General features: G+C 37.7%; 2 long non-coding RNA genes across 2 annotated transcripts; one reads left to right on the forward strand and one right to left on the reverse strand.

Moving 5' to 3' along the window:
• The first annotated feature begins 7448 nt into the window (after positions 1 to 7448).
• Positions 7449 to 181625, forward strand: LOC117097312. The gene is made up of 4 exons (XR_004442914.1): positions 7449 to 7531; positions 143073 to 143175; positions 171056 to 171112; positions 181599 to 181625. It is a non-coding gene; the product is annotated as an uncharacterized LOC117097312 (long non-coding RNA).
• A 10478-nt stretch (positions 181626 to 192103) lies between these two features.
• On the reverse strand, positions 192104 to 210326 carry LOC117097311. The gene is made up of 3 exons (XR_004442913.1): positions 210314 to 210326; positions 206421 to 206430; positions 192104 to 192173 (listed from the first exon to the last, which is right to left on the reverse strand). It is a non-coding gene; the product is annotated as an uncharacterized LOC117097311 (long non-coding RNA).
• Between the last annotated feature and the right edge of the window lie 3337 nt (positions 210327 to 213663).

Consider the following 213663-nt stretch of genomic DNA (forward strand, 5'->3'; position numbering starts at 1 on the left):
TTTTAATTCTCAGACTAACTATTTACAGGAGGTGCAATTATCATCCTTAATTTACAGAAGAGAAAACATAGAATGGCTATGTGTCACTCCTAAAGTTGCACACAGCTTAGAAAAGGACTTGTCAGTTTAAAACAAGGGTTATTTGGCTTTGAAACTTGTGTCCAACTAGTACATTATACTGCAAAATTCATATTAATAATAGTTCTGTACATAAAACATTGGGACTCTTTACCACTCCAAATATGTATTACTTTCATAGGAAAATATGTTAATACTAAGAAGGAAGGAAGGAGGAAAAAGGAGTAAAGGAGAAAGCATGTCAGGTCCAGGAATAGGTTCTGTGGCTCTGTTAGGTTCTGCTTAAGGTCATGCATTATCTTGAGAGGGTGCACAGCAGTGAACATTCTGCTGACTCAGAGCAGCCCTTGAGTTCTACCAACCCTGGAAAAGGTAAGTCCAGAGGGGCACATTTCATAACTTTTGCTCTAAAGAGGCTGTGGTGTTCAACATATTTTATTTTATTCACATTGCCAATTGACTCGAGAACATAGTAAATTTTGAAAGTTCTAGTTATGTACCTTATTTGATAATGTGGCTATTAATACAGATTGCAACTATGATTCATGCCATGTTTTTAATCTTTTCACAAAACTTCAAAGAAGGCTTTTCCACCGTGTTTCCCATCAAACCCTTAAAAGTTAGCCAGTAGATGGATTATTGATTGTTGTTAAAATAAAACACTTTCTTGATATTTGAGAATGTTTTAATGTGAATTTAACCTATGAACCAATGGGTAAACAATTCATTCTGAGTATATAGATGTGTCTTGGAAGCCCAGAATAAAAAATTTAAATGACCACTTATGAATCTGGTATCAGATTTCTGATAGAAAAGCATTCTCTCCAGAAAAAAAAAAACATTAGCCTTCTTTTAGCAAATGATGGCAACATATTGGGAAACACAAAAGGTAATATCTATGTAAAATCATTTAGAAGTGTTCCCTGTGAGGCCATGAAATCACATGTGGAATTTCAATAATCTAGATATTCTGTTGTGAATTGGCATGACCATGGGCTTATACACATGGCATTCTGAAAGAGGAAATTACCTTGTTCATCAGCAAGATGCTTAGAATGGCCATAACGTTTCTCAAAGGTACTTGCATTGGTGGGCTGGGGCTGCTGCACCAAAGTACCACAAACTGGGTGGCATAAACAACAGGAATTTGTCATCTCACAGTTCCAGAGGGTAGAAGCTTGAGATTAAGGTGTGGGTATGGTTGCTTCCTTCTGAGGGCTGGGAGGGAGAATCTGTTCCAGGCGTCTCACCTAGCTTCTGGTGATTTGATGGCAATCTTTGGTGTTTTTGCCTTGAAGATACATCACCCTGATTTCTGCCTTCATATTTACATGACCTTCTCTTTGTGTCTCCTTCATGATTTTCCCTCTGTGCAAGTCTGTGTCTGCATCCAGACTTTTCCTTTTTATAAGGACATCAGTCATAGTGGATTAGGATCCATCCTTGTGACCTTGTTTTAACTTGATTATGTCTATAACGACTCTATTTCTAAATAAGGTCATATTCTGGGGTATTAGAGCTTAGGACTTCAATATATCTTATTTGGGGGATACAATTTAACCCATAACTCTGCCACTGAGATTTATTCTGCTAATACAGAGCCAATAGCCTGTACCATGCCCTACTTAAGTTCCTTTTCCTCGTTCTTTCCATTTACTCTCCGTTCAGCAAATTTCCTGGATGAATTCTGCCTGCAGAATGAACTGGGGGAGAATGAGGATGGGATTTACATTAGGCAAGAGGCTGAGATGGTGTGAGTGAACTAAAAACTCAAAAAACACATGATTCTGGGTAACTGATACTGAAGCTGTTCCTTGACTCTCATGAAAAGATGGAACCTCTGAAAATGTTCCCTAGATAAGGAGGTCACACTCCGGATTTGGACCAGCTTGGTAATAACCCAAATCCACCATTTCCTTTGGCAGATTATATTTAACATTTCTGAGTCTCAGTGCCCTAATTTTAAAATGGAAATATTAATATTAATATCCATTTCATAGGATTGTTTTCAGGATTAAATGGGATAATCTGTTGAAAGAGCTTAGTGCAATGCCTATCACATAATTAGCACTCAATAAATGTTATTCAGTGTTATTACTGTTATTTTATTTTCCTAGTCTTGTTATTTTTGTTGCCTAAAAGAAGACATGAGTTCTCCTCTTAAGGAATTTGTATTTTATGAACTACAACTTGAATATGGATGTGAGAGTCTTTCTCAGTTCTCTTTCCTATTCTGTCTTTATTTCTCTCTTCTCTTTATTTTCTCTACCTTGAAAATTTCAGTTTCATCTCTTTCTACCACTTACATTTTCACCTATTGATATATTATTCCCGAATCCTTATCTTTGGTTCCAAATACTTTTATGACATATTTCATATCCTACTTTGGGTCAGAATTCTCTATCTTTATGCATTTCTAATTATTAGGAGTAAAATGAAATAACCTTTGTATCACTCACAGTACCTAGCAGAGTGTCTGACACATAGTAGGTGCAAAACAAATATCTGGGGAAAAATATATGAGCTAATGTTTCAGAATTTAAAGTCAATCTAGATGATTCAGGACCCAAAGTGTTTCCCAGACTTAACAGGATAAATGATTTTTTTTTTCATTTCTTCTTTTTTGTTTTGAAAAAACAACTGGTCCTTTTCTCAATTTCATGCGGATTTAGAGGCACAGCCAATTAAGGTGTCTGGTGACCACTCTGGCCATAGGCATGGGTCCATGCCCAGGCTGACTTATTCACAGATGCCCTTATTTCTGGCACAGTGGCTTTTTCTCAGATAGGTGTATGATCTGTTTAGGATTCAGCCATCTTCCCTGAGATTTCTCCATGGAAAAGAAGGGAGAGAAAAAATGAAAGACAGAGAGAGAGTGAGAGTGAGAGTGTGTGTGTGTGAGAGAGAGAGATTGATTATTATTTAATTGGGGTTGACAATCTGGTATAATATGAAACTGAAATTATCACCAGCTTTGTCTTTATCATACACAAATGACTTGTCTGTAGCTATAGAGAATAAGGTAAACTCTCAGGAAGAAAAGGAGAGTGAGACTTCCATTGAATCCTCTGGATCAACCCATGGACTTCCCAATTACATAAGCCAATGAATTGCCTTTCATTTTTGCCTAAGCTAATTGTAAGTTAGATTGCTCTCGTTTGCAACAGAGTCTCAATTAATACAAATAATTAGTTTTATTTCTTACTGTCTTTGCTTGAAAGTTCTCATTGAAATTCATACAAACATAAAGTTAGTTATTTTCTCTATGTAGACAAGTAGCAGAATCTTCTTCTACGTTTTCTTGCTCCATGGATTTTTAGTGAAACAAACAGAAGGATCTGAATCTAATTTTCAGAGGAAGCCATAATTATACAATTAGTGATGCAAATATTTGTCTTATAAGCTACCTGAATAGGCTTTCATTGTCCTGGGATAGGACATCAATAGGTATTAATAAATACCAAGTGTGTATATTGTACTGCAGCCGATTTAGAAGACAGTCTCTTCCCTTACGGAGCTCACAATCTAGCAGAGGAGATAAAGCATATGCACACAAACAAACAAACAAAAAAACGGAACAGTACAAATATCCAATCAATAATTCATGCTGGACTTAGAAGGGTGTTTAGAATTCTAAAAGGGAAGGGAAGGAGAGGTGTGGAAAAGGGATGAAGAATTTCAATGGTGACGTGGAGTAAATAAAAGCAGAGATGGAAAAGTGAAATGCTTACTTAGAGGCCAGTGATTCATCCATTTGGCTTGGGAAGGGATACCTGCAGAGGAGCGATGGATCCCAAGACTGAACAGTTAAAGACTGTGGTCAGATTTTTAAAAGCTCGGAATGTCAGGCTGAGGAGTTAGATTTCAGGTTTAAAGGAAGGAGAGTGGCTACAGGTATTTGGGTGGAGTGGGAGCTGCAATGTGACCAAGCTCTCTTGTCTTAGGTGTTTCAGGATATAGGGCTATAGTGATCTGCCCTAGGAACTCTTAAGGCAGAAGCTAAAGCAGGGGGTCATGCCAGGAGCTGTTGAGACACCTAAGGCATGAAGCGATGAGAGCTCAAATGTGGTTAGGCCAAAGAGAAGGGCAGGGTGAAGACACATGAGAGAGGAAACAAATTTGGAAGAATGGACAGAAGCCAAGTCTAGACTGGAGGAGAAAGATGAGGCAATGGATTTTGATCTGGGATGAAAGGTTGAATTTTGTGGGGCAGAATTAGGAAATTTAGGAATTTTACTGTTTGAACACTGCTGTAATTTTATATTTATTTATCATTTGAATAATGTTCTTCTCTCATTATGGACTATACATTCCTTTAATTTGTGGACTATTTCACTATTTGCTATAGTTTTATATCCAACATTTAGCATGGTACCTGAAACATAATAGTGGCTCAATAAATATTTGCTGAATGAATGAATGTTTAGTATGGTATGTAAACTAGCATTCAGTATACACATTAAATTATTAATATATTTATTTGAGCTGAAATTGATATAGCAGTTTGAATCATATTTAAATGTTAAAGTAACTCTGTAAGAAAAGTTATAGAACTAATATTTCCCCAGTTTTATTGAGGTTATGATTGACAAAAATTGCATTTATTAGGGTATATATTGTGATGTTTTGGTATATGCATACACTAAAAAATGATGACCACAATCAACCCGTGTAACATATCCATTACTGCACACTGTTATCATTTTCTTTCTGTGGCAAGAACTTCTGAGTCTACTCTCTTAGCAAATTTCAAGTTTATAGTACATTATTAACTATACTAATTGTGTTATATGGTAGATCCCTGGTACTTATTCATCTTACTGCTAAAAGTTGGCATCCTTTGACCAATATCTCCCCTTTTCCCCTTCCCCAAACTCCCTGGTAACCATCATTCACTTTTTGTTACTGTGAGTTTGACTTTTAAGATTCCACATGTAAATGAGAACATGCAGTATTTGTCTTTCTGTGTCTAGCTTATCTCACCTAGCATAACGCCCTCAAGGTTCATCCCCACTGTTGCAAATGACATTCTATAAAATTACACTTTTTTAGGCTGAATAATATTCCATTGTATATACCACATTTTCTTTATTCAAATGTTGACAGACACTAAGTTTGCTTTCATTATTCACTGTTGCAAATAATGCTGCAACGAATATGGGGGAGTGCAAATATCTCTAAGATATTGATTTCATTTCCTTTGGATATATACTCAGAAGTAGGATTGCTCGATGATAGGGTAGTTCTGTTTTTAATTTTTAAGGGAAACCCCCTTACTGTTTTCCATAATGGTAGTTTTCCATGATATTCATACCAATTTACCATCTCCACAGACATCACACAAGTGTTACCATTTCTCTACATCCTTGCCAACATACTTTTCCCTTGACTTTTTGATAACAGCCACCCTAACAAGTGTGAGATAATATCTCATTGTGGTTTTGATTTGCATTTCCCTGGTGATGAGTGATGTCAAGCTTCTTTTCATGTACTTGTCGGTCATTTGTATGTCTTTGGAGAAATGTCAATTCAGTTACTTTGCCCATTTTTGAATTGGGTTATTTGACTTTCGGCTATTAAATTATATGAGTTCCTTGTATGTCTGGATAGGAGCCTTGTACGAGCTGTAGGGTTTGCAGATATTTTCTCCCATTCTGTAGGTTACCATTTTCTTCTGTTGATTGTTTGCCATGCAGAAACTTGTTTATTTTTGCTTTTATAGCCTGTGCTTTTGGTGTCAAATCCAAATAATCATTGCTGAGACCAATGCCAAGGAGAATTTCCCCTATGTTTGTCTTCTAGGAATTTTACAGTTTCACATCTTATGTTTAGGTCTTTAAATCATTTTGTGTTGTTTTTTGTGTATGGTATAAGAATAATGGGTCTAATTTCATTATTTTGTATGTGGATATCCAGTGAGGTAAACATCATTTATTGAAGAGTCTATCCTTTCCCTATTGTACATTGTCATTTGTAACCGATAAAGAAGGAAATGTTTTCAGGTAAATATTTTCTGAATTGCTAAATGTTACACCAACAGCAAAGTTAGTCATCAAAAGTGCTCATTAAGTCAGCCACAGGATTATCATCTGCTTTCTGTTTCAATGAATTCTACATAAAGGAATTCTTGCTCAGTGGAATGATGATGCAATTTTCAATTCTGGTCACAATGAGCAACAGGGAATTCTCTTTAATTTCTGTTTAAACATCATAAACATTTGGAGTTAGCCCTGACTTAAAATGCCAGCTGTGTTCTGAACTAGCTGTGTGACTTCGGGCAAGTCACTTTATCCCTCTGAGCTTCAGTTTTCTTACCTGCAAAACGGGAATAACAGTACCCACCTTCCTGCTTGTATTGTTGTGAGGATTACATCGGATAATCTATGTCAAGTCTTCCGCATGGTGTCTGACTCATGGCAGATACTCAGTAAATATTTTTCAATTGTTGTTTGTACTTTTATTGCTATCATTGTTAACTCAACATGTGTGAGTTTTTCATAGAAGAGATTATGTCTTAGGCATCTTATACCTAATGTCCAACATGCTGTTGTAACCCTAACACCTAGCTCAAGCGTGTTTACAGAATTGAGCTAAGATCCTCCTCTTGAGAAGGATGAGAAAAACAAAGGAGCTGTTTAATAAAGAAGTTCAGCCTTTGTAATTATTCAGCCATGTGCTTCTAATTCAGGTTAAAAAAATTTGAAGGCCAAAGAATCTTTTTAAACATATCTTACACAGGAAGGTAGATTTAACTATTTAAATGGAGTCACTGACAAACATGTTCTAGGAAAATAATAATGAACTTGTGTAATCAAAAGGTGATCTTTACTATTGCTTTGTTAAAAATAGTCTTCTCATCTAAAGCTGCTTTTATATATGCAACTTTGTGAGATCCTTTTATAATTCTTGTAATGGAAAAGCTAGAATGACATGTTATTAGGATTTTATCATAATATATAATGTATAACATTACCCTGACTTATGAAATGACTAAATATGTGGAATAATTAGCTATGTTATAGTGAGATTCTCTTCTTTGTGGATTATGTGAATGCTTTAGAAGGTCAGTAGCATTACTATTTCTACTGGAGAACTTTCATTTTTATATATATTATAAAAGTGACTTTCAATAATGACATAATATGTAAAACTTTTTTATTACAGGAATTATAAAACAGTTTTGCAGCTGTGTAATTTAGGCTGAAATAATGCCAGTTATTTTGCTACTCTGCTCAAGTCCCCTTTTTTGAGCCTACACTGAACCTGTAATACTTATGGAAAGTGTTACCATAGCAACCTATATTGATGTCACAAGCTCAGGCTTCTGACTTCATTGCATAATGCAGTAGCAACTGGATTTGCAGCAGAAACACTCTGCTACAGAACAAGTGTCTTGGTTCACAGCAAAGAGGACAAAGAAAACAGCAAGTTTTAGGGGGTTGAAACCTGGATTGTGAGTCAGATTGCCTGAGTTCTTATTTTAACCCTGCCTCTCACTTGTTGCCTTGTTTTGAGTAATTGTGTTTACATGTGTGCACTGAGGTTTGAAGCAAGAAAGCTTCCATCTCTAGGATGGACAGAGTAGAGAAAAATTCAGCATATCTAATGTTTTGCATTTGGTAGAGAGCTCAGTAAAGCTAAAACACCCTAAAAATAACTTGACAGGAAAGGAGTTACTAATGCTTTGTAGTAGGTATCTAGCTAGCTCACAAAGATAAAAAGGACACTTTGAAATTAAAAAGCATCTGGCTGGATTTTTTATTTTTACTTTTTTGAAATAGTAATGGGTAAAGGACAAGATTAATGTCCTAATCTTAATTTTAGTAAGAATATAGAGAACTTGTACATAAATATGTCACTATATCTATGTAACTATATTAACATAAAGATCTATTTAATGGGTATGCTGCTTCTCATGTTTATACTGTATACATTAAAAAATAAATGTGTTCTAACTGTGTCATATAAATGTTGATTCTCATTAGTAAACAGCTGAATAAGTGAAATGGCCTTGCTAATTTAAGATGATATTTTAAACAAATCCTGATGATACATTTTTAAAAAAGACTCTGCATTGGAGCCTGTAACCTGTTCATTATTTCCATTGGTCTGGCTTCTTGTTAAAGACTACATTTTAGAATTGAGATGTGAATATTTTGGGATTTGAAAAGGTACTTAAACAAATCAACTTCCACACTAGAAACTAGGGTGAAAACATGATATGTCTTTTCATTTTTATTTTCTCTAAGGTAATAAGGCTAGACATTTTGATAAGGAGAACTATGACCCTTTATAACCTTTCTATTCATATGCTTCAGTCATTCCAAATTATCAGCCAAAATATCACATGCTATAAACATCATTAGCTCAATTCCATGTTGAATAACCCCCATGAAGACACAATTTGTTAAGTCTTAGGAAATTTTTAAGTTACTGTTGAAAATGTAGAGTGAGGTAGAAGTTGGGGGCATATTTTTGAATAAGCACTTAAATGCAATTAAACTCCACATTATAAAGAAGCACAAGCATTTGCATGAGGTGCAAAACCATCTTTTAAAAGCCAGAATTTAGTGTACAGTGTTTTATAGAATATATAAGAATGCAAATTAATTCTTTCATTATAGGCATCATGCCTCTCAAATTAGCTAATGTAACCTTTCTTTTATACTAACAAAAACTTGTGTGTTTGTGTGAATTTAATTAAACAGATTTTTATTCACTTTATTGACATGAAAAGGTCCTAAATGTACATAGTAAAGTTTTGTAAAAGAACAGGTTGGACCCCATTTTTTTATTTTCATCTTAAGCAAGGCAGCAATATTGGTAATTTTCTGGACTCTATGTAGTCCATGTGCTAAATTCCACCATTTCCTATATACAACTTCTGTGAATAGCAGAGACTAAGCACCCATTGCAAAATCATGAATATCAAGGAATCATACGTATAGAAGGAGCTTTAGTTTATTGACCAAACTGAGATCTGATAGATTTAAGTAACTTTCCAAAACTTAATTGGTAGAAGAATCCATACCTCAGCCAAGTACTTGTTCTGTCACATTAGACTGTCTGGATCCTGCTGGACAGCTTCTATACAGAATCACTTCCTTGACTAATCTTGAAATTTCTATACTGTCCATTTCTTGAGATCTGTTCTTTTAGCTAAGTTTGTAATTATAAACTAAACTTGGCTATTGATAGTTATTCAGTTAAATTTATTCAACATTTTGAAGTGTCTATGTGTGCAGAATTTTATAGTATATAAAAACAGCATAAGAGTATTTATAAAACTCTGGTGGGGTGATATTACTTTGAAAAGTAAATCAACCAGAAAACAAAATCAGATGCACAGTAATGCTGTCAAAATCATATACATAAGAGTTAAGGGAATTCCAGGAAAGGGAATAACCAGAGGCAATGAGACCATGGACTTAGCCAAAGAACATTTCTTAGTGGTGTAATATTTCTTGCATTTTAAACCTTCTTCTGTCCTGTCTCTCTATTGCTCCCCTTCTCACCCTCACTGGTTTTTTTTTTTTTTTTTTTCATCATACAAGTAATCCATATTTATTGTTGAAACATTAGGTAGAAGAGTTGAGCAAAAATAAAAGGATAATTCTGTGATCAAGAGATTATCTACAGTATCTTCTGCATGTCTTTTCTCAATGTTTTAATCTTACCTGTAGGCTCAAACAGTTTTTTTTCAAAAAAATGGGAGCATATTGTGCATATTACTTTGTAACTTTTTCTTCTTATATAACAATATTGTATAACAATCTTTCTGTGATTATAATTAGAGATTTATCTGAATTTCAGTTACAGAAAATTCTATATATGGCTGTACCATAATTCATTTAATCATTTTGCTCTTTTTAGACTAGTCAATTCCCAGTTTCTTGCTGACATAATTTATATGTAAATTAAAACCTATATGTGGCCAGGCACAGTGGCTGTAATCCCAGCACTTTGGGAGGCCGAGACGGATCACTTGAGGCCAGGAGTTTGAGACCAGCCTGGCCAACCAGTCTCTACTAAAAAAACAAAAAATTAGTTGGGTGTGGTGACATGCACCTGTAGTCTCAGCTACTCTGGAGGCTGAAGCAGGAGAATCGTTCGAATTTGGGAGGCAGAGATTGTAGTGAGCCAGGATCACACCACTGCACTCCAGCCTGGGTGACAGAGCTAGACTCCATCTCAAGAAAAAGAAACAAACAAAAAACCCCACCTTTATACGACCTTGAACACTTGTTCAATTTTTTTTAATTGAAAATAATTTTGTTCAAATTTTTTGAGATATAATTAACATACACTCAGATGTTTTCTGATTGTAAAACCCTAGAAGGGGAATAGCTGAGTCAAAGGGTATAAGTTATTTTAGGAATTTTGATACATGTTGAAAAATTGATTCCTAGAAATACATCAATTGATAATGTCACAAGAATGAGATGTATTTCCCTGCTCCCATGCTACTAGAGGATATTAGCATAATTTTTAATCATGGCAAAATGCTGGAGAAAAAATAGTACTTTAATAAAATTTGTGTTGTTTTTGTGAGATCTTCTGATGTTGAACAGCTTTTCCTATTTGAATTTAATTCAATTAAAATTCAAATTTCTTCTTTTAATTGACTATGTATATCCTCTGGTTACCTATTGGGTATTGGTCTTTTTAAAAATTAATTTAGAAGGGTTACTTTTATAGTAAAGTTATATAATTGATTGCCACATACCATGCTAATTAGTGTTCTAGTTAGCCATTTGTCTTTTAACTATGGCTTTCATTTATTTGTTTCATGTTATTTCATAATTTTTACATACGCAATGTATTAGTGTTCTCTTTTATGGTTTCTTCTTTTGGCGTCAGCCTCCAAAAGATCATATAAATATTTGCCTATTTTTTTTCACAGCATTGATTTTTCTTTTCATTTATTTCTTCTAGAAATTATTTTGACTTAAGAAGTGAGATATATTCAAATATTTATTTGAATATTTTTCCCAGTGTTTTTCCCCACCCTTCTGAAATCCAAAGTTTATATGTAATTTAAAAAATTCTGTTGCGTGATCTGATCTCAGTATCACAATTTTATTTAATTAATTATTGTTTAATAATTAAATAATTGCTTACTTGCTGAAATAAAACAATTGTTTTATTGTTTAAAGCTTTTTGTATCATAGTTATAATAATGTTGTAAAAATAATTATAAAACCTATGCTTTCTCCAATGGGTATACAAAAAGGGGATATTGCACTAGACTCTTTCCTTTCATTTGCTATTTTAATCCAAGACTCACAATTTTATCTTTGTTGTATCTAGTTGAAATTAATTAATTTTAACTGCTATATTATATTTTTTATTAACTATATAATAATATGTTACCTTATCTTTTCAGGAGGCGTTTGATTCGTTTATTTGTATTCAGTGCTTTACACGAATCTAGTAAGATGATTTTATGGTTTTTATTCTTAAGCTGTTAGTGAAGTGAACTACACTGGTAGATTTTTCTAATGATAAACGACTTGCAGTTTTGGCATCAACTCAACATAGTCATGATAGTATCATTTTATAGACTATGGGGGTTCAACTTAGTGATATTTTTATTTAGGATTTTCACATCTGTGGTGTCCAAGGAGATTTTCCTTTCTCATACTATCCCTAGTTTTGATATGAGAATCATACTTCCCTTAAAGGATGAGATTGGAGATGATATTGGAGCATTCCTTTTTTCTCTTTTTCCCTGGAAAGGAAATTTTGTCTGTTCCTGTATTTATGGTAGAATTTTTTGTAAAGCTGTTGGATTTTGCAGTTGTTCTTGTTGTTTTTATTGTTTGTTTTAGAGAAGTGTGACTCCTTGAATTATGGTGGAATTGCCTGTAAAGCTATGTAAACTTTCGTTGTTCTTATTCTTGTTTGTTTGGGGCAGGGATGGAAGAATACGTAATTTACTGGTTTCAGTTCCTTAGTGGTTATATAAATCCATGTATATATGATTTTGTTTGGAAAATTTCTACTTAGTTTTGTTTGGTAAATTGTATTGTTTCTAGAAATTTGTTTTATTTTAAAGTATTTATTAGTTTTATCTTTTGAATATCTGAAATATAGTCCTTTTTAATGTTTTATTTGTGTCTTCTCTCTTTTGTCAATATCACTAAAGAAATTTTTTCAGCCTTTTCAAAAACTAAAATTTTAGCTTCCCTTACACCTCTTGTTATCATTTGATGTCTAATAAAGTAGGCAAAAGCTGAGTAGCTTAAAATAATCATGATTTTATTACAGTTCATGATTTTGTGGGTCAGAAATTCAGATAGCATTTGCCTGGGTCATTCTTTTGCTCCATGTGATATTAACTGGGTTCATCTCGTGGTATTTGCCGGTGGCTAGTCTGATCTGGAGAGCCTAAAATAGCTCTACTCACATGCCTGGTGCCTTGGTAAGAACAGCTGGAGGGCTGAACTCACCTCGGTTTTTTCTTCTACCCATGCAGCACAGGGTCACTCCACATGTCCTCTCCAACAGAGTAGTCAGACTTCTTATGTTGCAGCCAATGCTCCAAGAATGTTCTGAGAGACAGAAAGTGTAAGTTGCAGGTTCTCTTAAAGGCTAGACATAGAACTGGCAAAGGGTCACTCTGCCATATTTTTTGTCAAAGTAGTCACAGAATGAAGATTCAAGGGAAGGGAAATCATGCCTCTTCCTATTGAGATTAGTAACAAAGAATCAGGGCCATCTTTACTCCATCACATTGATCCCATGTTCTATGAGTATTTAGGAACAATGTTTTTAAAATTCTAATCATGTGTATCCTTAACAGTGTGTCTCCTTGGGACCTAGGAGACATATCCATCAATTGCAATATATGATTCTAATTTGGATCCTGACTTGAACAAACAAAAATATGAGATAATCAGGGAAATTGAACACTGACTAGATATTTGAGACTTTTTAAATAAAGATATACGATGATATTTTGGTTATGTTAAAAACAAAAAAGCCTTTCTTACATAAAGTTACAAACAAATATTTATGGATGAATTTGCTTCAGAAAAATATCAATGGGAATGAGTATGTAGATCGGCTATGAACTGGATAATCGTTGAAGTTAGCTGAAATGTACCTTTGCATTCCATATACTATTTCATCTACTCCTGTAAGGTGTTAGAAATTTTCATTAAAAAGTGAAGCATTTATCTTATTGATAATAATTTCTAATTTAATTTCATTGTTGTCAGAAAAAGTAGAATGCACACTTCCTCACTCCCACAAATATACACACACGTACTTATGTACATACATATAAATTAAATGAGACTTGCTCCTTTATACCTTAATACATTCAATTATTCAATTTTGGTAATATACTATATGTGTTGGAGAAAACTATGGAATCTCTAATCGATTTATCTGTCTATATATACATTAAATCATTTGGTAGTCCTAAATTTTCATTTTTTATATACTTTTTCTGCTTAAACTGTTAGAAAGATGTGTTTAATCTTCATATTTTATAATAATGTGTTGATTTTATAATTCTGGAAATGTTTTGCATTGTGTGTAATTTGAGGTTATCTTTAGCTTCATATTACATGTATAGTTGTTATATTTCACTGAGATTTAAAACTTTAAATAGTATCACTTCTTACTAATAATCTATTTTATATTAGAAACTATCTTTAGAATATTGATATAGTTTTCCCAGCTTTTGTTGAGTTATTATTTACCTGCTCTATCTTTATTTTTAATTTTTAAATTTTTTTAAAATTTATTTTTAGTTTTTGTAGGTACATAGTAGGTATATATATTTAGGGGGTACACAAGATGTTTTCGTACAACATACAACGTGTAATAATCCAATTATGGAGAATGGAATATTCGTCCCCTCAAGACATTTATTCTTTGTGTTACAAACAATCCAATTATACTATTTTAATTTTCTTAAAGTGTACAATTAAATTATTAATTACTATAGTCACTCTGTTAAACATACACAAACCCGTATCATTTCTCTATGCCAATACTAAACAATCTGAAAAAAAATCAAACAAGTAATCCCATTCACAATAGCCACATGTAAAATTAAATACCTACGAATTAAAAAAAAGGAAAGATCTCCATAATAAAAACTATAAAACACTGATGAAAGGAATTAAAGAATATACCAAAAAATGGAAAAAATATTCCATATTCATGGACTGGAAGAATCAATATTGTTTCATCAAAATGCCAAAAGCAGGCTGCAGATTAAATGCAAAATACTGATGACATTCTTCACAGAAATTAAAAAAATTTTTTAAAAATATATGTGAAACCACAAAAGACCCAGAATAGCCAAAGCTAATCTGAGCAAAACGAACAAAACTGGAAGAATTATATTACCTGACTTGAAATTATACTACAGAGATAGCTCTATTCTGTTCCATTGTTCTATGTGTCTGTTTTTATGTCAGTACTATGCAGTTTTGGTTACTATACTATAGTATAATTAAGGTTCTTTCTAAGGTAAGGTTCTTTTGTGGTTCCATATAAATTTTAGAATTTTTTGTTATATTTCAGTGAAGAATGTCATTGGTATTTTGATAGGGATTACATTGAATCTGCAGATTGTTTTGGGTAGCATGGACACTTAGCAATATCTTTCCATTTTTTGAGGTCCACTTCAATTTCTTCCATCAGTGTTTTGTAGTTTTTATTATTGTTATTTTTTTGTAGAGATCTTTCAATTTCAACTCTTTAAATTTAGGTATTTAACTTTATGTGTGACTATTGTAACTGGGATTACTTTTTTTGATTTATTTTTCTATGGTTCACTATTGGGATATGGAAATGCTACTAATTTTTGTATGTTGATTTTGTATCCTTCAGCTTTACTGAGCTTGTATATCAGTTCTCATAGGTTTTTGGTGGAGTCTTTAGGTTTTTCCTAATACAAGATTATATCATCTGCAAACAAGGATAAGTTGATGTCTTCCTTTCCAAATTGGATGACCTTTATTTCTTTCTCTTGTCTTAGACTCTCTAGATTTCCAGTATTTTGTTGAATAACTGTAGTGAGAATGGACATGTATTTAAGTCATTTTCTGTATTGTTTTATGTATGTAAATAGAGCAGCATATAGTTTAATTTGTTTGGTGAGCTTTAAATTTTTTTTTTTTTTAAGTGACAGGCTTGGTCTATACATATAAATATTGTGATTAGTGACATATTTTTCTTTTTCTTTTTCTTTTCTTTTTTTTTTTGAGACAGAGTCTTGCTCTGTCGCCTGGGCTGGAGTGCAGTGGCCGGATCTCAGATCACTGCAAGCTCCGCCTCCCGGGTTCACGCCATTCTCCTGCCTCAGCCTCCCGAGTAGCTGGGGCTATAGGTGCCCGGCACCTCGCCCGGCTAGTTTTTTGTATTTTTTAGTAGAGGCGGGGTTTCACCGTGTTAGCCAGGATGGTCTCGATCTCCTGACCTCGTGATCCGCCCGTCTCGGCCTCCCAAAGTGCTGGGATTACAGGCTTGAGCCACTGCGCCCGGCCCATATTTTTCTTTATTTCTGTGACCTTTCTGTTTGTCCTCTGCTTGTTAATTTTTCTGTTTCACTTACCATTTTCCTTTCCCTAAGTCTCTCAGATTTTATCTGAAAATACTAGAAATATCTTTACTTTGAATCTTGAAGACTTTTTTTAGCTATAAAATAGTAGATTAAGAATCATTTAAAAAATAATTTCCTGAAGAAATTATTCCACTTCTAGCTTCCATGGTTTCTACTGGGAAGTCTGCTTTTATTTTAATTGTCATTCCTTTATAGATGGTCTCTTCTGCCTCATTAGTTTTAAGACTTTCTTTTAAGTTGTGTGATTCTACATTTTTCTACACTATGTGTAGGCATAGATATCCTTCACGTATTTCTCCAGAAACTTTCATTAATTCTAGAAAAATTTCCAGTATAATGTCTTTGAATATTCTCCTTATTCATCCTTTATAGTATTCCTTTCTGAGCTCTTCTCATTCGAGTATTCATGTACAATTATCTTTCTTCCACATGTTGCATTTTCTTTTTTCTGTTTATTCTTCCCGTAATTTCTTCAGAGAAATCTGCCAAATTCCTAATTCTCTCTTGAATTATACCTAAACTGCTAGTCACTTCATCTCGAACATTTTATCTTACTTATTTTCATTATATTTTTCATTAGGTCCCTTAAACTTTTTTAGGTTGCTTTAATATTTTTTAGGAATACAGAGTTGTTGAACACATGGAATCAAATGTTGCTTTTTAGATTGGAAGTTCACAAATTATTTTCTGAAAAAGAAGAATTTTCTACTGAAAAGGATTAAATGAGGTTAATATTGACTTGATGGGGAGGGAAAACGTTTAGTATTACATTTATCCACAAAGTAAAAATTATCACTTTTTTCATAGAAAACTAAATGATTTGATGAAAACTATTAGAGAATGGCAATTATGAATAATATGAATGCAGTTAGGAAGAGACTAAGATTAGAGAAACCAGGTTAGAAATGCTTTTTCTATTAACTAGGTATGAAAAGGGCTGAATTGATCTGGAAAGGAAAGCTACTCTCTAAGGGACTTAAGTGTTGGTAGCATTTAAGGAGTTAAAGGTGAGAGAAGGAATCAACATGTCAGTAATAATAATGCTGATGATGTCATCACTACTACTGGGAGTCCAAGAATGTAATCCCTAAAACTTGCTATTTTATGACATATTACATAGGAATATTTTATTTAATATTCTTTTCATGCCCTGAGAATAAATATGAAGTTGCTAAGCTTTACAGCCTAAACAAGCTATGTCTATCATTGCGTTCTGTATCCAACACCTCTTATATCCCAATTCACAATCTTTCAGCTTCATGTGTCTTTCGTTTCAACTGCTGCTGCAGTAACCAGCTGTGTGTGGGTTCAGAATGATTTCACTTGGAACTTGACAGTGTCTTACTTTAAGACTATGCCACGTGCTTCTTACCTCTCAATCCAGGACTCCCCTGTTAAAAAGGAAGTTTAAGTAATCTTACTTAGTACCCACAAATGCACAGTCTGGAATTTCATGGGAATTAAGTCCCAGTGAACAAACTTTGGACTAACGGCTAATAAGATAAATGGTAAATACTTTCCCTTTCTTCTCAGCTATCTATGGCCTTGAGGTGCGGTTCATGTGACTTTCCATGGGAGAGTTCTATGACATGAAGAAGCCTAATTACTGTTAACTAATTTAGCAACACTCTTCAATCACCTTCTCCTTTTTCCCCGCCTTGTTTCTTTTACACTCACTCTCTGATAAAAAGTAGCAGCACATAAATCTTGACATTATGCTGTGCTTGCTGAGGTGCTGAGGCTAAAACACCTGCCCATATCTTAGCCCGTACTGAGGAGATATGGCTATTTCCTTCACATTTTTCAGAAGAGGATTGAATAGGGATGGACATCTAACACAAAGGCCAACACACAATTCAGCAACTAAGCTAATTATTTTACTCGGTGTGTACAGGGAGATGGGAGTCTGCTTCTTTAGTTGGTCTCAGTTCCACTTAACTCATGGATTATGAGCAACTAGCTAAATGGAATTTGAATCTATTATATATAATAGATTATTTACATAGAGATTATATATATATTATAATATGATTTTTTGAGACAATACAGATCTTAAACTCAAGCCAGCTGGACTCAACCAAAGAATCAGCAATCTCTTCCAACGATGGATGGGAAATGGCCTATGGTGGCCTTACTGAGAGACTGTTCCAGTGTTCTACCATTCTAAGGGGCTTTTAAGGGTGAACTTGATATGATAATTTTACTTTTAATTATGACTTTAGAACCAAGATGTTACCTCTATAGAGTACAGAGTTTTGGGACATGAGGAGATCTCTGCCAAAAAGAGTAAATATTAGAATGGCTTAAGAAGAAAGAGATGTGATACTGAAGTCAATGTTATCATGGATTGCCTTAGCCCTACTTTTCTAGCATTAGGGAAGATAAATAAAGCTACTAAGATGGAAGACACAAAGTTACTTGAGGACCCCACATTTTCAAGCAGAGGAGTTTCTTTCCCTCCCACTTAACTCCTCATTTCTATAGCCCAGATCTTGTTTAGGTTTCTTCACCTTGTGGTCCAGGTAAAGGCATTTGAATGCCAACCATGTTCCAGGCCGCTGATTAAACACTTTATGTAGTTTTCCTTATTAAAAATCTGTAACACTGTCAAGAAGTAGTATTATCTCCAATTTACAAATGAAATTGAGGCTCTGAAGTCTAGTTGATTTACTCAGCTAATAAGTGAAGGAGCTAGAGTTGAAATGTAGGCAAATCTAACAATAAAGCTTGTTCTCTTTCTAGCACACAAGACCCTGTCCTTTATGTTGCAGACTCTCTGGGCTTATCAGAGTTTCTTGGGGTTGACTTGGAATGCCCTTTGTAGGAGGAAGGAGAGGTCATTTCTCTCCCCCCTTATATGATAAAATTTTCCTAAGAGTCCTTAAATTATAAAGCTGCCATCATTTCTTTATGGCATTGCCAAAAGTGGAATGAGGTGGTGGGACCGGAAAGGAGGCTAGAGGCCATGCCCTGCAACAATGGCTCAGCTACAGTTCCCTTGATACCTGTTTTGACTTCAGAGTCCTTTGTCTTATGATTTTGGTGGCATTTAGGTAAAGCCTAAATGTGAAAGTGGATGGTTTAGTTTTCCTGATGGAAAGCTTAATTTAGCTCTCCAGTATGTTGCTTGTAGCCTGCTTGTAGATGTAATTGTTTACTTAATGAGGATGCATCCTTCCTTTCGAAGCACTGCCTTTAAAATGAATTTCCATAGATTTACATAAATTCCCTGGGGATCACTATAATGTGAGCAAAGAAAGAATTGCCCAGCTGTGCACTGATTTAATAGCATTATGACGCTTTAGGACGTGGACTCTGCAAAATATATCTGGGGGAAATAGTCACTCAAATTGTTGGAGAAATAATCCCTTAAATGAATTTTCTCCAATTCCAATAGAAGATTTTAGAAGCCAGCATCAACCCGAGAATTTTTTTAAAAATTCGTCTTAAGAAAAGATTGTGAAAATGCTGTTCATTTAAGAAATAATTGGTTTTATTTGAGAATGGATGTTAATATTTTATTATAGCAGTTTTCGGGTAGAGGCATTGATTTTAAAATAGTTTGGTTTAAAATGAAGAGAATTAGCTAATGCCCAATATTTCACCCTGTCAAAACTTGAAACTAGCAGCATCCTCAATACATTTACCCTTAAATGTAACAAGGGTTCCACACCTCATCAGGGCCAGAGTTTATTAGTGTTGCTTTCTATGTCCTTCACACCTTAATCCTTGTTGGTGATGTTTAAAAATCCAAGAGGTTATCAGTTTATGGGGCTCAAAGGTTTTATTTATTCAACTTCTTTGCATCTTCCTTTAAATGGTGGTGTCTTAAACAATTATGTGGTTTTATACTCTGTGGCTGGTTGTATAGGTCAGTTAGAATAATATAATAACAAGGGTAAGATCTTATGATTCCCTTGGCATTAGAACATAGTACTGTGAATGACGTGCTTTTCAAGATAATACTTCATCCTTAGCTAGCTGTCTATAAATGCATATCTTCATATCTTTGGTTTACAGGGATTTACTCAAGAATATGAGTTGATCAATATTAATTTATATTCTGTGTTGGAAAAACAACCACCGATATTGAGTCAATAGGTTCATCTTTGTGTATGAATACATAAATCCATCAATAAATACTTAGCAATATATGGAAAATACTCAGTGGGAGAAGCAGAAAAGGAATAGATACTGTTTTTGTGGCATCAAGGAGTGTTTAGCAGCCATACCAAAAAAAAACAACAATAATAATTCACACATATTGTACATTCATTATGAGCAAGGATTTTTCTTTCATCATTTCATATAAACTTCAAAGCAACCTTAGGATATAGGCACTCTGATTATCCCATTTTACAGAAGAAAACTGAGGGAAGAGAGGTTAAATTACTTGCTTCACAATTAGTGTGTAGGGTAGCTGGGCTACCAACCTTGACACTTTGACTCCATACCTTATGCTCTTTTAAAAATTCAATTCTTACTTTTTTATGATAAAATATGTGTATCATACCATTTTAACTATTTTTTAGTGTGAATTTCAATGGCATTAAGTACATTCACACTGTTTTGCAAACATCATCACCATTTATCTCCAGAACTTTGCCCATCTTTCCAAATTGAAACACTGTGTCTATTATGCAATAACTCCTAATTTCCCTCTTCCCTCCAGCTCCTGGCAAGCACCATTCTACTTTCGGTCTCTATGAAGTTGACTACTCAAGGTACCTCATATAAGTGGAATCATATACTATTTGTCCTTTTGCGTCTGTCTTATTTCACTTAGCATGTCTCCGAAGTTCATCCATGTTATAGCATTTATCAGAACTTCATTCCCTTTTAAGGCATGGATATACTACATTTGTTTATTTGTCCATCAGTGGACCCTTAGATGTCTTCCACCTTTTGGCTATTGTGAATAATGCCTCTATGAACATGAATGTTTCAATGTCTGTTTGAGTCCCTACTTTCAATTCTCTTAGAGGTGTCTGTTTTCTGTTGCTGTAAAAGAATACTATAGACTGGGTAATTTATAAAGAAAAGAAAATCTTATTTATTATAGTTATGGACGCTGGGAAGTCCAAGGGCATGGCACCAGCATCTGCTTGGCTTCTGGTGAGGTCCTTTTCACTCAGTCATAACATGGTAGAGGCAAAAGGACTAGAGAGGATGCCAAAAAGGAGAAAGTCGAGAAAGCCGAGGAAGCCGAGCTTGCATTTATAATAATCCATTCTGTGACAACTGATCCATTTCCTCAAAAATTAAACAAGTCTTTCAAGAAAGACATCAATCTACCTTAAAGACCTGATCACCTCTTAAAGGCTCCATCGCCCATCACTGTCACACTGGCAATTAAATTGCAATGTGAGTTTTGGCAGAAATGAACCACATCCAAAACACAGCAGGATGTATACCCAGAAGTGGAATTGCTATATCCTATGGTTATTCTGTTAAATTTTGGGGGAACTGCCCTACTGTTTTTTATGGTGGCTGGAGCATTTTACATTCTCACTAGTAATGCACAAGGATTTCAAGTAATTTCTCCACATTCTGGCCAAGACTTTTTTGTTCTTATTAATAATTTTCACCCTAATTTGTATCTCATTGTGGCTTTGATTTGTATTTCATTAAGGATGATTGACTATTTTTAAATCTTCTTTAGAGAAAGTTCTGTTTAAGTCCTCTGCTTTTTCTTTAATGGAGTTGTTTTGTTGCTGCTGAGTTGTAAAAATTATTTCTATATTGTGGTTACAATCAGATACATGATTTATAAATATCTTCTCCCATCCCATGGGTTGTGTCTTCACTCTGTTGATAGTGTTCTTTGATGCAAAAAATTTTTAATTTTGTAAAGTTCAATTTATCTTTTTTTTATTTTCTTGCCTGTGTTCAAACCCTATGCTCTTAACTACTACACTGAAGCATACAATCAAGATTGTAATGTGTGAAATTATTTGGTACCTGGTGATGAAATGAGAATGAGGGTCTTGTGTTGTCGAGGAATGCAATGAAGAAAGCAATGAAACCTAGTACATTATAGATGTTTTTAGGGCATGTTTCTTGGTGTGAGTTTATTTTTCCACAAGAACTGAAAAAAAAGTTGATTGAATGGTATAGCATCTCCCTGTCCTTTCTTATGTATTTATTGGGCATTTAATAGAGGACGGAAGGGTTAGAGAAGGGGTGGGTTGCCTGGTGGTGAATAGGTATAGCTGTCCATCTCTTAGCTGAAGATACATCATCAGGATGTTTTCTGGTAGAAATTTTATTAAACTGAGTTTAAAGTGGTAAAACAAAGCCTCTCTGCAGTCTCATTCACTCCCTGCCACTGGAAGCTCACTTTTCCTTGGAGCTTAACCAAGGCAGAAAGTGAAAGAGAAAAAAACAATCCTTTCTCTTACCTTTTCTTCTCTGCCTAGAACAGCGCTAAATTCTGTCCCATGGGTATTATTGGGGCAGAGGAGATAGACAGAGAACTGATCCCATATTGTGCTCCTTCGTCTAAAGAAGGTGTTGTGTAACTTCAGAGTTCTTTGCTTCTAACTACATACCCCGACTTTTGTTTTTTCTTTGCTTATAACTTAGCCCTCTGGTTCTTTTTTTTTTTTAATTTTTGGACTTGGGATACATGGAAATTAAACATTTTTTTTTTCCTTTTTCTCCCTCTGCTTTTTGTGGATTATTAATTTCATGCCTCAGACTCAGAGGTTAGGCACAGATGCTGTAACAATAACAGTTGGCAAAGTAAATAATAAATAACCTCATCCTTCCCATGTAAGTATAGGAATAAGCCTCAAGTACTCACATTCTAGGCACATGCTTTCTCTAGGCTCTTAACTTTCTCTACCTTTAAGGTAACCATAAAAGGGGTTTGCAAATGTAATGGTGATAGCCTCCAAGCTGTCAGGAAGTTTGCAATACGAGGAGCTCTTTTGTAACCCTCCTGCTAAGCCTCCATAGCCACAATGTTAGATGAAATAGTTTCCTCTTCTTGCAATGGCTTGGGTAAGAGGGGTGAAGATTGTGATACTGCTTGATTAAGCAGTGAAGGAGATGAAGATAGGAGAGCATTAGGAGGGTCTTCTAGGCTGACTTGACTGAATTTCATATGATGATCTCCCTCCCAATATAGAGACTGAGTGGTCCAGGTATCGTACCTCCCTGTAAACTCAGGGTTGCAGTGTCCTGGTCATCTATGGACTCCAAATGACTTTATTTCACCTTCCAAGGTCTACTCTAGCTTGACTTCAATTATCTTACACAAGGGAGCAATGAGGTCTCTGTTCCATACCAAAGGCCAAGAAGAAGATTCATTTTGAAAGATAATTTTAATAATACTGTTGTTCATTGTGCTAGGTGTTTAATATTTCATTAAATTCATTAAATTCTGAGAATAACTGTAGAAAGATTTTATCATTCCCTTTTCCTAAGGAAACTGAGGCTGGGGAGGGGAAGGGAATTTGCTCACTGTAATTCCACCTGGGGCATGCAAAGCTTGTAGTCTGAGTAGGTCTCCTAGGTTCCACAGCACCTCCTCCTTCCCCTCTTTGCCTCTATCTCTTCCTAATCTTCTCTCTCTGGCCTTTGACTCTTGTTCCTTTTTGGCCTTTGACTCTCGTTCCTTTTAAACTGTTGTTATAGATTCCAGAAAACAAAGGAGAAACAGGGATGCCTCATATGGGACTTGTTAGCTGAAATTAGAAACAACTACTGCCTTTTGGAGGAGAGAGCTGCTGTTCCTTCAGCATTTTAGAACATAAGGTCGGATACAATCCAGACATTAGTTGATGGTCCTGTCCACATGATAAATGAATCTAGTACACACTCCGTTTGATGTCACTGTTGTTTCACCAACTAGCACAGTTGACTAAGGAAATGTGAGATGCAGTTTTCACACTGCTTATGGAAACCACTGGGTGAAAGAATTGCTGCATAGGTGGAGATATGATCATTCAGCTGCAATGAGGGCAATTTGCAAGAGAGAATTGCTTTTGCTCATCCTGAGGCCAGTGACAGGCCTTGGATTCTCATTTCATGGCAGAAACTACTTCCTGACACATTTTTTCTTTCTACGGCTCAGTCGTTGGCTTGTTCTTACTTGTTTTTATCAGAATAATGATTTTTTGTAGTGTCGGTTTCATGGCACAATTATTATTCTGCCAAATCTAGTAATCAAGGAAAATTAACAGCATTATATATTGATTTTTAGAGAGAATAGGTTTTATTGTGCTTTATTTACTCTTGAATAGGCTAATTTGATACCCCCCAAAGCCCCAGTAGGGTTAGACAATGCTACTAATATATATAGTTATGTATATCTATGTATATATGTATATATAATGTATATAATACAATAATTTAGAAAATATTATATTTTCTTAAATTGCATTTTCTTAAATGTAGCATAAATATCAGAGTTCTAATCATTTTTCAAATGACGCTTACAAAATAATAAGAAAAAAACTCAACTTTGCCTGTTGAGAATTATAGCAGAGGTGCTTGATAACTTCCCTGGCATCTTGAAAAAGAAATTGTTATAAAAAATTTTTTCCTTGAAAAAAAATTATAACCAGGTAGAAAGTGTTTCACTTAGCAGCTGTTATCATGAGCTATTAACAGATATAAAAAGAGCAACCTTATCTATTTCTTAGATGGTCGTGAAGTCCCAGGAGAGGAGGCAGAGGGCATGTCCTTAAGCTGTAAGGTATTTCTAAAGTTAGTGCTTTGGGTGGGGAGCGGACATCACCTTCTTCGTCATCATAACAATAATAGCAAACAGATAGCATACCAAGGTCATAGGCACTATTATGAACAATTTACATGTCCTAATTCATTTAATCCTCATGGCAACCCAAGGAGGTAGAAACTATTCATTTCCTTACCTTACAGTTGAGGATACTGAACCATGAAGAGGTTAGGTAACTTGCCCATGATTACACAGCTACACGGGAGAGCCAAGAATAAAACAGCTTGGCTCCAGAGTTTATGCTTTTACCCACTACCCTAGACGGCAACATTTATTGAGGTCATATTATATGTCATGTCATGCATTATGCTGGGCATGGTGAGCGGGGAGATAAAACTCATTCAAGGGATTTACAGTCTAACACACATGTATATAATCTTCCTACCTTGAGAGGTCATTTTAAAAGTTTCTTATGGTAAGGAAAAAATTTCCCCACCTGACTGTGAATTATGTGGATTTATGTTAATAAAGAAACACGGCTCTCCATGAATGAAGTGTCACAAGGATGCTCTCAAAGTTAGAATGACGCCTTAACAACCACTGCACCAATGACCATGTATTGAATGCTTCCACAAAGTAGGCACTGCACTAAATACTCGTATGTAGTCTCACAGTATACCCACAGCTACATGAGCCAGGGCTTTAATTAGAAAGAATCGCCATCTCCAGCCCCACCCCTGCATTGATGCTTTTGGGTTGTTTTTGTTGGATGTACTTCTAGGCAGCCCTCTTGCAATGTGCCTTGAGTCACAAGGAGGTGAAAGATATCCTCTTGTTGGTTTCACGGTTTCAGCTGTAAGACATCTCTTCTTACATAAAACCCAGAAATCATACCACACACTCAAGATAGTCTGTTTTTATGAATTTTGTAGGGGAAAAAAAAGCCAGCTAATTTCTACACTCCTCTGATCCTGTTATTTTCATGATCACACTTCCCTGCATTTCCTAGTTTCAGTTAGGGCTGAAAACAATGTGCCAAACTGCAGGAGTGTCTATTCTCAGAGTGCTTCCCTCTCTGCAGACAGATAGGAGGTGGCTGTTCATCTCACCCAGATCCAGAGACTCATTGGACTTCTTGCCATCTATTAGATGTAGCAGATGTAGATCTAAGCTTACATCTAATAGATGGCAAGATCTATTAGAAAATGAGCAAGCTTTAGAAACCTAGCTAGAGTTTGAGGGGAGTACTTAAAATGAACTTCAAAAACATTTAAAGGTTTGCCTTCTGATGCCCTTTTCTGGCTTCAGCAGCTAGAACCATGAAATGTTAAATTGGACAACACTGGGCTGTAAATATCCATGATTCATATTTGAATAGCTAAAGATTTCATCATAATACAAACAGTTCAATTAAACCCTATGTGAAATGGTGAAAAGACCCCAATTATGAAAACTCTCTCATCTACAAAGACCCATCTTTAGCTGTTATAAAATCCCGGTGTCAGTATTTGATAACCTTGCCCATAAAGTTTGAAGAACATTTCTGTCTCTCTGCGTTACCTCCTTGTATGTAAAATGTCTGCACAGGTGCAAAGAATACTAGACAAACAATGAGAGAGAGGAGCTAAGGTGAGGATACTCTTATTTTTTACTTTTGTGTATTAGAATTTTTAAAACACAAATACATTTTACTTTTGAAATTTTAAAAGTACTTTTAAAATAAAGAAGTAAGTTGCCAGGCAAGGTGGCTCACGCCTATAATCCCAGCACTTTGGGAGGCCAAGACAGGCGGATCACTTGAGGTCGGGAGTTCGAGACCAGCCTGGCTAACATGACAAAACCCCGTCTCTACTGAAAATGCGAACGTTAGCCAGGGGTTGTGGCAGATGCCTGTAATCCCAGCTGCTCTGGAAGCTGAGGCAGGAAAATCACTTGAACCTGGGAGGTAGAGGTTGAAGTGAGCTGAGATCACGCCACTGCACAATCCAGTCTGGACAACAGAGTGGGGACTCTGTCTCAAAAAAAACAAAACAAGGCAGGGTGTGGTGGCTCACACCTGTAATCCCAGCACTTTGGGAGGCCGAGGTGGACGGATCATGAGGTCAGGAGATCGAGACCATCTTGGCTAACACAGTGAAACCCCATCTCTACTGAAAATACAAAAAAATTAACCAGGCGTGGTGGCGGGCGCCTGTAGTCCCAGCTACTCGGGAGGCTGACGCAGGAGAATGGCATGAACCCGTGAGGCGGAGCTTGCCGTGAGCTGAGATCCCACCACTGCACTCCAGCCTGGGCGACAGAGTGAGACTCTGTCTCAAAACAAACAAACAAACAAGCAAAACAAAAGAAAAAAAAAGAAGAAGTAAATTGTTTTAGATTACTCAAAAGAAAAGAAACATATGCCTCCTTTGTTCTTTGTTGAGAATATTCCCAGGGGGTGTTAGCCATTTCCTCTCACAGTCTCAACCTTTACTTGAACAAATGCCTAAATTTGCATAACCAGTTACTAAAATAATTTTCACATTAAAACAACCATTTTTAAAGTGTCCTTTGTAGCTCCTTAATTTCAGTCCAAGATCACTTATTGTCTTTAGTTGTCATTTGTCTGTTAGACTCATTTAATCACGAATAGTCTCTCACTCTTTTTCTCTTTCTCACTAAAGCAACCATTATTTACCTGCCATAGTACATGACAAAATCGTTTTAGAGTGATTTTATAATTATACTTTTCTGAAGATGTGCTTTTGGTTGCCAAAAGTCAGACCTGCCAATCTAATGCATATTTTTATATGTAAGAGAAGACTAAAAATAGGTGATTTTTAAAAAGTTTGTCATTTTGTTACGTCACTCTTAGTAAAATTATAGCTCGAGCAGATACTGTAAAAACATTTTGATAGGGCAGTTTTCTATTAGCAGTATCATGTTCTTTTAATGTAAATATCAGAAATATCTGGATTACCAACAGAATATAAAAGAAAAAAGTAGGCTAAAGCCTTTGGCATCTTTAAATTAAATTTGTTTCTCATGATTACAGGAATGCAAGAACACATATGATTTAAAAAAGAAAAAGCAGTTGTTATCTATAAAAAATTCCTGGTCTTCTCTGCCAATGTTTGGAGACAGTTTTAGCTGGGAAAAAAGTGAAGTTTATCTTCACAGCATCTGTTCACCTTTCTTTTCCCTTTCGTAAGTTGCTATTTCTGTTTCTGAAATATTTATGCATTCATGCTCTCTTTTGGAATGCTTCTGATAACCTCATTTCCACTTAGATGTTCACATCTGATAGCTTGTTGTTTTCTTTCCAGGGAACATATTTTTAAGTAAAAAGATTAAATCTCTAATGGTTGACTATTGAATATAAAGGAACAGGGGATAATCTGGGAGAAGGTCATTTCCCAATGCCTCAGAAGTGATAAAATGAAAATATATATATTTTTTCTCTAATATATATATTAGAGTGTGCTTTATCTATCTTGGTATTCCAATAAAACACACTTTGAGAGAAAGCAAATCAGTTGAATGCATCTTCTATGTATTACATTCTAGGGATAAAATTGTTTTACATTTTATTTTTGCTAATACCATTATTATTTTAAGGTTCAGGTTTTAGCTTACAATAATTTAGAATTACTCTGAATTTAATTTTTAAAAAAGTAACTCAAACAGTATTTTGTTTCAATATCATTGTATTTAAAATATCCCAAAACTTGGAATGGTTAAAGCGTCTATTTTGAAGCGTCAAATAATAATAATAAAGAGAAAAATATTAAGAATGTACAGTGTACCAAACACTACGCTAAATTATTCTTATGGATTATGGTTTTTAAGAGAAGCGTGGGTTGTGGGAATTATTTCCTCTTTTCCACAGAAGAGGAACCTGAAGCTTAGAGAGTTCAAGCAATCGGTTCAACTGTCAAACCAGAAAGTGGCAGAATCAGAATTTGGACCTCATTCTGTTTCCCTCCACAGCTAATCGTTACACTGTAGATCTAACTACATGTCTTGCTCATCCTTATTAAGTGCTGCCTGTGTACCAGGCACTGACCTCAGATACTTATATACCTTTTCTTCCTCTTTTGATCATGCTTATGTGGGATGTCAAATTTTATGCAGCTTAGGAGTAGCAGAGCCAGGGCTCAGATTCAGGTCTTATGATTTAAAGTTGAGTAGTGTTTCTACCACAGGAAGCTAATCTCTCAATCAAGCCAAGCCTGATATAAACCATGGAGAAAGTTTGAGGTGGGATCTTCAGTGACAATCCACTCCAAAAACTTTTGGGCTACTTTTACAATAAAGGGAAGTATATAGTTCTCAATTTTTCACTTACCAAGCAAGGCATTAATGTAAAGTTGTAACTAAACTTTATAGTTGCCATGCATAATTTCTAAATTAAATATTTTCCATTCTCTAATTTGAAACAATTTAGGTGAGAATGTGTTGTTTTTAGCTGCCAGTAACTGATTTACTTAATGTTAAAGTTTTAACTGTTTAGGGTACTGTATTTCCAATAATGAATGAGGAGCAGGAATGTTTTTGTGTAATGATACAGTTGATGCAGGGCAGGGAAGCCCCAAAGTGCAGCTTAGCCTGCTGAGTTCTTGGCTTTGCCCAGGACAGAATTTAAGAGCAAGCCAGAGGCAGAAGAACAGGCATTACTAAGAGACAGTGTTACAGCAACATGACGGCTCCTGCAGAGCTGGGCTACCCAGCAGACACAGAGTAGCAGCTCCAGGCAGTGTTGCCGTCATATTTATACCTACTTTTAATTGCATGCAGATTAAGGGGTAGTGCGGACATTTCTAGGGAAGGGGCAGTAACTTTTGGGTCATTGGGTCGTTGCCATGGAAAGGGGAAGTAATTCCTGGGTGTTGCCATGGCAACAGCAAATGGACCTGGCATACCTGTCTAAAAGATGCTTTCACTTGAGCCCTGGTTTAGCTGGTTCTCAATCTTGTCTGGTGTCCGAGCCCTGATTCTGGAGATGAGGGCCGCCTCCTACATCACAATGAGTGAGAAGTCGTGGTTCTATGAAAGGAAGTATTTACGGAAGGGAATATAATTTTCTTGACTAACACACTAGGTGAGTATAGCAATAGAGAGAATATAATTATTATAACAGAAGTAGATTGGTGACCAAAGATATCTTGCGTGGATCTCACTAAAATGCACTTTCTCAAACTGAAAGACCGATAGCAACTCCAAGTCACCAGGGTTTTACATAATTATCTTAAAGTTCCATTGTTTTTTCTTTGCAGTTTGTCTCCTTTGTCCTCAATTGTTCACTGTCACTAGCAGCTTAGGTGGACCTCACTCATGTCCATCCCAATCTTTCCCAGGCAGGAATCTGTATACTATCCTGTATCCTACACTAATGGATCTTCTCCAGCTGCCATCGCTGAGCCTTGAGAGCTCTTAAATGGCAGGTTAAGCTCCTGGTGTCAGAAGGGACTCTCTTTATGGGAAAGCAGGAAATGAGGCATTAACTCTGCATCTGGAACACCAGATTTAAGATGATTTGATTATTCAGATTAATTATCTTCCGTGACACACTGTTTTTTTTGTTTTGTTTTGTTTTGTTTTCTGACTCGGAGTCTTACTCTGTCTCCCAGGCTGGAGTGCAGTGGCACAATCTCAGCTCACTGCAACCCCCACCTCCTGGATTCAAGTGATTCAACTACCTCAGCCTCCTGAGTAGCTGGGATTACAGGCATGTGCCACCACACCCGGCTAATTTGTGTATTTTTGGTAGAGACAGGGTTTCACCATGTTGGCCAGGCTGGTCTCAAACCTCTGACCTCAGGTGATCTGCCTGCCTCAGCCTCCCAAAGTGCTAGGATTACAGGTGTGAGCCACCAAGCCAGCACACATTGATTTTTAAACAGTCACACTTTCCAATGCAGTTTAAAATGTAATCTAATCATCACTGTATTACATTCCTAGGGGTCCCATAACAAAGTACTAGAAATTGGATGACTTAAAACAACACAAATTCATTGTCTCACAGCTCTGAAAGACTAGAAGTTTGAGATCAGCGTATCAGCAAGGGCCTGCCCTCTCTGAAGACTCTAGGAATAAACACTTCCTTGCCTTTTGCAGCTTCTTATGGTTCCTGGCAATCCCTGGCATTCCTTGGTTAGAGGTGCACAACTCCAATCTCTGCCTCCATCTCCACTTGGCCTTATTCCCCTTGTCTGTGTGTGTCCTCTCCTTTTCTTGTGAGAATATTATCACTGGATTTTGTGCCCATCTTAATCCAGTGTGACCTCATTTTTAACTAAGTACATTCTAGGGTTCCAGACAGACATGAGTTTTGGGGCACACTCATCAATGTTGGTCTGCATTAGGCACTTGTGTGGCACTCAGGACACAATGGTGAGCAAAAATCATTGTGATTCCTGTCCTCATGGATATTACAGTCTAGCAAGGAAATTAAGTATACATCAAATAATTGTGATATCAAGAGTACTGAGTTTATTAAATGATTGGTATTTCTCACAGTTTATAGCATTAATAATCAGACTACATCCAAACTCTGATCTCCAAATACCATATACCACTAAAAGAAGCCAGGGGATTTTGGTGAAAGGTCTGGTTCCCAGTTTGGAGTAGGAAATAGACTAGATATCTATCTTGTTACAGAAAGGAGTAAAGAAATCAACAAAGATGATTGGGTTTGTATCAAAAAGTCTCAGGAGCCAACTTGAAGACGCTCCTACTGGCCAAAGATGGGGCAATTCAAGCATCAACAGGAAACCATCAAAACCACATCAAAACACATCACGTATTAAAATTCATGAGTACAAAATTATATTTAAACTTTGGAGGATGCTAGGGAACCCACTTATTATTCTAAAAACTTATTCTTTGTGAAAGAATCAAGCATTTAACTTGTTTTTCCTGATTAATGTCTTCAGAATAACCAGAGCTGGTGAAGACAGATTTCCATCCGTAGGTGTATGTGAGCTAACATATGATTAAGGGATGACAAAATAGTGCCATATTTTAAACCCCTCATGAGATAATAGATCTAGGCACTGATCACTGATGGCTAGTAATACCACCAAAAGAGGGACAACTGGATGTGATGTGCCTCTACAAAATATTCTGTCCCAAATTTCAACCTGAATTAAGTCATGCTTCTTAGGTCTAACTACCAATTTACAGGAACACATTAAATGACATGGTAGAGAGGCAGCAGCAAAATCTTAGGATATTATGAACCCTGCAGAAATCAATGATCTGGTTTCCTTAAGAAGTGAATCGCCAGGGAAAAAAAAGCAGGGGAGTGAGGGCCTTTTAATGGAAAGAAATAAAAAACTGTCACTAATATGTGGTTTGTTTGGATTCAGATTCAAACCAGCTCAAACAAACAAACATGTATTAGACAATAAGAGAAATTTGAATGCAGTATAAATAGTTAATGATGTTAGAAAATATTACTTTCTCTTGGAGGAGCAAGGATAATATTTTAACTATGTTTGTTTTATTTTATTTATTTTTTAAATTTTGAGACAGGATGTTGTTCTGTTTCCCAGGCTGGAGTACAGTGGTGTGATCACAGTCTACTGCAGCCTCGACCTCCCAGGTTCTAGCAATCACTCACTTCAGACTTCCAAGTAGCAGTGACCACAGATGTACACCACCATGCCCAGCTTTTTTTTTTATTCTTTGTAGAGACAGGATCTCACTATGTTGCCCAGGCTGGTCTCAAACTCCTGGGCTCAAGCAATCTTCCCACATTGTTGGGATTACAAGGGTGAGCCACTGTGTCTGGCCTGATATTTTGACTGTGTTTAAAAAAAGAGTTCTTATCTTTTTGAGGTGCATACTGAAATATTTATGAATGAAATAGTATAACAGTGGAGATTTGCCTCAAAATATTCCACTTGTGGAAAAAGAAAAATGCAGATGGGAGAAAAGATGAAACAAGCAGGAGCCAAGAGCTGGGTTTTGTAGCTGGGTGACAGGTGCATGGAGACATCATACTTTACTTTTTTTCTTTTCTTTTTTTTTTTTTTGGTATTTTCTCCTTTGTCAATGAAAAGTAAAAGAAGAGAAAAAAACATCAATTAGAAAATAGAAAAGAGCCCTCCCTGGTGAATTCCTGCATGTCACCATAGGTGTTGACAGTGCTTGCCTCTGGATAATGCTGACTTCCTCTAGAGTGGTCACCAAGGTAATACACTATTCTGTTGTGTCTCCAGGCAGGGAATATGGCAGAGATATGAGTCGGGCTCCCCTGAGGTCTTTTAAGTACTGAGTGATCAAGTACCATTGGGAACTGTGAAAGATGATGAAGACCACAGGAAACTGTGAATAAAGCTGTCTACCTTTGATTTTTTTATTTTTATTTCTTTGTTTGTTCTTTTTTTGTTTTCTCACTTAAGTGCTTCTTAAAGGAAGTGGAATAGAGATATCCCAGGAGAGAAAGTATATGGTGCATGTGAAAATGGACACATGTTTCTCTTTTTCCTGGGCATGAAAAATTTAGGCTAAAAGATAAGTCAACAGTTTAAACAATAGCTACTTGATGTTTTTAAAAAAACTCATCGTGTAAATACTATCTTTGAGTGATCGATTGATGTTCGCTTATAACATTACCTACCTCATTGTGAATATTCCTTCTTTTCCTGAAATTAATTGCTACTTGAAACTTTAGCCAAATTAGAGTTGAATATTTGTTTTTAAAATACTTAAGTTCTTTCTACATTGTTTGATGATTCTATAAGAAATTAAATTTATTATTGTAGAGTCTGTCAGAAATATCTTCTGGTGAAAAAGATTTTATTATGGGTTATATATACTGCTATAGGCACAGGAGAAGAGATGATGAAAATATCAGTATCTACATATTATTGCAACTTATTAAATACACGTGGCAATCATAAAAACAAAATCATAAACTTATTAAGATATACTATCAATAAGTATGCTTTAATAAAATATAAATTGTGTCAATCAGGCAAGAAAGTAAATATATCTTGTGCTCTAAAATGACAAATTGACTTTTGGACATTTCTACCTGGATGACCTTCCCACAAACAATGACAAATCGATAACACTTAATTGAGTTCAATTCCACATTGATTTATTGAACCCCTTTCAGGAGATATGTTAGGAGCTGAGGACACAGAGATACCTAAGATCTAACCTCTGATCTGGAGAGGTCACAAATAAAACACAATTGGTTTTTCATCAAAACTTTCACTTTCTTTTGAACTTCCTGTCTTAATTGATGGCAGCACACAATCCCCAAAGCTAGAAACGTTTGAATCATGTTTGACACACTTTGCCTCACAAACAGCATTCATTTCCATTTCTTTCTGATTTTGCTTCTAAAAATTATCTGATTCTATATCCTCTCTTTCAGTTCTGTTAGTGACTCACTTTGCACTTGATTATTTTTCTCCCAGGCTATTGCAATAGCCTCCCAACTGATTCCTCTGCTTTCAAACTGTTTCCTTTTCCCCCACTCACGCACTGCCCCACCAGAGTTGCTTCATGCAAACAAAGATCATACTGTATCACTCTTCTGTGATAAAACCTTTTCTAAATGCATTCTGTGCATCGTTGAAATCTGCAGGACTTTCTGCAAGGAGTCACATGAAGGCCTGCAGAGGACATGCAGGTGACCTGAGGGACAGAAGAGCCTGTACTCTACTGAAAGGGACAGAACTACTCCACTCCAGCCCTGTGGCAGTGCAAGTCCAGTTTTGTCTGAACTTTTCTTTTTTTTTTTTTTTTTTCCTTCAGAAGCTAGAAATTCTGATTTCTTATTGATATCTCTTTGTTTAAAATATTGGCATGTATTTTAAAACCACTTTGTGGGCCAGTTTGTGACCCCCTGCTTTTGTGTCTGGAACCTCACATCATTTTGTAATGTTGCAAACTTCTATTCATCTGTTTTCAGGACACAGATCAAATACCCCTTTTCTAATCCTCATCTAAATTAATAGCTCAGTAGTTTAAATTTCTGTAAATTAAGAGAGTTCATTCTGCCAATGACTCAACAAAAAACTAGCAAAAGTGGTATGTTACGGATAAACCAACCCAGAAGCTAGGCATTGGATGGAGAAAACGAGCACAGAAATTGATAAAAAATATATTAATTGTCTTAATTATTTAATATAAAAGTAACTATTTAAAAAATGCTAAAACCAAAATACTCAAAGACAAGATGTCCAAGACTGCTTTGGTTTTTTTCAGGTAAGTAAGGTAGTCCTGAGAATGGAAACAGAATAATTGTTGATTTTGTTCAAAAAATATAGATAAGTAAAAGTAAGCAACTAAAAGACAAAAATCTATAAATTCAAAACTAATGGAAGAAAAATGAAGAAAATAAATTATATATGCAGTGGAAGATGAAAAAGAAGATGGAAAAATCAAGAAAAAGTGACCAGAAGACAAAATAAAATAGTATACATAAGTTCAAATATGTTAGTATTTATAATAGATGCAACTAGATCACAGTCTTCTATTAAAATATAGAGTTTATAAAAGTGAGTTTTAAAAAATTCAGCTATCATTTATGAGATAAACTTAATACAAACTATATTAAAATGGTGAAAATACAAGGATCAAAAGAGATGCATCATGAATATACCAACCTAAAAAAAGTCGATACAGCAATATTAGTATCAGTCAAAAATAGAAATTTAAGGCAAGGAATAGTGAAACAGAATGACTTTAAATGATGATAAAATGAACATTCCATCAAGAAGGTGGAATTATAGGGCAGACACATGGCTCATGTTTGTAAGGACTCCCAACACTTTGGGAGGCTGAGGCAAGATGATAGCTTGAGGCCAGGAGTTTGAGACCAGCCTGGTCAAGATAGTGAGACTCTCATCTGTACAAAAAATTTTTTTAAAAAAATGGTAGGATCATGAACTTGTATATTCTAGTAACATAGTCTTGAGCAACCAAGTACAAATTGATTTAGAGGAGAAATGGACAAATCTGCAGTCATCCTGGATTATATATATCTGTATCTATATCTACATCCATCTATCTATCTTCTATCTATCAATCAATCAGAAACAGACTAAACATGCCAAAGTTTAATGAGGATTAGCAAATCCGAACACAATTGACAAGATTGACTCTTATAGATTATTATACACATATGTACATAAAATCTCCTACACGAGTTTACATTGAATGTTTATAAAAACTGACCATGAAAAAAATCATAGCACAAGGGAATATCTACAGTTTTAAAAAATTGAATTCAAAGAGGCTAGAATCTCTAAACAATGCAATTAGATTAAAAACAAGGCAGTTTTTAAAATCTACTTTTTTAAAATGTACTTTGATATATTTGGAAGTAACAGAGCATAAAAATTGAGGTCCAGCTTCTAATTACTTTCCAATGTATACCAATACCATTTATGGATTAAAAAGGTTACCTTTATATGTGAACTATTTCCACGTGTATTTGGGTGTTTTATTGAACTCTGTGTTAGACCCTATTAGTAAAACAGTACCAAATTAGCCTTGAAGTTCTGCAATATGTTTTAATAGGCTAATTTCACCTTATTATTCTTTGTAAGAATTTTCTGGAATGTGTATTTTCCTGATTAATTTAAATATTGTCTTGTAAAGTTTCAGAAAAAAATTAATTGAATTTTAAAGTTGACTGCATAAGATTTTTCTGTCAGTTTAGGAATAATTGATATTTTTACAATGCTGAACCTAACTTTCATATTCAAGAACAAGACTTGTCTTTCAACGCATTTAAGTCATTTTTGTTTCTTAGTGGCATTTAAATGGTTTTCTTATATAGATCTTGTGTATTTCTTATTAACTTATTTTTAGATATTTTAATTTTTTGGTTGCTGTTATTACTGGCATCTTCCCTTTTATTACATTTTTCTTCATTTTTTTTTTTGCATTTAGACAAACAGGAACTAATGTCTGTTGTTTTTAACTAGGTACATTATTTAATTCTCTAATTGTTTATAGTCTCTTTCAGTTGGTTCTCTTAGATGTTCCTGTCTTAACTCTTATTTCTTGCTCTTCTCTCACTGCATTAACTTATTACTTCTGGAAAACAATGGTTAAAGAAGTCAAATAGTAGTGGTACTGGTAGGATCTTTCTTTTGCTCCTTATTTTAGTGAGAATGCTTCTACCCTTTCACCACTGAACACTCCCCTTCCCAGTTAATCAATAACAAACAAACAAAAAAAGGCAGCATTAAAAATCAGAAAACAGAATTTTGAACTATTAAGACTAAATTATCTGTTATATCCATACATATAAATACTATAAATTCACCTGATAAACTTAATTTTCAGATTGGATTAAAAAACCAAACTAAGTACTTAATATAAAAGACATATTCAAAACAAAGTAATTCAAAGAGGTTAAAAAGGCAGAAAAGAAAATAGAAAGTAAATGCTAAGCAATAAAAGATGGAGTTATGATATTAACATCAGAGCCTCAGGGCAAAAGTATTAATGAGACACAGAAGTGTATTTTAAGAATAATAAAGTGGAAAATCCACAAATGGATGTGACTGTTTTAAAATGTATGCAATAAATACCAAAATGAGAAGCCAAAGCTGGTATCAGGCTCTACCATCTTTGTGAGGTGTGTATATCCTATACCACGATCAGAGAAAACAAAACCAAACCACAAAGCTTTGTCTTAGATAAACCACACAATATAAGAACACAATTTCCTCAAGAAACAAAGCTGTGAGGCCCTTTCCTGTAAGTTTCTGACCCCATGGGAGACCAACTTTATCTCTGACATCTAAAGATATACAGTAATTCCTGTAGATATGATGATCACGTGAGGGAGAACATCCTTTCACCACCAAGGAGAAAAGTGAACACACTATAACTTTCAGAGTATTTTTTATTGCTTTAAATATTGGCTCCTTCATCTATTCAGGAAACTCAGTTTTTCTGAAGGCTGGGCTCCCCTGCAAACATTACAAACAAAAATATTGTTCTTAATGATCAAATTTTTTTCTTGAATTTTAACTTTTTTCTAAGAAATAGGATCTTGCTCTGTTGTCCAGGCTGAAGTATAGTTGCAGGATCATGGCTCTCTGCAGCCCTGACCTCTCAGGCTCAAGCAATCCTTCTTCCTCAGCCTCCCTAGTAGTTGGGGACCACAAGTGCATGCCACCATGCCCAACTAATTTTTTTAAAAAATTCTTTTTTGTAGAGATGGGATCCTACTATGTTGCCCAGGTTGGTCTTGAACTTTTGGCCTCAAACAATCCTCCCACCTAGGCCTCCCAAAGTGCTGGGACTACAGGCATGAGCCACCATACTCAGCCCAATTTTTCTTTATTGTATGAAGCATGAAAAGTAGAAAATGTAAAGAGAAATGGACAAAAGCAGAATGATGATGCAATATGAACTCACCTTTTTTGACCCATGACAAATTAGGGAGATAAAAATAAATAAAGATGCATAATATTGGAAAATTAGCATCATAGCAATATTCAAAAACATACTTTTGTTACTTGTCAACTTCGTCATTGTTGATTGCCCACAAGAAAGATGAAGATATTGATGGACTTCAACTGCCTTCTCCTACTAACTCCACATTTTTAGTTCTTTGTATTGCTATTGTTGAATAAGTTAAACATTGCTAAATTATTTAAATTTGGCATTTCCTTTATAATCCTATTTTGCCCACATCTATTTACTGCTCATCACTAATCCCTTTGCATGGACTCTCCAGTCATCTCTTACCTGGTTATTAAGCAGCATCCTTTTTTGCAAGAAGCACCCATAGGTCCTCTCTCCTCTAAGTTCTCAACGGTTTGAGAGTCTCCATCTAAGGATATTGTAGTTGTTGAGAGTGTAGGGTCTGTAGCGAGGCTGCTTAGGTTTGAATCTAGCTTTGCCATTCACTATGTGACCTTGAGCAAGTAACTTTGTCTGAATTTTTTTATTCTTAAAAGAAGGCTATCTATATGTGCTATTGTTTGTTGGCCCAGTCTATTTCAGCCCCAGATTCACTCTCAGCCCTGCCCTACCCTATTCTGTACTCCAGAGGGAAGGCTGACCTCTGTTCTTCGCATGATCTGGCTTGGTTGACCCACTGGCTTCCAACTAGGTTTGGCCAATAGGAAGCACTTGCAGGGAATCAGAGGGTGGGAGGAGAGAAGTGGGCATTATTTCCTTGATTTCTCCTCACTTCAGGTGCCTGTCTTGGGGAGTAACTGTACCCTTGTGAGGATGGTTCTTGGAGGTGACCACTTTTTCAAGGATCCAGTACTCCTTAGATGCTGAAAACACATTAATGGTATTCCACTGCTCCTCTTCCCTGGGTACCTCGCCAGGCCTTGTTCCTTTAACCCTGACTAACATTCTAAGCATTGCCTTTATTAAAGTTTCTTCATTTGAAGTATTTGGGGTGAACTGTGTTACCTGTCAGGATCCTTATTGACACAGTACTCAGGGTCAGGAATGACCTTAAAAATAGAATTCTGATAAACCCTGATTTCTCAAAGTTGCTTAATACCCTAGGCAAATTCATGGATGACCTCTATTCTTGAGAACACACAACACTAGCAGTAGGTACGTGATGTGGCATCATCATCTCTTGAATGGTCATCCTAGTCGTGTGAGATGCAGAGCCAGCAGAGGACAAGGCTTTGGAAAATCACCAGGCTGTTGTACCTCTGATATCGTCACAATGATGATGACACATGTTTCAGGTGGTATCAGTTACTTGACTGTGCCAGAGAGCTTGTATAAAGATAAATATTAATATATTGCTTTATCTTCAGTTCAAGACAAAAGTAGAGAACCAGGAAGGTTCTATGGAGGCCTTAAGAGAATCCCTTATTGCCTATAGCTGCAGCACAGACACGAATAAGGATTAGGCCTAAAATTGAATTACATGGTTGCAGAATTACAACTCTAGTTAAATGTACAACTTTTGGAAATCTCTTGTGTTAAAGTTAGAACCCAGGATGAGTTGAACAAATGAGATTCTGAGACTTAAGATAGAGACATTTGTGCAGACACAATTGTGTACAGTAGTTGCTTACTATTTGCTGAGAAGGTAAATACCCACTGATGACTATTAACTAAGAGACACTCGAATCTGAGTTCACCTTCAGGTCCCATTACTTTCTACCTATTTGACTTGGGAGAATCATATCCTGAATCTTTCTCTGCTCTAGCCTCCCCGCTTGTGCCTGGGTGACTATAGGTCCAAGTTTCATATCCATAAGTCTCAAATTCAGAAGGCTCCAAAAACCTTACCATTTTTGTTAATTTGGCACAAACTCATTTGGTGGCAAAATCTGACCTGATCTGAATTGATATGAGTTATGAATAGAATTAATTTTTCCAACATAGTGTGAATATTCATAGACTTCACTGCAAAAATTAACATATTTGAATACAGGGGGCTTCTTCAGGACTTGTGAATTTTATGTCTTATATAGCACATCTATCTCGTTCCCTTTCTAAAAGCTGAAAAAAAGTTTGAATTTCAAGAAACATTTGGCTCTAAGATTTTTGAATATGGAATTGTTTACCAATAATAGTACCTAACTTATGGGGTGGTTGTGTGGACTCAATTAATACATGTAAGGCTCTAGTGACAGGCACACAGTAAATAATAAATGATCACTTTCTTTAGTATTAGAAAACCTTTCCTGCGCTGATACTGTGGGAGTGAGAACTGTTTAACTCCTTTACCATCTTATTTGAGACTGCTTGTATCATTGAGGACTTGGCATGAAGGCTGGGTAAAGTGGGTTGTGCCTGTTTTCTGTTGCTAGAGGGGCAGGGAAGAAAAGGAGAACTGAGCAGAACTTGGTTTGTGAATTTGATCTTTGCTTTCAGTATTCCAAGTTGGAATGAGGCCCTGACCAGAATTTACTACAACTATATTGAGGTTTTGTCCAAGGCTGAGGGAGATATCCAGCTTGGGGTGGAGCCTGGAAACTGTGGTTTGCATAGAGACAAGATGCACTTCTGCCTCTTCATGTGTGTCTCCTCAACTGCTGTTCCTACTTCCAAAAAATAGGTGAAACTTGTGGGCTGAACCCACAACATTATCATTTGCTGGGAGAGGGTAGCACTGCAACTGGGGTCCTTTGTGGTGCTTCTCACCCTGGGCCTCTCACACCATCAGTGGAGCTTATTCTATTTCTCTTCTGTTCATATATATATATTTTTTTGTTTTTGATCTTCCGCTTTGGCTATAATTAGTTCTAGGTGATTGTGAATAGACTGCATTTTGTCTGCAGCTTCGTTCTCAGCTAGGAAGAACAACAACAAAAGACACAAATAATGAGCTCTGGAGATTTTTTTTTACTGATTCTGGAGAGACACTGGTTGTTTTTTATGTTTCTTTTCTTTGGCTTTGGATGCCTTTAGTCTTCTTCCTGTTTTGGAAGTATTACACATATGTATGTTATACACAGGCCCAACAGAATGGACTTCCCCTTCCCAAGGCTAATCTGGCTATCACTATTGCTGAATGTCAAACCTATCTACAGCACAGGCCAATACTGGGCTCCTAGTATGGCTCCATTCTTTAAGGGAAAGAGCCAGACACCTACTGGTAAATTGAACATGTTGGTTTCTTAACCATTATGGAGGGGGAAGCTATCCTTACAAGAGTCACATTCTGGATAGAGATCACGCTTCTCATAAAGTGAGCAGAAACTGTATCTCTTCCTTTGTTTGATGACTACTGATTTTTTTTTTTTTTTAAGATGGTGTCTGTCACTCAGGCTGGAGTGCAGTGGTATAATCTCGGCTCACTGCAACCTCCGCCTCCCGGGTTCAAGTGATCCTCTTGCCTTAGCATCCTGAGTAGCTGGAATTATAGGCGTGTGCCACCACGTCCAGCTAATTTTTGTATTTTTAGTAGATATGGGGTTTACTGTGTTGGTCAGGCTGGTCTCAAACTCCTGACCTCATGATCTACCAGCCTTGGCCTCCCAAAATGCTGGGATTACAGGCATGAGCCACCACGCCTGTCCCCGATTTGTTTTTTATGTCTTGTTTTACCTAAAATTTGTAAATGTCTTTAGTTGTGCCGGGAGAGAATCTGTGATGGTTTCACTCTGGCAACTTGCTCTGCAAATCTCATCTACTGCATTATCTGTTACAGTAAGAAGGCATATTACCCTCGAGGGCAGTTCATAGACATTCATGGATAAGTGTAATCAGACACAGGGTAGTTAATTTTTTGTGTGTGTGTGCAGAAGGAAGATGAAAGACGTCCACAGATTTGAGACCTGCCAAGTGGCACAGCAACTTTACCCAACTAAGATGCGCCAATCATTCCTTCCATACATTCATTTATACTACTCATGTTTCTTGAGCACCTACTGTGATCTGGGGATCGGCAGATAGAGCAGAAGGATGAAAGAAACATAAATTCCTACTTTTATTTCTGTTGGAAAGAAGAAACAGGCAATAAACAAATATGTACATCATGTTCCTTATTAGAAAATGTAAGAGCTATGGAGAGAAATCGGGGAAGGCTGAGAGTGCCATGGACAGGGGGAGGTTGCAATTTGCCCTACTTGGGAAAGTCCTCACTGAGAAGCTGATAGTTGAGAAGATTTAAGAAATAGAAGGAAGCAAATCATGACATTTCTGGGGAGAAGAACGTTCCAGGCAGACAGAATAACAAGGTAACATTTTCTTTCTCCTACTTTCTTCTGGATATAGCAGAAAAAAAAAATCCCTGTAATGATCTAAGCTGTTCAGAAAATTGTTTCAATTCTTCACTTTACTATCCATGTATTACATAGCCTGAAGAGGCTGCATACTTTAGAGCAATGATTAGTATTTATAATAAAAATTTTAGTATGTCTTTTGGCTATACAAGAATGAGTATGCATAAATCAGTAACTGTCAATACATGTTCTGACAGATTTAACCTGGTGCTTATTTTTGAGTTACCACCTGTAGGTGGTTGGTCTGAAGCCCAGGCAGAGCAGCAGAGTGGTCGTCTGCAGAGACGTGCTTTGTGAGCTTGCAGAAGATCTGCCAGATTCTTTCAAGCAAAAGTGCCTTGCTCTTTTCTGTTTGTATCTTATTCCCTCTTTTAATGGCCAAGTGGTGGTCCAGATTTGAATTGTGATTTCTTCTCTAGTCTTTACAATGATCTACTTTAGAAAGCAAAGGAAGATAATCTAAAAAGAAATACAAACTTTTGCTCCAATGGTTTTACTAGTTGATTTCAATCTGAAAGTAAATTATTCTCTGGAGAATATATGCAAGCTGCTTTTTTTGAGAAAGGATTTAATAAATAACTTTCCACCTATGTCTGGTTCTTCTTGAAAAAGACATCAATAAAACAATATTTGGAATTTAAAATAATGACCTAAAAATAGCTGAGAGACTATACTCCCATTTGGGAAAAAATCACTATAAAATTATTTTTTTTGAATCTCATTCTGAGCATTACATAAAGCAAAACCAATTCACAATAACTCAGTATATTCTCAAGTGAAATCTCTAGTAATTTCCAGTTCCAGACCCTGGAGACCTCATTACATTGGCATCTGAAACAGATCTGCCCCAAGCCGTTTTCAAGTGAGTTAAACAAGCATCACAGAGATTGCCATGCAGATATATTCACTAGTTGCTGGTACATATATTCACATATGCAAATACATCCCATGCACCTCACTTTATGGAATACATATATTTTTGAAAAAATGTATTCTAATTTGATTTTATCTTAAAGGTTTTACACCATTGATTCTCACAGGGCACACTCCTTGACCAAGTTTATCAAAATCACTGGTCTTTGTTAAAATTCTATGTTACACTCCAGTCCTATTCTATTATATCCTTTAAGAAAGAATGTGTCTTTTCCTTACAAACCCATGGTTTCCACTGAGGGTAAGAATCTCCACCCTAAGGAATTACTGTTCTTGTTTGGGGAATGTGACGGGTCACAGAAATGTTAGCATGAACACAACGTTGAAAACTATAGTGAGGTTTCCTTCTCTGTAGTTCTACAGAATCTGGTCTGCACTTCAATCTTAAGGCACTTACCGCAAGACAGTGTAATTCTTTGTTCCATATGTGTAGATCCTACCTACTAGGAGCATCTTGAAGACAGAGTGACGATTGCTCACTTTATAATACCATTTCCATAGCAACTGCTCAACAAATATTTATCAAGTAGATGAATGAATAATTTCAAAGATACTACATTTTGGCCAGGTGTGGTGGCTCATGCCTGTAATCCCAGCACTTTGGGAGGCCGAGGCAGGCAGATCACCTGAGGTAAGGAGTTCGAGACCAGCCTGGCCAACATAGTGAAACGCCATTTCTACCAAAAATACAAAAATTAGCCAGGCATGGTGGCACATGCCTGTAGTTCCAGCTATTTGGGAGGCTGAGGCAGGAGAATCACTTGAATCTGGGAGGCGGAGGTTGCAGGCGGAGATCACGCCATGGCACTCCAGCCTGGGTGACAAAGTGATACCCTATCTCAAACAAACAAACAAACAAACAAACAAACCAAAAAACTACATTTAGAGAAGTCAAAGGTTAGCTTGAACCTTAAGGGATTTAAAATTAATTAGCAGAATTAAATATACTTAGGTACATAGGAAAAACAAGTCTTGGGTTAAAACGTATCAGTTTTCTAAGGAGAATGAATTCTACTACATGAGACACCATTTTAATTTGCTGAGCACCTTGATGTATTTGCATACGCAAATATAAGGCTGATGCTGATTTTGAGATTAAAACCTGGAAGGAATTGAATTGCTCCACCAAACAGAATTAAAAAAAAAAAGAGAATTTCTAGTAGGCGTCACAGAAGGGAAGGGGGAGGAATTGAGGATGACAGATGGGGATGGGTAAGAGCAGAGAGAGAGAAACCAACGAAGTAAAGATGGGAGCTACAAAGTGTGAAATGGCCTGTGAGACCCCCAATATAAATCCCCAGATTTTAATATTGTGTTACACTTTTTGAATTGCTATGAAGTAGACCCTTGCTCTGTGTTCTCAGTTATTTAGTAATGACTGTTCAATCCAGATCTATGACTACAAGGTATACATGTTCATTTGATATAGGGTATATGTACATATTTCTGAATCAATATGGTACAAAATAGCAACTGACTAGGCATTTGTATAACTGTGATGTAAATCTCTTTTGTTTTTGAAATTTTTGGCAAAGTTTGTAATTTACACAAAACCTTATGTGAGTGGGGTTTATTTGCTTATTTGGTTGGTTTTGTTTTATAGACATCAGGAAAGGGGCTGAGTTCCACTTCTGGACTGACCAGAGGCAGAATTAGAACAGCAGTAAAATAGAAACAGCATGCATAGGAGAGGAAGATGACCCACATCTGAATTAAGTCCACAGAAGAAGCGTTTCAGAGCCAGAGATGACTGTGAGCACAGAATTCCCCCAGGAATTCATTGGAATCTTGTATGTCAAAGACTGGCAGGAGTGGGGTTTGAGACACTGTCAGATAGCTCTTAAGGGGTAGATAGGATCTAGCTGACATCTGAGTTATGATACATGAAAAGAAGAAATTGAAATTACAATGCAATATATTATAAGTGGCAGATAAATGGCAGATAGAATCAACAGTAGGGAAGTTCAAAGTCAGGGAAGCCATTTGAGCTGGAGCAGATGGAAAGGTTGCTTGAAGGACTTAGGACTCAATGTGAATCTTGTGAAAGAAAAGATTTCTGATAAGGGATTGTTATTCATGATATTTATTATGCTAACCCTCTTTTATTTTCTCATAAATACTTATTTGGCTTCTAGACTATATCAGGCAGTATGCTAGACTGTCGAGATATAGAGATCATTAAGACATAATCTTTGTCCCCAGGGAACACAAAACCTAAGGGCAAAAGCGATTTCATAAGCAAGTAACGATACTATCTTACAAAAGAATGAGTCCCATACTGATATATGAGCAAAATCCTATGGAAGAACACACATGGGGATAATGCTTTCTGCTTGGGTTATTTTAGGGAGGATTTCACCAAGAACTTGATATATGAAGTGGGCCTTGTGTGATGCATGGACTATGACTAGTTAGGGAATAAAAAAGGGTATTTTAATCAAAAGGAATCATGTGAGCAAATCTGGGAGACTTGAAGCATGTGGGTAGGTAAAATATGGCAAAGTCCAATGTGGCTGAAGGACAGCGAGTGTGTTAGGAGAAGTCAAGGAGCTGAAAAGTTTGAATGACATTATTTATAGTAGCAAGGAATCATCACAGGTTTCTTAGCTGGAAAGCATAGTTGAATTCATTTTGGAAAGATGATTGAATGGGGACAATGGCAACAAAAGAAGATAATTTAATGGCTACCATTTGCCTGTATTTACTTCCTAAGTACGTTCTAAATATTTGACACATATTAACTACTCACAGCAACTCTAAGAGATAGATCCTATTTTTTTTTAACTTTTATTTTAAGTTCAGGGGTACGTATGCAGGTTTGTCATATAGGTAAACTTGTGTCATGGAGGTTTGTCGTACAGATTATTTTGGCATCCAGGTACTAAGCCTAGTACCCAGTAGTTATTTTTTCTGCTCCTCTCCCTCCTCTCACCCTCCACCCTCAAGTAGGCCCCAGTGTCTGTTGTTCCCCACTTTGTGTCCATGAGTTGTCATCATTTAGCTTCTCCTTATAAGTGAGAACATGCACAATTGGGTTTTCTGTTCCTGCCATTAGTTTGCTAAGGATAATGGTCTCCTGCTCCATCCATGTTCCCGCAAAGGACATGATCTCATTCTGTTTGTGTGGCTGCACAGTATTCCATGGTGTAAATGTACCACCTTTTCTTTATCCAAGGTAGATATTATTATTAATGCCATTTTATAGATGAGAGAGCTATACTGGTTCTGTAGCAAATAAGTGGTGGACTCAGGTTTGATTTCATCCTGTCTGATTGCAGAATATGTACTCTTAAATGCTACAGTGAACTGCTTCTTAAAATTATGAAACCAAGGCAAAAGTCCAAGGTGGAGATTATGAGATTTTAAACTAGAAAATTATATACAAGAATGGTAAAATGGGGATGGAGCCCAAAACCACTACAAGGAGTGTGGGGGAAAGAGGTGACAAAGATGAATCAGTTTTCTTATTTGGGTTGCCAGAATATCGGGAAGATATTACCCCAAAGAGACACACCAATTTACTTAGAAAAGATGAAAAATACAGCCTTTCAATATGTCATGGTCTTTATGCCTTCAACAAGTATCTAACCAAATGGTGACATTGATACTACTATTTCAGTATGTATGGATAACCTCAAATTTGTGGAAAGGATACAAGGCTGATGTTGCAAACTGTTGGATTAAATTTAAGTGTGTGGTACATAATGCCAAAAATTCAAGTAGCAAGGAAAGATTCAGTTAATTAATCAATCACTCCATTGTTTGATGTCACCAAATGAGAACATCTGGAAGATTGAATGAATTTCACTTTTAATATAGTTTCTCTGCCATTATGTAGCTGCCACATTTAAGAAATGAGGCCAACCTCAGAGATATGTATGCAAAGATGCAGGCAATAATAGCATCTGGGTCTGTTTCTGGATTGTAAAAACATTCGTAGCCCTAGCATGTGCATATAGATTGCTGAATTTCATGAAATAAGAAAAATAATAATGCTTCATATTGGTGTAATGCTTTACATAGTTTCAACACTTTCCCAGAAAAAAAAAATGCAAAAGTACACATGTATTCCAAGATGATTAGTATGATAGCAGCATGTCTGACTATTTAATTATTCTTTATGTGTTTCTTGAATGTCTGTAGTGTATTTGGAACTGAAATAGAGGGATTGAAGGGAGTTCAGTAGAGTCAAATCACACATGTTTCGCTCCTTGCATATTTTCTAAACCAGCTGGGAGAATGTTAAGATGTTTTTATTTCCTACAGGCTGACCTATTTAGAAGATAACCTCCCTTTGCTGAGCCCGATGCTTCTACATGCTAATATGCTTTCTACTTGTTTAGTTTTTAAATTTGCTTATTCACTTAGTGTTTGTTGAAATATTTCTGTGTTCACTAGTATGATAGTTTATTTGAAGCCACTAGACAACGTGGCTTCTGTCTGCTTACCCATGAAGCATAGCAGAGAGATGGACAAAGGTGTGCTGTCCACAGAGAGATGGACAAAAGTGTGCTGACTTAATGACTCTGCTTGATGACAGTATGGTGGCTAATGATACGTGAATAGCTTTAGGGACACTTAGATAATCATTTGGAATATAAAACCCATCAGTTTTAGATATAGTATAGGATCTGTGTAGATGTGTATCATATGATAACATATATGACAACTGAGGGAAAAAATGCCTCTGCTTCACATCTACCCAGGAAAGGTAGACAAGTAAAATCTTCATCTCTGAGACATTTAAAAAATAGCAACTGATCATTTTATTTTTGCCTAATAATGCCATCAGTAGCTACCAGCTCTTGAATGCTTGCCCTGCCATGTACTTTACAGATTAAAATGCTAAGCACTTAAAACAATTTAAATTTAATCGAATGTGGATAGCATCCTAATGAAGTAGTAATATTATTTTAGTTTTAAAGATAAAAAACTTAAAGCTCAAAGTGATAGCATAACTTTCTCAAAGTCAGACTCTTAGGAAAGCAGGCCTTGAACGCAGGTGCCCTAAAGGCTGTGTGTGCTCTTTTTACCTACTACAACATCCACAACATCGCAGGAGGCTCAGCAAGATTTAAGGATCAAGACTAAAAGAACTTCAAGGAACCAATTCTACAGTTAGAATATAGAAGCCACTTGCAGATGAAGAGTCTAGAAAGTCTAGAAAACACTGTATTTATATTCAATATTTAAGCTTAATGCCCTACATACCTGGACCTAGCCATTTACTCATTTGGTGAACTTGGAGAAGGTAAATCATTCACACATACTATTTGAGTGACAAAGTACAAAAAGCAGTGAAAACAAGTCATACTTGCCCCAATTTATTTAAATAATTCAATTACTTTCACACAAATTCTACATTTAAATTTTTTTTTTTTTTTTTGAGATGGAGTCTTGCTCTGTCACCCAGGCTGGAGTGCAGTGACATAATCTTGGCTCACTGCAACCTCCACCTCCTGGGTTCCAGTGATTCTCCTGTCTCAGCCTCCCCAGTAGCTGTGACTACAGGAACTTACCACCACACCCTGCCCATTTTTGTATTTTTGGTAGAGACGGGGTTCTGCCATGTTGGCCAGGCTGGTCTTGAACTCCTGACCTCAAATGATCCACCCTCCTCAACCTCCCAAAGTGCTGGGATTACAGGTGTGAGCCACCATGCCCGGCCTACATTTAACTATTAATTGAGCATCTATAATATGTAATTTGTTGTTATAGGCACTACTGCAAGGCTTAAAAACAAAAAGAAAAAACAAGTATGGTAGCGTCTCTCCTTAAGCTTAAGGCTAGTCATGCAGGCGGAAGAGTAGACCAGGGAGGAGCTCTCTGTCCCCTGGGTTTTGCTTATCCACAAGGCATCTTTGTTCAGCTATTTTCCAACATCTTCACTCAAAAAATCCTAAACAAAAATTGCACACAGTGGGTAACTCTTGTAGTTTGGGCAACATTTTATAAAACTGAATTAGTGAAATCAACATACAATAGATATGATTAACTGTTAGGGGAAGTAAACCAAGAGATTGCAAGTATAATTACAAAAGGCAGACCAAAATAATCTGAGATGTAATCCCAGGGCTGAGTTATAATTAGGATTAGAAAGTACATATAGGCTGGGCGTGGTGGCTCACACCTGCAATCCCAGAACTTGGGAGGCTGAGGTGGGAGGATCGCTTGAGCCCAGGAGTTTGAGAACAGCCTGGGCAACACAGGGAGATCCTGTCTCTTTAAATAAATAAATAAATAAATAAAAGAAAAAAAGTACATGTAATTGGTGGAAATTTCAAAGGTAAAAACTTGAATTTGGAAAGCCCATACTTAATTTTAATTTTTTTTTTTTTTTTTTTTTTTTTGAGACGGAGTCTCGCTCTGTCGCCTGTCGCCCGGGCTGGAGTGCAGTGGCCGGATCTCAGCTCCCTGCAAGCTCCGCCTCCCGGGTTCATGCCATTCTCCTGCCTCAGCCTCCCGAGTAGCTGGGACTACAGGTGCCCGCCACCTCGCCCGGCTAGTTTTTTGTATTTTTTAGTAGAGACGGGGTTTCACCGTGTTAGCCAGGATGGTCTCGATATCCTGACCTTGTGATCCGCCCATCTCGGCCTCCCAAAGTGCTGGGATTACAGGCTTGAGCCACCGCGCCCAGCCTTAATTTTAATTTTTCTATGAAATCTGAGGGTTTTTATTTTTTCATGAGTTGCCATTTTCATCAGATAGCAGGAAACTAAATTTGCTCTCATCCAGCTGAGCTTGGTCAAAGTCATGACCCAGTATCTGTTAATATACTCTGTCAATTCGAGGTTTGTTTTGCTTCCCCTTATTGGGTCTTTATTGAGTTGTGTTTGAGTTTTATATCAGGACCACTGTATTAGTGAAGTGGGAAGATCTGCTCTGTGAGCATTCTCTGTCCCCTTTGTATGTCCTCTGGTCCTTGTGGTTGGTTGGTCTGTTTCTGATTTCCTGTGTTTCTGATGACCAGATCCAAGTGCTCTGAAGTTTCCTCCCTTGAAATGCAAGACCCACTCTCAACCTGACCGACTTTCTCTTAGAGGTCTAGGGAACTGTTTTCCTTAAAATGCTCTAGGGGTGCCCATGACTTCGCTAGTCAGCTTGTAGGCTCATCATCTAGCTTGCTGAGTCAACAATGGACATTTTACTGTTCCTGTGCCATTGATGATGGAAAAACCCCTTCTGCCAAAATATATTTAAAGAGGTTTATTCTGAGCCAATATGAGTGACCATGGGCCAGGGATCCACAGTCTCAAGAGATCCTGAGAAAGTGTGCTTGTGGTGATAAGATTACAGTTTGGTTTAATACCAAACTGGTTTCAGAGAGACAGGAATTGCAGGTATTATCATAAATAAATACATGGAAGGTATACATTGGTTCAGTCCAGAACCGCAGGACATCTCAAAGTGGGGCTGGGTGTGTTTGTAAGTCAGAGGTTGGTTTTAGGGATTAGTCAGTTGAAGGTTGAGAGAGTTAAGCTATTGTCTAAATATGTGAAATCAGTAGAAAAGAATGCCTGATTTAAGATAATGGTGTTGTGGAGACCAAGGTTCTTATTGTGTAGATAAAGCTTCATAAGAGGCAACTGTCAGAGAATAGATGATAAGTGTTTCTTTTCAAACTTTTGAAGGCACTGGACGCTCAGTCTCTCCTAGACTCAGGAAAGTCATAGAATAGAGAAGCATGGCTGTATGAATGGAGACTCTTTATAGATGCAAATTTCCCCTACCTTAATCTGCTGGCCTTGCAACAGCCATTTCAAAATATGTCAAAAAATACATTTTGGGGTAAAATATTTTCATTTCCTTTAGGGTCTGCTATCTGTCATGTGATGCTATACTAGAGTCAGGTTCAAAAGTAAGCCACATAATATAGAGATCATAATAATCCATCTAATGAGATTTTATGGTTTGCAGGACATGACTCCACAGACCCCTTAGATAGGAATTCGGGCAAGAAAAAAGAAAAAGGTCAGAGTTTAGTCCTCATCATGCTGGATGGAGGGCCTCCTTCATGAATTCTGAAGCCTCTCCAGGCTACAGTTTGGGAAGGGAGGCACACATCTTCTCTGTTCTGAGATACTCACAAACTTACCTGGCTTTTCTATGTTTCCATACTCTAGGCTCAGGTCTTTTTAGGGGGCCAGAGCAGGACCCTCTTTCTTGGAGAACCATAGAATAAGCTAACTAAATTAATTTCTTTTTTCCATGTCCAAAGACTTTTCTTCAGTAGCCCAGAAATCTTTTCTCTCTGACAGGTTGGAAGCACTGAAGAGACAATCATCTTTCCAACTCCACTTACAAGTCTGTCAGGGTTTTGGCTCTTTATGTTTAAAGCCAAACTTCTGGCACTTAAAACTTTTATTCTATTTTTAAAAATCTTGATTCTTGCAAGTCAAAACCACCTTAGCTTTCAAAACTATTGTTTTTGTTCTAAGTTTCAAGATCTATGTATAGACTAAATTGGCTCATATTCTCAAATACATCTATCTCTCCACTGAGGAGACAAATGCCAAGTGATTCAATATGTAAAAGGTTGTAGGACAATGAGCAAAATGCTGAAAAGAAAATGCCTGGTTTTCACAGAATTTTATTTCTGCACACTTAACTCCATGCTAAATGTCTTTTTCCCTGTGAAAAACATGGGTGAATACTCCCACCCAATCCAGGCATTATTCACTCAAGAAAATGGAATTGAAGTATCTGTCCAGCATCTCTTTTCTCCAGATGTGTACTCCCACATATGAGGGAGGGTAACTGCCCAGTGAGTTTGTTTTGCCCACTGCCCAGAAAAAGCTGATTTATGAAGACAGGAGAATTGCAATAGAGAAAGAATTTAATTCAATCAGAGCCCACTGAACCAGAGCTTGGAGTTTTATTGTTACTCAAATCAGCCTCCTTGAAAATTCCCAAGGTTACAGTTTTTCAAGGATAGCTTAGGAGGAGGGAGTGTTGCTAGGGAGTGGGTGCTGCTGATTGGTTGGTGGTGCAATCATAAGGATGTGGAAAATGGTCCTTGTGTGGGCTGAGTTCACTTCTGGGTGGGGCCACAGAACCAATTGGCAGGTTCATGTGGAGCCATTGGTAGTGAGAAATGCAAAAATCTGAAAAGATCTCAAAAGGCCAATCTTAGGTTCTTCAGTAGTGATGTTATCTGCAGGAGTAATTGGGAAAGTTGTACATCTTGTGACTTTTGGAATAATGACTGGCAATCATTTAAGCTGACACTGTAGCAGGATGTGAGCTCCCCTCATCCTCCTAACCTGGTGGTCTTTCTTTAGTTTTACAAAGGCGGTTTAGTTTTTGAAAAGGGCTATTATGTAAACTATAAACAATTTCTCTCAAAGTTAACTTGGCCCATGCCCAGGAATAACTGAGTGCAGTTTGGAAGTTAAAGGCAAGTTGGAGGTGGGTTGGATCAGATCTCCTTCACCATTATAATTTTCTCACTGCCGTAATTTTAGCAAAGGCAGTTTGAGCAGTACATGAATGTGGGATCATCTCATCTTCTGTTCCTGGCATTAAGGGTTAGGTAGGAAACTTGGTTTTTGGGTAAAGTTCTCTCTTTTCTCAGCTAGGAGCACTATTTTTCTGAAGGGTCTCCTTTGATTCAAGATTTCCTAGGTGACTCACACATGAAGGCAAGAACAGCTTTCTTAATAGGGAAAAAGAAAAGAGGCACAGCAGCTTTTACAGGAAGGTAGCACATAACTCTCTTGGTCCTCTCCCCAAAGCCTTCCTTTCTGCAGAGTCATGGCCCCACTTTTGAGCCCCAGATTGTCAAGATCAAGTGGCAATGAGACATAGTCAAGTCTTGACTCTTGAAGCAACAATTTGACCCCCTACCTGTCCTTTTCTGATTCTTAAAACCTCACAAGCCTATTAGGATGTGTATTATTATTCACAACATTCCTATATACAAAGCAAAAGGTGAAGATCTTGCCTTTTAAAAACTCTTAGCAGCTCTTTTACAACATTATTCTGCCAGACTAGGCTTTGCTCAATGCTTACTGCATAAACTAGGGATGCTGGAATGGTTCAGTACTTTCCAGGGAGGAGATTTAGATTTTTTTTTCATTTTGCATTTTTAGCATTTCAGAGTATTTTTGATGCTCAGTTAAATTTAGGTTTTGCCACACCCACTCTTTTCTATTCTCTCTTAAAGTAGAAGAGAAAGGATTACGTATTGTCAGAACATCAGGGGAGAAGGACTTGGCATCAGGGAGAGGAGCCTGGTCCATTGTGTAGGCATTCATGTACTTTGGCTTCCAGGGAGAGTTGCAGTCTCCACTGGCCTTTGGTCATTCATATTCATCCAGGCTGGCATCTGAGAGATGATGGGTAAGTAGTCGGACTGTGTGTCTTCTATGTACAACCACACTGCTATCTACACTGTTATATCACATGATATTTGCTATTTTAACAATTTTCTAGTGTTCAATTCAGTGGCATTAATTATATTCACACTATTGTGGAAGCATCACCACAATCTGCTTCTTAAATCTTGTCATCACTCTGAACAGAAACTCTGCTGGCATCAAGCAATAACTCCCCATTACTTCCTACCCTAGGACCAAGCAGCAGCTGATATCCTTTCTGTATCTATAAATTTGCCTATTTTAGGTATTTCATATGAATGGAATCATAATATTTGTCCGTTTTTATCTGGCTTCTTTCACCTAGCTTAATGTTCTCAAGGTTTATCCATGTTGTAGCGTGTATCAGAACTTCATTCCTTTTTATACCTGAAAAATATTTCATATATATATATCCCATATATATATACACACACACACACATACACACACACACATATATAACCCATACACACACACACACACACACACACAGCACTATTGATGGCCATTGGGTTGTTCTACCTTTGGGCTACTGTAAATAGTGCTGCAATGAATATCAACACACAAGCATCTGTTTGAGTTTTTGTTTTTGGTTTTCGGGGGTATTGTACCTAAAATGGAATTGCTGAGTCTTATGGTAACTCTATGTTTAACTTTTTGAGGAACTGCCAAACTACTTTCCATAGCAGCTGTGCTACTTTACATTCCCACCAGCAATGTATGAGAGTTTTTATTCCTCTGTATCCTCACTAACACTTGTTTTCTGTTTTTTAAACTATTGCCATGCTAGTAAATGTGAAATAGTATCTTATTGTAGTTTCAATTTTCCTAATGACAGAGGATGTTGAATATCTTTTCATATATTTATTGGACATTTGTATATCTTCTTTGGAGAAATATCTATTTAAGTCCTTTGACCATTTTAAAATTGGGTTGTTTTTCTTTCTCTTTCTTTCTTTCTTTTTTCTTTTTTTGGTTGTATTTTAGGAGTTTAATAAATATTCTGGATATTAGCTCATCAGATATGAGATTTGAACATATTTTCCCCCATTTTGTAGGTTGTGTACATTTTATTGATGATGTTCTTTGTTGCACAAAAGTATTTTAATTTTGAGGAAGTCCAATTTACCTATTTCTGTTGTTTTTGCTTATGCTTTTGATGTCATATCAAAGAATATTTTGCCAAATTCAGGTCATGAACATTTATTCCTATATTTTCTTCTAAAAGTTTTATGATTTTAGCTCTTATATTTAGTTGATTCATTTTGAGTATTGTGTAATTTTTGAGTATCGTATGAGGTAGAACTTATTTCTTTTGCATGTAGAAAGTCAGTTGCCCCAGCATCATTTGTTGAAGAGATTACTTTTTTCCCACTGAATGGACTTGGCACTCTTATCAAACATCAGTTGGACATGAGTGTATGTTTATTTCTCTACACTCCATTCTGTTCCACTGATCTATATGTCTATTCTTCAGCCATATCCTCTCAATTTTGTCTCATTTTGGACAGGCAAACTGCCCTTTAATCTTTCTGCTTTGTTTTCAACTCTATTGTTTATGTATAAACCTTTGCCTGCTAATTTATATTTTGTTCTTGAATTGTCAAAGCCAAACATAGAATTAAATATACATTAAATAAACTCTCCTCTCACTTTCTCAAAAATATCTGGCTCTTTCAAATGATAGCCCCTTGGCTTTCAAAACTATACTCTCTACTGGGATTGCTTCAAAATCTATCTAGAATTTCATTTAATTTTTAAAACACCTCTGGATTAAAATTTCCTGGGTTGTCTTTAATCTATCCTTCTTTGAGGTAGGAATACCCTATCAGGCAATGGAGACAGTTTCAAAAGGAACAAGAGGCCATAGGTAACTGACTGGCAGTCAGGGAAAATCTGGTAGTTATAGTGAATCTTGTAAGCCACACTATCATTTGTATTGCCTTGCTGAAATGTAATATGAAAAAAAGATCATCTGCTCAGAACAGAAGAATGATTTACAAAAAAGAATGGGAATGAGGAGGGAGAAGGAACACCAGTAGAAGGGAAAGAAAAGTAAGGAAGCTAGAATATTATCTAGGACATCCCACGAATAGCAGTGTCAAGCTGTTAACATGAAACTTAGTATTGTATCCTGTGTGAAATTTAATACAGATGAAACTTAATAGATCACTATGATCCAAAAACTAGTAATGAGGAAGAGCACCCACATTTGCTGTATGCTTTGTGGCAGAGCTTACATTCTAACAATACAACAATGTGATGTCTGCTTGTCTGTAGAGCCCCAGCTTGCTTGTTAGCTAGAAATTATCAATGGATTAATTAGCACCTGTAAATCAAGGAAATGGTCCAAGGTCATATGAAAGTCTCAAGATTAAAACAGTTGAATTTTCTTGGTGCACTTGTGATACTTTTTTTTTTTTTTTTGAGACGGAGTTTCATTCTTTTTGCCCAGGTTGTAGTGCAATGGCGCGATCTCAGCTCACTGCAACCTCTGCCTCCCGAGTTCAAGCAATTCTCCTGCCTCAGCCTCCGAAGTAGCTGGGCTTATAGGCGCCTGCCACCACGGCCCACTAATTTTTTGTATTTTTAGTAGAGATAGGGTTTCACTATGTTGGCCAGGATGATCTCGATCTCTTGACCTCGTGATCCACCCTCCTCGGCCTCCCGAAGTGCTGGGATTACAGGCATGAGCCACCGTGCCTGGCTGCGATACTTTTAAATGATAAATCGGCTGGGCACAGTGGTTCATGCCTGTAATCCTAACACTTTGGGAGGCCAAGGCGGGCAGATCACCTGAGGTCGGGAGTTCGAGACTAGCCTGACCAACATGGAGAAACCCCATTTCTATTAAAAACACAAAATTAGCTAGGCATGGTGGTGCATGCCTGTAATCCCAGCTACTCGGGAGGCTGAGGCAGGAGAATTGCTTGAACCCAGGGGGCAGAGGTTGCAGGGAGCCGAGATCACGCCATTGTCTGGGCAACAAGAGTGAAACTCCGTCTCAAAAAAAAAAAAAAAAGAAAAGAAAAGAAGAAAAAAAAAGATAAATCTGGATCCAGGGTAACACTTACTTTACATTTTAAAAATATTTTAAGATAACATTTAAACAGCACCAAAAAAAGATCTTTGTTATCCATAAATGATATTTACCAGGTCATTCACAATTGCCATTGTAACGTCACAAACGTGTGTTGTCCACCCACATGGTTTCCTCCACCTCTGATGAGACTGTGGGAGATACTTCAGGGAATATCAATGGTAAGCAACTCTCACCTACTTTTGGAGAATTTGACTTGTTCTTTGGCTGGTCACCACTTAGAAAGAAATTGCTGTAAATCTTAGATGTTTATGCTGATATCTCTGTGGATATGTATACAGGTATATTTCCAGGGGGAAGGGAATGAGAGGGGAAATTTGAGGAAGAAAGAGAGAAATCAAGTAGTTGTCTTGATTTAGACTTTCCAGAATTTTGTGTTTTTTCTTAGAAAACAAATGGTCCAGTGCAGATATTTTTCTCATGAGTTGACAAATCTAAAGATTAATCGACAAGCTTCAGAATTGCCAAAAAACTACCTAAAACAGTATAAAAACTTTTAGCATGATAATAGTTTTTCACATATGTGAATTTTTCTGGATACAAGGTTCATAGACTTTACAGGTGTTCCTGATTAAAAAAAAAAAGCTAAGATCAAGTCTAGAGCAAAGGCGGCAGAGAGGTTTTATCTTAATCATCAAGGTACATTTTTAAATAGTGGATTCTTGGAGCCTATGTTGAGGATGATTTTGAGATTCAGCAGAAAAGGTTGATAAGCAACATCTGTGTTGGCTATCCTTAACTTAAAGTGAATTTTTTGCTATCCGTAACTTAAAGTGAGTTTTTTCAGAACACTCAGCAATTATCTTTGTTCTTAATTCCTAGGATCTAAGGAAAGTGCAATACAAAAGGGATATTTCAGTTTTGTTTGTGGAAGAATTGTAAATTTGTTTTTAAAATAATTGAGCATGAATTTAGGTTTTTGGTTTTGTTCTTTCTTGATATTTTCTGTACTGGAACCATTTGTCCTGCTTCAACAATATTTAAGACAGGTGCAACTGTAGCATCAAGTTAAGAAATATTCCGTGGCAGTAAATTCAGTAGTTCAATGCATGAACACAACTCTTGATTAATGTAATAGCAACTGTGAGTATGCATTAAAGACCAGAATTTGGCCATGTGTGTCTACAATTTTGAGAAAATGACATGGATAAACTATGAAACTCTAAAACTTGTATACAGGAGGATTCATAATAGAAATGAAATGAGCCCTATACTTAATATTGTCCGAGTCACTGTGCTAATCATTGAGAAACCTGGGAACCACAGAAACATCTTTCTTTGTGCACTCAGTGCTTCTGGCTTCCTTGATGTCCACAAGAACCCAGGTCTTGAGAAGAAGACACAGCTTACCTTTATCTAACTGCGTGCTTCATTTAGAAGGATGCTTTTAATTTATGTAGAACTACAGGGACTCTCTATTCTTTTCACTTCCAACTGGCAAAAGTGAGAACCTGGGAGAGGCTTTGGAAGAGGAGCACCAAGCCCTTTATATGAGGCTTCAGATGGTCAACAAATATTCACTCATCACAAATTGGGGGCAAGATACTGGGCTTGGGCTGGGGACACGGACATCAATTAAACATGGGTCCTGCCTCCAAGGCTCTTAAAATCCAGTACAAGACCTAAGATGTATTTGCCAATCACTCCAATAGGAGGTGGAAAGCCAAAGTGCCATAGGAGAGGTGAACTGTTTCCAGAGTTCAGAGGGAGGATGACCTTAGTAGATAGAGGCAGCAGCCAGTCCTTCCGGTTTGCTGGCTGACTTTTTAAGTCTGCACATGTGTGATTATGGGACAACTCCTGGTCGGTACTCTTCATTTAGCTGCATGAGTATCCACAGTATGCATACTCACCTTCCTGGCCTTGTAAGAGAAACTGAACTCATATTTTTAGGTATTTGTAAGTATCTTATATGATTTGGCTCCTTATTTAATATGAGCACTTTTGAATCTGTCTTTATGGCAGAACTGTTTTTGTTTTGTTTTGTTTTGTTTTGTTTAGATGGAGTTTCGCTCTTTCGCCCAGGCTGGAGAGAAGTGGTGTGATCTTGGCTCACTGCATCCTCCACCCCTCAGGTTCAGTTGATTCTCCTGCTCAGCCTCCCAAGTAGCTGGGATTACAAGTGCCCGCCACCATGGCCAGCTAATTTTTGTATTTTTAGTAGAGATTGGGTTTCACCATGTTGGCCAGGCTGGTTTCAAACTCCTGACCTCAAGTGATCTGCTTGCCTCGGCCTCCCAAAGTGCTACAATTACAGCCATGAGCCACTGTGCCCAGCACATGGCAGAATATTTTAATGATTCATTGTCTTAGCAAAGTGTCATCTTCATTTTATTTTCAGTAGAGCCAGGAATTGACTGGTTGCATTGACAATAAATTATTCTCTCTAAGCATAAGTCAAAGGATAGAAAACAAAGAAAAATATTGTGCTACTGTGGTAAGTGCCTGCTATTAATAGTTAAATACACAGTTTTTAATGTTTTTGAATATGTTATATATCTTATAGGTTCAAACTCTACCAATTGGAAGAAGGCAAATCAGAGGAAAGTCAATTATTCTGTAGCTATCTCAAAATAAAAATGTTTCCTTTAGTATGTATAAATTACTAATTAGTATCAAACAGTGATCCATAGCTAGGAGAATTGGATAATTACTGTTTTCAGTAGATATCATGTAACACATAATTTAAAAATAGTTATTTAAACGTATAACAATTTATTATTGGATTCAGCCAAAGCCCACTGAAGGAATTCTAGAATTCTTGAGCTTTTGAGAGGATTATACCAGGAAATAAATTACCTGCTCTGTATCTGGGATGAACCAACAGCCATCCTCCTTAAGTTATAGGACACTAAAAGAAAACCAGAATGTGATCAGTTAATATCCACTCCAACCTTATCTGTTCCTTCATGTCATTCTTTTGCTCCTTGTCCTTCTTTTGGAAGCAATCTCCACCCATAGAATGACAACTTTCACGTAGCTGTCATTTTTGAGGAATGCAGGCAAACCAGTTTTTAGAGATTGCTAAGTACGACTCCTATCCACAATGACCTTTATGCTGTACATTTCTGTTGGAAAAATATTAAAATGAACAGAGTCAACAGTGTGCAAATAATGTGGTATAATTTGGTTTGGCTACATTTGACCTTCTTTGTATGCTATGTTTCATTATTTAGCTTCTTTTGCCCACAGAATCTAGTCAAGCATTCATGCATGTGCATGGCAAGAAATAGGTTTGCAGGATGTTTGACAGCTCAGGGAAAGTGATAAAGCAATGTTGTCAAACAAGCAGCACAAAAGGCCTAAGAAGCACTAAGTGAGTCGTCAATAAGTGTAACATCACTATAAATTATCAAATCAAAACATCTTCAATGTGAAAACAATAAAAGTCGTGAATTCCTAGAATTCTTAGAACTCAATCACTTAAAATCGGAAGGATTTTAACACTTCAGAGACAAAATGGAAAGTGCACTATTGACTGAGATTTGGATTCTCTTTCTTTTCTTTGTTTTTTTGAGATGGAGTTTTGCTCCTGTCACCCAGGCTGGAGTGCAATGGTGCGATCTTGGCTCGCTGCAACCTCTGCTTCCCAGGTTCAAGTGATTCTCCTGCCTCAGCCTCCTGAGTAGCTGAGATTACAGCTGCGCACCACAGTGCCTAGTTAATTTTTGTATTTTTGTAGAGATGGGGTTTCACCATGTTGGCCAGTCTGGTCTTGAACTTCTGACCTTAAGTGATCTGCCCACCTTGGCCTCCCAGAGTTCTGGGATTACAAGTGTGAGCCACTGCACCTGGTTTGGATTCTCTTTCTATTGTTAGTAGATCCTGTGACATTGGCCAAGTTATTAAATCTCTTTTTTATTTTCCTACTCTGTAAAATGTCACTGTTGATAGCTGCTCTACCTACCTTTCAAAGTGGCCATGAGGGTCTGTTGCAGGAAGACAGGGATCCTGAAAGGTGGGACCGGCTGAAACCATGGCAGAAGAACATAAATTGTGAAGATTTCATGGACATTTATTAGTTCCCCAAATTAATACTTTTATAATTTCTTATGCCTGTCTTTACTGCAGTCTCTGAACATAAATTGTGAAGATTTCATGGACATTTATCACTTCCCCAATCAATATTCTTGTGATTTCCTGTGCCTGTCTTTACTTTAATATCTTAATCCCATCATCTTCATAAGCTGAGGATGAATGTTGTCTCAGGACCCTGTGATGATTACCTTAACTGCACAAATTGTTTAAACAATATGAAATCTGGGCACCTTGAAAAAAGAACAGAATAACAGTGATGTTCAGGGAACAAGGGAGATAACCATCAGGTCTGGTTGCCTGAGAGCCAGGCAGAACAGAGACATATTTCTCTTCTTTCAAAAGCAAATAGAAGAAATATCGCTGAATTCTTTTTCTCAGCAAGGAACAGCTCTGAGAAAGAGAATGTGTGCCTAGGGGTAGGCCTTAAAATGGCCGCTCTGGGGATGTCTGTCTTTTACGGTTGTAGACAAGAGATGAAATAAGCCCCGGTCCTCCGTAGCACTCTGAGGCCTATTAGGATGAGGAAATTTCCACCTAATAAATTTTGGTCAGACTGGTTGTCTGCTCTCAAACTCTGTCTCCTGATAAGATGTTATCAATGACAATGCGTGCCCGAAACTTCATTAGCAATTTTAATTTTGCCCTGTCCTGTGGTTATGTGATCTCACCCTGCCTCCATTTGCCTTGTGATATTTTATCACCTTGTGAAGCATGTGATCTCTGTGAGCCACATCCTATTCGTATACTCCCTCCTCTTTTGAAAATCACTAATAGAAACTTGCTGGTTTTGCGGCTTGAGGGGCATCATGGAACCTGCTAATATGTGATGTCTCCCCTGGACACCCAGCTTTAAAATTTCTCTCTTTTGTACTCTTTCCCTTTATTTCTCAGACTGGCCGACACTTAGGGAAAATGGAAAAGAACCTATGTGAAAATATGTTGAATTATCGGGGGCAGGTTCCCCCGATAAGGGTCAAAGGCGAGGGTGTCTGAGGAAGCGCTTTGCACACTCTAAAGTGCTATGCAAATACTAATCATTCTATCCAACCTTCTGCACAGGGAATGGAGGCTCAATAAATACTTGAGATGTCAATGAGTCAGGTGTGGTGGCTCCTGCCTGTAATCCTAGCACTTTGGGAGGCTGAGGTGGAAGGCTTGCTTGAGCCTAGGGGTTTGAAAGCAGCTGGTCAAAAAAGTAAGACCCTGTCTCTACAAAAATAAAAATAAGAAAATTAGCCAGGCACTGCTATTCAGGAGGCTGAGATGGGAGGATCCTTTGAACTCAGAAGTTCAAGGCTGGAGTGAGCTATGATCCTGCCACTACACTCCAGGCTGGATGACAGATTGAGACCCTGTCACACACAACAAAAGTGAATGTACTGTGACTCTTACACACCTGAAGTTTTCGAAACCATTAAAAATCATGTTGATCTCAATAATCATCATGCTAAATTTGAAAGTCAGTTTAGTATACTTTAGGGAATAAAATGAGCAAGAATGCAAAAGGAATCATAACAGAGTTTGGTTTCTCCAAACATCTCTAATTATAGATCATAGATGAGAATGTCATTTTGACATGCTGACTTTGGATAAAATGCATCATTTTGACTTAGCAATGTTTCACCCTAAATCCAAAAGCTTCTGGTTCCTCTGTAATCTTTATTTCATTTCCTTGTGGTTAAAAATAAAAGCAATTTGATCTACAGTCCACACATTTCAAACACTAAACACATGTAAGTTATTTTGCCAGGCTCTTAGAAAATATGGCTTTGGCCCATTAGAGACTGGGAGTGTCCTAAGCAAGACATTATTATTTTTTAAAGAGTGACTCAAACAATCAGCTGAGTGAGAAGATAAGGGTTATAGGAGGTAATTCAGGGAAGGAGCAGCAGCATAGGTAAGGTTTGAGCTAAATTTAAGGAGCTGGGTATGTAGAGGGTTGAACAAGGGAATATTGACTGTTTCATTTTTATACTAGTTATTTTCTGATGAAAAATTTTCAAAAGTAGGGCTGGGCACAGTGGCTCATGCAAATAATCCCAGCACTCTGGGAGGCTGAGGAGGGTGGATCATGAAATCAGGAGATCGAGACCAGCCTGACCAGAATGGTGAAACCCTGTCTTTACCAAAAATACAAAAATTAGCCAGGTGTGGTGGTGTGCACCTTAGTCCCAGCTACTTGGGAGGTTGAGGCAGCAGAATTGCTTGAACCCAGGAGGTGGAGGTTGCAGTGAGCCAAGATCACACCATTGCACTCCAGCCTGGGTGACAGAGCAAGACTCGGTCTCAAAAAAAAAAAAAAAAAAATTTGAAAGCACTGGGAACCTTGCCTTTTGAGAAGAGAACTATATATGTTTATGTTTCTATCAACATTTCTGTTAACTTTGTTGTCATGGCTTGTTTTCACATTAGGTAAGTTCTCTTTGAAGTAGAAATCTTGAGTCCTTGCTGAATTTTAAAGTTGACTTAAGTACTGCATTGTGATTTTTAAATCTTATGGATATTAACATTGACCTTCTAATTGATGACAATATTGAGATGGCCTATCCAACTTTTCAAAAAGTCCCCAATTTCATCTGCCCACTGCTAACTTTCCCCAAGTTTTTCTATGAACATGACTTCATTGCTTACAACTCAGCATGACCTCAGGTAGAATTCCAGAATGAGCTGTGGCGGCCCTTTCACCCCATCCTGTGCCAGATGTTCCTCTGAGATTCACTAGATGTTTTGCTACTGTTTTAAAAGCACCGATGAAACTTTATACCATGAAAGTCCAGTTGTGTATTCATTAGTGCTCTCTGAGCAAGCAAATGCAATATGCTCTGATTCAGTTTCAGATTCAGCCTTGACTTTGTGTAGGTTTATTCCAATTCTGAGTTGCTTTATTGAGGTAATACTCACTCCCCTCCCCAAATTTTGCTTCATTGGCCCGGATGGTTGCAAATGGCAGCGCCCTACAGGGAATTCACACCTTACAGCTCTAGAAATCAGTACTCTCTTAGTAATTCTAATAACTGACTGTTCCTTATATACTAAATGACATGGCACATAAACACCTTTTATTGCCAGTTTTAGGTAAATCACTGCAATCAAGCACCAAGGATTCATTTGGATAGAGAAGTAGTGAGCAGGAAGTAAAATGGAAAAATACAAAGAGAACTTTCAGAGATTGAATCAGAAAGGGTCAGAGGCCCCATGCCAAATCAAATTCACGTTGAGGAGGTTTGTTCCAATTTCCCATGGCTCACAATTTGTCTGTTTTCTGCTGTGGTTCTTAGGGGTTGTCAAGCTTTACCTCAAATCTTTCTCTTCTCTCCTTCATGATTGTTCCTCTGAGGTTCCTGCACAGTCTAGCCTAACTTGTAGATAGGAAAAGTAATCAGCTGATTTTCCTATAGTGATAATAAAACTGGTTAGAATTTTTAAATTGTTATAATTTTTAATCAACATGGCCATGAGGATTATCTTTGGCAAGAGGAAGGATTGATCCAGATCTGAGTTCTGGTTTATGTTAGTTCATTTTGGGGCCTCAGCTTCCTTATAAAGTGGAGCTCGAAATAATTTTACAGGGTTATCAGAAAGATTAAACATCCTAATGTATGTGAAAGTGCTGTGTATACTATAACATGCCGAATGAAACTTTATAGTCCAAAGGAGGCAGGCTTACTGTTACAAGTAGCCATTGCTTGGAAGAGGAAGCCAGGCAGCTCCCCTGGGTTTTATTATTTACATGAGAAGAAAGACAAAGGGATTTGCTGGAAATATCTTTTAATTAGGACAGAAAATACTAGTTCAAATGGAACATTTCCCTGAGATGTCTCCCTGGGGCAGGCTGGTTGTGTTGTTAAGAAAGCATTGCCTATACCAGTTTCTTCTACCACAAATGGTCAAGAGACTGCAGGAGACTTTACTGATAATCTCCCATCAATCTGGTTTCCTGGATATACTTGTTCAGTTCCCGTTGATGGGCATTCTCCTCTCAAGTTTGGAGGCAACTGGAGTCTGTGCAGCATGGTTGCCCTGTTTCTCTCTTCTTGGATTTATACCTGCCTGTTAGTGACACAGTGTTCCTTTACAAGGTGTGTGCTGGGCATGTTGATGGCTCCAACAATGGGGCACAAGGCCAGCCCCATGAGCACTTGACCTACTTTGACTTGGCTTTGATGCCAGTGTTTACCCGTCGTGCCAGCGGCATCTCACGTGTTAGTGCTGTCTTTGATTCTGCTGCAGGCCCTGTTAACTTTTAAAGTTGTTTTTTCTTCTTAGCTAAGCAAGCTTCTTACGGCTACACGATATCATTTAGTTTAGTGTGTAGAGAGTATTTATAGCTACTTATTAAATATATCTGTATTTTACTTAGTGCTGCAAAATCATTATGTTCAAAGGCATAGCATTTCAAGGAGTTGATTGATTTATTGGGGCTAAATATTTATTGTTTTAGGCACAAGATTCCCTCAGATACCTTCTTTACTACTAATGTTGTTTTTCAATTGTGCTTTTGGAATCTGACTCCCTGGATTGAAATTTCAGTTCCATTTCTTACTGAGAAAACCCAAGACACAGAATACAGTGAATATGCCAGTGAGGTAGACAGTTTTTTCTCTCTCATGAGAGAGAGAAAGCTTAGGTATCTTAACTTTTAGTAGTCAAAACTTTTGCACGTTTTTTTTTTGGGGGGGTGCTGTAATTTGGGATACCCAAATGGTGTTCCAGCTGCCATTCATTAAAAATGTATTCAATGCCTTTAAGTGTGTGGTGGGCAGGAAGATCTTGGAGAAGCTTATGATTTAGGTTGGGTTTATGAAATGGATTCATCCAATAAGCATGGATTGAGGGCTGCTTTGTGCCTGACCAGGCACTTTGGCTCAGACATGAAGAGTATAGGTGTATTTGTCCATTCTCACGCTACTATGAAGAAATACCCAAGACTGGGTAATTTATAAAGAAAAAAGTTTTAATTGACTCAGGGTTCCACATGGCTGGGGCAGCCTCAGAAAACTTACAATAATGACAAAAGGCACTTCTTCAGAATGAGTACAAGCAGGGGAAATGCCCGATGCTTATAAAACCATCAGATCTTGTGAGACTCACTATCACAAAAAGAGCATCAGGGGAAATCACCCTGATGATCAGATTACCTCCACCTGGTCCCACCCTTGACATGTGGGGATTATAATTCAAGATGAGATTTTGGGTGGGGACACAGCCAAATCATATCAATAGGACTCTCCCTATTCAAAAAGCTGCTTGCTCACCTTTGAGATACATTCTCTGCTGATTTCCCGCCTTCTTCACTGGCACCCTTTCCTTGCTGTATTTGTATGAACTTATCCTGTCAGCTCTAAACCCTGACTACCGAGGCTACACTATTTTCACATTATGTCTTCTCTTAATCTTCAGAATGACACAACCAACCACCATGTGCTGTGATGCTATATTATACATTTACTTATTAGCCTAGTTTCTTCCCTCATCTGGAATCTAAGGGCCACAATGGCAGAGGTTGTCTGTTCACCTCTGCATGCTACCTAGGATATGCTGTGCCTCAAAGATAAACTCTCAATAAAAAGTTTCTTAGTGAAAGAATTCCTTTGTCTAGCGCTTTCCAGTGTGCAGTGAGATACTGTGCTATAACCTTTCCATATTTACTCCCCATTTCCTGGCTAACTTCTCTTACTGTGGAAACTGTCATGCCCAGTGCTTCTCCAGGGTGTTCTGGAATGAGACCAAATGTGCAGTATGTGCACCAAGATAGCAGTTTTTTAGAGACTTTCTTTGACCTGTGGGTCAGAGACTTGGGTGTGTGGAATTCTATAGAGAGCTGTGCTTCCTCAGAATGTTTCACTGTCTGACTTACAAAATTCTTTGCACTCAAAAATGGAGTCTTCGTGCCGTGCCATCTGGTGTCAGTGCTGGGTTGTGAAGTGTGGGCTTCCAGATGGATGCTCTGTGCCTGGATGCTGACCTGAGAGTGCAGTAGGGAGGGTTCCAGGGAGGAGAGGTGGACCTTGATGGATTTTTTTTTTTTTCTGTGCTCTGCCCTAAGCAGACCTTTTGTTTTGATTTTGGTTGTGTTTTGCTTTCCCATCATTTTCTTCTTTATAAATGCTTATGAATAATTTTTTGTCGGGATTTCATGAAATAAATCTTCCATTCCAATTTTTATTCTCAAGTTTTCCTGGTTCATAGATAAGACAGTCTTTCAGAGGACAGGAAGTGAGAAATAAGCATTTGGGGAAAATTCACAGTGCACCTCCTATGGTAAAATCCTCTTTTCCTCTGAATTTAATCTTCTATTAGATACAAAAATAGTTTTCAGATAGAATGTCCCTTCTATGATATTGATTACTAGCATCTACATGTGCGTATTATGGGCTAGCCACTTCTAAATGTGTTAAAACATATTCTCCCAGTTAATTTTCACAATAATTCTAGGAGACAGGTTTTATTATCCCCATTTTAGAGGTGGGAAACTATAGAGACACCAAGAGATTAAGTGCCTTTCCAAGGTTAGCTAGCTAGTAAATGGGTTTGGTGGTTCTAGACCTTTGTTCTCAGAAAGTAAAGTGTACCATGATTTCTGTAGAGCTAACTGATATTTTTATGGATTTTAGGTGAAATGTTGGTGCCAAATGAACTTTTCTGGTTCTTCTGAATGTAAGCACATATTTTGTGCAAAACCTCATTTAAAAGCCTTTTAAAACTTGCTCCCCTGCTTCCAATTAAGACAAAATTTCCTAACCTGACATTTGAAGAGTTGCTCGTTAAAAGCCATTTTGCCTTTTTTAATTTATAATTTATTTATATTTTTATTACTTTTTCAGTCAATTTTGTCTCCTTTATTTAAAAAAGTTAATGGAGGAATTTTAAATAATACAACCTTTGTGAACAATTAAAAATTTCATAATACTGGTACTTGTACTTTCTAGATGTGACATTATTTGTAATGACCAAAATAGCAAGTATGATTTGAAGATATAATTTATGCAAAATACTCTTTATATGTGAAGCTATTCAATGTCATTTACAAAATGAATTGATATGTATTTCAGTGTAATTCTGCCTTAGTGAATTTCTTAAGCACCTGCTCTGTACTAAGTGTTATGTTTAGAACTTTGAGGACATTAAATAATCTATGACATGGTCCAAGCTCTGAATGAGCTTAAAGTCTTATTAGACAAAAATATTATGGGAAATTATAAATTACAAGTTTGTAATGAAAAACAACAAAGCAATTAAACCACAAATAATGAAGTAAAGATGTTTTCCTTGTTTATACTCTCAAAGTCTTTCAGAAAAGGATTTCAAGCACCTAGGATCAATTATGCTATTTTTCATATCTCCTTCTATATTTTTTACTCATTCATTCATCTGTTCATTCATTCAATATTTATTGAACAAATATGTATAGAAGATGACCATAGATTCTTTCAAGGAATCTTGACATTCTGTGGAATAGAGTTTGATAGACATTTTGATAGATAAAGATATTTACCATTTGGAATATCAAACAAAATGATGGCTTCTGCTTTCATTAAATAATTTTAGGCTGGTGTCATAGATAAAATTGTTTTAAATCAATCCATTGGCACATATAGAGGACCTCTTATTTTAGAAACTAAATTAGGCATTGGGAGCTTAAAAATACTAAGGTGCTTTCCTTGAAATCAATGAAGAGGAAAAAGGAACGATCCACAGTTGATTATAATGCAATGATGAGTGCAAAAAATAGAAGTGAGCAAAAGGTGCCATGGGGGACGGAGAACACAGAGAGCGTGTAAAACACCCCAGAGAGGTCAGGAGAGGTTTCTGGGCAGATGAAACCTTAAAGAAGAGTGAGAATAGGTGGAGACACAATTCCAAGTCCCTGAACTGAAAGACAGTGTACCTCATTTAGGTTCCATGTGTGTGTGTGTGTGTGTGTGTGTGAGAGAGAGAGAGAGAGAGAGACAGACCCCCCCCTGCCCCGACACACACACACGGGGGTGGTAGAGGAGAGATAGAGAGAGAAAGAGAATGTGTTTTGAGGGAGTTGTTATAAGAAATTATTTATGCTGAAGTTTAGATTGAGTCCCTCATCTTACAAAAACAGAAAATTGTGTAAGTCACTGTTTCTTAGTTCTTCCAAGAATGTTACATACCTGAATATTCTACATACCAAGGAGAGAACTTAATTAACATGCAACGGATGCCCTAGTATATGAGGACTTAATTCTCTGAGGAACTCCAGATAAGAAAGGGCCTAAGATGAATGAAGGTGATTGTTAAATGTGACTCTTTGGTATAAAGTTTTTGAATTAAAATTACTTTTACTTTTGTTTTTATTTTTATATTTTTTCTTATTAATATTTATTCTGAGGGTTCCTGCATATTGCTTTTGAGTTGATTGCACCTTCTCTCTCCCTCTCTTTTTTCCCTCTTTCCCTTTTTTTACTTTACAAGAGTCCTCCAAATAATTGGCCAATTAGAACTTTCTTTCCTTGCATGGGCCCAGAGTTTTTGTCCGAGGCCTTAATTAGTATAAAATTCTATATTGTTGTGCCCATTTCCATCCTTTGCATTTGATTTAAGAAAAATTTTCATAGCCAGAATCAAAGTTCTGGTCTCTGTCATGGTAAAGATGAAGTATAAATTGGCCCCAGAGAGGTGATTTTTAAGCTTATTTGAGAAAGGAGACTTTCTTTTCAAAGTGACTGATTGTCCAAAGTACACTTCTGTAACAATTTTCTAGGCCTGCAGAGTAAAGGAAGCTATTTCTTTCTCCCTTCTTTTCTTTTTGTAAAGGTTAATGTCTTCAAATGTCTTCCAAACAATGTGCTTTGTGTCTCTTTTTACATTTTTGCAGTTCTGGTTCACTTCTTACTTTGCTGGAGTGGGTGTCTCCCATAAATAAGTCACTTCTTTTGAGGGCAGACGAGATGCAGCTTCTGCCCTTCAACTCTGCCAGCAAACTTTCTGCCGGTCAGAAGTCTTCCTTAGAGAAAGCTTCCAGCTCTTTGTTTCAGGGGCTTCCTGGCACAGGTTAGGAGTAAGTAGTACTGGTCCACAAAGTTTGGCCTACATGTTGGCATCCTATTCCTTACAATTCTGTGTACAGACCAAGAAATAAAGCTCTTGTGATCTCCTTTTAATTGTGCCATTCTGATATAAAGAGAAAAGATTCACTCTTTCAGAGACACGCCTGTTTCTTCATATCAGCCTTGAATATAAATTTTCCACAAAACATGCCACTATCTAGGGAACTAGAGCCCTATAACTTGTTTGAAATTTGGTTAAAGATATCAAATTTCAGACCCTGAAGAGACAGCGTGGTCATTCAAGCAGGATGGTCAGTTTGATTAAAATCAGGAACAATCATGACATGTTTTCAGGACTCTGTTATGTGCATCAGACCACATATGCCTCTAATACCATTCAACTGCCCATGTTTGTTTAAGAAAAGAAGCAAAAAAGAGGAAGAAGACCTTTGCCAGTTGAGTAAAGTCACTGTTGGAATAGTGACTACAGTTTTCTTAATGATAGAGAAGCAAACGGCTTGCTCACATGAAGAAACTGTTGGTCCATTATTAGATGAGGAAGGCTGAGTTCAATGGATTCATCATGGAAATGCTTATGCTTCTATGTACCAGCAGTCTGGTTTTATGGGCCTCCTACATGGGTTGTTGGCCCGGCCACATACAAAATGAAATCCATATCCCCTTGTGTTTATCTTGACAGTTTCTGTGGCCACCATTGCTTTTTGGTAAATCTCATTATGTGCTCCAAGCTTCTAAATGAAATGTTCCTTTCTGCCAGCATACTGAATAAACAGTACTCCTGCTTCTGGAATCCTTGTGAGTTATTCTGTGCATCAAACAGCTGCATCAGCTTTATCGGAAATGAGTTCGTTCCTGGGCTGGTATTTCTCAGTGAAGGCCATGTTTAGCATGGCAAGGCTAACTATGAAATCATTTTGATAAGCAATGCAGAAAGCTTCATAAAAGCACAACTTCCCAAGGTCTTCTTTCTTTCTAAAGCAAGTAAGTTAGATGCTGATTTTCCAAATATTTATAATAGTAAATTATATGCATTTCCCTTTCTGAAATTTTATGCTGCATAACTCTTTACCATTAGAAGGACCATTCCTTATTTTAGATCTCACTTTCTTTCAAGTCATCAGGAGTTCCATATAGAAATTGAATTGGGAATCAAGGCTCTTGCTATTAGATTAATTCTTCTGAGACCCTACCTGATATATAGATATGAAGTAAAAAAAAATTTTTTTTGAAATGGAGTCTTGCTCTGTAGCCCACATTGGAGTGCAGTGGCGCAATATCCGCTCACTGCAAACTCCACCTCCTGGGTCCAAGCTATTGTCCTGCCTCAGGCTCCCGAATAGCTGGGACTACAGCCGTACACCACCACTCCCGGCTAATATTTTGTATTTTTAGTAGAGACGGGGTTTCACCGTGTTAGCCAGGATGGTCTCGATCTCCTGACCTCGTGATCTGCCTGTCTTGGCCTCCCAAAGTGCTGGGATTACAGGCATGAGCCAACATGCCCAGCTGATATGGAGTAAATTTTAAATGAAAGACTGTATTCAAATATCTCAGTGAAAATAATATTGCCACTATTCTTAATTATTAATGCATAAAGATTTCATCTTATGTTTTCCTTTAATGCATTGGCTTAAAATATTGAAATTACAAACTAAGGGTAATGATATGTTTTGGCCGTTTCTCCACTCAAATCTCATCTTAAATTGTTGTTTCCGTAATTCCGACGTGTCATGGGAAGGACCCTATGGGAGGTAGTTGAATCATGGGGGCAGTTTCCCCCATGCTGTTCTCGTGACAGTGAGTGAGTTCTCAGGAGATCTGATTTTTATTTATTTTGGTTTTTTTTTTGAGACGCAGTCTCGCCTGCCACCCAGACTGGAGTGCAGTGGCGCTATCTCGGCTCACTGCAAGTTCCGCCTCCCAGGTTCATGCCATTATCCTGCCTCAGCCTCCCGAGTAGCTGGGATTACAGGCGCCCACCACCATGACTGACTAATTTGTGTGTGTGTGTGTGTGTGTGTGTTTTAGTAGAAACGGGGTTTCACCGTGTTAGCCAGGGTCATCTCGATTTCCTGACCTTGTGATCCACCCACCTTGGCCTCCCAAAGTGCTGGATTACAGGCTGAGACACAGCGCCTGGCCGATATGATGGTTTTATAAGAGTGTTTTTCCCCTTTGTTGGGCACTTCTCATTCCATGTGAGAAGGACGTATTTGCTTCTCCTTCTGCCATGACTGTAAGTTTCCTGAGGCCTCCCCAGTCCTGCAGAACTGTGAATCAACTGAACCTCTTTTATTTGTAAATTACCTAGTCTCAGGTATTTCTTTATTAGCAGTGTGAAAATGGACTAATACAGGTAAATTATTGTGATTCATAACAAGTGGAAGCTATATATTTTTCTTCTTGTGGTTTAAAAAAATATATACACCCCATGGTTCAATCAGAAGCCTGTTACTTTTACATTTGCAAATTTATAACTTGGTACACTTAAGTGACTCCAGTGAGCATTTATAAGCAGCAAAGATCTTGTACTTAAAAGCACTGAATCATTTTTATCCACAAAAGAACCCTATTAGAGGATGTAATGAGATTTTGAAAATTAAAAAAAAAAAAGTTCAAGCCATTGACTCATAATGGTTCACACAACAGATCACATTAGATGAAGGATGTTTGAATCTTTTCAGTTTCTAGGCTATCATTTGTTCTACCAGATTTCAGGAGGCAAAGTGAGTGAGAAGACAGGCAGGAAAGGGACACAGAGAGCTTCTGCAGAGATGACAGCTCCCCTCCTCTAAAGGGCACTGTCATTCCCAAGGGCACTGCCATTCCCAAGGCTGCAGTCCCTATGGGAATATGGCTGCTTTTGTGGCACCCACGGGTGAAAACCTGGTCTCAGTTGGCATGGAGGCTCTCAGTCAGCAGCTGCTATGCATCCTCTTAGTCCTGCAGCCCAAACTCACCAGGCAATTTTCATGCTTTGGTTAAAGTGCACAAATTGATGTTTGAAAGCATATCAGAACCTTGACCTCTTGTTCTCTCATTCGGGTCACTCATGATTTTCAGTGGTTGAAATGATACAGAATATTTCTCGGCTACTGTACCAACTGGGGACCTTCATGGCCAGTGATGCATCCCTGCCTGGGCCTCACTTGGCCCTGGGCCTGCCACTGGAGAAACCCCACCCACTTGGCCCACCTATGTTACAGATTGTACCCATGTTTGGTGGTTTCTGAGCTCTGGTCTCACATCCAAGAAGACTGAGGTGATGCAGACAATTAGAAGGATGAGAATGAGTGAAGAAGAATTTTACTGAGCAACATAGTAGCTTTCAGCACAGAGGTGATGCAGGGTGGTTTTTCTCTCTGTGTGACTGGGTCCAGAGCTTTTTATAGATTCAGAATGGAGAGTGTGTGCTGATTGGCTTGTGAGTATGCAAAGAAAGGCTAAAGCAAAGGCACCATTCAGAGATGGGCATTGCAGTGTAGAAAACCAATTAGGAAGGGTAGGTATATGTAAAATAGCTGAAGGGTTGGGATCAATCAGAGTAAAATGTGCCATACAGAAAGACAGTTTTTTAATCTGGTCCATGGATTTGACTTGTAGCTTGGCTTTCAGGCTTTAAACTGTCTTCAGTTTGGAGGTGGAGTTTCACTAGGTACCTGCCCCTATCTGCCTAGGCATTTGTCTGCCTCCTGCTGCTATCTATACTTGATGGATGGCTATTGATGAAAAAAAGATCAAGAATTTGGTGGAAGTATTGATGAAAAAAAAAAAACTATTGATGAAAAAAAGATCAAGAGTTTGGTGGCTAAGCATTTTCACATTCAAAGAGTGATTGAGAAGAAAAATCTATCCTGATTTTCTTTTCTTCCTTTCTTGTATTCCCACTCAGTTTAGAGAATCCATGAGTACTATGTAATTCTGTTTAGGATTTGTTTTAGGAAAAAGTCCAAAAATATTGGGATTGAGGTGAGCTTGTAATTGGCACAAAATATTCTATGCCCATGCTATCTGCTCTCTACTCTTGTTTCAGAGAAAATGGTAAATAAAAATGACGACTTCCTGAATACTGATATCTTGCATTATCCTATATGTTTACTCTGCATTATCTCTTAGTTCTTGCAAGACTCCTATGATAGCTGCTATTATCATCCCCATTTTAGAGATGAGGAAATGAAGCTTAAGAGAGGTTAAGTAACTTGCTTTGTATTGCAGAGCTAGCACATAGTTCTCTTAGGGAAAAAAACCCATTTTGTATGAGAAGTTTCACATTAGTATATTTTCTGATTTCATTTTTATTTTGATACTTTCGTGAATATAAACTAGACTGTCATTGAATATCAGTCCAGAAGAATCTGACTGGACAACAGCATTTGGTCAGCAGACAACTAAATACACCTGCTTGAGATGTGATGTTACAAAAACACATCTGTGTCCAGGAAAGCCCAATTAATTAGTCAATAATGATTGAGACACTGGGCATTTCCTAAGGGAGTATTAACCAGCTGGGAGGAGTTAATGGACCAAACCATGCTACAGGTCATTAACTACAGCAGTAATTATTCCTGGGAAATATCTTATTTTGAAACTAATTGTCTGACTTGAATATGCATATTTAAAACAGTTTGATTCTTATACTGCATGGACTGAAGAGGCTATGATAAGGAAAAGTCTATTAAAGGCACAGATTATAATTTTGTAAAGCAAAATATGAAAAAATATGTATGTGTAAAAAGGGAAACATAGTTGAGTACCTCAGATTCCATTGTATTTTTATATAAACTGGAATTTATGTATCCTCTCTTTTCTTCCCCACCACTTTGGGAAGCATAATACCCTAGAAATCAAATAAATCTGATTTACCTGTGGAGTGGCAAAGCAGTGTTACCCAAAGAGTATACTATCAGGAGAATAAAGACCAAGGGTGAGGTGGGGCAGGGGAGAGGGGAATAAAGAGGGAATTGAAAATGAAAGAGTTTCAAAGTGAGTCAGCAGAAGGAATTGGCAAAAGGGAAGAAATTAAGGGAAAAGCAAGAGAAGTATAGATGATCTCACAGAGTGTTCTAGTCACTTGATTTTTTTTCTCCTTTCTCATTTATAAGCCCCTTACACAGTTTCTATCTTCAGTACCTGTTGGTTTCAGGTTTCCCACAGAATCTGTTATCATCCCTTCCACTCTCTTCAAATACCCTGACCCACTCCCCATCACCAGGAACTTCATTTCCATTTCCAATGGAGGTCAAGGTTTGAGCACCCCAGGCGGGCTGGTAGCTTGGAACCTTTCAAACCAGTGTTGTTTAGATTGACAGTTCCCAAGCCCTGGGCCAGGGACTGGTACTGGTCTGTGGCCTGTTAGGAACCAGGCCACACAGCAGGAGGTGAGTGGAGGTTGAGCAAACATACCGCCTGAGCTCTGCCTCCTGTCAGATCAGCTACATCATTAGATTGTCATAGCAGCACAAACCCTATTGTGAAATACACATGGAGGGATCTAGGTTGCACAATCCTTATGAGAATCTAATGCCTGATGATCTTAGGTGGAATAGTTTTATCCCAAAACCATCCCCCTACCCAGTCCGTGGGAAAATTGTCTTCCACGAAATGGATCCCTGGTGCCAAAAAGATTGGGGACTGCTGGCTTGGATAATTATTAAAGGGGAAGGAGGGACTAATCAACCTTTCTAACATTACTTTAAGCAATTCAGCTATGGCCCCAGATGTGCACACTGCATTCTGCAAAGCAGCAGTTCTGCAGATCAGCAGAGCCTCCCCTCCCCTTGTACAAAGAAGTTGAGTAACTGTTTTTTTTTTTGTTATTACTGTACTAATGCCTCTTATCCCTACCACTCATCAAAAACTCATCTTTGAAACAGTTACCAGAGTTAATCTTCTAAAATAAGAATTTGATCATGTTGGCCGGGCATGGTGCCTCAAGCCTGTAATCCCAGCACTTTGGTAGGCCGAGATGGGCAGATCACGAGACCATCCTGGCTAACACGGTGAAACCCCATCTCTACTAAAAAACACACACACAAAAAACCTAGCTGGGCGAGGTGGTGGGCACCTGTCGTCCCAGCTACTCGGGAGGCTGAGGCAGGAGAAGGGCGTAAACCCGGGAGGCGGAGCTTGCAGTGAGCTGAGATCCGACCGCTGCACTCCAGCCTGGGCGACAGAGCGAGACTCCGTCTCAAAAAAAAAGAATTTGATCATGTTATGGTAGGCAAAAGAAATAGCATGTTTAAAGCTGTGGGTATATTAAAATCAAAACATGTTTTTGGGTAACCTCAAGTAGTTGTCCATGGCTGGATATTGGGTTCTGCAGATGAGGCCAGAAAGGCACTGAGGGAACTAGGGGCCTTGTTGGCAGAGGGAAGAGTGTTTCACTTTTCTCCACCTTAAGAAGCAATTGAATTTGCCTCCCTACTACGTAGAATACTGCAGTTTCTCTTTGAGAAGTTCTAGTAAAACTGATTTTCTCTAGTGACATGCTTGTATCTCGTAGAGATTGGTCCCCTGAGAAGCTTTAAGCTGGCTTTCTTTATAATTTTACTAACCAGGAGGGAACTCCCTCATCTTCCATTGTCTTTTGTTTTCAACTCTACTTCCAACTCATCTCTCTTTCTCTCTCTCATACACATTTAGAAACTTAATCCTTTAAAGGTGGATTCTAATTTGTCACCTCTGCTCTTAATTTCATCCTTTTCTATATCCTCCAGAACTGTGAGTGATCAATTATAACCTCTATTTATACAAACCCTGTTTATAGTCTGTAAACAGGCTCATTTTGCAAAATGAAAAACAATGTTATTCTTTTGAACTTGTGCCCCCATAGCCATAATCTTATCTATCATCTTATAAAGCCACAGTTTTGGTAACAATAATAATTCATATTGATTATTAAATATTGGCTATGTATCAAGCACTTTAACATCTATCATTTTATTTTATAGTCATTTGTCATAACAGTCATTTGTAAATAGTGTAGTTTCTATTTTATATATGGAGAAACTGCCATTTAGAAAGGTTAATTAGGTCTCACAGAAAAGAGGTGTCTGAACTAGGATTTAAAGCCAGATTTGTCTGAATCTAAAGCCTTTTATACAATAGTAGTATAGTTTCCTAGCAAGCCTATGTTTGTTCTTTGCACTTCCATATTTTCCAGAACCTGGGAGGAGAGTGACATCATCTAGTTGCCAATCCCATGGCCACTCTTCAGTCTTTATTGGTCTTAATTATTCTGCAGAATAATCACGTGGCATCCTGAAGCACTGTTTTCTCATGGTTTCCACGACACCATTGCGTTCTTGTTATTTCTTATTTTAACCAGTTCTTCTGTCCTCTTTGCTGCCAGGTTTTACTTCTCCTGCCCCATGCATGGTAGCATTCCTTGGGTTCCAGCTTTGACAAAGATTTAATCTGCTCTCACAGTGCCAACTCCAGCATCCAGAACTGTGGCACCAACTTAGACCTCTCACCTGAATTTCAGCATATTCTTTCTAGCTGGCTACAAGATTCTGGGCTGGGCGCAGTGGCTCACGCCTGTAATCCCAGCACTTTGGGAGGCCAAGGCGGGCAGATCACGAGGTCGAGATATTGAGACCATCCTGGCCAACATGGTGAAACCCCGTCTCTGTTAAAAATACAAAAATTAGCTGGGTGTGGTGACACGTGCCTGTAGTCCCAGCTACTTGGGAGGCTGAGGCAGGAGAAATGCTTGAACCCAGGAGGTGGAGGTTGCAGTGAGCCGCAATAGAGATTGCACCACTGCACTCCAGCCAGGTGACAGAGGGATACTCCATCTCAAAAAAAAAAAAAAAAAAAAAAAAAGATTATAATATGTGGACATTTCACACAGAAACTGAAACTGAAAATGCAACAGCGAGGAGGTTGAATGCATTATCTTCTTCCCCGAACTGCCTTTTTTTTTTTTTTTTTTGGTGAATGGAAATAGCAACCTCCTCTTACTACATTTTGAGCTCTGTTGGCTCCTAGACTCCTTCTTGGTCTCCACAACTAACAAATATGTTCCACATCTTTACTATTTTTTTCTATATCCATTTCCTTACTATATGTTTTATATCTACTAATTTTACACCCTCCTCTGTACTTTTTCAGACTTTTATCATCTTTCTCCTGGTCCATTGCTGTGATCTTCTTCCAGAATCCTGTACCCCTTATCCTTACCACCTATCAAAAACTCACCTTTGAAACAGCTACAGAGTTAATCTTCTAAAATAAGAATTTGATCATATTATGGTAGGGAAAATAAATAGCATGTTTAAAGCTGTGGGTGTATTATAATCAAGACATATTTTGGGGTAATTTCAGGGAGTTGTCTATGGCTGAATATTGGGTTCTGCAGATGAGGCCAGAAAGGCACTGGAGGAATGAATTGAGAAGTCTCCGACACCACTCTCTAAATAGGGGGTCAGAAAATGTTTCCTTTTTTTCTTTTCTTTTTGAGACAGAGTCTCACGCTGTCACCAGACTGGAGTGTGGTGGTGCGATCTCAGCTCACTGCAACCTCCGCCTCCCGGGTTCACGCCATTCTACTGCCTCAGCCTCCCGAGTATCTGGGACTACAGGCGCCCGCCACCATGCCCAGGTAATTTTTGTACTTTTAGTAGAGACGGAGTTTCACCATGTTGGCCAAGATGGTCTCAATCTCTTGACCTCGTGATCTGCACGCCTCGGCCTCCCAAAGTGTTGGGATTATAGGGGTGAGCCACCATGCCCTGCCAGCAAATGTTTCCTTTTAAGTGTGACTCTGTGGGCCATGTACAATTTCTGTCCCATCTTATTCATCTTATTTTCTCCACCCTTTAAAAATGTGAGGAGCATTCTTAGCTGCACACCTTACACAAACAGGTCATGGGCTAGATTTGGCCAGTAGGCCTTAGTTTACTAACTCCTGCTCTAGAGTTTGGCTATCATCTATGGTGGATAGTAGGCAATGAAGGGTTTTTGTCAGGGAGTGCACCAATCAGAAGGAAACTGAACTTTGAGGTGAGGCATAGTGACACAAGGTCCTACTCTATTTGGAACACTTTACTCTTCCTCCAAAGTGGTGATAGTGGAAGCCATGGGGTGGTAACCCCTCTGGCATCTTCAGCTCCCAGCACTGTCTCCAGCCAACCCAACCCACAAGGGAAGGGAACTGGACACTGTCTTAGTATCGATTAAGAAGTTGTTGGTGCTGGGAAGTTCAGGGAATGCTTCCCAGTGGCAATGGGTCATTTAGTAGAAACTTATGAGAACAAGAGTTAAGAAGTAACACAAAAGGCAGAAGTAATGGTAGTTGTAAAGGTTCACAGACACTAATGACCATGACTTGTCACTTTGGACTGATTTATTTTTAGCCACTTGAAACACCTAAGGAGATATTTAATAGAATGCACCATATTGGGATATTTTCCTGTTGGCATTGAGAGAGATCATTGAGGAATCTGTCCTCACTATCTTTGGGTGAACATGCTATTACACACTTCATTGGAACGCACTTGCTTTTTCCTAGAGTGTGGAACTCTCGATGTTAGTATTATAAAAGGCAAAGTAATGTCCTTGAGCTATAACAATGAACACCTTGAGCTGTAACAATGAATGAAAACAGAGATTCTCACCCTCTGCTTTCATTGAATAGAGTCTCAGTAGATGTATGTTGAGTGAGTAACACATAAATTCTGGAGTGGATGCTTGTGGTGGATCTTGATGTCCAGAATGCCTTGGCAGTTTGTTGCTGGGCTATATGGATTTATTCTTCTCTAAGTTGATTCTAGTGAGTTTGAAATGTCTTGTGATGCCCCTATACCAAATATGGCACCAGGGAACCGTGTTTACAAAACTCATATTCCGTATAGCCTTCTACCACTTTTGATGGTTACCTTAATGAATGTTTCCAATATACATATGTTATATATAGAAATTCATGCTCTATTGCTCTTGTTTATATACTATCATAAAAAGATGAACTTTAAATTCTATACTGAGAATTTCTCTAAATTTTCTGTATATTTCCTTAGGGGATGCAAAGTAAAATTCTGTTTTAGGGTGTTCTGAATATGCTGGATTATCTCTATTATTTTTTATTTATTTAATTTTTTTAGAGGTAGAGTTTTGTTGTGTTGCCCAGGCTGGTCTCAAACTCTTGGCCTCAAGTGATCCTCCTGCCTCAGCCTCCTGAGTAGTTGAGACTATCAGCACGTGCTACCATACCTGGCTTGTTATTCTTATTAAGTCATAATTTACAAACCACAAAATACATTTATGGAGTGCTTTTCCTTCAACTGATTCCTGGCAGAGTATTATTATCATATTTTTTCATATTTTTCATTTGTACTGACTTTGTCATTTATAAACCATTTTACCCACATGGTCTCATCTGACCTTGCCACAGGTACTGTTTTATGAATCTTACATGCCATAGCTTATACATGTACCTTTAAAAATGTACCACCATGAAAGCAAAAAATAATTCTACTTAACCATGATAAAATACTTTGAGTCACTTATAGAATTTATTTTATGCCTCTTATAAATGTGCTTTGAATCTTCCCTTCAGCCACAGATGAGTTCCCTAATTATTCCGTGTGACTTATGACTTGAAGTGCCTCTAATAGGTGCATTATTATAGCAAATAGGTAAAAGAACTAGGTAATAGATCAAGGAGATTTACCTTGTTGCTACATCCCACATTAAATTCCTGAGTCTGGAGGCTTCCATACCCAGATTCAGCAGAGAGACGGCTTGAAACAAAGAGACTGTGAATATAGCTAGGAAGAACTGGGGAGGTGGTGACAAAGACATTAACAAGTTCTCACCTCAGCGATTCCTTAGCTTTATACTTCTGGAGTACCAGGGCAGCCCTAAGCAGCAGCTTGGTCCCCAACACTGATGTGGAGTATTGAAACCAATCATACATGATGATATGCACCTCAATTTTAGTTGCTGATACAGAAAGAGATGTGCATCTAATAACCACCAAGGGTGTTTTATTACCATTACATAAATGAGGAAATCTAGGTGCAGGGGTTTTACTAGTAGCTAGAAGAGGCAATACCAGGAATTACAGTTGTCTTTCAAGGGTAAATTCTATGCTCATTAGACTCTGCCATAACTTCCTCATATGTTCAGGCTATTGATCTGAAATTGTAAACTCAGTTTTCAAAGAGAAGACCAATGAAATTTGCTTGGATCTTATGGAAATTCCTTGCTTTTTTTTCCCCCCATAAATCACTCCTCAAGAAATTCTAACCTACAGGACTCAGGTTAAAACACTCAAATGGATGAAGACATGGAAAATCATTTTCTTTGAGCCTTTTCACATCTTTCAAACCCTACTTGAACCAATGCTGTGTGCATGTGATGATACCATCCCACAGCTAATAAGAGTCTATTTCAGTGATGCCTGAAATTGACAGAAAATGAAACAAAATCCCATATAATGACAAGCATTTAAAAGTCTCTGTCCTCTAGGAATCAAAGGACTCAGCAGCACGTCACAGAGGAGGATTGAATCACAAATGAAGTAGATTTAGAGGTACCTCTTTAAAGTAATGATGAAGCACTGATTTTTCTAATGTGTCCCCCAGCACCAGTGATAGTAAGTCACTTCTAATTACCTTTTCCTTTCTGGGCTATATACAGATAAATGCTTTGGATATTAAAATACCTGGTGGGCTGGTTATTTAATTGCTACAGAATTGATTTCATGAAGGAAAGAAAAACAGATTAGATCCTAAGATGTAAATGTGAGACTTGACAGACTGCAGTGTGTGCTCAAGTCTATCAATAGAACTGCCAGCCCCCAGTCTCTAGCTGGCTATGATGGGTCTTTGCGGCACAAGAAGAACACATTTGACAGTTACAAGAGCAGATGCAACTGTCCTCCCCACCAAAATAACAAGCAATGGTGCATTTTTGTGTTCTCATTTCTCATGCCATCTAGTGTATTATATACATTATCAAAATAATTTTAGATTAGAATGGCTTCCCTGTTTGCTTATGAAGTCTTCATGCTTCCCTTTTGCTCTTTTCTCTTTGTTTATTCCTTACTTCAATATCACAGGTGGTGATGGTATGCCCGTAGGTTTTGTATTTTTGCTGTGTCTCATGACTACAAACTAGGAAACACATAAGATACATTTTCTCTGATCTTGCTTCAGAGAAATCTTGCCATTTCAGATGAGATACCCACATAACAGAAAACATCAGGCTTAATATTACTTTAAAATTTATTTACCTAATATTTATTTGTTTAGCAAATGTCAGTTTAGTATTTACATTTTGTCAGGCACTGCTCTGTGTGCTGTGGATTCAGTGATGCATAAGACAACATACTTGCTCTCACTTTCCTTCCTCTCTAGATGGGAAACACACCATGAGCAGAAATGTAACAGATTCCCCTCAGCTTACAATGGGGCAATGTCCCAGTAACTTGAAATGTAAATAAAAATGCATTTAACACTTACTTTGACCTACAGTTGGGCAAAATCATCTAACACAAAACCTATTTTATTATAAAATATTGAATATCTCATGTGATTTATTGAATACCCTACTGAAAGTGAAAAATAGAATGGCTGCATGAGTACCTGATGTACAATTTCTACTGAATGTGTATGGCTTTCACCCCATTGTAAAGTCAAAAAATCTGAAGTCAAGCCATGTTACGTAAGCTGGAGGCAGTCTGCATTAGGTCATGACAGGTACAATTAAGGTATATTTTATGAATATATTTTCAGGTACATTTTTCTTTATTGCAATTATGAAGGTAGGGTAGCATATTAATCTTCTCGAACTGCCATAACAAAATATCATAAACTGAGTGGCTTAAACAACAGAAATGTATTTATCCCCATTCTGTAGGCTAAGAATTCCAAGATTAAGGTGCTGACAAGGTGGGTTTCATTCTAAGGTTTCTTCTTTTGGCTTGTAGGTGGCTGCCTTTTCTCTGTGTCTTCTGAGAAACCCTTTTTTTGTGTGCTTCCAGAGAGACAGAGAAAGAGGGAGAGAACTCTCTAGTGTCTCTGCTTATAAGGACATTAATTCTATAATATCAGGTTCCACCCTTATGACCTCAGTTTACCTTAATTATGTCCTTAGAGGCCCTTACTTCAAATATGAGCACACCGGGGGTTAGGGCTTCAGCATATGAATTTGAGGGGAACACATATTAATATATTCAATTCATAATAGATAGAGTAAGAGCTCTAAGTGTGACAGTAGTCAGTGTAACATGGGTCAGTGGGGGAGAACTCTTTTATAAAAATGATCAGCTAGAGCTTTTCTGATAAGGTGACCTTTGAGCAGTGATATGGTTTGGCTGTATCCCCACCCAAATCTCATCCCGAATTATAGTTCCCATAATCCCTATGTGTCACAGGAGATAATTGAATCACAGGGCCATGTTTTTCCCTATCACATGCTGTTCTCATGATAGTGAATAAGTCTCGTGAGATCTGATTATTTTACAAAGGGCAGTTCTCCTGCACTCTCTCTCTTGCCTGCCACCATGTAAAATGTGCCTTTTCGACTCCTTTGCCTTCTGCCATGATTGTGAGGCCTCCTCAGCCATGTGAAACTGTGAGTCCATTAAAGCTCTTTTTTCCTTATAAATTACCCAGTCTCAGGTATTTCATCATAGCATTATGAAAATGGTCCAATACAAGCAGAAACACAGACAAAGGAAGTAGACCAGATGGATAACTGGGGAGTGATATTCCAGGCAAGTGTGTATGTGTGTTTGTGTGTATAGGAGGAGCAAGAAGGTCAGGAGTGGGGCTGGAGTGAACCGCGAGAGTTGGGGGAGATGCAGGCAGGGGCAGGGATCATGGATCTAGTCCTATAGGGTAGTGGGTCTCAACTTTATCTGTCTCCATGCCCCATTTTATAGCAAAACTTTTGTAACAATCATGTTTTTATTTTAAACAAAATAGAAGGTCTAACCTATCTATATAAATATATAGGAAGACCAGATTAGAGGCATAATATAACACATGGAATATAATAACTTAAAACATGTATCAAGTAGACAAAATTATGTAGTCTCTTAGTGAAGCTTAAAGCACTTGCTTTTCTCAACTGCTTTGAGGCAAATAGTCTTATCCAACTTTTCAATATATTTTATTTTGTTTATTTATTTTGAGATAGGGTCTCACTCTGTTGCCCAGACTGGAGAACAGTGGTGCCATCACGGCCCACTGCAGCCTCAACCTCCCCTCCATTTCAGCTTCATGAGCGGCTGGGACTACAGGCATATACTACTACTCCTGGCTTTTTTTTTTTTTTTTTTTTTTTGTGGAGACAGGGTCTTCCTATGTTGCTCAGGTCACTTTTGAACTCCTGGCTTCAAATGATCCTCCTGCTTCAGCCTCTCTAAATGTTGGGATTACAGTCTTGAGCCACTGTGCTCTGCCTATCAATATGTGGAAAGCATGTGTGTAAATAGATGGCATAAAGGTAAACTTAGGATACAAACCCTTTTACATTTCTGCCAAAGTAAGGTCTGAATTAACGGCATTTTCCTTAATCAATTTCTTTGCAATGCTAGTCAACCAGCTATGTTCTTTACATCTGTGCAACACCTCATAACTACATACTCCAAAAGAATGAGGGAGACATTGTTTTTCCCTTTCTTTCTTTTTTTTTTTTTTTTTTGAGATAGAGTCTCGCTGTGTCGCCCAGGCTGGAGTGCAGTGGTGCAATCTCGGCTCACTGCAAGCTCTGCCTCTGGGTTCACGCCATTCTCCTGCTTCAGCCTCCCGAGTGGCTGGGACTACAGGCGCCCGCCACCACGCCCAGCTAGTTTTTTGTATTTTTTTTTTTTAGTAGAAACGGGGTTTCACCGTGTTAGCCAGGATGGTCTCGATCTCCTGACCTTGTGATCCGCCCGTCTGGGCCTCCCAAAGTGCTGGGATTACAGGCTTGAGCCACTGCGCCCGCCCCACTTTCTTTTTTAAACTATAGTGAAGTTCCACATTTTCTGCATAAATGGAGGAAATTAGATGAGACTCTAAAGTGAAATTCACGGAGATGTGGGAAAGTTTTCTTACAATGCCTAAAAGATGGTTGAAGGTTAGGGAGAGTGACCTCGTAGGGAAAAGTTCAATGATTCGGGAAGAACAGTGTGGACAGAGCACAGTGCAGGCAGCTTGGCAGAAGCGGATCGGATGATCTGGATTTAGGGCGATTTTCCAGGGCTAGGAAGGGAAATGTCCACCAGCCACCCATGAAAAATAGTTAGTGCCTAAACATACGGGAACGTTTCTGGCCTAGTTTTTTACATTGCCTAATGTGCTGGACTTACCATAATGTATTTCATAATACCCATGCGCCTGGGGTATTTTGGGTACTAGGAATAAGGGGGATGAAAAGGTTTCTAAAGTGACTCACTTTCTTTGCTTTGTAAATACTTCTTTGGAAGTTTAACCTTAATATTTATTCAACAATTTGTAAATAATTACCGATAAACTGTATTTCTTATAGTTGATATTTAAATGCTCTCACTCTGTACTTAATTAACATCAGCTGGGCAGTTAGAAGTGAAACAAAAAATCTGACTTCCTGATTTGTAGAAATTCAAATCCCATAGACAAAATTTCCATCTATCTCTACATAATGATAAGTGAAATATAAATATATTTACCATGGGCAGCTATATTGTGAATGTGTTTTAAAAATTAAAAATGTTCTAATTGGTGGCCTTTTCCCTACCAAGACTTTATATTTTGGAGTTGAAATAGTAGGTGTTATTCAATGAAATAAATTTGTAAGAACATATATTAAATATTGAGTACTTTTCTCCCCTTCAAAAATTAGATACTGCTAATACTATAGCTGTAAAGCTCATGGTAACCTTTGGATAAAATACTGCAATTACATGGTTAAATGCCAGCTCTTGTGCCCTTGTAGTCTAGGGCTACCAAAGTCTAGGCTATGGAGTGAGACAGCCAGTTCTTGAAGAGAAAATGGGTGTAGTGGGGCTGGACTATGCTTTCAAAATTTCTCCTTGAAAACAATGGGATTGATATTTTTCTCAATGAAGGAGTGAAGAGGAGAAGAGAGGCCAGGAGTGTCTCACTAGGGGAGCACCCTCCGTATGGAAACAAGTGCTAAGGGTGGGCAGAAGCAACCTCTCCCAAGATCTGCCTGCCATTTGTGAATTGTACTTGGGCTGTGCTGAATAGTAATGAAATTATGAAGTCATGCAGCCTTGGTGGTATTCAAAGAAAGGCACAATGGATTCCTAACAGAAGGGATTCAGTGAGTTCTCCTTGACAGAAGAATTACCTATGGAAGGCATCAAATTTTATTTCACAGAGGTTGAATCCCAACGAACAGAGAGGATACTCCAAGTACTGACGGTTTTGCCTGGAGGCTGTCATTCCAGCTTGCACAGACTTTGAATGGACCAGCTGTACCAGATGCATTTGTTTTTCGCTTGGTCATTAGATTTTATATTACTACAGAGACAAATAAAATAAAAATCATTTCAGAAGAAGCTTATTAGGCTGACTTTTTTTGTTATGAGTAGCCTACTTTTTACTAAATGTGAATTTAAATCCTTGTAAAAAAGAAGAAATATTCTGGTGACTTACCGTACAGGACTAAAAGTCCTCTACTCTCCGTCTTTTTTTTTTTTTTTTTTTTTTTAAAGAAAGTGAACATAAGTGAACATATTTAGTTTGGGAGATAACAGCTTCAATACATTAAAAATTGATATGTACCCTCCATTTTTTATATTCATGACAGTGTTAATCAGGCCAGTTAGCTCAATTTTGAAGAATATTTTTCCCTCTTATATTGACTATTCACATGGCTGTGTTCTCACCATAGGTTTTATTCTCGTCTCATGCAGCTGTCTTAGAGTGTGTCTCACTGGTCATAGGAGTATAAAAAAGGGGGAACAAGAAGGCATTATTGTGTAATAGAAAAGCATGAGACTTGGAGTTAGTTGAGAAAGGAAAGAGAAATGGACAGGTGCCCCCACACTGTGCCAAGCATCTTCCCATCATTTATCTTATTTGAAAGCATGTGAGTCTCACAGGCCGGGGTTGCTACCATTGAAGCTTAAAGGTCTCCACTGATTTGCTCTGGGCCACAGTAGGTATCAGGATCCAAATCCACCTCAATCAGCTTCTAGAGTCAGTGCTCACTCCACCTGCCACAGCGCATCTCAGGGGCTGAGTTCTGTTTAGTAAGCCTATGAGCATTTCTATAAAGTAATAATAAGTACCAACATCAGATTACTATTGTTAAAATAGTATATCAAGATATATGTGTTGTGCTTTGTAAACTCTAAATGCCAAACAATGGAGATGATGTATTGTGGATGTATTATTGAAAATTTAGCATGACTCTTTTTTTTTTTTTTTTTTTTTTTGAAATGGAGTCTTGCTGTGTCACCCAGGCTGGAGTGCAGTGGCGTGATCTCGGCTCACTGCAACCTCTGCCTCCCGGGTTCAAGTGGGATTCTCCTGACTCAGCCTCCCGACTATCTGGGACTACAGACACATGCCACCACACCCAGCAATTTTTTTTTTTTTTTGAGATGGAGTCTCGCTCTGTCGCCCAGGCTGGAGTGCAGTGGCCGGATCTCAGCTCACTGCAGGCTCTGCCTCCCGGGTTTATGCCATTCTCCTGCCTCAGCCTCCCGAGTAGCTGGGACTACAGGCGCCCGCCACCTCACCTGGCTAGTTTTTTGTATTTTTTAGTAGAGATGGGATTTCACCATGTTAACCAGGATGGTCTCGATCTCCTGACCTCGTGATCCACCCGTCTCGGCCTCCCAAAGTGCTGGGATTACAGGCTTGAGCCACAGCGCCTGGCCAGCTATTTTTTTTTTTTTTGTACTTTTAGTAGAGACGGGGTTTCACCATGTTGGTCAGGCTGGTCTTAAACTAGGGAAGATAACTTAAAATGCTTCTGTCTCCAATGTGGTATAGTTCACTAGAGCCATTTTCATAACAAAAACAGAAAATCATAGTGAAGATGCATATTACTTAAAAAATATTGCCAATGGCAATTTGTACATAGAAAGCTAGAATCACTAAGAGGAGAACCTCTGAAGCAGCTATGATGCTTCCAATTGACTGTTGAAAACCACTGTGTACACGAATATGGTTTTCATAGGTGGGACATGTGGCCATAGCATAGGAAAATATTAGTATGATTAAAATGTAGCAAGAGCAGAGCAATGTCAGTGGGTGGTGTTAAATATAAGATTTTTTTCTAGGTACTGTCAGGGAAAATCTTGTGCTTACTACTTTCCTAAAAAGAGAGAGGAGAGTAAGTGGGGGAAAACACACACATACTTTTACCCTTCAAAGACGTATCCCTTCATTCATACATAGTAATCAGACGCCACCAACTATTTCTGGCTCACAGTCGTTTGCAAATTGCCTGGCTACCACTCACCTTGTTTCATCCTTGCCTACACATTCGTCAGCCATCAGAACCACCTACAACGGCTTCCACTCAGAATAGCATGGTTACTAACAAATCCCCTCAAAGGGAAAATGAATGTGTGCAGTCGGGTGACACCCTTCCTTTTTCCTTCTTCTTCCCCGTGGCTGGGGCCCACTTGGCACTAAGCGTCCTTCTGTACAGATGGTGCACTCTTTTCTGCTCCTGCTTTATCACATTCTCTGCCAAAGCACCGAGTGCCAGTTTTCCGGTGAGAATCAGCTTGCAGAAAGCTAGCTGCCTAGGTTATGTCACCTTCTTTGTAGTCTACTGGGGTTACAGTGAGACAATGGCTAGGAACAGAGAAGAGAAAGGAGGTAGGCAGAGATGGAGTTTGTACAAGGAAGAAAATTACTAGAGAAATGGAATGCATTCCCTTATGTGAACTTCATTAAGTTATTTTGACTCTCTGGACTTCAGTTGTCTCATCTCTAAAGTGAAGGAGTTGAACTGGATATCTATTGCTTCTCACCTCTAACATTCTACAAGCTTGTGGCCTTTTAGCTTATATTGCTTCAGATGATGCATAGAAGTGAGCTCCATTGCTGAAAACCTTCCACATGGAAGTGATGACTGTATTATGGCCAGCCAGCAATTTGGAGGAGGAATAAATAAGTTTCAGATAAGTGCGGGTGGTAGCTTCTTTATAGCAAAACTATGTCTGCCTGATGAAATATTTCAGTGAGGTCCTAATTTCAGACTGTCGTGTTCTTCAATGTGAAGAAGAGTTTTCTACGCAGGTGCAGGTTTCTTGTGATGTAGACAATTAGTCTGGTGTTGCTGATGCAGGAAAGGATGATTTACTGGGCTTTTACTGTAATTTTGGTTTCAGGGACATAGTGGTAAGCAATTTTGAACCTAATAGCCATACAGCAGGATGCGCAATGGCTCACACCAGCAGACTACAGGCAGCCTTTCCACTAGAGTGCCAGATTATGGCTACCTGCCCTTCAAACATTTTTGCTGAGGTGGAGACCATTCTGAAAGGCTTTCAGAGGGGTCTGACCTCACCTTGGTTTCCTACTGTGGCCATCAGAGCAGCTGTGAGAGCACTACTCAGGATCTCTCGGCAGGTTCTGGGGCTGTCCAAGATTCCAAGATTCCAGGGAAAAGTCTGCAGCATTTTTATAGGACTCCGGGCTCTCACTCAACTCCACACTCTGCTGTGTGGCTATAAATGTTTCTCTGTAGATTCTGTTATATACTATGTAGAAATAAAGAAGAATGCTTGAGGTAAAAAAGAATACTGCTGTTCTGATATTGAGCTTTCACACATCTGAATTATGAGTCATTCCTCCATGAATATGTTCTAATAACTATTTTGAATATGTAATAACTACATATTTTGTGATCTCTCCACCTTTCTTTCCTATTAAAGTTTCTGCTTGAGGGGTATGGGTAGAACTTGACAGAAAAACAGGTTTTGTTTTTTCTTTTTAACTATGCTGGGGTTCTGCATACAATTATGTATTAAAATGGGTGGTGGTCCTTTGTTTCCTATACTTTTCATTTGCTATTTTTCCTTGTAGCACATACCCTGGCATGCACAAGAACAACTCAGATCACAAGAATTATATATAACCCAGAGCTAGGGAAATACTAGTATTAAAATATATGAGTCTGCTCAGACTGTCACAACAAAATGCCGTAGACTAGGTGGCTTAGTCAGAAATGTATTTTCTCACAGTTCTGGAGGCTAAAAGTCCAAGATCAGGGCTCTAGCCAATTCTGTTTCTGGTGAAGACTCTCTTCCTGGCTTACATACAACCACCTTCTTCCTATGTCCTCATATGGCCTTTTCGCAGTGCATGCTTGGTGGGAGAGAGTGCACACTCTGGTGTCTCTTCTTATAAGGATGCTAATCCTACTGCATCAGGGCCCTACCCTTATGGCCTCATTTAACCTTGATGACTTCCTTCGAGGCCCTATCTTCAAATATAGTCATGCTGGAGGTTAAGGCTTGAATATGTACATTTTGGTGGGATATAAGCATTCAGTTCATAACAAGAAGTACACTTCTCAGGGGAAGTAGTGTAGGGTTGAAGATAGTGGAGTTTAATGGCTGAGGAGTATGGTCTTTGGAGTCAGTTACATCCTAGTTTGATTTCTTGTTTTGCCACTTACTATGTGACCTTGGGTGAATTCATTCCTCAAATTTTTTTTTTTTTTTTTAGTATCTACTGGATGTTATTTGAGGAGTTGGTCATAGAGTTGTAAATATGACAGAAGTAACAATACTGTGGGAAGTCCTTAGAAAAGCATGGGAAGTATTCAGTAAATCGTAGTTTCCAAAATTTTCTGGTTAGTTCAGGCCTGGTAGAAATAGGTTCTATTTTGTTTAGAATCCCTTGGATTTCCCAGGAATTGAGTCAACTCCAGTGGGACTATACTTTAGCAAACATTGTACAATTTCTACAAGGAGAGTGGTTATCCCTGAGGTGTATGCGTGTCCTTGTGTATTTGAGAAGGCATGTGTTCAGGTGGGGAGAAGGAAGGCTGGTCACAGATGGCAGGGACAATAGAGCTGGATGTAAGCAGAGACTAAAAAGCCCCATTGTGCACTGACTGATAAGGCATAGTCACTACAGATTGTGCTATAGGAGAATTGGTTCTCTGATGGTCTCTTGAAGTCACCCATTGTCTCTGAAATTCTTTCAGGTGAAAGGTGAGTCACAGGAGGTTCTTCTATTGGAGATTCTGCCTGGATTTCCCCAGTCTACCTTAGAGAGTCTCTCCAATTCTGAAGTCATGTTGATTTCTTTTCCAACCTCGATCAACAGATGCATATGTTCATGTGCACACACTTGTGTGGACTTATTCAAATACATACACACACACACATATATATACTTTAAAAAACTTATGATACAGGTCTTTTAGGTGTAAGAGCATTGAGGGTATAAATATTACAATCAACTTTGTTTTCTGCTAAGGGAAGGAAATGATTCAGCAGCATCCTCTTGCTGTTTAGAATCACAGATAACATCTTTTAATTCTTTATTGGTTTTAAAATTAATTTGTTATCATAACAATCTAAAGGTGTCTTAAAAGCTGTCCTCTAGAATCTCTAGTAATATCTCAAGTACAACCACTGAGAGGTTTTTCAATCACTTGAAGGTTTTCTAACCTTCAAATTAATTCTGGTGGCATCAGAATGCTGTAGAAAGGGCATCGGGCTGAGGGAGACTGGAGGAATTGGAGGGACTCTAGTCCTCCATCTGCCTCAAGCCAGGAAAGACCTTGAGAAAGTCACCAACAGATTCCCTTAGAAGCAGATTCTAGTCTTCCAGTTTAATTAATCTCCCTGGGACTTAATATTCCTATTTGCAAAATGAAGGTGTTAGAGTAGATGACCTCAATTGCTCTTTCTGGTTGATCCTTAAAAGTGGCCAGACTGAAATGCCACAGGCATTATGCTTTATGTGCATTATCACATTTAATTTTCTCATGACACTTGTCACTCACATTATCCTCATTTTTCAGACAAAGAAACCAAAGGCTAGAGAAGTTAAGAAATTGGCCCTGAGATCCTTACAGCAAGTAAGTAATAGTCAACCCCAGACTGCATTCATAAACATTATGTGATCTTGTTCAATGAACTAAAATAGACTTTGTTTGTCCAGACGTGAGCTTGGCTGTAAGGGGACACAATTAAACATAAGACAGTTTTCTGGCCGAGCGCGGTGGCTCAAGCCTGTAATCCCAGCACTTTGGGAGGCCGAGACGGGCGGATCACGAGGTCAGGAGATCAAGACCATCCTGGCTAACCCCGTGAAACCCCGTCTCTACTAAAAATACAAAAACTAGCCGGGCGAGGTGGCGGGCGCCTGTAGTCCCAGCTACTTGGGAGGCTGAGGCAGGAGAATGGCGTGAACCCGGGAGGCGGAGCTTGCAGTGAGCTGAGATCCGGCCACTGCACTCCAACCTGGGGGACAGAGCGAGACTCTGTCTCAAAAAAAAAAAAAAAAAAAAAAAAAAAAAGACAGTTTTCTGCATTCTTGTGTGTCCAAGTCAGATTTGGGACACATAAAAGAAGCATACTTGAAGTGATTAGGTTTTTAACTGCTGTCTAAACAATAATTTGGCAAAGGAAGAGAAAAATTTGGGCTTGAGGTCTTCAACATGGGCATGCGATTGGGGGGCTGGTCTTCAACCATGGGTAGGATTTGAATAAACAAGGGATTTACAGGAGAATGCTACAGAATGTGAACATAACAAGATAAAAGATGAGACAGAAGTTGTGTCTGGTACACAACTATCCATGGTTGAAGACCAGCCCCCCCAATTGCATGCCCATGTTGAAGACTTCAAGCCCAAATTTTTCCCTTCCTTTGCCAAATTATTGTTTAGACAGCAGTTAAAAACCTAATCACTTCAAGTATGTTTTTTGTATGTTTATTTCTTTTATGTGTCCCAAATCTGACTTTGACACACAAGAATGCAGAAAACTGTCTTATGTTTAATTGCGTCCTCTTATAGTCAAACTCAGGTCTGGTACAGGTAGTTGCTGGGCTTTCTGTGAGTTGTGGAGGTCTGCATTATGAAATTAACTTGGAAAGACGTAGGGCGGCTCTAGGGATGAGATGGGAATGTAGGGAGTTCATTCCAAGTGACAACTAAAGGACAAAAGTAGATTTAGGGACAGTTTAGTTATAGGGGATGCAAGAAAAGGAAATGTCAAAGATGACTCAAGATTTTTTCACTGGATTTCTAAGAAATGTTAATATTGCCATACTGCTCTGTGTAAGATATAAGAAATGATTTTTGGATGAAGAAAAAGCAGGAAGATAGAACTTCCTGGGAGCTGGAACTTACTAGTGGAAAGGGACACATGAAGAATGGGAATATTTTACATTCTTATTTAGAGGGGTGTGTGTGTGTGTGTATGTTGCTTCTGTCTTTCCAAAACTTCTGTAAAGTCTGCTTTACATACAAAGGATTCTGGAACACTCCTTTTTGTCTCTTTCATTTTGCTTTTGGTGGAAATCAAGGAAAGGGACTACATTACTCATATGGTAGATTGATATTGTGCAGAACAGAAACAGTTTGTGGAGACACTGAGTTAATTTAGCTAGGGTTTGGAGCTAGATGGAGCATGAGAACCTACCCTTCCCAACCCAAACATACATCCCTACCTCACCCTTGCCTTCTTAATGTTTGCATTAGTCTTTCAATAGGATATGGAATGAGAATTAGTTCAATCTTACCTAGACCTAAGGAAAAGTATGAAGCCGTCAGCTGTTGAATGTGTTAGATATGGAATGGTAATCAAGAAAAGTAGAGAGGAAAGTCATATCTATGAAAAGCAATCTAAATGAAGTAGAACAGTTCTAATCCCATGAGATCCATTCATAGCATGATTATTAATAAGTTGATTTATTTAAATGATCTTTTATGTCCCTTTAAACAAATCCTTTGGAACTTTAAAAAGCAAAGAAGCTAAGAAAAATTCAAGTTTTTTGAATGTATATTCTGCCAGGTTTTCGGGAAAGTATATATTTGGCAGTCAACATTTATTGAGTACCAGTTAAAATTAAGGCATTACACTTTGTCTTGTGGGAAGATACAAAAGAATCATGTCTCTGCCTTTGCAATCTAGGGCTTACTTCATACACTGTGATCCTTTTCTATGACAGAGAAGGTATTAACTTGGAATCTTAGATTTTGAAAGGAAGTTAATTGACTATACTACTCTTTCTGAGTCTGCAATGGTTTTTTTTTAAACGAGATATTCTAGTGGCATCCTTTATCCTCTGTTTCTAACTTGAATCTCAGCAAAGGTTGAGGAAATTCTAGAAAAATCAGAGCTAGTAGTGTTTATAGTGATTAGAACTTAAGTGTGTGTGTGTGTGTGTGTGTGTGTGCATGTGTGTGTATTGGGGAGAAAGAAGGAGAGGAAGGAGGGGTATAAAAATTAGTATAGAAAATTGAGAGATGGCATTTGGGATTTTCAAATATAATTAAATATTTATAGGTCTTAAAGCATTTTAAACTGATTTAGAAAGCTGGAAAAATTACTAAATCAGATTTATGTTTGTAAGCTATCGAGTTGTGTCCCATACTTCATTTTAAAACATATTATTGGCTGGAGGTGGTGGCTCACATCTGTAATCCTAGCACATTGGGAGACAGAGGCAGGCAGATCACCTGAGGTCAGGAGTTCCGGACCAGCCTGGCCAACATGGTGAAACCCCATCTCTACTAAAAATACAAAAATTAGCTGGGCATGGTGGCATGTGCCTGTAATCCCAGCTACTCAGGAGAATCATTTGAACCCCAGAGGTGGAGGTTGCAGTGAGCTGAGATCGCACCATTGCACTCCAGTCTGGGCAAAAAGAGCTAGATTCCATCTCAAAAAAAAAAAAGTTATTTTCTCCATGTCCATTTGTCCAAATGATACATTCAGTACAAGTCAGCTGTACAACTTCATTCACAGAATAAAAGTATCACAGACTGGCATAAAATTGTTTATCTAGTACAACCATCATCTCTATGACTTTTTTACTCATTCTAAACCTTCAAGAAGGAGAAACTTTTCCTTTAGTGGATCCTAGGGTATCACTGGAAAGCTTGGACTATGTAAAAGATCCTGAATTGAGTTGAAATTTGTCTTCCTGGAGTTTCCATTTATTTATCACAAACAAAATAGGATAACCCCTGTTCATAATACAGCTATGAAAGGTTTGAAGCTTTCTACCATGTCAAACCAATCTCCATTCGCCTCTTCTGCATGTCTCTTCTTCTCCAGGCTGAACATCTGCATTTCCTTCTTCCTTTCTCTGTGCGGTATGACTTGAAGTTTTGTCATTGACTGAAAAATATCCAATATACCCATATTCTTGTTGGTGATCATAATGATGACATAATATCTTAAGAGTGATTCATTCATTCAAGAAATTATTTACTGAGTACTCACTAAGTCAGAGTTCCATGCTGAATACTAAAGATAGAGCAGTGAACACAGTAGAATAGAACTGTCATTCTCATGGAACTTACACTTAAGTGAAGGAAACAGAAAATATATTAGATATACAGTATAATATAATGTATAAAATAGGAGAGTTTAGGGGAAAAATGAGCAGGACAGAGATAATAAGATGTAGATGGGGAGAGAGTTGTTAGAGTCATCGGTTAAGGTGACCTAGGAATGCCTCACTGAAGAGATAAGTCTTAAGTAAAGACTTAGGAACATGAAGGAATGAGTTCGTGGATATTTGGTGAAAGAGAGTTCCAGACAGATGAAAGAGCAAGTTCAAAGGCCTTGAGGTGGGGCAAAGCTGGCATGTTAAGAAAATGAAAGCAAAATAGCAAGGAGACTAGTATGGTGGAAAAGGAAAAACTAGAGCAAAATTAGGAGATGAAGTCACAATGGGGTTAGATCATTAAGGACTTTGGCTATGAACCTGAGAGCAATGAGGAACTGTTGGAACATTTGGAGCAGAGGAGTGACTTGATATAACTTTTAGCAGAAACACTCTGGTTGCTACTGCTGGTGTTGATTGGACAGAAAGTGAATCAGGAAGACCAGCTAGGAGACTACCGTAATAATGTAGGCAAGACATAATGGTGGCATGTGGACTGGCATAGCAGTGGAATCCGTGAGAAACAGTTGAATTCTGAATACAGTTTGAAGCTAGAGTTGATAAGATTTGCTAGTGAATCAGAAGTGAGTTGTGAAAGAAAAAAGTGGTGTCAAGGATAACTGCAAGACTTTCAGCCTGAGTCACCATTTACTGAGCTGAGTAGGGTGGGTATAGGGAGTGAGGAGCAGGTTGATGGGGGATGATAAGGAGTTCAGCTTTGGATCTATGAAGTTCGAGCTGCCTATCGCCACATAAGTGGAAGTCTGGGTTGGAGATAAACTTGTGAGAATTATCTGCACAGAGATGGGATTTAAATAGAGGAACTTGAAGGTTATCACCAAAAGGGAGAGAGTGATGTAAGAGAAGAGAAGATAGTCGTGAGGGCTCCTGGGTGGTTGACCCACAGAGAACTGGGCAGACTGCTTCCTCTCCTCCTATGTATCCACTTGGACTAAAGCCCCTTAAGATCACTTTAGTCTTCCGGGTAGCTCCACCATACTGTGGACTTGTACTGAGCCTTCTGTTTCTGACTTTCCCAGCCTACCCTCTGAGTCTTTTTCCTGTGTGCTACTCCTAACCTGCATCCTCCTACATCCCACCACCTCTGGGTTATATCCACCATGTGGAGGCTGATGGACCCCCACTAAAATTCAGTTTGGATGTCAAGACTGATAATGCTATACTGCAACACCAAGGATATGAAAAGGTTCATTACTTACAAAATAGAAGTCTCAGAAATCAGGATGGGCTTCTCAAGGAAAGGATACTGGCTCCATATTTATACTGTGGAAAGAGGTTGGAACTGGGTCAAGGTACCCACGTGTGGGGAAGGGCTTATGTGGTTTGTATCTCCTGCAGGAGCCAAAGAAGGAAACACTCAAGCTGTTTTAACAGCTTTCCCAGAGGTGGGGCAAAAGGGAAAGAATGAGGGGTTAGGATTAAAATATGGCAGTAGTCAAATATCAAAAAATGATGTTAGATACATTATTATATCCTGCTTTTGTGTCATTAATATTCTGGACTTGAGTTCAGGGATCATTCATTTATCCTTATTCAACGCACTCTTGTTAAATGTAGCCCATTAACCCCAGCTCCTAAAATCCCCTTGGATCCAATTCTATCAAAGAGTATTTTTGCAATACTACCAAGCCACTTATCATTGGAAAATGTAATGATGATAACCTCAACATTTTTAATGATTGATTTAAAAATGCTGAATATGACAAAGCTAAGAAGAAAGCACTGTGGCATCTCACTCAACTATTTCCTCCAGGTTGACGTAATCCATTAGCTACCCGTTGAATGCAGCCAATCGCTAACTTGCCACATTAAACTGGCATCCAAACCTTATTATTCCAGAGTGTCTCAAAGAAGGTTATTGTATTAGTCTGTTCTTGTGTAGCTATAAAGAAATACTTGAGGTTGGGTAACCGATAAAGAAAAGAGTTCTAATTGGCCCATGGTTCTGCAAGCTGTATGGGAAGCACAGTGCTAGCAATGGCTCGGCTTCTGGGGAGCTCTTACTCATGGCAGAAGGTGACAGGGAGCCAGCATGTCACATGGCGAGAGCTGGAGCAAGGGGGAGGGAGGTGCCACACATTTTTAAAGAACCAGATCTCACATGAACTCACTCATCACCAAGGGGATGGGGCTGAGTCATTCAAGAGGGGTCCGTCCCCATGATGCAAACACTTCCCACTAGACCTCACCTCCAACACTGGGAATTACAGTTTAATATGAGATTTTGAGGGGACAAATACCGGTACCATATCAGTCATAAAAAACAATGCTAATTCTCTTGCATAAATCCAGACAGTTTACCAGATTAATAATAGTATCAAAGGAAGAAACATGGTTATATTTGCTTTGTGATTATATTCTCAGAATGCTGTTGGGAATCCATCACAAATATAGCTCCCTGAAGCTTTTTGATTTCAGTTTCATCTATTTTTGCTCTCCTAATACTGCTCTTAGAACCCAGAGATCTCAATGGCAAACTATTTTATACTGTGTTTATAATTCATCATTGTAAGGAGACATGAGTTTATTTAGAACATATAGGTGCTGTCCAATAGTGTTTACTCTCATTGGGGTTCAATTTCTTCCTAATAATGTTCAGCTGGGGTTTTGGAGGTTGAACACCATTATCTTTATATCATCGTTGTATCATTAATTCAAAGTCACAGGCCTTCCTTTGCTCCATAACTTTGGTATTTTTAATCCTCCCTCCTCCTAATCTGATCTCATTTGGGACTCTAGTGACTCTGATGTGAATCTAACTGGCCCTACCATTTTTATCCTCAACTTTCATTTTTTTTCCATCACTCACTTAATAATTCTATTTGCTATGTTCCTAGCACTGTATTACTAAGATGATGAATACAAAATACATGAATACTTTTCAATTGTTGTTTTCTTTAAAAAATATCTGAGGCTACATTTTTGTTTAGTTTTCTTTCCCCTTTCCTCCTCATTTTATCATTTAGCAATTGCTCTCAAAATTGTATTTTTGAGAACATCATAACACTTTTGAGTCATAATCTCTTTAGGCGTCTCATGCCATGAATAATGCATATCTTTTCTTTAAACACTTTGCAGACATTCATCTAGTCTAGGGTGTACAACTCATGATGTCCAGTTTTCTTTTCCTTGGAAAAGTCAAAATTCAAGATAGCATGGTCACTTTCTTTTAGATTTCACATTACTTTCACTTCATCAATAAGTTCCCCTTGTTGTCAGAGCTAGGTCCAAAAGTGGTTGTTTCCTCTGGCTACTTCCTTGTTGTTTTAGAGATTAAATTGTCATTAATGATACTCAAGAAACTTTTACATAGTTGGCTTTTAGCTAAATAAGTCTTTTTTTTATATTCATGGCTGGTTGATGTCTTGGTACACTACTGATGAGAACAGGAACCTTGCCTGTCTTGTTCACCACTAATTCCTGCATCGTGGTGGGGCCATATGGCCAGTGATGTTATTACTTAGTGCTTTCTAGTGTGCTCTGCCTTCGGGAAATGGAGATGTCTATGCAGCATTAATGTTTTCAACCTGTAACACTAGTCTGCTTCTCCTCTTAAAAATCTGTTTCTTTTGAATAAGACAAATTCTTCCCTTATCACGTTCTAATGTAGAGGGCAATCACATCACATTTCAGAGATTCATTGTTTCATATTTTTATTGATTTAACAAATGTTTATTGAGTGCCTACATAAGAATAACAATTACATTAAAAGCTATTGTGATTGAACATTAACTGTGTGTCGGGCACTTTCTAAGGCATTTTACATGAAGTAATTAACTTGATCTTTACAATCCAACTGAGATGCAGAGATACGGAATTTTCCAAGGTTAACATTTTAAGTGGAGGATTGTGATAGTATTCTAGGCACTGGTGATCAAGCAATGGGCAACATGGGCAAGATTCCTCTTCTAAGGGAGTTTACATTTCAGTGAGGAAAGTAAATGGTAAATAAATTTTAAAAAGATACTTTGACAAAATGTGTGCTATGAAAAGAAAAACATGAGGATTTGCTAGAGAGAAAGTGGAGAAGAAAATACCTTTTATCAGATGGCCAGGGAAGGCCTCTCTGGTGAGGCGACAGTTTAACTATGGTTCCACCAGAATGTTTTCAGTGGCATGTAACAGAAAACTGAAATCACAATAGTTTAAATAATAGGGGAATTGTTACCTTGCATAAAAAATGCCTTAAGCCAGGCATAGTGGTGTGTGCCTGTAGTCCCATCTACTTTAGAGGCTGAAGTGGGAGGATGGCTTGAGCCTAGGAATTTGAAGCCAGTCTGGGCAACAAAGAAAGACCCCATTTCTTAAGAAAACAAAAGACGTCTTAAGGTAGAAGGGCTCTGGGAATAGTTCAGAGGGTAAAGGTGTAAGGAAATTTTTGTTCTTACATGCCTATCTCAGCATGTGGACTGGCTACCACCTTGCTCAAAAGATGGAATGACACTTGTAGCCATTCTGTCCTCATCCACCTTAGGCAAAGTTCGTAGGCAAAAAGGAAGTTTCTTCCTGAAGGACTATTTTTTTAACCAGCAAAAAAATTGTATTAGTCTGTTTTTCATGTTGCTGATAAAGACATACCTGAGACTGGGTAATTTATAAAGAAAAAGAGGTTTAATGGACTCAGAGTTCCGTGTGGCTGGAGAGGCCTCACAATCATGGTGGAAGGTGAAAGGCATGTCTTACATGGCAAGAAAAGAGAGAATAAGAGCCAAGCAAAAGGGGTTTACCCTTGTAAAACAATCAGCTATCATGAGACTTATTCACTACCATGAGAACAGTATGGGGGAAACCATCCCCATGATTCAGTTATCTCCCACGGAGTCCCTCCCACAACATGTGGAATTACGGGAGCTATAATTCAAGATGAAATTTGGGTGGGGACCCACAGACAAACCATATCAGAAATCTTTGTTCCCAGGAGACTTCATATTATACCATATTGGCCAAAATTGTGTCACTTGCATAGGGAATGATGTTACCATGACTGATGCAGAGTCTAAGTTTTAGTTAGACTGATTGAGAGTCAGTCACTGGAGCTTGGGTTTGCATCACTTTTCCTAAGTACAAGAAGAGACAGAGTAGGGTAAACAATTTAAAAATTAGGTACAAAAAAGGGGATAGATTGGTGTAGAAAATGAAATAGAGGTTCATTCCTCTTCAAAGGAACTTTCCTCCCAGTCTAATTGAGAATAGATAGTAACCTCTCTTAGAAGCAAAATTTACTCAAAGACCTGTGCTAATATTCTTAAATATCTGCTAGCCATAATTAAGAAATCAATATACTCTGTGTTCTTAGATCCCACATTTTAGCCTAGATATTTGTCCCAGTATGCCTGAACATGTCCAAGCAAGCATTAGGTCATAGCTTATTCCTCTTTCCTTATTTGGAAGTGTTTTTGCCTCTCTCACCATTCCACAAGTTACTTCCTTTTTTCTTTTGTTCTCCTCTGCCTTCGCCTCTTTTAGGAAGTTTTAAATTGCTAGCCAGTTGGGACAAGTACAGAATGTGAGGTCCAGTTCCAGCCAATGGAAACCAGACACAGCAGTAGGTAACCAGACGTGTCAGGTTATAAATGACCCTGTCTCTTTTGTGTGTGCCCTCGTGATGAGATTGCTAGTGAGTGGCACTCTTTCTGCAGAAAGTAAACTAGCCTTGCTGAGAGATCCTTTGTTTTAGTGTTGATTTTTCTGAGAACCCATTCCCAACAATTGGGAGAGGCAATTGCTAGTGCCTATAGTAAGCTTCATCCCAAGAAATAAGAAGGTGTTCACCATATCAGGATCTGGGGGAAGAATTTTCAGAGAAGTAAACAACAGGTACAAGTCCTTGAGAGCAGGAACTAGCTTAATACATTCAAGAAACAGAAAGAGGGTTGTTTGCCACATCGTCACCTGGGATCACACAAAGTAGGAAACAGAAAGAGGTGAGAAGTGAAATGGCGTAGTGTTTGAATGTGGGCTTAGGAGCTATAGTTTCTGGGTTCAAATAACAGACCTGTGTTTATTATTTATTTGTCATTTCACAAATTATCTAAGTTAGTTGTGTCTCAGTTTCCTCATCATTAAAACACATATAAATAATAATATGAACTCATGAAATTGTTGAAAGATAAGAAAATAAACAATTAGAACAGGGCATAGAATATTGTAGGTGCTCAATAAATGTCAGTTATCATTATTATATCACTGGTTCAGGGTTCAGATCACATAGGATCTTGGAGGCCATAAGACAAGTGTGTCAATTTTATTTAAATTAAACCATAAAGCCATTGAAGTGTTTTAGACAGGCAGTGATCTAATATGATTTAGATTTTTACAGAATAGTTTTTTTTCCTGCTATGTATAGATTAAGGTACAGGGAAGTGGGGAAAGAGTAGATGCAGGATAGTTAGCAGGATTTTACAGTAAACTAGGTCAGGTGGGTTTGACTAGGGTGAAAGCACTGGGGAGGAAGATAGAGCCAACAGAGCTTAACAGCTGACACTTGAGCTTGTGGTTTAGGGAAATAAGGAATTCTGAATGTTTGATGTGAAAAACTGGAAAAAATCGTGATGCCCTTTATAGAGATAGGGAAGGGCCCCATAGGATTCGTAAAACTGCCAAAGGGGTCTATGGAACAAAAATGTTCAGAACCCTGCTTTAAAATCCTTTGTCTGTGAATCCACTCTTCCACATTTCTTTAGAGTTTTTCTTTTATCCTTCCTGTTTTCTTGGTAACTCACTTTCTCCCAATGTATACACTTGATCTGATGATACGTAAAACAATTTGTGAAGATGATTTAGGTCAAGCTGGTTTACCATACAGCAGAAATGAGAACACAATGAATTTAGCACTAGCTTGTTGAATACGTCCCAGAGCTTTCAAAGCCCAGCTGTTCAAGTTCAGTAAATGACTCTCATGAAAAGTGATTGGTAGTTATGTTCATTTCTATTTCTCCTGCCCTTTCCTTCCAGCTGCTAAAGACAATTTTTACTGTAGGTCAAAATAATTGTAATTTCTTTCATTCTCAAAGTCAAGTTAAAAGCAGACAGAATAGCCATCTTGGTTTAGCCTGATTGCATTCCATTGACATAGTCCAAATGGCCTTCATTGATGGGTAGATACATGCCTCTCTCCTACCTGTCCCTCAAAGTGTCCTGAGAGGATACAATCTGTGTAGACATTCATCTTTGCTATACCACATGGACTTTTTTTTCCACATTTTACTGAATATCGACATTTAAAAAGGGAGTTCATAAAGTTCCTGCCAATAACTCAAACCTTATTGCATTCTGATGGCAACAACAAAAAGAAAACCTTATACATTATACTTTTACTGGCAAGGTCCACTCTCATGTTTGTGTGGTTCTGCAAGTATGATAACTCATAGGATAAATTTTTTGCTATACCTAAAGATAATATCATTGACATGCCACTAGTATTTGGGCACATAAATTATCTTTCCAGTAGTGATGATGACGTGAGCTTTGAACTACTTCTTTCCACTTTTCTTTCTTATGGTAAAAATCACTATATTGCTCAGGACACTTTTTGTTGCAAATTATAGAAACCCAACTTGAGCTAGTTTTGGCAGAAAATCTAGCATAAAGATCAAAGGAAGAGTTAAAGACATTTTTACAAGGCAAGGAACAGAGCAGTTTCGGGAGTCTCAGAAACGAACAGGCACTGATGTTTGAACACTGCCTAGGTTCCTTTTCTTTCCATCTCTCATCTTTTTTTTTTTTCTCTCTCTCAGCAGAACACCTTCTTCCACTGACAGCTTTGAGGCTGTATCTTTCCAGCTTTAGCATCAGAAAGGAAAGGAGTCTATGTCTCAGCTCCAAATGGAAAAATCCTAAAAAAGAACACTGATTGGTGATGTTAGGACAGAAGCCCAACAGCCATCAAATCACTGCAACAAGAAAATGAAGGTTACGTTGTAAGATAGCAGCCCTCAGATCATGACTTTAGATCTAGAGTAAAGGGGTAGTTTCCCAAGAGAGTGGGGGATGTTGTTCTCAGAAGAGAACCCTACTCACAAAAACAAAACAATTTTTAAAATGGCAAGAGTTTCCTAAAAGAACCCATTTGCAAGATGTTCAGAAGGAATCGGCGGTCAACTCAGCAACTAGGGAATAGATTTACTGGTTCAGGAGTGGCACATGCCTCTCCTTAGTTTTCAGTCTCAGACAGTTAAACTCATTGGATGATTTTCTTAATATACTTAGATATCTAATTGAAGATCAGCACTTTTCCAGCAATCATATCTTATTGAATTGTTTTGCTTTCTTTATGTCTCTGTTTTAATTTAAAGATTTTTTTTTTTTTTTTTTTCTAATTCATTGCCTATTATGTGGTCTAGGAAATTTCCTCTTCAAGAAGCCATCTAGTATCTGGTGAACCCGAACTGCTTTGGGCATTAATCAGTATTTTCCTTCTATACCAATAACTGGATTATAAACAAGCAGAATTGTTTATACTAGATACTGACACATATCTGGAAGGAATTTTATTTATAGCTGGCATAATCCCTATATTTTTACTAACTAAGTCAGATTCAGAGAAGGTAAATGATTTGCCCAAGGTCACACCTCTCATTATTAAAAAAGCCAGCCCTAAAACCCCAGGATGGCCTGACTTCTCTGGTTTTTTATCTTTTCCATTACATCAGGCTTAGTGAAGAAAAGTGAATATAAATTCAACAAGAATGCACATGAATATGAGGTTGAGTCACCCCAGTTCCTGTTGATGAATACCTGCTGCTGTTAGGACTTAGAACATCAAGGGCAAACGGGAGGTGCCTTGCACAGAGAGAAGCTTTCCTCTCTTGTGTGTGCAGGACCTTTGGTGTTGGGAATATTATGGACAGCATAAAAGAACTTTCAGAGGAGATAGATTCCGTCTCTCTTCTTTTGACCCATGTCCAGCCAGGTTCTACTCACCATGTATCTCTCCAAGCAGCCTCTCCTTTGCTTTGCCACTGATGCGGCAGCTCCTCATTTTCCCTGCTTCCCAAGCAGCCTCCTTCCAACCCATCATCACCATAGTGATCTGTCTAAAATGCAAATTGGATCGCATCAGGCTCCAGCTTAAAATAGTTCAATGCCTACCCCTTCCTTCAACCAGACAGGATAAAATTCATTCTCTTTGAGCCATCATTCCTCTCTGCCTCTCTTCTCAATTCCTGCCAAACCTGGTGTCTGATTTGTTAAGATTCTATACAGACCTAATAAATAGAACTCCTAGAAATTAGGGTCATGGAACCTTATTCATCTTGATGTATCTAGTAATGCACAAGTATTTATTGAACTGGATTTCTTTTGAACCAGACTAGGTCTGAAAATCAAACAAAGCTATTTACTGAATAAGTTAATGTTTTTCTGACAAAACCACAAATACAAATAATTAGTCTTCTGAAACTAGACTCATTGCTATTATAATACTATAAGCAACTGATGAAATAAATGGAATTTGAATTTTGCAATCTGATTTGCAGCTTGAGGGAATATCATGAAACTTAATGCAAGGCTAAATCCTGACTAAATGTGGGCAAGGAATTTTTATTTCTTATGTGGTTTTTGATACTCTGGGACTATTTAAGTTTTTTGCTCTTTTGAATCTCTTTTCATGCACTTCTGCTGCAATTTTATTTTTGAAAAAGAGTGAATGGAATTTTAAAAAGAGCAATTGCTACTAAGAGCGGAAGACTGTAAGCCCTGATATACACAGAAATCAAACCATGCTGGAAGAAAGATGTAATTCTATGAGGGCTATCTGGATTGCAGTTCACTGATTCCAGTGTCTGCAGACCTCCGTGAAGGTGAGAAGACCTGCTACCCTGCTCAGCTGTCAATAAGAAAGTTAAAGCTGAGGATGCCCTTTCTATTGAAAGAATGAAGATCACTTCTGAGATTGTTAGTGAATATGTTTCTTAAGATGTATGTGAAATAGGATAAATATTTGTATAACTTTACTACCCTCAGATCTCCTTTAAAATAGTGTCATTAAAAATGCCTCTGAGGCTGGGCGCAGTGGCTCACACTTGTAATCCCAGCACTTTGGGAGGCCGAGGAGGGCGGATCATGAGGTCAGGAGATCGAGACCATCCTGGCTAACACAGTGAAATCCCGTCTCTACTAAAAATATAAAATATTAACCAGGCATGGTGGCAGGCACCTGTAGTCCCAGCTACTCGGGAGGCTGAGACAGGAGAATGAAGTGAACCCCCGCAGTCTGGGCAACAGAGGGAGACTCCATCTCAAAAAAAAAATGCCTCTGAATGGCATTATGTAGGAACATTAAGGAACTTAGAGAAATGTGGGCCTCATTAACTCAGTTAGAGGAAAGCAGAATTCAGAGAAGTTCAGCAGTAGTCAAAATTGCAGTCTTCAGGGGTAATATTTTTGTATGATCAAAATATAGAGTGAGGATAAACTTGGAAGATAGGGGAAAAATTTTGACTGTGGATATAACTTGGCATCAACTTCAAAACATCGGATATTAGCTTTTGCATAGCAAGAAAGATTCTGGGTTCCTTCGTTCTGATACTAATTGCATTGGTCTAGATTCTTTTTGGAACTGAGTGGGGCTGTGAGCTGTCATGGTCAAGCATCAGTGCCTCCGGAGTAGTTAGGAGGCAGAGACCAATATCCTCATTTCCAATTCACTAGCCTCCTCTCTGTCCCCATTCCCTGGACCACGTTTGGTACACAGAGACATGTTATAGAAATTGATTGCATAAATCATATCTTACCCTTTTCATCATATATGTAGTTCAGAAAACAGATGAGCTTGTTGTTTCAAAGAGATACTTTCTGAGACATTCTTTTTTAAAATTTTTTGAGACAAAGTCTTGCTCTGTCACCCATGCTGGAGTCCAGTGGCGCGATCTCAGCTCACTGCAACCTCTGCCTCCCAGTTTCAAGTGATTCTCCTGCGTCAGCCTCCTGAGTAGCTGGGATTACAGGCACACGTCACCAAGCTCAGCTAATTTTTTGTATTTTTAGTAGAGATGGGGTTTCACCATGTTAGCCAGGCTGGTCTTGAACACCTGACCTCGTGATCAAGCCACCTCAGTCTCCCAAAGTGCTGGGATTACAGGCATGAGCCACCGCACCAAAGACATCGTCCCTGCCTCACCATTGGCTTGTGTGACCTTAATGTCTCCTGGTTATAATCACCTGTTTCCACAATCAAGTTCTTTTCCTTTGTCTACTTGTCTTCTGTTCTGATGACTCCCACACACATCAAGGCTGGTGGTGTCCAGTCAACAGCTCCATCCCTAAATGTTCCCCACAGACACATGCCATAACTCAACCAGTCTGGTGTAGTTTGCATTTGACTCTCCTCTTCTTGTCCGATTCTCTACATCCCTGGGCCCTGTTTCTATTTGGCTTCATGATTCTTTTCAAGGATCCAGGCTTAAAACCCTTGGAATCTTTATTTTTATTTTTTAATTCAACAGAGGCTTACATTTTCCCATATCCAGTGAGTTAATATGACCTGCCCATCTTCCTTCAGACTCTTTCTCATGATTACTTCTTCTTTTTTACTTCTCTGCAATCACCGCCCCCCCCCCGCCCAAACCCTCTTTGCCTCATATGTAGATTATCACAGCCTCCCACAAGCTTCTCCTGTCTGCTGTCTTTGCCATCCACAAATCACCTGGCATTTTGATGTAGATAAATTTTCCCTACAGAGATTTTCTCGAGTTACGAGCTTGCTGACTTGAATGCAGTTTTAGACTGTGCTGTTTTGCAAAGTGCATTGCAAACCAGTGATCCATTGTTCCTGAAAATGTGTAAAGCTTGATCCTTTTCTCATGACTTGATTTATGATGAAGCTCTTGCCTGGAAAGTCTTGCCTTTATTTTCTGCTGCCTGTCAGGGCTTAGTTATAACATCTCTTACCACTTAGTTAACTTTTTCTTTTTTGGGGTATAAGGATGTCTCACTGTGGTACCCAGACTGGAGTGCAGAGGCTATTCACAGGGACCATCATTGTGCAATGCAGTTCCAAACTCCTAGGCCTTAAGGCTCCTCTTGCCTCAGGCTCCTGAGTAGCTGGGACTCCAGTCATGCATCACCACCCTTGGTTTCCTTTAGTGAACTTTTTTTGTAACTCTTTCAGTCTTCACTGAGCTCATCCTTGGCTGATCTTCAGCTTGTAGAAGCTGTATTTTTTGGTACAGTTTCCTTTTATTTCATCTATAATAATATTATGTTGTCAGATATGTTATAAGTTCATTGGTGTTAGAGACTTTGCCTCACATGTGGTCACCTTGGTACAAGTCTAAGTATGCACAGCTTTCTGTGAGCCTAATAAATATACCTTCTGCTTAAAAATATGCTGTTAGTACAATTTGGTCTCTTGTTTCTAATTGCCAAACACCAGCTATTTTAAATCTCAAAAAGATAGTCAATGTTGTTTGCAGCTGTTTTGTGGTCCTTATGTTTTAGAATCTTTTGGTCAAGCTTCCCAAAGGATAATGGCTAAAGAAAGAAGAGTTTCCCTCTGTGTTTTATTAAAGAATGCCGCAAGCATGCAGAGCTAATGTTAATTACGTAACGTACTTTATAGAGAAAATTTTAGTAGGAATGATTCAACATCCAGTATTTTTATAGTCATCACTTTTATTCTTGTATTTCTGTAGTTGAAAATGAATGAACTCTACTTACTACTCTCATATCCAGTGATTTCAATGCTTGTCTTTGATCACTTAGTAGTAGCAGTAGTAGTAAATAATAGTAATAGTAAAAGTAGTAGATGTTAAGAGTATAAGTAGAAATAGCAGTAATATCTGCCATTTATGACTGTGATCCAAGCAGTGTGCCAGCTAAGATATGTAGATGATTTCATTTACACTTATAGAACCCCATGAAGTGCTTTTGTTCGCTATTATAAGGCAGGAAACTTGCTTAAAGAAGATAATAAGTTGCCTGGAGACTACAGATATTTGTAGACCCCGACCCAGGCTCAGATGTGTCTAATGTCAAAGCCAGAGTTTACAGTGATATTATTTAGTGAAATCAGTGGGAAAAATATTATTATAGACTTTAAAAAATAAACTATAGGCTTTTACATCCATTTTGTTGGATGTGGTGATTGTATCCGATTAGTCATATCCTGAGTTTTTAAAGGTACTAATGTGTGGTCTATACAATCTTGGAGAGTGAATTTGAGCAATGCAGAAATCCTGTATAGGATAATCAACCCTTAAACCCCACTAACCTTTCATCAGACATTCAAGCTTGAGTTCTTGAGATATTTCTATTCATGTAAGTGGAAAATGTGATATTGTGGAATTCACCTCAATTTTTACTTTTCCAATTTTAAATAAGAAGCCCATTCAAAAAAATTATATGAAAGTCCTAGGCATTCATGATATAAATAATTTACTAGTTTTTTGAGTCCATTAAAGACTGAGACTGTGGAACTCAAGCTATCTCCCTGAGTTAATCCTAGTAGCAATGTTATCATTCTTCACTTATTTAGGATTTCTGTCAGCACGTGTTCTTCATGGTGCAGCTGCTGTGTATGTTAAAGATGTAATGTGTGAAGCTGGTCTGTAGTTGAACCAGTTGCTGTCTGGCAAGTCTTATTTGTGGTTCATTTCATAGTCCTATGTGATGTGTGCATGATTTGTTCTTGGCACTGACTCAGAAGACGAAAACCAGAAACATTTAGCATATAAATAAAGAAGTGTTTTGCACTGGTCTTTTGGAAGTGTTAAAGTTATTTAGCTATTTCAATAGTATATGCAGTTTATTTATTTATTTTTTCATCAGATAATACTGGTTAAGAATTAACAGGAGTGTAGAAATAGTGTTCTCTGACTTCACATTGTAAACCAAAAATAAAATTCGAAGTCCCACAACTGACTGAACAGACCACTCTCTAGGCCAACAGGATTCCAAAGAAACCAGATAAATGAGTCTAGGCCATGATAAGAAGGGGGTAGGTCAGATAGGCCTCATTATGCCCTCTCTCTTGGAGTTTAGACAGGTCTGACCAGCATTAACATTAAAATAAAAGTTCTAAGACTGACAGAACAGAGTCCTCTAGCAATAAGATACCAAATTCCAACCTGACTCCAGTATAAAATCACATGACAGGTAAAGAAGGAAATAAAAATATTTTACCCCTAAATATGTTTCCCTGACATATTTTGAAATGGCCCTGCAAAGCTGTCTCTTGTGGTAGAAATCAGCATTCTCTAGAGCATCTATTTCCCTTACTAGGTCTTTTCTGGCGTGTCTGGTGCCTCTTAAAAGTCTAAATAGAAAATGTTTGCCATCGATTGTCTCTAAAGGCAGCCACCTATGAGACTTCATCTATGTAATAAGATCCTTCGTCTCCACAACACCTTATTTTAACTCAGACACTCATGTCTACTGATTCCAAGTCTTTAGATAATAAGGTATTCAACAGATTGCCAATCAGAAAACTCTCTTTCAACAGATTGCCAATCAGAAAACCTTGAAATCCACCTATGTTCTGAAAGACATCCCTCCCACGCCCCATACCCTACTTAGAGATGTCCTGCCTTTCTAGTACAAACCCATGTTTACTTCACATGTATTGATTGGTATCTTATGTCTCCTTAAAACACATAAAACCAAGCTATAACCCAACTACCTTGGGCACATGTTCTCAGGACCTCCTTGAGGCTGTGTCATAGGTTATGGTGTTACCAGAGAGGGGTCCTGATCCAGACCCCAAGAGAGTGTTCTTGGATCTCATGCAAGAAAGAATTCAGGGAGAGTCTGTAAAGTAAAAGCAAGTTTGTTAGGAAAGTAAAGGAATAAAAGAATGGCAACTCCATAGACAGAGCCACCTCAAGGACTGCTGGTTGCCCATTTTTATGGTTATTTCTTGACTATATGCTAAACAAGAGGTGGATCATTCATGCCTTCCTTTTTTAGACCATATAGGGTAACTTCCTGATGTTGCCATGGCATTTGTAAACTGTCATGGCACTGGTGGGAGTACAGAAGTAAGGATGAGCAGAGGTCCCTGTCCTAACCATCTTGGTTTTGGTAGGTTTTACCTAGCTTTTTTTTACTGTAACTGGTTTTATTAGCAGTGTCTTCATGACCTGTATCTTGTGCTGACCTCCTATCTCATCCTGTGCCTAAAAATGCCTTAACCCATCTGGGAATGCAGCCCAGTAGGTCTCAGCCTTATTTCACTCAGTCCCTATTCAAGATGGAGTTGTTCTGTCTCAAACACCTCTGACAATGGTCCTCACATTTCACTCAGAATAAATCTGTTCAAATTTTTTACAAAGTTTGGCTTTTTTTGGTCAACAATGTCTGCCTAGGATTACACAGCTCTTGGTTCTCCTTTGAAGGAATCTCTAGTGGTGTCTCACGGTGCTGAGGAACAGTTGAGTTATGATGGAGAGAATGATTCTGGAAAACTTCTATGAATATGCCCCTTGCCATTGCCAAAACTATACTTTGCAATATTTGTGAATGACAAAGCCACAACTGCAGGGAAGTCTGAAGCTGTTCTTGTCTTTGAAGGCAGATCATCTGCTGCCCGGTGTTGGGCCAGGTGTCCTACTAAATGGTAAGGCTTCCTCCTTTCTCTGGGACACATACTTCCCAGATTCAGTTCAGAGCCATTTGTGTTCCTGATGGCTGTCAGACACTTCTCTTTTATCAGAGTCACTTATCCTAGTTTTAAGCCAATTTCATGGGCTCTGAGGCTGAAGATATATCTGCATATCTGAGGAAAGGTAGAGCCTGATTCCTTTAAGGAATTTATTTTATAGAGCTCAAGTAGCATTTGGCCAACAGTACTGTTGCTTATCCTCATGGGGATGTGTTTTTCTTGTGGGGCTGTGCTCACAGGAGGATGTGATACTTGAAATTGCTTCCTCTGCTTCAGCCTGAGGGCAGATTCCTACCCAAGAGAGATTTGGATTTGTCATGCAAATTAACATCTGGACAAGAGTTCCACAATCCAGATTTGCCCTGAAGGTATGACTAAATCTTAATGCATTCCCAAGTCAGGTCTGAGCTAATTCTACAGGTTATTGTTGGTAAGGTATTCCTGAGCTCTGTATATGTTAGCTCAAAGTGCCTCCTTTTGTGAAATACAGTAGCCATTATGTTCCAGTTAATGTAACAAGAAGCTAAAGTAGATTTGTATTAAGTGGCCTTGGCAATAACTTTCTCCTTTCTCCTGTGCCCCCTTTTCTTTATTCCTCTTTACTCCTCTGCTTTCCTCCCTCTGTCCCTTCCTTCCACTCTCTCTCTTTTCCTCCCTGTCTCCCTCTCTATCAGCTCAATTTTCTTGTTTGTGAGTGGGGTGAGTTTTCAGTCAAAATTCACCTGCCTCCGTTGCAGACACAACATTGCTGTTGTGCCTCTTCATTTTTGGATAACATCTAGTGATAACTAATATCGTTAGTGTTTCAAATCTGCAACAACTCTACTTCTCCCAGAAATACTGCCTATGCCCTGCTAGTTATTGTAGGTAAACACTGCTTTCTAGTTGAGGTGAATCTATTCTCATGTTTCATCGTGGTCAGAATCACACAGCACATTATACATTCAGGCTTTTCTCAAGTTATAATGTTGGGCATTGTGATGTGCTGCATTACACCTAATCTTCATTTCTGTCCTGAAATCAGCATTGGAAATTTGAAGAGTCGTACTTGTGGCATTTGTGAATATTTGTATACAAATTTAGACTTTTTTTGGCAGAAGAATTAACTAAATGTTCAATATTGAGTAATGAGCAAACTTCATGCACAAAAAGAAACTGTTTATATATTAAATGTCAACCATGTGTCGGGTACTATTCCAGATGCAGGTGTACAGTGGGGAACTGATCAGCCCTAGTATTCCCGGAGCTTACAGTACAGTAGGTACAGTAGGAAAGATATTCATAGAGCCGGTAACCACGAGTACAGGATGCCTTGTGAGCACAGAGTTGGAGGATGTAAGGGAACCATTCCCCTTGCTATGAAATATTGAGATAAACAATGCAACAAATTAATCCAGTGGCAAATATAAATATTCAGTTACATGAAGAATATTTTAATAAAGAAAAGCTTGAAATAAAAGTTATTTTTAGTGAAAATACAATCTTTTCCTAAAAGTACCTTAAGTTTTTTGTAATAATCTACCCTTCTTTTTTTATATTTTTTTTAACGTCTATTTTAAGTTCAGGGGTACATGTGCAGGTTTGTTATATAACTAAACTGGTGTCATGGAGGATTGTTGTATACATTATTTTGTTAACAGGTATTGAGCCTAGTACCCATTAGTTATTCTTCCTAATCCTCTCCCTTCTCCACCCTTCATCATCCAGTAGGCCTCAGTATTTGTTGTTCCCCTCTAGGTGTCCATGTGTTTTCATCATTTAGCTCCCACTTATAAGTGTTTTCTGTTGTTGCATAGGTTTGCTAAGAATAATGGCCTCCAGCTCCATCCATGTTCCTGCAAAAGACATAAATCTTGTTCTTTTTTATGGTTGCATAGTATTCCATGGTGTATATATACCATATCTTTTTTATCCAGTCTACTATTGGTAAGCATTTAGGTTGATTTCATGTCTTTGCTATTGTGAATAGTGCTGCAAAGAACATACATATGCATGTGTCTTTATGATAGAACTATTTTATATTCCTTTGGGTAGGTACCCAATAATGGGATTGCTAGGTTGAATGGTAGTTCGGTTTTTTGATCTTTGAGATATCACCACACTGCTTTCTACAATGGTTGAACTAATTTACACTCACACCAACAGTGTAAATGCATTCCTTTTTCTCCACAACCTTGCCAGGATCTGTTATTTTTTTGACTTTTTAGTAGTAGCCTTTCTCACTGGTGTGAGATGGTATCTCATCATAGTTTTAATTTGCATTTTTCTTTTTTTTATTATTTAAGTTCTGGGGTACATGTGAAGAATGTGCAGGTTTGTTGCATGGGTATACATGTGCCATGGTAGTTTGTTGGACCCATCAACCCGTCATCTACATTAGGTATCTCTCCCAGTGCTATCCCTCCCCTAGGCCCCTACCCCCTGACAGGCCCCGGTGTGTGATGTTCCCCTTCCTGTGATTTGTATTTTTCTAATGATCACTGATGTTGAGCTTTTTTTTTTGTGTGTGTAATTGTTGGCCAGATGTATGTCTTTTTTTGAAAACTGTCTGTTTATGTCCTTTGCTTACTTTTTAATGAGGTTGTTTGTTTTTTCCTTATAAATTTGTTTAAGTTCCTTATAGATGCCAGGTATCAGACCTTTGTCAGATGCATAGTTTGCAAACATTTTCTCCCATTCTGTAGGTTGTCTGTTTACTCTATTGATAGTTTCTTTTGCTTTGCAGAAACTATTTAATTTAATTAGATCTCATTTGTCAATTTTTGCTTTTGTTGCAATTGCTTTTGGTATCTTTGTCATGCAATTTTTGTCCATTCCTATGTCTGGAATAGTATGGCCTGGGTTGTCTTCCAGGGTTTTTATAGTTTTGGGTTTTACATTGAAGTCTTTAATCTATCTTGAGTTGATTTTTTTGTATGGTGCAAGTGAGGGCCCCAGTTTCAATTATCTGCCTAAGGCTCGCCAGTTATCCCAGCACCACCTATTGAATAGGGAGTCCCACATCATTGAAAACAGTGAAACAGAAAAACATGAGAAAAGGAAAATAAAAGAAAACTAAACTAAAGAATGAACCATGGAAAACAGTGTTTGTAAAGGCTTGTTCCCCACCCCCACTTCCATCTTCATTGCCTACCCCAGTTCCTCTCCCAATTCCATGCTTTTTTGCTGAACTGCAAGATATACTTGAAAACTAAAACACATAATTATTAAGAGGCCTATGATATGCACCTAATTTACAACTAGCAAAGGAGTGAGCTTAGGCATCTATGTGTGCTCATGGCTGGCACAGCCTGGTCCAACCTTGTTAATGTGTAGCGTAGCTTGCCAGCCAGTTGTATTAGCTCTGGTGAAACATTTAAAATGGGCCTGACTCTTTGGAAGGTCATAGAAAACTTGGTGGTGGTTGGGGTTGAGTATGGGAATATGCAGGAATAAAGTACTAAAAAAAAGACATTATTCTTCAGTGCATTCAATATTGTCATCACCTCTCAGCATCAGACTCTTCTACTAGGAGTACTTAAATTTAAGAAAATATCCATGCAGGAAAAAGTAAATCTTTGTCTTTTTTTTGGCCAAATGCCTGACCCAACTGATGGACTTTGCCTAATGTCGTACACTGGTAGCTCATTTGTGTGCTTTGGACCAGAAGAGAAAAGATTTCGTAGCTCCATTACTGTTACAGAACAAACCCTGTATTTCATAACTCACTACATCCAATTCTAGAAATTTCTATCAGTGGAAAGGAAGAAAAACAACAGTAAAGTCAGCAGACTTCAAGCCTAGTAGGACCACACAGATTAAGGACAAACACCTTGATGTGGACTTGAGGAAAATCATTTTACAGGCTCTAGGAGCCAGGTGGGAAGCTGATACACTAGTGGGAAATTTTCAAAGTGATTTTTGAGCAAGCTGTAAATATTTACCATGCCAACTTATTCCATTGCCATTTACATTAAATGAAAGAATAAAGATTTTGCAAGATTTTTCAAAGCAAACAGTACTAAACAAATGTCAGGTATTAGGCTTACACCCTTGTGTAAGTGGCTTATATGGTAATTGCAACTCTGTTTATGTCTGGGAAGAAACAACCATTTACTGGTCATGAGAACTTAATCGTCCCATAGTCCCACTGTGCACTTGCTGAAAGTATCATTTCAATTAAGTTAACTCTCCCCTGCCCCTAGCTTTTTGATGCTGTGGACCATATCAGTTGCAAATGACCACAATGATAAAGTTTTTGTGTCCTAGAATGGACCACATACTATTAATTTGGAGAACTAGGGAATCTCACACAATGTCTATGTCAAGTGAATGTTTTAGATGAGGCAACTGCATCTAAGAAGCAATCTTTCTTTAATCTCCTCGTACTTTCCCTTCCTCGGGGCACAGTCAAATAGAAAATAGCTGTTTCTGGGTCCTTCCCTATCCAATGTTCTATTAAAGTATTTAATATTATTAATATATGCACCTTCTTGGAAGTCGGGGAGAATGGAGCTTGATTTCCAAATCTTCCAATTCTTAATGATGGTCTTTTGACAAGCTGTTAAACCTCTCTGGGTGAATTGTCTAACATATTTAATGAATGGGACTAAGAAGGAGCTGCCAGATGGGTAGGAGGGAAGTGAGCTTGAGATGGTGTTCCAGAAGGCTTTCTTATGGACTGTGAACTCCCTGAGAGTTCTTGAATATTGAACCCTGACTTTTCCAAGATACTAATGTCTGGTCTCTTCAAATTGTGTCAGATGCCACCCATTAATTGATGAAATGTCAAGCAAATGCTCAATCACTGAAAAATGAGAGGAATGAGATGCATGCTGCAGGTGGAAAAGTAGTCAGAAGAAGATTTTTTTCCTTTTATGATCAGAGAAATAAGAGCTTCATTATATTGTACTGGGAATCAATAAAGAGAGGAAATAATTGATAGTGCTGGAGAGAAAGGAATAAAATACTAGGCAACATCCTTGAATACATTATTGGAGGTGGGGTAGATTGGGTATAAAGTTCAAGAGAAAGTATAGGTCTTTGCCTATATTTTCTACAATATTCCCTCAGATAAATTGATTTTTTAAAATATAAAGCGTGCATGGAATGTTTCCAACACTCATTGTTCAAGGGTTACAAGTCCTTCAAAATCTTCATTAGCTTACCCTTCCCAATAAGGTTCACTCCAGCCACACAGACAATCAAAAAAGAGCAGCAAGTGGATGCTACTGGGCACCCAAGATGATAACAAATTAGAAATAAATTTGAATTTGATTTCAGTTATTTGTCAGCTCAGGCAAATAGCATGTCGTATTAGTTTACACAATCTTCATTTTCTGTCATAAGAAAGCTTTCAAACTCCATTATCTTCATTTAAGTTAGTTAGAAAAAAATAAAATTTAAAATTCCTCAGTCAAACCAGCCACATTTCAAGTGCTTATCAGCCAAATGTGGATAGTGGCTATAGTTTTAGAGAACATTGAATGTATAACATTTCCATTAATTGAAAATAATACTCTTAGACAGCACTGAGATCAACTTTAAAATATCACACAGATATAGTTAGAATATTTCCTATATACAGTGCTTGATGCCCCCCAGTGATGCAGAAACAAATCATGTTCTTGCCATCGTGAAACATACAGTCCAATCCAATAGGGGAACTAGATGTGTAAACATGACGCAGACATAAACATGAGTACATAAGAACACAGAGCTGACTCAAACTAGGCAGTATCTGGAAGTTACATAGAGGAGAATACTTTTGAACAGAATCTCTATAAGGAACAAACTTGATTGAGAAAGGAAGAAATTAATTTTGATCGAGGCAACAGCATGAACAAAATGAGAGTGCACATGAGGAAGTTAATATGTATGAGCATTAGGTGTTGTTTTGATACTACTAAGCTATATTGAGAAATAACAACAAGAAATGCCCAAATTTGTCTCAACTAATTAGCTTTCTCGAAATTCCAAAAGGGACAAATAAAAAGCCAGATATTTTTTATTAGCTGGGTTACTGCCAATGTGCTTTGTGTTGACTTCTGATGAGGCTTGTTTGAAATGTGCAGCTTATAGCAAAGACAATGATAATCTGTCCTGCTCTCTAAGCACAAATCCAAATTTGGGAATGTTACTACACTAAGGCCAGTTGTTTTGTAAAGTGGGCTGAAATGATGCTGAAATAGGCACACAGGTGAGGGAGGCAGATGAGCTAGATGACCCATCTCAGCCTAGAGGGGAAATAGGAAGTAGATGAGTAAGTTGTACATTGGTGGAGGATCTTTTACCTCCCACAGTGGCCTCATCCATCGGCAGGTATGACCCAAGCAGTGTCTAGGTATATGTATCTTTTATATAGCCAGCAACCTTGTTGAATGTTCTTTTAAGTTCTATAACATCTAATCACATATACACACAGATTTCTGGGTATGTGATCATGCAAACTGTAAACAACAACAACAGAAGAACAATTATGATTATCCTATTACTTTTGTTGTATCATTGCACTGACTTGACTATCCAATAAAATACATGCATGATAGAAATAATATTATGCAGTTAAAATAATTCTTTTATAGCTGTCTTTAGAGGCAGTACTTCTAAAGTTCCATCCTTAATAACGATCTTTGCTATAAAGATATTTGTAAATATAATTACTCAGGGTAAGACAGTTTCCTTCTAGTTGTAGGTTAGCAGTTTTAAAAAAAATATGAATGATTATTGAATCTTATTAAATGCTTGCACTTAAAAAATGTATTTAGGTATAGCTTAATGACCTCTTGTGAAAAAAAAAGTAGGTGGTAATATGACTTTTCTCCCTTAATCTATTCATACTGTGAATTTTATTGATAGAAATTTTTTTTCACAAGTAAAATTGACTGTTGCATTTATTTTCTTGTAGTCAGATAGTTTTAATATCAGAGTTTTATTGGCTTAATAAAGTCAGGTGAGCGGCTATTACTGTTTTTATTTCTCTGGAACAGCTAGTATAATATTCTCTGTTCCTTGAAGGGACTCTCTGTTCTTTGAAGGTTTGTCCATAAAGTTTTTTGAGACAGATTCCTTGATGAGGGAATATGGGTTTGTAGGGTGCTTGAAGAAAGGGAAAATTTTGATTACTGCCTTAATTTATATATCTGGTTATTGGTATAGTTAGGTTTTCTCTATATTTTTGAGTCATTCTTGGTAAGTTGTTGACATAAATATCATTATCCCAACCTTTCTTTGGTTACTAATTTCCTGGTACATATTCCTTCTGACTCTTTAATTTTAAACATTCTGTGTCACTTTGTTTCAGTCCCAGCTCTTGCAAATAACGTGTAACCAGATATGTAAAACACAATCTAAGAATATGTTTCTTTTTATCCGTGACTTTTAAGTTTCTTTTTTCTTCAAACATCTCATCCAAGATATTTGAGAGCTTCTGGAGTGTGATTTTTCCTCACTTTACCTCCTTTAGTGGCTTTTGCTAGCTAGATGTATATAGTGACATCATCTACTTGTTAGCAATATTTAACTGTAATAAAATTCCTACTGGACCAAGTGAAGCCCATTCCTTCAATTATTTTAGGTGTACTCATTTATTTATTTGTTTATATATTTGAACGTATATTTTGCCAATCCATTTTACACATGTTTCTATTATACCTTCTCTTTGTTTTTATCCTGCATTTCTTGCCTTTGAAATAATAAATTATTAAAAATTTAGAAAACTAAATTGCCCTTAATTTCCTGTACCACTCTCAAAGTTAGACATGTGACTTAAATACATTAACAAGAATGCCTATATTTTCCCAAGATATTCTACAGTTAATTTCTTCTTCTTCTTCTTCCCCCAAAACACTCTTCTTAGTTTTATCTAAATTCCCTTTCCAACCCCATCTATCAAGATGTGTGAAGGGCCTTGGACTTTGCTCTACTTGCAAACTAACAAGTTAGCTTGCTATAGTTCCATGGATGCTAGAACACACAACCTGGGGCAAAGATGAAGAACTTGTATTACTCAGAGTAATAGCAATAGCCAGAGTATTGGCATTGTCTTTCCCAGTTCCTGGAGCCCCAATTCCCAAAGAGGAATACCAAGAGGGAGGGCCAGGTGATACTTGGAAACACAGTGGGTTTCATTACAGGGAGCACCGTTCTGAACTTAGAAAACTTGAATCTTTTATAAAGGGCAGTAAGCATGGATGTCCTTTTCTAGGGAGAAGATGCTCTCTCAGTCTTCCAAGGCTGTAAGGAAAACTGTCCTTTACTCTAGAGAGAGGCATTCCACGTACAAGGTAGTCAGTGTCTCTGCTTACAAGACCTGCAGAAACGAAAAGAGATATAGAGAATTATCTCACAACACCATTTTTTTTTCTATAATACTTGTTTCAAAATACATCTGAAAATACTAATTTCACAGTTTATTGTCAACATAGTAGGTTTATCACACATTAATTATCTATCAATTAATTTGGTCACATCTGCTTCTAACATCTTATTCTTTCCCATTGGGTTGATTGTTCTTAGTAAAGGATCTCCTCAGTGGTATTATCTGTGGGAACCTGTAGATGATAAACTTTCTAGATGCTTCTTTTTTAAAAGAGGGTTCTTGATTTGTAAATAAAAATGGGTATAAAATTCTAGACTGATATTTATTTTCACTTGGTGCCTTGAGTATATGCCATGCTCTCTTCTGGTATCCACTCTTGCTTACAGGAGTCTTCTCCCAGTGTTATTGTTATTTCTTTTATAGGTTTGCTTTCTTTTTGGTAGCTTGTGGGAATTTTTCTTCCTCTTTGATAGTCTGTAGTTTTAATACAGCTTGTTCTGATGTCTATATTTCAAAACAACTTCATTGAACCTTGGCATTCAGTGGATTTTTAAATCTGGGAAATCAAGTCTTTTTTTTCAGCTCTGTAACATTCTCAGCCACTGTCTATTTTAGTATCATCTGGTCTTTATTTCTTCTGCTCTTTACTTCACAAAGACCTATCAGAAAAATATGAGAGATGATTTATCCTCCTTATTGTTTACATCTTTCTACATTTTTCATTTCTTTATCTTTGCAATGTTATAGGAGACATAGTCAATTTTATCTTTTAACTTTATCTTAACCTGTATTAAGTCCATCATTTAACCCATTTGTTGAGATTTTCAGTTTAAAGAACACTATTTTATTTTCATAATTTTCATATTTTACAACAATGTGCCTTTGTTTCATGATTATCTGATTTTATTTTATAACCGCATGTCCCTCTTTGACCTCTTTGAAAATTTTAAACATTTTACTGTCAAAGTTCTTTTTATGTTATTCTCTAATTACATTTCTTCAGATTCAGAGTTTTTACTTATATATCTGTCCATTGTCATTTATAGCAATGGACGACCTTTTATATTTTCTAAATCTTTCCCAGTTTTGTCTTCTGGCACTTACTATGCATGCAGGTTTCAGCCTTCCCCTATTTATGAGGTGCAAGACTTAGCTCCCAGGCATTTTGCTTTTGTCAGTGCCCCCAAATTGCAGCTCATGTGTGGTCTCAGTTTTCATGAGTCTTTTTGTTTTATCTTTTGCTTACCTCTGTGGAATGTACCTTTGTTTATGGCACCGGGAGCCTTCTCCTTTTGGTTTTGAAACTCAATTAGGTGCATTTTATTTTTAAAAAATTTCTCTATGTTTAAATATTTTGAGGAGAGTATCTTGTTTCCATGTGTGTGTAATCAGCCATATTTCACTTAAATTTCTGCTTAAGAAGGTTTGCAATGAAGAAGAATGTATGATAAAAGAAAAGTGGTTTGAGGAGGAAACTAGTAAATAAAAGAATTTATAGAAAAAGAGAGACAAATTTATTTGTGGGAAGGAGTGGTGGAGGAACCAGAGAAGGACAATTTGACAAGAGAGAGAGAGAGAGAGAGAAAATCATTGAAGGGCAAATGGGGATGGCATCACAGGTCTAAGGGGACTTTTGTTGCACTTGGAAGATGATGTCATAAATTTGGCATCCCATGAAGCTGGCTGGATGCTCAGATATCACTTCAGTGAGGTCAGGCTAAGCCGTGGCTGGATTATCAGCTCTTTGGAGGCAGAACTTTATGCCAATATGGCTGCAGATCCTGTTTCTCAGGGATGAAGTCTGCCAATTCAACTCACAAGAGAGTTGTAAACCAGAATATCCATTTTTAAAATGAGAAGTATACTTGGCAAGAGGACTGGAATGTTTATGACTCTCTAGAGGAAAGTTACCTAAGAAGTCAAATTACCAAAAGCAGGTTAGTTGATGAGCAAAGAATCAGAATAATGAGAGTTGATGGAATCATTTTAATGTATTGAGCTATAGTAGTCCAAGGAATCTACCCATCAAGAGACTGGCTAATTTAGATCCATTGGTCGGTAGACAGCTGTATAGTACACAGTTAGACCTGCCCCTTTGAATCAGTTTCCTATGCTTCATGATAATTGTTCTTATTTACATAGTGAAACCAGCAATTACCACAATCAGTACTATTTCTATATAACAGATACTGCCATCATTGTTGAGACTTACTGTGTTCAGGTTATGTGTAAATTCTCTAATTTAAACTTCAATTTATGTGAAGTATATACCACCAAACTTATTTTACAGATGAGAAAGCTGAGGCATAGAAAAGTTAGATAAATTAAACAAAATTATACAAAGAGTAGTTTCACTAGGATTATTTAAACTAATGTCTGCCTCCAAATTTTATGTCTTTATGATTCAGTTGATAACCTGTAGTCCTAAATAGGCTAATGATTCTCCAAGAGGACACTGAGGGCACCAAGCCTGGATGATTCTGAAACACTCTGGCCTTTCATTACTGAGGGACATTTCTTGTATCGATGGCTAATCTCATTAATTACATTTCTCTCAATTTCATTCCCAGCATGCAAACTTGAAGTTATAAGGAATATCTCGCTGACACCCCTATCTGCCTTACTAGAATATCTCTGTAAGAGAAAGAGACTCAACTTCCAAAACAGGAGTCAGGAAGAAAGGAAAGGAAATGGGTGGAATAGTAAGGAATTTGGGAGAGGACAAAAGGGAAGTCGAGGAAGTTTCTATGCAATCACTTCTGTGTTCTCTGTGAAGTAGTAACTAAGGTCACCCCCCTGCTCTGACAGCGAAAAGTCTCTTTTTAAGGTCAATGCCTTTAGTGGTGTTAATGACTAGGTGATAATAGGGAAGGAACAGGAAAAAATACAAGGGAGAATAAATTTGTAAAGATCCAAGAAGCAGAGCCACACAATCTACTTTAGTAATAATCAGAAGTTGAGGAAGTAGAGAGAATATCCCAGTAAGTTTATGATGTGCAATGGATTTCTCTTCTTGGGTTCCACACATAGATCTGGGCTTGGAAGTATGGTTTTGATAGTCATTGGTTTGACCAGTACTTGAGAACTGAAATAAAAGTAATGAATGAGATGGCCCAGGCAGGGAGTGTCGACCAAGAATGCAACAGAGCAGAATAGAATCCTGGAGAAGATGTAAGGTTTGGGCAGGGAAGGGGTAGCCCACAATGGAGACCAAGAAGTAACAGCAAGAAACAAGAGGAAAACCACAAATGGAGAGACAAGGAATCACCGTTTGAGTGTACGCAGCCTCTGCGTCTGCCTCATCACCATATACACATTGTAGATGGTATACACACATAATAAATGCTGGGTGAAACAGATACGTCAATAATTATATTTTCTAACAAACTCTAAGATGCTTGAAAGGCAGTCTGGTAACATAAAGAACACTGGTTTTCCACTTGGGAGGCTGAAGCAAGAGGATCTCTTGAGGCCAGGAGTTTGAGACCAGCCTGAGCAACACAGTTAGATCCTGTATCTAAAAAAAAACATTAAAAAGTTTACCTGGAATAGTGATGTGCCTGTAGTCCTAGCAACTCAGGAGACTGAGGCAGGAGGATACCTTGAGCCCAAAAGTTTGAGGGTACAGTCAGCTATGATCATTCTACTGCATGCAAGCCTGGGTGACAGACTGAGACCTTGTCTCAAAACAAACAACAAAAACCCACTGATTTTTATAGTTAGAAGGCATAATCTTAGCCTTAAGTATTAAATATTCTGTGTGATTCCATCAATGTTTATGAAAATTCTTTATACATAAAAGTCACTATACAAAAGAGGATTATTGTTTTTTTAAAGGTTGTTTAAAGTTAGAAGCTTAACTATTTATACTTAAGCTTCCTTATTTAAAAATTTAGGCCGGGCATGGTGGCTCATGCCTGTAATCACAGCACTTTGGGAGACCAAGGTGGGCAGATCACCTAAGGTCAGGAGTTGGAGACCAGCCTGGCTAACATGCTGAAACCCTGTCTTTACTAAAAGAATTCAATAATTAGCCGGCGTGGTGGGCGCATGCCTCTAATCCCAGTTACTTGGGAGGCTGAGGTAGGAGAATTGCTTGAACCCGGGAGGCAGAGGTTGCAGTGAGTGGGAGATCATGCCACTGCACTCCAGCCTGGACAATAGAGCAAGACTCCATCTCAAAAAAATAAATAAAATAAAATAAAAATGTATAATTTATGATAGGGAATGATTTTTTACATTCTGGTGTCAGAAGCTAATGTGTGGTATAAATAAGATGGCAGTGGAGATAATTTGTCTTAAAACCATAACTAGCTTTCATGTCTATAAAAGTTTAACTCATATATAAGTTGCTTTTAAGATAATATTTTATTCACTTTTATCTGGGATATTTCTTTTTTCATTTCTGTCTATTTTTGTTCTATTTATTTTGAGGGTAATGCTATAAGGTGCATTCAGGATCTTCCTCCCGAGGAATTGTCTTTTATGTTATTAAAAGTAACAGTTTTCTTTATTTCTAACATGGCTTTTGTTCAAAATCTCTATTGCCTGATATTAATGTGGTGAACACCTTTTACAAATACCTTTTGTTTCTTTAGTATTATCTTGGTTTATTCTTTCCTATTTATTAAATGTCAGACTTCTGTAATTTGAGTATTATGTTTTATAAAACAGCTAAGAACTGTCATTTTTTTTAAAAAAAATCCTATTTTAGAATCTCTGTGCTCTTAAGTTTAACCCATTTATATTTCTTTTTTCTTTCTTTTTGTTTTTTTGAAACACGGTTTCACTCTTGTTGCCCAGGCTGGAGTGCAATGGCGCGATCTCAGCTCACTGCATCCTCCACCTCCCGGGTTTAAATGATTCTCCTGCCTCAGCCTCCCGAGTAGCTGGGATTACAGGTGCATACCACCATGCCCAGTTCATTTTTGTGTTTTTAGTAGGGATGGGGTTTTGACATGTTGGCCAGGCTGGTCTAGAACTCCTGCCCTCAGGTAATCCGCCTGCCTCGCCCTCCCAAAGTACTGAGATTATAGGCTTGAGCTACTGTGCCTGCCACCCATTTATATTTCTTTTGATTACTGATTTGGAATAATTTTGACCCTCTTAGTTTACCTCTTTTGTTTACCATGGACTTTTGTTTCTGCTTGAAATCTTTTGAATAATTATTTAGCTTGTATAAAATGATAGACTGACGTATATTTTTCCATTGTCTTCTGGCGTCTATTTTTACTGTTGTGAAATCTGCTATCCCTCTAATTGTCATTTCTTTATGGGTAATCTCCATTTCTCCTAGATGTTTTTAACATTTTCTTTTTGATTTGTAGTCTGAAGTTTCATTTAGATGTGCCTTGGTGTGAATTTATGCTTTAATTCTGCTCAGCATCTGCTATACTTGTTTAAATTGTGGAATGATTTACTGTTCTGAAAACTTATCAGCTATTATCTTTCCATTTATACATTGTCAGCATTTTCTCTATTATTCCTTTGGAAACTCCTATTTGAAAATATGTTGGATTTTCTCTATTTTTTGTGTCTTTACTTTGTATTCATATTTCCTATTTTGATGGCTCTGCGTGGTACTCTTGATAATTTTTTCAAAACTATTTTCCAGTACACATGTCTGCTTTTTGGCCGTGTTTATGCATTGTTTTACCCATTCTGTGCATTTTAGATTTTAGTGATAATTTTTAAAAAATTCTAGAATTATGTTTAACCTTTTTCATAATCTGCTTCTTAAAATTGTCTCATTGATTTTGTTAGTGCCTTATTTCACATTTTAATAATTTTAATCCCTGAAATATACCCAATTTGGAATACTTTTAAAATACACGATTTTAAAGTTTTAATTAACATGGTAATTACCCTGTTGTATCTACTGACCCATTCTCATAGTGATTCATTTCCTTATATGATTTATAATTTCACAGAGCTAGCTCACCTTCACAAGCATTTATCTGTGAGAGTCTTATGTGATCTGGTTTCTTATAAATTAGTTGTGTATTTCATTGCTTGTTTACTTCTGCCACAAATATTAGTGTCCATTGATCTAGGATCAATTTTCTTTTCAAATCTCATTTCGCAGATTTGAGTCTCATGCACCAGTTGGATACTGCACATTTAGATCTCACACCTAGTTAGATATACTGTTTTAGTTTTTCTTTGGAAATTTATTTTTTCCCTACCCAGTGTTTTAAATCAGCTACATGCTTTCTTGCCACTTCTAGTCCAATTTTGACGGGAAATATGGTTGTTATTAGGGTCCTGGCTTTATTTCAATGTCTCCTGTTCCTGGATAGCTATTGAAAGCCTAACCTTTTACTGTCAAGATCTATATTGGAACCTGATGGGTTCTCTCCCTCTCAGAGATAAAGGCATCAAATTTGACATTTACTTCTTTATTTATAATTCTGTTATTTCCTTCAGGATTAGTTTTGTACTTTAAAAATGTTATACTTATCAGGGTTTTCTATATACTTGAAGTGAAAGTAGAGTCTGCAACAACTCAACCAGTCATATTCCCAGAAGAGACAGTATATATCAGGCTAACTTTAATTAATACATATCTTTGAAAATTAGATCTTTCAAATATTTTACAGTTTAATGCTTTGTTTAGGTGATTTATCTTTCCTGGCCCAATTGTTCTAAAATATAATATACCTTAACATTTTTTGGAGTAGGTCTATCGAGTAATATATACACAGCTTTATTTTGATGGAAAAATATGAACCTTGATAGGATGTGCTGTAAAACTTGCATTAAAACTATAGATACTTTGGAACTGAAAGGAGGAGAAGGTAAAGTTATCATCTTGCTGCTGCTTTTCAAATCTTGCCACATTGGACCTTACTGGGAATTTGACACTGCTACTTACTCCCTTTCCTCTTTTATTCTCTAGTAACGCTCAACTGATAATATTTCTTGATCACATTCTTTGTTTCTCACCTATCTGACTTTTGTTGTCCTTTCTTCGTCCAGCCTTTTTGTCCTGAAAACACCTGTACCTGCCTCCCATCTCCCTGCTCCCCACTACATGGTCCTCCTTCTGTGGGAAGCAGCAGACACAGCTCAGATGCTTTCCCCTTGGAGAGTGAATGAATGAATGGAAGATGTGAGCGTGAGCAGCTGTGGTTCTCTTCGACTTTGAATATATTCCCAACAAAAGATAGGTTAAGGTTCTAACCCCCTAGTATCTTTAAATGTGACCTTATTTGGAAATAGGGTCTTCGTATATGTAATCAAGGTAAGATCAGGTCAGTAGGGTAGGACCTAATCCAACATGACTGGTGTCCTTGTGACAAGAAGAAAACACCATGCGAATACAGAGACACAGGGAGAACGTTGTGTGAAGACAGAGACACAGGGAGAACGTCATGTGAAGACAGAGGCAGAGACAGGAGAGATACGGCTGCTATCCAAGGAACTCCAAGGACTAATGGCTTTTTCCAGAATCTTGGAAGAGGCAAGGAAGGATTCTCCCCTCCAGGTTTCAGAGGGAGCATGGCCCTGCTGTCACCTTGATTTTGATCTTGTGGCCTCCAGTACCGTGAGACAATACCTTTCTGTTGCTTTAAGCCATGCAGTTTGTGGTATTTTGTTATAGTAGCCGTAGGAGACAGATACATGATTCTTCAGGGGGAGCCTTTGTTTTCTCAGAAATGAGTTGTGGAGTCTCTTAAACCTTTGCACATGGTGAAAATCACAAAATCCTGGCCTCAGAGATGAAAACCTTTATTTATTTATTTATTTTATTTTATTTTAATTAATTAATTTATTTATTTTGAGGGTGTCATTCTGTTGCCCAGACTGGAGGGCAGTGGCATGATCTCAGCTCACTGCAACCTCTGCCTCCCAGGTTCAAGTGATTCTCCTGCCTCAGCCTCCTGAGTGGCTGGGACTACAGGCGCGTACCACCACACCTGGCTAATGTTTTGTATTTTTAGTAGGGACGGGGTTTCACTGTGTTAGCCAGGATGGTCTAGATTTCCTGACCTCATGATCTGCGCGCTTTGGCCTCCCAAAGTGCTGGGATTACAGGAGTGAGCCACCTTTTAAGGTGAGTAAGTATCAGCCTCCACTTTTGTTGCTTATTTCCCTCACACCTGATCGTCTTTGCATATGCTACATGAGAATCTTCTATTTCCATGAGAAAGTGAGACAGTCACACCTCCTTTCTTCACTCAGAAGGGGTCACTGCTGAGGAGATACATTAGTCTACTGCCTGTCTGTCTCAGTATATCACTCTGCCTTCCACCCCCAGAGGTTAGCAGGAAATAAAATGCTGAAATGATTAAAAAAAAAAAAAAAAGTGGAAGCAGCTTGCTATTTCATTCCTTTCAAATTTCACTTTAAGGTCCCTTCCCCCTGTATATGTGCTTCTACTTTATGATGAGTTAAACAAGAATAAGCACCTGAATTTTTGTTAGAGTCCACCACCTCATACTTTAAAAAAAAAAAAAAAAAAAAAAAAAAGATGCACTGACACTTCTGAAGCCCTTTTTGTAGATAACAAGTCTATCTCACCACACTGTTCTCTGGTAGAAGCGAACCCTTTTCAATTGCTTTAAAATGGCTTGGAGTGGGAGAAAAGTGGAATCATCCTGCTCTTTTTATGAAGGTCAGAATGACTGACTGTCTCAAATGATCACACTTATTTTACTTCGTCATTTATTCCAAGCAAGTACAAATGTATCTCTGATTTCTGTTATTTCCAGTGACCCCCATCTACCCACTTACTACCTTTTCTTCTTAGTGATTTCCCCTTGCCACCTACCTACCCTCAATCAATTTCCAAAAGAAGGTTGTGTGCAGAGGATGTGCCTGTTCATAAGAAGATTAAGAATTGTGGATGCTGGAAACATATGGCAGGAAATGAAAGCTGTGTGTCAACTGGTCTTCCAGGAGCTTGGGGTGTTGAGAAAGAAGAAGAAAGTGCCCCTTTTGTCCCAGAGCACAGCCCTCTCTGCTTTCATTTTGTTTTTATCTAGTGCCATGATGTGGGCTCATGGCCTCAAGATGAAAAAGTTAGTCAAGATTCCCTATTTCTCATGTCCTCTTCTAGGTATAATTTGTTCCCAATATCCTTTTTGAGATATTCATATTAGCCCTTTGTGCTGTGCTCAGGTAGTGCTAAATGATGAATAAATTTACAAAGTCCTTCTTTCTGTCATGGGTTCAAATCCTGACTGTATTAGCTGTAAACACGTGAACTTTTTTGAGTCCAGTCAGTTTCTTATCTGTAAAGTAGGACTAATAACACCTACCTAGGTGAGTTGGCGGAAGGATTAAATGGTATGGTTTTCATTCTTGGCCTTGAAAACTCACCGTGCTTGTTATTATTAATATTGTTGGTAAAATTTATCCCCATGCACATTTCCAGGTGGCTGTCAATGTTCTATGTTAGAACAGGTTTTTGTTTAGATACTTAAAAAAAGAAATTGCTATTATGTGTGCATCAGGAAACAGAAACCTTTGTCTGCATGTGAACAATGTTGCTGTTGCTCTCTGAGGTTTCTTAGGCATCTTACACCTTGAAAAGGGAGCACTGAAGGTGTGGAAGGTAGCACAGCTCCTTTTGTCTCTGGCTTGGCTGGGAGTCTTTGTTGGAACGGAGTGCAGAGACGGCACTGGCAGGCCATCAGGACTCAGGCTGGGGTTGAGCCCGGGATAAAGGACGCCGAGGCTGCAGCCATGAGAAGGCCTGGCCGAGGAGCCCTTGGCGTGTAGCAGCACAAGGACATGGGTAGCAATGCTTTAATGCCAGATCTGCAATTGCTTAGATGCCTATTAATGCATCTGTTCCCCGCCCCCAACTTCTGTCAAGTGGATATCGTATGAATTTTACAGATGGAACCCAAGGTGATGAGCTTGCTCTCTCCAAGACTAGCCAGGCAACTAGTTGGAGGGAAAATAATAACTTAAAAGTATCTTTCATATTTCTCCATGAGGGTATGTTGCTAATGGTACCTAAATAAGTGATTCTGCTGTCTAGGTAGCTCCAAAAATTAATTTAAAATTACATAGAAATGAATAACTCTTTTATTTACACTGAAGGGGAAATTTCTGTCTCTTTAAATTAAAAATTAGAAAATGATAGAGTTATGGCATAAGTTCTGCATTTCTGTTTGTTAACTGATGAGGAGAAATGCCAATTTAATTAGTTTGGATGACCTATAGTTTATTATTTGGAAAGTTTTCCCTCTTCTTATATTGTGTGTGTGTGTATATCTATATCTATATCTATATCTATATCTATATCTATCTATATATATGTATATATATATTTTTTGAGACAAAGACATGCTCTGTCACCCAGGCTGGAGTACAGTGGCACAATCTTGGCTTACTGCAACCTCCACCTCCCAGGTTCAAGCAATTATCCTGCCTTAGCCTCCCAAGTAGGGATTACAGGCACATGCCCTCATGCTCAGCTAATTTTTTTATTTTTAATAGAGACAGGGTTTCAGTATATTGGCCAGGCTGGTCTCTAACTCCTGACCTAAAGTGATCCACCCACTTCGGCCTCCCAGAGTACTGGGATTACAGGCATGAGCCACCGCACCTGGCCCTACATGACTTAATTTTCTTCTGCTTTTTAATTTTCTATTTCTGGAAAGGATAGAATTCTTTTATAAAGAATGACAGAAAAGTAATTCCTCTTTTTTCATCTTTGTTTTGTTTCTTTCAGGTTTGTTGCTCTACAGACAATAAAATTCACCAATTTTGTATCCAATTAAATAAATTTAAACAATTTTATGCAGTAGCATAACCAACCATCATATGGAACATTTCTGTGACACCAAAATTGCCGACTGTTGGTTTACAGTAAATTATCTTCTTTAACCACCTGTTTCCAGGCAACAACTGATTTGCTTAGTATAGTTACAATTTTGCTTTTTCTGTAATTTAATTAAAAATGAATTCATAGAATATGCAGTCTTTGTGTTTGGCTTTTTGACTTAGAAAGCTATCCATATTGCTGCAAGTATCTACACCTTGTTCCTTTTATTGCTGAGTAGTATTCTACTGTAGGAGAAAAATCACGTTTTGTTTATCCATGCATCAAGTTATGGGTGTTTGGATTCCTGCCATTTTTGACTATTATGAAGGAAGCCACTATGATCATTTGCACACAAATCTTTGTGTAGACATATGCTTTCTTTTCTCTTGGGTAAATGTACTTAGAAATTGCTGGGTCATAGAGTAAGTGTATATTTATCTTATAAGAAGTGTCCAAACTGTTTTCCAAAGTGTCTTATATTAATGCATTCCCATGTTCAACGTATGAGGTTTCCAGTTGCCTCATATTCTTGCAAATACCTGACAATTTCAGCCTTTTAAATTTTATCCATTCTAGTGGATGTGTGGTATTGTTTTGTGGCTTTAATTTGCATTTCCCTGATGGCTAATTATGTTGAATATCTTTTCATGTGCTTATTTTCCATCTCTATATCTTCACTGTTGCCCTCTCACTTAAAATATTTTATTTATTTTAAAAAGGGGATTGTTTGCTTATTAAATTGTAAGAATTTCTTATATGTTCTTGATAGCAGTCATTTCTTAGGTCTATGTTTTATAAATATTTTCTCCTAGTCTGTGAATTGTCTTTTGTTTAAAAAAATATTTTTGTAAAGCAGAAGTTTTCATTTTCACCAAGTTCAGTTTGTCATTCTTTGGTGCTTTTTGTGTCTTGTTTAGGAAACTTGGCCTAAAAAAGATTGGCAAAGATTTTCTTTTGTGTTTCCTTCTAGAAGTTTTATAGTTATTAGTACCAAATTCGTAGGTCTATAATGCATTGCGAGGTAAAGGTCAAGGTTAATTTTTTTGACATTGGATGTCCAATTGTTTAACATTTGTTGAAAAGATTATAGTTTCCCAACTGAATTACCTTGGCACCATTGTTGAAAATCAGTTGGTCACATAGAGTAGGTCTATTTCTAAACTCTACTTGTTTCCATTGCATGGCTCTTTTTATACCATATTATGTTATTTTCATCACTAAGATTACTTTATCAGTAAATCTTGAAATACATTTAGTATGCCCTCTAACTTTTTTCTTTTCCCAAATTTTTTTGGCTAATCTATACAAATTTTGTGATCAGATTGTCAATTTCCCATGAGAGTTTGGATTGTATTGAATTTATATTAGTTGAGGGAAATTACTTTAAAATATTGAATCTTCTGATGCATGAACATGCTATACCTTCTCATCTTAGTGTATAGCTCTTAGGTATATTTTGACAAATTCCATATTATTGATGCTATTGTAAATGTTATTTTAAAATACAGTATTTTTGAAACAGTTTTAGATCTACCAAAAAATTATGAAGATAGTGCAATTTTCATGTATCTGCATCCAATTTTCCCCTTTATTCACATTTTGCATTAACATGGTGTATTTATTACAGTTAAGAGACCAATATTGATATATTATTGTTAACTGAAGCCTACATTTGATTCAGATTTCCTGTTTTTACCAAATGTTCTTTTTCTGTTCCAGAATCCCATCCAGGATATCATATTCTCTTTAGTCATCAGGTCTTCTTAGGCTCTATTTGTCTCTGATAGTTTCTCAGACTTTTCTTGTTTTTGATAACCTTGATAGTTTTGAGGAGTGTTGGTCAGGTATTTAGTAGAATATTCCTTACTTGAGATTTGTCTGATGTTTTCCCCATAATTAGGGTTATGGGTTTTAGGGAGGAAGACCACATAACTGAAGTTCATTTTCATTACAATGTTTCAAAGGTACATTCTATCAATTTGACCTAACATTGTTGATGTTTATCTTTATCACCTGACTAGGGTAGTGTTAGATTTTCCCGTATAAAGTTATTCCCTTTTTCCCCCTTCATTGTATAACGTGCCTTTCGGAAGGAAGTCACTATGCACAGGCAATATTGAAAAAGTAGGGAGTTTTATTCCACATTTTTGAGGGCAGAGAACATACATAAATTATTTGGAATTCTTCTGCACAGAATTGTCTCTTTTTTCTGGTTTAATTATTTATTGAGACATTTGTTTATATCAGTATGGACTAGGGGTATTTGTTTTATTCTTTAGGTTATAATCCAATACTATTTTATTTTGTTGTCCAATTGTTCTAACTTATTTGGGAGCTCTTTCATTTGAATTCCATGTTCCTTTGCATGACCCTGTCATTGTGTGGTTTTGGTTTTTTGTTCATTTTGTGTTGAGCATTTCCTTACTTTATGACACTATTAGATACTTGAAACTCATCTTGTATATTTCTTATACCTGCCTTGGAATAAGCTGTTTATCCCAGGTCCTAATTCCTTTTATTGAAGAATAGTATTAGAAATAAGATCTGGATATGAAGTGTGCTAGTAAATAATATATTTACAACATTTAGTTTCCATTGTTTCTTAGTTTATAGGCATGCAATTGTTATTCATGTCTTCATATTGAATATTGAGACATCGTAGAACTTATTAAATATAGCAGCATTTTTGTAGGCTACTTGAGATTGTACACATAGACAATCATGTTTTCTGAAATACAGATATTTTTATTTCTTCCTTTCCAATTTGTGTTCCTTTTGTATCTTTTCGTTGCCTTATTGCAGTATCTAGGACTTCCATTATGATGTTTCATGAGTGTGGTGTGAGTGAACATCCTTGTCTTGTCCTTAATGTTAAAGTAAACCATTATATAGTTATAGTTTTTCACTATTCAGTATAACGTTAAGTGTTTGCAGATGCCCTTTTTCAGATTGAGGAAGTTCTCTGTAATTCTAGTTTGATAAGAGTTTTTATCTTGATACATTTTAATTTTTTCCAAATTCTTCTTCAGCATTCATTAAGATGTGCATGTTTCTTTTTTATACTTTTGACATAGTAAATTACATTGAGTGATATGTGAACGTTGAATACATCTTGTATTTCTGGAATAAATTCTATTTGGCCATGATATAGTAACTATCCTTTGAATATATTGTTGAATTAAATTGGCTTATAAGTCATCAAGGATTTCTATGTCTATGTCCACGAGGGCCTATTGGTGGTCAGCTCTTTCTCTTTTTTTTTGACTTATTTTGGTTTTCATTTGCTTTTTATCTTGATGTAAAAAACTGATTATTAATTAGATATCTCCTTTTTAAATATTAGTGTTTAATGCTGTACTATTCTAAGCATTGCTTTAGCTGCATGCCACAGATTTTGATATTGTGTATTTTAATTTTTATTCATTTCAAGGTGTTTTTTATTTCTTTGACTACAGATATTTATAGATACATTGTTTAACTTCCAAATATTTAGGGAATGTTAAAAGACATCTTTCTGTTGTTTTTTAATTTAATTCCATTGTGATTAGAAACCATACTTTATGCAGTTTCAATCTTTTAAAATGTATTTAGAATTGTATTATGGCATATTTTGGTAAATATTCCATGTGCATTTGAAATGAATATGTATTCTGCTGTTGTTTCCTGAAGTGCTCTATTAATGTCATTTTGGTTATGTGGTTTGCTGTTGTTGTTCATATCTTTAAAATTAACAATTTAATGTATTTTGTTCTATTATTGAGGTAGAGATTTTGAAATGTTCAACTGTAAGTATAGATTTGAAACTTCTCACTTCTGTTTTTTTCTTTATTTTGAAGTTCTGTTACTAGGTCATATACATTTAGAAATCTTATGTCATCTTGATTAATTGAATTTTATTTTGTAATAGAGTATCCCTCTTTACCTTGGTAATATTCTTTCCTCTGGAGTTTGCATCTCTGATGTTATTTATTGTCTTTCTTTATGTTTTATTAATATTTGCATGACATATCTTTTTCAATTCTTTTACTTTGTGTATTTACATTTAAAGCAAGTTTCTTTTAGAGGGCAGTAGTTAAATTTTGCTTAAATGAAAAAAATTTATTAAATCTAAAAGTTTATGCCTTTCAGTTGGAATGTTTAGGCTATTTAGAGTTAATGTGCTTATTGATAAAATGTTGATTAAATGTATCATATTGCTATTTATTTTCTATTTGGTACATGTGTACCTCCCCTTTCCATTTTCCTGCCTCCTTATGAACTTACTGAGTATTTCTAATGATTCATTTTTCCCCATTGTTTTCTCATTAGTTATGCATTTTTTAAGTAGTTGTTGCTCTAGAATTTACTATGTAACTCAGCATTGTCTACTTTCAAATAATGATATCACATTTCATGTATTGTTTAAGAAATATAAAATACTACACTCTCATTTTATTTTTACAGTATTTTGTGCTACTATTATCATACATTTAACTTAGGCAATAAAGCCCATAAAAATAATTATGTTTGTTTTCAGTCATCAATTATCCTTTAAAGAGGTTAATAAAATTGAGAAAAAAGTGATTTTTTACGTTCACCTATACATTTACCATTTTCACTGTTATTTATTCCTTTGGGTAGATTTAAATTTTCATGTGCTATCATTTCCTGTTGTTTGAAGAATTTCCTTTAACATTTCTTGAAGTGTCATTCTGTTAAGAGATGAATTCTCTCTGCTTTTGTCTGTCTGAAAAGGTCCTTATTTCAATTTCACTTTTGAAACATTTTTTGCTGAGCGTAAAATTCTATGTGGGCATTTTTTCTTTCATTACAGTAACTATGTCCTCTGTTTTCTTCTGGCATGTATAGTTTTTGATAAGAAGTTCCCTGTATATGTTTCTCTGTATAATATGTCTTTTTGTCCCCTGGCTATATATGGTTTTCTTCCTGTTCCTTTTATGCTTTTTTACTTGAGACTCATTAAATTTTTGGATCTGTAGGTTTTACTTTTCATCAAGTTTGGAAAAGATGGATCATTGTTTCCTCAATTACTTTTCTCCCTTATCATATCCGTTTTGTTTTTGGAAATAAATCTAAGTTCACATATGTCTGACTGTTAGATACTGTTCCACATTCACTGAAGCTCTATTTATTTTTCCATTGAAAAAAATCTATGTTACATTTTGTGTAGTTCCTCTTACTAAATCTTCACATTCCCTTATCTTTTCTTCAGCAGTCTCTAATATATTGCCAAATTCATTCAGTGTGTTTTTTTTTAGTTTAGGTGTTTTTAAAATGTCTTTAGAAATTTGGTTTGAGTCTTTTCAAAATAACTCTTCCATTTCTTCCCTTGTAATGTATAGTTTCTTGTACATTCTTGAATATATGGATTATATTTTTAATAGTCACTCTAATATTCTTATCTGTTAATTCTATCATATGTCTTCTTTCTGGGTCTCTTTTTATTGATTGATTTTCTCCTATTATGGGTGGTATCTTTCAACTAGTTTGAATGACTGACAATTTTTTATTAGATGCTAGACCTTGTGTGTTTTACATTATTAGGTGCTGAGTTTCATTGTATCTCTTTAAATCATGTTGGACTTTGTTTTGGGATTCAGTTATGTTTGCTTGCAATCAGATCATTTCAAGCTTGCCTTTAAGGTTTGTTATGGTGGATTCAGAGCAGATTTTCTTCTTGGATTAATTTGACCCCACTACTGAGGGAATATCATTCTGACGAATGCATCTAGTGTCCCCTGTACTAGGAGATCTTTCCATTCTGGCTAGTGGGAACTCACAGTGTTCCTAGGCCTGTATGAGTTTCAGGGGTTGTTTTCTCTACTCCATTCTAGTGATTCTTTTTCTGGTTCCTTTTCTCAAATATGTATGCTGATCAGTACTTAGCTAAAGATGTGACAGGCCCCCTCTGTATATCTCTAGTGTTTTCTTTGCAGTTTCTTTTTTTGTGTGTGTGTGTGTGTTTTGCCCCACAAAAGCTAACTTCTCTGGCTTCCCTTACTTCCAGATTCTACCCTCTCAATTCTACAAGACTGCCAGGTTCTTTTTGGGTTTCCCTCCATGACTCGGAAATTTTTCTGAGGTTATAAGTGAGGCTATGGAAGTATTTACTTCATAGTCCTCTGTTGACTTTTCTAATGACTAAAAATCAATGTCTTATTCCAACTTCTTGGTTATTTCATGAAGATGGATAAACCTAGTCCCTATTACTTTAATGTGGCCAAATGTGGCAGTTCCTATCACATAGTTTTTATATTCACTTTCTAAGTTTATTAACTTATAGCCATAAATAAATAAATAAACGTAAACCCCAGTGTCATTGTGTTTAGATTCAAATCCTGGATTTTCCACTAATACCTCTGTGATACTGGGTAAATGAATCTACCTCTCTAGACCTTAGTATTCTCTTTATGTAAAGGAGGATTTTAGTGTGACCCTTTCTAGATCACTTCCATGGGGTTCTATAGCTTTTCCCAGGCAGAGCCCCCATTCGTAGGATGCAAAGTGTACCGGGCTCTAGACGACACTCCCGAGAGTCAGAGGGAACAGGCTACACAGTGGCTGATTTGGGCACCTCTATAAAAGATACAGAGCAGAACACAAAATAAAGTATTTTGCTTTAATGATCTAGGTAAAGGCCAAACTCCCAGGGTCACCACTTGTTATACTTCAGCCCCAGAAGATGATAGTAACATCAACATTTATGTGTGTGTCATTTTCCTGGAATGTTGTGGCACACCCTGGCTGTAGTACATGACAGACCTAAAAACACCAGGCTGCTTCAATTAAGAAAAATAAGTATTTAGCTGGCTAGAGCTTAGGCTATAAAACTGGAGGAAAACTCTCATCTCAATATGCACATAGTTTTCTAAAATACAACATTTTAATTTCCTCTGGAGCAATCAACAACCCTGGAGAATATCGCTGAAGTGACAGAGTTAATGTTCAGAAGGGGCTATTCTTTGGGAGGGCTGGGGGAGATATGAAATAATTGTCTATGCCCCTGGAAGATGAAACAGTGTATAAGGTTATCACAGGCCTTAGAACTAGAGCTAGATTTGAATCTTGGCTCTGTTTCTTTTTAGCTATGTGACCTTCACTCCCGTATGCCTCAGTTTCCTCATTTGTAATATGAGTATAAAATAGAACTTTCATCACATAGCTATTATAAAGACTGTATTAATAAGTTAATACATAAAAGAATAAAGAAACACACAAAATAAATTAATACATGAAGTGAGACTTGGAAGAGTATCTGGTGCACAGGATATTTCAAATGTTCACCATTTAATAATTATTTAAAAACTATTGATATCTTTTTGTTGTGTCTCTGCCAAGTTTTAGTATCAGAATGATGCTGTTCTCATAGAATAATTTAGAGATGAGTCTCTCTTCCTCGAGTTTTTTTGAGGGGAATAGTTTCAAAAGGATTAGTACCAGCTCTTCTTCATATGTCTGGTCGAATTTGGCCATGAGTCCATCTTGTCCAGGGCTTTTGCTGGTTGGTAGGCTTTTTGTTACGGATTAAATTATGGAACTCATTATTGATCTGTTCAGGGTTTCAGGTTCTTCCTGGTTCAATCTTGAGAGGTTGTATATTTCCAGGAATTTATCCATTTCTTCTAGGTTTCTAGTATGCGTGTATGGAGGTTCTTGTAATTGTCTCTGAGGGTTTTTTGTATTTCTGTGGGGTCAGTGGTAATATCCCCTTTGTCATTTCTGATTGAGTTTCTTCAGATCTTCTCTCTTATTTTCTTTATTAATCTAGCTGGCAGTCTATCAATCTTATTCTCCCCAAGAACCAACTTTTAGTTTCATTGATCTTTTGTATAGTTTTTTTGTTTTGTTTTTGCATCTCAATTTCATTCAATTCAGCTTTGATTTTGGTTATTTATTTTCTTCTGCTAGCTTTGAGATTGGCTTGCTCTTTTCTCATTCCTCCGGGTGTTATTAAAAAGTAAAAAAACAACAGATGCTGGCAAGGCTGTGGAGAAAAGTAATATTTTACACGGCTGGTGAGTAGGTAAATAAGTTCAGCCATGGTAGAAAGTAGTTTGGAGATTTCTCAAATAACTTAAAACAGAGCTACCATTTGACTCAGCAACCCCGTTGCTGAGTATATACCCAAAGGAATATAAATTTTTCTACCATAAAGACATGCACACATATGTTCTTGCTTATCAGTGGGAGCTAAACATTGAGTACACGTGGACACAAAGGAACAATAGACACTGGGGCCTACTTGAAAGTAGATGGTAAGAGGAGGGTGAATATAGAAAAAGTACTTATTGGGTATTACTTATTGGGTACTATGTCACCTGGGTGACAGAATAATCTGTACATCAAACCCCCACAACATGCAATTTACCCATCTAATAAACCTGCACATGTACCCTTGAACCTAAAATAAAATTTGGAAAGAAAAAAACACTTATCTTTATGGTTATATATAAAAAAGCTGTTGATATCTTGTTAGGTGGATCCTGTGTAACCTCAGGAAGTAAAGAAGTTTTTCCTTGGTTACATCTAGTTTAGTTTGTTTAACTTCCATTATCTGTACCCCATTCTATAAAGCTTTGTTATCAGCCAAGCTTCCATGCTGCAAAATTGAACTCACAAAATAATCTCTCATAATTGCTTAAGATGTTTCTCTTCCCAAGAACATTTACATTTTTAAAGGAAACTCTAGAAGATACAAAAGATTCCTAGTTCTAATTAATCAATTGCTTTCTCAGACCATTCAGTCAGGGCTGATAAGTTGCAAAACTTCAAGGGGTGCCATACTTGACAATGAATGAGGAAAGAATTTCATATCATGGTTTTCACACCTTGCATACTGGAACCTCTGAGATTATGGAGGAGCTAGAGAGAGAACTCAAAGGACTCTCATTTTCTTCTACCACCTGTAGGCTTTTTAAAATCTAGTTTCCGTATTTTGGACATCTTCTACTTGAAAAAGACAGTTTGAAATCCACAGGGTTATGATAGGATACTTTTTCAAATCCTGTTTTTTTGTTTGTTTGTTTTTGTTTTTTAAATGAATGGATTGACAGACTACATGGGAAAGATTTGTTTTACCAGTAGGGCATCCAAATCCCTTTGACTTTGACTGAACCCGCCTGACTTGGGACATGTAAGATTCTTATTATCAAGTAGCCTGTTACTGTTTACAACATACACCTTCATCTCATCATTGCTGGGTAATCCAATTCTATGAGGCTTGGTGAAAACAAAGTGTCATTGTGTGCTTGACGTGGTGACTGTTGAAACAGCTGAATTTCTCAAACGTTAAAGGGCTCTTAAATTTTCTATTCGCAAATGTGTTTATACAACAAACTCAAAGGGAGGCTGCAAAAAACTTTTTTGATTTTAGAAACAAAATAGCAAAATCCCTTACATTCTCTCCATCCTCCATCCTCTATTTTTTTTTTTTTTTGGCATTCACACAATGTGCATATCTTTGAACATTTGAATATTGTCATTCACTATCAGAACTGGAAGAGGTCTTACAAAGGCCATCTCAAGCGACCTCCTCCCAGGGAAGAGATTTTTCTTCATCATTTGTCATAGAATCTTACATTTAAAAATCTATAAATAGGAATATATTGTAAAATTTCTTTAAAACATAGAACACATCCTATACAGACTGGCATCTGAAAATTGCTTGAGTTAAGTTACGTAAAATGCCTGAGGTAGTGTAAGGTAAAGGTTGAATCCTCAAGTAAAAGTGACAGGAAATATCAGCAGTGGAAGGATTGCTGGGTGCAAAGAATGCCTATGTTACCAGCTATTTTCTTCCTGTTAAAAGACTTATTTCCCCTCCTGTGAGTAGATCTGATCCCCACCCAGTTTTTTCAACCAGCCAATTATGATTACTTCTTCTAATATTTTCTCTGCTTCACTGGCCTGTAGTCATTACGTAAAATCATTAACACCAAACACAGTAAGCCCCATTAATTCACATCTGGGGATGGCTGGGCAAAAGAGCTGAGTAGGTTGTTGTTTGTGCTTTCAAGGTGAGAAGAGATCAAGAACTAGATGTAATCCCCAAGCCTGATCAACTCTTCAAACAGATTCGAAAGAGAGTCACATAAAAGGAATAGTTGGGGTAGTGAATTGGACTGGAGTATGCATTTGCTTTTGGAATTGTTATTTTTTTGTCTGTCTTGCTAAGTTTTTTTAGTAAGAGTTGCGCTTTAGGGTTCCTTATTCTTAGATACATAATTTGGTTTAGTCAGAAGGTCCAAATGACTTAGCCAGGGCTGTGTGAGGCCTGTCATGTGGGAAGATGCCCCTTTGAATTAGACATGGCCCTGGGTTCATCTTAATAAATATGCTCCATGGGATTACCAAGGAAAAAGCAATCCAAAGTCTGAAAAGTCAAGAGAATGAACTACACGGATATATGAACTTTGACTGTTTTCTTTCCTCACTTTAAACCTCTACCCTACAGTACAGTGGTCTAGGTTACTATTGGTCTTCACTTAAGACAGACCTCCTCCTTCTGGCACAAGAATGAGGCTATTTGCATAACCCTGAAGGTTGAACTGTATAGTCAACATAGATTAAGTTCATGTTTGTATACAAGGCACTAAGGTAATGTGGAGATGATGGAGATGTGGTAATGATGGAGATGGTGAAACTCCTTGTACTACCCTTCCCTGGTTCCTTCCTTCAGGCTCATTTCTCTTTCTGATCCACCTTTCAGGCACTCCTGTGCTCCCACACATTCTCTTTGTTGTTCTTTGCTTCTATTAGCTTAAGTCAATTGTCTTTCACTCTAGGTTTACAAGTGAGTCTTGCCATGGTTGTCATACTCTGGGTGCTCATGTTTCAGCAATTCTTTGTAGCACTTTTGAAAAAAAATGAGTATTTTATAAACTGTTAATAGGTATTCTAAGAGGGATCTATGGTCAAACATGTTTGGCAAAGCTACATTGTACATCTCTCTCTATACATATTTTACTATTAAAAGGACTAAAACATCTCAAACAAATTTAAGCAACAGCAGAAAGAATAGTTAGGTAATTTCTTGGCTCAGGCAACTGGGAAATCCAGAGATAGAGCTGCCCTCAGGTACTTTGCCAAGAGCCCAAGGAATGTCATGAGGTCTTCTTTCTGTCTCTTCACTGACATCCTACCACAAAATGTTTTAGCTGTGCTTGTGTCTGTGAATTTTGTAATTTTCTTGTGTTGATGACTTTCTATCATTCAATGGCATGATGGTGGCCATGAGGCAGAGAGAAGAGTGTATCACAGAAATATTAAGGCTAACATCATCTTAGTTTAGTGGCCTCCTAGATGAAATAGTCTTTTCAACCAGAAAAATGCATGCAAAATCTCAGAACAGGCTCTTACTTGCCTAATTTGGATTATCGTCTAAACCTGGTATGTAGTCTCATAGCCAGCATAACTGGGGTATTATGATTTGCCAGGATTTGGTTCCAAGGCTGTGTCTTGTGATCAGGGCATCAGCTTATTATGACTGGAAAGTTCATCAAGATCGGATAGAAAAAGGGGAAACTCATCAGGAGAAAGAGGCTATTCTTGACAGAAGTGGGAAAAGGGATGCTGTGCACATAAAAACGACAAATGTCTCTAAATACTTTTGCATATTGGAATTACCTGGGGAGATTTAAAAAATACTGACATACAAGTTGACCCCCAGTGATTCTGATTTAATTTATCTAGAGTGTGGCCTGGGCAATCAGGTCTTTAAAAGTTCCCCAGATGATTCTAATGTGCAGTGATCACTGAACGCCCATTGTCTGGTTGCTTTTCAGGTGATTATTTTACACATAACCAAAGATTAATCCTTCTAAATCTCAGTCCTCTGGTCTAAACAAACCTCTAACTTTGAATGAATGCATTCAGGACCACTGAAATTTGATTTCAACTTCCCTTTCCAATCTCATTCCACTACTAATTTATTTATACCTTGTGCTCCAGCAAATGTGGCATGCTTACTGGTGCCCAAGTATCTGTAAAACACCTGTAATTTCCTATGGATAATTTCACATTTTTTTTCAAGTTAGAACAGAGCAAGCCAACAGATTTTTTTTTTTTTTTTTTGCAATGATGAAAATGTTCTACACTGTGCAATTTGGTAGCCATTAGTTACATGTGGCTACTGAGCACTTGAAATGGGCTCAATAATATGACTGAAATTTTACTTTTATTTCAGCTCAAGTTAAATAGTCACATGTGGTTAATGGTTACTTTAACAGAACAGGCAGAATGTCTTATTCTGTGCATCTCAATCAACATTCTGTAAAAGTGTTCAAGGTTCATGGTGTGTAACCCACTGTCCTGAAGATTTCCCGGATATTTCCAGCTAAGGGACTCCTCTTCTTGTTAATTACTCAGGACTTTTTTTTTTTTTTTTTTTTTTTTTTTGAGACGGAGTCTTGCTCTGTCACCAGGCTGGAGTGCAGTGGCCTGATCTCGGCTCACTGCAAGCTCCACCTCCCGGGTTCACGCCATTCTCCTGCCTCAGCCTCCTGAGTGGAGTAGCTGGGACTACCGGCACCTGCCACCGCGCCCATCTAAAGTTTTTTTATTTTTGTTTTTTGGTATTTTTACTAGAGATGGGGATTCACTGTGTTAGCCAGGATGGTCTTGATCTCCCGATTTCGTGATCCACCTGCCTCAGCCTCCCAAAGTGCTGGGATTACAGGTGTGAGCCACCATGCCCGGCCAATTACTGAGGACTTTAATTGGACCATAAACGTGACACTTATCTATACTGCCTCATTGCTTTTCCTATTATTGCTCTTGTCTCCAACCTTGCATCCCCAAATGTTAGAAATTTCCTGAAATCAGGAACTTATTTGAGGGCTTGTGTTTAATAAAATCTCAATAAACATGTGTCAAATAAAAGCAGGCAAAATTGTACCAAGCATAAACATGTACATACTTATGCACTGTAGATGTACAAAGACACATACATTACTGGACAACAGATACATACACATAGAGGTTTATATGTTCAAAAGTGTTGCTGGTTAGATAGGATGGCACATGTCATGGCTGTGTGAGAGAAACTGGATCAGTAGAATAGATAGGAGAGGATGACTTATCTGTGAAATGACCACAGGGTGCTTGCCTAATTTATTTGGCTGGGAGGTAAAAATAATTGTGGTGATCAGAAGTACAAATGATTTTTATTAAAGTAAATGAGGAGGTGTGGCCACTCAGAATATACTCTAAATTCACAGTTCAGGAAAAATTCTGGGATCTGTCCTGGTAAAATAGTTATAAATTCATCCTGACTCACACTTTTTTCCAGAATGAATTTATAAAATGATGAACTCTCACTTCCAAAATTTTCTGTAGATGCCACTGTTGCTGGAGAAATGTCACTGCTAGAGAATGGAAGACTATTATTCCAAAGGGTATTTGAGACTGACTGAATCAGGTCTGGAACATTATTGAAATGGTAAGATAAACTCAAGTACTTTCTGGGAAGAGAAAAATCCTTTTTAGAAAACATGGTCCCTTCTGAATTATGGGCAAATGTCATCGACTTGTTTTCAATGAAACTTTATCTACTAACAGCGAGGAGATGGGACAAAGCTCTGAGCTCCCCGCCCCTGGGAGTCCTGCAGCTGAGGTTTCTTTCCCTTGAGATCGTGGGTAATGGAAACAGCTGAAGTTAGAGGTCATTAACATTTTGAGAACACCGCAAACTGACAGTGTGTTATGTTATGACATTTCATCCCAAGACATTTAATCTCTTTTAATTAGTGTTTATGTTGGTAATACTTCATAGTTATTTCCTTTTGCATAAAAATGGAACACTTGGGCATGTCATTAACATAAGACTGATTTGCTTATTATCCATAGTAATTGCTTCTAGATCTTTTTCTCCTTTCCTTCCTCCTTTCTGTGTTCTCTTCATTGATTTTGACCTTTCTTTCATTCATGCTAGTTTTGAAAACATTTCCCATTTTTTCCTTTGCTGATATTCGACCTAGCCAGTTCGTTGGTTGGGGTTCTCATACCATATTCTTAGTAAACTTTAAGTGTATGGTTTGGAAGAGAGCCCATCTCACCTCTCTGAAAATGCTCATGGCACCCTTGCTGTTGGTTAGAAACAACTTCTTCTCTGAACGATGTTCCATGGATGACTCAGCTGCATAAAACTTCCCTCTCCGCTGCTTTCCTCCTCTCCTCGGCTTAGGATATTATTGTAGCTTCTGGCACCTGCCTTCCTGCTTCCATTTATCTTTCCTGCTTATGTGCCAGGTACAGTACTTTGTCTTCCTTTAAAGTTACCTAAGCTTTTCTTGCCCCCAAAACCTCTTCATTAAATCCAGAAATGATGAGTGTTGATTATTTTTACTAGATAAATTATACATTCCTTTGCATAAAAAAGTAGATGCACATTTTATTCCATGAACTAGTGAAAATTCCATGCATTTTTTTTACTTTTAAATAAATGAACATAATTTTTGTTATAAATCTTTATTTTGCTATGTGATTAAAACCTAATCTCAGTTTAGGCAGAGTTTCTCAGCCTTGACACTATTGAGATTCAGGGCTGGGTAATTCTTTCGGAAACTGTGTATTATAGAATATTTAGGAGCATCCCTGACCCATGTCTGCCAGATACCAGGAGCACCTCCCAGCTGTAACAACCAGACACATCCTTCAGAGATTGCCAAATATCTGAGAGGCAAGATAGTTCCCTGTTGAGAACAGCTAGTCTAGTGGGGTTCCCCTCCCTTTCTCTGGGTTTGTCTATAATGGAAGGCAAGGACTTAGGGAAAGAGGGAGGCCGGTCCTTGAAATCATTCTGCATTCACACAGATACATCTACAGCATCCCATTCCCACTGTGACCATGAGCCCCTGGTGCCTTTACCTTGATCCCACTAAGGGCTCTCGGAGCAGCTGCCTCTACTCTGCTCTCAGGCATAAGGAAACCTCCTGTTCCTGGTAGGGCTACAAGGTACACTGGTAAGTAGCCTTAGGCTTGTCTGTAGTGCTGTTCTAGGGAGCCAGGCTGAGGGACAGGAACACTGAGATTTTGCTGGTTCCAGACTGTCCCTTGGGGTTAGGGGCTCAGTTTGGTCTGGTCTTGAATTCCTAATTCTCTGTGGACTTTCCAACAGAACACCCAACTCAGGAGCCTGACATCACATAGGCTCTGTTTCTGCTGTGACTTTCCTTGTTCCTTGCAGGCCTGCCGCCCTTGTGTAGTTTGAGGACAAGGAAGCCTGGAGTTTCATCTGGTTTTCCAAATATAATGTTTTATGCCCTAAAAGTTATGTATTTCATAGTTGTGCTTTTGACACCAACCTAGTATTTTTCTCTGTTTTTCTGCTGCATTCCTTCCTTGAGGCAATGAATTCTCGCAAGCAACGGGTGGAGAAAAGGATACAAGAAAATAAGAGAAAAAAGTTTTGGTTGAAATCAAGTTCATAACATTCTTACCCTGTTTTTAAAATTTGAGATTCCTATGCCTCTTTTTAAAAAATGAGTTTCTTCTCATATGTATATTCTGCGTAATATTTTTCTTGTGGTTTTAGATACAGAAAATATTTCTCTGTGAAATCATTCTCTTAACTTTATTCACATAAATTCTTTATTTTGATGTGATTAAATAAATTAATTGATGTTTTTGGAGTTTTGAGAAGTTCTTCCCTTACCCTAGGGCACATTACCTTCCATCTTTATAGTTTTCCTTGATTTATTTCTTTAATATATCTGAACTCCATCCTTTTATGTGGTAATAGGTGTGAATTTTTCTCCATAATGAGCAATTTTGCTATCATAATTTATGGAACCATCTGATTTGCAGTGCCACGTTTATTACATATTAAATTCTGAGATACAAATCTATCTCACAGAAATCCTGGTCTGTAGGTCAGTTTTGTTGCTTTTTGTATCAATATCATACCGTTTCTTAGCACAGTAAACTTGTAGCTATTCTTAATAGCTGTTAGGCCAAGTTTTTTATTTTTTTTTTTATTTTATTTTATTTTATTTTTTTTTTTTTTTGAGGCGGAGTCTCGCTCTGTTGCCCGGACTGGAGTGCAGTGGCCGGATCTCAGCTCACTGCAAGCTCCGCCTCCCGGTTTACGCCATTCTCCTGCCTCAGCCTCCCGAGTAGCTGGGACTACAGGCGCCCGCCATCTCGCCCGGCTAGTTTTTTTGTATTTTTAGTAGAGACGGGGTTCACCGTGTTAGCCAGGATGGTCTCGATCTCCTGACCTCGTGATCCGCCCGTCTCGGCCTCCCAAAGTGCTGGGATTACAGGCTTGAGCCACCGCGCCCGGCCTAGGCCAAGTTTTTTAATCTCCTTTGCTTATCATGTTGATATTATCTAGAATTATAATTCAAGGTTGCTTTTAAACAAATAAATACAGATTATCTGTTAGACTACACACCAGTATTTTGGTGAAGTAAATAAATGGAAATGAAAGCAGTAGAAAGTACTGAACCTATTGCATTCTGGGCCACAGCATAAACATTGAGTAGAAATCACTATTAGACTGGGAGAAGAAACTCCAATTTTGAGGCTACAAGGATTAAGCTGCATGACTAAGAAAGCATTCACCTCTAGAAATTTTAAAATTGAAAACCATAACAAATGAATGTAAAACTTAGCTAAAGTGTTGCATAGTGTAACAGAAGCATCTAAATGGAGAATTCATTACAGAATTCATTCATTGTAATATAGATCTGGAAAATTTTTATGAAATGCAGAAGACAGAGGCCAAAGTTGGAAAATAAGAGGGGTTGATAAACATAGATATTGAAATAATGGCAAATAGGTATCTAATCAGTATTCTAGAAGGAGAAATTTATAAAGTATACGTAAATCAATAATAATAATGCCCAACTTGTAGAATAGAAACAACACAACAAAGAGCTAAATGTTTGGGAAACAACAGCAGCAAACAGTGAGGGAATGAATGGGATTACCTTAGAAGGTTCTTTTGTTCTTGGCCTGCGGGTAAGTATACTGATCACAGTTAGACTTTGCTAAGTATGCATATTAAAACTTCAAGGATAATCACAAAGAAAAACTGAATGTTTATATTCCAAAATTATAAAAGAATAAAAAGAAAACTGGGGGAGAAACCCCAATCAATCTAGAACAAGGCAATTGTAGAACAATTCTCTTTTTTTTTTTTTTTTCTTTTATAGACCGAGTCTGTCTCTGTTGCCAGGCTGGAGTGCAGTGGTGTGATCTCGGCTCACTGCAATCTCCGCCTTTCAGGTTCAAGCGATTCTCCTGCCTCTGCCTTCTGAGTAGCTAGGATTACAGGAATGTGCCACCACACCCAGCTAATTTTTATATTTTTAGTAGAGACCAGGTTTCACCATGTTGGCCAGGATGGTCTTGATCTCCTGACCTTGTGATCCACCCACCTCGGCCTCCCAAGGCGTTGGGATTACAGGCATGAGCCACTGTGCCCGGCCAAAACAATTCTAACTGGAGGGTCAATAAACTGACAAAGTCTCAGCGTTTTAGATTTTTACATAAGCAAACCAATGCACAATGTAAGCAGTACAACAAAACTAGAGACTTTACCTATCAGAAGCCACCGACTCACCTCTACCTAGGTATTTTCCACTCTAAGCCATCAAATAGATTCTCTTTGCCTTCCTTCCATGTCAGCCTGTCAAAGCCTGCTGCCCATGCTACTGCAACTGAGCTCTCTGAACTCCTTCTGGTTCTGAGTGCTACCCCATGCATGAATGATCTGCTACTCAAATAAACTGTGTTAAATGTATTTTCTCTAAAGTTTTTCTTTTTAATTTAACAAGAAAAAAATCACAAAAATTGATACAAAGAGAAAATACAAAATAAAGCAATAAGAAGAAATCCAAATATATCGGGAAACACTATGAACTGGCATAGGTTGTTGTTAGACATACCAAATACAAAAGCACACAATGAAAAAGGAGAAAACTGACAAGGCTATTGTAATGAACTCTATAAATTTGCCTCTTATTAACCTAAAAAACTAGCAATTTCATATTGTTCTAATGTAACAGTATAAGACAACATAGACCTTAAGACATTAAGACAGAAACATTTGAGATAAAGAGTATCATTATATATTAACGTAACTTGGAATCCACTAGAAGAATATAATACTTCTTAAGAATATAGTAGCAGAGATTAAAAGCATATGAAGCAAAAAACTGACAAAATTACAGGGAAAAACAGAAATATCCAGGATCATAGTGGGAGATTTTAACACCACTCCCTGTCATTGATAATTGAACAATGCAAGTATGTGAAAGATTTGAATAATACAAAAGAAAAATAATCTAGCAGACATGCAAAATATTTTTCTGTTGGAAAATAGACATGTTTTTCAAGACCACAAAGAACATTTTTCGAAATAAATCATATTTAAAACCATAAATCAAGCATCAGTAAATATCAGGGGACCTGTATGATAGAGATAGAGGTTTTTCACCATAGATCAAGTCAGTCTCAACAAATTTTAATAAATCAGAATTATACAAACTATATTTCTGACCACAACACAGTTAATTAAGAAATCAATAATTACAGAATAATTTTCAAAAATCCCACACTGTTAGAAATTAAAAATAATCTTTGAATAATCAATGTTAAAAGTTTGAAAGAGAACAATTGAACAAACTCAAAATAGAGGATAGCATATAAAACAGACAGGAGTATAAGTCAATGAAAAAGGAAACATCTCTTAGAATTAATAAAAGCAAAAACTGCTTCTTTGGAAAGAAAAAAAATGAAATCATCCAAGCATTGACATGATTGATGTGCAAAAAGAAAAAAGACATAGATAAACAGTATGAAATATAAAAAAGAGATCTCATTAGAGACAAAACAGAGTTAAAAGATATTTGAGAACACTGAAAATCTTTAAACTCAAAATTAAAACTGAAGGTGGAATAGACAAACCTAGGAGGTAAATGTAAAACTGATTCAAGAAGAAATATAAATCTTGAATAGATTTATAACCATAAAATAAATGGAATTAATAATTAAAAATCTTCCCAAAAAGAAAATGCAAGGTCAAGATGATTTCTGAGGCCGGGCGTGGTCTCAAGCCTGTAATCCCAGCACTTTGGGAGACCGAGACGGGCGGATCACGAGGTCAGGAGATCGAGACCATCCTGGCTAACACGGTGAAACCCCGTCTCTACTAAAAAATACAAAAAACCAGCCGGGCGACGTGGCGGGCGCCTGTAGTCCCAGTTACTCGGGAGGCTGAGGCAGGAGAATGGCGTGAACCCGGGAGGCGGAGCTTGCAGTGAGCTGAGGTCCGGCCACTGCACTCCAGCCTGGGCGGCAGAGCGAGACTCTGTCTCAAAAAAAAAAAAAAAAAAAAAAAAAAAAGATTTCTGAGTGACATCTGTAAAACAAATAAGAATACATACCAGCAATAATATATAAATTATTCCAGAGCCTGGTAAAAAGAAGGGCACACTTTCACCACATTTTCTAAAGCTAGACAAATGGTAACAACAAGTCCAAATAAAGACAGTGCAAGAAGAGTGATTATAGGCAAGCTCCATAACATGCACAGAATCATAAATGCAGCATTACCACATAAAATCCAACAGTGCATTTAGAAAGATAAGGTATCACTTTTAATTTGTATATGCATCCCAGTCATGCAAATGTATTTTAACATTAGGTAATATAGGTAATATATTAACAGATTAAGGGGAAAATGATTAATATTTACAGCAAAACATTTGATAAAATTCATTCATAATAAAAAATTCCTGAAATTTTGGAATAGAAGGCATCCTTTGTAACCTGACAAAAGGATCTATCAGAAATCTACGGTAAGCATTTATATTCAATAATGAAATACTAACATGAGGAATGAGACAACTGAGCACCATCACTGCTTCTATTTATTATTGTTCTTTACATTGTAAGTTGTGGATTTGAGAAGGAAATCTAATCTAAAATGATTGAAAAGGAAAAAGCAAAACTATCATTACTTTTGTACATAGTAAACCCGAAAGGATATACAGGCAAATTATTAGAAATAATGCAAGGTTATAAGGTTCTCGGATGTAAGATGAATATCTAAAAGTAGCAATAGTGTTTTAAAATCAATTAAAGAGATAACATTCAGCATTACACAATTAACATATATACGAATAAATCAAAGATGTACAAACCCTATTGAAAAAATTTAAACCTTATTAAAAGACATTAAAGACCATGTGTGTGTGTGTAAATGAACACATAAACATATAGCATCTTCATGGTTAGTAATCAAAGTAATAAAGATGGCAACGCTGATCTGTAGATTAACCTGATCTATATATTAATCAAAACACCTGTTGTATTTCCCATGAAACTGTCTGAAGCTAAAATTTTATAGAAGAGCGAATATCCAAGTAAAGGGAAAATACTCTTGAAGAAGATTACAGTGTGAGAATTTGGTTTACCTGATGCCAAGATTTCCTATAAAGCTGTGTTAACTCAGTGTTGGAATGACACAGAGATGGACACATAGACCAATAGAAGAGAAGAGAGCCCATAGAGAGACCTACACATGTATGAAAACTTGATACATCACAATTGCCACACTAGATCCACGAGGAAAAGATCGACTATCTAATAATCTTTTAGAACAAGATCAGCACATTTATTCCTAACTGATCAGATAGTAAAAGTTTTTGAATTTGTGGGCCATATGGTCACAACTATCAGCTCTGTTCTTGGAATGCAGAGGTGGCATAGATATTATGTAAAAGAATGGTTGTTGCTGTGTTTCCATATACTGTATTTACAAATGTGAGCTGCAGTTTGCTTATTGCTGTTTTAGAAGGCAATACAAGAGAATATCTGTAATCTCAGCATAGCGAAAGCAAGAAAACAGCTCAAAAACTGATAAATTCAACATTAAAAAGAAGAATCTCTATTTTTCAAAAGATCTCATCAAGAAAACTACAAAGCCCCAAACTAAGATATTTGCAACAGAGAAATAAATTAAGAATTAGTATTTAGAATATATAAAGAAGTCCTATGAAGTAAAAAGAAAATTCAAGTAACAATCCAATAGAAAATTGAGCAAAGTATATAAACAGGTATTTCACAGAAGTGGAAACACAATGGACATTAATTACATAAAACAACAATAAACCTCATTATGGTAGTGCAATTTAAAAGTGCAATTAGTTATTATTACACATTTGCTCTACTGATATACAAAATCTTACCATATGTAGTGATGGCAAGTATGGGAATCAAGGGAACTCTTAAATGTTGCCAGAGAGAGTGTACACAAGATATAATAATACTTTTAAAAACAAGTTGGCACTATTTTGTAAGGTTGAAAATGCATGGCCGGGCATGGTGGCTCATGCCTGTAATCCCAGCACTTTGGGAGGCCGAGGTGAGTGGATCATCTGAGGTCAGGAGTTCAAGACCAGCCTGACCAACATGGAGAAACCCTGTCTCTACCAAAAATACAAAATTAGCCAGGTGTGGTGGCACATGCCTATAATCCCAGCTACTTGGGAGCCTGAGGCAGGAGAACCGCTTGAACTTGGAAGACAGGTTGAGGTGAGCTGAGATTGTGCCATTGCACTCCAGTCTGGGCAACAAGAGCAAAACTCTGGCTCAAAAAAAGGAAAAAAAAAGAAAATTCATGAACTCCATACTGAGCAATTCTATTCCTGCATGTGCTATATATTATAAAGAAATACTTGCTCTTGTATCTAAAGATAGGTACAGGAATATTTGTATCAGCATCATATTAGCAACAAACTGGTAATAACACAATATTCTTAGAAAAATTGATGAATATATTATAGAATATTCATATATTGGAACATCTATTCAGCAGTGAAGATGAACTACAGCAATGTGAATCAACATGGGTGAATATTAAAAAGTAATATTAAGTAAAAAAAGCAAAACACAAGAATATAAGGTATAAATTTTATAAATTTCAAAAATAAGCAAAACTGAAAATATATTGAAAAGAAACATAAAGATGTGATTAAAAATGAAAACTCAGGCTGGTGGGTCCTACTGATGAAGAGTGAGGAAGGAGGAAAGGATGATGAATAGCACTGATACTTAGTTTTTTGCTTTATTTTTATGTTCATAACTTGCATATATTTTATACATTCTTTTTGCATATCAAATATTCCAAAATATAAAATTCTGAAACACAAATCTTTTATCTCCATTAAATTGACAAAAATTTGTCCACATGTGCTATTTTTTTCTTTTATTTCTTTTTTAAAGATAGAGTTTCTTGCTGTCACTTAGGCTGGATTACAGTGGCATGGTCATAGCTCACTGCAGCCTTTACCTCCCAGGCTCAAGTGATCCTCCCATTTCAGCCTCCTGAGTAGCTAGGGATACAGGTACATGCCACCACATCCAGCTGATTTTAAAAAAAACATTTTTTTGTAGAGACAAGGTTTGTCTATGTTGCCCAGGCTGGTCTTGAACTCCTGGGTTCAAGCAATCCTCTGGTCTCAGCCTCCCAAAGTGTTGGGATTACAGACATAAGCCACTGTGCCCAGTCTGTTTTTCCAATATTCGAAGATAATTTTTCTTGAAAATCACTTTCTATCCCCCTTTCCCCACCTTTTTCATTACTGTGCTTATATTCATCCAAATTGTATTGTTTTTATATTGTTACTTTAATTTTTTTAACTGTTTACTCCACTTGATGGTAAGGTCCCTGTGAAATGATTTTTCAGTTAATGCCATCATATCCATTTTCTGCACTTCTTAGCTCTGCACTATATACCCAGAGGCCAAAGCCTATATCACCTTGGTCTCCTTGCTCTCATATTGCTCTCATATTTCCAATGGAAAGCTCTGGTTGGAGAATGGAATGAGAGAGGAGAGAGATATTGGGATGTGTGTCCCCTCAGTGTTCTTGTCTTTGAACAGTATCTCTGTTCCTCATGACTTCCAGGCAGCTCTCGCTCCACATCTGAAAGTCTCATTGAGTTCTGTACCATGTACCACTTGCCACTTCAACATTGGGCGTGGTAGCAGCTTCTCACTGTTGCTGGTCTTGGGGTCTCTCAGTTTCCCCTGTTTATTTCCTAAACATTTTCTACCATATATAAGTAGCTCTTTCATCAAAACCATTAAATTTATAGCATCTGGGGTAAATTTTTATTCTTGCCAGAATCTTGTTATCTTCTTGGTCTGTTGTATTCACTGCTGTTTCCTCAACATCTAGAATAATACCTAACAGAGTAGGAACTTAAAAAAAGGGACAAATCAATGAACTCATGGTCACTAGCCAGTTACCACATGATTTTGCCCCAGCAGCAGCAACCGATTAGGTCAAATTAAGGTTGGGAAATTGATGATGCTCTACCTCCTGGCTAGCAATAGCCCAAGATGGTCTGGCATAAGAGCTTGGCCGAAGCTAAACGATAGTGACTAACACACCAAATTCTCTTCCTTGGAGAATTTCAATGCAAAATACATATATATATGTTCCAGTTAATAGTGAAGGGTGAAGGCTGATGTTGAAAACGACACAGAAGACAGATACCAAAGACTTTAAGATGGCATTCGTCATGAGAGGCTATAAATATCTAGAGGCTGCCAGTACATTCAAGTTCAAAGTACAGACATCATGACTAAGCAGAAACTAAACAATATCCAGCAGTAGAGACTCAGAGAGAAACTGAATCATCATATTGGCAAGAGACTGCCTAACTAGAGAATGACAAGTTAATGTTGTTAGTAAAATGACTGTGGACCCTAAATCATCTTTCCTCTCCTTTGACATCAAGACTATACCTGTTACAAGATTAGCAAGAATTCTCTTTGCTTTTTTTTCTCATGTATTTTTTTTGTAACAAAACCCTCATTATTTCATGTTCCAGCAAATATAAAAAGCTAATGGAAAACCAAAGCTTCTGTCTTCCTGTTTGGTATTTCTTTTCTACCATATCACTGATACTGAGCTATCAATCAAATTGTAATCTTATTTATGATTTTTTCTTATTCTAGTTTAGTTTAGAGGAAGTTATAAAACCCATTATTTCATGGCTGGACCATACAATGATTGCTGCCCAATTTTGTTCTTTTCTTTCACATTATGTGTGAGTTTTGGAAAACACTGACAGCAACCAGAAGGTAATCCACAGGATAAGCTCAAATTTGCCAAAACCCCACTGTATGTATGTTTACAGGTGATCTAAATTGTAAGTGGGAAAATAGAAACATACAAATATCTGGGTTGACAGTAAGGAGGATGACAAAAAAAGATTAGTAATTTCATTCTTCCTGATATCCCAAATTTTGAGCAGAATTGCTCTGAGAACAGAATCTCAGGAGGAATGTCAGCTTGGCAGGGGAACAAGACAGAATAAAATGATAACTCGTGAAGCAGGGACAGAAAGGATAGCAGCAGCTTCAGGGCTGTGCAAAGGGCAGCCTGGCACAGGAATGCATTATTTGAGACAGGTTCATAAATGGTTGATTAGTATGACAGGAATGCAGGGGGATCATTTGTCTGGATTGTCCCAAGGTCCTTGACAGAATGTTTTCCCGAAGGCTCTTATACAAAAAGTGAATTCAAATTACTTTGAAAATTGGCTGATGAGTCCAAAGCAAAGAAAAAAAAAAGATAAATTGCAAATGTAGCCAGCTCTAGCAAAGTACCTGAAAATGACAAAGGAACTGATGCCAATTTTAAGTCTTTATCTTAAATTTTCAAAAGTTACCTGAAAGTAGTTTATTAAAAAAAAATGTGGTGACTCAGACTTACTGTATATTCAATACTGAGTTAGGTACCCTGAGTGCAGTGGCCATATATGCTGAGCCAAAATGAAGAATAATTTTATGTCACTTCTGGATGCAAGAGGTAGGAACAAGCATGAGTGACTCTTAGAAACAGAATGTCAACATCCCAGGAATATTAGCTGTGAGCTTTCATCCTTTAACAGATAGCTATGGGTAAGAGGAGTCTGTTTACTAGAGGTAAGTTGGGAGAACTTCTATTGTTTTATAATTATAATTACATTATTAACAAATGATATAAAAATAATTAATATGGTCTGAAAGAGTAAATACAACATATTCTGAAGAGCCCCCAATATTTAGGCTATAGAGGACTTGACACTCTGGATCACATACTGATCTTAACTTCAGGGGATGACTATGACTTTCAGATGAAGAACAGCAGCCATTATGTCTGTGAATCAAGATCCTTTGTATACTACTCATTCAAGATTAGGTTGACTTTTTTAAATGGTAAACTGAAGATGGTTTCTGGTGCAAATGGATTAAGTGTAAAATTCAAATAGACTTGTGAAATTCACAATGATTTACACTTTGATACGAATGGTGTTAATGGAAATAGCATTATAGCACATTTAAAGGTTTTCAGGAACATTATCTCATTTGAGTCTTGCACCCCTATGAGCTCAGTACTCAGTTATTACCCTAGTTTCAAAGATGAGAAAAGTGAGGCCCCAAGAGATTAAGTGATTTTTCTAAGGTTTTACAATATTAATAGATAACTGTAACTCAAATCACATTATTCTACATTTTGTATTTCCTTATCGTAGCTTGTCATATAATAAAGTATCTTGAGCAGGAAAGCTCAGTGGGGAGCCAAGCAATGAGTTATTGTTAATATTTTTTTTCCCTGAACTCCATTGCTGCATGTTTACTACACTAAAAATGTATTTATGTCAGTATAGGTTTGTCTTTTCTACCAGACTGAGCTGCAGGAAAACAGACATCAGCTCCTTTTTGAATGCCAGCCCTCCTTATCTAGTGCGAGTCTGCTGACATGTTAATGTGACTGAGCTGAATTCTAAGACACGAAGTTTTATGCATTTTAAGATAAGAATATATTCTAGAAGCATGCTGTACTATTTCTAAACAAAATCTGTAATTTTGTGATAATGGAAGGAAGAAGAAAACTTGGGGATTGAAAAGGGAGAATATATCTTTATAACAGAATGATTTATATTCCTTTGCTTATATATCCAGTAATGGGACTGCTGGGTCGAATAATATTTCTGCCTCTAGGTCTTTGAGAAATTGTCACACTGTCTTCCACAATGGTTGAACTTATTTACATTCCCACCAATAGTGTAAAAGTGTTCCTTTTTCCCTGCAACCTCGCCAGCCTCTGTTGTTTTTTGACTTTTTAAATAAATTTTTTATATTATACTTTTAAGTTCTAGGGTACATGTGCACAACATGCAGGTTTGTTACATAGGTATACATGTGCCATGTTGGTTTGTTGCACCCATTAACTCATCATTTACATTAGGTATATCTCCTAATGCTATCCCTCCCCCTCCCCCAACCCCACATCAGGCCCCAGGGTATGACTTTTCCTGCCCTGTGTCCAAGTGTTCTCATTGTTCAGTTCCCCGCTATGAGTGAGAACATGCGGTGTTTGGTTTCCTGTCCTTGTGATAGTTTGCTCAGAATGATAGTTTCCAACTTTATCCATGTCCCTGCAAAGGACATGAACTCATCCTGTTTTATGGCTGCACAGTATTCCATGGTGTATATGTGCCACATTTTCTTCATCCAGTCTATCATTGATGGACACGTGGGTTGGTTCCAAGTCTTTGCTATTGTGAATAGTGCCGCAATAAACATATGTGTGCATGTGTCTTTATAGTAGCATGATTTATCATTCTTAGGGTACATACCCAGTAATGGGATCACTGGGCCAAATGGTATTTCTAGTTCTAGATCCTTGAGGAATCGCCACACTGTCTTCCACAATGGTCGAACTAGTTTACAGTCCCACCAACAGTGTAAAAGTTCCGATTTCTCCACATCCTCTCCAGCTTCTGTTGTTTCCTGACTTTTTAATGATCACCGTTCTAACTAGTGTGAGATAGTTTCTCATTGTGGTTTTGATTTGCATTTCTCTGATGGCCAGTGATGATGAGCATTTTTTCGTGTGTCTGTTGGCTGCATAAATGTCTTCTTTTGAGAAGTCTCTGTTCATATCCTTTGCCCACTTTTTGATGGGGCTGTTTGTTTTTTTCTTGTAAATTGGTTTAAGTTCTTTGTAGATTCTGGATATTAGCCCTTTGTCAGATGGGTAGATTGCAAAAATTTTCTCCCATTCTGTAGGTTGCCTGTTCACTCTGATGGTAGTTTCTTTTGCTGTGCAGAAGCTCTTTAGTTTAATTAGATCCCATTTGTCTATTTTGGCTTTTGTTGCCTTTTTAGTAATAGCCATTCAGACTGGTATGAGATAGTATCTCACTGTGGTTTTGATTTGCATTTCTCTAATGATCAGTGATGTTGAACTTTTTTCCATGTGATTGTTGGCCACGTGTGTGTCTTCTTTTGAGAAGTGACTGTTCATGTCCTTTGCCCACTTTTTAATGTTTTTTTTTCTTGTAAATTTGTTTAAGTTCCTTATGGATGATGGATATTAGACCTTTGTCAGGTGGATAGATTGCAAAATTTTTCTCCCATTCTATAGATTGTCTATTTATTGTTTCTTTTGCTGTGCAAAAGCTCTTTAGTTTAATTAGATCCCATTTGTCAATTTTTGCTTCTGTTGAAATTGCTTTTGACATCTTTGTCATGAAATATTTGCCTGTGCCTATGTCCTAAATGGTATTGCCTAGGTTTTCTTCTAGGATTTTTCTAGTTTTGAGTTTTACATTTAAGTTTTTAACCCATCTGGAGTTTAGTTTTGTATATGATGTAAGTAAGAGGTCCAGTTTCAATTTTCTGCATATGGCTAGCCAGTTCTCCCAGCATCATTTATTAAATAGGGAATCTTTTCCCTATTACTTGTTTTTGTCAGGTTTGTTGAAGATCAAATGGTTGTAGGTGTGTGGTCTTATTTCTGGGCTCTCTATTTTGCTCTGTTAGTCTATATGTCTGTTCTTCCACTAGTGCCATGGTGTTTTAGTTACTGTACTAACTGTAGCCCTGTAGTATAGTTTGAAGTCAGTAGTGTGAGGACTCCAGCTTTCTTCTTTTTGCTTAGGATTGCCTTGGCTATTTGACCTCTTTTTTGGTTCCATATAAATTTTAAAATAGTTTTCTTCTAATTTTGTGAAGAATGTCAATGGTAGTTTAATGGGAATCACATTAAACCTATACACTGCTTTGGGCAGGATGGCCATTTTCAAAATATTGATTCTTCCTATCTATGAGCTTGGAATGTTTTTCCATTTGTGTCATCTCTGATTTTTTTGAGCAGTGGTTAGTAGTTCTCCTTAAAGAGGTCCTTCACTTCCCTTATAAGCCGCATTTTTAAGGTATTTTATTTTTTTACGCTAATTTTGAACAGGAGTTCATTCCTGATTTGGCTCTCAGCTTGCCTGTTGGTGTACAGGAATGCTAGTGAGTTTTGTATATTTATTTTGTATTCTGAGACTTTGCTGAAGTTGCTTATCAGGTTAAGAAGCTTGGCCAGGAACAGTGGCTCACACCTGTAATCCCAGCACTTTGGGAGGCTGAGACAGGAGGATCATGAGGTCAGGAGTTCAAGACCAGCCTGGCCAAGATAGTGAAACCCTGTCTCTTCTAAAAATACAAAAATTAGCCAGGTGTAATGGTGGGTACCTGTAATCCCAGCTACTCGGGAGGCTGAGGCAGGACAATTTCTTGAACCCAGGAAGTGGAGGTTGCCATGAATCGAGATCGCACCACTGCACTCTAGCCTAACCTGGGCGACAGAGCAAGACTCCATTTCAAAAAAAAAAAAAAAAAAAGAAAGAAGCTTTTGGGCTGAGACAATGGAGTTTTCTAGATGTATGATCAGAGACATATGTACGTGTATGTTTATTGCAGCACTATTCACAATAGCGAAGACATGAAATCAACTTAAACGCCCATCAATGACAGACTGGATAGAGAAAATGTGGCACATATACACTATGGAATACTATGCAGCCATCAAAAGGGATGAGATCATGTTTTTTGCAGGGACATGGATGGAGCTGGAGGGCATTATCATTAGCAAACTAATGCAGGAACAAAAATACCTCATGTTCTCACTTATAAGTGGGAGCTGAATGGTGAGAAAACATGGACACATGGTGGGGAACAACATATACTGGGGCCTGTCAAAGGGTAGTGGATGGGAAGAGGTAGAGCATCAGGAAGAATAGCTAGTGGGTGCTGGGATAAATACCTGGGTGATGGGATGTTCTGTGCAGCAAACCACCATGGCACATGTTTACCTCTGTAACAAACCTGCACATCCTCCACATGTACCCCTGAACTGAAAAGTTGGAAATACATAAAAAGTCAGGAAACAACAGGTGCTGGAGAGAATGTGGAGAAATTGGAACACTTTTACAGTGTTGGTGGGACTGTAAACTAGTTCAACCATTGTGGAAAATAGTATGGCAATTCCTCAAGGATCTAGAACTAGAAATACCATTTGACCTAGCCATCCCATTACTGGGTATATACCCAAAGGATTATAAATCATACTGCTATAAAGACACATGCATATATATGTTTATTGTGGCACTATTCACAATAGCAAAGACTTGGAACCAACCCAAATGTCCATCAATGACAGACTGGATTAAGAAAATGTGGCACATATACACCATGGAATACTGTGCAGCCATAAAAAAGGATGAGTTTGTGTCCTTTATAGGGACATGGATGAAGCTGGAAACCGTCATTCTCAGCAAACTATCGCAAGAAGAGAAATCCAAACACTGCATGTTCTCACTCATAGGTGGGAATTGAACAATGAGATCACTTGGACACAGGAAGGGGAACATCACACACCGGGGCCTGTCATGGGGTTGGGGGAGAGGGGAGGGATAGCATTAGGAGATATACCCAATGTAAATGACGAGTTAATGGGTGCAGCACACCAACATGGCACATGGCATATGTAACAAACCTGCACATTGTGCAGATGTACCCTAGAACACAAAATATAATAAAAAAATAAAATAAAAAATAAAATAAAAGGGAGGATAATACTTCAGTGTCTTTTCAAGAGAACCTTGGGATATATTTCATGTTATGAAATTTATTCCTGCGTTCTTAGGAAAACCATTGACTTATGTTTACTTGTTAAGTAAATGGTTTATCTATTTTTAATGTATGATTTTATTCTTTATTTCCATTAATTTCTTTATGCTGTGTGTGTTTTTCCAACTACTTGAGTTGAATGTTCATTTATGTTTTTTTAAGGTAATTTTTTTTTTTAATTATTGAAAACATAAGGTTTTGAATTTGAATAAATATTTTATGTCTTACCTACTTTTAAGTTACACAGTATTTTATGTATCTCTTTTTACTAATTATAAAAATCCACTCAATTCAGAAAAGCATGAACAAGAAAGTATCACTCATGATCTTGGCAATAGAGCAGGGATCTGCAAACTACACTTCACAGGCCAAGTCCAGCTCACTCTAAGTTTTTGTTAAAAAAATGTTTTATTGGAAACTAGCCACACCCATTTGTTTACACCGTGTCTATGGCTGCTTTTGTGTTACCCATGGTAGAGCAGAGTAGTTGTGATAGAGACCAGATGGCCTGCAAAGCCCCAAATATTTATTGTCTAGCCCTTTACGGATTTTTTTTTCTTCTGATTCCTGAGTTAGAGAAAACTAACAACATTTTGGTCTCTCTATCTCAGCTCATTTATTTTTGATATCAAAATATTGGCATTTATCTTTCTACCTGTCTGGGGGAAATATTGTCAGTGGTCTTCCTAATACCATTTTCCCCCCTTAATTCTTATTTAGAGAAAATTGCCTATTTGAGGGAATGTGTCTATGTAAAAATACTTAATTTTCTCTACTTTTCTTCAATTAAGAGTGATGTCGAGATATAATTCTGAACAATGAGGGTGCTTCAGTTTCTGATTTCTATAGGGCATACAAACTTAGTAACTTAAATAAATATTTAAAGTTTCTGGGTACTTCTGATCTGGACATGATCGTGGCCAGGCTTATTCGTGTGTCTATGGGCATCTGGTGAGCTGAGTAGAGGTTGGCTGGACTGGAGGGCTGCAGGTGGGACCATTCAGCTCTTCCTCATGTGTCTTTCATATCGATATAGCTGGTTCCTGGTAGTGAGAGGGAGTTCTCATGGCAGTGCCAGTAGTCCAAGTGAGAAAGCAGAAATGTGCAAGTTCATTTTCAAGTCTTTGCTGTGTTGTTTGCTACTGTCCTGGTGGTCAAATCAAGGCACCTGTCCAAGCTCGCAGTCACAACCAAAGAGCATAAATATGAGAGGCATGAGAAATTGGGTCCACACATGCAATCGATTTACCAGATAGACATAGGTAAAGGTGCATGAACAGGGTATCCCTTCCCAAATAAAAAGAGAAGGTATTTCTTCTGCCCAAAAGAGAGATGTGAAGTCTGGAGGTGTGGTCACCACCTTGTGCCTTTGAAGTGACATATACAAGAGCAAAGGTCCATCTATTTGTTGATTACAGTGGAGCACAAAGATAGATCTTGCATTCCCGACATTCTGTTTTTGCCTCTTGAGCAATTGTGGAATGAGTCTGTTGTAGGAGAAAAATAAACCCTTCCTGAATAACCTCCTAGCATAAGGTTTCTGCTAAATATTGCCAAGTATGTTTTTCAGTTAATAATACATTGATAGCATTTCTTATTAGTACATATAAATCTCAATTAGTACATACAAATCCGTTCTCACAAATGGCTTATAATATATGACTCTACCAAAACTTATTTAATGAGCCTCCTCTTCAAGATATTTAGGTAGCTTCCAGATTTTCAGTATTACAAATCATGCTTCAGTGATCACCTTTGCACATATATCTTTGCACACTTCTCCAAGTATCTATATAGGGTATACTTCTGTTAGAGAAATTTTGAAGCATGAACATATTTATGTTGTTAAACATATGGCAAGAAAATTCTGCAAAAAATTGGTAAAATTGACTCACTTATCAATAATTTATGAATATACTTATTGTCCCAAAACTGCTCCAAATTTGGGTTTTGACAATCTTTAAAGATTTTACCAATCTATTTGAAAAATATATATCCCATATTTGTTTTAGTTGATAATGCTTTGATTTTTAGTAAGATTGGCCCCTCTCCACGTATTTATTATTTACATTTTTAAATGAACTTTCTGCTTATATCTTTTACTCATTTTTCTGCTTGTTTGCCTATCTTTTTCTTGCTACATTGTCCTTGCTTTCTACTTACTGTAATATGATTGATTGTTTGTATATGCTTTATGTGTTATATACATGTTCTCCTAGTTTATTGTCTTTTTTTTTGTTAATGTATATTTTCCATGAAGAAGCTCATTTTTGTTCAGAAAAAACTACTAGGTTTTTAAAAGTAATGTTTCTGGATCTTGTCTATGATTTTACATTCCTTTCTTTTTTTTTTAATTATACTTTAAGTTCTAGGGTACATGTGCACAACATGCAGGTTTGTTACATATGTATACTTGTGCCATGTTGGTGTGCTGCACCCATCAACTCATCAGCACCCATCAACTCGTCATTTACATCAGGTATAACTCCTAATGCCATCCCTCCCCCCTCCCCATAATAGGCCCCGGTGTGTGATGTTCCCCTTCCAGAGTCCAGGTGATCTCATTGTTCACTTTCCACCTATGAGTGAGAACATGCGGTGTTTGGTTTTCTGTTCTTGCGATAGTTTGCTGAGAATGATGGTTTCCAGCTGCATCCATGTCCCTACAAAGGACACGAGCTCATCTTTTTTTATGGCTGCATAATACTCCATGGTGTATATGTGCCACATTTTCTTAATGCAGTCTGTCACTGATGGACATTTGGGTTGATTCCAAGTCTTTGCTATTGTGAATAGTGCCGCAATAAACATACGTGTGCATGTGTCTTTATAGCAGCATGATTTATAATCCTTTGGGTATATACCCAGTAATGGGATGGCTGGGTCATATGGTATTTCTAGTTCTAGATCCTTGAGGAATCGCCATACTGTTTTCCACAATGGTTGAACCAGTTTACAATTCCACTAACAGTGTAAAAGTGTTCCTATTTCTCCACATCCTCTCCAGCACTTGTTGTTTCCTGACTTTTTAATGATTGCCATTCTAACTGGTGTGAGATGGTATCTCACTGTGGTTTTAATTTGCATTTCTCTGATGGCCAGTGAAAACGAGCATTTTTTCATGTGCCTGTTGGCTGTATGCATGTCTTCTTTTGAGAAATGTCTGTTCATATCCTTTGCCCACTTTTTGATGGGGTTGTTTGTTTTCTTCTCGTACATTTGTTTGAATTCTTTGTAGGTTCTGGATATTAGCCCTTTGTCAGATGAGTAAATTGCAAAAATGTTCTCCCATTCTGTAGGTTGCCTGTTCACTCTGATGGTATTTTCTTTTGCTGTGCAGAAGCTCTTTAGTTTAATTAGATCCCATTGGTCAAATATGGCTTTTATTGCCATTGCTTTTGGTGTTTTAGACATGAAGTCCTTGCCCATGCCTATGTCCTGAATGGCATTACCTAGGTTTTCTTCTAGGGTTTTTATGGTATTAGGTCTAACATTTAAGTCTCTAATCCATCTTGAATTAATTTTCGTATAAGGAGTAAGGAAAGGATCCAGTTTCAGCTTTCTACTTACGGCTAGCCAATTTTCCGAGCACCATTTATTAAATAGGGAATCCTTTCCCCATTTCTTGTTTTTCTCAGGTTTGTCAGAGATCAGATGGCTGTAGATGTGTGGTATTATTTCTGAGGACTCTGTTCTGTTCCATTGGTCTATATCTCTGTTTTGGTACCAGTACCATGCTATTTTGGTTATTGTAGCCTTGTAGTACAGTTTGAAGACAGGTAGCATGATGCCTCCAGCTTTGTCCTTTTGACTTAGGATTGTCTTGGCAATGTGGGGTCTTTTTTGTTTCCATATTAACTTTAAAGTAGTTTTTTCCAATTCTGTGAAGAAAGTTATTGGTAGCTTAATGGGGATGGCATTAAATCTATAGATTACCTTGGGCAGTATGGCCAATTTCACAATATTGATTCTTCTTATCCATGAGCATGGAATGTTCTTTTTTGTGTGTGTGTCCTCTTTCTTAAAACTACAAAAAATTCTAAATTTTCTTTCCATTTCTTTTGTGGTTTTAAAATATATCTAAGTCTTCTATCCATTTGAATTTTTTTTTATTATTATTATACTTTAAGTTCTAGGGTACATGTACATAACGTGCAGGTTTGTTACATATGTATACTTGTGCCATGTTGGTGTGCTGCACCCATCAACTCGTCAGCACCCATCAATTCATCATTTATATCAGGTATAACTCCCAGTGCAATCCCTCCCCCCGCCCCCTCCCCATGATAGGCCCCAGTGTGTGATGTTCCCCTTCCCGAGTCCAGGTGATCTCATTGTTCAGTTCCCACCTATGAGTGAGAACATGTGGTGTTTGGTTTTCTGTTCTTGTGATGGTTTGCTAAGAATGATGGTTTCCAGCTGCATCCATGTCCCTACAAAGGATGCAAACTCATCCTTTTTTATGGCTGCATAGTATTCCATGGTGTATATGTGCCACATTTTCTTAATCCAGTCTGTCACAGATGAACATTTGGGTTGATTCCAAGTCTTTGCTATTGTGAATAGTGCCGCAATAAACATACATGTGCATGTGTCTTTGTAGTAGAATAATTTATAATCCTTTGGGTATATGCCCAGTAGTGGGATGGCTGGGTCATATGGCACATTTAGTTCTAGATCCTTGAGGAATTGCCATACTGTTTTCCATAATGGTTGAACTAGTTTACAATCCCACCAACAGTGTAAAAGTGTTCCTATTTCTCCACATCCTCTCCAACATCTGTTGTTTCCTGACTTTTTAATGATTGCCATTCTAACTGGTGTGAGATGGTATCTCATTGTGGTTTTGATTTGCATTTCTCTGATGGCGAGTGATGATGAGCATTTTTTCATGTGTCTGTTGGCTGTATGAATATCTTCTTTTGAGAAATGTCTGCTCATATCCTTTGCCCACTTTTTGATGGGGTTGTTTGTTTTTTTCTTGTATATTTGTTTGAGTTCTTTGTAGATTCTGGATATTAGCCCTTTGTCAGATGAGTAGGTTGCAAAAATTTTCTCCCATTCTGTACGTTGCCTGTTCACTCTGATGGTAGTTTCTTTTGCTGTGCAGAAGCTCTTTAGTTTAATTAGATCCCATTTGTCAATTTTTGCTTTTGCTGCCATTGCTTTTGGTGTTTTAGACATGAAGTCCTTGCCCATGCCTATGTCCTGAATGGTATTACCTAGATTTTCTTCTAGGGTTTTTATGGTATTAGGTCTAACATTTAAGTCTCTAATCCATCTTGAATTAATCTTCTTATAAGGAGTAAGGAAAGGATCCAGTTTCAGCTTTCTACTTATGGCTAGTCAATTTTCCCAGCACCATTTATTAAATAGGGAATCCTTTCCCCATTTCTTGTTTCTCTCAGATTTGTCAAAGATCAGATGGCTGTAGATGTGTGGTATTATTTCTGAGGACTCTGTTCTGTTCCATTGGTCTATATCTCTGTTTTGGTACCAGTACCATGCTGTTTTGGTTACTGTAACCTTGTAGTATAGTTTGAAGTCAGGTACTGTGACACCTCCAGCTTTGTCCTTTTGACTTAGGATTGTCTTGGCAATGCGGGGTCTTTTTTGGTTCCATATGAACTTTAAAGCAGTTTTTTCCAATTCTGTGAAGAAAGTCATTGGTAGTTTGATGGGGATGGCATTGAATCTATAAATAACCTTGGGCAATATGGCCATTTTCACGATATTGATTCTTCCTATCCATGAGCATGGTATGTTCTTCCATTTGTTTGTGTCCTCTTTGATTTCACTGAGCAGTGGTTTGTAGTTCTCCTTGAAGAGGTCCTTTACATCTCTTGTAAGTTAGATTCCTAGGTATTTTATTCTCTTTGAAGCAATTGTGAATGGAAGTTCATTCATGATTTGGCTCTCTGTTTGTCTGTTACTGGTGTATAAGAATGCTTGTGATTTTTGCACATTGATTTTGTATCCTGAGACTTTGCTGAAATTCCTTATCAGCTTAAGGAGATTTTGGGCTGAGACGATGGGGTTTTCTAAATATACAATCATGTCATCTGCAAACAGGGACAATTTGACTTCTTCTTTTCCTAACTGAATACCTTTATTTCTTTCTCTTTCTCTTGCCTGATTGCCCTAGCCAGAACTTCCAACACTATGTTGAATAGGAGTGGTGAGAGAGGACATCCCTATCTTGTGCCAGTTTTCAAAGGGAATTTTTCCAGTTTTTGCCCATTCAGTATGATATTGGCTGTGGGTTTGTCATAAACAGCTCTTATTATTTTGAGGTACGTTCCATCAATACCGAATTTGTTGAGCGTTTTTAGCATGAAGGGCTGTTGAATTTTGTCAAAAGCCTTTTCTGCATCTATTGAGATAATCATGTGGTTCTTGTCTTTGGTTCTGTTTATATGCTGGATTACGTTTATTGATTTGCAAATGTTGAACCAGCCTTGCATCCCAGGGATGAAGCCCACTTGATCATGGTGGATAAGCTTTTTGATGTGCTGCTGAATCCGGTTTGCCAGTAATTTATTGAGGATTTTTGCATCGATGTTCATCAGGGGTATTGGTCTAAAATTCTCTTTTTTTGTTGTGTCTCTGCCAGGCTTTGGTATCAGGATGATGTTGGTCTCATAAAATGAGTTAGGGAGGATTCCCTCTTTTTCTATTGATTGGAATAGTTTCAGAAGGAATGGTACCAGCTCCTCCTTGTACCTCTGGTAGAATTCAGCTGTGAATCCATCTGGTCGTGGACTTTTTTTGGTGGGTAGGCTATTAATTATTGCCTCAATTTCAGAGCCTGCTATTGGTCTATTCAGGGATTCAACTTCTTCCTGGTTTAGTCCTGGAAGAGTGTAAGTGTCCAGGAAATTATCCATTTCTTCTAGATTTTCTAGTTGATTTGCGTAGAGGAGTTTGTACTATTCTCTGATGGTAGTTTGTATTTCTGTGGGGTCGGTGGTGATATCCCCTTTATCATTTTTTATTGCGTCTATTTGATTCCTCTCTCTTTTCTTCTTTATTAATCTTGCTAGCGGTCTGTCAATTTTGTTGATCTTTTCAAAAAGCCAACTCCTGGATTCATTGATTTTTTGGAGGGTTTTTTGTGTCTCTATCTCCTTCAGTTCTGCTCTGATCTTAGTTATTTCTTGCCTTCTGCTAGCTTTTGAATATGTTTGCTCTTGCCTCTCTACTTCTTTTAATTGTGATGTTAGAGTGTCTATTTTAGATCTTTCCTGCTTTCTCTTGTGGGCATTTAGTGCTATAAATTTCCCTCTACACACTGCTTTAAATGTGTCCCAGAAATTCTGGTATGTTGTATCTTTGTTCTCATTGGTTTCAAAGAACATCTTTATTTCTGCCTTCATTTCGTTATGTACCCAGTAGTCATTCAGGAGCAGGTTGTTCAGTTTCCATGTAGTTGAGTGGTTTTGATTGAGTTTCTTGGTCCTGAGTTCTAGTTTGATTGCACTGTGGTCTGAGAGACCGTTTGTTATAATTTCTGTTCTTTTACATTTGCTGAGGAGTGCTTTACTTCCAATTATGTGGTCAATTTTGGAATAAGTGTGATGTGGTGCTGAGAAGAATGTATATTCTGTTGATTTGGGGTGGAGAGTTCTCTAGATGTCTATTAGGTCCATTTGGTGCAGAGATGAGTTCAGTTCCTGGATATCCTTGTTAACTTTCTGTCTCGTTGATCTGTCTAATGTTGACAGTGGAGTGTTGAAGTCTACCATTATTATTGTATGGGAGTCTAAGTCTCTTTGTAAGTCTCTAAGGACTTGCTTTATGAATTTGGGTGCTCCTGTATTGGGTGCATATATATTTAGGTTAGCTCTTCCTGTTGAATTGATCCCTTTACCATTATGTAATGGCCTTCTTTGTCTCTTTTGTTCTTTCATGGTTTAAAGTCTGTTTTATCAGAGACTAGTATTGCAACCCCTGCTTTTTTTTGTTCTCCATTTGCTTGGTAGATCTTCCTCCATCCCTTTATTTTGAGCCTATGTATGTCTCTGCATGTGAGATGGGTCTCCTGAATACAGCAGACTGATGGGTCTTGACTCTTGATCCAGTTTGCCAGTCTGTGTCTTTTAATTGGAGCATTTAGTCCATTGACATTTAAGGTTAATATTGTCATGTGTGACCGTGATCCGGCCATTATGATATTAACTGGTTATTTTGCTCGTTAGTTGATACAATTTCTTCCTAGCCTTAATGGTCTTTACATTTTTGCATGTTTTTGCAATGGCTGGTACCAGTTGTTCCTTTGCATGTTTAGGGCTTCCTTCAGGGTCTCTTGTAAGGCAGGCCTGGTGGTGACAAAATCTCTAAGCATTTGCTTATCTGTAAAGGATTTTATTTCTCCTTCACTGATGAAACTTAGTTTGGCTGGATATGAAATACTGGGTTTAAAATTCTTTTCTTTAAGAATGTTGAATATTGGCCCCCACTCTCTTCTGGCTTGTGTAGTTTCTGCCGAGACATCTGCTGTTAGTCTGATGGGCTTCCCTTTGTGGGTAACCCGACCTTTCTCTCTGGCTGCCCTTAAGATTTTTTCCTTCATTTCAACTTTGGTGAATCTGGCAAGTATGTGTCTTGGAGTTGCTCTTCTGGAGGAGTACCTTTGTGGCATTCTCTGTATTTCCTGAATTTGAATGTTGGCCTGCCTTACTAGGTTGGGGAAGTTCTCCTGGAGGGTATTCTGAAGAGTGTTTTCCAACTTGGTTCCATTTTCCCCCTCACTTTCAGGCACCCCAATCAGACGTAGATTTGGTGTTTTTACATAATCCCATACTTCTTGCAAGCTTTGTTCATTTCTTTTTCTTCTTTTTTCTTTTGGTTTCTCTTCTCGCTTCATTTCATTCATTTGCTCCTCAATCGCTGATACTGTTTCTTCCAGTTGATCGAGTCAGTTACTGAAGCTTGTGTATTTGTCACGTATTTCTCGTGTCATGGTTTTCATCTCTGTCATTTCGTTTATGACCTTCTCTGCATTAATTAGTCTAGCTGTCAATTCTTCCTCTCTTTTTTCAAGATTTTTAGTTTCTTTGCGCTGGGTACGTAATTCCTCCTTTAGCTCTGAGAAGTTTGATGGACTGAAGCCTTCTTCTCTCATCTCGTCAAAGTCATTCTCTGACCAGCTTTGATCCGTTGCTGGCGATGGGCTGCACTCCTTTGCAGGGGGAGATACGCTCTTATTTTTTGAATTTCCAACTTTTCTGCCTTGCTTTTTCCCCATCTTTGTGGTTTTATCTGCCTCTGGTCTTTGATGATGGTGACGTACTGATGGGGTTTTGGTATAGGTGTCCTTCCTGTTTGATAGTTTTCCTTCTAACAGTCAGGACCCTCAGCTGTAGGTCTGTTGGAGATTGCTTGAGGTCCACTCCAGACCCTGTTTGCCTGGGTATCAGCAGCAGAGGTTGCAGAAGATAGAATATTGCTGAACAGCGAGTGTACCTGTCTGATTCTTCCTTTGGAAGCTTCCTCTCAGGGGTGTACTCCACCCTGTGAAGTGTGGGGTGTCAGACTGCCCCTAGTGGGGAATGTCTCCCAGTTAGGCTACTCAGGGGTCAGGGACCCACTTGAGCAGGCAGTCTGTCCCTTCTCAGATCTCAACCTCCGTGTTGGGAGATCCACTGCTCTCTTCAAAGCTGTCAGACAGAGTTGTTTGCATCTGCAAAGGTTTCTGCTGCTTTTGTTGTTGGTGTTGTTAACTGTGCCCTGTCCCCAGAGGTGGAGTCTACAGAGACAGGCAGGTTTCCTTGAGCTGCTGTGAGCTCCACCCAGTTCGAGCTTCCCAGCAGCTTTTTTTACCTAATTAAGCCTCAGCAATGGCGGGCGCCCTTCCCCCAGCCTCGCTGCTGCCTTGTGGTTAGATCACAGACTGCTGTGTTAGCAATGAGGGAGGCTCCGTGGGCGTGGGACCCTCCCGGCCGGGTGTGGGATATATTCTCCTGGTGTGCCCGTTTGCTTAAAGTGCAGTATTGGGGTGGGAGTTACCCGATTTTCCAGGTGTTGTGTGTCTCAGTTCCCCTGGCTAGGAAAAGGGATTCCCTTCCCCCTTGCGCTTCCCAGGTGAGGCGATGCCTTGCCGTGCTTCGGCTCTCACTGTTCGGGCTGCAGCAGCTGACCAGCACCGATTGTCCGGCACTCCCTAGTGAGATGACCCCAGTACCTCAGTTGGAAATGCAGAAATCACTGGTCTTCTGTGTCGCTCGTGCTGCGAGTTGGAGACTGGAGCTGTTCCTATTCGGCTATCTTGCTCTGCCACCTGAATTTTTTATATGTGTTTAGTGTGGGAAGAAATATAACACTTTTCTTCCAAATTAATGACTATTAGTAAAAGTGGTCTTTGTTGTGTGTGTGTTTGTGTGTGTGTATACACATCTTTGTCAGGTTATGTTATGAGTCGTATTTTGGCTTTGAAAAGGATAATAGGAAGAGTTTTATCTTTACATGATCTGGAAATGTTTAAATAACATAAGAATATTTTTAAAAGGCTTGCAAAGATTTTTTATAAATAATGGCAATTTTTGGGAGTAACTCTTTTGGGGAGTAACTTTATTTCATTTGTTATTTTTGTTCTGTTTAGGTTTTCTTTATTTTCTGGAATTTCTTTTGATAATTTATATTTTCCTAGAAAACTGTCAGTGGTTAGCTAGTAGTTTGTTTTGTTAAAATATTTTTCTACCCATTTGCAGACAATTTACTTTCACATATATTTACGCATTCCAAGTTCTATTATCTAATTCATTAATTTCTGGTTCTTCTTTATTCGTTTTTTCATTTTGTCTTTCTTAGGGATTTTCTTATTGCTGCTGTTCTTGAAATGAATACCTTATTGTTCAGTGCTGTAAGTGTTTCAGGCTATAAATTTTTCTCTCTGTATAGCTTTGACCATATGTCTTAGTTTTCAAGTTTCAATACTTGAAAATGAAGTATTTTCATTTTTATTATTTTGTAATTATTCTTTTGATGTATTTCAGTAATACATTTTCTGAGAAGCAGTTTACATTTTTAAGAGATAGGACTGTTTTTCTTACATTTCAATTCTGCTATTACTTGCTAGTTTATGGAATTCTAGATGAAAATTAATTTAAGTTATTTGTGCTTTTTGGTCTCTATGATGTTTTCCTTGAGGGTTAATATACAATCACATTTCCTAAGTGATCTAATGATCTACAGATGCTTTATGGTGAATTCCCCATTTTTATGGCAATATATAAAGTATCTAACGACATATATATTCTGTATTTTGCCATTTAATAGATATAAACATATATTAGTATTTTATATTATTATGTTACTCAGCATAATCCTTCAATTCCCTTTTCATAAAGCCTCTGTGATGCTGTTAAAGCAGATTTCTGGGCACCATTCCTAAAGACTCCGATTGGGTGAGTCTAAAATCCAAAGAAAAGTCCTACCACAGTGAGCATGCTCTTTGCTGCATGGGAGATAGGATTGGCTGAGGGAAGCCCTGTATATTCAGATCTTTTGTTTGACAATTTGTGTTTATTTATTCAGCTCAGCTGACTCTGTTAGGAAGCAATACAACTAACTACTTCTTCATCTCCTTCCCCTTTTTGATCTCCAGATCATTTCTCAGGGTTAGAAGTATCACGATATATTGGCACTCTGTGCTCTATCTCAATTTTGTTAAAAACATATTGGTTGGATTGTAGTTTCATTGAACATGGAATTTTCTCTCTCGTATTATTTTGCTGCTCTGGTGGTTTTAAAGAGAGATCATTTTCAAGAGAAGTTTTTTTTGTTTATTTTTCTTTAGTTCTGCTATTTCTTTAATTATCTCAATCTGTAATCTTATATCTTATCTATCGCTTTGCAAAGTCTATGTTTCCCTTAATTTTCTCAAGTGCAGAGCATTTTCTGCCTAAAAAATATTCCAGAGTCAAACTTCTTAATCTAGTTTCAGTGTGCTACATTTATGTTCTCATTTTGAAATATTATTCTTGCATAGCTTCTCCATCTTCTTTTCTATTTTATTTCAATAACACAGGCTTATGTAGGTTTGATCTCCCGTATCCCCAGTGATAGTGTAGTTATATTCTTGGGATCACTACCTATTTTCCAGGGAATTATTAAGATCCTTCCTTTAAAGTCCATGTTGGACAATTTAGCTGTATCATGTATCAGATATTCCATATTTCAGTTATTCAGCAGCCTGAGCATGATAAGAAGTTGAGTACCTTGTCACTCACAACTGGGTAATTAGGTAAAATTCTGTGAAACATTTCTTGATGTTTGAAAAATGGTGACAGAGTACAGTTTGAGAAGATGGAGATGATCCTTTCCTGCCCAGAGATGTAGACATCCGTTGTGGAGTCACCTTCTTCAGGGACAACTTGTCACACTAATTTGACAGCGCTTGGGGGAAATGTTCCATGGTTCATGGACTTTCTATATCAGAAGGTGAATATGTTTTCTCCACCATGGATAGCTACCCTTAGTGCTATTGATTGGGAGCTATGAAAATGTCAGAAATTCAATCTTTTTCTGTGCCTTATCTTCATCTTCAGACTTTGCCCCTGTAGGACATATTTTGGTAGCAATACAATGTACCACAATGCTCTTTGCAGATAAGGAAACTAAGGCATGGAGATGATAAGTAAGTCAATCAGCCCCAAGTTTAGAGATGGAATGTGTAAATAGGTGACCTAACAGCCTGGCTCTTTACCACTATCCCTTCTTTTTACCAATATTTGTTGAAGGCCGATGATATAAAGCCCTTAGCTGGTAGGGCATCGTAATATGATTTCACAGGAGAGCTTGAGATTTTTAGATCTACAGATAATACATAAGCCTTTTTTAGGCAAAGTACTCGCTGTCTCCTCAATTTATGAGTCTTTCAATTTATATGCTTGCTGATGTCTCTTTCTGCCAATTCTCTCCTGGAAATGCACACAGACATATAATAGCTAAAAGGCAGTCTGCCTGAGAGAGCAGAAAGAGAATAGAGGTACAAACCATGGCAAATGCAATAATCCACCTTTGGATAATTGAAAACTGATTAAATAGTATGATTATTTTTCTAGATTTGTCCAAGGCTTTCTAATAATAATCTAAAACATGGTAGTTGTTTTGTAACTCTTGTGATAGGATTACTCTTTCAGGTGTCTGCTAAAGATATGATTAAGATGAATTCATTAATTAATCAAACATTCTGTTCAGTTCTCCTTTTATCCCCCTCTTCTAACTGCAGTTGATATTTTTCCAGGGCACAGGAGGTATCATGATTCAATTGGCTGAGGGAAACAAATAGCATTTTTCGATAACAACTCAGTCAGAGGTCAGTTGCCAAGATTTTATTGTTCATCCCCACACAGTAAGATGATTTCTTTCTCTTGTCTTTAGCTTGATACCAATATGAGGCAGCCTAAGTTTCCTCTGCTATGTTTGGTGATTGATTTGATTTTTGTAGCCAGGGAAGCATCCTTTCACTGCATGAAGACCTGGGTCTACCAAGGCTTCTGCAGAGAACTGCTGGAGCACAAAGGATTCATCTCAAAGTTTGTTTTAGAGAGACTTGGGAAATTTTAAAAGCTTACCGAGGCAGTACAGCAAATGTAGCCTAATATTAATACCGTAGACTACCAGGAATAGCAAGTCCAAAGCAACTAACCTTACTTCCGGCATCTAGGCTGGCAAAGTTCATTGATCAGGTTCTCTAAACTGTGCTCTGCCCATATCTACCTTTAAATTATTTCCATTATTCCAGAAACTAATATACTCCATAAGGCTAAGACCAAATAATCTAAGTTAATAAAAGCAAGTAAGTAAACGAACAACTATCTGACAGCCTTGCATGGAGCAATAAACCATCTAGGTAGTCCTTACAGTTCTGAAGTTTTCCTCTCACATTCAGCAGAGCTCTTAACCATCCTTCTGGATTTTACCATATCATTTAACTCTTTCCCCTATCATACAAATGAGAAAACTTAGGTAATAGTTGTAATTATGTAGGTTATTCTACTTCTCAATAGAAGTATGACGCAGGGTGTCTTGATCTGTCTTGAACTAGGCTCCCTGGTTTTTGTAGAATCACTGACTGATTTCCTTCATGCCATTTGGATTTTTTTAGCCTCTGGATTCTTCTCCTCAACTCTACTTAAGAGCCAGTAGTATTTATTGAAAGAATACTACGTTTCTAGGTATCTTACGTCATTACCTTTAATCCTCCCAAGAACCCTAGCAGGCATCAATACTAATTCTGTTTCACAAATAAAGAAATTGACGTTGAACTAGTAAGTGGTGGAACCTCTGTCTGAGTCTGAGACTCGACTCAGGACTCTCTCATTCAAAGTAACCATGAAATTTCAATTCATATAAAAAGGAGAATCTTTATGCCAATACAAGTTTTCAGGGTTTGAGGAAGATATCAATGAAACTACCATGAACTGGCTCACTTTATTATTTCTCACAAAAGGTAGTTGTTGTAAACTTTTTTGCTTAGATTTTGCTTTGTGCACAGTCTGTTTCTATGTAGCATGGCATGAGAGGAAGAAAAATTATTCAAAATTCAGTAACTTCTGTATTGATAAATATGGATATCAAATCCAGATGATACAGATTCCTATGTTTTTGGAAAGGAGAAATAAAGAGGAAAGGTTTATGTAAAGAGGATTAAAGAAACTTCTCCAAAATCCAACAGCACAAGGGGATTTTTATTAGCTTTACAAACAAGAATAGAACTTTGAACAGTTCATAAACTCAAAGTCAGTCTGACCCTTTGCCAGGAAACATGAATTCTCTTTCCAGTGGGTAACAATCAGTGTTGGATTAGTCAGCACCTGTCCCTCTTCTTCCCCATTTCATTTGTTTCTGCTAATAAACTGGCAATTATTTGCATTTAAGGTCTACCATATTGATGATATTTGAAACTGTAAATTGGATTTGCTGTCTGAGGTATGGGGTAAATACAGATAAAAGGAAATTAACATTGGCAGCAGGTGAAGAAGATACCAGCCGTTTCGGAAAGGTGAAAGAACTTCAGTGCAATAGCCTTACCCCTCCAAAGTCAAGGGCAGAAAGCATTTTAAGAAGGAGTGATCACTAGAATCAGATGCTATGTAGAGTTCAAGGATGACAAAAGCTGATCAAGGGGCCATTAGTTTGAATGATTAAGAGGGCAATAATTTCTTTGAATGATGCTATTTTAGCTTTCAGCGGTAGGGACAAAAGCTTTAAAAAGGGAGAAGTAAAAGGGCCACATCCGTGTGGGCTACTGTTATGTTTATTCTATTATTTAATTGTAATGATATTATTTCCTAGTAATCCAATCTAAATGCTGATCAAAAATTGACTTAGGTACATATGTAGTTATTAACCCTGAAATGATTTAAAATGAATTTTAAAAATGCCTTTTCTAACTAAGGCTAATTTTTTTCTCCTGGAAGTCTAAAAGACTGCACTATTAGGACCATTTTGAGCAGAGAATTTATTATACAAGGTACAATCTCACTGTAACAAGTAACCTTGTTTAGAAGGAAATACACGTTTTTGGTTTAGTTTGAAAAGGTGAGTAGAAGAGAAAACAGCAAATTACAAATAAGAGGCAATGTCTACTTTGGGATTTTAAATTTTTTTCCTGCTCCCAAGTCTGTAAAACTCAATGAGCCACAATGAGTATAATATAATAAGGTGTTCATAGTTTCCCTTTACAGACTTTCAGGCAGACCAGCCCTATAAGTTCTGTAGCTGCACACTGATGCTCTAACACAAGGGAGGTTGCATTTCTATAGGTGCTACCACTGATCACACCACCTGAAAATGCTGAGTGAATTGCTTTAAAAAACGTGGCTGTCAGACCTCCACAGTGTCAAGTGTGTATTCATTTAATTAGAACTAGGCACCAACAACAGAGAAATGACAATGACTAAAATCAAGAGTCTCTGATGACCAGGGAAATTGTTACAAATGTCCAGGGTGTACTGACTCTAAATCAGGAGGCCTAAGTTCAAGGCCCCATGGTGTTGTTTGTGTGATTATGAACAAGTTATTTAACCTCTTGATGTGTTTCCACATTGTATAGAAGAATAATGACATAATGACATCTGGACCACCAACTGACCTGCAGAGTCACAGAGAGATGGCCAGTGTAAACCCTCAAGCAACTACATGTGAAAGTAATTAGTGTTATTAGCATTTCTGTTTTGATTCCCCCAATGCTTTATTTTATATTTGGCATTAGAAATATTTTCTGGACAGATCTGCCAAGGTAGAAAATGTTAGTAGTTGAGAACTATTTTGAAATTATCCTTTTATTTCGTACCTAAAAACCAAAACCCCCAAATCCAACAAATAAACAGCATTACCAACCTATAAACAAACTGAACTACTGAGAGAAGTAATTTTCTCAATGTTGTCCAAGTAGTGAGTGGAAATCCCTAGAAAAAAACACATTCTTGGACTTCCAGATTTTTATGTCTTCATGCAGCATGACAAACACAAGTACTCAATAATTACGTGTTTTAATGAGAAAATAAAAATAAGAGGCATCTTTTTCTACTTAGTCAGTTGCATCTTTCTGTGAAATAAACCCAGCTTCTAACATTTTCTTCAGGGTAGTAGTTGTGCCTCTCCAGCTCAAGCTCTCTCTATCCAACTGTGGCAGAAAAAGCTGTATTATACCCTTACTCTGCCCCTTGGAATGGGGCCACAGTGGAATGGTGCAGAAATGGGCACGTGCCCCTAGGAAATGCTCTGGGAATTTTCTATCTTGATTCTGAGGGTATAAGTTGTGAAACTTGGCAGCTGTCAGTGACCTTGTTTCCTGTATAAATTTCTAGAGTCCTAGAGAGGTGGTCTGGAGGGAGGAGAAGAAAGGAGAGAAGAGAAGAAGAGTGGTGAGGGGAGAAGAGGGAAGAGGAGAAAGCTCTTGTATAGAGTGGAAAAGACACCACTATGAAGCCCAAGTCTTTTCAATCTTTGTTTCAGACCAGACTATTTATTTCAGCAGGCTAGTGTTTTTCTCTGGATCCTTTGACAGACACACTGGTGAGCATATGGACTTTGTGGTCAGCGGAACTGAGCTTGGATCCTAGAGTCATTTACTGGCTGTGTGACCTTAGGAAAGCTATTTAAATTCTAGAGTCTCAGTTCCTTAATCTGTATAAAAGGATAAAAGGTCCTCATCTTGTAAAGTTTTTCTAAAGCTTAAATAAGGTATTGTGTGCAAAATGCTTAATTCAAGCCTTGTGTGAATTAGACACCTAGTAAAATACAGCCCTTAGAATCGTAGGTTTTTGGAATTAGGGAATGCTAGGGCAGAAAGGATTATTGGAAACCATCTGGCTTGTTGATTCTCATAAGACCCTTTAGAGTCTTTTTTTTTTTTTTTTCTTTTTTTGAGGCGGAGTCTCGCTCTGTCGCCCGGACTGGAGTGCAGTGGCCAGATCTCAGCTCACTGCAAGCTCCGTCTCCCGGGTTTACGCCATTCTCCTGCCTCAGCCTCCCGAGTAGCTGGGACTACAGGCGCCGCCACCTCGCCCGGCTAGTTTTTGTGTTTTTAGTAGAGACGGGGTTTCGCCGTGTTAGCCAGGATGGTCTCGATCTCCTGACCTCGTGATCCGCCCGTCTCGGCCTCCCAAAGTGCTGGGATTACAGGCTTGAGCCACCGCGCCCGGCCTGACCCTTTAGAGTCTTAAGCGCTCTCTAAAGACAGATAACATCGGAAGAAAACAGGACCTCTGCACCTCAACTCTCACTTCACACAGAAAGCCTCTATTTTTGTGTCATATTTTGGAATTTCTAGTTTAAAAAGTAATATAAGGGAAGACTTTTGCAAAAGGAAAGTTTGAAAAAAAGATAGTGCAACTTACTGACTTTATAAACAAGGAAACTGAGACACAAGAAGTCAAGTGATTTGCTTCTTTGTCCATCTTGTCAGGGAATTCTGGGGGTGCACACACTCTTCATTAATATCAGCAAGCCCAATGCCGGGTATCTTCAGCCATTGGCTCTCCTTACATGGTAGCTTCCCCAGATGCAATGCTACAGTCAAGAGTGACTCCAGTCTGCTTTGCCCATTCTAGGCACCAGGTTCTGATTGAAATTACAGAGGGAGGCTGTTATCAGATTAATTATCTAAAACTATTTTTGAAGACAGTGAACAGACAATTAAAAAAATGAGATGACTAAGCCCATGCTGTGGAATAAAAACTCTATACTGTTCTCTCAAGTTATTTAGGCAAAATTAAAAACAAGGAACTCTGAAGAATATAAAGTAGGCTTTGAGATGGACTTCCGACTCTTACTGGAAATTGGTAAAGTCTTTAGTCATGTATCATTAAGGGAATTGTCTCTGTTATGGTCCAGTCTAGATGTCTCTTCATCATTCATGTTCTGCTGATACCATTCATATCCTGCCCCAGACTGGGATGACATTTTCACTTTCTTCAATCAAGCTTTATTCATGATTACTGTGAAATTTTTAGTCTCTGCATCTGCAATTGCTCAAAGATGATACTGTAAGTCAACTGATTTCTAAGAAAGCTTCAATTCTGAAAAATGCCTGTTGCCAGTTAGCAACTCATAATGGTTAAAATGACATTAATGGACAATGTTTATTGAGCACTGCAGTGCTTCAGCCAGGTCACAGATTGACAGGAAGAGAGCCCCCCAACCCCGTCCAGCACACACACACACACACACACACACACACACACACACACACACATACTGCAAGGTTAGATTAGGTTCCTGATCTAATTAGCCAAGGATGCAAACCTAATCAGAAGGGAGGTGGCTACACAGGAGAAGAGCAGATGCTGCGAATCTCAGCATAACTTCCTGGGCTGCCCCCAAAATCTAACGGGAGCCCACAGCTTCCAGAGACTCTGTCCATACAAGGTGCACAAAGGGTCTTTCTTGACATGGCATTGCCCTTTAATATTCAGGGTGTCCATCATTTTCTAGATGGAACTGTCTAACAACCTATTTGCCTCTTGAACCCAATTCAGTGTCTGCAACATCTCATCGTCAGGGCCTGGATGTCCCAGAATCAAATATCTGTTTTCAGACTTTTGGGGTCTTGGGAAACACTCAATTTTCCATTCACCAAGTGCCCTGGCTCTCATGCATCATCTCATTGAATCCCTGGGAAGAGCTACTACAGGTTCACAATAATTATCCAAAACCCTCAGGGTCATATAAATTTTTCAATTCAGAACTTTGAGATTTTAGTCAAACTGCATAGTGCATGTACCATATATTTAATTTGTACCACCTCCAGTGAGGTCTGAAGCAGCACCCTATAAATAATCACTTTATAGGAGGATTAAATAAAGGCTATGAATTGACTTACCTTATTTCAGTCAGGATCTGCTACCAGATGCTTTTGTGTCAGATGCATGCCAAATATGCCAAATGCTTTTGTGCCAAAAGTCTTTTGGCTCTAAGAACATTTTGGACTTTGCAATGCAGATTACGTTTGTTGACCTATGTTATTATCTTCATCTTGCAATGGAGGAAGCGGAGACTTAGAGACAGACTTTAAGAACCTTGCCCAAGGCAGCAGCCAGTAAGTGGTGGGATTAACATTCAGAGTTAGGCCTGCCTAAATTCCAAGCTCACATCTTTAATCACTCACCATAACCTAGCTGTGGCTCCCTTTCAGTTTGAGAGAGGTTTAAATGTTCTGTCTGCCTCTAAGAGGAACTTCACTAGGGGGAGAATAGTGAGACACCTTGGGTGGGAAAGGAAGGGGACATCCAAACCCCAGTAATCAAGATAAATCAATTTTAACATAATATACTTACAATTAAAATTAATGCAAAAAATCCTCAGTTTAAAAAATATCAAAAATTTAAATCAAGATGGGATCAGCGTTACTGACTTTCAATTTTTCCTCAAATGCCCATATGGCTCTCTGAGAGCTGTGTGAGTACTGCTGTATCTAGTCTCTGCTTTCCCTGCAATAAGAAAAGGTATGATACCGCATTCCTTTTGGCAAGAAGGGTGGTTCCAGAGTGGGTCCCAAGGGAAGTGGTTCTTCAGTGTACAGAATTCATGAACACTACCATGCTTCCTGATTACCAGGGTTAAACATCCCTTCTGGCTACAGAAACCCAACGTTATTGTTGAACCGTTTCATTCCATTCTCAATTATACCAAGAGAAGAAAGGTTATGTTTTGTAGACACTTCAACGGAGTTAAGGGATTGGAATGGAAAGGTTTAAGTTGCTGTACTATCAAGTTCACAATTGTTTTCATGAGGCCTAGTGAGAAACAGAATCCACTCCAGTGAAGAGAGTTTAATGAAGGAATTACTTACAGGGTGAGGAAACAGAAAGGACATTAGGACACTCAGAATGGAGCAATAGTAGGTTGCTGATACTACCCACTAGCCCAAAGGGGAGCAGGGGAAAATGGTGGTCCTAGAATGCGAGAACTGATTGGTGCAAAGGAGCTGTGAAGCAGAAGCTATGGTTGTGGAGCAGCACTGCCCCAAATCACGGAGGGAGAGGGAAAAAATTCCCCAGCCTCTTGCTCCCCTACTTTATCCAATCTCATGCCACAGCCTCCCATGGGCTGGACCCATAGGAAATAGCCAGAAGTGGGCCTGGCTGGTGCCATGAACCAGTACTGGTCAATGTGGAGCACAGAGAAAGGCATCAGAGGGTGGAGAAAGGACCGGGGCAGGGAGAAACTGAAGGGAAACCACAAAAGTCTTGAATTTCACAAGCTCAGACACCATCAAGTACACAGTGTATTTCATGACACAGTGAAAGCAGAAGGAATACAAAGACAGTTACTTTAGCTAATGATTTCACTATCACTTAAAATGAAATTATTGTATGCAAAAATCACTATTGGGTATTATTAGGTTGGTGCAAAATTGATTGCCATTAAATGGCAAAACTGCAATCAATTTTGCACCAACCTAAAATTCTCATTGTGCAGAAAAGAGACTGATTTTATTCTCCTTTTTAATAAATAGAAACCTTTATATAGAAAAGAAGATGGTTTATGTTAATGTGAGTCCCTGGCAATATGATGCAGATTTCCTTATTCTCCCATTCAAAACAATAAGAGAAACACTAGGAGATAAGGCATTGAAGATTTTAAACCCTAAATAATCCTTTAGAATCAGCATTCAAAGACAATAAAGGGACTCAATGAGGATTTAAGTAAAGTGGCTATTTTTATACATCATTTTAAGAGCATGGTTAAAAAGTGATGGCCATTGATTTGGTATGACTCGTGGCCACTGACGTGGATATATTCTCTAAATATATGAGACGTCTATCCTGAAGTAATTACAGATTTCTTTTCCATATGAATGACTACTTTGGGATATTATTTAGACTTCTGATAAGTAAAGAGGGTAAGGAGAATGAGAGCAAGATGCTCTACCTGTCCCTGAGGACCACCAAGGAAAAAGATTCTACTTAGACTGTGGAACTCTTAGTACTAGCGTCTTTTCACATGTTTATGATTTCGTGTCAAAATTTAAGACCAAATTGCTTGATTCTGTCTTCTAGCACCAAATTCCTTTAGGTGATGCTTGGCTCAGTTCTCCCTAGGTCATCCGGATCTTAACAATGTCTAAAATACTAATTTTTCACGTTCCCTTTGGTATAGTTGGGTAAAGGACTTGAAGCCAATATAAGTCATTGTTAGAAAATACTATTAGAATTTTTCTCCTACAAATTATATCAGATAAAGAATATACAAATTTTTAGAAGTATTTTTCAGGCTACCTGTCCTATTGGTTGAATCCAGTTTATGCTGATAGCACTCTTTCCTCCTCAGTGTGGATGTTTAACAACACTTTCAATACTCAGTTTGTTTTTCTGTCTCAGCTTTTCCCTTCCCACTCGAACAAAATTAAATATCTACCTTTTAACTTTTGCCTTTCAGAGACCCACAAAGGAAGAGATACTGAGGTAAATTTTCAGAATAGATTTGGGAAAATGTTTATTAGTAATTAAGTTATATATAGTCAATGTTTATTGTGTATTCTGTATATAACATTGTGTTTTATACTGGGAATTTAAAGATAAGTAAGGCTTACTCCCTTATTTTCAGAAATATCAAATCTAATAAGGAAAACAAACAGGAAAAGATGATTTCATTTAATATGCTAAAGATAACAGAAGTATAAATATTTTTTTCTGGATACAGGCATTCTGAGCCCACTCATAAACTACTGGCAAAATAAATTCAAATACTTATTCCTTCGTACTTAGAATGTTGCCCAAAGCCTTTATTTGTAAAGCTACATGTTTTTTTACTTGCTTTATCAGTTGTATAGAGCAGTATAGCAGTGCATCTTTATATTATAAACATTCATGCTGACAACAAAATGGTGTGTCACTTTTGTTGCGTAGAGATAAACGTGATTGCAGTGTGCACTTGAAAGATGAAACTTTATAAATATGACTGTTTTGGAATTTAACTTAGAGGTCATGTAGATAAATGCATATGTTGGAAAGTCTGAGAGTCCTGGATTTGACTTTTGGTTCTGCCATTTACTAGTTGTGTGAAAGGTTACATGAAACCATTTGAAAATAAAAATATTAATTTTTAAAGCAGAGATGAAATACCCATCTAAGAGCATAGTGGTGATAATTTAATCATATAACATGCATTTGGAAAACATAATGCCCATAATAATCATTCAATAAATGGTAGTTATTATTATTAATGACTCCAAAAATTACTTGTATTATATAATCCTTGCTTATAAAATGTTCTGTTAAGGAATCAAGGATCATCATTGCTCAACAAATTAGCTTATAAAATTATAATTTCAATGTACATAAGTATACAATTATAGAATAATTTTTTAAATGATAAAACTGACCCTCACTCACTTTCGAGATAATTATAGTGAGATTTAGAGGGCTTTAGTAACTTGCCCAAGTCACTGAGGTGTTTAGAGAATACACAGCTATTAACCCCAAGCAGTGTCTTGCACTTCAGAGTTTACTTGTCCTCCCCACTCACTTCATCCCCACTCTCCCTGTAGTTTCCATCTGCATTACAAATACTCCTTTTCTCATGAACATTTCTGATTCATGCTCCTTTGACAGGGAAGCTAAGCTGTTCTATCACTGATGAGGTGCGAATGAGTTGCTGTTATTAATACAAACAGAGGCACCCTCTGAGTATTATGCATTTATCAGATCAAGCATCAAAATATGAAACTACAAAAACAACTAATGAAAACAAAATGAGTATTGTTAACTAAATTAATGCTATCATCTTCCTCAAGTGCGTCTTCAAAATGAAATGGTCCAAAGGCAAAAATAGAACAAGCTGAGAACACTTAGTTCCATAGTATAGAGGATTTGAAACACAGACTTAATTTCCAATGTGTTAAATTGCTCAAGTGTCAGTGGTGATAAGTATCAGCATAAGAAGACCCACCCTCAAATTCAGTATTCTCCTTCCCAGCAAATCTAATAGAATTATAACATAACCCAGCAACAGCCACATCAACCAAACGAATCTGCAGTTTGAAGCCTGATCCAGAGATCCCCTCTCTGTTTCCTGCTGTAGGCGTTTTAAAGCCATTGCCACTGTTCCTTTCTATTGCCAAAATACTTGTTTCAGTGGCCTCTACGAATGATTCCGATGGAGCAGGGATACCAAATCAAGGAACCATGTTACTAGGCATCTTTATTTGTTGAAACTATGTAATGCTCTTGAGGTTAGTGAAATTAGCATCTGTATCTGTTAAACTCATTTTCACTCCTTTTCAAGTCAGTGCCATTCTTTTGGTGGTTTAGCCCTTCGTGATCAATGTTTATAAAAGAAATGCTTTAGAGGCTGTATGTGCTGGGAGCATGGTGGTTGGTCAAGCTTCCTTGGTCACCTGAAGAGTTGCCTTGATTTGAGGATGGCAGTGATTTGAATAGTGTTGGTTCAAGGTAGTTTTGTCATTTAAAATAATATGTGGGAAAGGGGCTGCTTATGATTCCTTTATGTTTTCTCCATGTCTCAATGAGGATAAGATTCTGCTTGAGGAACTCTAGGTAAGAACATGTAGGTTAATTCCACTTTGAGGAAAGGCACTTTGTTACTAATGTTGGTAAGACAGCTTCTGCTATAAATGCTCTTTGCAATCCACATGTAGAGAATTCTAGACAACAGTATCAGCCTGGATGCCAGAAAATGCACAGTGAGCATGACATGCCCATCAGCTGAGGCATTCTGACTATAGCTGAGGATGCAGTGGTATTTCACTTAAGATTCAGAAATGCAGAGGATAGATTCTATGGCAGAAAGAGAAGCTTTGTTTAAGTAACTGATCTAAAGACATTACAATGTTAGCTGCTTTCACTCCTTCAAATCCCAAATATTGCTTAATATTTGATTTACTTTGCACTGATGATTTGGAATTAAATAAGATATAGTCTCTGGCATCCAGAGGGTCACAGTCAGATAGGAAAGATATGGATGGATATTACCAAAAATTATGAGAGATTCTTTAAGTTTGGAAAACTTAAAGGAAAGGGCAGATTGATTCTCTAGTGCTGGCTGTAATGGGCGATTCCTCAGAGAAGGCAGGAGAATGATTGGCACCTGAACTAATCCTTGAAGAACATATAGAAATTCTCTGGACAAGATGCAAAAGCATTAGAAACAGAGAAAATAATGTAGCAAGGAATGGTACGAATGGAAACTGTGATAAAAATGGTCATTTTGAGGGTTTTTTGAAAGGTGTCAGATTATCCATTTAGCTTCCTTGCATTCATTTTATTTTACCTGGAAGAAAATAAATTAGTAGCACATGAAAAAATAAGAAAAACAAACAAAACATATGTTCTGTTAGTCTTGAGGACCTAAATATATATCATCATAAAATCTTTACATACAGGCCATTCTCAAACTGTGGCTATTTTTATGAAACTGTTGAAATGGTGCAGGCACCCCATTGACCATTACCATTCAGTGATGATTGGAGGTTAAAATTTATAAAGGGACTTTTATATTCTGATAAAATGATAGATGTTTATGCTGTTCCACAACTGCACCACCTTTTCAAATACCATTCCATTACTATTGCTTCTTAGATGACTTGATGATGGATCACACTGGATATGCTATTTCATGCTGAATCTCCCTAATATGCTCCTCAATCTGACATTTGAATTGCCTCAGGAGAAGTTTCTAGTCAAAAGCCTGCATAACTTCATGTCACAGAAATTAAAGGTGTAGCTATTTACACAAATAATATTTTTAACATGCAAGAAATAATTATCTTTTAAGTCAGTAGGGTATGGGAAATTAATAAATTCTTAGAAATCTGTTAAAATATAGATGCCCAGACTTAGAAAGCTTTACCAATAAGTTACTTATAAATTCAAAGACATAAAGTGTAGTTGCTACACAAATAAGGGCCATATTGAGAATGTTTCCTATTCAGAAATTCTTAGCATGAAGCCTAGAAATGGGATCACTAAACTACTCACATATCTTGGCATCGAATGTCCTGGTCACTGCAGAGCAACCTTAAACTACTAACAGCACTGGTAATGTTGAGGTGTTAGTGAAAGCATTCGTATATAGCATGAGTGTAATGGAAACCAATATTAAGTATGGTATATCATTAATTGATAAAGATGCCTTTTGTGATATTTTTCAAACTATTTGCTGATAATATTGAAAGAACTATGTGTTGTCTAGCAATTTGACACTTAATGAACATTTTAAAATTTTCTTACTATGTGTTAGGTATGGCATTAGCATTCTGCAGTGCAAAAGATGAAAGCAACCAGTCTTTGTCCTGGTAGGAGACAAAGTGTGCACAGTTGCTATGGCTGGAAGCTGTGTTTCTTTCTTCACAACCAAGCTTATCCCATCAAAACAAATGAGCCAGGCAAAAACCTTTGCTTGAGGGAAAAACCTCACAGAATCTAAACACTTTAACTGTGATTCTGATCCATTTATTTCTCCTCTCCTTCCTTACACTCTGTCGTGTCTGGAACCCAGCAATGATTAGAGTCACAGGACAGAGAAGAACTATTGGGGGCAGAGTATGTAGATAGATCATGTAGAACCTTGTAGGCCATGGCAGGATTTTTGAATATTACTTTGAATGACATGGAAAATCATTAAAGAGACTGAGGCAAAGAGCATGGTATATCTAAGTGTCTAAAAGGATTATTTTGAGTGCTGTAGAGTAAGAAGAGATCATAAGGTATAAGGATTAAAGCAAGGATCTAAACGGGAGGTTATAGGAATAATCCAGGCAACGGGTAACAGAGACACAGACTAGCCTGCCAGCAATAGATGTAAAAAGTTTTCAGATTATGGATATATTTTGAAGACAAAGCCAGTAGGATTTGCTTAAAAATTGAATTCAGGATGTAAGAGAAATGATTCAAAGATAAAACCACAGATTTGGGTTTTATAATTTGCAAGAATGGAGTTGCTACTAACTGAGATGGAGATGACTTCAGGCAGAGCAGGTTTGGTGGTGGATATTTGCCATTTTATTGGCCATGTTAATTTGAGATGTCTGATATACATGTAGAGATGTGACATGAACAACTGCATATAGGTCTGTGTTTTAAGAAAGAGGACTAGGTGGCCAAATAACTACCAGCTGACAATATGTAGTTGGTAGTTAAAGCAACAGGACTGAAAGAGATCACCAAAGAACTAAAAATTACAGCATTCCAGTATTCAGAAATTGTGCATATAGGATCCCAACAGATAAAATTCATAGGCAGAATTGAAGTCTATGTGCATAACTATGTCAACTAGTGTCAAGTCAAAGAAATAAAAGACAAGGTCAGCACAGTGGCTCATTCCTGTAATGCCAGGACTGTGAGAGGCTGAGGGAGGAGGAGACTCCTTGAGCCCAGGAGTTTGAGACCAGCCTGGGCAACATAGTGTGACCTCATCTCTACCAAAAATTAAGAAATTATCTAGATAATGGTGGTATGGTATACACCTCTAATCTAAGCTACTTGAGGGGCTGAGGAGGGAGGATTAAAAAATAATAGTATGACAGCATATCCTGTGTCAGGAGATGTGGAATATATCTTTAAAATCAACTGTTTTTCTTGAGAATTGACCATATAGGAACTTTTGGACTTTGATAGTTGTATTAGTTTATTCTCACACTGCTATAAAGAAATACCTGAGACTGGGTAATGTATAAAGAAAAGAGGTTTAATTGGTTCATGGTTCTATGGGCTGTGCAGGAAGCATAGCACCTTCTGCTCTGGGGAGGCCTCAGGAAACAAACACTCATAGTAGAAAGCAAAGGGGAAACAGGTACATCTTATGTGGCAAGAGAGAGAGACAGAGAGAGCGAGAGAGAGCGCTACACACTTTTAAATGACCAGATTTCAGGAGAACTCACTCACTATTGTGAGGACAATACTGTGAGGGAAATCTGCCCCCATGATCCAATCACCTTCCACCAGGTCTCACCTCCAACATTGAGAATTACAATTTGACACAAGATTTGGACAGAGACACAGACCCAAACCATATCATTCAACCTCCGGCCCCTTCCAAATCTCATGTCTTTCTCAGATTTCAAAATACAATCATACCTTCTCAACAGTTTCCTAAAGTCTTAGCTCATTTCATCATTAACTCCAAAGTCAAAACCCTATTCTGAGACAAGGCAAGTCCCTTCTGCCTATGAGCCTGTAAAATCAAAAACAAGTTAGTTACTTCCAAGACACATTGAGGGTACACGCATTTGGTAAAGACCCCCCATTCCAAAAGGGTGAAATCAGCCAAAATAAAGGGGTTACATTCACTATGCAAATCTGAAACCCCAGGAGGGCAGTTGTTAAATTTTAAAGCTCCAAAATAATCTCCTTTAATTCCATGTCTCACATCCAGGGCACACTGGTGAAAGGGGTGGGCTCTCAGAGTCTTGGGCAGCTCTGCCTCTGTGGCTTTGCAGGATACAGCCCTGAAGCTGCTCTTAGGGCTGTTTAGTGCCTGTGGCTTTTTCAGGCACAGTGAAAGCCGTCAGCGAGTCTACCATTCTGAGGTCTGAAGGATGTCCCTTTGTACTCAGCTCCTCCAGGCAGTGCCCCAGTGGGGATTCTGTGTGGGGCCTCCAACCCCACATTTCTCCTCTGCATTGCCCCAGTAGAGGCTCTTTCTGAAGTCTCTGCTCCTGCAGCAGACTGGACATCCAAGCTTTTCCATACATCCTCTGAAATCTAGGCAGAGGCTCCCAAGTCTCAACTCTTGAATTCTATGCACCCACAGGCTTAACACCACATGGAAGCTGCCAAGGCTTATGGCTTGCACCCTCTAAAGCAGCAGCCTGAGTATGTGGGCCCCTTTGAGCCATGGCTGGAGCTGGAGCAGCCAGGATGCAGGGAGCAGTGTTCCAAGGGTACACACGACAGTGGAGGCCTGGGTCTGGCCCACAGAACCATTCTGTCCTCCTAGGCCTCCCAGCCTGTGATGGGAAGGGCTTCCGCAAAGGACTCTGAAATGCCTTTGAGGCCTTTTCCCCTTGCCTTGAATATTAGCACTTGACTCCTTTTTTTCTCATGCAAATTTCTGCAGCCTGATTAAATTCCACCCTGAAAATTGACTTTTTTTTTTTTCCTACCACATAGCTAGACTGTGAATTTTCCAAACATTTATGCTCTGCTTCCCTTTTAAATATGTTTCAGTTTTGAGTTTTTTTATTTTTTTTATTTTTTATTTGCTCACACATATGGGTGTATGCTGTTAGATGCAGCCAGGCTATACTTGAACATTTTGCTTCTTGGAAATTTTTCCAACAAGATACCCCAAATCATCACCCTTAAGTTCAAAGTTCCACAGATTCCTAGAGCAGGGGCACAATGCAGCCAGGCACTTTGCTAAAGCATAACAAGAGTAACTTTACTCCAGTTCCCAATAAGTTCCTCATTTCCATCTGAGACCTCCTCAGCCTGAACTTCATTTTCCACATCACTATTATCATTTTGGTCAACCATTCAATAAGACTCTAGGAAGTTCCAAACTTTCCGTCAGCTTCCTCTCTTCTTCTGAGCCCTCCAAATTCTTCCAACGTCTTCCAGTTACCCAAATCCAAAACTGCTTTCACATTTTCAGGTATCTTTATAGCAATGCCCCACTCCTTGGTACTGATTTTCTGTATTAGTCTGTATTCACACTGCTATAAAGAGATACCTGAGACTTGGCAATATATAAACAAAAGAGGTTTAAGTAGTTCAGAGTTCTGCAGGCTGTACAGGAAGTAGAGTGGATTCTGCTTCTGAAGAGGCCTCAGAAAACTTATAATCATTGTAGAAAGTGAAGGGAAGCTCAGGAAATATAATCGTGGCAGAAGGTGAAGGGGAACAGGCATGTCTTACTTGGCTGGAGCAGGAGCAAGGGAGAGAGAAAGAGGAGATGCTACACAGTTTTAAATGACTGGATCCTTGGGGAACTCATTCACTATTGTGAGGATAGTACCAAGGGGAAAAATCCATCCCCATGGTACAATCAACTCCCACTAGACCCCACCTCCAACGTTGGAGATTACAATTTGACACGAATTTTGGGTGGGGACACAGGTCCAAACCATACCAGTAGTCTTATTCTGAGAATACCTGAAAATCTCCTGAGACCCATGATCAATCTCAAGACTGCAAAAAATCAAAGTCCTGTATTCATTCATGAAAATCAGTCATCAAACACTGCTTTATAAGAAGTAGTCATTTAATTTGATCAAGCTTGAAGAGTTCTCAGGGAGGAATCTTAGGCAGAATGTCACCATTGCATCTCTTCATCTGAAGAAAAAGATTGATTTAAGAATATAGTACAGACACTACAGCTGCCATAAAATGGAGTAGTCCAAATTTGCCAGGTTTCTTTCTACCTTCAGTGGTAGGAAGCAGTCCATTTAGTTAACTTTCTTATAGAGCCTTGTCTCCAAATATGCCACAACTACCTGTATCTAGATTGAACTTAGCTTTGGTAAAAGAAAAAAGACCTAATTCTGATGTGCTTGTTCTTCTACTCAATCTAATCACAAAACAGCTGGGACTCAACGTTGAAATATAGTAGTTTAAAACTTCCATTGACTTAGAGAGAATGTCAGTCCACATAGTTTATAGAAATAATAATGATAAAAATCCCCCCCAAAATTAAAGCCAATCTGGATTATTTCAAAGTTTATTCCTTTCCTGTTTTACTGCTACCCAACTCCAAAGCAGTGATAAGAATTTGCGATAATCTGAGGTCTTAACTTATGCCTGACTTGTTCATCACATAATAAATTTTAGGTATTAAATATATTGCTATTGTTTTGGGGGCATTATCAGTTTTTACCCTTTCTAAATAGTCACAGATGCTTATGGATGTGGATACCATGTGAAGAGTTCATCTCATTTCTCATAGTTTCAATTGGATTTAATCTTCTCCAAGAACATACCCAGAGAAATTCCTATAACCTCAGTGACTAACCTGATTTCTCTTGAAAATAAAATCCCTGATGATATGAAAAGCTCCCCCATTATTGATCTCTCATAAAAGCTCCAGTTGCATCCACCCCACCCCCACTGTACTTCTGATGAGGTGGTTGAGATGGTGCAATAAAGATCAAAGGCATTAGGCCACATCTCTAAGAGAGCCATTTGTTTTTGGCACTTTGTAGGATTTGCTTGTTTTTACTTACAGGAAATTTTATATCACTAAATTTATGTGGTCATGTTATTTTTAAGAATATATATATATATAAAGAATTACATAACTTTTAAAATATACTTCTGCTCTTGTACCACCTAAAATCATCTTGCATAATGGAAAATAGACCTAGAAAGTGTCAGTTCAGCCATGTCCTCAGTGCATTGATCTCCTTTGCAGGTTAGCTGTGGATTATCAGGTTAGTTCAGTGAACTGATTTCCTTTGTAGGTTAGTGCTGCTAGGGCTGTATCTCAAACATTAATGTCTTAGCTGTAAAGTGAGGATGTTAGGTCAGATTAAATTCTAAAGTCACGTCCATCAATAAAATCTTCAGGTTTCTGTATAGTTCATTCTTGACTCAACACAAAGTTCAGCAGGCCTGGTAGGCACTTGCACCTGTCTGAATACCATCACATGCCTTCTCTTTAGCCTTCCCTTTTCTAGACTGGATGTCCCAGTTCATACTTCCCTTTGTGCCTTTCATGTACAATAATTCAGCATTTCCAGTGACACCTTTCTGGCTCTGCTTCAAAGGGAAGGTAATGCTGGAACTGGCAGCACGACCAGCACTGTGTAAAAACCAGGCAGACAGCAACACAACATCGATAAATAGATGGCAGAGTTCACAAGAAAAAATAGCTTGGAGGATGGAAAAACCCCAAAAGTGTGAAACCTCTGGCTTTTTTCCGTTTTATTTAGCTTTGTTTATTATTATTTTTCTTCTTTCCTACCCTTTTGCCTTTATGTTCCAAGGTGTAGTAGGAATCTTCAGTAGTGATGGATCATAATTTTTGAGTCCACAAGCAGACATTATCTCATTTAATAAAAAATTGGAAAGGTGGACCTTAGCCATTTAGAACAACTTCTTATTAGCAAATCAAAACTCTCAGCAAGAGTCTTAGAGCAGGGCCTATAAAATGAGAAGGGCCATGTATTAGAGAGTTAGCTCAGACCTCGAGTCAACCTCACCTCCACTTCTGACTTAGGCCAGGCTACAGGTAAGCAGGATAAACAGGAACATCTAGTTCCTGTTTTATATCATAAACTACTTGGATAGGAAGTTGTCTTGTTAGAACATGCCCCATGTTTCCATCATCCTGTCTTAATATTGATTACACTCAACAAAAAAGACTGTAACACTCCCAAGTTTTCAGCATAATAGAGAAAATGGGGTGTCACCATGGTAATGGATCTGATGCATAGCTGGCCAAGTGTTAACACTGCCTGGGGGGATGTATTTTCCTATGGACTAGGCATATTGCATTATTTTCCCTATTTCTAATCAAGGGGATGTCTGTGATCATTAGATCTAAGTAGATAAACATATTGTCCTCAGACACAGGGCTTCACGTCCTTCCTGAACTCATTTCTGCCCTTGTGTAAATTCATACACAATGGTCTCCTTGGTTACTGCAACTTGCTGTATGTAAGGTTTTTCAGTGACTGTAAATCATTGGGATTTTTCAACAGTTAGGTAATTACAGATTCTTCTGTAAAGGGGATGTGTTCACTTTATTTTTTTTTGTATTCAACTTTAAGATGTACATGTGCATTTTATTACATGCATAGATTTTATAGTGGTTAAGTCAGAGTATGTAGGGTATCCATCACCTGAGTAAAACACATTGTACCCATTAACAACTTATCCTCATCCTCCCGCCAACCCCTTACCCTTCTGAGAGTCCAATGTCTATCATTCCACTCTCTACATCCACGTGAACAAATTTTTTACCTCCTATTTATGAGTGAGAATATGCAATGTTTGTCTTGCTGTTCCTGGCTTGTTTCATTTAAGATAATGACCTCCAGTTCCATCCATGTTGCTGCAAACGACATGATTTCATTCAGTTATGGCTGAATGCTATTCCATTGTGTATATATACCACATTCTGTTTATCTATTCATCCACTGATGAACACTTAGGTTGATTCTGTATCTTTGCTATTGTGAATAGCGCTGCAATACACATGCAATTGCAGGTGTCTTTTTGATATATTGATTTCTTTTCCTTTGGTTAGATACCCAGTAGTGGAATTGCTAGATCAAATGGTAGTTCTATTTTTAGTTATTTGAGAAATCTCCATACCTTTTTCCACAGAGGCTGTACTAATTTACATTATCACCAATGGTGTAAAAGAGCTCAGAAGTATTTTCTTTAAATCCTGGCCATCTAGCTACTGTGTAGGCCTAATTGATGTTTTCTCTTGATCCAAAATATATCCATCTTTATATTGCTTTGCTATTAAGTTAAAAAGGAGGAATATAATCTCACACTTATTTATGGGTAATTTATTCATTCATTTTTTAACAAGGAATGCATATTTTGTAAAAATCTCTTCTATAATCCAGGTACTGTTCTATGCATTGGGGATGCAGTGGTGAGCAGAAATAACCATTCCTTACTTGTGAGGCTTAACATTTTAGTTGGGGACTCATGCTATGGACTTACTGTTCTGAATATTGCAGTTATGTTAGTCTTCAGTGATTTGTAAACACAATAATCTGTGAGAATATTAATGGACACTGATTATTCAGAAAATAATTGGTTGTCATGCCAAATGCCATTATTTATTATAAACTAGTGTATGTGTGCATGTATCTGAGTGTGTTTAAAAAGAACTGAACTGTGTAGTATGTGTTGTCAAGTACATTCATAGGAGTATGAATTTAGGTGAGGATTTTTTTTTTTTTTTTTTTTTTTTTTTTTTTTTGAGACGGAGTCTCGCTCTGTCACCCAGCTGGAGTGCTGTGGCGGATCTCAGCTCACTGCAGCTCCGCCTCCCGGGTTTACGCCATTCTCCTGCCTCAGCCTCCGAGTAGCTGGGACTACAGGCGCCGCCACCTCGCCCAGCTAGTTTTTGTAGTTTTTTTTAGTAGAGACGGGGTTTCACCGTGTTAGCCAGGATGGTCTCCATCTCCTGACCTCGTGATCCGCCCGTCTCGGCTCCCAAGTGCTGGGATTACAGGCTTGAGCCACCGCGCCCGGCCTAGGTGAGGATTTTTTACTGTTATTAATTGCTAATGAATTCATCTCAGAAGTACAAATGATGCAGTGCATATGTTTATATATATGAGAACCATTAAGAGTTACATGAGTAACTTAATTAGTTGAGAAAAACAGTGGCTTGTAAATAATGAGTAAAGTGAAAATTAGCCAGCAAGGGTGCTAAAATAGAAATTTTGTATAAACATGTTTAGCTTCAACTTCATTGTAAGAAACTAAGAAATCAGTTTGCACAGTTTTCCTTCATAACTTCATTGGAATAACGATTAGTCACTTGTGTCTTTTGCCATGCCAAGGGGAAGTCATTTTGCAGATGATAAAGTTATATTTAGACCTATGCAAATTTCTTCAAATTATAGAGAAAAGGAAATTACTACCAGTCCAATTTAAAAAAAAATGCCTTGACTGTTTTTATTTCTTGGGGAATGTTAAGTGGACTCTGAAACTGTAAATATCCACTGGCTGAACTTGGTAATTTAGCAAAACCGCCCATATAGATTTGTGTTAAAAACACCTTTCTTAAACTAAAAAACTGACTGGAATCACATTTATTCATGAATGTTATCACTAACCACTAATTCCTGCATTAGCTTGTCTTGTGTGCAGTGTGAAAGTACAACCTTAAAGGAAAAAAGGAAATTTCTGGCTTTTATATGCATTTGAGGCAGTTGTTTAAAGGAGAAACATGTAAGCATCAGTGACTTTTTTTTAATAAAATGGTCAAGTTTGAGAATGTTTTCTTATGTCTCAATTGAAGATATAAAGACGGCTTTGAATAAGCAGAGGCAAGGTCATGCAATCCTATGGGCTGTAACCATTTAAATGTAGACTAGAATAGAATATTTGTCTGAAATGAGTTATATAACAGAATATGTGATTGAAATTTCAATCCTTCTAAAATCTGTGCTTTTGGAGAAAGGTGATTGTCAGAGCGAGTTCAGTAACTCTCTACCTGTGATCCCAAGTTTCAAGGCAAATAGGTTGAGAAGATTCAGTGGTATTACAGGAGAAAGATCTGGCAGCTGTGATAATTATCCTGGTTGTGCCTTTTGAAGATTAGGACAGGAATGGCAGCAGCCATCAAATGAAAGGCTGGCAAAATTAAAATTGATGACCACGTTACACTGAAGCTCATACATTATATTCAGTGAAAGGAACCATGCCATACAAATAAGAAAGCCACAATTTCTGCTCATTCCTAATTATATCTCCTTTTTCCATCTGTTTCAATTCCAGCACCTTAACTCATTCTAGTAGAGAAAGAAATAAGTTTCTTTAGGATTTAGGAGACAATTTTAGTGCTTTTTAATGTAAAAAATGTAATATAAATATGAAATAAATTCTACCATTTTTGTCTGAAGGGTCACAAGGCCACTGGAGATATAAGAGGTTGTGAAGGTCAGTGCCATATACAGAGAAAATATGGTTCTTGATCCAAGATATTGATGTGAGATTTCAGACTTTGATATGCCAAACACTGTCTCTAGGCACTGATAGGTTTGGAATCCATAAGAAAGTAACCCTTTACTCAAGGTTGGAAACACGAAGTCAAATGGTTTCCCCTCAGGAAGGAACCACATTTTTTCCCAAGTCCAAAGCAATAAATAGATGGATAGACAAGATGCTTTCAAGTTGTAATCAACAGGACTACACAGTGGAGAGTACTTACTGGGGAAGTGAGGGACACTTTAGTTTGAGGTCAATAAAAAGTAAGTCTGTGATGAACTAGTAGTAGGGAAAATGAGAAACTCAATACATTGTCATTGGTTGATGCTGTAACAGACTGTTTTGCTCCAGAGACCTGCCTGTGGAAGATCATGGTGTTGTGTATGCTGTTTACTATGATTTTCTACAGGGCAGGTGCTCTATTCTTAACCTCCATTCAACAAACATTTACCCCACAAACATACACACTTATTTTATACATTTTAATGATGGTTTTCTATTTCTATTCCTCATTTCTCTTTTCCTTCTGGGATTTTTAAACTATCAAATCTGGCCTCTTTAGCTTCCCTTTCCAATGAAGCCTATATGAGTTGTATGTATTATTGCAGAATAACCTCATGGTTTTTGCTTAGAATACTTCTTCTTGCAACCTCATATGTCAAGAATTCTCTGACTGGTTCAGTTAAGACATGGCCACCTTCCCTTTAGACTGCCATAACTCCTTGCCAACTCCTCTGTTATGGCACTTAACACAATTGGTTGAAATTCTCTGTTTACATTTCTGTTTCTCTAACTAGACTATAAACTCTTTGAGAGTAGGGATCTTCTCATCAATGCCTGGTTCAGTAGTATGTAGTGGGTTCTAAATAAATATTAACCATATACTGGCTAAAATTTTAATATTCACTGAATAAAATAATGAATGAATATAAGAAAGGTTGATTGTATGACAGCACTAGGCCTATGCTGATTAACCTAATTAGCTGAACTCTCTTAGAGCTAGGATATTCATAAGGAATTGATAGCACATTTTTCAAGCATGTAATCTGCTTAGAAAAGCTGAGGAATAAAAGCAACAGATCAATACTTGAGAAGAGTCCAAAGGCTAATATTTTCTGATGCTTAAATGCATAAAAACCTGAGTCAGAACAAAAATTAGAAAATTACAGAATGGAAATGACCTTAGAAAACATTTAGACAAACTTCCAGAAAGAATATAAATTAATGATCCCACAGCCTCATGCGTGGTTATTGGCAGAGAACCAAAATTCAAGTCTCTAAACTCCCAATCCTGGCCAGTTTTCTCTATTCTTACTGCTGTGACAACTCCATTTCAAATGCTTACACATCCAGCATGAAATGCAGATAATGTGTTTCTCTTGCTTTTTGCTCTCACTGAATAATTTTCAGCAGCTCCTCAGACTGCTTTTTTTTGCCCTGCTGTGCCCTGCTGTGTTCACCCTTACAGAGGACATCTGGTCATGCAGCAAAGAGAGTTATTCACTACTTTTTTTCCAGTATCCCCTCAGTCAATCAGTCAACAAGTTATTTATTGGGCACTTGCTGATGTGAGCAACGCAGGGCTAATATGATAGAGTTGGCTGCTTTTAAACTCAATGCATCAATTAAATAGCACTTTGCATGATTTTGACTTGGCATACCTCAAAGGACAATATTTTTCAAGGCCACTGTGAACTCTGTAATGAGAAGCTCACCTAGTAATTTCACACGGAATCATGCATTTTGGCCTCATCCCCAGTGTAAGCTTAAAGGCTGTCAGATACAAAGCATCCAAGACCAAATTCTGTCCTCAGATGTTCAAAGACGGTGTTCATCTGGTCTTTACATATTATGACTGAGACTGAACACCCAGAAAGCAGTAGAATGAGAAGGACATTTCTTTTTTCAACATGAAGTTTTGAATGTTTTCATAAATTTTGGATTAGAGACCAGGATACAGTGTGAGTAAGAATGACCACTGGGAGTTTGTGACAATGTTTGCTGATACTTTGTCATCCAAATACTGTACTCTCTGTGACTCAGGCTTCAATGGACATATAAAGAGATTAATTAAACCTTTTGGCAAGAGGGGTTTCTGGTAACTCAACTCATTAAGTCACACTGTCCAGTGCACTGGGCCTGAGTAGGTGGTTGGCTTGGGGAGGAGTGGGGATGTAGGTCTGTGACCACATCACAAGCCACAGGTGACTTTGGAATCTGAATAATCCTTGGGGTCACCCTGGTGTTTGGCTCAAGATGGGAAAGCCAAATTTTCACATAGGTGTTCTCTTCCAGTTCAGTGAACAACATTTGAGAATGAACTCAACCCAGGATAGTGTTGCCAGATAAAATACAAGACACTCAGTGAAATCTGAATTTCAGGTAAACATCAAGTAATTTCTTAGTCTGTCTAAAATATTGCATCAGGCATATGTATGTTAAAGATTATGTTAAAATTTATGTTTACTTGTAATTCAGATTTACCTGGGTATCCTGCATTTTTTATTTGCTAATTCTGGCAATCTTAAATCAGGACTTTCTCTCTATCAGTTACATTATAAGCAAGAAGCAGCTTAGGGTGTTACTGTGAGACTTTCTGTGGATTCCATCTTGCATAACTCTGTAAATTAGTCGTAACTCATCTGGCAGTACAAGTTTAACAAGGGCAGCTCTTGGTTAACACTTGGATGGGACACTGCCTGGAAAAAGCTTCAAGGGCACTACTGCACACTGGTTAAGAATGTGAGTTTGGAGTCAAGTGACATGAATTTGAAACCTGACTTTGCACTGCTAGTTATGTAACTTAGGACCAATTACTTAACCTTCCTGTACCTCAGCTGCTTCCTCTGTGAAATGGGATAATGGTATCTAACCTAAAGTTGTAAGGATTAATGGACAAGTACACATAAAGTGCTTGGCAATATCACAAAAACTATGCAAATATTAATTATTTTTTGCTTATGAGAGCCAGATAAACTTCTGGATATATTTTTACTTATTGTAAAAGTTAAATTTAGACTGCTTATATGTAACATTAAACTCAAGTCACCAATTTTAAATTAATTCATTGCATAAAAGGGATTAACTTAATCATATGTTCCTGAGTATCTGCTTAATCAAACCATGCTATACCTATTTTAATTGCATGACTCTGTATACAGAACCACTGGAGTCTCCATGTTATTCGGGTTTGTCAATTTCTCTATAATATCACACCAGGGGGATGAGAATGTTCCATGAAAAAGATCCATGGGAAATTAAAAACTTTAAAAATTATTTTTAACATAAATAAAGCAATATCAAAGGTAAATGTCTCCATGAAGTCCAGGTACAGTTTACATTAAATAAGTCTGTTCTGAAAAGAGCAATCTCTTGGATTCACGAAGAAAAGGTGTGATGACTCTATCAATATGAGATCAGAAAGTAGAAAATATGAGATAATGAGCTCAAGAGCTTTTAATGAGGAAAATAGACTAAAAATTTGCTGAGCAAGAAAACTCTAGAGATTTTAGATAATGTCTCAATATAATCATGCCATTAAATGATGAAGTATAAACATAATTTAGAATTCCATCTTTGGAATATGAAAGAAGACTCATTCCACCCAATCTTTTAGTTTTTAATCAGCCAGACATAGTAAATTTTCTCAACTTCAGTTGAAACATAAATGAAAATATAATACCATTTACATATAAATGAAATGATATCCAGTTATAGAGTAATTGCTACTTGAAATTGGAGAAAACAATAACATATTTCACAAGGTCTGGAAAAGAAAATTTTGAAGAAGACCTACCCAGAATTGAAAACCTATTGACCAATGCCAACTGCGTCTATAGGCCTGGTGTCCAGTGCCTACAGGGTTCATGCTGCTTTTCTGGACTTGGTCCCTTACGAGTCTGTGGGTGCACTATTCCCAGGGAAACTTTAGTTCTTACACACATCTTTTCAGCAATGGCATTTGCAGAGGGCCTCTCAGAGCCATGAGAGGGGCATATTCAAGCCCTAACACCCAAGGGAGAATCCCTAGTGATGATTCTTCTGGGATGGGACTAGGTTTCTCGGTGCTACTGTAAGAGCTTCCAGGGAAATCCTGTAGCCTTCAAATGCTAGCCTCATTATTGATAAGCAAAGAGGCAGAGTTGCTAGGATTGAGAAACTAACCATTCTAAAGGGGATACAATTGAGATCAATACAAATAACGTACGTAGCATCACATAGAAGGACTCACTGAGCGATTGCCTGTTCACATGGCTGAGCGAAATTCTTGCCTCTCACTCAGGTCTCAGGGCCTTCGTCCTGTATACCACAGAGGGATTGTGCAGGCCTTTGTTTTCCATTGGAATGAATTTGAATTCTTTACCTAAGTGGTACCTGATATGCTTCAACCCAGTTCTTGAAAACAAAACAAACAAAACAATGTGTATGTAAAGTTTCTTTGGACCTTTGAGTAAGAAATTTGGCTGACTTTTACGTACCAAGAGAGAAAAAGATGAACACTTAATGGATTCCATAACTTTTTGTGAGTTGTGTTATTTGGAATAAATTGAAAAAAGTTTTAAGCAAGCTATTCTGACTTATAACTGGATAAATGTAGCAATCTAATATTCTGTTATATCAAGGTTCATAGAAAGTGAAGATGGTTCCCTATCTGCTGATACTCTCTGGAAAACTCAAATCACTTTATTATTAATTTTTCCAAGGCAACTACACATATACTTGCTTGTGATCCTGTACTTAAGCCTAGTCTTTGGTAAGCAGGTATACGAAGATGACTAAAGTAAGTGGCAAATACGGCAGGTGAGAAAGCTAGAACGAGAGCAGTGTGGACTAGCAGAGAATCCAGGAAGAATTAACTCTTACATGGATGTCTATAGTGAAAAACTATAGGAGAGGGCCACCTGAACCCAATGCATCTCTTATAATTGATTTCAAATAAGAATGTTAGAAAACTTATTTTTTCTGTTCTCTGGAACAATGCTATATTGAACAAAGCGAGCCAACAAATCTGTTAATAATTATAAAATATCTGAAACACTTTGTATTTGCAATAAAACATATAAAAATGCTTTGTATTATTTTAACCAATAAGAAGGAAAGAATTTAAGTAGATTTTTATTTACCCTGATATTTAAAACTACTCACACTGCTAATTTAGACTTCAAATTTTGACTTGAAACTCAGTCTTCATTTATTCTTTTTTGACCTCTATGTAAATTCCTCTTTGGCCCACATCTCTCCTGGTTTATGAGACAGAGTTTCAGACAGACGACTTGAGTTGGCAGATCTGCTTAATGTGGTCCTGTAAGGTGGGGACTTGGGGTCAGGTATGTTAAGGGACTATGGAGTAAAATGTAATTAGGAGGAATTGCTTAGCAACTGGGAATAGAGGTGACTGAAACCTCATCTGACAGAATTTAGAGGGAACTTACAGCAATTTCAGTCAAAATGCCAAATGGAAATTTTTGGTTTGTTTGGTCTTAAAGTGATCCTGCATCAAAAAAAAAAAAAAAAAAAAAAGAAGATAGTGAAAACAGCCAATATATTTTTTTAAATGCTAGGATTTCCACTGTCATATATTAAAACATATAATAAAATTTTAGTGAAGACTGTGATATTGACCTAAGAATAGACAGAGCAATGGAACAGACTCGAAAGCCTAGAGCCTGGTGTTTATAAAATGTTAGTGTATGATAACTATGAGTTGCTAAACAATGACAGAATGACACATCATTAATACATGGTACTGGGATAATTAATTACTACTCAGAGAATAATTAATTATAAAACCTCATGTCATATATCAAAATACAATCCAAATAAAAAATTGACTCAAAAAGAGTAAAAATATAAGCAAATGAAAAAAATAGCTGGATATTTTTGGGATAAAGTATACATCCCATCCACCCCTTCCAAAAAACATAGATGATTTCTCCCTAAAGTTTCATAAAACAATGGCTGTCGTACATAAAATGAAAAGATCTCTTTAACACATAGATTTTGTAAATTAATGAGAAAATGAATATAATTTTCCTTAAAGGCAGAAACCAATAAGCTATCTCTCTCTCAAGCCTCCCTCTACCCCCACAATATTCTTTTTCCTCAATCTAGCCCACTGTCTGGCACATTATAAACACTCAATATAAATGTGTTGAATGAACAAATGAATTATTGAAAAAGATAAATAGCACACTAGAAAAAAGATAGTTTGAAGAGCAGTTAAAAAGAAGTATAATAATTCATAAATATAAGAATCTCTAACCTCACTAGTAATCAAAGAAATGCAAATTAAAATGCAATAAGATAGCATTGCCTGCCCTTCAAATTAGTAAGTGTTCATACAGTTTAATGCTCAGTGTTTGAAGAGAATGATAAAACAGATGGCAAAATTATAAATTATTATATGCTTTTTAGAAGTTTAATTATATATCAAAAACTGTAAAATATCTTTATCTTTTGATTATGAAATGTATTTTCATGTAATTATTAGAGCTATTCAAGAAGGTTTGGGAGTAAAGTTATGCATTGCTTTATTATTTTTTGAAGACTGGACTTGATCTGTATGTCCATAATGTAGGGTTGTTTAAAATAATTGCAATGCATGAATAATAAAATAATGAGCAGTCATTAAAATAGTGTTTTAGAGATTATTTAGTGTTATGAGGAAATGATTAGGGCAGATAATGCAAAAATAGCAAGTTAAAAATAAATTTTAATTCTCGAATGTTGTTTTCATTGTGTTGACTATATCATAAAATTACAATTATGAGTGAATTCAGTTCCTTTAATTCCATGGAATTCCAGGGAATTCTGTGAATTCCCTAAGACTCAAGTGAGCCAATATGTACAACCTTGCCCTATCCGTTTTTAAAAAGTATGTTTAATAGAGAAAGATTGTTTAGGCATATGTATGCACAGTAAGAGTGGTTACCTTTATGAAGTGGGGCCAATGCGAATTTTATCTATTTAATATTCTGATGTATTTTTAAAAAATCATCTTATAATAAGTTCAATTACCTTTATATTCAGAAAAAAAGCATATTTTAAATAAAAAATTGAGTTCCTCTAGGTTGTTTAAATGCTAAGTGGAAGATTGAAGAATCTTCCAGAAAGAAGAAAGGCGCCTCAGAGACAGAGACTTGTCTCCCCAGAGGAGGTGGAGACCAAGTGGAGCCCGCCCGCCTGGAGTCCTTCTGCAGGGAGAAAGCCCGGTTTCTGTGGCGCATGCGTCGCAGGCTGGAAATGACAGCCTGTGGGTATGGTGCTCTGTTCTGCATTAATTTAGGCTCCAGGCTCCCTACAACTCCTATAAGGACCAGGGGAACTGGCAGCTGCAGGAGAAGGGAGATCTCGGGGGCCATGGGGATCCAAATTCTCACAGCAGGCCAGCCGAGGCAGAGAAACCATTCCCTGTGAAGTGAGTTGAATAGTGTCCTCCCCTCATACTCCCCGAAAACTGACGTCCACTTGGAACCTCAGAATGAGACCTTATTTGGAAATAGGAATTTTTGCAGATGTAATGATTTAAGGATGTCAGGGTTAAAATGATCAGACTGGTGTCTTTATAAGGGGAAAGTGAGGAAGGTTTGGACACAGAGGCACACAGCATAGAAGGCCAGGTGAAAATGGTGGCAGAGGTTGGAGTAATGATGCTGCCTCAAGCTAAGGGACACCAGGAGCCACTTGAAACCAGACGAGGCAAGGCAGGATTCCCCGCTAGAGCTTTTAGGGGAGGCGTGGCCCTGCCAACACCTTGATTTCAGACTTCAGGCCTCCAAAACTGTGAGAGAATAGCTTTCTGTTTTGTTAAAGGTGCCCAAGTTGTGATAATTTGTTTAGACACACCCAGGAAACTAATACAGCCTGGTGAGATGATAAGGCTGGGTAAAGTCCAGGAAACAAAGGGGCTTCCCGGTGCTTTTTAGTGGCAAAGTTCCTCATCACTATGGTCGTGAAACAGGACAGCTCTATCCAGGAAACTTGCTCTGACTTCCTGTCTAGTGTTAGCAGCAGGTGATTGATACTGTCCTTGTAAGTCGTAAGTCTTAAATTGAGCAGTGCCTCCATTCAAGAAAAGGAGGTTAATGCATGTTTCTGAGTGCTTGCTTCTTGAATGAATCTGAGAGATACTCACTAGAGACACTGAAGTAGTTACTCGGCACAGACAGTGACCTCATGGCATTTTAGCAAAAGGAGAACCAGTTCTCCTGTGAATTTTGGTAAAGTGCTTTTATGTGGCCTGTGGGAAAAGGCAAAGGAGAAATCTCTCTCTCTCGCTCTCTCTCTCTCTCTGTGTGTGTGTATATATATGTGTGTGTGTGTGTATATATATATATATATATATATATATTTTTTTTTTTTTTTTTTTTTTTTTTTTTTTTTACCAAATTGGGCTGTGAAATCCAAGTCTGAGATTCACTGGACTCTTGTGAAGTTCTCTGACAAGGCAGCGAGGTTTCCAGGAGAAAAAAAACCCTCCCTGCTCCTATGTTAGAAGATGACTTCTCATGCAATTCTTAGTAATTTAGACAGAAGAGGGACTGTGGAGGAATTCTCCTTTCTCTGGCACTGTTCTTGCCATTGCTCACAGGTAAATTCCCAAAGAAGACCTGATGTATATGCTGGATGATAAACAATTCAAGCAAAACGAGATTTCAGAAAATTCTGATGTCCATATTTAAGGTTCATCACTTTTTAAAAAATTATTAGTGATGAGCACTGTTTGTAGTATATCAGGGAACAGTGTGAACCTGTAGCTTTGTAGGGGCATTCACTGATGCCAAATGAATCCTGAGGCTGGTAGCTTATTTATGGCTGTGCTATCATCTTAGCAGAACACAGAGAAGCAGCTATTGCTGATTTAGTTATTAGACATAAGCACAAAGGGTTAGGAGCTTCTAGGACATTATTCATTGACAATAATCCATAGCCTGCTATGAACAATGCTGCATGCTGTGCAAATATAGCAAGAGTGCCTTCATAAATAATGCCAGAATCACTAGCAGTGCCAAGGCAGATAGAATATATCGATGGCAAGTTAATGTGTTAGGCCCCTGAGTTTGCTTAATTATATAGGCTGATTTACCATAAGCAAATGAAGAAAATTGCCTTAGCTAAATGCAGATTTGAGAGTCCATAATCCTGTCTCTCTTCCCTACCCCCAGGCTTAAGATAGATCCTTCTAATAATGATGCAATTTTCTTGGCTCCCCCTGAATTCTATATTCTTAAAAGATACAGTGCTATTGTTCTCATTTTGGTGATGAGAATAGAATGTGTTTTCTCTTCTTGTAATTATCTTCTATAAGCAACCAAAATGGATTTTGAGCTTGTACAAAGATGTCAACATCTGCTTATTTTCAGGCTGTTTGTCTGCACAGGAGATAGTAGTCTAAATCCATTTCTCAATTTATACAAAATTGCATCACCCACACATTCAGGCCACATTCCTGAGATGGGAAAATGAGAGATAAGTTTACTTACAGGGAATTTCTCTCTAGAATGTGATCATGTAGCACATGTTTGAAAGATAAGAGAGGGAGTTTTCATGGGGTTGCATAAGACGAAGGTGAATTGTTCTCAGAATCATACCAAATGACAAGGTAGTAGTCAGGATAATGGGCTCCTACAGATGTTCACATCCTAATCCCTGGAACCTGTGAATATGTTATGTTACATTGCAAATGACATTTTGCAGATGTTACTAAATTCAGTATCATGAGATGGAGAGGTTATCCTGGATTATCTGGATGAGCCCAGTGTAATTATAAGGATCTTTATAAATAGAAGAGGGAGGCAGGCCAGTTAGTGTTAGACTGATGCAGCATAAGACTCAACTGGCTGTTGCTGAGTTTGAAGATTGGTGCGAGGCTACAACACAAGGAATGCAGGCAGCCTATAGAAGCTAAAAAAGGCAATGTATCCTGGCTGACACTTTGATTTTAGCTGAGTGAGACTCATGTCAGACTTCTGACCATCGGAACTGTCAGATAATAAATGTGCATTGTTTTAAGCCATCAAATTTGTAATTTTTTTTTTTTACAGCAGGATTGGAACTAATACAGAAAATAATAAGTAACTCATACCATCACCTCTGTCTTAGTCTGTTCAGTGTTGCTGTAAAGAAATACCTAAGGCTAGATAATCTATAAAGAAAAGAAGTTTATTTGACTCATGGCTCTGCAGGCTATATGAGAAGCATAGCACTTTACAAGTGGCATCTGCTTCTGTAGAGGGCCTCAGGCTGCTTCCACATATGGCAGAAGATGAAGTGGGGCCAGTGTATGCACAGATCACATGATGAGAGAGGAAGCACCTCCACCTCTGACTGGGAGGTACCAGACTCTTTAACAATCAGCTCTTTCAGAAACTGCTAAAGTAAGAACTCACCCCTGGGGGAGGACATCAGTCTATTCTTGAGGGATCTGCTCCCATGACCCAATTATCTCCCCTTGAGTCCCATTTCCATCACTGAGGATCAATTTCAGCATGAGGTTTGGGAGACAAACATCTAAACTATAGCAACCACTATGAAGAAGATGATCTGGTTGAGTTATTAAGTTACATTAAGGGATTTTTTAACTAAATGATTACTACATACCAAGCATTGTGCTTTTGCATTGGTGATGTATCAGCAAATGACATATGAACATTCGTTTATTCTCAAAATAGTATTGAGTTCCCACCATTTGCAAAGTTACTGTTCCAGGAGAAACTTGGGTAAGATAAGATAAGAAAGACGAGATTCCTGCCCTTACTTAGTTTATGCTCTTGTATAGGAGAAAACAAATAATAAGCAAGTGAATGAATAAGATAATTACATGTTGTGTTTAGTGCTATAGAAAAAATTACACAAGGCTAGGTGATAGAGGTTAATTGAAGGAAATCTCCCTTAGGTCACTGGCATAGGGAAAGCCTCTATGAGAAGAAGAAGTGAAGGGCAAGAGGGAGGCAGCCCTAATAAGCTCGGGTGTGGAATGTCCCAGACTTAAGGGAAAGAAAGGAAAGGCAAAAGCCTAGAGATGGGCGTGAACTTAGAGAATGAGAAGAATTGAAGGTCAGTGTGAAAGGAGAGTAGTGTGCATCATGGAGAGACTGGTGAAAGATCACTCGGGGCCATACTAAGGAATCTGGCCTACAAAGAGTAAAAACTATTCTAAGAGAAATGAGAAGGCAATGGAGGCATTGAAGCAGAGTAGCATGATGCAATGGATGTTACCCTGTATTGGGTGACCTTGAAATAATTTAAACTGCTTTTATGGTGTTATTTGAACTTTGAACCTAAAGTAAATTTAGATATCATTAGCTCCATTCTTTTTTTGTTAATTGAAACTGGTGCCTACATTGTTTGATTCACTTGCGTGGGACACAAATCTCTTTGGTGTGTGTCCCTAGTTGCTACTGTTTTTATTGTGTTGCCTACCCATCACGTGCGCTTGGTTTCGCTAATTTTTATTTACTATTGGTTATTCTCTCTTTTTTCCCCCTTTTAAATCAAATCATTTGGGAACCAAGATCTGCTTTATAGGGACTAAAGAAGTTCACAGCTACTGGAACTGGACTCAAATTAGAAAGAGTCCGTGAGACATAGAATCCCTACCGTGCTCTTTGTGAACTTCTACTCATGAATGGCTTACTGTAGTTCATTCATATTGTTTTATGAAGTAAGTTATTTCTAGTAACAACCTGCATAACCTTTTGATCTTTTTCTTTTTATTTGACAGAGAGAGAAAAGGATAGCACTGAAAATTGGAGGGTTGGCTGTTGCTAGGCACCAAACTGACATTCAGGAAGTGGAAATGAAACCCAAGAAGATTTAAAAAATAAACAAGTGTTTTAATCTTTAACTGCAACTCCAATGATTCAAATTAAGTTATCTGATTACTAGTATTTCCCAAACAGACTTTTAACAAGAGAAATGGAATGCTATTTTTGAGAACTATCAGTACTCTGTTGTATTTGTTAGTACAGGTATTTTTGCTCCTAGTATGTTTATCAGAGTCATTGAAATTTATAATTTTTAGGTTTAGTGGTTAGAGGAGTAGACAGTAGTTTGCAAGACAAAGTCAAATTTATGTCATTTAAATTTCAGTAGAGTTGGTTTGAATATTTCCCTAAAGAGACCTTTGAAATACAGGTAAAATTGAATAAACAATTGACTCATTCCATGATCATTGGTGTTTTCGTCTACCTCCATAAAGAGCTTCATACCTTTGACCTCTGAAATAATTGATTGAGATCCTGAGAGATATCACCAATTGCATTTCCTTTCCTCCAAAACATTCTCTTTGCATTCATGGCTGTTCTGAAAGAAAGGCATGGCCTCTCTCCTAAGCTCTGTGGAGCCTTAGTAATCTCTGTGATAGATGATGCCAGCTTTGTGTACTGATGTATTTGTAGTCATAATACCAATAATAAATGAGGTAGACCTAACTCTACCAAGAGGAGCAAAAACTGGACACTGTAACTTTGCAGAATTAGCAACATGGGCCCGTTACACATGGCAGCACTGTGTAGTGGTTGGAAGTGCAGCCTTCAAAGTCAACTGCTTGGATTGGAATCTTGTTCTTCCGTTTACAAGCTGTGTGACCTTAGGTAAGTCACTTATCTTCTCTGTGCCTATGTCTTCACCTTTAAGAGGGGAGAGTAACAATAGCTAGCTTATTGTTATTAAGATGCTTAAATGAGATGATATCTTTAAAGCTCTTAGAAAAATGCCTGACATGATAATTAATAAATGATTTGATAAATCAAGTAACATACAGAGACGTACATGTGAGTAATCTCTCACCAGATCATAGTATTTTCTTCCACTTTTCTCTCCTATTTTCTTAAACTACACCTAGAAAAAGGAGTGATGTAAATGTTTCCAAAAAGGCAGTCTTTATGAATAGATAAATACATACATCATTCCAATTTACAGAAAACCAGTCCTTGCTTTGCACGTTTGCATGAATTTAAGTTGCCACAGTTTGTTAAGATGGTCCTCCAACAACGTGGCTCCAATGACAGTTACCGTGGTATATTAACTGGATAATTACATAAAGTACAAACTTCCTGTTAGCTCTTCTGTCCACACCTACTGTACAAATGACAGATGTGCATCATGATCACTGACCAATCATGTCACTTCTTTCAAAACTTGTCAGTGATTGATCACTAAAAATCTGTTTTCAGATCACATACAGATAGCATAGTGTGTAGCTGTGTTTCTGTTTACACAAATGGATAATCAACAGAGTAAATTGACCAACAAAAGTAAAAGTGTAACAATGAAACAAAATTTGGGAGTGAATTGAATGAGCATAAATGGAGCTAAGAAGAAATAGCTGTTACTGGACCCCATTTGAGACATTCTAGATCTACAGCCAGACGGCCTTAATGAAGGTGAATTTATCTCCATAAATGAAGAAAGAGGTTGTGGCAAAAAGAATAAAGCTGTTCTAGATGACATGACATTTTTACATTAAAAGAACTCTCAGAGGTATTTCATGACATTGAGAGCATAAAAGATGACATGTTTGAAGTTGATCAAAACTTAGAAAACAGAGTAATTCCCCCAAGCAGGAACAATGCTCCCTCTGTATCTTAAGTTACACATTAATGAGAAAGAGAAGGCAAACACTGTTCAAATGACTTCTGATGAAAGTACGAAGAAATAATTTCAACTCACTGGGACTTTAATATATTAATATAAAAATACTTCCAAATCAATATAGGTCAATAATATCAAATGATCTATCAAAGTAATATCAAAATGTAATGTCAATATATTTCTGTTGTACTAAAAATCATTAGTTTTACTATTTGTTGCATTTTCTGTACATTTATAAACTATGGTAAGAGTTTTTTAATTTTTGAGAAAAAAATGTCAAGGTCATGGAACAGTTGTAGCTTTTTAAAAATAGATTATTAATATCTCTTTGTATGGTTTCAGCTTGCAGGATCATTATAATGGCCCTGCACAACCATGAAAAGTGAGGACTACTTGCATTATTTCACAGGCAATGCTAACCCAATGGGAGGAGTGGAAAAGATCATCTGAGGAAAATAGCTGTGCTGGTTGGGGAAGTGACTGGCTGATTCAAGGCTGTGCTGCCTTGAAAACAGTAAAGGTTTCACTTGAACAAATAGTAAATTTTCCTGTCCTCGAGATGTTTTTGATGCTACTTTTAATCACTAAATGGTGTCAGAAAACATCATTCATTTGGATTGCCCAAAATCAGAGATTCTCCACATAGATCAATTTACCTCAAGTCAGCATTCTCATTTCCTGATCCTATATATTTCATGGGAAGAAGTAGAAAGTGTCTTTCTTTTTCCTTCATCAGTTCCAGAGAGCATATTATTAGACATAAATTATTATTATTTTTTTTTATTTTTTATTTTTATTTATTTATTTATTTATTTTTTGAGGCGGAGTCTCGCTCTGTCGCCGGACTGGAGTGCAGTGGCCAGATCTCAGCTCACTGCAAGCTCCGCCTCCCGGGTTTACGCCATTCTCCTGCCTCAGCCTCCCGAGTAGCTGGGACTACAGGCGCCCGCCACCTCGCCCGGCTAGTTTTTGTATTTTTAGTAGAGACGGGGTTTCACCGTGTTAGCCAGGAAGGTCTTGATCTCCTGACCTCGCGATCCGCCCGTCTCGGCCTCCCAAAGTGCTGGGATTACAGGCTTGAGCCACCTCGCCCGGCGACATAAATTATATACTCAATATCAATGTGTAAAATCCCACGGTAAAGGGCACTGAATGCCAATGTTCCTCTGAACCAACACAGAGAATATTAGCATCATTTTATCCAACTTTAGAAGGAACACACAAATTCCTGGGCAAGATGGCCAAATAGGAACAGCTCCAGTCTGAGGCTCCCAGCGAGACCAACGCAGAAGGGAGGTGATTTCTGAATTTCCAACTGAGGTACCCAATTCATCTTATTGGGACTGGTTAGACAGTGGGTGCAGCCCACAGAGGGCGAGCCAATGCAGGTTGGGGTGTCGCCTCACCCAGGAAGTGCAAAGGGTCAGGAAACTCCCTCCCATAGCCAAGGGGAGCTGTGAGGGATTGTGCCATGAGGGATGGTGCTATCCAGCTCAGATACTACGCTTTTCCCACAGTCTTCACAACCCACAGACTAGGGGATTCCCTCAGATGCCTGCACCACAAGGGCCCTGGGTTTCAAGCACAAAAGTGGGTGGTCATTTGGGCAGACACTGAGTTAGCTACAGTTTTTGTTTTGTTGTTGTTTTTCTCATACCCCACTGGCACCTGGAACACCAGCAAGACAGAAGCGCTCACTCCCCTGGAAAGGGGGCTGAAGTCAGGGAGCCAAGTGGTCTTGCTCAGCCAATCCCACCCCCACAGAAACAAGCAAGCTAAGATCCACTGGCTTGAAATTCTTGCTGCTAGCACAGCAGTCTGAAGTCAACCTGGGATGGTCAAGCTTGGTGAGGGGAGGGGTGTCTGCCATTACTGAGGCTTGAGTAGGTGGTTTTCCCCTCACAGTGCAAAAAAAGCCACCAGGAAGTTCAGACTTGATGTAGTCCACTGCAGGGCCACAAACCACTGTAGCCAGACTGCCTGTCTAGATTCCTCCTCTTTGGGCAGGGCATCACTGAAAGAAAGGCAGCAGCCCCAGTCAGGGGCTTATAGATGAAACTCCCATCCCCCTGGGACAGAACACCTGGGGGAAAGGGCAGCTGCGGGTGCAGCTTCAGCAGACTTAAATGTTTCTGCCTGCCAGCTCTGAAGAAAGCAGCAGATCTGCAAGCACAGAGCTCAAGCTCTGCTAAGGGACAGAGTGCCTCCTCAAGTGGATCCCTGGCCCCTGTGTGTCCTGACTGGGAGACACCTCCCAGCATGGGTTGACAGACACCTCATATGCATGAGAGCTCTGGCTGGCATCTGGCCCCTCTGGGATGAAGCTTCCAGAGGAAGGAGCAGGCAGCAATCTTTGCTGTTCCATAGACTCTGCTAGTGATACCCAGGCAAGCAGAGTCTGGAGTGGACCCCCAGCAAACTACAGCAGACCTGCATAAAAGGGGCCTGACTGTTAGAAGGAAATTTAACAAACAGAAAGTAATAGCATCAACATCAACAAACAGGACTACTGTGCAAAAACTCCATCTGAAGGTCACCAACAGCACAGACCAAAGGTAGATAAATCCACAAAGATGAGGAAAAACCAGCACAAAAAGGCTGAAAATTCAAAAACCAGAATTCCTCTTTTCCTCCAAAGGATCACAACTCCTTGCCAGCAAGGGAACAAAATTGGATGGAGAATGAATTAAGCAAACTGATAAATGTAGGCTTCAGAGGTGGATAATAACAAACTCCTCCTAGCTAAAGGAGCATGTTCTAACCCAATGCAAGGAAGTTAAGAACCTTGATAAAAGGTTAGAGGAATTGCTAACTAGAATAAACAGTTTAAAGAGGAACATAAATAACCTGATGGAGCTGAAAAACACAGCATGAGAACTTTGGGAAACATACACAAGTATCAATAGCCGAATCTATCCAGCAGAATAAACGATATCAGAGATTGAAGATCAACTTAATGAAATAAAGTATGAAGACAAGATTAGAGAAAAAAGAATGAAAAGGAATAAACACAGCCTCCAAGAAATGTGGGACTATGTGAAAAGACCAAACCTATGTTTAATTGGTGTACCAATTAAAATTAAAGAAAATGATGGGGAAAATGGAGTCAAGTTGGAAAGCACACTTCAGAATGTTACACAGGAGAACTTCCTCAACCTAGCAAGACAGGTCAGCATTCAAGTTTAGGAAATTCAGAGAACACCACAAAAATATTCCTTGAAAAGAGCAACCTCAAGATACATAATCATCAGATTCACCAAGGTTGAAATGAAGGAAAAAATGTTAAGGGCAGCCAGAGAGAAAGGTTGGGTTATCCACAAAGGGAAGCCCATCAGACTAACAGCAGATCTCCCTGCAGAAACCCTATAAGCCAGAAGAGAGTGGAGGCCAATATTCAACATTCTTAAAAGAATTTTCAACCCAGAATTTCATATCCAGCCAAACTATACTTCATAAGTGAAGGAGACATAAAATCCTTTACAGACAAGCAAATGCTGAGGGATTTTGTCACCACCAGGCCTGCCTCACAAGAGCTCCTGAAGGAAGCAATAATATGGAAAGGAACAACAGGTGCCAGCCACTGCAAAAAAAATACCAACTTGTAAAGACCATCGACACTATGAAGAAACTGCATCAACTAATGGGCAAAATAACCCGTTAGTATCATAATGACAGAATCAAATTCACACATAACAATATTAACTTTAAATGTAAATGGGCTATATGCCCCAATTAAAAGGCACAGACTAGCAAATTGGATAGAGTCAAGACCCACTGGTGTGCTGTATTCAGGAGACCCATCTCATGTGTGAAGACACATGTAGGCTCAAAATAAAGGGATGGAGGAAGATTTACCAAGCACATGGAAATCAAAAAAAGCAGGGGTGGCAATCCTAGTCACTGATAAAACAGACTTTAAACCATGAAAGATCAAAAAAGACAAAGAAGGGCACGACATAATGATAAAGGGATCAATGCAACAAGAAGAGCTAACTGTCCTAAATGTATCTGCACCCAATACAGGAGCACCCAGATTCATAAAGCAAGTCCTTAGAGACCTACAGAGAAACTTAGACTCCCACACAATAATAGTGGGGGACTTTATACCCCACTGTCAATATTAGATCAACTAGACAGAAAATTTACAAGAATATTCAGGACTTGAACTCAGCTCTGGACCAAGTGGACCTAATAGACATCTACAGAACTCTCCACCCCAAATCAACAGATGATACATTCTTCTCAGCACCACATAACACTTGTTCTAAAATCACCCACATAATTGGAAGTAAAACACTCCTCAGCAAGTGCAAAAGAATGGAAATCATAACAAACAGTCTTTCAGACCACAGTGCAATCAAATTAGAACTTAGGATTAAAAAACTCACTCAAAACTGCACAACTACATGGAAACTGAACAACCTGCTCTGAATAACTACTGGGTAAATAAAGAAATTAAGGCAGAAATAAATAAGTTCTTGGAAACCAATGAGAACAAAGACACAATGTACCAGAATCTCTGGGACACAGCTAAAGCAGTGATTAGAGAGAAATTTATAGCACTAAATGCCCCCAGGAGAAAGCAGGAAAGATCTAAAATTGATACCCTAACATCACAATTAAAATAACTAGAGAAGCAAGAACAAACAAATTCAAAAGCTAGCAAAAAACAAAAAGTAGCTATCAGAGAAGGACTGAAGGAGATAGAGACACAAAAAAACCTTCAAAAAATCAGTGAATCCAGGAGCTGATTTTTTTTTTAAAGATTAACAAAATAGACTGCTAGGCAGACCAATAAAGAAGAAAAGAGAGAAGAATCAAATAGACACAATAACAAATGATAAAGGGGATATCACCGCCGATCCCACATAAATACAAACTACTGCCAGAGAATATTATAAACACCTCTATGCAAATAAACTAGAAAATCTAGAAGAAATGGGTAAATTCCATATACACCTTCCCAAGACTAAATCAGGAAGATGTCAAATCCTTGAATAGACCAATAACAAGTTCTCAAATTGAGACAGTAATTAATAGCCTACCAACCAAAAAAAGCCCAAGACCAGACAGATTCACAGCCAAATTTCTACCAGAGGTACAAAGAGGAGCTGGTACCATTCCTTCTGAAATTATTCCAACCAATAGAACTCCTCTGTAACTCATTTTATGAGGCCAGCATCATCCTGATACCAAAATCTGGCAGAAACACAACAAAAAAGGAAAATTTCAGGACAGTATCCCTGATGAACATCAATGTGAAAATCCTC

The sequence above is a fragment of the Trachypithecus francoisi genome, unplaced genomic scaffold (assembly GCF_009764315.1).
Source record: "Trachypithecus francoisi isolate TF-2019V2 unplaced genomic scaffold, Tfra_2.0 Lachesis_group15, whole genome shotgun sequence".
In the NCBI taxonomy this organism is placed as follows: Eukaryota; Metazoa; Chordata; class Mammalia; order Primates; family Cercopithecidae; genus Trachypithecus; species Trachypithecus francoisi.